Source organism: Labrus mixtus, chromosome 11 (assembly GCF_963584025.1).
Source record: "Labrus mixtus chromosome 11, fLabMix1.1, whole genome shotgun sequence".
NCBI lineage: Eukaryota > Metazoa > Chordata > Actinopteri > Labriformes > Labridae > Labrus > Labrus mixtus.
In genome coordinates, this window is record NC_083622.1 from 27,528,193 (window position 1) to 27,816,550 (window position 288,358).

General features: G+C 40.8%; 4 protein-coding genes and 1 long non-coding RNA gene across 15 annotated transcripts in view; 2 read left to right on the forward strand and 3 right to left on the reverse strand.

Moving 5' to 3' along the window:
• Positions 1-89,084: 89,084 nt before the first annotated feature.
• On the forward strand, positions 89,085-147,491 carry LOC132984349 (nuclear factor of activated T-cells, cytoplasmic 1-like). Of its 3 annotated transcripts, none has more exons than XM_061051157.1 (10): positions 89,087-89,557; positions 92,795-93,887; positions 95,706-95,865; positions 104,363-104,565; positions 107,761-107,933; positions 108,920-109,060; positions 117,614-117,669; positions 119,569-119,701; positions 126,797-127,435; positions 145,658-147,491. In XM_061051157.1, the coding sequence occupies exons 1-10, from the start codon at positions 89,437-89,439 to the stop codon at positions 145,711-145,713; spliced, it is 2,775 nt and encodes a 924-aa protein (XP_060907140.1). In that variant the 5' UTR covers positions 89,087-89,436; the 3' UTR covers positions 145,714-147,491. The 3 variants fall into 3 exon arrangements, with proteins under 3 accessions (XP_060907142.1, XP_060907140.1, XP_060907141.1); XM_061051158.1 differs by lacking the exon at positions 89,087-89,557 and adding an exon at positions 91,267-91,651; XM_061051159.1 differs by lacking the exon at positions 126,797-127,435 and having other exon boundaries at positions 89,085-89,557.
• Positions 147,492-157,949: 10,458 nt separating this feature from the next.
• Positions 157,950-167,258, reverse strand: LOC132984353 (riboflavin transporter 2-like). Of its 2 annotated transcripts, none has more exons than XM_061051172.1 (4): positions 167,126-167,258; positions 160,904-161,994; positions 160,645-160,768; positions 157,950-159,698 (listed from the first exon to the last, which is right to left on the reverse strand). In XM_061051172.1, exons 2-4 carry the CDS (start codon positions 161,938-161,940, stop codon positions 159,486-159,488), a joined length of 1,374 nt encoding a protein of 457 aa, XP_060907155.1. In that variant the 5' UTR covers positions 161,941-161,994; positions 167,126-167,258; the 3' UTR covers positions 157,950-159,485. The 2 variants fall into 2 exon arrangements, with proteins under 2 accessions (XP_060907155.1, XP_060907154.1); XM_061051171.1 differs by lacking the exon at positions 167,126-167,258 and adding an exon at positions 163,762-163,929.
• On the forward strand, positions 164,015-167,995 carry LOC132984354 (uncharacterized). Its single transcript, XR_009674913.1, has 2 exons — positions 164,015-164,214; positions 167,524-167,995. It is a non-coding gene; the product is annotated as an uncharacterized LOC132984354 (long non-coding RNA).
• Positions 167,996-170,922: 2,927 nt separating this feature from the next.
• Positions 170,923-193,906, reverse strand: macf1b (microtubule actin crosslinking factor 1b). 2 transcript variants are annotated; one of them, XM_061051169.1, is made up of 40 exons: positions 193,080-193,906; positions 189,329-190,065; positions 189,101-189,157; positions 188,797-188,967; positions 187,905-188,071; positions 187,646-187,805; positions 187,456-187,540; positions 186,773-187,017; positions 185,446-185,565; positions 185,200-185,307; positions 184,891-185,109; positions 184,334-184,537; positions 183,999-184,230; positions 183,641-183,867; positions 183,433-183,555; positions 183,251-183,352; positions 182,214-182,315; positions 181,949-182,113; positions 181,601-181,756; positions 181,012-181,209; positions 180,523-180,651; positions 180,256-180,426; positions 180,026-180,181; positions 179,715-179,921; positions 179,489-179,608; positions 179,232-179,401; positions 178,990-179,149; positions 178,455-178,649; positions 177,990-178,115; positions 176,351-176,494; positions 175,984-176,172; positions 175,232-175,346; positions 174,954-175,120; positions 174,676-174,838; positions 174,325-174,479; positions 174,137-174,211; positions 173,798-173,915; positions 172,746-172,900; positions 172,338-172,458; positions 170,923-172,219 (listed from the first exon to the last, which is right to left on the reverse strand). In XM_061051169.1, exons 2-40 carry the CDS (start codon positions 189,983-189,985, stop codon positions 172,197-172,199), a joined length of 6,357 nt encoding a protein of 2,118 aa, XP_060907152.1. In that variant the 5' UTR covers positions 189,986-190,065; positions 193,080-193,906; the 3' UTR covers positions 170,923-172,196. The 2 variants fall into 2 exon arrangements, with proteins under 2 accessions (XP_060907152.1, XP_060907151.1); XM_061051168.1 differs by having other exon boundaries at positions 170,923-172,222; positions 193,080-193,905.
• Positions 193,907-204,600: 10,694 nt separating this feature from the next.
• plecb (plectin b) overlaps positions 204,601-288,358 on the reverse strand; it is a 139,809-nt gene continuing 56,051 nt past the window's right edge. The window contains exons 1-36 of one of the 7 annotated variants that reach the window (XM_061051160.1): positions 268,958-273,399; positions 245,719-245,780; positions 240,835-240,924; positions 240,203-240,238; positions 239,393-239,470; positions 239,174-239,266; positions 237,726-237,892; positions 234,230-234,345; positions 233,994-234,091; positions 232,471-232,590; positions 231,419-231,514; positions 231,196-231,323; positions 229,604-229,697; positions 229,187-229,341; positions 228,749-229,070; positions 228,576-228,653; positions 228,265-228,426; positions 228,001-228,105; positions 227,540-227,635; positions 227,285-227,410; positions 226,991-227,143; positions 226,716-226,870; positions 226,206-226,332; positions 224,866-225,049; positions 224,723-224,746; positions 223,781-223,938; positions 222,382-222,560; positions 222,137-222,275; positions 221,144-221,500; positions 220,956-221,039; positions 220,761-220,865; positions 220,513-220,611; positions 215,049-218,402; positions 205,798-212,858; positions 205,492-205,602; positions 204,601-205,359 (exon numbers count right to left, since the gene is read on the reverse strand). In XM_061051160.1, coding sequence (XP_060907143.1) covers positions 206,673-212,858; positions 215,049-218,402; positions 220,513-220,611; positions 220,761-220,865; positions 220,956-221,039; positions 221,144-221,500; positions 222,137-222,275; positions 222,382-222,560; positions 223,781-223,938; positions 224,723-224,746; positions 224,866-225,049; positions 226,206-226,332; positions 226,716-226,870; positions 226,991-227,143; positions 227,285-227,410; positions 227,540-227,635; positions 228,001-228,105; positions 228,265-228,426; positions 228,576-228,653; positions 228,749-229,070; positions 229,187-229,341; positions 229,604-229,697; positions 231,196-231,323; positions 231,419-231,514; positions 232,471-232,590; positions 233,994-234,091; positions 234,230-234,345; positions 237,726-237,892; positions 239,174-239,266; positions 239,393-239,470; positions 240,203-240,238; positions 240,835-240,924; positions 245,719-245,780; positions 268,958-272,870 — 17,439 coding nt within the window. In that variant the 5' untranslated portion in view covers positions 272,871-273,399 and the 3' untranslated portion in view covers positions 204,601-205,359; positions 205,492-205,602; positions 205,798-206,672. Of the gene's footprint in view, positions 205,360-205,491; positions 205,603-205,797; positions 212,859-215,048; positions 218,403-220,512; positions 220,612-220,760; positions 220,866-220,955; positions 221,040-221,143; positions 221,501-222,136; positions 222,276-222,381; positions 222,561-223,780; positions 223,939-224,722; positions 224,747-224,865; positions 225,050-226,205; positions 226,333-226,715; positions 226,871-226,990; positions 227,144-227,284; positions 227,411-227,539; positions 227,636-228,000; positions 228,106-228,264; positions 228,427-228,575; positions 228,654-228,748; positions 229,071-229,186; positions 229,342-229,603; positions 229,698-231,195; positions 231,324-231,418; positions 231,515-232,470; positions 232,591-233,993; positions 234,092-234,229; positions 234,346-237,725; positions 237,893-239,161; positions 239,267-239,392; positions 239,471-240,202; positions 240,239-240,834; positions 240,925-245,718; positions 245,781-248,773; positions 249,183-268,957; positions 273,400-288,358 lie in introns of those variants that run through there. The other 6 variants (XM_061051161.1, XM_061051166.1, XM_061051163.1 and 3 more) reach the window with 6 other exon arrangements.

Below are 288,358 nucleotides of genomic sequence, written 5' to 3' on the forward strand. Positions count from 1 at the left end.
GCAATACATTACAATGGAATGTCCAACGTGCGAGGTGCAATTTCATTTTACTGTTACAATTTTTACGAGCAACCACAGAGAAGCAGACAAGGAATTATTTGAGGTGTGTCCATTTAAGAGGAATTTAACAAGTATAATCTTAGAGTGGGTTACAAGGCTAATTGTGTAAAAGTTAACACAACATGCCTTTCTGTTGCTCTTGGATGTTTTTTTTTCTTGATATGTGGCAGCTTTTCCTCTTTGTTCAGCACACAGAGCAAATTGCTTGGCCTTTTTCCTGTTTTATCTGCGCTTCACTCGTGTTTGTGTGCTACCTGTTTGAAGTGAATATGTGTGACATTTGGGCATGGCACAGTGTGAACAGACAGGCCATCATTGGGACGGGGCTGTCGGCTGTTTGTTTAATGCCCTGCCTACTGTGAAAGTCTCCCTGAAACAGGCGCAGTAAATATCCCCATTGATCCAGAGGCAGGAGGCCCTACGATGATGTAGTGGCAAAGAGCCACAGGAGTAAATCTAACCGACAGTAATCCAATCCCATTCTCAAGGCTCTGGGATCTGAGAGAGGTGCTTTAAATCCAAAAGTGTGCCTTTTTGCACAATTTCTCCGTCTTTGTTTGTGCAGCTTCTTAGGCTTTTTTACGTCCATGTCTCAGCACTTGAGTCAATACATAGCTTGCTGGGATGCTCCGCTAGCTGTCCTTTATATTTGTTTAAAAATCAAAGTCCCATAATGATGCTGAACACTCAGCCTTAAGCTGTCAAACTCACTCCAATACCAACTTAGAGTCTGTCCTAAGCATGTGCATCCACCTGAAGTACAAATGCCAAAGTTAAGAGAGTGTGAAAGGTTTGTGCGTGCATGTGTGTGTGTGTGTGTGATAACACTCCTTAGGTAATCAGTGTTGTATGTGGATGGTAGACTGATACACTGGAAACTCTGAAACCCCATTAAGGCTGGAATTCCCCTTTGATGGCCAAAAGCTGGCCCACCTAGCGCTTGAATGGTTGCTTGGCTGCTCTAGCAAGTGTAGGTTTTCATGCAGGCTCTCAAGATGACAAAGTTATGCACTCCAGATCCCCCTGGAATAGGATTGTGTGGTTTAAAAAAATCAAATGCTTTCCTGTATGGATTGTTGAGAGTTGCTGAGGCATAGTGCACTCAAGCCTTGGGTGCATTTTGAAACATTAACAGTTTGGTATCCCTCACCAAGCAAGATGCCTCCAATTGACATTTAGACATATCTTTATTACACTTCACTGCATGCACCCAACGGTAGTCAGCGGTTCTATTACCGTAATTTAGAAAAAGTTCTTACTCCCAACTTATCAAATTGGGTAGCTTGTTCTGTGGCCCAATTCTTCAAATAAAAAATATGACAATCCATGTACCACTGTAGCGTCAAGCTAGCTATTAGACATGTGTTTAGACTTTCAATATAGTTGTGAAGTAGGGGATGATAATAATAAGCAACACCCAGAATTAAGCTTTTTGACAATTTACTATTTAACATGAAAAATAAAAAAAATCGCAAAATGGTAACATTTCTGCTACAGGACTTTTTAAAGAGAAAGAAAATGGTTCGGGTTTCAATTAGTAGCCCAATCATGTTCATATGATAGCAACTATCCTGCTGTACATGCCTAGCCAGGTAAGTAACTAACGTACTTTGGGATTAGTTACTTCTGATGGATGATAATACATAGCGATCAGTCCAGTCCAACCTCCCTTTTGAAGATCCTGTTTTTTTTTTCCCTTCCATCTTTCCCCACCAGAACCAAAACTGGGTTCTTCATACTATGTTACCTGAATTCAGAGGAACAAACGAACAATGGTGTAGAGAACAGTATCAAGAAATGATACTGAAAAGGTAACTACAGTGTCATTTTTTTAAAGATTTAATTTGGGGCCGTTTATGGTCAAGTTGTGGATCAAGTTGCTTTATGAAAAGTGACATCCGGCGTCAATTGTGAACACCACAGAGTGCTGCAAGAGGGAGATTTAGAAAGTTAGAAAACAAAAAATTACCACTGAAGTAACAAAACACAAGATGTATTTTTCACAAGTGCTGTGCCAGTTTTGACACAAGATTTCGTCGCCCTTTGTGTGTGCATGTTGAACAACTTTCCACTCCATCTCTTCGAGGAATGTGAGCAGGTAAAACCCCCTTGACTTTTGCTCACTTCTCCCAAATCTTTGAAGTTGGTATACCTAGACAGCCTCGATGCTAACAGAAGCACTGTATATTCATTTCTGAAAGTCTAACAATGGTTGGTCAAAAGCTAGTTGAAGGACTCTCGCCATGTTGTCGAGGTCTAGCCAAGGTGGTGGTGGGTTTATCTTTTCTAGATAGGTGCTTAAAAAAGTGGGAACGAGTAGTTGGGGGGGGGGGGAGGTGGGGGTGTTTAGGAAAATGGATGAAGGTGTGGGACATAGTGGTGGTCCAACTGAAAGGCATCACGTCATCAATTAAACAAACTTGGTGAACAGGGCCAATTCATCAGAGAGCGGCGTGGATCAGCTATTGGGTTCAGCTTTGACGTGACAAATGCCGGACCTCCTCTGTGTGCCCAAGGTTGCCGATCGATAGAGATGATCATTGTGATGTGGCCTTTTATCTCACACGACCTGCTCCCTCAAGCTTTATATTATTCTATTCCCAACACAGAGATCTCAAAGGAAGAGGGGGAAGAGGGGGCGGGGGGTGAGAAGGGCACGGTTCTGATTGTATCTCTCATTCTCAGAATCTATTGGCAACATTTGTTCAAACTACTTCTGTGACTTCTAATGATCACCTCAGTCCTAAAAGAGGGAATCTTTCATACCTGCTGCTGCAGTTTGTTTCATCCTGGGATTATTCCCCAGCAGATGAATATCGCTTTGGTTAACATGTCGTTGCCCGCTGAGGGATTGACTCTCCCCTGCTCCCCCTCAGCGGCACTTATTCAAATGTGTCAAATCCGACTGAGAGGAAAGCCTCCTGGGTTGCTATTGATCCGCGCCATTATGGAATTCCATGCCAATAAACTGTCATGACTTACTGTAACAGTCCAATGATTAGGCTCTACTTCGGCCATGTGACCATGCAGAGCTTCCTCATTATCAGAGGCCATTATGAGAAAATGGAGTTTTGCAATTGAGTTATGCAATGATAAATATTGACTTATTTAGGCTTTAATCGTCTGCTTTAACTGTGTTATTGGGCCTGTAGAGTTGCCAGTAATTCCAGTGTTGTTTGCCTCATGACCCTCGTCTTGACTCTTTTTTCAACCCTCCTTTTTTAAAAATAATGCCAGAAAACATATCAACTTTTATTTTGCCTGCTGTTACAATTACCTGTGGTGTTAAATACAAAATCTCCAATAACCTTTTTCCATAGATGCTAAACGAATACTAACTAAGGTGAATGAATGTAATGCTGTTTTTGGCAGAATGGTTCAAATTTCAGGAAAGCTGCGACTGACGTGCTTTTTTTCTGGACATAACTTTGGCCATACCAGCCACACTCAAAATGCAGACAAGAAGCAACCTAAAACAAAAAAGGGCCCATTTAAATTGGGTATGAATCTCTCTTATGCCTTGCCATGCATATTCTCTGCACAGGACTAAACATAATTAGGGTTAATGGTCTGCAATAAAGAACGTGTTAGTAAATAGTTTTGCTGGCTGCTAAATCCGGCTAGTTTGGGCCATTAACTACTTGCAGATTCAGTGCAAACATGCTAATTTTACATTTATTTACACTGTCTATCTTTGTCAAATCTGTTCAGCTCCTTGCGAGTGCTGAAACGTTACACCTGCTCTGTAGTGTAAAATATGCATGCACTATCAGTTACATGCTTCTAGCCTGCTCCAGCTGGGAGAAATTGAGGATATTACAACTCACTCTGTGTTTCACCAGCCAGCCCCAGTTTCCCACCACTGATTTGAAGCAGTCTCTGCTATCTGCTCTTCATTAGATGGGATTTCAGCCTCACTAGTAGCTGCAGGAAGGAATAAAGACAAAACTTGAAAAACCTACCCCTGCAGTAGCACTTGGCCAGTATGGCAGAGGTTGCTTTTATCTCTTCCCACTGAAATAAAATGCCAACATGTGCAACACAGCATACAACTGTTGTTATTTTAACAACTTAATGTAATGGTGGTTTAAGGTTTTAGTATTTTAGGGATTAATTTATCACCTCTTGATTTGTGTTACAAGGGTAAAGTCAGATCCATCCCCCAAATGAATACACACTTCTTTTTACTATCTTACAAACGTTTTCTTTGAAAAACAATAACTATCTCTTTTGACTAAAGTGGCAGGAAACTACACAGAGGAATGACAGATGCAGAGCACTGTAACTGCATTTGGCCTTAAATCTCATTAAAGATTACGGTGTGCATAAAATAGAAGAAGCCCGGCCTCAGCAGGTCCCATGCTCTTAACTGATGCTGTTTTGGATGCAGCCAGATTGGGAACAGCACTTGCTGATGTATGGAATTTGAAGAGTTCAAAGTTGTCACTGTCAGTGATTGACATGATGGAAGGATCAATTTAAAAGCCTTCCTGCCAAGCAATAATCCATCCAAACTGATCACGCTTAAAATTGCCTCAGGGTATTGATTACATGTGCAGGCCCAGAAAACACCGTAAGCACTGTGCAATAACAATCAAGTTGGCTAAGGAGGCAGATTGTTTTCCAATTTCCTCTTTGGCATTGCTCATTCTCTTCATTTCATACACACTGTGTATTATAAGTCTTTCACTTAAACAACAGGGGCCAGTTGGTTACTTTGTCCAATTTGCGAAAGATTGGCTTAAAAACTCACACTTTAGTATGAAAGTTATGTGTAGCACTTGTGAATTTCAGTATTCATAAAGTGGTGTAAAAATGCAAATGTTTTTGCAGACCTCACTTTTGTATTTTTTACGTATTTGATGAGTTTTGTCTTAAGTGGTAGTGGAAAATTAAATAAGTAATACATGCATGCGGCCAAACTAGGAGTCAAGCACCATATGAGCAATTTTAATTTAGGAATTTCATTAGCTGTAAAAAGTAATTTTAAGGCACCTATTTGCACATGGTGTGAATGAGTTGTTGGAAGTTATTGTTCCCTAGAATGTCTGGGCTAAGCTTATGAAGAATATATGCCAATAATGTTGTTTGTTGTCTTATTACATGCAAAAGAGTTAGCCCAAACAACTGTCTTCCAGAGGTGAGAAAGACTTTCTCGCTTTTTATGTTGAGGTTCTGCAACCATACCCTACCCTAGCTCAGCTGTCAATCCGCCTTTGGTCTTTGACATTGGGCCTTAGATTGTCGCAACATTGGCGTCCCAGTGTATTTTACATTGTGCTACAGTGTTGCAGAAGCCTGAGCGGAATGACACACATCCACAGAAACACACACAGTGCTGGATTTCAGTGACACCGTTTCACCTCTGTCATGCCTACTAAACCGGCTCGGAGGGCGGGACAACATTGCCCCACCATTACCTACCCCTCTGTGGCATTTATATCGATGGCGAGGCACACAGGTTCGGGGAAGAGTGTACGTCGCTTTGGATAAAAGTGCCTGCTAAGTGAATTGTAGAATTGTAGTAGAAAGTCCCATCTTGAAAGGCGGTGTAAAAGGGGCTTTTAATACCAACACTCTGATCAGTTACTGAACAAGAGGATCATATAGGGCCTAATGAAAGTAGTCGATGTATTTCAGATTAGGAAATCTAGATTAGACATAAAATCTACTGGGATAACACTCATCTCCTACTCACATTTGACAGGTAGAGAATCTAGAACCATATAACCAGGTAATGATTATTCTTACTGCAGTCCAAACCAGTACATTCCAGGTGATAAAGATATGGTGCACCTGGATGCCACCTTAGCAGCCTGCAAAACAGTATGTAGGACATTGTCGTCCATGATCACAGTAGACCATTGCATTACACCTTATCATTTCCTCTGCAGCTGAAACTCAAACTGAGACTCATCAATAATGCACCTGATCTCCCATTCAGAACATCTCGATGGCAGATCAAGCTACTGTCGTATCTCCTGTTCTCTTTTTGCCTCAACTTCTCCAACATTCTTTTATTATTATTTTTTTTTTAAGAAAAATGTCCATACATGTAAATGCACTTTACTGACCACAATCTCCACACTAATGACTGCAAAATGTCCTGGACCCTCATTTGGGGGTTTAGATGTCTGCATAGATTTTCCCATTAGTCCAGTGCCTGAGATTCATTCTGTCTTTTTTTTATTAAACCCCACACAAATGGCTGTCTCCATAATGAGTTTTTTCCCCCCCTTATGCTGGCCACAGCGATATAATGCAGCTGTTGTCTCAGGACAAAATGATATCCCTGACTATATTGGGTGAGAGATGCTCCTCTATTAAGCTCTCTTACTCTCTAACTGAATTATTAAATACACAGAATCTGGTTAAGCAGTGTACATTTTCTTAAAGGTCAGAAAGTTCATTAACTATGGACTGTCATTGATTGCATCCTTATGCAGTCCTCTGCTTGTTTTCAAACCTGGTTACTGAGTGTATACAATGGTTAAAATGAGACTCCCATTCTAATGCCATTGCTTTGAAAGTTGCCACATGCACTAGTCCTATGACATAGTGAAAATGTCAACAAATAGGCTGTATGTGACGGAAACATCTGGCTTTAGCTCTTACACTTTGTGTTTTATACTCTTCTGAATATGTATTAAAGGTAACACTTTAAAAGGCTGTTCTTTTCTTGTCAGTGAAGGCTTTTGAATCCGCTGCCCATTTAGGCTGAAGAACATTTCAAAGTAAAGTCCTTTTGCCCCCCCCCCCCCCCCCCCCGGCTGTATCTGTGGACAGAAAAATCCATAATGACTATGACAGCAGCAGTATCTGTTTCACAACAGTCCGCTCATGTCAATCAGCATGATGCCGATAAAGATCTGTATTTTGATTGAACGTGTGCAAAACTACTCATACTTTACACAAGCCACTTTGATGCTCGACCATTTGAAATCATATCAGATGCTGCAGGACGAAAGAACACCCAATCAACAGAGATGATTTCATAAAGGGGGCTCTAAGGTTTCAGCGTCATAAATAACTCATGGTAATCCCATATTTCTCTGACTTCTCTCATTTGAGCTTGGGATGGAAAAAGGGCAGTTGTGACAAACATTGTTAGCGGGGCTGCCAAGTCGTTCTGACCCGGCTTTATGTGTCTTGGCCGCTCTGGTTACTTTGCGTAAGGACCTATGAGGTGATGTCCCAAGTTATCCATATCCTCACCTTTTTTAACCCATGACATGCTCTGCTTAGAGGGAAAAAAATACAAGATTAAGCTGTAAGGATGATTTTAAATGAAATCCAGAGATGTTGTTTTGCCTCATATAAGTAAGTAAGGCGTATTTACAATCTATCCAGAAAAGAAAGGATTTGATATAATATCCATGCTCTTTCAGTAATGCTTCTCCTTTTGTTCGCCTGCTTCACACACATAATAATGACAATCATTTGTAAGGGTGTGTGCATGTGAGCGCACACGTGCCAGTCTGTCAAGATTTTTCTTATGGCTGGATTCATAAGTCATGAGTCCCCCCCTGCTGAGCCCTCTTCCTACACGTGCAATTTTCCAAAGCCAGCCACTCACCAAGCAATAATTATGCTGAAGTTTTCAATTACACTCCTTCCATTTCATTAACAAAAAATGTTTGGCTATTGTATAATTAGATATATGAGCTTACCACCTACATTTAACATAGCCACTACACAGCAGCTTGATGGGAAACAGAGAAGGGTTTTAGCATGTGTGCATTTACGGTGGTTTAGTAGTCTTCTATAAAGAAAAATCAGCTAGACGTTGTGCAGCAGGCCTCCCCCCTCCTTTTTTTTTTCCATCATCTGCTCAGGTCCTCTGATCTACGAGACGTATACAGACCTATAATTGAGCATTATGAGATGTTGGATGAAGTATGGGAGGTTTTGTTAACATGCAAAGTACACATGTACACCCTCTACATGTTGCTGCCTATAAATTTATACGAGATCCGACATTTGAACCATGTGTGCCCATGATTATTAGTTACATTAGCCTCTGGCATGACATCAAGTAAGGCAAAAAAAACATCTTATATCATCAAAAGGGAATATATGTCTTACGTTAAAAAACCCATTTGAAAGAATGCTGAACACTTCAACTCTGTCTCCCCTCTCCCCCTAATGCAAAGTATAACCTGTTGATGATATTATATAAAAAATTAAACCATCCATCATCATGGCTATCTTGCCATCTTAAGTGGCTGTACCCTGTTACCACACAGGCTTGAGTTTCAGGGCAATGCAATCCAATACAAGCCACAGAAAGTCTCCTCTGTGCTGTCATTTTGTCTATTCCCCTTTCACATTCTTTGCAACAGGTTTCCACGGGAGGCCAAGATTGTTCTCAGTAAAAAAGGTATGTGTTGCTGCTTTACCTACAAAAGCAAGAAACCACAGAGCTTAATTGTGACTGAAAGTAACTTTTATTAACTGTCCAGATAGGCTCAACAGTGAGTGATTCAAACTGAATATAGAGGTTCCAAACACCCCTTCAATATTGTTCACAGGAGTTGTTGCTTGACACCAATGTATCTCTGATGGACATTGATGCAACACCTCTAGATGTGTCTGTGATGTCAAAAAGCTGACGGAGACCATGTTGGAGACAAAAAAAAGAGAAAGAAATGGAGGAGGGAAGAGCGATCTGATGACGCAGAGATAAAGCTAGCAGGGGACAGTGTTTTAATGAGCTCGGCCTCTCATTGGAGAGACGGCGAGATGTTCAGTTCAGCTGGGTTGTAAAGTGATCCCAGCCATGATATTCCCCGGACGTGTGACAGAATTATTAAAAGCTCATCCTCTTAATGCAGCATCCACAGTGTCACCTTTCGCAGGTCCTCGGAGACACTCGCCCCAAGAGGATTGCTTAGTGCTTTCTTTTTTTTCCACAGTTAAATTGGCAAAGAACAGACAAGCACCCAATCCAACATTAGTCAAGGCAAGGCGAGGCAACTTTGTTTCTATTACACATTTCATGCACAAAGGCAACACAATGTGCTTCACACAGGGTAGACTTTGTTAAACAAATACTAAAATATTGAAATACAGATAAAGTAGGAGTACATAAAATCATTACTGAGTACGACCGATGACGGTAAATTTAACCCTCTCACCACGACTTGGAACATGACTTGCTTTCAGCCACACTTAATGCTCTCTTCTGTCAGTCAATGTTCGAATTATTATGTATATGAGCCCTAATTCCCTGTCATTAGAGTTACTGATTGCATTATGGTGGTCATCAGTTGCAAAAATGATCTCAAAGTGGTGTCCATTTTTGAGGCAATTTTGATACTAAATGGATTTGCCTCTCTGTGTATAGGGGTAAGTCCCCTCAAGCCTGTACTAATTACATCTATAATCAAATGCATTCTGTGCCTCCTTGTTAATGACATTGATCTTTTGGAATATCCGAGCCTATATTCTGTGAGATTATTGGATAAAGTGCAGGGCGAAGTCTGCGTGACCCCGGGAGGAAGACGTCGCTGCAGACATAAGTGGGTATTAAATGGATATAATTAACAGTGACCCTTCCTGGCACTCTACGCCGTCCGAGGCCTCTTGCTCTATGGATCATACAGCAGAGGGAAGGAATTAGCATGGGTTAGGAATGGGAAAATTAAAATTAAGAAAAGGGAGATGGGCTGAGAGATAGATCAATGCTGAGCCTTTGGGCTTATCAGCTGATGGGGGCCACAGAAGTTAGCAGTCAGGCTTCACTGATGAGGCACAATCCATCATTTAGAAACTTCTGCTCTTCATTTCACACCAAACTTCACCAGATACTTGGATGGGTTGGAATGAATGTTCATTTTCTTCATTTATATTTTTGCATCAGCAACCCATGCATACTGGGTGGGCATTGACTCGGTTTGCTTATTGATCATTTTAAGGTCATGACCTTATAGCCCTAATCCATTGTGATGATGAAGACAAATGATTTGGAGAGCGATGAATCCAATCTTGTAACATATCATCTAAGTTTTCCCTTTAACAATAAAAAGGCTAATAAAGGCCGAACCTCTTTTGTAAATGCATGTGGTTTTACAGCTGAGTATTTCGGTTTATATTTGACACGTCGACCTCTCTTTTACAAGCCTATCAAGCGACCCCTCCAGCCCTGCACAGGTGGGTCCCATTGTGGCCTGTGTTTGCTGTTTGCTTTCCTGATGTACTGTTGGCATGATGAGGGTAATCAGAGTGTCGGTGTAGTGAATCAGTGCCAGCCTGGGTGGGCAGATTGCATATGATGATCATGTTCTGACCAGATGGCTAGCTGGCACAAGGGCTTAGATTGGCGGAGTGTGTGAGTGTGTGTGTGTGTGTGTGTGTGTGTACTATCATGTGTGTCTGTGTGTAAAGAGGATAGGGTTAAGTGGGTATGAACAGCAAATGCTCATTTAGAAATATTTGTATATTTCCAATGCTGCACAGATACACACAGAGACTTTGAGCCTTGTGCAATTACAACATATAGATATATTTTTATGATTTATTTATCCCTGAGGGAAGTGCCCTGGCACCTCTCCAGCTACCAGAACAACTTCCATATTTTGTTCCGCACTGGGACTTCCCTACAGACTGAGCTACTGCCGCCTATAACCACCAATATTTGTTATACAGTCAATGGTTTGAAATACTTTAATGCATTAATCAGTTTGCTTTTACTAATTTCCCTTTTTCTGTAAGTACAATTTCATTATAAAATAACCATATGTTCTTTTTTTTCTAGGCTGCGTAAACATATTTAAATGAAAATGACAGATATGACAAATTAAATTTAAAAGAACAACACCCCACCCCCTTGCTCCCTATCCCTCTTCCTGCATTTTATCCCATCTCTCCCCCTATCCTCTTCCAAGCCCAGCGCAGTCTAGGCCTGTGAAGACTGTTTCGTCAGTCAGTTTTTTCTTACCACTGTAACTTTTGCTGCTTTGCTAAAGTGCTCATGATGGATAGGCCGGATCTTTGTAACATAGCAATAAGTAAGGTCTTTTACCTGCTTTTTGTAACATAACAATAAGTAAGGTCTTTTACCTGCTTTTTGTAACATAACAATAAGTAAGGTCTTTTACCTGCTTTTTGTAACATAACAATAAGTAAGGTCTTTTACCTGCTTTTTGTAACATAACAATGAGTAAGGTCTTTTTACCTGCTCTTTTGTAATGTTAACAGACAAAGAGTAAGGTATTTTACCTGCTTCTTGTAAAGTGTCTCGAGATAACACTTGTTATGAGTTGACGCTATACAACTAAAAATTGATTGATTGATTGATTATACAAGTGAGTCTTCAACCCGAAGACAAAGAGAACACAAAAAAGAAGAAAATCAAAGTTTGATCCCTAAAGCGTAATGTTATTTATATACAGTCAGATACACAATACAAGGTGTTTGGAACATAATGCATATAGTCAGGGGGAAAAAACATTCTTTCATAAAAGTTTCTTTACCAAAATAAGTTTGGAAGTTTAGAGGAGTTTGGAGTAAGCTTTAATCAACCAAAATATAATGTACAAACAGATTATTAAAAAAACAGAGTGCCTGCTTATTTAAAAGATGGAAGAACCAACATCTGTAAATTAAAAGTGGTGTTGGAATTGAATACAAAAATGAGCTATATCGGTAAATGTGTATGCGTCTATCGTCCTGAACAAGCCTGATCTTTACTGATCACAAAAGGAATACAAATTGCTGTGAACATTTTATGCGCTTTATGTCTAGGTCTCTGAAGGGAACATGGGCTGATGCATAGACAATGGCTGTAGAGCCCAGATGTGCAATGCACTTTGAGGAAATGCATATAAAAAAAAAAATACAACACATCCAGTAGCAAATATTTATAAGTTTGATTCTTTTATTATTTCTTTGTCCTTTCCTCCTCCTTGTACAAGTTTGGTATAATTCAGACTTCTCCCTCTGCATCAAAGCTGAGGACCACTCACCAACCACACTGTGGTGGCCAGTCTCATGTTCTTGTCTCAAACACAAGCCACTTAGAAATGTATTACTTTCGAAGATGACAAATGGCTCCAGCAAAGTTTTGCACATGAGGCCGGATAAAGTTTATCTTTAGGGCATGTGCAGCTGCCAACAGAGCTTCCAGAAAACTTTAATCTTTCCTTTCAGAGGCTCACTTCCTATTTCTGTGCAGGGGACTTGATGGGAGGCAGACTGGGGGTGTTTTGACACCCGTCTGAGGAAACGAACGTAGTGAGTGGGCCTGCTGCTGCTGTAGTCATGAAGCATGTCTCCTGTGGTTCCTGCTGGCTGTTTTTGTGTTACTTAGCGCTCTGGCTACTTAATTAGAGCTTTAAGTTGAGAGGAAAAGAACCCGGTCGGAGCAGAAAAACCTCTCCGAGTAAGCCAGCCAACAAGAGGAAGGTGCTTTTATTTGGAAAGATCCATCAGTGGGATCTGATGAGGTGTTGATAAATGATTAACCTGCAGGCTACATGATAAGCAGCTTATAAATGTAACAGATATGTGATCCACGTGAAGCTAGATATGGTGTGGAGTTGAGCTGCTCGCCCTCACACATCAGCGGGGGCAAACATCATTACAGTGATGCTGTACGGCTGCACACAGAACAAATAAATTAAAAAAGCATGGAGCAAAGCAAACTGGCAACAGTAAACACTATTGATGTGGCCGGCAGATTTCATTACAACACTCTGCTGTTTCAACTAATGACTAACTTCTTCAGCAAAATCTCACATTGTGAAGGCTGCATCTAGAGGGAGAGGGAGGGAGGGGAGAGAGGGAGGGGGCATTAGTGGGGTATGGCTGTCAGTGGGGGGCTCAGGCCAAGTGGGAAAATGTCAGCACTGTCAATGGGAAGGAGGGCTTGATGTTGCAATGATAGGCCTCTGTAATGGGCACTTTGAAAGAACAATCAGTGCCTTCTGTGAATCATATAGCCTGGGATGTAATTCATGTTTGTGTCTGTGAATATGTGCCAAAGCATGAGAACAAAAACTATTTGTAGTGTGCTGAGCTAAAGGTTATGCATGCCCTTATATGAATCCCAGCATCATGGCTCATGACTCATTGTACAGCCTGACGTCTTTTGTTGCTGTTTTTATGTTTTGCTAGTTTCTATTATTATTCCAAGAATTTCCTGTTACATGACTTAGTGTTTTTTTTATTTTTTTTTTTATGGTTGGGACATTTTGTAACAGGCTCTCCCCGGAAACTATCAGTTTCCAAAGCTGATTATGGGTATTTACAGTATTATAATGTTATATCGGGAACATTTTGAGCAGGTTTGGGTGGGTGACAAAATAAACCACAGAGTGAATGTCACTGCCAATACATCAACAGCTTTCTGGGAAAGGTCTCTCACTGATGACATCATAGGCACGTGCCAGCATAAAGTTGTGATCACCAGGATGTGAGCCAAAGTAGATTTAACATCTTCCAAAGTATGCTATAATCACTTTTTTTTCCTTTTGTGAAAGGTGACACGTTTGCATTACATATTTCAGTCATGTGTTCATTCAGGATAATCCGCATTGTTTTTATATGATCACAGAGTTCATTCATACATCTTTTGTTTTATGTTTGAAATAAGCCACTAAGTGATAGAGCTGTGATTCCTAACCTGGAGTACTTGTGTCCCCATAACTTCTTCAGGATTTCTTAGTGTTTATACAGATAGATAGTAAAGTACCCTAAAAAAAAGTCTAAAAAAAACAACAACAAACATGTACAGACCTCTTTGTGTAACGACAGAATGTATAAATGTTAGCAAGGCCAGAGGTGCCCAAACAGTTGGTTTAATCGGTACATGCTTCCAACTAATTAATCCAGTTAATATATGTGCTCACAGTGATTGATAACGTCAGCTACATTTCTAAAATAGTTAGCTTAGTATGAGACAGTGTCTGTAGTTGAATAAAAGTAATGGATAACATTCTTAGATAAATGGTTGAAATGTGACTTAAGCGTGTTAAACAGCAGCAGAAGATACAAGTAATAGACAAATGGTCAAAATATCTTTATATGCTGTATGCTATCACTTACATCGTTAACCTAAGCATAGTAAACATTTGCAGTACTTACAAGGCCATGGCAGGTTCTGTCACTACAAGAGGCCAAATCAAACACTTTTGCTTTAGTGTCAGTATTAAACAAAATCAAAAGAATTCACTGTATATTGCTGCTGTGTATTTAGAACATGATGGTGCCACAAAGGGGTATCATTTGTCCCAGCTATGGGGTAGCTACAATACTTGATTTGTTTGCATGGCACAGGTCATGTGAATTAAAAGCAATTAAAGTCAGACTGCAACAAAACAAGAGATGCAGGATAGTAATTAATAATAGATGTCTTCCTCCCACTGTGTGTTAAATTCACCTTAGAGAAAGAAAAAGATAAATCTCTATCACTTAAACCCCCTGCTCCTCCTACCAGATTAAAAATTCATAAGATATATTGAATTGGTGTGGAAATCCCAAAATATATGCAATTTGATCAAGTGGGGATTAAAAGTGTCATTGCGCCTGTCAATAAGGGGTTGGTGGCGACGTGGCAGTATCGCATTGACTCTTGCGTATTAATACTCAGTGTCCTATTGGGCCATCAGCTGATTGTTTGGAATGTAAATGATGCTGCTGATGGCTCCGGTGACTGATGGCTTAAATTCCAATTAATCAATTGCTTCATCAGTTTCCCTAATTCAGATCAAATATCTCCTGAGTGCACACTCTTCTTTCAGTGGTATTAGAAGAAATAAATGCTCCCAAAGTAATTTTCATCAATCTCGTGTACATGCCAATATCCCTCACAAGCCCCGGTCCAGGTTGAGGACTTAATGTCTTAAGTGTGTGTATGTGTGAGTGTGTATATTTGTGTGTGTGTGTGAGAAAGAGAGGGAGGGATTTGCATATTAGAGAGGGATGTGAGGGAGAAAAATGAGGTTCGTATTTGTGTGCATTTGTTTATTATAAAGTTATTTTCTGCCAGCAATAACTGTAAATGAGGAATACAAGATTTAAATGATTTTTTTTTAAAATAATTAATAAAGGAAAATAAGATGCATGGCACTTTTCAAGCTGTCACTACAAAGTTCCTCCCATGGACGGCATAAAAACCAACACATACACATTTTGAAAATTTAAAAATAGGAAAATTTAGGCAAACAATTTGAAAAGAAGGAACCTTAGAAATAAAAAATATATATGATTCAAATGAGAAAAAAGGCTGATAAAGAGATTTAAAATAGTGAACAGGTTCTGCCTTTTTAATATTAAAGTTCTGCTTGACACGTGCAGTGTCTTTATGTTCTAATTTTGAAACAGAGGGATCATGATAAAAAGGTCTGTCTATGCATTCATTCTCTGTCAGAGAAGCAGGTAAGCATGCTCCACCCCCATGCCGCCTGATATTCCACCGCTCCATAAAGCGGTTATGACAGGTCATAAGATCCCCCCTGTATAAGGACACCAAGCAGCGGCGTTGAATGAACCTGACGTGAGCCGGCCTTTTGTATCGCAGGACCTATACGTATCGCAGCATCTCAAAACCACAAGCTGCCACGGAAAGCCTCAGCACTGTGCGATAAGCCTTGTCAATTATACAAAATAAAATCAACTATTCATAAGTAGGCCGTAATAGGATATTGGCTGACAGATTTAATAATTCAGTTTTGCTCAGGCTTAACCGGTATTAGTTTGTAGCTAATGGTTGCCTTTGTAAAAAATTCATTGAAGACAATGCTGGAGTGAGAAGAACACATAATTATGCCTACTTCATTTACTTTAGCCCCCCTGCAATTTAAAAGCGACTTCTAAAGAGTCCTCGGCTGTTTAAGCATGCAGAAGCAAAGGTACTGTAATTTGATTTATGAATTTGATCCCACCAGCCCCTAATTTAATTCATCAATGTTTCAGGAGGAGCAATTATGCATTGTGCTGCTCTTCATAGCTCCATTATCCAGCCTGAATATCTTTGTCAAAGGGTGTGTAATGGTATTGCTACATATTCCATAATGGCCAGACGGGGCCTTGTCCCTCACACCCATTATTAGTATGTCCTTCTACTTAAATTGGACTTCTTTTTTTTTTCCTTTTTGAATAATAGCTTTTGACAACAGCAGATAACAAGGACATGACTGAAGTTTAAAAGCTGCGCTCTGCTTCAGTATGAACTCAAGGACTTTTGTTTCATGTTTAGAATAAATATGCCATTTGCCAAACTAAAAGCTTTGTTTGTGGTGTCCTTTGTCTGCTGGTGTATGAGCTGTAGTGAGTATGTATTTCACATCATGTTTTAATTTCTTTCAATCTGGAATAATGGCAACCAAAGGGTTTTAATCCAATTCAAAATGAATTCCTGCACCAATGGGATCAGAGCGCATTTGTGCAAGACTTTTACCATTCATTTGTACATTCATTTCTGTTCATTTGAGAGGCTTTCTGTGTTTGTTTGACCTCTCTGCATTGCTTCTCATTGTCAAATGCAACAAAAAAAAGAGCCTCACGGTGAGGAAAACAACTGTTATCAAATTATCTGGGCATGAGCAGGTGGCCAACCAAAAGTAGCCATGAGAACAAGCAGTGACGCATATACCCGACCCCACATCCGACCCCCACCACCTCCACCGCCCCTCGACAAATGCTCAGCGGTCGTGAACTACATCGATCTGGGGTATAATTCTCTATGAAATTGATGGATGAGGGCAGCCATTGACAGAAAGGGTAAAGACCACTTTGAGATGTCCCCTGTGAATAAGTATGATGGAAAATAGATTGTTGAAGAAGATTTATGTTTGTTCTCCGCTGCCACAGGAGAGGGCCATACCCTCCGCGTCCAACCGCTCAGCCCAGCACAGACCAATCAAAAATGTCATTGAGGTCAGATTAAACTCACGGGCTCCATTCAGCTGCCAGCTTTGTGATGATTAGCTCATTCTCCCAATCCGAAAAGAGAACAAATTTTTATGTGGACAATGTCTCCTGGAAGTAAGATTCACATGCAACTCATTTGCAACTTTAAAATTAGGGCTGAGCGAATAATAGCAATTTTATTTCATCATAATATGAGAAAAACACATCTAACATCAACACAGTAAAAATACAAAATATTCTATGAAAAGGAGCAATGCTTTTTCACTCAGCATACGTATTATTGCCTGGGTATGTCCATGCTTTCAAACCATTTTGATGAAGTCAGATGAAGATAACAATACCTATCATTCCTTCAGATTCATTGGTGCCAGTTTAATGATGACATTTTTTTTCTTTAATTGTTACAGTATTTGAGTTCAGAAGGGACATGTTTGAATTAAACGGGTATTGTGTAAAACATTGAGAACAGCAGCTATACATTAAACATGTAAGTCACAGCTATATATATATATATATATATATATATTGTATATCTTTGGGTTATTCCAATAAATACATATTTCTGGTGGCATTCCTTCAAATTTCCCGTACAGTCTTTTCTTCTTCTGTCTTAGTTTATGGCATACCCCCATATTTGCAGCCTCGTAATTCCACTACTGGTTTTCTTGAGTTTATTGGCATCTATTTGCACACAATGAAGACTTCAGTTTGTGTGTAACACTGCATTTCACTGAGAAGAAAAGCATCCAGCAGCTGAGCTTAGTAGTGAATGTGTGTACACTATGTGTAGCTCCTGTCCTGGCTCCTCTGTGCTGTAGTATTGTTTGGCTGCCAGCAATGTAATCAGATAATACCACTGAGAGGTCAAAAGCACTGCAAGTATCAGCTTCAGATTTCTGTCACCTTTTACAAAAATGACCAAAAGAACCATTTAAAAAAGTATCTGTGACCAGCTAGGTACAAATCAGTGAGCTTTTAAAAGCTATTATGTAATTTGTTTCATTTATGGACCCCCGAACACTGTATGATTTATCATGTTTACCAAAAATTTGCATCATTGTACTCTCTTCTGTTGATCAGTTTATCACTGTGCTCTGCAGTGGAATATCTCCACAACTTTTGAATATTACCATGACTTTTGTTTTGACATTCATGGTCCTAGGAGGAAGGAACACTGACTCTTAATTTCACATCTAATACCGCCATGACACTGATATATCTTGAGGCTGTGACCCAATATAGTGTTTATTGTGATGATTGGTCATGCGACCATTTGTATTTAACGCACCTGTGTATGCTGTGATTGTGCTGGGCAAACCTGATGAAGCTACAGGTGAAACGTGTTATTCACTCACAAAAAATACAGTAAAGTTATTTTCAGTTTGTCACAGACTTTTGATTTATTTTTCATGGTATGTTTCTACAACCCTGTGCACCTGATAATGTGTTTAGGCTTTGCACGGGGTAGTCTGTTGGCCATTTAGATATATCTTGATAACTGTTTATCATGTATAGGCTACATAAATCCAAAATGTCAAAACCAGATGAATGAAAACATTGTCAATTATTTCTTCACTTCACCACTGAAATCATCAGGGCAACTTATTATACTTACTTTGTTGGCGTTTGTGTTTAGCCCTAAGCTAACAGCTATAGCTAGCTGAGCTAAGATGGTGACTTTGGTAGATATTTTTTTTTGCTATAAATATAAGAATGTTAACGATCGCTGTGTCCGAAACCGCATACTTTCATATTATCCGAAATCATAGTAGCCTATGCAATTTTATGTATGCAAGAAATACCCGGATGTAGATGGTCCAGAATTTTAAAGTATGACACGGGAGTACTAGTCATACTAAACTGCCCCACAATGCACTGCGTCTCTCACATGTCCAACTGCAGAGCTCGCCAGCCAGCCAACAAGAGGCTTAAAATAAAAGTTCCGTGCTGAAATACATTTTAACATGTTGCCAAATAATATTAAAATCATTTGGTGGTTATATTAGTAATTACAACGTTTGCATATTGTTGTTGGATTCTATTTACAGAACGAAGGTCGGGCTAGCTTGATGCTAGTTTATTGAAAATGGTGCTCGGACCGGAAGTATGTAGCGTGACCCATATTTTATTACGAAGCTGAAGGCATACCAATGGTCGGGTTAGTATGAAGTATGCAGTACATATTTTGAGTGTGTAGTCAGTTAGTAGTATGTGGTTTCTGACAGATCCAGTGTCTTTTTGAGCATGTTAGCATTTAAAAATTAGCATTTAGCTTATAGCACTTGTTTGGAAAGTACATCATCACAGTGTCACTATGACTGTAGACTAGTCATTTAATGCTTTTTGTGATACTTTTCATTAACTTTTTTAAGAAATCACAATACATTACTATCCACTCCTGATGAAAACATTCATGTCAGTTTTTTTTTTTACACTGTATGTGACATTTCTGTTGCCCATATAGTCCAGAGACAAAAGTCCTTTGCAACAGGAATAAAATGTGTGTTTGTGGACCTTTAACAGAAGCATCCCCCTGTTCAATGTGAGTGCAGTGCTTTATATTAATATTGTGGTTAGTGGTAATTCAGTCATTGCATTATTTATGATGTCCTTCAAACAATATTAGGTCCAGATTTGTTGGTTAAGCTCATCTCATCTCCTTAAGAAACCAAGACTCTGTTATTATTTTTAAGGATTCAGCAATTTTCAAATAATTATTTCTCTATTATGATTGTATTCAGAGAGAAATCCAGCGCAAGCATGATGTCCATGTTTAACCTTTTGATGTCATGATCAGCATCTTGTGTGGGCTTTTGCCTGTAGCCCCTTCCCATGATGCTCTGCCGGTAGGGGTCCTCTCTTTGTGTAGCTTTTATTTACATAATCCTCTTATGAAAACATCACCTTTGGCTTCCCAGTGGGTTGAAACAGGATAAAACTAGTATCAATTAGACAGAGAAAAAAAATCTCTTCATACAAACTATAAACTTCTGACCTCAGTGGGTCTCTCTTTCATCGAGCTGCCAGAGGGTAAAGAGGTCTCTCCTTTGTTTATGTTTGATTTGGCAGCGGCTGCCTAGTATCATTTGTAGTCGGCAGAATATGGGGACAATGAGGAGTGTAGCCTCCTTTTTATTATACTATCTTGACTTCCATTCTATGTGGTGTATAACCAGAACGTCAGAAAGACCTTGTAAGACACTACATCAAAAATATTGACGGAAAATTGACTCTGTCAAACACACAAAACCAATTTCCATAATGCATGACCTGTAATTACTGATGAGGTCAGATGAATGTTCAAAGGGCTGTGTTTCTGCATGACCTGGACTAGTAAACCTATGTATTGCAAATTAGTGTGTGAATAAAAAGAGGCATTTGATTTCTTGTATGAAATATGCAATTTATTTTACCCAGCTCTTTAAGAAGGACGCAATGTTACGACGGGGACAAAAACATGAGGAAACACTTTTGATTAAAAGTTTTAATTCATTTAACGGCTTAAAGGTGAAAAAGGTGAATTGCTAAAATGTTAAAAGTTGCAAATGTGGATGATAATTCTCTGTAAGTTTATTAGTAAGTGATATTTTACAACAATACAAAATCAACCAATCAGTGTAGAGGGCTGGCTTTAAAATATTCACCTATTATCACCTGAGGTGATGAGAAAGGTGAAGTGAAAATCATTTAATTTGTGTAAATGTTAGTTGTCCTGTAAACAGTGCATACATTGTTTTATTCTAAAAGTGAAAAGAAAAGTATATCTAGCAGGTCTGAGGTTGGTTAGCTCATTCATGTCATTAATGTTTGTGACATCCTGTCACCTGCTCTTTTTATTTTATTTTATTTTTTTATCCAGGTTGATCCCATTGAGATTAATAACCTCTTTTCAAAGGGAGACCTGGCCAAGACAGTCAGCAGCAAAAACACAAAGTGACAGACAGAGACACAAAGAGAGACACATACAATTTACAAAACATTAAACTTCAAAAGAGAACTATCCATGAGTCAAAACTGGGAGTCAGTAGTTCAAGCAGTCAAGCTAAAAGCATCAACATCCTAAAGAATCTGCTTCCAGGTCCTCGAGTTTTAAGTCATTCTACAACAGATTCCAGGTGCAGAACACCCAAAGAGCCCTTTTCCCAATTTCTGTCCGAGCATTTGGACAGAGAGCATTAAGAGGTCCGGAGAACACAAAGAATACTGTCTGTTACTTTTCTGCATGATATAAAAACAAAGATAGTGTGGAAGCAGACCAAGAATGACCTTAAATATAAAGGTGTTATTCCTGTTTAATACAAACAGATATGACATCTTCAACGCGCTGAAGGAGACAGAGCTTTGCTCAGAATTAGGATAAAGGTCGAGCTGTGTTAAGCATCAATATAATCATTGTATTTAGAAGGAGGACAGTATTAAGAATTTGTATCAGGGCTATCAGGTTAGCAAAACAAATCAAATGATATTCTTCAAAGTCAAAAGAAACCTGTGTTCGTCCCTGTGGTAACCTGTCACCTGTTTGATTTCATGCTGCTAAGAGACATGCAGCACTGTGAGGATGTCCGGGAGGTGAAACGAGCTGTCACACACTCCTGTCATCTTATGCAAAGGTGGAACTTAAACCCTCATAAGATGCCAGCGTTGAAAAAAAAGGACGACTATCCCTATACCAGAGGACCTTTCCATCCCTCTTCACTTAGAGATGACACCACCAAGATCTCTGCTGCAGAGTTTGTTGTCTTCCAAAAGCACTTAATGTGATCAGAGAATTAAAATTTCAGCGAGTCATTTAATGATAGCTCAGGCCAAAGGGGACCGCAGTGCGAAGCTAGAGTTTCCTCTTCTGCAGTCATATCTCTAGCATCCTGAGGCTGCTCGTTTTGTTCCTGCTGAGTACATTACAGACCCCCTGAATGCCTCGCTCGCTCCCTGGCCCCGTTTAATGTGATCACATAGATTTATTATGGGCCATGAGGTCATTGGGATCTTCTGTAATTGGAGCCGGGCTCAATTGTATTAACAGGTCCCCAACACTGTAAAGCAGAAGCATTTACATTTAATTACCTTTATTGAGCCCCGGCTCTTTTTATTTGTGCCGGAGCACGTGCTGTGATTGAGAGCAGATTCAAATGATATTTAAATAAGAAGAATTGTTACCCTTGAGCTGACAGGTTGAGTTCATCATGGCTCTTTTTATGTCTTTTTATTAATAGAGAGGCCGCGATCGCTCGCGGGATCTTGTAAATATGTATTCAGACATTCAAAGGATATTTTTTCGAGGATATTTCAACCGCATGAAAGCCGAGGATTAGCTACCCTCTTAACTGCACACTTTCAATTTTTTTTCCCTTTTGAAAATGTATCTGCAAAGAGCAATTCAGTTGAGCTTGAATGAATCGAGCATTTCAAAGTAGTGACACTTGGAAAGGATCTGAATTGAGAGACTTGTAATAATTAAAAAAAACTCAAGAATTTGATAATTTAGCAGTTTCATGCTCATTTCTTTGCATGCGTCACTTAACCCTGCACACTGTCTTTGTATGTTTTGGACGTTGGCCAGATAATTTGTACAGCTATGCAATATCAATGTCAGCAGCACTTTGGGAATGCATGTCTGCACGTGTGTGTGTCTGAATGTCTGTTTGTGTGTGTGTGTGTGTGTGTGTGTGCGTAATGTCAGTGTGCCTGTATCTGTGTGTCTGGGCTGTAGATGCTTTGTCTCGTTAATGAGCGGCGTTCAGGGCCTCCACGGGGGCCAGTGGAAGATAATCTTCTCCTGTTTTGCTATGAAAGCTCTTCTCGACGTAACCGAAGAAACTCACTCAAATGGCGGAGGGCTCGGTTGAATAATTCAGCATTTACAATCAATTTTGGTCCCCACTTCATCTCGACACCTCCTCGGACCACAGGGCCTGCAGGCTCATCATGGGAATGTTGACAATTCCCTGTACAATGCACTATGGCAACATGAGAAGCTGTGGGAGCGTGTTTTTTTTTTTTCTGGGAGTTTGCAACTTAGTATGTTGAATTATTGAATCCTTTCACAAGCTGCTTTGTTATACGGTAAGAGAAATGCTCAATGCAGGTTAAGAAGATGTGTAAAGCACTTATCTGTTGTTTTTCTGCCAGATTAAATGTAGCCACTGTTAGGTGAGGATATATCTGCTGTAAATGTTCAATGATGAAAACGTGAGACGGACTGGGGATTGTTTTAGGAGTTACACAGCCGAGGTCAGACAACAGCAGCAGAACACAAAGGGCTGACAAACTTTTCATGTTAACAGTCTTGCTTATAGCTTTTAGCAGGTAGAGCCTACACATTCCTTTCCATTTGGGTTCACGTCTAATAGGCTAGAAAGAAGACATTACCTTCACTTGAAACTGTCAGACATATACCTTTCTTCAGCCTCAGCCAATCATATTTCATTTTCAGCTCACGACATACGCTTGGCTCCTATCCAAATACAGCTCTGCTGCTGTGAGGTGCCTTACACATGTTTTACAGACCGTCACAGGCCTAAAAGAAGAATTACCCTAAGATGGAAGAAAGATTGAAACTTATATATCCACAAAATTACCAAGATGAATTAATTCATGGTTATAGTGGAAAAATGTTTAATTATATACATACATGTTTAAGTATTTTGATAGGAAAAACGTTTTTACTGGCATACTAAGTAAAAATAAATTAAAATTGCAGACAGACCCCTGTAGGTTCTGTGACAAATATGGCTGAGCCTGAATGCACCTATCGCAGCAGCCTGGTTTAAAGCCTGGTTAAAGCTCCTGCGAGGAGGAGGTTATTAAACAGACAAAATTGATGCCTTTTGATGAGCTACAAAAGCAAACAAGACCACCAGCATAAAGATTTACAATTTTTATATTCTGTTTGAATGATGATTTTCAAGGCTTAAATAAAGGTTGATGATGATGAATGCCTGAAACGGCTTCAAAGTGATACATGTCAAACCAAATAGTTGACAAAACACTTCAAAAACAGCATTCTTACATTCTCCAATGCAGATTCTCAATGATTCATACTAATGGTATCTGTCTTTTAAAAGAAAGCAGGATGAGTTATTTATATGTACAAGACCAAATCAAGCAGAGAGGAAAGAGGTACTGCTTTGTCTCCAGGTGGCGACAAAACTGACACAATCCTAAAGTTACTCAAAGGAGCTTTAAGGACTTTTTTATTTGACTTTATACTTTTACTCTCTGGAGAAATATTTAACTGTTTAATCCTCCTCTGTATAATTATGTAATAGCTATGTTTTATTGAACATCAATATTTGAAATACTTAACAAAACACATATTCTATTATGCTTATTTTTCAAAGTAAAGCAGCATATAGTGAATGAATAACAGCTTTATGACTATATGTGTGAGTACATGTTGCAGCCTATCCTTCATGGATTTTACTGAAATTAAAAATGTTAACCACTCGCTGAATTCTACCTCTACTGCTGTCAGATTTTTCCTAAATATTTAAAAATGTTTTGCGTGTGCTGCAATCTCATTTCAGCTGATGTGCCAGTGTAACAAAAATGAGAATACGTATGCAACATAATACATTTGTTTCAGCCAAACTGAAGTGTATGAGCAAATGTGTTCTGAAGGTTTGTTGGTCTGCAAGGTCTAAGGTTTCCAGGGGCTTGATTTTGCTGTGATGGTGGAGGTGGGGCGTGCTGTGGAGGAGGAGGAGGAGGAGGAGGTGCTGGTGCAGCAGGCAGCTATATTCTCTGTACAATAAGCTGCAGTATAATAGTGCTGTGGATTACCTCAATTGCAGGTGATAACAGACAGGCAGTGGAGCGCACAGGCTGATACAGGACACCCACTCCTGTGTGGGAAGCCGTATGAATTATTTCTTGTCTGCCCACAGACCCGTCCATGGGGGCCGGGGGGCCAGTGGTGTGTGTGTGTGTGTGTGTGTGTGTGTGTGTGTGTGTGTGTGTGTGTGTGTGTGTGTGTGTGTGTGTGTGTGTGTGTGTGTGTGTGTGTGGGTCAGGGGGTGTCTGTGTGTCTATGATTCAGTTTGACTTTGCAGGATGAGTCCATCCTGTATTACTGTGTTACTTTTGTGAGTCATACTGGTTACTTTTTAATTGTCCACCATAAAAAGTTGTGCTGAAATCAGACTCATCAATAAAACATCAAATGTGTTGAATAAAATGTATTTTATTAGCTGATTTGGGTGGCTGTAGGGCTTCAACACATTCTCCACATCACTGTCTGTCAAGTGCTCACTGGGGAAGTGTTGTGTTGTGTGTATGTGTGTGCGTGTCAGTGAGCATGTCAGTCACAGATACTTTATAAAGCAGGAGGCCGGGTAGCTCCGCTCAGTGCAACGCAGTCCGCGGGATTCTTTGTCAATGGTGGATCCATGCAGGAAGGTGATACCTGGTTTAAGCATGATTAAATTGACACCCCATAGAGTGTCTCAGATACGTTTTTTTTTTTTTTTTTTTGTGCTCTTGATACTGTGCCGGCAGCTTATTCAACGCTGTCTCGCGTTCAGTCTCACCTGTCATGCTGACATCATTGCATCGCAATTACAGTGAGTGAGAGGGAGAATGCATTAGGCCAGCGCAATGGGAAGAGGATCAAGGCAATGTTATCTCTTTGTCTCTCAGCCTATCTGTCTTTCTGCTGCATTTGATTTCCCCCAAACACCAATGTCAACTAAGGACTCCTTTAGATGTTTTTTGTATCACACACAAATAGAATTCTCTCCCAAAAAGATCGTTTTAATGCAAGTTTTTTTTGGAGGAAATTTAACTTATGATGTGTCCTTTCATCAATGTATTCCTGCTTTTCTCTTGAGATACATATTCATATCAAACATTTAATTTTTTTTGTAACTGTCTTTTGAATGAATCTGCTGATTTCATGTTTGTCGTTTGTGTTTTTATGCAAACTCTGACATAGAACTTTCCCAACTCGCCCTTTAAAATAATACTAATTAATTAGCATCTCTTTTCATACAGAAAAAACTGTAAACATGGCAGCCTTCCAAAAATGATAAATCTTCACAGTCATCTCAGGACCTCCGAGAGACTCGAAGAGTATAACTTCCTGAACATCTGCTCTCAAGATCAGAGCTCTCGGAGACTATTTTGGTGTTTGCAGTTGCTCAGAGGTTTGGAGTTCATGATCTGTGGTGTATTTATTGTTTGCATAATTTCAGATGCAGTCAGTATTTATTTTTCCATTGTTCCCTCAAAGGTCCCACATTTCCGCCCAGGCACACTGACCCTAAGATCAGTGTAACTGATTTGCAAGTACTCAGGGATTTTTGAAGAAATATGTGATTTTAATCGGATTCATTAAACATTTTAAGACCTTTAAGAGAAGAGTGTGACGTCTTAGAATCAGACCAACAGTTGGTTACTAGGTATGAAAGAGAGAGAGAGAGAGAGAGAGAGAGAGAGAGAGAGAGAGAGAGCACTAGAGAGTGAAGAGGAGTCACAAAGAGCAGCTTTGTTTATGGCCGTCTCTCTTGGCCACACGCAGGGCTTAGCAAGAGAGCATTTCCTGTACTGATTCATTCTCCACTCCATCATTTGTGTAACTCACATCTCTGCTAACAAAAGGAATCAAATACGTCTGCGGCTCCATGCATGCATTATTTTTCCACTGACATTCTCAGGTTGCAAGATTAGAGAGGTATCCTTTTTTTTTAATCTTGCTGGTTGCTGTGTGAATAGCACCATACATCTAACTTTAAAGGAGAAGGAACCATACAGTAAGTAAAAAGCAATAATCGTGACCCAGGGTGGTCAGCAAAACCGGCTCAATTACAAACTAGGAAAACATTGGTTTCCAGAAGTCTTAAATGACACAAGACATTGACATTTTTGTCTGGAATGGATTACCAAGTAACACCCAGAAAGCTAAGTGAATGCCGGAAATGTTATAATAATACAATACTCAGAATTAACACTCTCCAATCAGATTCAGTTGCAACTGTGAGAATATATGTATGACGTATTCTGAGGCTCTCTCATGTCCTAGTCAAGTCAAGTCAACTTTATCTATATAGCAGTTTGAAGACAACCAACCATGATTGAGGACAGTGCTTTACAGAGTAATAAGGAACAACTTGATATTAGAATACATCATACATACAAGGGTAATGTGGTTATGACTCTTTTTCTTGCCTGTAGGAGGTGAGCAGCCACATTTTGCCATACCTGGTCCAAACCCACACACAAAGAATTACAATAATCAAGTCGAGACGTTACAAATGAGTTGATCACCGTCTCTTAATCTTTAGGACGGAGATGGGCTTTTACTTTAGCTATACAGTAAGACTCAGCTCATAGAAACTAGATTTCACAATGGATGAAACATCGTCAAAATAAGCGCCAAGACCCTTACAGACAATGTGGGCGGCTGTGGCTCAGTGGTGAAGTCGGTTTGTCTTTCAGCTGGAAGGTCGGGGTCCTGCAGCCGCATATTAAAATGTTCTTCAACCCCAAATTGCTGCCACTGCTTAGCCAGCAGCATGTGCATGCGTGCGAATGTAGCAGCACTGATGGGTTGTGGGCACTTTATGGCAGGTTCTGCTATCAGTGTGTGGATGTGTTGTGAATGGGTGAACGTGACATGGAGTGTAAAAGGAGCTTTGAGTCATCAGAAGACTAAGAAAAGCGACGCACAAGTCTAAGTCCTGAAGAGTTAACAGAAAATTGTAAATTAGAGGCCAGAGTGCCGAGAGTTCCATCTTACTGTTCAGGGACGACAATCACCTCAGTCTTGTTTTCATTTAGGTGAAAGACGTTAAAGCTCACCCACACTGTAATGTATGACAATTGAGATTATTTTACAGCATACAGTGCAACAACTCCATAGGTTTAAGTTACTGATTTTGTATTTAGATTTCATGAGTTGATTTAGCAAGGAAAAAGTGGATCCTGAGACCCTATCATTTTGGATATAAAGTAAATGACATCTAAACAAACCGACTATATCTGACCAACCTTTTTTTTCTTTGTGCATGTTTGAAATCTTTATTTAGACTCATTTTGGGCTCCTCGGCTAGAGATCTTCTATTTTCATTGAGATAGACAGCTGTTTATGCTTTTGACAGATTATATTACTAGCTACAAATCCCCTACTTGGCGCTATCCCTGACTATGGTATAATCAGGGGATGCCAAAGACTTTGATGGACACTGTGGGCAGGATATCACAGCCCTGAAGCATATTTTGAAGACATGTAAATATGCTCATTTGCCGAGGTTGGGAAGAGTAATAAAATAAAACATGCGGGGCCGTTTCTCCACCAGAGCACAGCTACACGGCTTGGCTCCCTCTCTGTGTTTGGGGCCTCGCAGGCAGTGTGTCGCAGCAGCCTCTCTGTGTGTGGCCTCCTTGTTTTGTCATCATTTCTCATGTGTTTAGGAATCATCTGCAACAATCTGACCGCAGCAGGTTGTCTATGGAGAGAGCGTACACGTGGCCTGAATGCCCCCCCCCTGCCTAGCTGAGCTGTAAATATATATACAAAAACAAAGATACACATGTAAAGACACATACATAAATGCACTCTAAGTTGCAGCTTCCTTGGCAGATTTATGAAGGCCATAAAGATATAATTGCTTTGGTTACATATGGAAGATCAGAAGTGCCACATCCAGAGAGTTGTAGCTGTCCGTGTGTCAGCTGCTGTGATGCATCGTCCTCAAGCAGCTGAGGGGAACACCTGAGCTGTTTCCCATATGATGCCAGCAGCGGCGAGTCGAAGGAGAGGAATGCAGCAGGACATGAGCGGCTGTCTTGCTAATGGGACACTTAGACTTCTGGGCTTATGTCATTCAGTCCCAGCGCGTCGCATCCAATCGCCCCCTCGATTGTAGGGATCCAGCTCCGCCACGATCGATCTGCGGCTAGCCTCCTCCACCCCAGTGGTCGTGGCTCAGGCAACCGGAGCCATCAGGGTCCTGAGGCGTCCCCCTCTCTCACCGTCTACCTCTCCCAGCCCTCAATGCATACACACACACACACACACATACACACAATACCGCCCCGCTGCCCCTGCAACTCCTGGCCTGACCTTGATCTGCCTCTGGAGAACCAACTGGAGCACTTTGTTGATGCATTCTGAGCACACAGACAGACGCAGAACTCTGATGAGAAAAGAAAGAAAAGGAGGCCACATTAATTCCAAAGTCATACAGAAGTTCAACCCTTTCCTTACAGCTGCTAATGTGTGTGCAGTAAGGTGCATGCTTAGGGTAATGTACTGATGAAAAATGATACTTCGCTCTGACCTTCAGTTAATGGATATGGTATGGTAAGAAAACACAAGAACTAACATTAGGCGTAGAGAAAGATCAACTAAAAAAAGAACAGAAAGCATTTACCAAAGATTAGATATCACACTTAAACGTCTTCAGCTGACAAGAGAAAAAAAGTTATTTGCCACATATTACAAGTATTAGTTAAGTTTCACTTAAATGCATCTTTGCAATGCACAAGTCTACTGTACATTCTGAAAGAAGATTGGTGATAAGCAGGCTGTAGGACTTTTATTGCTGTGGTACTGGTACCTTCCACCAAGAGAATCTGCATATTGGGATTTCAATGACCATAACATTTGGTGTATCAGGAGGCGGAAAAATTGAGTGACTTGGTGACAGGTGATTTTCTGTCTTTACAAACTTAAAGAGGCACAATATGGTTGACACAAATTAGATGGATAGCTATAAAGTCTGCAGCAGAATTTTGACTCATGATGAATGATAGTTACTTTGACGAACCCTAACTTTTTAATACAACACAATAATCAGATCAAAATTTCCCAAGAGCAAAACTAAAAATCACATTCCGGTCAATGTCAGCTGCCCCCTGTGTCATGCTAAATTAATATGGAGATGATTCATTCATGTGGTCAGTATGTAAAGTTAATTGCCAAATGTCAACATGTTAGCATTGTTTTTCTGAGCATGTTTACGTGTTCAGGATTAAACTCAGATCAATGCAGACAAACTAAAGCCTCACAGAGATACTTAGTAAAGCTAAAGAACCTGTGTTTGGTAAAACTGTAGGTAATGTACTCCAATTTTCTTTCATCAAGCAGAGAGGATAGAAATGCATCGCTCTTAATGTAATCCAAACAAAAGTGTAGTGTATAGAAAGAACAACTAAATGACTGTTGATAGTAAGCACAAAGGAAGTTCTCTGGGCTTGGAAGCAAGTATGACATACATCTGACAAACCATGTAATAAAAACTTCCTGCTACGTCATGTGATTCACACTGTCCTAAAAGACTTCACCCCACAACATTTATTATGAAAGAGTTGTCTGTTTATTAGAGGATTATAGGTTTAAGGTTGAAACAAAAATCTTCCAGTCACAAACACTTATAAAGTCCTCATTAAGTCCCGAAGATGTTGAAAAAACGTAGCACTGGTGCTGCAGTGGTTCAGAGGTTGGTTTACAGAACAGGTTGTGTGCTTGCTCTACTCCTGTGACGAAACTATTTGGAACATCCTGGAAACTACCTGGAAGACCCCTGTAATTTAAAAGAACTCTTTATGCTTCATGTGCCGATGAAGATTAGCATCCTGTGTGCACACTTAGACTATTAATCAACAGCTAAAACTATGACATACATGACTTACATTCAATAAAAGAAGTCAGTTCCTTCCACCCACTCATTATACATCTGTGTAGCTACATTAATACAATGTTTCATCACTAATTCTCACTTGGAAATACATCATCACAAGCACACCAGCTTAGTGTGGCTACATATTGCCAGATGGTCTACTGAATGAGACGTATGAAACATGGATGTAGTCTTAGTGATATCACCCGTTGGTTTCTGAGGAGAGGTTTTGAAGCCAAAGGTTTACAGTCTCCATGTTGGTTATGCTATCTCCACTTAACTTTCAGTCAATGTAGTAACAAGCTGAAGGGCAGAGCTGACACGGGCCTACGGCTGGCTACTGACTAGATCATTTTCAAATCTTAACTGATTTTAAAAACATGGGAGACCACAGACATAAGGACAGTTTCAGCCAACTTTAACATTAGAATTCTCCAAACGCACACACTAGAAGATTCAGCCAGGACTGTAAACATACAATCACTCCAATTTGGATAGTAAAACATTAACTGACATTGACAGCGAATAGCTGCTGTCTGTTAGGAAGATTATTTGGTTTTAAAGGGGACATATTATGAAAAATCCACTTTTTAGTGTTTTTTGAACATATATTTGGGTAACCTGAGTGTCTACTGACCCACAAAATGTGAAATAAACCCATCCAGTCCTTTGTTTGTGGTCTCCAGAAGTCTTACAACACAGAGAACAAGGCTCTGTTTCTAATTTGCTCAACTTGTGATGTCACAGTTGGATTCTGGTAAAAATAAATCCCTTCCCCTCCTCTGGTATCTCCACCCATGGACTCCACCCCCAGCCTAGAAGAAAACTTTTGTGCAGGTCCGCCATTTTTGTTCTTACTACAGAGGAGTGATGTCTACGGGGAAACTCAGGGGGGGCTCATTTCATTTAAAGAGACACACACACCAAAACAGAGCGTTCTGAGAGAGCTGGTGCTTGATTCATGTTATATTTTGATCAGAGCACAGCACAGATGTTTCATTTATATCACAGGTGACTGTTTTAAAAGGTGTAAAATAATAATATGTCCTCTTTAAATGTTTTGTGTGGCAGTGAATCATTAAAATACCTTCGATAATGTGTCCTTGTCATGTCGTCAGGAGACAACAGGTTGAATCATTACTGTGTAAATGGAGGAACATTACACACATGCATTTCAATTTCAAAATGCAGCAGAGTATCCATCTATGGTTCCTGTAGAGCCATGACCGTACAGCTCACCTGTCATGACTCACAGCGTCTCGAGTTGCGTGCGTCGCTTGGCTCTGTGGTGAACAATGTGCCGTGAGGTGAGTGGGGGCCTATAGGCTTATGAGTGGCCCTCCACCTTTTCCCATCATTGTCATCTAATATTGATGGTGTGTCTTCTTGGCTAAGCTCCGGTAATGAGGGGGCTGATTTGAGATCAGCACGCTGGTGGAGATGATAATCTGCATATGCTCTCTCATGAAAATGGAGAAGGGTCCTTTTGAAATAACCCCGTTTGTCTGGCAGCATAAAGTATGAAAAGACAAGAGGCACGACATGTTGAGTATGACTGGAAAAGTCAGGTGGTTTTGGACTGAAAGTCTGACTCGGAGCCAGAATTATGAAGAGGAAATGAGAGCAGAAATTGAATTTTCATCTATTTAAAATGAAAAACAAGTGAATCACCAATAGTATGTTTTTTTGGTTTTTAAGTAGGACTCTGCAAATAAATGAAAATAAAACCTTTCATACTTTGCTGCACTTTCTTTCTTTATTTTTTTCTCTCTCACACAAAAGTATAAACAGCTTTCACACAACACACTTTGAAACACAGGATATGAATATCCCGACGTCCTACAAACCAACGTTTGTTTTTGTCTACATGCAGTACCTAAAAGCCCATTTCCAAAGGAGGTGTTTGCAATCACGCTGCTGCGATGACGGCTTTGTATACAAGAATTGAAACATGCACAGACAGCAGGCCGAGTGGCTGGACGGGGCTTGTTTGCAGTTTGCTTGTATTCTAATATCTACTTTATGCAAAGCTTTACTGACAACACTGTGTGTGGTCCCCTCGGGTCCAGTCTGCTGGGCGGATAGCCGCAGTGGCTGCGTTGTTATCTTTTTGACTTCATTTTTCAACATGGGCCGGTGTTGCTTACAATAAAAGTAGATTATGAAAACATTTTGGAGTCCCAACATGCACGTACAAATTCAAATATCAACAAGGAGATATGACATAAAGGGCACCCAGAGCACTCAGCCAATACTTTTGTATACCACGTAAGTGAAACAGTGGTAGGTTATTGTGACTTTATTTGTCTATATTTCATCATTCTATTTTCAGGTTTGTTTGTTAAACAGCTGGAATATCAGGAACGGAACAAATGTGTTTTTTTGTTTTTTTTTGGCGTCGTTGTTTTGCAGGATACATTATCAGCTCTGGATTTTTTTTTGTTTGATCCCCTGATTGAATCAATCAGTAAGATATGATTTCTGCTTTTGGTCAATAAATGTGTTAGATAAGTTGAGTAAAGCCTTGTGCCTATGTTTTTTTTAAAACATAGGCACCTGTTGGGGGCTGCATCACAGCTACTCCCGGCACACGGCCCCTACTTCCTCCGTCCAATGCCTGAGCATCTCTTTGATGGTGTTCTCTTGGTCTCCCTCCTGCCCAGGACCGGCTCTCTGGAGAAACATCACACTGTTGTGGGTGCTAATCATGTTGAGCGGTTTAGTCTTTCATAAACAAAGCGTAAAAATTAGGCCACACTAACAATCTGGTAATTCAGTAGCGGTTGGCGGATGTTGCTGCTATTCCATTTCAGGCTGGATTATGAATCTGTGTGCAAAGCCGTTGCCCTCTTAATGATGGCCCTGTGATATTACAGCTGCTCACAATTAGACAGGACTCCCCCCCGTCCGCCAGAGCTCCCCTACGTAAATAAACGGTGGGACGGGGGAGGCTGGGCACAGTAAGCACTGAAACAACACGGCTGATTTGGACATCTGGTGCGGTAATCGAAACGTCTCTTACACATTTTGACGTAATGAATAGTGATCAGAGTTCTCCTTAAGAAGCGTCTTGTATGGATTTTGGAGGCTCGGCGTGCTTCATACATCACTTTTTATTTCTTATGCTGGGTGTGCGGAAGATGGGGCTACACCAGGTCAGTTAGAGAGAGAGAAAGAGAGAGAGAGGTGAGAGCTGTGATCATTCCTGTGCAAGTTATTCCTCCAGAGGTCTCGACAAAATAACCAATACCAAGAAGTTTTCTAAAAACTGGATTTTGTAAAAAGACTTTTGCCACAAAAAAACATAACAAAACCAAATAGGCGCAGAATGTAAGTCTAATTTTCAGGAGAATACTTTAGTGATATGAAAACTTTTCACTGAACATTAAAGGTGCGCTGTGGAGTTTTGGTAGATAAATATGAAAGTTGGAAAATGTACAGATTCTGTGGTATATGTTCATAACTCCATACATAAACTGTCCTCAGAGGAATATTTGGTTTGAAGATAAAATGAGATGCGAGAAGTTGTGGTGGTTCATACTGCTCTACCACAAAGTTGTGAACATTTTAAAATATAATTTCAGTTTAAATGGGCACAGTCAGTGCAACAAAAGCAATGTCCTGACTTTTAGGTATGAGCAAAAACTTCCAACCACTAGATCCTACATTTCCCATAATGTTTTACATCTTATGATTAACTTTGAGTCGCCTCATTAGACTGTGATCAAAGGAACCGATGTTTAACAACTGTTCTTTTGGTTAGAACAAGTCTTTAAAACTCTACATCCCAACTTAAAGAAACAGGGTGATGGTTTTAATATTTGAACTGTCAAAATAAATTATCTTGTACACAATCTATGGAGTGCTGCAACAAGAAGAGGAACATTTTATTATATGTGCATTGACCAGGGAAACTACAAAATGTTGAAGGTTGTTACACAATCTGTTGAAGACAGAAAACTCTAAACTTTCCTTTCTGTACTGTTCATCTTGGAAGTGCATGGGTAATGTAATAATCTACTGGTGTTCATTAGCTCTTATGAGTGCTTTTCTGCATTATAATGGCCATATAATGGCAGAGGAGTGCATGTCCATTCTACAAGAGCAAGAGCACCCTGGGGTGCAACCAGTGTTCTCCCATGATGAACCAATCTTCCTTGATGATAATGTGCTTATATACTGTAGAGCCTACACGGTATAAAAAGGATTCACATATGGTGGTTTTATGGTGGTGATATACAGACAGGTGTGAAGCACTGATTTTTATTACACTGGTGTCTTTATCGACGTCATGTTCTTCAAAAACAAAGAGGAGGACCCAAGTGCAGAGAAGCAAAATAATTAATTTTAAAAAAAAAGCAAAAACAAATCATTATTCTTTATTGTTTAAATAATGTCCAAACTGAAAAAAAAATCCTAATAGGTCAAATACAAGACACCTTGAGGACACAGCACAGAACATGGGTATGCACAGTTAGACGTCATGAACTGACACAGAAGTGAAGGAACACTGAGGCTAAATAGACACATCAGACACAGGTGAGACCAATGACACAGGTGAAGACAATGAGGGCAATCTAAGTGGAGGGAAACCAGACAAAGAGAGGAAGTAAGACAAGAAACCGTGGGGACAAGAACTACAAAATAAAACAGGAAACACTAAAGACACACAGAGAACTCCAGAATGTAACAGTAACAATACACACAGGACATAGAGAAACACAAGAGTAAGAAATGACTAAATGAAACAGGAAACACTAAACTTTGAAATAAAGTAATACAAAATACACACAAGGGAGACAAGCAACACAAAGGAATAAAGAGACAACCTAAAACAGGAAACACAATTTAAACACTGAAATCAACAAAATACAAAAGTAACAAGAACACTACATGACAATAGAATATATATATTTTTTAAAGAAATATGCATTATTTTGTTTCACAGTCTAATGAAAAAACTTGGTTTAAGGGTTATAAATTATGTCTTCTAATTATTAGAGATTACATAATTTTTAAATATTTTTTGCTAACAATAATTGGCTGAAATGATGGTAACATGTTGAAAAAAAAAACAGAGAATAGGGGAAAATTGTCCACCCTTTCACACAGATTGTAAAGACCATGCAGTGTTCACTTTTTCTGAATCATCTCACATTCCTCGTCATTTGTCTTGTTCCGCTGACTCTCACCTGGGTAACAGGAGTGTGAGTGTAGCTAGCCAGAGCCTCTCTCCTTCAGTCCAGTGATCAGTAATCAATCTGCTTTGATACATAGTTTTGTAACCTTGACTTTCAAGATAAAGTTGCCCCTATCAATGGTAAAGGTCAGGGGCAGATGTTAATTAACCACGAGGGAAATGAACTAATGGGACTTTTCGAGTGGCATTTAACCAGACACCTAATCCCATGGAAAGAACAGCCACAGTATCACATTTTTTATTCGGTGTACAGTTCCATGCATGCCGATGGCAGACATGCAGTTTTGGTGTTGGACAATCGCAGTCACTTTTTTTTATGCAGTTTTATTGTGTAAACAGTTTTGTGGTATATTAACCAGTTATTTTGTTCACTTCCAGTAATAAAGCACAGAACAAATCTCTGCAGCTTTGCTTTTTGTCACCTCTGACATGACCGTATTATGTCTTGATCATTAGTGCCTCTTGCTGTGAAGGCTGACCAGTTAGACTGTGAGACAGAAAGACATGGAGAAATCATAACCTTTTTAGTGGCTTGTGAGGTATAAAAATTGTAAAGCACAATTTTATCGTCCAAACACTGGAATACAGTTTTATCTACAAAAATGGATGAAATCTTTTATTTTCACTACTGCTGAAAATCTCACATCTTGGAAGTGACCTGAGTCCATCCCAGCATGCAATAAGTGGAAACTCAATAGGACTCCCAGTCTGTCACAGGGCCAACAAACATAGCCCAAACACTCAAGTTCATATTTATAGAAATTTGAAGTCAACCTGACTGCAGAGGAAGCCTTGAAGAGCTCCGGGCAAACACACAAACTGAAAGCAAAGCAAAGCCACATCCTGTTATCTGTGACTTCAGTATAGTATCAGCAACTGTTAATGTTCCTTTCACTGACTTCAAACAGTGATTGCCACCTTATGTGGTTTTGATCACTTGTCTGCCTGAGTGGCCATGACTGTCGCTGCTGGGCTCTGCACATACGATTGTATATATGCAAGCATTTAAATCCGTAGTTTACACACTGTGTGCTCGGGCTTTGGGAGCTAACGTAGCATGCAGGACACATGTCCTTAACGGGATGCGCAGGACGCACAGGATGCTGGCAGTTTGACAAACTCTATCGGAGCAACTGATGTCCTATACAGCATCACCTGTTGTCTCTTTGTCTGCTGACTTATTGTAGTTTCAAATGTGGCTTTCAGTTTCTGCTATTTACACTGCAACACTAAAAGAAAAGCAAGCTTTGTCTTTACTTTCTTCTCCCTCGCTTTTATCTTGGTCTTTTCTTTCTCTCCTCCTTGTCCTCAACCTCCCCCCCCCCGCAGCTGTACATGCATGACGCCTTATATCACCATCTGGTCCACATTGGAGACTGCCACTGTCATCTGTTGATAATTACTGTCACCTGCACATTGCACGGGGCCATAAACACTTGGCGTTACCAGTGGCGAGCTGTGGCACCACAACGCCTGTTTAGGTAGACTTAAGGCTGGTGGGAGAGAGAGTTTCAACGCAAAAAACAATGGATTAATTGCAGTGAAATGTTCTATTTTATAAAAATCCAAAAACATCAGGTAAAAGAGTGCACCTGTAAAAGGGTTCAAATACACCAAAACTAACAGTTTGAATTGGCTCACTAAATTTGCCACATCCCTTGTTTGTCATTACGGTCATGCAATTCAGGTCAAGGCTCAGAGGCTTTCCCACTCACATGTTTATACATCTAAATCACTGACCTTTTCTTGCACAGGAACTCCATCTGTGCTGATATACAGTATCTCAATGATAAATACTTCCCCTCAAATATTTATAATAGGATCAGGAAACCACAAGAACATAATAGTTTAAATTAGCCCCATCAAACGCAAGTGGCTTGTAAGACAACATCCAATTTCTGAAGTTCAGGATACTCTTTTCACACGCTGTGGTGGGTAGCAAAAAAAAAAAAGGAAAGGGGGGAAAAAAAAGAAAAGGGAAAAACCTCAAGAGTCAAGGGTTGCAATCATAATGATTTAATGATGGGCTTATTCTCGCTGCAGTACAGTGTAAATCCTACCAGCCCGAGAATCTAGCATTGTCCCCTCTAGTGGTTTATCCTCAGATGCTTAGCTCTCTAAATCTGCCGGTGACACGGACAATTATTTGACCCTTGTGAGGAAGTTGAGTACTCAGGCAGTAGAAGCACAAAGGATGAGGCAAAGCAATAAGGTTTTTATGTTTTAAATACATGTGCAGACTTTCCTTATGTCCGATTAAAGATTATTAGAGTTAAGATATTCATATTTAGAGGAATGAAATCATCTGTCATGCTTTACAAAACACTGGTACAGTATACCACAAGGTTTTAAAGTATAATTTGGCAGCTGTCTTTTGTTTTCTTCATCAAACTATATCTTTTTTTTTCTTCTTTAAAATCATTTTCACTCTATGTGATGTATATCTATCAATGTTGCTGAAATGTTCATTTTAATAACCTTAAATTGATGATAATCCAAGTCTGTCTATCTAGCATATTGAAGTTGACAATAGTGCTGGGGTCCATGTCAATAAATGTTTTATTTCTGTCATAATGTGTGTTTCTATTATGTTTATTTGGCAACCATTTATTTACACCAACATTTATTCTTTCTCTTAACTCAAACTGCTGGTAAGTTCTCGGAACAATAGGCCACTGATGCTGCTGCAAGTATTATCTAAATTTCACATAAGAGGATAAAACAGCTTTAGGACATATTTCTGGAAATAGTGTCTAAGCTTAAATTCACCAGTGGACAAATCTGATTGGTACTTATTAATAACGATTCCTGGTTTAGTAGGGAGAGCTGCTGTCAACTGATGTTTGTGCTACAGTACAGTACAGATCATACATCATGAAAGAGGCTTATATTAATACTGATGCCTCTCTATGAAGTCCAGCAGCAAACAGCTGTGGGGGTGGAGTGGGCTGTTAGACAAAGGGATTACCTGGGCGCTGCAGAAACAGACTTCTTTTTTTATTTTACTTTTTTGACGGCACAGATTTAAAGTTAGTGTTACTTTGAAATGTAACACATGTTTTCTTACAGATGCACAGTACAAATAAGCAAAGAGCTGAGATGTACTGCTTTGGCCACAGGGGGCGCCAAAGTCAACATAAAACAAAAGTTACTCAGATTTCCTTTCATGTTGTCCTTATTTTTATTTCATTTATTTTCCCATAGGGCTAGTTCGCTGTCACTCTAATCAATCATTGTGTTTCCACAGCGAGAGCATGGACCACCAGCACCACTGCGCTCTGCTCCCGTTCAAATACGCTGGACGGACCACAGCATACATGCAGCCTACACAAAAACACCTACATTTCTGAAAATAATCACCCTGAAAGCAGTTTTCCAAAAGGTGCATTTTCAGTGACCTTAACCGAAGTTTGCGTGTGTGTGAAAGGTCAAAACTTGCTCGAAAAATTTTCAGAAACTCAGATCACTGCTGACTCTGACCCCAGATACAGATCCCTGGCTATCATTTGATGACAGTTAGCCTCTTGGAGCAACATGCAAGTTTTGGAGGCTCTCGCCAATAAACAACTTCCCACCGATGGTATTTTTTCTGTGCACTGCATCATGTATCGTTTGACTGGAAACTTGATGAAAGCAAATGGAGTTGTAGTGGAGAGGTCAGGTCTAAGAGTGGATTTTTAGCCTCACTTTCATGCAGTTGTCTGTTTTATTTGTTCATCATCAGATGATAGCTGATGGCTTCCTGTATTGCATTACTGCTGATGCTTTTTTTCCACATTTCCTCTACACAAAGACTGTTTTCCTGTTTAGAGCAAGAGCAGCTGAATCGCTAGCAGACAATTAAAACCTGGACCACTTACAGAAACCAGAATTCCAGTATTTCTCCCCGTCACAGATAGAGCAGCTCCTTCATTTTCAGAACCAACATGTCAGTCAGAACCAAATTAGCGTATTGATTAAGCGTATAGGCTACTTTGCTTCAGTTATGTTTTAATTCACAGGAAGAAACCGGAGATAAATATTTAGATCTATTGTGCAGCATAAGCTGTTTTTACTACCTCTACCTGCATTTTTAGTTTCAGCTGTGGGATTTTAGTCTTGAGAACGTGTTTAACTTCTTCATATTTAAAAACAAATAATATCACAGTTTGCACTCAGTTGTTAAATGTGTCGATCTGCTGATGGCAGCCTGGTTCATAAGTATAATCATTTGTGTGCTGCTAACAACACCAATCTTATATAAACGGGCTCATTGAAACTCTGGGATTACTTATCAGGTTGAAAACCAGCTTCCTGTGACCGCTTAGAGGGATCTCGCAGAGTTTGAGGAACAAGAACTGAGATACCTTGGGTATGTTTAACCTGAATCATAGTACAGGCCTCTGTTTTTTTCTGTAGGAACACTGAACACTCTCACTTGAGTACATAAATATCTTTTCCTTGACAATTGAAGACATGGGAGAAAATGTCCCTGATTGGAGTTCCTAAACTGTCCCCAGTGGTCTGAGAGCAGCTGATAATTGTGAGCGGGATAGATGTGTATATCAAATAGTTTACAAAATGAAGCCAGCTGTGTTTCCCCTGCATACTGTGGCTTCCTGACACGCACCATTAAACCTTATTAGCTACTTCCTTTAACTGAGATCCTCCTCACCCCATCTTCCACCCCTCATATTAACGTTCTTTTTTTTTTCCGTTCCTCCAACTGGAAATTATTTGCTTTATTGTAGAGTGTCAACCTTGTGCTGTAGTTGTCTGATGCGACATAATTGGCACTTTGGAATATAATCATGGATGAGAGCTGTGTGATTGTGGTCTTTTATGCACACATTTCAGCAGATTGTTGATCACTCTGCGCTCTGCGTTTGCCCCCCCGTCGGTCTTTGCTGTGTTTGCGTCTCATCTCTGATTCCTCCGTCAGTCTGTGCACCTTCTCCCAAAGGTCCTCTCTCGTACGCGCCACTCACAAGCCATTAGCTTTGAAATGACTCATAAAGAATCAATTGAAAATGATCACAATAGGAAGTGCATATCAGAGGGGGACGCTGCGTGGCTCATGAACAGATGTCGGCATACACGCTGCATGTCAGACACATTATCGCTTTATGCAGACATTACCAGCACAGCCAAATGGCAGAGATAATTGCAGCAATGTTCAGATATGACAATAAATTCTTGGAATGTGCAAGAACAAAAAACAAAGAGAGACAAAAAAATCCCTCCTAATACATGGAAAAAGTTTGTTATTGGGATATGCAACCAAGTCAGCCAATCATAAATCAGAACGAGCACAAAAGAGGTTGACACATGATTTGCACGAGGTTACCATATGAAGCTATGAAACTTTTATAAACCAAGCTATGAAGGTGATATATTGCTTGGGGTTGAGAGTGTTGATGTAACCCAAAGTTGTTGAAGTAATTACTTGTTGTACCTGGGTGGTCCAAATGAGAATAGAGCGCCCTGATAAGTATGTGTGTATGTGTGTGTGTGTGCATGTATTGGTGGGTTAAGCTGAGGTTAGTGCTGGCCTTTTCTAATGAATAGATTCCTAAGTGGACAGATACTGTAAAATAACAGTTATCTGATGGTATAAATAAGAGTTAACCCCTGCAGTGCTGGGCTGGATTGATGGAAGCTTCTTACAATGAAGCCTTTGTGCTGCAGTACAGGAGGATATGCAAAGAAGTGACATTATTCAAACTGATTTGTTACTTTGACATGATTGTTTTTTATTGTTCTAATACTTTTAGTTAAGCATGATGACGTGTTTGAACTTTCATGTTAATATGATAATGACGGGGCGGGGGCACAACATGAGTTTTTTTTGTCTTCTCTTCAGCCACATTTTCAATCTTTGCATGTTCTGGTTGGTTGAATGTATAATTTAAGAAAAACACTATGGGGTCAAATGTTGTCGTTGTAAATTGTAAATGGACTTGAGCTTGTAGAGCGCTTTTCTAGTTGTCTGACAACTCCAAGGGCTTTTTACACCACAGGTCACACAGCCCAATCAGTATTGACTAATCCCATTCATGCACATTTATACGCCACCGCCGACGTAGCAGCAGGAGCAACTTGGGGTTAAGGGTCTTGCCCAACGACACATTGGACATGTGACTACAGGAGATTTGGACCTTCTGGTTTAGAAACAACCGACTCTACCACTGAATAACAGCCGCCGCCCGTTTGTGACACCACTGGAAATCCCCCAAGTGAGCGCTGACTCAAAGTAAGAACATCTCATGGTGTTGGTTCCTTTGACTATCTTTACACCATATTCAGAATCTATCACTTGTAATGCTAAGTGTTCTGTAATCCTAAAGTTTTGTTTTCTTGGGAGCAATAAGCACTAACGAATCAGAAGAAAGATACACAACTAAAAGTATAGAAGTCAAAAAACATATTCAGTTTTGAATCTTTGTGTGGATAACTTGCAAGAGATTAGGGCCTCTGTTTAGTGATAGTGGATTATTTCACTATGAAGTAAAAACAAATCCTGCAAATGAATTAGAATAATATAGTAATGTAAGCTTACATCTTCTCTGATTCTACATTGATATGTCATTAACAAACTTCTGATTTTATCCACACGCTCTGTAATGTAATGCATCTATCACATAGGACAGTCAGATTAATGTGGAGCTTAAGAACACTGAGGGCCAGAAACAAGATATTTCTTCCCCTTTCCTCTTAGAGGAGCCCCACATGTCCTTGAAGCTCTGCAAAGTGTGATTTGTAAATGAGATAGGCGAGTATTACAGACCCTTGGTATTTCTCTTGGCGCCCTGTGATCAATTAAAGCGGCGACAATAATAAATGTATACATTTAGAGGGATTTCACTGCGGTGACAAATGATTTTACCCTTGAGCTATTGACATTGTCTGGGAATAAGCTGTGTCCGTCCCTGTTGTGTATTCTGTCTGAGGGTCCCTTCCTCTGCTCGGGGAGTCTGAGGACATGGCAGACGCATATTCATCATTAACATGTGAGCATGGATGCACACACAAAAACACACTCTCACACCACATTTTTTTCCAATACATAAACACACAGTCTTTGTAAAGTTTTGGCATTCTAGGCTCACAGGTCAAAAGCAAAGTTAGATTTAATCATTGTTCTTACTTATAATGAGCTTTAGAAAGAAATATTTGTGTGCTTGTGTTGCCGGCTGATAGCATCTTTAGATGGAGGTAATTGGATCCCCTGCAGTCAGCTGAATGATGATTGTGAGCTCTCTTATTAAGTGGGACGAGAAAATTGAAGACTCAGTGTGGTTACATGTTCTTTTGTTGTCCGCCTGACATTTTCTTTGCTCATTAATTTCACAACTCTCTTTTCAAATGTTTGCTCCATTCCTCTTTCTCCATGGCGAAGCAGATTGACTCTCACATACTCCATCTTGCCCCCTTTTTTTATACTTATTTTGTATCTGACATGAAAATTGGAAAATATATCTTCTAATCCCCCTTTTGATTGTATTCATGGCTTTGATATGTTACCTAGTTCATATGATTGATTGGTTTAGGGGGGTGATGGAATCGTAGTAATAGAAGTCATTAAGCTGCTAGGGATCTAATATTACCAATCTGCTGGCCCCTGAAAGATCCATCAATAGGTGAGATATTTTCTCGCACAGAGAGGGGGGCGACACATTTAACATATTTCAATAACGTAATTTTCATGTGGGGCAGGTCAGGCTGCGAGTACAAAGGGCAATAGTGTTGGAGTGTGTGAGTTGAATCGGGGCGTATGCTAAGCAAATCAATAAAACATTAAAGGCAGCATGCAGAGAGCAGCCCATTTGGTACCTGTCTGCCAAGGGCAATGGTCTAGCTACTCAGAAAAGAGAGAAGGATTGGAGTTGCTGGGCTTGAGGAATGCTCTGGCACTAACATAATTGGAAGGTAGTTGCCTTATGACTGCAAATTGGGTTTTTGCGCTTCATCAATAGGCATTTTGACAAGCAGCGTCCATCACTGCGCATCTCACTCTTGCCACACGAGGCCGAGAAAGAAGTGTCTCAATAATTACATTAAATCTCTCGCTCTCATCCACCCCCAGCAACCTTCCTTATTGTCGGACAAGAAAAGCAATATGGTATAATTAGGTTTGATTGGGATAGTGGTGCCGGGGAAAAAAAGAGTGGGGGGGAGGGGGTTAGATACGTTTCCGGTGTGATTCGCAGATGAGTGACGTTGCCATAGCGACGTACGTCCATATCCACCAGTGCATAAAGCATAAAGCAAGACATGTGGGCAGGTAGGAAAACACATAACATCTGTTAACTGAGAGCATGCCAGGCGTATTGACGCTGACCTGCTGAGCTAATGGTGCCTCACTGTAGATGTGAACCAGTTCTAGAAAAATGAGGTACAGTGTTTCACCTGTGAGTTGTTGGGTAAAAATATGGAAGTACTGAGGTGGGGGGTTTGTAGAGCTCAACACTTCCCCTGGAGAATTACTGAGATCAAGATTTGGATAGCCTATGCATTGGTTCCACTTATAGCAAATATGTTCAAATGAAAAAACAAGGCATTATGTAAGTTTATGTTGTTATATGTTAGTCATGATCCTGTACTTTAAGTGATGGTGGTAACAACAACAATATCACAATCATCATGTACAAGCATCTCTACTGAAAAAACTCCTTTGATTTTAGTTTAATTCAAGCATCTTTGTAGCAAAACTTAAACTGCAAACATGTTTTTTCCTGACATGCAAAGGTGTACTTTTTATTTTTGCTTAATGGTTTACGCTAATGTGAATGTTTTCTAAGTATGTATTCTAGCCACAGTAAATTACTGTACTGTAATGTTTTACTTATCTTATTAACTTTTCTTTTTCTCCTATAAAGTGCAGATTTAATACGTTTTTCATCTTCCCGCACCTTTTCTTTCTTTGACGAGGCCAAAGTGAGAAGAATGGATGCCTCTGCATTGTCCTGTTTAAACAGAACGAAATAAAACAAATGAAATAAAATGAATGTCTTCTTCCACGTGCAGTCAAAACAGCCTGCCACCAAGAATATCGCACAGCAAGTATGTTGTCTGAAAGGGAATATCTCTGTGCTGTTCATAAAAGTGTATTGCTTTAAAGAAAAATGTGTATCATCTTTTCTCATCCATTAACTAAATTTTGGAAGTTGCAAAGTAAGCTGTTAAGAGGGATTATATTCAAAAAAGCAGAATCTAAGTGGGCCGATGATAAAACATTAAATCCATGAGCAGCTGTATTCTAAATGATATTTCAATGTTTGTCCTTTAAAAATATATGGACCAGAAAATCAAACTTAAAGATGCCTTAATTTAACCTCTATTTCTACTATATTATTCAGTAGGTTACATTAAGATGTAACCTACTGAATTTCGGAACACTGAAATTGTAAAATAAAAGGCCTTTCCTTGAACACACACACACGATTCATTTACAGCATACACACGACCATCTTAAAACACCTGCATGAAAATTCAGTGTGTATGAGGTATGCAATTTGAAGTCGATTTTTCTCCTTAAATACATGAGTAGTGTTTAGATATCACTGCTGAGCTCCAAAGGAGTAAAATCAACAACAGCATCAAGTTGATTTGGAAGGTCGGACACATCACAGGTTCCTGCTAAATGCATTAGCCTCAGAAGACCAGAATGCAATGCACTTTGCTCTCTGCACAAGTGACAGGACACGGTTGTTGACAGGAAAAAACACTGTCCCTCCACTATCATCAACATGATTGCTGCATGCACCCACTCATGACATCCACAGCTGAACGCGACACGTTAACACAGCAGGATGAGGGCAAGTGGCTTCATCAAAGTAAATTATGATACAGTGGCATGTAACCTCTGCACTGAACCCTGAAACTGACATGACAGAGGATCAGCTGAGCATAATACATGTAATCCTGGAACAACACCTGAGTGGTCGGTATCAAATGCATTATAAGGCAACTGTTGATTGCATATCAGTGAAAAGCTACAGTCTGAAAGAGGTTACTTCTTACCCAGGCAGCATTTCTGTTGTAAAGATGCTTAGAACACTACTATGGCCAGCACTGAAAAGACATTCAAAAGTTTTTCTCAATTTTCACTCCTTGAAGATTGTAGCTGTTGATGTGCAGTCTTATTCTTCTTCTGTAGGAAAAGGTTAAAATTGTTCTCTTGACAAGTCCTCTGAACCTTCTTGACGACATCATTCAGCCCATTGTGCACCATCTGTATCATAACTGTAGGTCAAATAAAATGTGTTAAAATGCAAAACTACATCATTTCATAGACGGGATTTCAACCACAACTGCAAAATAATTTCTGAGAGAAGCAAACACATGGTCATTTCCGTCATCCTCTCAACAATAAAATTTAAGACACATTAATGTTGTTGTTTTTCCCCGTCATTGATAAGTGGTTGAATAGATGTCTTTAAATGGACCGACAAGATTTCAGCATGTGTTCAATCAAATTTCAATGTTCACAGTTATAGGGCTGTGGGATAGTCACACAGAAGTATAAAGAGGGGAACTCTAATAAGTGGAGGACAGGTGGCTAAGCAAGTGGTTGTTTTTTAACTGAACTGCCTACAGGGAGAGGTTAAGTTTACTTTATACGTTTATCTGAATCAGAAGAGAAAAGATGCTTTGTACCAGATTCAGCTATCTAGCTAATTTCCATCATTTTGTCCCTGAGCAGAAGGAGACCACTTTTTTATAACAAGATAAGATAACACTTTATTGTCCGTTTGCACAGAAATTATAAAAAGGATTGTTAGACTCTGAAGTAAGTTTCTTACTTATTGTCACACACACAGTCTTAAAAGCGAACAGAGAAAATGGTCAAGCCCTACTTTGGGTCCTTGGTTATGCACTCATTGTCCGTGAGTGCTTCCAACCCTCTCGTCTTTGTGTCTGCTTTCTTATAAACACAGTTCTGGAAAAATAAAACAACAGGAAGTGTATGACAGAACCGCTCTGTTTGGTGTACGGTTTGATGTGTCATCACATTCGGTTTATAGATGTCTCTGTCCTTATTTTTGTTTTGAGATTGTGTAAACTATTTTGCAAGAGATGTACACAGATAAATGGATGTTTGGATTGCTGCTTGTTTAGTCATCTGAGTGTCTGTTATTGCAGTTATAATGGCAGGCAATAATTGTTAAATATCATTTTCAAGCCGGGGCTACACACACATACACACACATGATTTTGGATGCTATTGTGTATTTTCGATGGAAGAACTAAGTGCAATATTTGACTGTTGTATCCTTAAATGGCTTCTAAAATTAGACCTCATTTGTTACCTTAAACAACATGAAAAACCCCTTCTACCCTCTTCCCACCATGCATTGCCGCTGCTCAGGTTTCATAAAATCTAGCCTGGTTGCCACGTGTGATTTTCCATTGCAGGAATCGCCTGAAAGTAAAAACAATTATCCTGCTATTTTGGAGGCATATTTCTTTAAAATTGGACAGTCTGGGGATCTGTAATAAACCTAAGTGCAGGAATGAAGAAAAAGCTCCTTTTAAAGGCGTCCACCTTGGGGAGCATGCCACTGGAAATCCTCTGGCTCTTTTTAATACATCAAAGCAGCGAATTAATCCTGAATACAACACATGTACAGGCAGGTAAATGAAGACAAAGCCACAGTGGACCGAGGCTACACGCCTCTTATTACAGGCAGCTGATAAACTCCACCTCGAGCCTTACAAATGGCTTATTGGGAGGTGTGGGAGAAACTTATTCTTAATAAGGCTGTCACTTTACAAGGGAAGTGTAAGCAGGAGAAAAATGGAGTTAAGAGCACAAAGACAGTCTCTGCACATATTGGCCTTACCCTTAAATTGTTTTTTTCTCATGCTTAGTCATATACAGAATCTTCATTTTTACATTTTCATGAACATTGCAACAGATGAAGTCATTTCAAAGTGCTATAGATAAGGAGAGCCTAAAACATGTAATGTGCTGTAATCATTTTAACCCTCTAAATAATACCAACATAAATCCCCATTATTTGACTCTGCTGCCTCTGTGACTAAGCTCTTACTCATTGTCATGACAAAGAAAAAGGCCAAGCATGAAGTGTTGTGGAAGATTATGGTTCAGAGCAATGACTCAGGAGAGGCTGACATGACGCTCCAGGACGTCAGAATTGTCTAATTGCAGTTATTATTCAGTTTTAATTGTTGCATGATGTAGATCAGCTGTTCACTCTTTAATAAGAGATGTACAACCAGTATTTAATGCTACAACAAGCTGAGCAGAGATTTATGATCTGTCACTTAGTAAACAACTTAGTATATTAGTTTTATTTTACACTGTTAAAGTCCCCATCGAGCGGAACATCGAGAGTACCTAAGTGCTGTGTTGTGGCATATTTCCAACTCAAACGGGATAGAACAAATCACAAGATAGTCTGAATTTAAGGTTGAATTAATTTAAATGGATCGTTAGCTTTGACAACGCTTTCTAATTGGTCAAAAAAAATAGTAACACCCTGTGCAGTTTCGGCAGATAGCTGTTCAACACGAGTCTGGTTTTGCTCAAGGTTTCTGCCTCTTAAAGGTCACATATTATTCTCCTTTTCAACCAGTTGAAATAATTCTCTAAGGTCCCCAAAACATATCCGTGAAGTTTCTTTTTTTAAATCTTGTATTTGATCATGCCTATAAACTTCTATTTCAGCCCTGCTCAGAACAGGCTGTTTCTGTGTCTGTAGCTTTAAATGCAAATGAGCTGTGTCTGACCACGCCTCTCTATGGAAGGGCTTGGGTTCCTTGTGCTTTCATGCACCATGCCCTATATTGTTTAGGGTGAGAAGGGCAGACTAAGAGGAGAGCAAACACTTAGCTGTGGGAGTGTCACCCACCCGGGTAGGGGTAACTGCTCTTTGTGATGTAAAACGGCTTTGAGCACAGGCTAGGGACATATAAGTGTTAGAAAAACATGGTGAAGTGTATTTTGCATAATATGTGACCTTTAAAGGAAGTTTTACCTTGCTACTGTAAGAATGGATTAATGTTGGATCTTTGTAGATAATGTAAAGTTATGTTTTGTTACATGTTTGAGTGCAGGAACAGTCATCAGACATCTGAAAAGTTTTACAGTTATTTTGATATAAAAAATATTTAGATAATGCTGTATAAAAAACAAACAGATAATGGTGGCTAAATAAACATTTTACGCAGGAACGTTAATTTCATAGGGTAGAAGGATAAAAGAACCTTTCAGAACAAATTTTCAGCAACAAGTAATTCTCATTTGTACAATCTACGTTTTAGTTACAAAGGCATGTTGGCATGTATTTGATGTCATGATAAATACATTACATCCTTACCTTTAAACACTTTTTTAAAGTTACCAAGACCCTTTCGAGGATTGTATTAACTCCTGGCTTAAAACAGCAAATGAACACATAACCCAACCCAGTCTCACAGCTTTCATTAGACTGGGTTGAATGTCCGCACGGTACTGTTCTGCATGGGCCTAAAACCAAGCCCCAAACTCACTGAACCTGCCTTTTGCTACCAAATGTCAGACTTGGACCCATCCCAGGATTTATAACTTCTTTCCCAAAGACTCAGTTCAATGCTCTCCTTAACATGGCTCTTTCATTTATAATAACTAAGACACCTGACAGCGGCAATACAACAACTCAGTATGACTTGGGAAACCAACGGCACAATAAGTGATGTGATTTGATGAGAGAGCGTGCACTAGAGCCAGCGCAGCATATTCATCAGTATAACTGACCATCAATAGAATGATGTGAGAATGATGTTATTTTTGGTTGGATCCAGTTGGGCAGAGCGCACACACCGTCCAACAAAGCAAAAACGAGGTGCACACAGAGTATGTGGAAATTGGGGTTGGGGTAGAAAACTATGGCATGAACCATAGAGAAGGATTGGATCAGCCAACTTCACCATTCTTTAAAAGTAAATATGTCATTTAAATGTTATATCATTGAATTTTGATTGAAGTCCAACAAGGTCAAAACAGTCTGAGTCAAACCGAGCACTTTTATCAAACATGTCGGGACAGTGACTAATTTCTTCCCCACACAAGATTATCAGACAGAATACCCCCACCCCCTCCTCAGGGATGAATTCCTTGTGATAGCGCTCTCTGAAAGCTTCCTGTCACTTAGTGCAGTTTGACAGCATCATCACAGCGACCATTGATCCGATGGCTTGACTCTGCATTATTAAGATGACAGCGGTGTGCGTGGGCCGTGCGCTGTGTGTGTCCCGACTGTAATGCATGTCTCAGATCCATTATAACCCGATTAGATTCCCCTCTTCTGGAAGTGCCGCTCTGTGACAGAGAGCATAATCTTTAATGGAATTTGTGTGAAATTAAATTATACGAGCATCAATAAACATAACATAATTCAGAAGAGTAAATGGGCTTAATTTATTGGCTGGGCAGGCGTAATGGCACCGGTGTGTATAGAATGAAGATGTCAGGGCAGACAGGTTTGAACCAGCGGGGTAAGAGGGGTTGACAAATACATCATCAGTGTGTAAATGTGTGTGTGTGTGTGTGTGTGTGTGTGTGTGTGTGTGTGTGTGTGTGTGTGTGTGTGTGTGTGTGTGTGTGTGTGTGTGTGTGTGTGTGTGTGTACTTGTGTGTTAGCATGTGACGCTTTAAGATTCATTTTAACCATGAGGCAGAGCGGGGTCTTCACTGTCCTTACTGTTCTGCATGTAAGTGCACATGCATGTGTGTGTGGAGTGTGTTTGTGTGTGTGTGTGTGTGTGTGTGTTCAATATTCTTAAGCAGGAATTTGGAACAGCAGGAAACTGGCAGATTCTTCATCCACATGAGTGGGTAAAGAAAGTTCAACCTTTTATTAGAGGGGACTGTAATTTAATGGGCAGGGCACGCACAGGGATCGAGAGAGGAGAGATGAAGACAGAAGGGAGAGACAGAGGGGGGGAGAGAAAGGAAAGGGAGATAGAGATTAGAAGAAAATGATTAGATCGAAGGAGAAAGGGAAAGAGAAGGAATAGAGATGGAAAGGGAGTCAGGCTGAAAAAGGAGAAAAAAAAAGGTGTGAAGTGTTGGGGTGAAAGTATATTGAGGGGCAGGGTGAGAAGACATGGTTTCAAGTGTGTGTTTGTGTTTCAGTGTGTGTGTGCTTTGAAAAAAAGAAGATTTGATGGAGTGGTTCTGCAGCTGTAACAGTCAAGTGTTTGATTGCCCGGGTGTGAGGTTGTCATTTTGCGCCTTAACCTTTTTTCTGGGGGGGTGTGAGCGTTCCTTCTTCTTTTTTTTTTTTTTTTGGGTGGGAGGTTAATAATCAAAAATGATCTGCTTCACTAGAGCAGATAAATAGTGTCAAACACAGCTGGGATGGAGCGGGGCTGACTGGCCACCACAGAGCTAAATTGATGGTTGTAGCTGCAGAGGAGACGGGGAAGAAAGCCCCCCCACACACACACACACACACACACACACACACACTCCCTCTCCCCCTTGCTCCTACTGTATGACATGAATAGACTTCTAGGTGTGTTTTTTTTCTGCTCTGTCGTTTTTGTGATGAGCCGCAGTCAGAGGCTGGGGAGGCGCAGATGTAAAGTGTGTGTCGCCTCAGCCTTTACAACGGCCTTTCAATTTACAATCTGAGAGGTTGACGCTTTGACTCATTATTTTTTTTCCCCTTTTCAGTCGAGTTGTGTGTATTTAAGAAACGCTGGCCACAGTGTTGACTCTGCGTGAGGGATTATGTCATAGTCAGGCACCCACACACACAATAAGACCAGAAAAAAAAAGGTGCAGGCTGTTAAAGACATATGTCATTGTCACATTTTCTCTCCACCTCCTCCTCCATCTAGAAGGCTTGACTGTTTTTGAAAGATATACAGTCCACAAAAGCCTCTTCTTCTTTATCCCATAAATCTGTTTGTGTGGCGGATGAAAGGAGATGGACTGAGAGGAAAAAAGGAAAGCAACTCAGTTTACTTCATCATCTTTCACTCTCTCGCCCGTACTCCCTGCCCCTGCCCATGCTCCACAGCACCAGATTTGTGGCCATAATCATGGATAACTTACAGTATAATCTTGTTTGTTCCTTTCTTAAATGGAGCGATACGATCTCTCCGGATCATGAGCTGAACAGCAGCGGGGGGGGGGGGGGGGGGGGGGTAGGAGGGAGGAAAGGAGGAGGAGAAAGGAGGGGAGGTGGGGGGAAGGATAGAGAGGCTGTTGCACCTCTTTTCTTTATGTGGAAATCCTATAGTGCTGGCGTTTATGACCAGCTGCCTGACTGCTTCCACTCCAGGATTTACAAACCCCCTTCAAACACAAACACACACACACATGCACACACACACAACCAGCGATGCAGTCACAGTGTTATCTTGAGAAAGGACAGTAATAAATATCAGCAATATAAGAGGTCAGCAAAGGTCGATCGCAGAGGAAGATCCGCTGTCATAATTTGTTTAAGGACCTGCATCACATTGACGTTTTGGGGATTGTGGATGCGAGTGTATGTGTGTGTTTGTGTATGTGTGTGTGTGTGTGTGTGTGGGGGGGGGGGGTTAAATGCAAACAGCTCATTATTCGGTGAAGTGAAATGGGCTTTTGTTTAGATCAGTCACAGCCGTAAGAGCTCCCAGTGACACGGCCATATAAACTGGGTTAAAAAAATCCTAACTGTAGCGTTGCATTTGTGATGATTGGTGATAGTTATCTTAATAAATACGCTGAAAATCAATCAAGGAGTACTAATGCCATAAATGTTCAAGGCGTGTTGGTGTAAGAGCACTCAGAGGTTAAACTGGTTTGGTTGACTATTTACATAATGACAATCACTGACGTAAAGGTCAGGGATTATTCTCTTAATCTGATGTTGATTTTAAAGTAAAAAAATCTGAACAAATAAAAGTGTGCCTAAGGGCTCAAGGTGTCACATTCAGGGGAAAAACAAGGAACTGGACCTATGTGCAGAATTAACTAAATATATTTAATAAACAAAAAGACCAAAGGCAAAACAAAAACTTACTTCAAAAGCCAAAAAACACAGGAAAAATACTTGAACACAGGTAAGCAAAGGTCTGGCATAGGACATGGGAAACAACATACAACACCGACAAACGACATACAATGAACTGACACATAGGGCAAGAAACACTGAGGACAACTATGACAAATACATGAAACACTGAAGACACTGTTAAACATCAACACACTAGAACAGAGAGGGACACAAGGATATGAAATTACAAAATAACACAGGAAACACTGAAGACTAAACTATGAAACATTAGGACAAAAACACACAAGGGAAACAAGCAACACGAGGATAAACAGGAGAAATTAAAACATGGAAACCTAAACGCTGAAATACAAAACTAAATATGACCAAATCATGACACAATGTGCCAGAAAACGATGAATCCTTGTCAAAAGTGACCATAAAAACCTAAACTGAGAATGTTTTTTGAGCCTCAAGTTGTCGATATTCATGACAAAGCTAAAAGTGCACAATGTGAAGTGAAGTTTGTTTTATTTAAATTCTGTATCCATTAACATGTAATCTAAAAGGTATTAACTATATAGCCTGACAAAGTTATGTTGTGTTCATATTGTCTCTATCCAGTGATAAACCAGATATATTTAGTGTCTTTGTACTTTTAGATTATTTTGGGGATTTCATGATCGCATGCTGGTCATGTGAAGGACAAAGTTAAGTCAGTGCCATTAAAAACTCATTTCTTTTACTTTGGCAGAAGTAAAAGAAGGATCTCTTTTCTTCTCCCTTAGTGCATCAAAAGCTGACCTTTAGATCACATGATAAAACATCAGTTAAAACAGACCCAACAGAAATCCTTAACAAACCCATCAGACAGTATCCACTGGGAGTCAGAGCAGAGCCAGTGAAGCCTATAACTGTTTTATAATATCAGTACATACCAGTTTCACTGTATCAAAGGGAGGGGAAATAACGGTGTTACCATGATACTGTTTATGTGGTGTAAAATGTAACATTTTCTTTTTTGGGCTTTTTTTTGCCTTAGTTTAGAGAAAGGAGAGAGAGAGAGAGAGAGAGAGAGAGAGAGGGAGAGAGAGAGAGCGTGGGGAATGACATGTGGGAAAGGAGCCACAGGTTAGATTTGAACCTGGGCCTCTCACTTGGAGGACAATAGCCTCCGTACATGGGGTGTACACACGGACCACTTGGCCCCCATGAAGCAACGTTTTTATCAGTTGTAAAAACCACTGCATACACATTCAGTTTAATAATGTGTTGCTTTCTGACAAGATGTTAAAACACATTTACGATAAGACAATTTATGTCTTCAGCAGAACTGGTTAGCAAATACTTAAACCTAAAATACACTTGTAGGAGGGGCGCTGGTGGCGCAGTGGTTAGTGCGCGCGCCCCATGTACAGAAGCTGTGGTCCTCAAAGCGGGCGGCCCAGGTTTGAATCCAGCCTGTGGATCCTTTCCCTCATGTCATTCCCCACTCTCTCTCTCCCTGATTTCCAGCTCTATCCACTGTCCTGTCTCTCCATTAAAGGCACAAAAAGCCCCCCCAAAAAATATCTTTAAAAAATACATTTGTAGGTGTAAAATATTCATTAAGCTACATTATACTGTGTCTTATTGAAATGCATACAAAGCCTACAAATGCAAAACAGGTGGATTGTGTGTTGTTATTTTTTGAATGATACTGTTCAACTAAACATGTATTTAACTTAGACAGTGTACAGGAGTTCCAGTACAGGTGTAGTGTGAGGCCTAGTTGACACTACCGTTTTATTAAACTCAAAGTTTTATGCTTTTTGTTCCTCTCCTCTCAGGATAAACAACAGCTCTGAGAAGCCCATCCCTCAACAGGAGAGCTATACAAATGTACGTCCCTTGTTAATTATTTAAAAGGCTGCGCAGGCTCAGAAGCTTTTCCGATAAAGCTGAACAGAGATGAGGGCTTGTGTGCTCACTGTCGGAGGGGGGGGATGCTACGGGGGGGCTCGTCTCTGAATGCCTTTAGACCTCCTCCTCCAAACCTCTCCTGTGTTCAGAGTGTGTCTGATGGATGGACCTGCATTTCCCAAGCTTGGAATCACCCTCCATAAACACACACCCATCCCCCTTTCCTCTCCACCCCCTCTCCTCACCCCAGCTTGGACAGGTGATACAAGTGTATATTTATTTATTTCCTTTAATACTCTTCTTTATCTCCTTCATTGTTAGTAGGCCTGTGAGATTGATCAATATTTAATTTTCTGGGTAGAAGGAGTGGGAGGAATCACGGCTGCAGTGACACTCAGGAAATCCCCCCCCCCCCCCCCCCGCACACTCCGGCTTCACTCTCACATCCTCTCTCTTCCTCACCCTTCCTTCATCTCTTGTCTTATCCCATCCCTCTATCTGCCCGACATTGTCTCTTTCACACCTCCTTCCTGTTTCTCTGTTAGCTCAGGTTGTCCTCCTGGTAGAGAAAAAAAAGGGCTGAGATTAACCTCTAATGTAATGAAGGATCATAAAGGGAACTTGACCTCTTACAGGAAGGCTTTGCTATGAACAGGGACCTTTGGTGACCTTTGATCCCATATGGTCATTGGCCAGTGCTTGGATGTGCCCTTTAATGAGAGAGCAGGCTAATCAATGGATCATTTTTCACTTTGCCGACTGGGCGGTCTAGCTATATGCTATTAACGGAAGAGGGGGAGTATTGTCTTCTCTATTTCTGTATCTGTAGCTGGTTGCAAACTTAGAAGATGCTGACACTTTGATGTGCTGAGTGCCTCTTCGCAAAACCATGAAGTGGAAGCTGTATCTGTCAAAAATAAAGGATGAGCAGTGACAGAGCAAAACTGCTGCAGTGCTGTGGTTTGAAAATGAGAAATCAGAGGCCCGGCCCTGCCAATAAAGCCTTGAGACAACTGCTTAGTCAGGTTCAACTAATCATGTCTTTTTGTCAATGTATTTGAAACGAGCAGATTGTCTTCAGTGACACAAGCCATCATTGTCTTGACCCCTGAGCCCTGTTTAATTAACCCATACATTTGATTTAAAACTGACAACAACAAAGAAAAAAGGAAGACTTTCCGGAGCTTTCTCTCATTTCACAGATGTTTAGCATTGGAAACTATCAAAAAGCATCATTTTTGTTTAATGGCTTTAAGTCCTTTGATAAAAATCAGAGTCTAAGCTTAATTTAGACATCAAAGGAGCAAACACATGTTGCAGAAAAGGGGGTTCTTTTTTCCTTTCAGATGCCATTTCACAGAGGAATGTTAAATGTCTCTCTGTGGATTGAGCAGATTCTTACAGTAACTTAAAAAAAGACAAAGCATTCAGTTTTTTTCAGTCTACTTGCGTTATCAGTGCTGCTGTACAGTAGATGATCATGAAAGGGAGCTGATAGTTTTGACTGCAGGCCATCCAGGCTCTCTCTCTCCAGATACAGAGGGCAGTGCCATAGCCGCTCTTATTATGCCCCCCCCCCCCCCCCCCCCCTTCCCTTTGCCCTTGTTGGTAATCGTCACCAGAAGGGTGCAGGAATTTCCCAGCACATGCTGGTGATTTTTTTTGTTGTTGCTCTGTTTGGTCTTCTGCTTCTCAGTGAGTAGTGAGGAATTTAAATTTGAATTCACAGCAAGGACAAAGTCAAGTTGTTACTGTCTTAGTATGTCTGGCTCGCTCTGAATCACCCAGTCCTAAAGACTTTGAGTTGGAGTGATAAAATGCCATCAGTAGAGCAACAATAGTGGGGGGGGGGGGGGGGGGGGGGGGATCTGGTCTTTAATGGGCCTTTCAGTCTGTGTGAAGTGGCAGCAGCCAGTTTTAACCCGGTCTATCTGTGATCCACATAGCTGACTAATAGTGCCGTGCAGCATGTGGTCTCTGGGGCTTCAGGCCAGGTGTTGGTGTTAAAGCTGGAGCCCTCACCAACACCTGTTAGGGCCAGAATCAACATCCACACCAGCGTCTGCTCTGGTTGCTTTGTTTAAGCAACCTGACTTACTCTCAGTCACCAGTACAAAGGATTAAAAACATCTTTCATTATGTCTGATGGGAAGGACATACTGCACTGCATATTACAGCACGGTAACAAGATGGTGAAAGAGGGGTAATAGTGTAATAATAAAGAGGTAATGTAATCAAATGTTATGCCAAAGTAATAACTAGGTAACAGCTTGATAATACCAAAGTGATTATCTTGGTAATATTTCACTGAAAGGTATGTAAGAGGGCAAAATCAGCCCAAAATCTGAGGATAATACAAAAGAAACCAATTTGAAAATGTAAAAATATTTGGTGAGGTAATACTTTGGTACAATGCAAACAATAAAATGGTTATATCAGTGCAATATTTGGATTCAAAAAATGGTAAAATGTTGATATTAATATTGTAATAACATGATAATAATGAGGTTATAATGATGATGATCTCACAGGCTCCTATCTCAGGCTACTATCAGCTTTATACCTTCTAAATGAGATGAAACCTCTCGGAAGTTAAAATCAGTAATTACCATATTACAATTCTGAAATTCACCCAACCCTTTTAGTCCAAACATTCCCGTTTGTTTCAATGTAATATAATGACATGCTAAACCTTGTGACTTCTTTCCTGGAAACACTTCTGGTAGTGTCTGTGTAGTAACCATGAATCAGTCAAAATGCAAACCCGCCTGTTTCTATTGAATTTCATGGTAATATTAGATTAAAAGATCCATCCAGAGGCACTGGGACTTTATCATCAAAGTATAGAAAATGATTCAACCCCCTGCACAGTGTGTACAAATGATGACCTGACATAAACTGTTTATTGAACCAGGCTGCAAACATGTTTATTTCTGATGTGTCATTATGGGTAATCATGGGATTTTTGGCGATAACCTGGACACTAACAGGAACTGCAGTTTTTTGCTCTTCCTCATTGGCTTCATTACCGGAGGTTGCAGCTTGCATGTAACTCGTAATGGTTTCATTTCTTTATGAGACCACAGGGCCTTATTTGTCCTGGTGATAATATTATGTTATTTAAAGTATTTAGACATAAACCAATGATGTTGTTTTTCAGAGAATGTCCAAGCACGTGATCTGCAGCACAAGTGCAATTTGGTCTGTATGTTTTCTGTTAAAGGTACAGTACGTAGAATTGTATTAGAATTTTCACTAAAATACTGAAATTATTTACAAATTGACTAAACCTCTGTTGTATGTCTTTTTTGTTGAGTACTTACATTACCTCAAATATTTCAGAATCAGAATCAGAAATACTTTATTAATCCCAGGGGGAAATTTGTTAATGTTGTTCTAACAGCTATCAAAGCCAGAGAAATCCTTCATTTCATAGTTGAAACGGGACGTGTCTTGTCGCGGCAGTCGCAATGACACACGGTATGTGTATCATGGCCGTGTAAACAGCGGATGCTACGTCAAAGAGCTGTTGCTGGATGTGCTGCTGTGATAAAAACGTCATGTAAATTATTAGAGAAACATTAGCTCTGTTAACATATTCTCTTCCTCATGTCTGTTTCGTTCGTTCGTCTTGACTACGGTCAACTTGGAGTTCGTTTTCATGCTGGGGGTTGAGTAGCAGAGAGAACTCCCATGATTCCCCGCCAGCCTCAACATCATCTGTTCTTATTGTTTTGCTGGAGAGCCCCCTGGCAGCGGAATTTATATACTGTGCGTTAAACATTTCTTTTAAAGGGATGCAGCATGTGCTGTTCAGTTGTACAAGTGTGTCCTGTAACACTTCCTTTTGTTTAGAAGCTGCCCTCAATTGTAAAGAGAACAAAAAACAGAGATAGAGCCAATAACAGAAGGTGACTGAGTGAAAGCTCTACCCGAGGAAACATGAGGGGGGTCAAGCATGAGGGCGCATAAAACAACTCTTACACATGTTCAACACAAGCCTCAGAAAACAAACCCAAAGCAAAAGGAGAATTCCCCTTAGGAGAGCATAAATTAAATCATATTCCATGCCTGAGAACTTGCCCTTTGTCTCTTTTCTCATGTATCACTCTGTGACCCTCAGCAGCCACCACACACAGCTTTACAAGATGTTACGACCCCTTAAACAGAGGCACTCTAAAGTATTCCTCTCCTGCTCAGTGGTCCACAGAGGCCAGCTTCTTGCCAGGGATTATCAAAGTTAACAGGATTTTAATGGGTCCGGGGAGACCGGTAAAGACCCTACCAGGGCCAGGTAGTGCCGCTCTCCTGCTTCCCCCTCTCGTTCCCTAATGCAGTCAGGCTGCACAACCAGGCACCCGCTAAATAATAAACAGATGGCCACTACCAAATATAGCCAGCTCCAGTTCAAACTACAAAGGGAGCCCAAAATGAAATGATAGGGTATTAAAGGGGAGATACAATTTGCAGGTCAAAAAAGTAATGGTAACCCTCCACTGTGCAAATTGAAAATTAACCTTTTTGTGGCGCTGGATCGTTCACAGCTGATGTCGCACATGCACTGTGGCAGAAAAAAAAAACAACTGTAGGAATTCAGGGGAAATCTCAGGTGAAGGAGTTGGATTATATTTATGACTGTTTTTGTTTTTCTCATTTGTCTCCCCTCTTTAGGACCCCTTTCAGCCTTGACGCCATGATGCAAGCCTTGACATTCTGTTTGTATAGTTTATCCTCTGCATATCATTCTTAAAGAAGCCTGTTTTGTGCCCCGCAGATTATCCGTCTGGCTGTGAGGCATGAGAGCTTAATTCCCAGATGATCATATTTGCAAAACAAAATACCACTCATTTTTCATAGAATTATGAAAATGACAAAACAAATGAGTCAAGGTCCAGTGTATTTTTCTCTCCTGGATTAATGCATTTATACTAATAGGGCTGGCCTCTTTTCACTGTTCCTTGGACATTAATCCATCCTCTAAACCCCCTCTGCAAGAAAAGGCTTATGATGCGAACCTTGTCATATTCAGCAGCTGTCAGCGAAATGACCACTGTACCGGGCCAAGCTGGTAAAGTGGCCTATTCATTATCCTAATCTCATTAGTTAAGATCTGTTAAGTAGAGACCGGTTTTAATGCATGCTTTTCCCTTTTAATTATTGACCATAAATACATTGGAGTGCATTAGGGTCCTGGGGCGAAGAGCAGAGCCGCTCCTAATAGATTAGAGGACAACCACATTATCTAAATGTACATATCTAACTAATCATGCATCCCACTGAGCCATGTTAGCGTTGTGACATCAATTGCAGTTTGACATTTGACCGCCACTGTAGCCCCTCAGATGTCCGGTCACGTAAAGGTCTGACTCGGCCAGAAGGAGAGAAGCGAAAATCTGACGTCATGATTGCAGCAACGCCCAAGAATGCAGCCCCCCCTCGTTTCCCCCCCCTCACAATGATTAAGACGTTGGTGTTATTTCTGAAAGGTAACAGATTATTTCTAAATTGCTCCACGGTTAATCATGTTACAGATTAAATCATTGGGGGATTATCTTTGAATACATGAATAAGCACAGCACTGTGCTGGGGCTGTTGTGTCTGCCTGCACACAGGTGATCTCATGTTGAGGAGATTCAGGGGGGGCGGAGAAAAGAGGGGGAGGTGAGATCTGTGTCTCTTCACTCTCCTCTCTCTCCTGCCTCTTCTCTTTTTGTCACTTTTGCTTTCCATCTGTCTCCATACATGCTTTTTCTCCCTCGCCCTCTCTCTATCGCTCTCTCTGTCCTTCTGCAGCGCACTACACACACACACACACACACACACACACACACACACACACACACACACACACACACACACACACACACACACACTCAGACACACAGACGTGCAGTCATTCTCTCAGTGATGAGGGAGAGAATTGCACCGTCCTCCACACAGAGGGGCTCTTTTACAGTTGTGAGAGGCTATTGTGTAAAACAAGAGCGAGGGCATGCTCCTTAGAAGTATCATCCCAGCTGAGGATCATCCTGGTCTTGTCAGTGTGTGTGTGTGTGTGTGTGTGTATGTGTGTGTGTGTGATCTTTACATTTTAATCTCATACAGTTTCATTCAGTATCTGATACACGTTAAAATGTCTTGTTGTGTGTGTGACATTTTGATCATTTTATTGTCAAAAAGCTTAACCTTATTGTGCATCATTATGATGTGCCTAATCCCTTATTTTATTAAAGTAGGTAGTGATTAATTTACCTCAAGATAAGGACTATAAATCAGTTGATTTTTAGCCTACCATGCCATCTTTGAAAGTGAGGAATTTCATGATTTCCAGGTGCGACGCTTTGCTGAATCTTTAGTGCGGGAGGAAATCATGATCAAGTCCAGCTGTGATTGTGAAGGAAATGAGAGACAAAAAGTCAGATTATCGAACTAAAATGTAACCTTTACATTATCTTTTAACAATTATTTTAGGGACATAGTAATTAGGACTATTCACATGGCTGTAATCCTCAAGGCGTGACCAAAAAAGTAAGCAAGAGCAGGCCTTTACTGAGTTTTTTTGTCTTTTCAGAAGCAGCTTCATTTGAGCTTAAAATAAATCACGACATTGTATTTATTGCATCTTGAACCAACAGTGTTTAAAACCATCTTTATAAAGGTCATAATTTATTGAATACATGTATTTAGCAAAAAGAAGCTCCTGTAAATTCACCATGGCCTTTTTTTATCCATTGATTTATTATTGATCTCTATATCATAAATATGATTAAAATATGTGCTGTGATCAGGAAGGCAAGCTATCCAGCCACTGTAAAAAAAAAGTCGACATAACTTGTATGAAAACTTGCAGTAGTTGTCCCTCCCTGCAGCACGGGGCTACAGAGGATCTGTTGAGCAATCAGCACAATCGTCCCCTCACTCCATATCCAGTGAGAGAGACACAGAATAACGCCTATTGTCTTGTCCAGCAGATATCCGTAACAGCATACAGTGTGTTTGTGTGTGAAATAAGAGCCTCGCTGTTACTCAGCCTTGATGACTGCCTTTAGCAAAGTCACCATTTCCACATGTATAATGTAATGTCACTAATGTGAATTATTTGCATCTCTGCTCCTATAGTCTTACTGTCTGCATGACTCCATGAACACAACTGATTCTATAGGCAGTCAGAAGAGGTGAAATTAAAAGTTGTTTTAAAGCAGTTTGAAAGATCGTGCAGGATTGAACTCGTGCTTTAAGAAATTTCAACATTTTATTTTTTTATATATGTATTTTTTTCACGTGTTGGAAACAGCCGTGCCTCTGGAGTCTTTCCTTAATAACACATGTAAGCATGTATGCCTTTAATAAGCTGCTCAGCATATTTTGAATGTTTAACATAATTATAAGTTAAGATCATTATTTATTTATATATTTGTACTGTACATTCAAAAGAAAACACATGCAGTAATTATTGTCTTTTCATGATGCTTTAACAGGTGTCAAATCACAGTCTTTCACTCAAATCCCTTTAATTACTGTCTTACAACTTATGTGTCCTTTTCATGTGTGTGTGTGTGTGTGTGTGTGTGTGTGTATGTGTATAACTTATCTCCATTTTTAGCTTCATCATTATCAGACTGCTCTATACATTCTGGTCTAATTCAACCGAGACGATCATTGGCCAGCTAACATGTATGGATGGATGTCTGGGAGCAGCAGGTCATAACAGTCATATTGTATCGGCCATATTAGCGAGTCAATAAGAGCCCAGGGCGGCCTGATTTAATTACAGCAGCAGCCTGATTACAGCGCACTCCCTGGAGTAAGTACACACTATATATCATAATCATAACAATGGTGCAAATTATGAACAGGTCAAAGTAATATCCCCGTGTGCTTTGTCATTGCTAATCATTCTGCTGAATTATAGCGTGCTGACGTGTGCTCAAGCTCGGCCTGAGGTGGTGATTTTATTGGATTTTGATAAATGGGAAAAGAGAATAAGAAACAATATGCAGTTTATTCATGAATACTGAAGAAGGGAAAAAAACATTTTATTTTATTATTTTTATAAAAATGAATAGGAGACATGTGTGTTCATTACTTATAACAGTGAAAACAGAAGAGCTTAAATGACACCCTGGAGCTCTTATAAGCATTTCTGCTGAAAGCAAAAAAAACATACAATTATTTTCTTTGTAATGTTCGGAGAATTAATGAACTATCCCAATCAAAGCAACTTGACATTTAGTCACCTTCTTAAATGACATTAATTAATTAATTAATTAATCACAAAGGTTTGTTTTCTTTTTCTATTGTCTTTCTTTCAAATGAAAGATTCTAAACCCAAACATGGCACATATCATGATGCAAAACAAATTAGTCTGGAAATGTTATTTGGACATAATTTACATATAAATGTGTTTTTGCATTAAAACAGAGAAAAATACAAATGAAACATAATGAGAGATGACACCCTGAAGACTCACATTTACTATTCAATAACAACATCTTCTTGACCTTTCAAACATTTAGAAGCTTTGAGCCTCAATCTGAGTTTCATGGTCTGCATTGTGAATTATTTTACATACTGAGCAATACTCTGTGGTGGTACACATTATGCAAAATATATGACATTGCAACTGATAAAAGAATTAAATCAAAGTTGGAAAGTAAGCCCTTCAATAAGTACAAATAAAAGGTATTAGTACTTTAGATTCATTTTGAACTTTTTCTATTTGAATAGATTTAGATGGAAGTATTTCTACTTTTTAGACCACATAGTTTATCCTGAAGCTGTAATCACCTGTTACATGTTTTCTTTTCTTTTTTTTGCAAATGAAAGGCCTTGCACTCCCTCACAGGTGTTAGCAGTCACTTTGGCCTGTTAGTCCTGCTCAGACTGGAGCTGTGAACAGATCTGCTAGGATTAAAATGAGGTCATCAAGCACTCATTAGAATTTGAAAACTGAGCCCCTGTGGCTTGGATTTTTTTGTTGTTGCTGCAAACAGTAGTATTTCTTCTTTTCTAATGTAAAGTTTTATTTTTTCCCATAGTGACTATCTAGTACGATTATTTTTGTTTCCACAACTGTCTCACTTTTCATTAAGTATAAATTTGATTGCAGAATTTAACTTGAAAAAGGAACATTTTCTATCATGGATATGAAAGCTTACATGTTAAATAAAAACAAAATCTCTTTCACCACATTAGTGCACAACTGTAGATCAAACTTTCATTCATGGGGTTACGTGTGAATGGACAATACCGTGCCATTGCATGTTTTATGTTTTATCCACAAGGTGGCAGCAAAGTACCAGACACAAGTGTTTGGATGTGTATACACATGTGTACACCATCACGTTTGACAGCGCTGATCTGACCCGATGCTAATGAATGCTGCCAACGTGTCTGACACAGAGTGACATCAGGACAAGAAAAAGACCCTCTTCTCTCCAACGCCTCCATCTCTGGGCCTTTAAATAGCGGCACGTAGCCGGCTGCATGTTTATTAGTCATGTATCAGACAGGCGGCTGATGGACATGGATGCTCATTACCAGTTAGTGTTGCTTCAGAAGAGACCAATCTGTGCCCTGTGAGGGTCATCACTCAAAGGCAAACATGTGTGACACAGGCACAAGTTGAACTTGAATAGAAGATGTGGCAGATTATATTCAGCTGAATGAAAAGGCAGCTTTCAGTGATCGATCACACCTGTGTACATGCACTTCAGAGTCTTGTTATTCTATCAAAATGTCCGCTGGCTCTACCAGCTATTTTCTTAGTAGGTTAGACTACCCATCATCTGTATAGATACCACTTCTTTTTTGTTCTATTTTGATCTGTTGAAAACTGTGCAAAGTGACATAGAAAGAGCCTGAGAGACAGACCTACTCCCTCTGTCACCCTCCATGCATGACATAACCATGTCTGCTTTTAATTAAAAAGATACAGACTGGAAATATGAGCAAAATATTTGAATTGCAGTCACTATTACATTTCCCTTATTTCACACATGCTGCCTCAGAGGAATGTGGCACACTGCTGCATATCCAATGATGGGATCAGTCAGTGAGCATTAGGCCTGGGAGCAGAGCAAGAGGGGAAGAGGGCTGTATACAGTTCACACAGGGGCTAAAAGAAATGCAGTTCAGTCTGTCTGGAGAGGCAGGTGGTTTCATGTAAGAGGGTTCAGGGTGCAGTGATTGTGACGTTTCTGCTTAATGCCCAATGGAGCCAACACAATGTACTCCAGTACAGGTGCAATATGACAGAAAACAAGGTTCACCAAGGAACAGTAAGTTTTGTTGTGAAGTGTGTATTCTTAATGGTAATGTATAACTGACTTTGATTTCCACCAGATGGCGCAAGAAAACAATAACTGATCATTACTGTGCCATTCTTGTACCTTTGGGGAGTAAGTCAAAAACCTTTCGTCCATTATTTTTGTTTTTTTATTTGTTGCTTCTGTCAATGGTGGTCACCTAAATTCCTTTAATTACACTTTCATTCTATAATTATTATATTGTTTTACACAGCTATTATGTGTTATTATACTATAATTATACTATATTATATAATTATAAGAGGATGTTAGAAGTTATTTTAACTTGATGACAAAATGTTATTTTTAGATCTTCTCTTGTGATATGTTTCTCTGTTTTTCTGCAAATACTTCATTAAGTTTAGTATTTTTAATGTATTCCACTTCTTATTGGTTGCATATTAGGAAGCATTTGTTATTTCATAAACATCAATTTAATTCCAACACTATATGGAAGGTTTTTTTGTGTGGCATTTGTCTTAATATTATGTGTTAAAAAGCTTGAAAAGTTTAGAATATAAAGTTATGTAATACATCAGTGAGCCAGTAGATGGCAGCAAGAACATAAAGAACAAACGTGGTTATCAACAACCTGTCACTAGTGCAACCTGCAAACACCAGCATGCATTACAGTAACTCACACAGCTCTTCACCTCACCTGAAGACTGATAGCTTCTATTAGTCAGGTTTGATTTCAGACACACTATCTGAGAAAAGGCTACTTAAACGTTTTACTAAACCACATCACTTGACAGTGGTTAGTTTGTTACAGCAGGTGAGCTGTTTGTTATGAAAGCAAAGTAAACACTTCATCAGACTAAACACTCGATAATCATGAAAAAGAATAATCCTGTTGATAGTGAAGTAAATGGTTTTACTTGTAGCTTTTCTTTTCTAGTCTTCTGACAACTCAAATCACTTTTACACAGCAGGTCACACCTACACATTCAAACCCATTCAAACCCTGATGGCAGAGACTGCTTTGTAAAATGTGCATCAGTAATAACTAATCCATTCATACACATTCACACGCCAACCTTGGGTTAAGTGTCTTAGGACACCTAATAGCAGGAGCTGGGGGAAAAGTGAAGTGATTGTGTCCCCTGAAATAGTTAGAGAAGAGAAGAACATTTGTCTGGTTCCCCTGATATACTGTGTTGTGTAATTGTCTGTGTGTGTGTGTGTGTGTGTGTGTGTGTGTGTGTGTGTGTGTGTGTGTGTCTGTGTGCGTGTGTTACTTTTAACTTTCTTTAATTATAAATATTTATGCATTTGATTGCACAATTGCAAAGAACACCTTTTGATTCTTGAATCTAAACTTTCCAAACACATCATTTCATAGAAAAGTACTTTGGAAATCTGTATTTCAGAATTTGTCCTTTGTACATTTTTTTCATATAATGAAGTTATTTTCTTTATTAGATAGTTCCTCTGTGTTAGTGTGTTGTGACATCATTTTCTCCCCTCTCACATGGGACTATACGTCAGCATTTGAGATCTGAAATATTCATAGACACGTCTTAAAAAGGCAAACATTGGTGATCACTTAAAAATGAATTTATAAGTTTTTATGTGTAAATTTAACATATTGCGTATTACAATTTAAACATGTGAAAACAAAGAAAACAAACTTTAATGTATTACAATAGCCTCATATGAATTTCCTATTCGGACGATCTGGCTATGTATTTCTTATGTTATGAACATCATTTGTTCTTAAAAGAGATGAAAGTATGAGAGGAATCCCATGAGCAATGTCTGGAATGGCAACTTGTGGCAGTGGGCTATTTTCTCTAAAAAGAAACAAACAATTAATATTCTTAATGGCTTCATTAGCTGGATGTACTGAGGTCACACAGATGTCATTTTAGAGACATTTAACACATGCTACAATCATGATTTTAGGGACAGCAAAAAAAGAGCTCCCATTACTTTCAAGGCTTCTCCGATTAGTGTTTTTCCCACACAGTCTTTGAAAGCATAACTCAGGTGTTTGAATGCTGGTCTAAATCCAACAGTGGGATGCTCTTTAGCAGGACATGAAGGAGAGAATTAAAGAAGTGGAAGGGGGCCTTCATGTAAGAGGTCACATTTAAATGTCATAGGAGTCTAAATAGTACAGCTGCATACCGCTGTGATCAGGTTACACATTTTTGTAGAAAAAAATCACTAGACCGGTGCACACATAAGGTTTGGAAACGATCTTAACAAATCAGTGGGTCAAATGTTGTCCCCTACTCCTAAAACAAACCAGAGTACAAACTGCCCTAAAACGGACCAAATGCTGTTTGTAAGTAGAAAAAATGCATTCCAAGGACAAATCTTGGCAGGTTTTAGGCACATAAAGGCTCAAGGACTCTAAATCAGTGGTTCTCAACTCATCTAGCCTCAGGACCCACCACCAACTCCTCCTTGAAAAATTGTAACCCAAATTTTGGATACTTTTTGACCAATCAGATTTATTTACTGAAAAATTGTGCAGTTAGGACCTCGGTCAGTACAAAACATGTGACAGAAGAAACTGAACAAAACAAAATGTTTAAAAAGCGCTTCACAGACATTTTTACACAACTTTTTTTCCAGGAACACATTCGCGACCCACTGAAAATGGCTCCGTGACCTACCTGTGGGTACCGACCCACCAGTTGAGAACCACTGCTTTAAATCATGCAAGCTGAGAGATCTGGGGAAAAAAGATTTTACCACTTGGAAAGACTCATTCATCTCGAGCCAGTGAAACAACCAAAATATATTTTTCAGAAATATTTATTACTCAGTTCACTTTAATATTCCCTCTCGTCTTGTGTTATTCACCGAAATGGAAACAAAATCACAGACAATGCATTTTTTTCTTAAAGTTGGCACATTGAGTTGGTTTAAGTTTGGTCATCTACAACTTGAACATTATTTCTCTGGATGACAAAAAAAATCACTGGCAACACTTTTAAAAATGTCAGCATGAAAGGCAATACACCTGGTTGCAAAAAAGCAAGTCTTGAATCAGATGTAAAAAGTTTACCCAAAGTTATACTTTTCACCCAAAGTGCACACATGACAATCGCTATCATTAAAGTCAGTTAGTGTTGCTTTGATTTAGCATTCATATTTAAAAATACTTGATTTCCATTGGTACCAGTATGTGGATAACACCTTTCTTTGCCTGGTTTCTGATGAGACAACAGGTAACACAAGCTCACTCACACAACCCAAATATACAGTACGAGTGTCACTCTGCTGTTTCTTTCTATGGTGTCTGCCCCCAGAGGGCGGCCATGATGGTTTGTATGCTGCAGAGACACGACCCCTTCAAGCCCTCTGAGATCTGCTGCTTTTTAAATCAAGCATTGTCAGTGTTGTAGAGTGGAAACAGAGTGCAGAAACTATTTTTCACAACCAGTAGCAGCCTCTTTTAAACAATCATGTGAAAGTAATGTGTGACGACCAAACATTTACCCTGAACAGTTTTCCTGGATATATATGTTGAAGTGGTGAAAATAGTTGATTTAGAGGATTCTTTACAATCCGGTGTGCTGCTGTTTAAGTAAGACAATATTCATGTACGAGAGGTATTTGATTTTCTTCAAATTACATTCAGTTTAAAAGCTTCTGTGGGTGGTTGACTTAGCATCATTAACAGGTTAACAGAAGGCACTACACTGTAGACCATGGGCTTCACAAAGTTCCCATTTAAATCAAAACAACTCCCTCCAGACTTCAGATAAACACGTGGTAATAAATGCAGTCAGGTTTAGTTATAGCGGTTTTCAGTCTTGGATTTTCTACATTTTAATTTCAGTCCAATCATTGTGTCCATTCATTTAAAAGAACATGAAAGACTACACGAGTGATTTGCTTTACCGTGGTGGTACAGAGAAGGCACTTTGCTTCTGATCCGTCAGTAGTCCATGGGTCTACTTTTTTCTTTGTTGACAATCTTCCAGATGAAGCTTGAGCACCCCCTGACTGTTCAACCCAGCGTTTGTGTAACCTGATGCTAAAGATGAAACTACCTTTCTCCCATGAACACTTACACTCTCATATAATTTGTATGACATTAATAACATATATTTGATCATTTACGAGCAGCAGAAAGGGCTGATTCTTACCGTGAGGTTCCAGTTAAATTTTTATTCATTTATTTATTTATTTATAAATTATTATTTATTAAGGTGTTTTAAGTATTTTAATGGGTCAATGTGTGGACTGTTGTTAGGCCCATAGGGCCGCTTTATGGTGGGGCGTAACAGTCACAACACAGTAAAAAAAAAAAAAAAAGGCTTGATGTATCCTCACTTCTGCCAAATTTCAACATTTACCTGAGCAAGCAGACAGGAGACTGAAATATGTTAGAACTGTCACACCAACATCCAGTTACACACAAAAGTGTTAGATAAAAAGTTGTTGCTTTGATTGATATCAATGACATCACCATGCCAAAGACCAACATAACCTCATCGACCTGTACCAAAAACCAAGTCTTGACTTTGAAGTTTAATGGTTTACTTTGTGTCAACCAGCTATTCCTGTTGTCAACAGTGCAGGTTTGATTGTTAACGTTATTGTAGGGTGTGTATTTGAAATAATTTTGTGTATGAGCGTCAGTCTTTATGTTAGGGTTTTTTCTTTTTCAGTACTCATCCAACAGGTCAAGTGAGTGTGTGTATTAGATATATGTTCTGCGATTGCTTTTCTGCTTAGTCATGGGTCTGATTCTAAAAGATGATTTAGGAATGTGATTTGGATGTGATGCTCTTCTTTAATTATTAATAATTGTGTGCTACTGCTAACAGGGGAAAGTAAATAATTTTTCTAATCTAAGAAAAGTAGTACATTCAGGGGTAAGGAGTTAGCATGGCTCTGTTCAACAGTACTAAAATAATCTATAGCAAACTGTAATTTGCAAATTTTCATGCATTTGTTTGTTTTTATAAAATAAATGACTTGATGAATTTGCTTTCTTGCACACTCTTTCTCTGCACTGATCCTGCATGGGTCTCAACCAACAAGCTAGTTGCACATCAAAATAGATTGTTAGCTTTGCCATGTTAGCATTTAGCTTCAGTGAATGCTGGAATAAGCAGTCTGATATTGTCGCCACTGACATACTCCGCTACCTCTTGCTTCATTGATTTTATCTGTTCTTTTTGGTTCCTACTCCACTTTTGAGTGTCTAGCTCTGGAAATAAGATCTGTCCATCCCAGTCTAGTGGTCACTATCTACTGCCATTCAAGGCTTAAAAAGGGATTTATATTTGAATTTGGTGAGCTATTATCATTCATATAGATAACACCACAAACCATTTTGCTAATCATTTTACCGATTTGTTACACAGACACATTGACGGGCCTATTCATAATCAGGGTCACACTCTTGACTATATATTATTTCTAAGGGCCTTGAAATTACTTGAAAAGTGCACTCTTGATGTTGAGATCTCAGATCACCTTTGACACACCTGACAGGTTTACCGCTAGATACACTGATTCCGACAGGCGCACCTGGTCATATTCTGATCTAATCTGACTTCCTCATCTTTGTGTGACTATCCTTTCAATCATTTTAACTCTTCAGTGACACAAATTATGGACGACATTGCGCCTATAAAAACCAAATGCATTTCTGGTCAAACAAAATCACCTTGGATGAATGTGGAAAAGAGTGCGGGCACTCAAGAGAACCTGCCGCAAGTCAGAATGAAAGTGGCGCAAAACCAAATTGCATGTCAATTATAATACCTATAAGGACCCACTCAGTAAATATAATGATGAAATGATAAAATATAGACAGCATTACTTTTCTCAAACTTTCCCAAATTTCTGTTTAATACAATCGACAAACTGATTAACCCTGCTAGACAAATCCCTGCTGAGCTCCACTCTTTAGAGAAATGTAATGAATTTGCCTCATACTTTCAATTCAGAATTTCATTCATGAGAAATAATATTGTGGCTCCCTCTGCTGGTGAGTGTGACCCCTCTACCTTAACTCAGTCACATGCTGCCAACACTCTTTCCAACTACACTCCTATTCAACTTAGTGAATTACAAGATGTGCTAAAACTGTTAAGCTCTGCAACATGTGCGCTTGACCCAATGCCTTTAAACTGTTTAAAGATATTTCAAACTGCCTGTTAGATGATGTCCTTCATATTGTTAATGTCTCACTATCTTCTGGAATCTTCCCCAAAGGCTTAAAACAACCCATTATTACACCACTGCTGAAAAAGAATACTTTCCATCCATTTGCTCTTGAAAACTATAGACCCATCTCAAACCTTCCATTTCTGGGGAAAATTCTTTAAAAGGTTGTATACCATCAACTAAATACTTATCTTTCTCAGAGTGTCTTTGTTGCAGCCCGACCTGCGTACACTTTTCATTCTTTTTCCCCTCGGCACTCTGATTGTCCTCCCTTTCCCCGGCGCCACATCCTGCATTTATAACCTCGGCCATATTCGTCATCATGCTGGTTAAAACCCACAGATACGCATTGCTTAATAAAATCTTTCTGTCAATCTTATCAACTTCAAAAATAATCTTTATTTAAACAAACTGCTTTATCCAACAATGACTATGGTAGGCTACTACACTCTACTGGATGATAACATTAACCTCTTAGCTAGCTGTGACCAAAACAATGTCTTTACTTAAAGGGATACTTCACCCTTTGAAACATGAATCTGTATTGACATTGGGTCATATATGTAGTAGAAATGTGAAATAAATTTTGAAGTTGGTGCCTTCTCGGCCGAGAAGATGCAGAAAGTGTCTTTTTGGCTCATGTGGATGAAAGACACCAAATCCCAGAATGCACAGCACCGCAGGCCACTCCCAGTAAGGTCAGGTTTACAGACATATTTACTTCAACACATAAGGCCGTTTCCTCAACTGATTCAGAGATTTCTTCCAGAATTGATCTTGGAAATTCCTGTCGGAAAACAGACTCTATGTCTGTGTCCATAGGCAAACAGTGAGAGCACCGACACTACCAGTCCGCCCCAGCTCCAGCCGGCCCCGGCTCCTCGTCCTCATCGCCGCCGACAGGCAGGCCTTATGTCTTGGCTGCTGAGCTGGCAGCGGCCAGCGGCGTCCAGCAATATAGCGGCGGCCCTGACGAGACACAAGACACAAGACCGGCCTGTTGGCAGCAGCCGTCTCGCCGCTATATTTATATTTTTTCGCCATTATCAGCTTTCTCCATAGAATAAAAAAGTACTGCTGTTTGAAAGGGTTATGGCTTTCCATTTGGGAGATCCGGAGAAATTAATCAACATTAACATACAAGGAAGAATGTGCAACATTTTATACATATATATAGGAGTATATCCTATGTAAATATATCTCTATGTCATGACTGTCTACAATGAGTGAGAAGCATGAGTCCTGCCAGCTTTGTTGTTGTTGGAGCCGAGTTTACATCAGGTTTGTATGGACGGGATGGCCGGCTTGATTTTCAAAGAAAAGTATCAGATCAGACTATTCATGCTGTTTGGGTTAGAGAAAAGAGAGAGAGAAAAAAGATCCATCTCCTTTTATGTTTTTTGTTTGCCCTCATTTTGTTTTCTGGGAACTGAAAGAAATCTTTGCTAAACTGCCTTTCAGCTCTACCTTCAGCCTGTGTGGAGCTCTACAACCCAACAGCTAGATCCACAATCTGTGTGAATCACAGCACACACCTCGACTGCAATCGGAAAACCAGCAGTGGCAAAAGTGCACACATTCCTCACTCAAGTAGGGGTGCAGTAACTTTAATATGCTGGTCAAAGAAGAAGTATTGATCGACTTCTTTACAAAGTAAAAATAAAAAAAAATGCTTCATGTTCTGATTTTTACTCACAGTATAAAGAAAAAGAAGAATTTCTGAAATACATTTCTTACTGGCTATTTCTGTTTGTTGGACTGTACTGTACATCATATTGGGAGACTATTTAACTATTGATCTTGATGTTGTCTACAATGCTTACTGGTTTATTTCATCCATGACAATACAAATTCTCCCTGATGATTACAGATATTGATCTGACAGCTCATCTCAGCTGTTGAGATTTCCTCTCTGCTTTGTTTCATCTTTTTGTTGCTTTTCTGTCCCTTATGAATGATATGCATTAATACACTCAGGAACTGTCATCTCTATGTGTTGTTGTCTTGATCATTTAGGTTGAAATTGCATAATCATTCTAAAATTACTGTATATCGTCCCCAAGCTCAGCATAGATACCAGAACACTCTAAATAAGAAATGTAACTATGTATTTCTACTTTGCTATTTCCCACCTCTCAGGAAACATTCGGTCTTGTGAGTGCACAAATACAATGAAACCTGAAGCAAGTCAATCATCATTTTGTGCCTCTGTTGTGATGGCTGTTGGTTTGTGCATCAAATGTCACTAAATTCAAAGATGACACTGAAGTGTTGATCAGCTATTGCCTTTAATTGTAGTTGATAATGTTATGTCCCTGGTTTAGGGGAACCTAGACACAACATGATGGGTGGCCCCCACTCTTCTCACTTCCAGTCAGATTCAGATAGAAAGCAGCAGATTAATTGTCTTCGAGTGAGTAAATGGCAGAAATAATAAACAGAAATGTTTCCATTCAAATCCCTGCTCATCCCTCACAGAAAACAAAATAAAAGAATGACAAGTTTTCTTCCCTGAGCTCATAAACTCATGAGCAGGAGAAAACAAAGGAACACACAAAAAGGCATACACTGCTGCTGAAGTTTTCAGTATTAACAGGTTTTCAATTAATCCGATGTCGAAAGTATTTACAAGCTAACTAAATCTTTCAGAATATCACGCAGTCTGCAAAATCAGAGTTTCACAATTCTCGCACACACAGATCAAACAGAGATTCACACACTAACACTGGTTTGGTTGCGGACACCGCAGCAGCTGAGATTTAGAAGCTGTGATGTCAGGATTGAGCCAATCAGGAAGCAACAATTTAGGTCGCATTGATTACATAGGAGGCAGCACCTGTATCAGCACCTGATTGACAGACACACTCACACAAACACAGTGAAGATTCACATTGTCTGTATAGGTTCTCAGTCATCCTCATAGTAAATCGAAAAGCTTGGAATCCGGACTTTCACAAACCAAAACATTCCTAATAGGAGCTTCAAGGTTGGTCATGTGATTTATTTTAAAAGTTTTTGAATAAAAGGAAGAATGTGGAACATTTTACACATAAATACAGCAGAAACCATGTATGTCCTCTGTAAATGTGTCTCTGAGTCATGACTGTCTACAATGATTGAGAATTGAGTCCCACCAGCCGTTTACATCATGTTTACATGGACGAGGCGGCTTTGAGTATAATGCTGTTTAAATCAAGGATTAGAAAAAAGAAGAACAACATACTCGTCATTCTGTGTTAATTTATGTGCAATATGAAGCTACAGTATGAGTTAGCCAAAGTACGCTAAAATTAGCCTGCAAACAAAAAATGTAGGCCACGGGCAATTGCAGATCGCTCAAAGAAAATGTTGTCAGCCGCTTGCGCTTAATGGTGCTTAATTATGGTGCGTTCTAATTGATAACTCGTTCGTGCGAACTCGAGTGGAAAGGGGTCGGAGAGCGGAGGCTTCAGAATAGCGAAGGTGTCTGTCACAAATGCTTCCTCTAAGGTATTGAAGAAGGCGACGGCTACAAAGAGTTGAAGTCTTATCAGCTGACAGCTAAGTTACCAGTAACTAGGAACAACTCTTCAAGTAGTCAGTATGTTCTTTTCTTTCAGTGGTGGGCCCAGTAAGAACCTTCTGTTCGACATAAGACCTCGGCAGCAGAATCCCTCTGAAACCACATCATGGAACCAGAACCGAGACATAATAACCTATTTGCTCTGTGAGTTTCGTAACTGTCTGGTTCCTCATAAAAAAAAAGCCTCCATGGCAGCCAGTCTGCCCTCTTTACCTAATGTGAAGCTAGGACACAGATCTGGTTCATGTGAGTATACATAAATACTTTCAAGTTTTCCACCTTAAGGAACTTGGAGTGCTGTGAAGACCACAAAAGGACACACACACACACACACACACACACACACACACACACACACACTCACACACACTCATTCACTCACTCACTGACACAGTTGTAATGTGTTCCAAATGGAGAGCTATCAAGAGCCCCAATGATGCAAAAATGGGGAAATCTCATTCGTCTGGAGGTCTCATGGCCTGGCATGGCTTTTTTGGAAATGCGGGAAGCCGAAGTATTGAGTCATTCTAGTCTAGCGGGTCAGCGTGGTTTCAGACTGCTGGAAAAGAATTATGGTGGAGGGGGGCCAGTGTATTCTCAGCTGGGGGAGCAGGGATTCCCTCTGACAAGACCTGAGCCTTATTTTCATTCGAGGGAAAGGGGGGGTTGTGTGAAGGTGACGATGTGTGAGATTATACTGTCCAGATGTATTTACACATATAGCAACAATTGAGAGAATGAAATGAGCCATTATATTTGGCAACAAACCTTTCTTGACATGTGTGCACACATGTGTGTAACCATAGCTTTCAATGTTTGTTTGTGCACATGTGTGCATTTCTCGGAATGATTGTGTATTTTACTTTGGCAGCGTCGCGGCTCCTGATCTCCTTTTTACTGGACGATGATTACGGGCACAGACGGTTTCCCAGAAGCCACAGCAGCTACGTAGATAGCGTTGAGGCTGTGACACAAGGGAGCAGATGAGTAACACTGCCTCCTGTTGCCAGAGCTGACAAGCTAACAAACCGTGAAGGCATGCAGGCTAACATAATCCTCTATCTTTCCCTGTGGGGGAATGCGTCATAATCCCCAAACCTATCATGCGTATGGGTTCACTATACATTTAATGATTATTTTACTCGATGATCTGGTGATTATCAAACACATTGACAGTCAAATGTGGAGGATCTTTCTCTAACCTCTCTTTATGCATGACATCTTGCTCTGGTAAGATGACAGCTGGATAAAAGAAAAAGAACTGACAGCGCAATAACATTTTTAAATAAAGACATTGGGGTAATTTTTGGTCAGTGGTGAAATACATCAATCCTGCACTTGATCTATTTTAGGAGCATGTTGTGTTCTTTAGTTAATCACATATTGTGATGTATCATTATAAAAAATGATTGTCTTGCAATACATCAATTAGTGCACAATCACTTTATCATGGCATAGTATCATTGTAGAGGGCTACATATCAAGTATCGACCTTGCTCACAGGTTAGCCACTGACATGTCAAATGATGAAAACATGGACAATATTACAACTCTGTACATTTTGGTTAATACTCTACGCTTAACTTTGGTACAAATGGGATGCACTCTATCCTCCTAGCTTGGTGGTATCCCAAGGCTGATGACAACAAAGCTTCTGCTAAACATTTATGCTGTTTGACTTCCAGGTCAATGCCTGGCGTGGAAACTGGGGAGCATGTGCATAACGCTGAGGCCATTTTTGTCTGGTTGAGGTGTAAAAATGTAAAAATAAATCGATACCCATCACCAGTGTTGGGCAAGTTACTTCCAAAATGTAATACATTATATAGTAGTAGTTACTGTCATTTAAAAGTAATTAGTTACATTACAATATTACTGTCTCTGAATTGTAATGCGTTACACTACTTTTGAGTTACTTTTGAGTTACTTTCACCAAAATAACCACAGAAGTATGACTAACATTCTAAAATGCTAAAATATAGTTTATTGCAGCTGATTATATATCCAGTGGAGGGTGATGTGGTATAGCATAATGACTGTGTAGGCCCCTAAGGCTACTAACAACTTAATATAATAGGCACAGTGAAGGCTCATGGCGCAATACAATAAGTAACAATGACCGTCAGAATCACAAAAGCAGACAAAGTCAAAGTCTGGTAAGTTATGATAAAGATACCGTAAATATTTAAAGTCTAGACCTATTCATATGAAACACAATAGAGCTAGAAACCACTATAATGTAATGTACGCCTACATCTCTCTCTGTTTGGATGTAGAAAGTTCCCTCTGTGTCGCACACAGATTGCACTTGACAATAATGTTCTTGTCCTTTTCTCGGAGGAACTGAAAATAATGCGAGTATGTCCATCTCGCAAATGTTGAATCTGTCTCTGTCATCTTAGCGAATTCCTTCTTCTTCTTGTTATTTCACGGCGGTATTAGCGACAGGAACAGGAAGTACTCTTATTCGCTGTATTTTTCTCTGTCGGCGGAATATCTTGCAGAGTCGCGGTGTTGGTGAATTCTTAAAAAAAAACACATCTCAGGTTAAAATGCGTTGTAACGCGCTTTACTGAGATTTGTAACCAAAATTTTATTAGTAATGCGTTATATTACTGCGTTACAGCAAAAAGTAATACATTACTGTAATTGCGTTACTTTTGTAATGCGTTACTCCCAACACTGCCCATCACCATTATCTAGGTGTGTTAGTCAGACTTATTAAGACCTAACAATCAATCAATCAATCTTCATTGGTATTGCATAGTTAATAACAAATTTTATTTCATGACACTTACCTCTACTCTTTGATTTTATTATATTTTATACAATGTATTTTAAAATCCAGTTTTAGGGACACTGGTGGCTTAGTGGATAGTTTGCTCACCCCATGTACAGATGCTGCAGTTCTCGAAGCCGTTAGCCCCGGTCCGAATCCGACCCGTGACTACTTTCCCGAATGTCATTCCACGCCCTCTCTCACACCGATTACCAACTCTATCCACTGTCCTGTCCCTCCAAATACCAATCTTTTTTTTAAAAAGTCCAATTTTAGTCGGACTAACACAATAAATTGACTTTTTCTAACTGCATTCATACGTACTGATAGTTATGGAGAGTTAATTGTATCTTGTGCTAGTGATCATCTCACCATTTTCCTGTACGATTTAAATAATCAAATAACTCATTCAGACTAAAGTTCTCAGACAAATAACGCTTGGACACTAACCATAAAAAGTACTTTACTGAAAAAAGTATTTGGTGTGTAATTTTGTTTGTAGTGCGACCCGTGTCCGCACCCGTTAACATGGAGGCTTTTTGACTTATTCTGCAGCCAGTCAGTAGGGGGAGCTCCAAATGTTTTGGCTTCACTTCTTGGGAGCTTTCACGTCATCCATGTCTTTATTCAGTCCATAATCAAACCATATGCAGGAGTGATTAACAGACTTAAACATAGTACCGTAAATGTGATTTCTCAAAACAAACTGTGGATCCTTAGGTAATGCCTTGCATCAATTGAACAAGCATCATGCTGTATAATCAGTGTACACACATGACTTCAACTGCAGCCATGCCCTTTAAGAAAACAACACAGTATAGGCATTGGGGCAAACTCTCAGAACACAAAAGTCTCGCTGTCGTGTCAATATAAAACGCCCATCGCCAGAGAGGTGGAAACCCCATCCTGCCCATTGAAAGTCAATGCAGCCGAGGTTAATCCTGGATATGCTCGCTTGCTTGCACAGGACAGGAGGAGAGTATCCTGTTTTTTTGTCTCTTCCCTGAATGTTTTATCAATTACACAACATTCACGAATGCAGTACAATCCACGTCAGACTCTTGATTTTCAGACACTGGTTTGGAAAGATCTGGAGTTCCTGATTCATCACATTTTGAGTCACACTGCGAGAAAATATGACAGTGTTTTAACTGAAAATGCTGATTTTTCTACTGCGGTTAGCGAATATGACTGTCAAATTGGCAGCCACAACCAAAGAAACAACTTTAAAAAATGAATCCCAGAACTCAACAGTCACTGAAAACAAAGTGGTTATTTGTAAAGTGAGACCATTACTTACTGAAATTGTGTTTTTATTATAAACCATGCAAGTTATCAGCACGAGCATCATCCAGTTTTCCTACTTCACTATGTTTCCTGGAGAGGGATCCCTCATTACACGATTATACTATTTGGTTTCAGCGTAGATGGTAAAAAAAAAAAAAAAAAACTGCAGCATCAGGGTATTCCTCCTGATTGGGATCACTTTCTGAGGTCGGGAACACCGCTGGAGGATTCAAGTGAAAACATACCAGTAGATCAGGTTTCCAGAGACTGGGGAGACGCTTAAGGCTGCATGCATGAAGGGTATGACTTCAGATGGATCCACAGCGGGACGGCAAGCTCTCTCCCAGAGGAGCAGCATTTTATTACATCTACTTTCATCTCCACTGGGATTTAATGGCCAAAAATGGACTGAAATAAGTGGGGAAACTGCTTCTCCTCCTGTGTTGATGTGTATGACTATGCCATATGAATTTAACCACTTGTGAGTCATTCTGAACGGACGCCTTGTTCATCCAGACACACACACGTTCTTTTATGAACTATGTTTCTCTGTATACACTTGCAACCACACATGTTTTTACATACATGTGTGGTTGCAGTTTAACCTTTTAATGGTCTTTCAAAGCAGAACACAGCCTGATGATGTAAACCTGACAGTGCGCAGGTGATGCAAGGGAGGTGAAGGTCAAGCAGCGGCCTCCAACACTTGAGCGTAGCACTATGCAGCTTATTCAACATGTGATACATTCTTGGCCCCGGTCGTATCACAGCCAGATGGGGGTGAATCAAAGAAGAGGGCTGACTAATAGCACAGAGTGAATCACAACATTTCTATTAATGCTGTTGTTGTGTGCCAGGTGTTGAACAGTGTTTCTTTTTACAAAACATAAAAGGAACATTTCATCGATAGAAGTTAATCGAATAACATTTAATAGTTCTGTTTATTATTGTTAGTTAAGTGGATATCATATATTTTATAGTCATATTAAATTATCCTAGTCTTGTATGAAAGTCTTTAGAAAATAATTAAAATTGAAATTAAACTCCAACAATCTGTTTTTTTTAGTACTTCTGTTTACAGCTGCCCTTAATAAGACATACAACAACAGAAAAGTCCAAAAAGTAGAGACAGCAGAGATTACATCCCAAACCATCTGAAGAAGTAAATAAAAGAAAGCATCGACAGATATCATGTATGATGACTCAAGTACCCATACTTTTGTGCTTGTAACTTGGATGTGAGCTGTACTATTTTTTTGGATTATGGACAAATCTGTTGTTGTTTAAAATGATAAAAACATATGTTTTTACTTCTAATGGCAGATAATCACAGAGGGTGTTGATGTCTGTTACACCATGTAATGTTATTTTTTATTTTTTTAAGTTTTATTTTTTGGCTTTTTGTGCCTTTACTGGAGAGATAAGACAGTGGATAGAGTTGAAAATCAGGGAGAGAGATCCGTGATTGACATGCGGGAAAGGAGCCACAGGCGGGATTTGAACCTGGGTCGCCATAAATGGGGCGGCCAAGGACCATAGCCTCCATACATGGGGCGCGCGCACATACCACTGCACCACCAGCGCCCTGTAATGTTGTTTCTATTGGTTATACAAAATGTGTACTGGTGCAGCATTAAGTGTGTTGACTGTGAGTTAGAGGCCAAACAAGCTGGGTAACGAAGGAACAGTTCACAATAAAAGGTTTATAAGTAGTGACTTACATTTTCAAATGATTTACTACAGTGTAGAACTCGAATACATTTTAAAAAATTGTTATAACAACCGTATAGAAGAGGAAAACACAACTTAGGGGGAAACGGCATTACCTTTGCCCATATATCAAAATGCCAACCAAACAACTGTCAAGCATCCCACCCATATGCTGACCTTGTAACATTTAACCCCCCCAGTCACACCAATAAAAAACAAAAAACCCCTTGCTGGACAGCTGCCATGGTTCCTAAGCAGCCCATACAAACAGTAGGAAACAGAAGAGGGGATCCCATCAGAGGGGCCGTGAAAAAGGAAGGCTTTGACCAAAGACAGGAAAAGGAAAGAAAAAAAGAAGGAAGAAGATGTGGTTGGTCCTTCAGATGACCCCCCCCCCCCCCACACACACACACACACAGACATTAATATTTCTGCCCCTCAGTCCAAGAGCGTGTCAGATGAACTTGGACTACAGTGTGACTTCTGCAGCACTGTAAGCTATTATTAATCTTTTTATGAGATGTCAATACCAACACCAAGGACAGGTCACAGAATCAAAGTAACAGCAGAGTGAGTGACCTGCTTTAGGCTCTCTATGTTTACCAAAAGCCCTGAAGGACTGAAGTAACACCCACTGGAGCAGCAGCATTACATGGTGCTAACTGACATCTTCTGTTCATTCATAGCCCTACTTTCAATGTCCATGAATTATACACTTATAATTGTTGTGTTGTAGAATGCAGTACATTAAACTGATGGAGATGGTCTTGTTTAAACTTGCTCCTTTAACTCACTATGAGAGCCCCACTTGTCTGTTGGGACAATTAAAGAGGGGCGAATAAAAGCTGTTACTCTATAATGTGAAACAACGTGTGGACAGTTTCAAACTACTAATTAGACAGAAACAACAAGTGTGATGGCACTTCCACTCTAAACAGAACTTCATGGTCATTGCAGTGGACAGGCACAGCACAACAAAATAGGATAGCTGTCCTTTTTATGCAGATGGAATAAAAAGAGAAACATTTAAACTAATAAAAACAAAACTAAAACCACGATATTGCACCCTTCTACACTATTTGCATATTACACATACCTTTTCAATCAATCTTTATTTGTATAGAGCCAACCAAATGATAGAGCAGGTTAAAGACCTTACTCATTACTATATTATAAAGACCCACAGTTAATACTCTATCAATATTGCACATAAATCATGTATTACAATTAGAGCTGTCAGCATTCACTAGTTAATCACAATTAAGTAAGTTCTGAAATAAATGCATTCATTCATTTTCTTTATTGTGATTAATGGCATGCTATTTTGTCCCTTCAGGGGCACCATGGATAAGCCCCCGTCAGTGTCTCCCTGTTGTCACAGTGATTGAAAAGAACGACACTGCATCATCTTTGAATGTCTCATTTCACTTAAAAATGACCTCGAAAAAGGCTCAAATGTAATATCCACCTTAAGATATCAAACATTACACTCTAAATTTCACTAAGGAAACAGGGTAGAAGTGAAAAGTTTCCTCTGTAGATGATAAGGCCAAATGCTGTATGTCATTTTGAGGGTCAGTAACTATTTCAAAATCAAGTTTTTCTTGCAAATTTAATAAAAAATAGTTGTTTCACTTAACAAAAATAAAGGGACAAAACTGGTTCAAGCACAGAACATAGCTTATACGTTTCTGAGTGACTACTTTAAAGCAATCAAAGTTCAGCATGTTGGGGGCACAAAAAAAGGTCACCACAATCAGTAAGTTTCCACTTTTGGGGGGCATGAAAGCATACAGAAAATAATGTGTGTAATATGACCAAAGACTCAAGAGATATAGAGTGATTTCAAAACTGAGAGGTTGGCTGGTTACATTATAGAAAAGTCATTGACTCATACAAATTGCCTTGTTTTTCCCCCTGCTTGGGACGTTGGGAGTTTTACAACAGGTTTCAAACAATGTCTCACAGAAATATGTAAAATGGTTATTCATTACATGTTTCATTATTGACATCATCTGTTGGAGAAGAAGAAATCCTTTTACCAAATGTGGTTTATGTAGTGAAACTGCTTCAGTTTGGAAAGGCTGAGACAGCAAACTTTCTGTTGTTTGGTTCAGAGAAAAAATCTGGGTTTGGGTTGAAATGACTACTTACACCAGCAAAGTTTTGCATGCAATAATGTTACAACAATTTGTATACCGTATACAGTCAATTTCAACTTTTGGTTGAATGGGACCTTCTCCCATGCAGGGGGACTCAAACACCAGTCTCCAGTGAGGAAGTCCAGTGTTTTTGTGATTCAGCATCAACCCTGACCACAGAATAAAGATGAGATAATTTTTACTTTATTGATCCCGCAAAGGGAAATTCGTTTTTTGATGACCATAATAACGATTACTCTATGTTTATACAAAGCTACCTAACATTCTGAAGGATCCTAATTGACTTAACATTGCCATTGTTTTTTGAGAAACAGGTGGAAAAAGGTTAAATTATTCATACAAAAAGGAGGAAAGGTGTTTAAAAAAGTTTTGTCAGTGGTTCTGTTCTGTCCTGTTTCTTGATGCCCATTGAAGACTGAAGGAAGTCACTTCTCCCCTTCACTTTTTTGCACACATAGAATAATAAAGGCATAATATGTTAAATAGAGAGTTGTGATTCAATACTTTTTCACATTTGCACACATCAAAAAATCTGAGTTCTTTCTGTTTTCTTTAAAATCCAATAAAGTTCACCAAGCCTTCTGTCATCTTCTAGTTAAATAAAACAGAAATGGAAACAGTGACCGCCTGCGATAAATCACCTCTCACTAGTTATTCGATGAAATGATTCAAGACGCAGGGAGATTGAGCTCAGATTTGTGAGTGACCCTTTCGCATAACCAGGACCGTGGCTGCGCTGGGCTGTATATAAATGTGTTTGAATGTAGAGCAGCCGAGCTGGAGAGCCCAGGCAGTAAAAATGGCCTTGGCATATTATGCTTAGGTTTAAATCACTGTAATGAACCTGGATGTGACAGTCATAGGCCAGAAAAATGAAACCATCCGCCCTCATAATCCCATAACCATTACTGGGATTGAAACAAAACTGACTGGATACACATTTGGATGGGGGGGGGGACAAAGCTTATATCAGACTGTTTAAAACTGACATTACGGCCCCTCTCAGATGTCTTGCCTGAGTAATTATCTGCGTTAGACTTGATGTGGGAAAATTGTCTCATAGGTCATATGTCTTTGACCTACAGAAACCATTATTGGCCACAGGTTTTGAATTAGCTACACATGTGGGTAAGATACAGTACCCATGGCGGAGCTCTTATCACATCTCACACTGTCAGCAAAACCAGTGGTAGGGGAAAAACAACACTGACAGGGAGCAGTAATAGGTCATTAGTTACAAAAACAAAGTGCAGATTTTTCTACCCTGTGGAGCTGTTTTTAAACTAGACAAAAACACACTGAAGACAGCCTGATTATACTCGTATGGTTTACTTTTCTCTAGGAGCTACTTCTGCCGTGTTTTTAGGGTTTTGTATTATGGCTGCGTCTACGTTTTTCCCCATTTTTAAACAGATTTTTTTACTATTTTATTGTAATCTTTCTCATTGCCTCTAAGAGGGGAGCAATATCTTTAAGTATTGTAGGAATCTCACTTATCAAACAACCTCAACCTCAAGACCTGAACCCTGCTAAACAAATCAGAAAAACTTAAAGTACACAAAGTACCATCCTCACACTGTTCCTTCTCTATTTTTTCTACCAGCACAGAATCTTAGTCAATGGTCGTGTGACAATGACGGTGCGGCTCCTTCGGTTTACAATCCAGACATGTACGTTAGTTCCTGTTCGTTAGAGGAATCTCTGAAAAAACCCCGTAGCTAAACTTACAGCGGGGTCCAGACATGCCTTAAATAGCTCCAAGCAGTTCTCCATTGTGAGCAGCGAAGTATACACTTCCATGCGTCTGAACACTAACAAAGAAAAGGGGAAGTGTGTACCACTGTTTGTGTGTGTGTGTGTGTGTGTGTGTGTGTGTGTGTGTGTGTGTGTGTGTGTGTGTGTGTGCCATACTCATGCCAATGGATAGAACTGACCACACATTTACGTTCATTAACCGCAGACTTCTTCATTCACTCATTTCAGGGTTCTGCACAAAAAGATGACTAGCAGACACGTGTTTGGCTGCATGGAGCTGCCATTGGAAGTGCAGGGTTAAACCAGGCTGAGTAATGAACTTGTATCAACAGAGTGCGTACAAATGAGTGTTTACAGCTATTTTAAAGCTGCCTTATGGCTCACAGAATAACATAGAAAATAGATAATAATAGTGTAGAGATCTCAAGATGCCAGTGTGCACATTTCCCCGGATATGTCAAACATGAATTATATGTTGTAAAAAGAGGGGATTAACCATGCAGCTTTGAGGGTTTGGAGCCTTAAATGTGATGTATCGCAGAGATTCTCCTCGCAGTTAGCTACACTTCTTTTTCGGTTTACACATCTTGTTAGTGTCCAAATAAATATCTGCCTCCAGCTCTTTTTTTTTTCCTACTGGTAGCATTCCCGATGTCTAGACAAACAAATATGACAGGACTAAGCCCACAGCTCAGAGAGCTTTAGATGTAATTACTAATACCTGTCAAAGTTTGATCGATATTTTACGTTTAAACCGTCTATGGAGAGTTCTACGCAAACGTTTCTGACCATGCAAAGATGAAGCCTAAATCCTCGGCCAAACCACTGGTAGTAAACATCATAGAAACTGGCAGCTTGAGTACTGAAAAAACATTCTAGCCATTCATTATATCATCACCATAGTCAGGGAAGATTTCCAGTCCCTAGAAAGTAATGTATCACACTCTAGAGATTTCCACAAATGAGGAGGAGAACCTGAAGTAAACAAGTGAGTTTGAGCTCTAAATTGAACTGCCTTGTGATGTTTTTGTTTTTTTTATCATGGTGCATGTGTGTATTAGAAATAGCCTTGCTATTTGGAATGAAAACACACAAAAAAGAAGAAAAACAAGATGATCATCAAAATGTGTGTAATTGCCAAAGCAGCATGCCTCTGTTTACAAGACACACACTGCAACTCAATGATCTTTCTTCTGCACAACACACGAGCGAGCGAGGAGCAGGCCTCTCATAAATCTGAGCACAAGACAGAGTCTCTAATGCTCTCTGCAGACATGTTGTGGCTGCTCAGTACGTGCTGTGTCACAGGGCCAAATGTAGTAGCACTGTAAATCATAATCGAACATTTCCAGAGAGGATGTAAAGTGAATGCAGTTTTTTTTCCCGGCTGCTACATGCAAACCCATTTGGATGTTAATCTTTAATGACAATTTGAAGCAAGTCACTGTTTTGAACAAATTCAGATTTGAGTCAAACGTCATCTTTGGTGCTATCAAAGAAACACCAGGACACGGGATATTGGACACAAATAAAGAGGGACTTGGAAGCTTTGTGACTTGGTGATTGGGCAATAACTTAGAAGACATTTAAAAATCACAGAATAAAATTCACAAATCTTTTGGAAATGACACGCAGCATGTTTTTGTTAGATAGCTCATCTGTGGGGATTTTCTAAGAGGGGAAAATATATAAAAATAAACATAAAGAGCAAACACAGTGTAAGTCAAGCTTTCTCCTGCACTGCTGTTTAGGACACTCTGTAGCTTTGGACATCTTAAAGTTATGACTCTTTCTGCACTGCAAATGAGTCCAACGCTATAGAGTCTGCTACAACTGTGTCTTCTTTTAAAAGCAGACTTAAAACATATCTGTTTGCACAAGCTTTTGGCTAAATCATATTAATTGGATTATATATTGCACTTTAATTAAGAAATTGTATTTCTATTTAAATAGGTATTTATTCCTACTCCTTTTTATTGTGTTGCCGTTTCATTTTATGCATTTATTATTTTATTATTTTTACAATTTTTGTTGTTATGCACAAGGTTATTGTTATGCATGGTGTATGTTATCATGTATATATTGTCTACTGTAAGTTGTTTCTTTTAAGCACATTGAGTCCATGCTTGTCATTTGAAATGTGTTATATAAATAAACTTGACTTGACTTTACGTTGGCAGGTCAGCACAGTCTCATAATGGATGTTTTTTTCTTATTTAAAAATCATGACTTCATGTATAGTTTAGACTTTGAATGAAAAAAGGCACAGGTAGAGGAGGTAACATTAGTTTAGATACCTCATTAGATGCATTTCAGGATCAGGTTTCACATGCTCAATGACCTGATGGCTGAAATGTCTGTCACTGTAGAGATGCTCTGACTATTGTTGACTGACACTGTAGCTAATGATACTTCCCTCTGTAGCACAGAATCCATCAAAGATAAGCCCTCAGACTGCCAATGACACACACCACACCGTGCGTTTTGAGAGTTGTACTACATCTAGTGAGAGCCCGTCCCACTGACAGCGCCAATCAGATGTTCAAGTACTTTTTTTCCTACCGCTGGTTGGTATCATAATTCATCTCCTTAAGTATGTGATGCTGCTTTTTCATCTCTGGGCTCACTCGCGCACATCAGCCAAGCCGCAGCTGACGCCACAGAGCTACCGTAGGCAAAGAAAACAGAGCGTACTGTTACTTTCCCCCCTGTGCTGTCTGCTTACGCCTGCCCCACAGCCGCTCTGCCCCCCCAAAGGCAGTCTGCTTCTGATTATGTGTGATCATCCTCCAGCCTGCCAGCCACATTTCAGACTCATGGGAGTCCTCCTTTTTCTCTCCAATCTGGCGCCTGTTCAAGAAGAATTACACTGCTGCCTGTCTAGATGTAGTTAATTGCACTCATGGCAGCTACCGGCACTGAGATTGTTGCCCTACTTATTTATTTGTAGATTTATTATTATAAATGTATGTGTCTTAATCATATTTGTCATATTTGTAACCCACATTGGTGTGTTGCAAGTGCAAAAATATATTGAAGGGTTCTCCTCATAAAACTCTTCTATAGCCTCATTAGGTATCTTAATGACATGAATTATTAAACATTAATACTTTCAATTGAAGCACAGTGTGCTTTGCTCTACAATTTAAATGGTCCTGTAATCACTTTGGATGGCAGCATACCAGCATTTAAAGGCCTTGTAAATGGTAAATGGACTTGAGCTTGTAGCGCTTTTCTAGTCTTCTGACTACTCAAAGCGCTTTTACACTGCATGTCACACCTACACATCCACATCCATTCACACACTGATGGCAGAGGTTGCTATGTAAAGTGACCATCAGAATTCATACACATGCACTTGGGCTTGGGGACATGTTGCTGCAGGAGCTGGGGATCGAACCCCCGACCTTCCAGTTGAGAGACGACCGACTCTACCAACTGAGCCCAAACGCCCATATTCTATATTCTATAAGGTTCCAGCCATATCTGCCTATCTCATATCAACAGCATGTCAGGTTATGATAACAAATATCCAAATCTCAAATAATAGGAACCATTACTTTAATAAACGATAATAAGGAAACATCCTAAAAAGTGAACTCCCATATTTTCCTTAAACATCAGCAGAGTATGAAGAATTTGCACCCGCAGATTCACTGGGGACAGAATGGATACAAAGAAGTGGAAAGCAGAGATGAAGAATATGTTGTGTTTGTGCTGTCAGAGGTTCAGGATAGTTACTGTGGGGCAATCTGCAAAACCATATTTCCCTCAAAGACGAGGAAAACACATTTGGAAATGATATATGATCGCGTTGGAGTTTTGATTTCAATCATTGGGATATTCTGAATATTTGAATAATTGGTACTGATCATATACTGTAATAGCACAATTGCCAACATTAACAAGGAAAGGCGTTGTAGGCGTATCAGTCAATGTACTGCAACATGATACTTTGCTGTTTGTGTAGGAGACCCCAAACTTCAACCCTTTTTGCAACGGGGAAGCCAAAGGTCAGGGTGGCTATACAGAAAAATAAAAGTTATAATAAGCAAACTGATAACAATCATAATAAAACTTAATTTATTACAGAAAATAATGTTTTACAATTTCATTATGTTCAACAAATTGAGAAAAAACAACAAAGTTTCCCATGCAAGACAGGTCATGGCCATAACTATTTACTGAGGAGGAGGCGTAAGTTAGATAGAATACTCTTGGAAAGCAAATATGGACAATGTTATAAGATAATTTTGTCAGAAATGTTTTTGTTTATATTTCTTTATTTATAATTCTATGTCCCAAGAATTAAGAAATTGACAGGAATATAATATTTACAATAGCACAGGGTAGACACCTAAAAAATGCATTCTTGAATTCATAATATTTGCCCATCTATTGTTTTTTTATTTGTATTAATTGAATCACCTGCATATTCAAACTGATTATAGCAACACTGGGTTCAGTCCATACAGTTGTGATGAGCAGTAACAGTGGCAATATTTTGTTTATGATCTTAGGGTTATGTGACTTAATTGGTAACGTAAAAATAAATTTAAATCCTTTGGATCTCCCCATGCCCCATTCTTTTCCCTGTCGCTGTCTTACAAACACTCACACAGACATAAACACACACACACACCTTCGCGCATACTCCTCAATCACACCTCCCTCCTCCATCGCTGGGATCCCAGGGAGGAATACATCGCATCGGAGGTTGCAAGAGCCGGTCGCGTCATCCCTGGATGGGCGGCGCACCAACGAGAGTACGGAGGGTGTTTTCCAGATTTAAAAGCACGAGAGCCGGCCCCTCTGACAAACCGCGCTGCGTCATCGACCTGGGGACACTCTAGAAAACCTTCAGTCGGCTGAGGAGAGCCAAACTCACCTCACCCACGGTCCACTTCGCAGCACTCCCTGCACCGGTCTCTAAATCATTGAGACACGACTTATCCCCTGCTCACTTGGTTTCAGACTTGTACACGCGCTTTCCTACGAAGTATGCTTTTATTTGATGCTGTATGAAGTGATCTGTCTCTTGCAACACTATCATAGGCGCTTCTTTACTACAGTCTCAGAGAAAAGTTGCGCATCGCTTGTTGAATGCAGGATACCTACTGCCTCAGCGTCAATTCCAAGTTCAGCTTTGGAGCAACAGCCGGTAAGGAGCGGGGACTCCAGTGCGTCACCTCTCTCAGCGCCGATATGAAGTCTGCAGAGGAAGGTAAAAGTATACCTTTTTTTTATTTGGTATGATGTAATATGGCAAGCAACGCTCCCGTGTGCACATCCTGTCTTATTCTTTGACATTAAGATATGTTTACACAACTAGAAAGTGCAGGGACATTGTGCCCTTCTCAATTTTAGATCAAGCATTTACTGAGGTTATAGAAAGTAGAAATAAGACAATGTTGTGTATTTATTTGTTTAAGCTTAAACAAAGAATGAATGTGTCTACCTGCATATACTTTTCAAATAGATGACATGCTGACATTTAAAACATTTTGGTCACTTTGATTAGACTTCTAACTTTGTTAAAAGTTAAAACTCTGAGTTCAGAGGAAAAAGCTCTTAATGTATACAATTGTTACTGTTGCCATATGTCAGACTCATTTTGCTTGATATTGCCTTTCATAAAGATGACATTAGCAGCATTCACACTGAGTACTATGCAAACACTACATCCACACCATTAGGTGTCTCCAGTTGTCTTTGCAAGTGCTTTGCATCATGGTTGCTGTCACCTGCACAAAGTTCACACAAACCTTAATATATACATATGGATTTATACATTTTAAAAGTTGGGACATTATCCATCCCTATAATGTAAAATGCACGGTCTGATCAGCGGTTAGTGGTCAACAAAATAAAAGCAGGTGTTGCACGAGATTCTGTGACACATTTAGAGATGAATGCATGGATACATTGATTTGCAAGGATGGCTGATTCTACCAGGTCTTACTGAAAAGACATTTGCTTTCTTTCAAAAGTCTTTGATTCAGCATTTTCTGGTTATAATTTGGTCCGTCAGAAATCATAGTTTGTCTATGTCTTCTCTTAAATCACTAGTGCTGATGTCACTGGCTTTTTTGTGGATTCGGGGTATTTCATTTTGTCTTTGAGGTTTCAGAAAGACGGGTGCAGACTGTATTATTATTCATTTCAGTCCCTCAGCTATAAGCCTCATAATTGGTAACAGATATGTGTGTGTGTTTAGGTGTGTGTGTGTGTGTGTGTGTGTGTGTGAGAGGGATAAAGTTGTGTGCTCAGGGATGCTGGGTAGCTTGTCAAGGAGATGTGCTTAACCACACACAGCTTCAGCAGTATGCCAAGGGCTGCTTTATTGTCACACATATATATAAACTCAGTAGCATCACACACTGATGAAAGCACACACACACACACACACACACACACACACACACACACACACACACTCTCTACTGGTGTTTTGCCACAGCCCACAGTCAGCCGTGTGTGATAAGTGGTCCTGGGGTTCTTAGTTCCAGAGGCTGCAGATAACTTCTGTGGGCGACCACCTATCTCTCCCTGAGGTCCCGTCAGTCTGGGCCTAGCCTAGACCACAACCCTGTTCATAAATCCATCTGTTCTTTAGTCACACTGGTTTGCTTGTGGAGAAAGCATGTTTTGATGGCGATAGCATTAAAGAGGAAAATTGGGGACAGCAGAAAGAACAAGCTATAAACTGGGTGATAGTCAGTGTTTTTAAATTATCTTTGCTTACACCGCATTTTGAAAGCTCTGCAAACAATTGTAGAGGCTTGGCTTTGAGTGCAAGAGTGAGTCATTTGATTTTTTTTTCTTCTTTCATTTGTTTCACCCCACAAATTGTCTACGATCTGGTATAATTTTGTGAGTTCAGCAGATGATGTGATGCATGCGACTCGAAAAAAGTTTCAAGCTCAGGCAGCACACACGAGTGAAAGCCCCTGAGAGTTTGAGTGGGTGGCAGAAGAAGTCAAGTTTGTTGTGGCATAGTGCGCTAATCTTGCACACAGTCAAAAGCAAGAGGGGAAAAAAAAAAAAACAGCTGCAACTCTAAGAAAAGTCAGCCAGGCCTGAAGTAAGGAGGTGTGTCACCGGGTGGAGTGGGCAGGAGATTATCATCTGTTCAGCACTTTAAGAGGATAAACCAGAGGAGAAAAGCATCAGAGGAGACCGAGCTGAAGGCGTACTCGTTCTTTTTTTTTTTCTGGTGAAAAATAGATAGACATGAGTTTCCAGCACGAAGAGCAAGAGTTTGATTTCAGCTATATGTTTGAGTTCAGCCAAGGTTTGCAGAATGAACCAGAGAGAGGTGGGTACCGTCTATTCTCGTTTGTATGATCTGTATGTTGCACAGTTTGAAAGAAGTGATTGTCCTGGGAGCTAAAAGAAGAAGATTTTTTCCTCCTTGAAACAGCTGTTAATGGATCTGACTGAAGCTATCTGCTAACTTTTTAGATACAATTTTTTACAATAATTTATTTATAACATTCGGAAGTTCATGTATGATTTTTTTTTCCAATTGGCTCCAGATATTTTTTCTTTTTTCATTTTCTTGGATATTATGTTGATAAAAATGATTGGACTGCCAATATGGGAGTGTCCAAGGCTTCAGTAGGTTGATGCATGTGGCATAATTTCACAATAGACTCTGAGAACTAATTTAAGACTTCCTACCCACAGATTATGCATTGTGCGACGGATTAATCATTTCATGTGATGTATATCAATGTGGTTAACAGAAAATAGCAGAGCACATCCAGGGGAAGGCCTTCACTAGGTTTCAGTCTGAATGGTATTCATCCTGTGAACCCTTTTACCCTCATAGACATTTTCACAACTCTGACAGAAACAGCAGCGAGCCACTTCTACAAGGCTACATGTGCCTCAGTGTTCTTGAGTTCAAATAGCATTGCACTTGTCTGCTCGTGATTTCCTCCTTTGCTTGCCTGTGCTTGCCCTTTGTTTGTGTACCGCGGTGCATCTGTGTGTACCGCTGCAACAAACTCTCTCTGACTTAATCACAAGCTCAGAGCAATGCGAGAGTGCTGTCAGTTTTCCACAGGGGAGGGCCTAATTCACTCAGTGAGTGATGCAATCAATCAAATAAAGCATCCATCAGCGCTGCTGGAGGAATTCCTGTAGAGTACATATGACAGCAGGGAGTGCCAAATAGAGCCTTAGATGAACTGATCACACAAACAGAGTGGCTGTGCAACTTGCAACTACACAGCTACAACATACATTACTACTTTGAGATTATTGGGAAGATACTCCAGGCGTTTATTGATTTGTAACTAAATCAGGTCATTTTCTGCAAGACATATTGGGAATGTTTGTGTCGGGGATATCGACAATGCAATGCAACTAATTTCCTTCATGTAGTGGTTCTAACCAGTTACACTGTATTTTATCATATACTACCATTTACTGAAAATGTACTTCTTCTTTTCAGATGCATACAGCTACACACCAAACGTCAGCTTGTCCCTGCCCCTGGGCATGGGCAACCCCTGTCTGGCCACCCAGTACCACACTTTACAGTCCAGCCCGGTCATCTCAGTTTCCTCTTGCCACCAGACTGGCTACAGCCTCCAAAATGATAATCATGCAGCATCAGGTTATTACCTTCCTCATGGCCTGAGACCCAATGGGGCCCCAGCCTTGGAAAGCCCCCGCATAGAGATCACAGCCTACAGCCAATATCCCGAGGATGAGGTAGAAGAGAGTAGCAGTGAGGACCACATCATCAAACGCGGCGTTAACTCCATCGTGACGCTAACACTGCCTAATGCCGATGGTTACCGTGATCCCAGCTGCCTCAGCCCTGCCAGTAGCATCTCGTCCCGTAGCTGTAACTCAGAGGCGTCCTCTTACGAGTCAGGCTTCTACAACTATGACAACTCCCCCCAGAACTCTCCTTGGCAATCTCCTTGTGTTTCTCCCAAAGGCTCGTCCTCACTCCTGTCCTGCCATCATGCTAGTGGGCCAGCAGCTTCCCCTCGCCATTCACCATCCACCTCCCCGCAGATAGGAGCTTTAGCTGAGGAAGGATGGCCAGCACAACCTCGTGGCTCCAGGCCGAACTCCCCATTCTGCAGCGGAGGCAACGGCATTGGCTCCATGGGAAAGAGAAAGTACAGCTTCAATGGCACCCCATACCGTCAGACATCCTGCTCACCCAACCAGTCGCCCACCCCATCCCCACATGGCTCCCCGAGGGTCAGCGTCACAGACGAGAACTGGCTCGCCAATACCAACCAGTACACCAACTCCGCCATTGTGGCTGCCATCAACGCGCTAACCACCGATGGAGTGGTGGAAATAGGGGAGGGAATCCCAATCAAGACAAGGAAGACCATGTTGGACCACTCAACATCCATGAGCCTGAAGATGGAGCCTGCCGGTGAGATGCTGAGCCCTGACGGGGAGCTCTGTCATGAGGACTACCCCTCCCGCATGGCCCTGAAGAAAGAGAACTACTGTGGAGGGTTCCTCGATGTGCCCCAGCACCCGTACTCCTGGTCTAAACCCAAGCCTTACCTCAGGTGGGTAAATCTGCACTTACACATTATCCATGTTAAATACTTAACACTTCCAAGATGATTGGTCCATCCAGTGTTAAACCAACCCTTTACAGTTGCAAATTATGAAGACAATAATACATGATGCAATGAGATTGACTTAGTATTTATGGTTGATTTATGGTTTCAATTAGGTCTAGGTCTGCTTTTGAGTGGTGTATTTTCAGGCACTGAACAGAAAATCATCATTAATCCATCCATTAATGCCACTAATTTATTCTTAATTGACATAGTTCATAGAGTTGTTTATTTATTGCAACAAGGTTGTTTTCACTTTTTTTATTCTCAAAAGGCCATATCAAGAGAATGAAATCCAAGTAACATGCTCTGTACTTCCAAAATAGTTCTCTTTGAAGATCAAAACTATTTCATAAATCATATTTCACAGGAAGGAATTGCCCAGCCTCTGTGTGACTGTTTCTATAGTAACCAGCACACAAACATAGGTGCGGATACAATCACACACTTACTCAAATACAGCAATTCACTCAGCTATAAAATTGATTTCTGACTTTTGAGCGAGGTAAGCTTTTTTTTTCAATTTCAATTGTGTCCCTCATGGCATTATTTTCCAAGCCAATAACACACTTTCCTGTCGGAAATCAAGTGTTTGATTAAGATAGTGAGTTACAGGAAGTAACGGTGACAGGCCTGGCTGAAGGGGAAGCAGTCTGTGGGTTAATCAGCCGGCTCGCTGCTCTGGCCTGTCGCGCCATCAGCCCATCTCTTTCTGTGTAGCTTAGCCTGATGTCATGCACTGACTGGGCAGATAAAGCCCTGTGGGGGGAAATCAGTTCGTTTTGGGTCAACAAACAGCCCGCAAGCTCCACAAAGATGCCAGAGATTGGTTTCAGTTGAGCCACCCTTCAGGTCAGGGGTTTGCAATGACCAGGCATCCGGCGTCGAGAAATATTGTCTTGCACATGTTTGTTTTGGTTTAGATATCTCCACGGTGTTCACATGGGAAGCTCTGACTCTCCATCTCAAGAACAATGATGTTAGGGCAGGCAGCTGTAGGTCTCCCTCGAGAGAAACAGATCTCATGCTCTAAGACGGGGTGTGCTGCTGACCCTATTCTGTTGTATAACTCTATTGTGTTTTATACCAGAGTGTCTGTCCTTTAGAATTGTACAGTTGTCAATTTGAAGTGGATAATTATTGTATCAAAGGACAGACTGATTGCGACCTTGTGTGATTTGGGTTTTTCTTTTGCCCTAGAAATGTCTGTTCTCCCGCTGTCCCTTCCTTAACTCCCTGTGTCCTTTTCCACCTGTCACACCATAATACCAAACACACCGTTTCCAGACGAAGCCACATTCGTCTTTCATTTATTTATCGTAGGAAGGCCCGCTAATTATTGCACAGGATGAAGGAATTACACGTCAGTGGATGACTTCAATTGATTAGATTAAAGACGATGATGACATGGAGAAGGATCAGCCCAGTTGGATTACACTAAAGAGTCCCAGTTTGAAGTTGAACTATGTTAAGAACTTTTGGATTCAGATGTCACTGGCGGTGATGGAAACTGGAAACATTTGAACTTATTAGCCATCACTTTAGAAAATTACACGTGACAAAAGTTTAAGAATTAAAAGAGGACACAGAGGAAAGAATTTAGGAAAGAATAACCTGCCACTATATATATCACAGAAAGAATGACCTATTCATGGATATATATTAAAACTCATTCATAACCATGTTATAACAGAAAATGATGAACAAACGTTTTTTTGCTTTTCACTTTGACCAAACATAAATTGTTGTTAATTGACATTGCAGCCCCTCTCTGCCATCTCTGGACTGGCAGCTTCCATCCTGCTCCGGCCCTTACAACCTACAGATCGAGATGCAGCCAAAGTCCCACCACAGGGCCCACTATGAGACCGAAGGCAGCCGAGGGGCGGTGAAGGCCCCGTCAGGAGGCCACCCTGTAGTACAGGTATGATGGCAACATTTTGTTAGCTAGCGAAGGGTTTCTGAGTTGGGTCTTATAGACTCACTGTACACATCACTATTAACTACACACAGGGAAGGCTTTGTTGGTTAAAACTGGAGATTTTTTAGCTGTCATGACAGCATAAGTGGTAATAAGCAGACAAGCACCTGCTGATTCATTTCACAGTACTTTTTTTTGTATTTTCTGTCCAACAACAAGCCAGTGCCCTGGACATGTGGCTGTTGATTTTATGACAGCATATACTCACAGAGCAGAGTAGCATTACTTTTTTTCTTTAATATATCTTGACAGTCCTTTTCTTTTTCTTTTTTTCATCAAAGCAATCTTCATGTCAATTCATTTCAAACCAACTTTCATCTGCAAAATCTTCTTGCACAAGACGATATATAAATATATATATTCAAAATGATCCAATTTAATTAGTAATGAAGGCCGAATTTAAAACTTTACATCAGAAAAAAACAACCTTTTAAAGCAAATTACAAGTTAGATATTTAAGAATATTCTCTCAAGTTGATATCACATGTCGTCAGGTTTTATAGTAACTTTTTTATGGCAGTGGTGTAATGTATACACATCACAGGTAACATGTCTCTGCACTTGTATGCTGTGTTGTTAATGCTCCTTAACGCCATGAGTCAATCTACTGTTTCAAAAAGTTGCCATGACCAGCAGCAGTGCATGCCGACTCAATTAGTATAGACCAGGATCATAGCCTCTCACTGTTGTGCTTGGCAAACACTTAAGGAGAACACGTCAGCCTCACCAGGAGTACAGCAGACATCCTTTCTCTGCCACACTGTCATCACACTGCTCTGACAGTCTAGTTTACTCAAGGTGGTTATGTAGCATGTGTGCATGCCGTGTTTAAGCGTCAATTCCAAATTTCAATGTAGTCAATTCCAAATAAAACTTCACTTAACCTAATGAACTAAAGGGAATTCTTAATTCTTTGTTTTAGACTGTATGTGAAGATAACAGTTGTAGGTGTTGGATTCATGATACAACAAAGCAAACATTGTAGAAAACTTTTTTTTAGACCAGTTTATTTGACAGATGGTGGTCCCTCCTTGTTAAACCCCTAACAGTAGACAATGTTTGCACCATAGCTGTTTTGTAAATAGATGTTGTCAGCAAATTATGCTCTGCTCCTTGTCAAACACAGTCGACAGCTGTTGGCCTTCATGGTGATATAAACAGGCTCGTACAGCTTTAAGTTTTCTCTGTAAATACAGGTAATTATTCCCCTTCATTACAACCCTTTGTATATCAACATGCGGGTGAATCAACACCTCACACCTCCACGTGAGGCTGACCAGACTCAGCCTGCCATGAACAGCTGCGGCAGGTGAGACTGCTTTTGATTAAGCCTACCCCACTTTCTGACTCACTCCGGCAGTGAAAAAGTCATGAGTAAGCATCCTGTGTCTTTGCACTGTGTTGTCCAGATTTAGATTGATGACATGGTCTATTTGTATGATTTTACCCAGACGTCAATTGAAAGCCAACTTTGCAAGGATGTTTTCAAGTCTGTGTCTGTTTAGCCAATATCAGTAAGTACTAGTCATAGAGGAAATATGATGACAGCTGCTTTACCGTCACACCTCCCACCTTCTTGCATAGCTCACACTTTACTCTTACTTTTTTTTTAGTGAGGAGTGATTTATGCCTCTCACATTGCATGTGCAGACAATTGGGATATCTTCAGGGTTTTTTTTATAACACTGGAAACCACTGGAAGCGTTGTAGTTGGCAGAAAGATAAATCTATAAGGGTCGGCAATCATGTCTACATGCTAGAGGGGGAAATACAAAAGAAGAGCATGTGCTGTATCTCCCAGGTACAAACTTATCATAAACCTCACTGTCTCACTTTTTTTCTCTCTTTCCGTCTTTGTTGAAGAGAGAAATGTTGTTGTTGTAATCTTGGAGGATAGTGCATGTTGTAGTCCCCAGTGCCCTGGGGGAATGAGTGGCAAGCCCTGGATGGGTGAGGTGCAATCAAGGAGAATGAGTCAATAATGACACCGGTGTAGGAAGAAGCCTAGGAAGTGTCTTGTGTGCCTGTGTAGTCTGTTTGCCTGTGCTAGAGACTGAAGGGAGAAGGAGAGAAGGGGCAGAGGGAGTCACCAGGCAGCTGGGGCCTCGCTGCCCCAGGAGATGCTCTGTATCCTGCTGATTAGGGCCCGGGTGTCCTGGAGGTTGGCTGAGCTTGATGGTGGTGGGGTTGTTTTGGTAGTGGCGGATAGGAGTCAGAATCCCGACACCCATCAGAGGCCAACTCCCCCGTCTCCTCACTCTCTCTCCCCTGGAGGATATGAGGATGTCACTCCTCATGAACCATTCATCCTTCAACCATCTCCTAAACCCTCACCAGCAGGCCTCCCTCATTTAAAGCTAAGTCATCCACTACTGTTTTTTTTTTTAGCTCATGGATGATCAGACACAAGTTCTATGAGTGATGGTGACACGTGTTTAGGAAAGCAACTCTGCATGAATAAACAACCAGATGAAAAACATGAAGAGATACACTGTTTATAGAGCTTACAATGTTCCCAGGAGACATAGAAAGTCAAACCAGGATGCTCAACTACTCGTGAACGGTTCCTGACTTGTTATTCAATAACAAGCAGATGTGTTTTCCTGACAAATAGATCTGCAAAGTTGAGGACCTATAAGGTCTGACATCAGCCGTAGCTGCAGCAGATCAACCACACCTCATTCAGTCCTCCTCACCACACTGGATGGAGAGACTGTGGCAAAGTTTGGTGGAGAAGTGCAGTGTCTTAACCCCAGCCACACACTGATGAAACCCCAAGATTATGGGTTACCTCGACTCATTACCCCTCTGTTGCTTGAACCAGCTCTACGGGCTTCAAGTTCAAAATCTCAGTCATTTATTCTGGACTCGCACTCTGTCCTTTCCCTCCCCTCCTCCGCATCAGCAGCCTGTTGACCTCCTCAGAATGGTCGTCATTGTGACCACCACAACTGCTTTCCACTTTATTTACTGCTTAAGACCACGGCATCATTAAAGAAATCTGGGGGTACCTTATCGGCTCCTCTCACACTGTTCCAGACTTTCCCCCTCTCTCACCACAGGTATGCCAAATCCTACAGGATGGTTTTTGAAGCCCAGAAAAAAATAAAAACTAGGTCCACCTTCACTCGTAACACCACCACAACATTTATTGATGTTTTTTTCCAGGGAGCACTGGGGGGAAAGGGGTATATGTTAGGAATTCTTTTTTATGGAGAAAAAAAGTTATGGAGGACATGACCTGGATCTGAAAAGTCTGGGATTTGTTGAAGATGGTGAAAAGGCTTTTAGGTTCAACCTCAGTCAGGAAACACAAAGACATCCACTCGGCCCTCAGTAACAGCAGACACCAACACCTGTGTAGTATTAAACCTATCGCACAGCACACAGTGCAGTCCTGCATATGGCTAGTTTGTAAAGGATAATGACTGGCCTATAGGGCCTTCCCCCTCATGCATGCACACACTCCTTCAGTCTCTCATTAAGTCTAAAGCAGCAACAGACATGGTGTAATTTCAGCAGGATGTGGCCATCATCGCTATTAACGTGTGCGTGACTTAATACCCATCTCCTTTCCTCTGCACTTGCATGTAATGCACATCAAATTTGCCGTATGTTTCCGCCACATCGACATGAAAGACCTTGGCCAACATGTGCTCGATTCTTTGCATGTGCTGTTTCACCTCGGGATCTCAGTGCTGGCTGGCTGTGTAATTTCTCAAAAGAAACCCACTGATCGATGGCACCCTAAACTGTAGCTGCTTATTGGTCATTAAGCCCACTGCCACCTCTTGTTTGATATCCAAATGGCTTGGCGTACCCTGTAGTGCTGTTAGAGTTTAGTCAGGGGTGCTGATATTTGCCCGAAGGGGTATTTATTCAACTGTTAAACAGCGGTTTTACCCCATCTATGGGGTTTCCCTTCCATTGGTATTGGGCTACCACTAATTACCATTGAATAGCAAGTGGAAAAAATGGCGTAAGATTTGTATCATTTTGGCTGGTTTGAGGCAATGACCAGACGTCCTACATATTTATGAAAAAGAAACTAATGGATAGTGGTGATAGAGGGGGGTTTTCAGCAGTCATTCGTGCCCCATCTAACTCAAATTCTCCATATTTTTTGATGATATTTCTTATGGCAGACTGTGCTGGTAAGCAAGTCATTCCTTTTAGTATGGAATTTGGACCGTCATCGGTCTAGACTACGGCTTGTGCTTGAAACGATGCCCTCAATGACATAACAGTTGAGTAGACAGTTCCCAAAAAAAACTTGAGCTGTTTGGTTGCTTATAAATGGGAAGATTTTGTAGCTATGGAAATGCAGCACATTAAAGGTTGTTGCCGTATGTATTCAATATACGTCACTTCAGACATCAGTGGGGCAGGAGGGTGATTGAGTTAAGTCTGGATGGAGAGACAGCTTGGACGAGTGTACATTTAATTGGGTACAGCAGAGGCTGGCTGTGTGACTGTCAGCACTTGACAAAGAGAGGGGAGCGTGATAATGGGAAAAAGCCTGAATCTGCTGTTCAATCTCTCCTCCCCTTCTTCGTAACCCCATCTTCTCCACTGCTTCCAGTCGTCTTCTCCCTCTCCTATTTCCTAATTCTCTGCGCCACGTGGCCCTCAAAGAGTCATGACATTTCTCCAGGCAGTGATGAAATCACTGCAGAGCGATAGCAGGCAGCACACTGCAGGCGTGTGGAGTGTATTCACACTCAATTTATAGTTAGGCCAAACGTATCTAATTTACCAGCAAATCACTTTTAAACATTGCCTCTTCAAATAATTTATTTTGAATAATCAAGACAGTTACAGGCAGCAATGAAATGTCACTATTACAGAAACAAAATAAGAGGAAAAAATGTGTAATGGGAAAAAAACCCCATTAATTTTAAATACAGTGTAACAAGTGATTTTTGTTGTGTGAAGAAAAGACAATTTAGCAATGGCTGAAAGTTTCACTTAAAATTCTATTTCTGCCATGGTCTACAGGCACTGGGAAATGAATGGTCGAAAGTGGGTGGGATAGACCCTCTTTTCTCCCTTTTGCCAATACCCCACCACATCATCAGAACTGACCTAGACAATACAGCTGCATACAATTACACAATTAATGCATCAGCTGCCATATCCACAATGTTTTACTTGCGCCTAAACCATCAAAAATGGCCTCTGCAACAGTGGCTTGCGGTAGGAGGTGTAAATGGATCCGGCTGACACAGTGGCAGAAGTTGGCACCCTTAAACAGCTGCAAATCAAGCCCGGATCAAACTTGGTTTAGATTAGCTCAAAATAAATATACAGTACGTGTGCCAGATACAGCTGCAGTTCCAGCTAGGAAAACTCATCTGGTCAAAATTAGCTGCTGCCTGGTTCAACGACACAGTATTAGACAAACACATAGCTGAGGTCACAGGTGTGTGTGAAGTCTTCGTCGCCACCCACACTTAAAGTTTACAACAATATCTAGACTTTTTGCCTCATCTTTTGAGAATAAAATGATGGAGTGAGCTTAGCACTCTTCTTGTGGTGAGTATTTGAGTTAGCATCATAAGAGTTAAGCAGAAGCTAAGGGAGAGGGTCAGGGAGCACATATGGTAAAGAAATTGGGGGGAGGTCGCCCAGGGGGGACTAGACCGCCATTCTTAGCTTCTTGGAAGACCAGCGTCACCAAGAGGACTACCTGACCTCATTAATCACTTCCTGTCCTCCATGAGGTCACTACGGCTTTGAGTGGGGATGCCACCGTCAGTGTATGCAACCACAAGACGAGTGACGGGATAAAGACTACTTCTCCCTCCTGCCTCTCTAGTGGGCCTCCTTACAGCCACGTGGCTGCTGAGGTAATGCTTGGAGATCGCAAGAAATCCATAGAAGTCGTCTGAGGCAAAAGTGACAGACGACACATCTTTGTAGCATGGCTGCCTGCCTTTTATTAAATCATGAGGGGACGTCATGCAATTTAACGCTCCGGTGTTTCAGATTTGTACCTCATGCTCCGCCATAGTGCTCTCACGAGTCAATAACATAAGTAACTGGTAGCATGTGTGGCTATGGATAATTACCTCTGGTGACACCATAAGTAAAATATAACAAGCAGAGCAGGGTCTGTTGGTGAGATCACCGGATAGATGAAGTGGTCCCTTGGGATGCCAAGACTTCAAGAAGCTTCTGACCTCGGCCTAACTCACTGATGACTAGCATGTGTGACTAGCTCACAGGTCAAGACAGCTGCTAGAGACACTATGTGGAGCTGAAAAGAAAAATAGGACGATTGGAACTGGAGATGAATGACAGTCAAAGCTTTACCACTCCTTTGGTATCTGTTTGATATCTGAATCAAAGACCAGACATTATTGAGACATATGGCTATATACCCTACTCCAGACAGAGTCTATTTTTATTCCACGTAATTAAGACTGTAAATTGTTTAAACAGGGACGAGAAATAATACATCCTCTGCCCTGTCCCAAATCCAAAAGACCTGTCATCAAGTCCAGACTGAAAGCATTTCATCTTTATGGTTATGATTAGGCCAGGCAACTATGAATACGGTCACCAGACAAATGTGTTCACAAACCAAAGACTTTAGGTGTCCATGACACTGTAGCACTAATTTCCAGGGATTATTAATGATGTATCTCTTTGGTCTTCCACTATCCTTTGTCTTCCTCACACCCACATCTCTGACTGCGCTCACTAAGGTAATTATAAACCCATTAATCAGATTATGTCATAGGTTACATGTGGTCTGCATTTTGTTATATGACTCAGCCTGTTGGATAAACAACAGGATTTTATTCCATTTGACAAGATCACTGTTTTTATGGAGCTCAAAGAAATTGGTTTTAAGCGATGCATGGGTATGTGTTTGGGTAATTGACCAATTTGTGGGATTTTTCAGATGGCCATGGCTTGTTGAGGCCTGGTCTTGAGTAAGTGATCACTCAGTAATGACATATGTGGTCAAGTAGCTACCTAGGTAGAAGGACAGAGGTCCACATGATGAAAAGTATTCCTCTCTCGGTTGGAACCAGATAGATTCTACAGTTTTCTGACAGTCTTTGAACTGGAAGGATTTCTAAGCCTTCACCAACATCTCCCCCCATTGACCATATGGCCAGTGCAAAGAGCAGACACATTCTGGGAGGTCTACAGTTGAAGACTCACTTTCACCAGAAATCCACATTTGGTTGGCAAATTATTCTGGTCAGAAATCACACACAAAGTATTTGTTGTTCTTCACCACAATTTGGAAATTACAAACCAGCCTGAGTTCACATTTTTGAACCATTACACACTTAGTTATATTACAAAATAATATTACTTTAGACACTTTCAGTAATTGATACAGGGCTGCCAAGTGTAAATTGGCAGTTTCAATTTATAATTGAAGAGCCTTTGACCAAAATGTCAACAGTACTTTTCAAACTATGCACGGCTATGGAGTTTTTCCTCTGTTTTGAAAATATTTGATCTTTTTATTACTTGAACAGTAGCTGCTAATGGAGGTCTTCTAGAGGAAGTGGTAGTTGTTTGAAGTGGTGGTTCTGATACAGGAGTCTCTTTCATCACAGTGGGACACAGTCTCTGAGCTTTAATGGAAATCATAATGCATGTTCATAACTACCCAAAGGCAAAGGGGTGGAATTCCATCTGCATGCCAAGTTCCATGAAGTTTTTTTAAGTTATTGCATTCAGGTGTAAAGTTTGCTGATTTTGACAACTACTGTATTGCACAGAATTTGGACATTGTGTCTAGGTAGGTTATTGTGTATGCCATGATGTCTCTTCACTATGTACTGATAATTTACTTCACTGATCCCAAAAGTTTGTTTGAATCTCCTAGTTGCATCATATACCAATACCATTTTCAGGGAAAATTGCGTTAGCAAAATCATTGGTTCCATGACTTTTGGGGTTTTTCATCAAAGCATTGATTTTTTAGCCAGAGCTGAAATGATTGTCCTGATTTTTTAATTTGACTTTGTAAGGCTCACTTCTACTGAGTCACCGTCGCTTGCTTGAGTCTCTTTAGGCTCTTTTTTAGTAGCAGCAGGCAGATTTAATGAACAATGAATTGAATGGGAGCTGCCTCCACATCATGTATGTCTCTGTGCAGAAATGATCCCTACCCCTAACAGTAGCATAAAACATCAAAAATCTCTACAGTAACAAGTTCAAATAAGAATGACAAGGACCACAGAGATAGGGGCTACAATCCAACCCAAAAAATAAACAAAGAATAGGGGCTTATTTCCACAGCCCTTCTATCATGTCAAAGCTATCATTAAAGGCCCCTTTAACTATCAGTAGCTGATGTGCATTCAATCTCTGTTTCCTAAATGAGGGGTTGCCTGAAAATGGGGGGGGGGGGGGGTGGTCTTAAAACCTGATGTTGCCTCTCACCTGGGTCCCTTTGTTCTCTCGCCAGCTTTATGGCTACATGGAAAGCGAGCCGCTCACCCTGCAGCTGTTCATAGGGACCGCAGACGACCGCCTCCTGCGACCACATGCCTTCTACCAGGTCCACCGCATCACCGGTAAAACCGTCTCCACTGCCAGCCATGAAGTCATGCAATCCAACACCAAAGTTCTGGAGATCCCTCTGCTGCCTGAAAACAACATGAGAGCCATGTGAGTGCTCTTAGAACTTCACAAGTCACCTATCCATCTTTTTTCTTTCCACAATTTTTCAATTGACCTCTACTTCAAAACCACTCACAAAAAAAAACACATTTCTGTCAGTCTGCACCTTGTTCTCTGCCTTAGCTCTATACTAACGGAATGCTTGACGAGAGGTACTGTACAGCACACACTTCTAAATAGGACTTCAAAAATAATATATATGCTTGCATCCCTTGAGATGAATGATTTCTGAGGAGTTGAAATGAATACTGAGAGTTGAGTTCATGGTTGACTTGATTCTGACCAATTTGTGCATGGAATGTAAGGATTGAGACTTAGCTTATGATTGTAGTTCAACCTGCAGTCCTCATGGGAGTAAAAAAAAATATGTTTGCACAAATATAATTCACATGTACAATCAAACCCATTACATCAGGCTTAGCAAATATTTGCCAGTTGAATGTATTAGATAACTACTGCTAAGCCAACAGGTCTGATGAAAGAAAACTGCACTCCAGTATCAGGATCAGAATTTCAGGATGCTCAATAACTCACAAGTCATGTAGTAGTTTTTATATGCAATGAAAAACAATGTACTAGAGAAAATACAAATGTCTATTATTACAAAAATTCACAAAATAGTCTGTAGGCTAAGTGTGCTTGGTGTCTACAATGTAATCATATGCTTAAATCAAATATAAATCTTTTCACAGCAGACGTTTTAGCTTGTTAAAGGAGGAAAAACACAGGTGTTACTAATAATAATAACGAGGTTGACTTTCAGTGCAATTATCCCAGTAAGCCTTGATAATGTCAGCCAGCATGCCAAATAACAGCATCCTGAAACAGAAGCAGCAAAAAACAATTCATCTATAATTATAATTAATATTAAGAGCGTTTTTTTTGTTGTTGAACTATGACCCCTTGAAACATTTACTTCAAGGACTTCTTCTTAATCAAGAACTGGTAAACAACAGCATCAGTCTGCTAACAAAAAAAACATGGAAAAGACAACTGCTTTGAGTTTAAGTATGAGAAGCTTAGCACATGTTTTCTAGTGTTGTCTCTTGCTAAGACAAGCTAACTCTGTAGCTAACTCCAGCTTTATTTGCTCCTTTTCTACACGTAGTGTTTACCACAAAATGAGCTAGCTAACTCGCTAAAACGCTGCTAGTTGGTGGCTAAATACTTTAATTTTAATTTACCTTTGAAAAACATCTAGCTTACCTAGCCTAGCATCTTTTGCTAGGCTAAGGAAATTCAGTCTTTGCCTCTCATACTCCCACCAGACCTGCACTAATCCAAGGGACTGTGCTCAGCAGCAGGTTGAGGGGCTCCATTCAGACTAGGCAGCAGTGAATAGTTTGGCACGGGGCCGAGAACTCTGTGTTATGGATTAAACCTTTGTATTAGAATATAGGTTACAAAAGGATTTACCTTTTATTGCACCTAAACGTATCTATTCCTGTTCATTAATGTGCTGAAGTTCATAGGATGTTGGGGATTCCTGACTTGTGGTAGTGGCTTTCTTTGGTCAGAAAATGTTTTTTTAAACATTCATACAGCCTTGCGATATCATTTTCTAAAAAATACCACAATATCCCGTGTATTGTATCATATTTAAGGCAGCCCCTCCATTAACTGGATTTAATGGGTCCCTTATCGTGAATCTGATATTAAAGAGAAATATCGAGGAGGAAGTGTTTGCTGCCCTTTTTCTTCAGCCCACGTGCTCAAGAGAGAGTGGAGAAAATTGTCTCTTTTCTCTGCCGACTATCTAAAAGGTCAAATGCAAAGAAAAGCCTTTAACTACAATTTTCCACTAAGACGTTTAACAGTTGTCTTGATAATCTGCATCTCTGCTATCAATCATGGACTCACTGTGTGTGATGAAAACACTCCATTTCAATTTCCGGACAGTTTTAATCTGTCTTTTTTAAATATTATTATCATCGAGGAAGTTCTCATACAAACATACACACAAAACAGATCATAGTGAAGTAGTGGATTATATTAGCAAAGGTAATATATTCTTATAAATACTGTCTACCTTATCACTAAATAAATACTTTAAAGGCTCTACTGCTTAATACTTCAGTTATGACTACAAAGGGGTTTTTTGGTTAACATTTAGAGTATGTATTAGATATTAGAAATAATAATTATATCTATTCTAAATATTCTTTCTGGAGATTTAACTGCCATCTCAGGTTATATAGGCCATGCAAACTGACTACAACTCCTCCATGATGTCTATCATCTTGTGTTTGTTTTAAAACCTTACACGCACAGAAACAGTACAACATCATGCCAGGCTGATAAGAAGTGAATAGTCAGCCTTACATATTAGTTTCCTTATTTATTTAAGTTGGAAAAATGGCTCGCTGTAAAACCTGACATTTACCATGTTCCAGGAAAGGTTCCCAAAAAGCTACCATGTAAAATAATTGAAATGCCAAACCATATCACATTTCCATTCCTTCACTTTCTTAGCAGCCACACTTTTGTTTTTGTTTTTTTAATCAAAGGCCACGTCTGAAAAATTAATGCCATATTTCCACTAAGACAAAGGAAAGAAAATTCAAGTCTTTACCTCCCAAATTGTGAATGAAATACAAACAGACAGCTCAGTTAAGGTTCTACTGTGACATGTGGCAATGATTAACAGAGGTTTAAAACCTTAAATGCATGAAGTGTGAGGCTTCAATGGTGTGACTGGACAGGGTTTGGTGCTCTCAGATAGCAATAAATTCACTTTGTGTATACAGACTGCCGCTGATGTGCTCGGTCCAGAGGAATCCACCAGAGAACTGTTCTGTTCTGGCCTCAGACCACCATGACCTTTTAACACTGTCATTTGAAGTCATTGCTTTTCAACTCTATCTTTGATGACACACTGCATTAATATGACAAATTCATGCCCCAGTGAACTTCCAGTGCATGATCTGTAACAGAAGTATGGACTTTGCTGCTGGTCTTTATGTGCGGCAACTCTTCTTAGTGTCTCAGTTTTTTACACTGATTCAAGGAAGATAACCAGCTCCCATTTCAGCCTCTTTTTAGAGTCTACACCTTCTGACCTTTTGAAAAACAAAATCAGGTTTAAGGCACTTCTGCAACACAGCATCACATCTCAACTCTCTTAAATATAAAACATCATATTTGTTATACATCTTAAAGTTTTTCATTTCCTGTGTTTTCCAGAATTGATTGTGCTGGGATCCTGAAGCTGCGTAACTCGGACATCGAGCTCCGTAAAGGGGAAACCGACATTGGACGTAAAAACACCCGTGTGAGATTGGTGTTCCGGGTACACATCAACCAGCCCAATGGCAGGACAGTGTCTCTGCAGGCTTCTTCTAACCCCATTGAATGCTGTAAGTCGCACACAACATCCCTCAGGCATGAATTCACAAACTTGCACGTCTTTTCTCTCTTAAAGCAAAAGGTGGCATCTACTATTGCAATCCAATAAACTGAGCTACTATTTAACAACACGCTGGACCGAATTCAGTACCTCTGCACCCTGTAAGCTTTATATGATCAAAGTAACTGGCCAAAGCAATAGATGCATTGTACATGGTGCCAGAGACATATGTTATATATCCCAACTGGTATTTTTGTGACTGAATGTACACGTTACTGTGGTAAGACTTTCCCATTAGCACAGGTTCCACAAAGGTCAGTTGCGAGACCCAGTTTTTGGCACAGTTGAATGAACACATTGAATGAAACTTCTGTTTCTTTGTTATTCATTTGTGTATAAGTGGGATGTTATTTGCACCCCGGGAAGCCAATTAAAGTCAGATGGTGGGACCGAGTTGGCATTGTAGTTTATGATCCGAAGTGGATGTTAATCCAGTTTGATCCATCATTACTTAAAAGGCTTATTTAGTTAACTAAGTATTCTCTTAGTGCTTATTGTAAGCTGAATGAGAAAGTAAAGAAGTGCGTCTATAGATGTGATAATAAATGCCTTTAATTGTGTGCCTGGCTGTAAATCTCCTCATCAATCTTATTAGCTGAACAATTCTAGCTAGCCATATTTATACAAAGCAGAGACGTGTAGTTCACTTAAGGCTGAATAGTTTTGAGCTTAAAAATAGGATTTGATTCACTTATCAGCCTTTTGTTTAACGTCATTCACACAGCTGTTGGCTCAAAAGCTCAAAGCAAAGGGGTCATGAAATCATCATTATAAAGTTGATGAGTCTGTTTTCCTAACCAAGACCTGCTGTTTTACTGGCTCTGTGTTGGCCTTGTGCTTCTTAGAGTGGACGGAGATCGGCCAGTGAGCTCACTCATTGTTAATAAATATGTGTGTGTGTGTGTGTGTGTGTGTGTGTGTGTTTCCCTCAAACAGCCCAGCGTTCAGCTCAGGAGCTTCCCTTGGTGGAGAAGCAAAGTGTGGATAGCTACCCTGCTACTGGAGGCAAAATGATGCTCCTCAGTGGCCTCAACTTCCAACCTGACTCCAAGGTGGTGTTTGTGGAGAAGGCGCAGGGTAAGCAGCCGTCACCACGTTTAACTTCTTTTAGTTTCCCCTCTTAATGTCTGCTTCAAATGTCTCCCTCTCCTTCTCTGCCTCAGTCTTTTCCCCAGCCTCTCCTCCCGTCAAAATAGAGCGAGCCCTGCCAGAGAGCCACATGTGGTGTGCATTAAGCCACTATATTTTTAACCAAAGCGTATTTACATTTGCTAAAGTTTCCATTGCCTGTTCACTGGTGCTCGCCACAAGTTAAGGAATGAATCATAACGTGCAATGTCTCTTTCCCCCTCTCTCCCTTGCTGTCTCTTTCCTGTGGATCCTTTTCTTTTGACATTTAACCCACCCTGGTACTTCCACTACGGTTGCCTCCTCTCCCACCCATTCTAGCAGATAGTCACCATGGCTGAATGTCACTGACTCATGGTGAAGAAACCATTTCTTATTTTTTTTTAGGAAGATTTTTCTGTCATGCATTTCCTCTCTGTGTGGGAGTGAGAAATGATCAATAAGCTTCTAATCAAATTTGCATGGGGGATGGTTATTTCCTTTATTGAACCCACTAAATCAAAGAAAAGGTCAAGTACAGTGATACCTCCAGAGTCTGTTGAAAGGCAATGTTGCTGCATACTGTAATTATGAGAAACAAGTAAGGAAGGTTGAATGTGTGAGAAGGTAGGATAGTTCAATATTAAAGTATTCTATCATCACTGGTGAAAGGTTTGGTAAATTAACCACAAGTTCAACATTAAAGTCATAGATTATCCCTTGAAAAGTTTTTTTTGCATGAATAAACAGATCAATAAATTAGGGTATGTTGAAGTATGCCGAACACAATTGGGTACAACCTGCTCTGGATCACACACTTATGAATTTAAACTGGACCCAGAAATCATGAAAAATGTCAAAGAAAACAACTTTCAAAGTGAGATCTTCAGACCTTAGTCTCTTATAGGTCAACAAATGATTTAGGTGAGAATGCTGGGTTGGGAAACTAGTGACATAACAGACTCAAATAAAATCTTCAAAGATGAGACAAGCTAATAAGCAACATACCTTAAAGCTTTTTTACCTGCACATCATCCTGATATAAGTGTACTCTGAAGCAACGTAGAGGTTACTTGAAAGGCAAAGAGGAGGTTAGGGGAGGCGGATGAACTTGATAATATGGGGTCTCCCTCCCCATGGCTTTACTTAGTCATGGAGAGGGATCCCCTGGAGAGGAAAGCCCATTCATACACACCTCACCACCCTCTGTTATTTGAGCCTCATGACCCCCTCTGACTACTATTTCCCTTTTTAACCCCCTCTCTCTCTTCCTCTCTGTCTACCATGGCTTCTCTGTTTTCACCCCCTCATCCTCCTCTCTCTCTTTTTTTTTACCTTTCTCCTCGATACCCGTTAAAGACATTAGCCGATGTGCAGCCCTGGGCTAGCGGGATCCCCACAGTCATGCGTGCCATCGACATTTCAGTGGCTTGTTTTCCGTCTATGTGGTGTCCAGAAGGAAAGAGAGAGATCGAAAGAGAGGTTGTCTGTCTACTACTTAGTCTGCTTTTATGTAAACTTTAATGACCCACCACTTCCAGGGTCTCCTAAGTCAAAAAGCCCATTACCGACAGAGCTACACACTCTACACACATGCACACACAGGAACACATATATCACTCACTAATGGCAACTGTGTATGCGCTAGTATGAGCGTGGAAAAGTACTTATGTTCAAATATACTGCAAAATATTGTCTTTTGGCATTTTCATCAGAGAATCCCGCTGTTTCATGAAGGTTCTCGGTCATTTCTCTGATTATTGATTTAGAAAGACAGAACTGGGATGAGGAAAAAAAGAAACCAATAAAATTATAATTATATTACAGATTTATCCTTCAACCTTGGTTTTATTTTCCCCTGGAAAAGTTCTTGACTAAAATCACCCATGAAATGCAGATCCTTGCTGCGCAATAATTACAACTCAGAGACAAGTGCTTACACACAGTCGGACACACACATGGACACGTACAGCTGCACAACACCAATCACTGCTTTAGCCACAGTGGTGACAGCCATTACTGCTGCTGGCATCAAAGGTCAGAATGGTGGCACACTTTTCAATATCGACTTCAATAAACACCTCCCAGAAAATTCCACAAATCCTAAAGAGCAACAGACCTTTTTTGAGTCTTCCTGTCCAACTTTGTGAATTAATTTACAAAGATAAAGCTCATGTTTTACTGGTGTGAACATACATTAGTATATGCAGTAATACTTGTTATAATCTGCACAAAAAAACATGTCTTTGAAGGGCTGAGAGTAAACTTTAGGGTTGGATTGGAAAGATGGGAAAGTTTTTTAAAACCTACATGAAAGTTGCCGCTTGAATCTCTCTCCCCCTGTCTGACTTGTTTTGATTATCTTTCAGTCCCCCCCCCCCGAGATGCCCTCAGTATCAAATGAGCAGAGCTCGTTGCGGTTGCCACTGTGGGAGATCTTAATGCACCTTGAAAAATAATTACTTCTTTTCAAATGCCATGTCCATCCCCAATGCTTCTATTCATCACCCACAGGATAACTGATGTAAACTGGGTGCGTCTTCTGCGTGTGCATGTGTGTTTGTTGTTGTGCATGTGTGTGTGCACACTCGCTGCTAGCCTGCAGGCCTGTTTGCGTTGTTCAGTAGGAAGTGTTTTCTGTGAGTGATACACAAGGGATTCCCTGTAGAGGGGTGAAACGGAATAGACAAGACCGTTAGAGGGAAGGAAGAGAGAAGAGGATGAAGGGAGGAAATAAAGACTAAACTTCCTTAGAAATTCTGCCTTTGACCTGGATTATTGACATCCAGGCATAGAAGTGATCGTATCCTGCTTGCCCTGATTGCAATTGGATGAGTGGAGAAATGTCAAGTGTAGGGTCAAATTCTACGGGTCCTGGCAAAATGTCTTACGTGTTCATGTGACTTATTTATGGCTTACATTTATTATTTAATGAATGAGTCAACATAACCATTTTACGTTTTTTAGTTTTATCCCAGAACTTGCAAAACAGAGACCAAATAAACCAGACTGTATTCAGATAATGATAGTTGGAACTTCCAATCCAAATTTGTGTTCCTGCTACAATTTAAAAATTAATCATTTTTGGCATATATATATTTTAATTGAGTACTTGGTAGTGGGGACTACCCTTCACATTGCCACAGTGATTGCATATATGAAATTTTCCATCATCATTTGCACTGTAGTTCTTGGTCCAATTTGACTGTTATTCCATGATGTGCTGAGGTTGTGTCAATGATTTGGTTTGCCCAAACCGCTCTTCTGGCACAGGAATAGGAGGACATACCTGGCGCACCTATTGCAGTGTGTGTTCTGGCTTGCCCTGCTTTCCATGGACGGAATGAGGGCTACAGGCGAGGAAAATAGAGAGAGATACAAACAGACAAACAGAGGGACAGAGAGAGAGAGAGAGAGAGAGAGAGAGAGAGAGAGGGGGGGGGGGCTGGGGAAAGCCTTCACTCTGACTCAAAGGGAGGGGGGGGAGGTAAGGGAATTCCCTGGTGAGCTGGATAGTTTTTACATCTGGTAGGATTGGAGCGTTGCCTGGAGCTCGGCAGCACCACACAGCCTGGGCTGCAGCAGGAAAAAGTCTGGTCTTTTTCTTTTCTTTAGGCGAGTTGAGTTTACAGCCAAGACTAAGAGAAATTCTGAGCTAGAGTATAATCTGTAACACTAAGAAACAAAACCCTGAGGCTATTACTCTAGTCATGCAAAAATATCCTCAGCAACAGGCTGAAATATTTGGATTCGAGAAAACCAGCACCACAGACTATGATCGGAGTTCATTCACAGACTGTTTATATTTGGTTGAACACCTCTACCTTGGGCAAGTCTAAACAACAGATGAATTGGTTGATGTATTGTACCTCTAGCGGTATGTCTAGACTACCTTTGTCTTCCTGCATAATCTTGGCTCAAAATGTTAGAACTATGGCTGTATCAGTTCAACCTTCATCCCAACATCAGGGAAGAGATTTGTCAAGTTTGACTTACATCTTGTCTACTAAGGATGGTATAACAAGCTTAATAAATTATAATGTATGATAGCTGTATTTTTAGGAAGTTCTCTTTAGCTTTTGGGTGTAACCTGCCCGTTGGACATACCCAATTCTTTGGGTGTTCCTTTGGGAAATAGATGAGTCAATACCCGAAGAGACAAACACGCCATTCTGTATTGGAGAGGGAGACATCAATACACTCTTAAAGAGATTAATTTGACAAACTTAGCCTGGATTGTAAAAGCTTTCAGCAATTTTGACTGTGACAATGCAAGAAAGATGAAGCCTATTTGCAATAGAGCCAAAAGTTGATTCCAGTGTGATGCAACAGGCGATGGTGCCATTTTGGAATGCCTTTGCTTTGGGCACATTTATGCATCAAAGAACTCAGCTGAATCATATCAGTATTCATAACAGAAAGATGTCTAGAACTTGTCTGAACACGGTATTAGCAGTTTCTTCGGATCAGACTTTATTCTTTTCCATTGCCCTTTCAGTGGCAGGTCTTAAGGAATGCCCACCCAAGAAAAGTGATTGCTCTTTATTGAAAGTTGGGTCCTTCATGTCCACTAACTGTTAAAACAACCTTCTTCAAATAGCAACACTGCTTATATCACCTCTTCATACATTACATTTAAAGGTTTGTAAAGTATTAGTCTTACTTTGATCCTCTGTGATATACCAAGCAGCACACCATGCAGGGTGTCTATCCTTGATGTCTTCCTTGCGAACATAAATATTGGACAATTGTAAAAGTCTGGATGATGTTCCAGTCATCCCTCTCAGTCTTTAGATGATTTTCAGACTCAATGCCACACAGCTGGAGTCTTGATAAAAGGATAAAACCAGACTCTACTGGTCGGCATTCTCTTCAGACTGGACCCAAAGGTCAACTCAGCTCATGCTTTCCCTGTAATACACCAATAATAACTCACTTCCTGACTATAAAACCATCGTAAATTTACTGTCAGGTCATAATTTATACAGGAACCTTTCAGTTTGAAGCAGATCCACCTTTCTCCAATTTCAGCAGTCCTTAGATTGGCGGAGGTGAGGTGCTTAAGAACGGAATGCATCTGCACCTCTTAGATCAGTCATGGGGGAACCCCTTTGGCCTTTAGGCTTTGTTCCTCATACAAAAACAATTCTTATATCCGTGAAGATGTGTTAAAATGACTGAAGTAATGTCAATCAAGGTAGAAGTGGTACAGAGGCACTGAAACAGAACAAAAACTTGAAATATGTAAACAGGAAGGAGACAATAATACTACTTAAAATCATTTCTGGAAAACAGAAATATCTGCAAAACACATCTGGGTTGTTTCACAAGACAACCTTCGCAATTAGACATGTGAATCATATTTTCCATTCTCAGAAATACTACAGTGAACTCTCTTTGGTCAGTGGACGTTGTTGTGCACGACACAACACTTAATGAAAGGAAAAATCCTCGCTGGCTGTCAGGAAGGAAAGTCAAACCTGCAAGGTCAACATGAGGACAGAGATGTCATTACTCAGCAACTCTTGGGAATCTCAAAAAAGAAGTAATGGATTTAAAAACTAAGAAGTGTTATTTGCTGAAAAATAGGATTCATATCTGTATGGTCCTAGTGATTACACCAATTAAAGGACAAAAAAACAGACGTCTCAAGGACTTTATTATTGTCCAAACCTAAGTCAAAGAATATTTTGACAAATGGAAGGATTGTTTTTGTGAGATTTACAATAACAAGAAAACTGTTGCAGTGTTTTTACTGTATACAAGGTGAAATGTGGTCAAGTACAAAAGATGACTCTTCGAAGCCTCACCCTATATTTGCTCTAATTGCCTGATGAATGTTGGTATTAGTCTTTGTGGATCTCATTTGCACAAGTGAGTCATGCAGACCAGCAGACAGATGGCAGGTTTACCTTCAAGGGCAAGCCTAAGAATAAGTGTTTCTACTTGTGTGTCTCCTTGAATGTTTCTCTGTGGCTTGATCTTCGCTGATCAATCTCCAGACACAGCTCCTGCGCCGCCTTTTGTTTTGTGTCTTCCTCATTCATCATTCAAGTTGAAGGCCACCACAAAGGTAGAGGATGCTGTGGCAAGCGTGTTTGCAATGTGTGCGCATTGCACGTGGGTGGAGGCTGTGTGAAGGAGGAGGTGTTGTCGGGAACAGAAGCTTTTTGCAGATGTTGCAGGGAAGAAAGAGTGAGTGGAAAGTTCTGTGGTTATCAGTCGTACAAGCGCTCTCTGACTCGCAAAAAGGTACTGCCAAATGTGGCCCCATCCCAACTCTGTCTCAGTTTTTTAAATTTGCAAAGTCTGATGGAGTAAGGCTTCAACAGTTTTGGAGGAATAAAGCATCGTAAGGTAATAAGGGTATAGGAGAAAAAGATCAAGAGGAAGGAAGGCAGAGAAAAGTCAAAGAAAAGTTTGAAAACATGTTTACTAGTGGAGGCTGGGGTTGACGTCTTAGTCTAAGGTTTCCCTCTTGGAGTGTCTCCCAGTGCGGAGGCGGGTGAGATTCCCTCTTGGTTCCCCAGACGTAACATGAGGAATGCTCATCTTTGTTTGTCTCTGTGTCTCTCCCTCTCTTTCTCTGACCTTCCCCCTGCATGTGCACACTCTAATTGACCTTCTATACTCTTTGCCACTGCATTTGTCACAGCATTACGTGTGCCTAAGTCCTTTGGACATCTCAACTGCCTATGACATGCTTAGTATCATTGCTGTGCCCCATGGGAGTCCTACAAATGAAAAAAACCCTGCTTCTATTCCCTGGTCATCTAAATATCAACCATCTCCACAAGAGTAATGCACATTTCTCCATATGTAACCGCTATTTCCCTCAGTTCAAATAGAAACCCCTTATCTGATCTGTTCCCCATCTGGTTTTCTCCTTTTCTGGGTTTTAATATTGCCGTTTTGGAAAGAGATATCTACTGGTGTTCACTCCCTGAATAATAAAGTTGACCACCCGCCCCCGCTCCCACAGGTCACCAATAATAAGCCAACCATTACTGGGATCCTCTATATTCTTTAACTGTCGACATGATGTGAAAAACATAATGCTTTGGGGGGGAAACCTGGTTTTACATCTTCTAGATCTCCAGAGACTTCTGTTATCAGATATTTGGAAACTGACTCTGATTATCTTATCTGATGGCTCTCTGTCCCAGAAGGAAAACACAGCAGTTCAGCAGTGCCTGTACTGATGTGAAGGCACAGCTGCTGCCTACCACTGTTAGCATACAGTAGCTGTGCCACATCGCCCATGCTATTGCCTCACATGGTGTGCCACTGACACAAAGGCTGCTCTGTGTCACTTCTACTTCTGTCAGCCTTAATGAGTCATCTGTTCTGAAAGGGGCAGTGGTCTATATGCTGATTGCTGTAGCAGAGCCCAGAGCGTCTGTTAGCTAAGGTGTGGCATGAAATCACAGAGAAACCCTAAAGAATGTGAGTTGAGCTTCTGCAGACTACCGACAGCTGCAGCAGCTCACTGGTGTTTTATTGCAAAGCAGTCAGAGAAACCTCCTCACCACAACAAGATGGAGTTGAGAAGAAAGAGAGAACAAACGAAAGCTACTGCTTTTTGTTATTCAAAAGAGAGAGTTCAGAACAGAATAAAGAGAGAACAATCGCATAATCAAGAATTCCAAGAAGAATTCAAAGAAGAATTCAAAGAAGACACAAAACAGTAAACAACTCATGGTGGTTGACACTGAATAAGGGACTGGGCAATTTAAGATAATAAACCTAAGGCAACCTAAGGCTCATGCTGCAAATTACAGTCATATCAAACTCATGGATTGGTTCTCTTGACAGATTTATAAAGCAGCTCAGAAGTGGAAATGGTGCAAGGCGTGTGGAGGTCTAGCTTACTGCCAGTTTCCCAGATGAAGGGACTGTTGGGTCAGGAACATCTGCCGTGAGCTCATTGGAGGGAACACTGACTCCACATTTGCTCTTTAAAGAACGTCCCAAAAACAACCAGTACTGATTGTGGATGGTGTCCTTCAAATGTGCCCTTTTTTATGCCATATGTTTTGCATCCATTGTTACTTATACACCAGTATCTCGCCCAACAATGACAAAAACATGTTTTTGTAGTTATTTGAAATGGCAATTTAGAGTTTTAAATTCCTTTGAAAAAAAAAGTTGATGTTGACCTATCATTTTGTGTCTGATGAAATACTGTCTTGAGATTTATGTCTCTTTATGTCTCTCATGCAAAATAAATACATCCAGTTACTGATCAGGGTGCAGGACCTATAAGCTCACTAGCCTGTTAGCATCCAGTTATGTGGATTTCAACAGCAATCTGTCAGCTATGTCATGGGAACTTTAACTTGAAAGCAGTAATGGCTATTGAATGGCTAATAACCATCCCAAAAATACTGACTCATTTTAATTAGGACATTTTTACACCTCATAAACTGAATGTCATAGATCCTCTGTAATATTCTGAACACCATTAAAGATGTGTCTTGTTCATAATGAGACCTGTTAAATCTTGTATTTCTCTGTCACTAGATGGGCATCACCTGTGGGAAACAGAAGCCAAAGTTGACAAGGACTCCGTCAAATCAGTAAGTGCACCACACTGACATGGCTCATCTGAGTCCCAACCTCCCGGGAGACCCTCTCCTTTCCTCTCTCTGTCTCCTCCTCATCTGTCCCATGACATGATGTAACCTTTGCTAAATAATTGCTTAATGATGATTAGCCCATGCAATCCTGAATGGAATTTTCACAAAATCTCACCCAAGTAAACAACGTCTGTCTTATTGTTTGTGCATCTGAGATGCTCGAAAACACACACACACACACACACACACACACACACACACACACACACACAAATCACAAAATCTCCTCATAAACACCACATATACACACACATGCTCTTACCTCAACACAGCACTCCCAGCACAGCCAGACATTTAGTTTACAGAAAAGTGTTGTGGTGTGGTTAAACACCTCGTCTGCGCAGGGCTCATGCAGCCAAGAGTGGATTACAGCCCTGCGTTTACCTGCTGCTTTCATGGGAGCCGGAATGAGAAAATAAATCAGTGTGCTCATTTCACTGAGGTCCAGTCACACATTAAGATTGTGATAATATAAAGCCAAGTGAAAGGGAATCGTCAGGAGAGGGAATGAAGCGAATGTTGTTCTACGTGTCACAGAAAGCTGGTTGTGCTCTGTTCATTAAGATTTCACTGAGATTCATTAATTCTTCTTTTAGCGGGGAGAGTAAAGGATCTGCAAGAAAAAAACCTCTTTGCTTGTGTGTGATCACTGTGTGCTTTGAATCACTGATGCCTTTCATCAACAGTTATTTACCCTCCGTCTACATCTTTTTTCAGGATTTACACTTGCACAGGGGCTCAAATAAACCACTTGCATCTAAATACAGCAAAGGGTGTTTTTCTCCTTGCTGTCACTGTTGTTTCACATAAGTCAATGACTTGGTTGCATCAGGAGGGTAAACATGGACTCCAATGTATAATTGGCCTGTAGGGCTGGCTGATGTGCAATGGCTTATGTCCCAGATGCTGGAAAAACACTGGGCATGCAAGGCTTCGCCAGGGGTGGCGGAGTGTGCAGTCGGGTCGATGACAGACTAATACAGCAGTGTTTTTATTGGTAGATTCAACAAACAAGAAGAAGGGAAGAGAGCACTGGCCTTCCTCTTCAAGATTACCCTAAATTGCTCCACCCGGCTGCCTGACTGTTTTTATTGCAGTCCAGAGCAGGCTTACTTTCACTAGTCACGATGGAAAGGGAAGGCCATGTGCACACACACTAAAACCCACACTTTACACACTCAATCAGCCACCTGCATGTTTTCTTTGTTGTCATCTGGTGAGCAGACCCGAGCTGAGGACGCAGGCCCCTCACCTACCAACCCCCCTCCCCCCCCTCACTGCATAGAGTGATGAGCAACAAAAAAAATGCTTCCTGTCAATGCTCCCAATTGTGGCCTATTTAGGTCCTCACTAGAGTGACAGATATCCCATGAGTTAGACACAAACACTCAGACAAATACTCTACAACTTCTTTTTGTCAGAAGGAAAGCAGTCAAAAGTTCACATCCGTCCAGACTTGCCAAAGTCTAGCCTGGGGGGGACAGGCAAGCTTCTCCACAGGGATGCGTGGCTTTGCAAACAAATAAGACGGCTACCTCTCGTGCTGTACAGGGACAAAGATAATGCCCTGGGGTTTTCCTCAGAGACAAACACGGGCGCTGGACCAACCTCATGGGCTCTACTGCTGCGTATACACAGTCCAGACGAGCTCATTTAAACCAGGTCTCAGACCAGCCTCTGGCAACACAGTACCCAAAATACAGACCGGCTGCAAAATAAACACAAGTGTTGATTAATTTGCTGAAAAAAAAACTCTGATTCACTAACAACTTTTTGATGACTTAAGAAGTCTTACGTCATTTGTGTGAAATATCTTTCTCTGTATTATTTATCTTTTAGAGTTCTCTTGTTGTGGAGATCCCACCGTATAGGAACCAGAGAATATCTAGCCCTGTGCAGGTCAACTTCTACGTCTGCAACGGCAAGAGGAAGAGGAGCCAATGCCAGCGCTTCACCTACCTGCCTCCTAATGGTAATCATCATTCACTTTTCCCTCTACTGTACATTGATTAACAATGACATTGAAAAATACCTTCTACAAGCTGCACACTTTTCATCATCACATGGAGTATTTCTCCAGGTCTTGACATCCATCTATTATTGTTTACTACAGCTGTCAACATGCCATGTGAAATTTGAAGTAGTTTTAGGTTGGTGTTTTTTGACACTTTTTACACCTAGCGCCACTTGGCTGCAGCACTGAAAGCAAGAGCAGAAGATGTGAGGTGTGTTTATTCTGTAGTGAGACTGCGTTCCCGAACGATGAGGTACAGCTGCTGAGTGACAGTGCCTCCGAGCGCTGTCGATGAAGAAAAGTCAAATCCCTTGGCAACTCTGACTTTCCCACCCCACCTGACACAATGCAACCCCTGGTTCACTAACACACCTATGGACGCACAAACACACATCCATGCACATGCACTTACACTTCCACCAGGCAAAGCTTTACCCTGTCATTCATGTAGCAACCTGAAAACCAAGGAATACCTCTCTCTCTGTGTTCATCATGTGTCCTTGGCCTCAGTGTTTATAGATGGCTTTCACTTTGGAATCTGGAGAATGTACAGCTGAGAGTTTAGAGACGTGTTCAGCCTCAAAATTAGATTGTGAGCTATTGACTTTTCACAATGGGTGCAGGCGAAATATCAGCTTTGGTATCACTTTCAGCCACAAGTCTTTTATTTTTATCTTTACGCATACAGAGAAAGTGGATGAAAGATGTTTTCTCTACACAAGAAGACCTTTTCTGACCACCTGAACAGTTCTTGCTGTAGACACATTTAGAGATGCTCAAACTCCTACTTATTCCCTGCAGACATTGTCCAAGATGTGTTAGGGAATCCAACCTGCAACCTTCCATTAAACAAGTCCCAACTCTGTCTCATGACGACGAGTGAGATCCATTAAATAAACAATGGTATCTTGTTTTCATTGATCAGTGTCTAATGGGTCTAATGCTGCTGTGATAGCAGACTTTGTGCTTTGAGTCCATAGCTGTTAATACGATGTGACATTTAGACTATCAGCAGATGTATTTATGGTGACAGGAGATAAGTGATTGGGATTTTGGAAGAGACTCTGAGAGAAAGTGCAGGGCAGGGGCCCTATTTGGAGATGCATGATTATACGAGGCACAAGTGCATTATGGGTACCTGAACCACTGTGGCCATATATAGCATACCCCCTCTTATTCCGTACATATAAAAAAAGACAGAGAGAGAAGGGGGAAGATAGAGAGATGTGCTATGCATCTCCAAGTCATTTCCCTGAGCATAAACACGGCTAATTAAAAGATGACTCGTTGTGTTCTCTCTTTCACTGCCAAGTAAACCACAATCACAGTGAAGACCACACAAGCAGGGCCGATATCTTCTAAGAGGAGCATAATTAACTCACAAGTGTTATAGCCAAAGAGACCATGAATCACGAGACTTAGGGTTCTATTTTGAGATGTACCATGCTTTTAAGGACACACATTAAAACATACAAGGCAGCATATTTCTTAGTACAAATGATCAGTATTTAAAGCAGACGCAGAACTGCTTTTTTTTGGCAAAAGTTTGTAGTTTCATTGGAGAAGAAACATAATGCAACATAATTTATTTCTGGTCACAGCCAGTTAAGTTGCAAACAGTGTCACACGTGAGGTCTGTATTACAGTCTTATGCTTATTAACAGACTTAAATCTCAATGTTTTAAAATTTAAAGTCAATGGAAATACAACTGAAATGGCAAACACCTACTTTTCCTTTTTGAGATGCAAGCTGGCATAAAGACCAATCAGCTTGTGCTGATTCACAAAGGAAACCATACAAAGATTATAATCAGTGTAAACAGAGTCTCTGCAGTGATGATGATTGTAATACATTCATGGTTACAATGCAGCAACAAAGAATGAGGAAATCCTAGAGAAGCTGTTTGCTTTTGAGGGTTTCAGCGTGTATGTGTCAACACTGAGAGAAACAACTTACACTGTGGCCAGGTACTCAGGGTGGGCTGAGTACCCCCCCCCCCCCCCCCCCCCCCCCCCCCACCACCACCACCACCACCATACACACACACACACACACACACACATATGCACACTGTTGTCAACACTTTTGTGCTTGCTTGTATGAAAAGACTCTTCCGGCCCGCCGGCCCACTTCAAGCACAGTTGTGGTCACTGACGTTGTTTAGAGAGAACATTTCTTTCACACTCTGGTGTCTGTTCATCTATAAACGGCAAACCCAGGCCCGAAAATAGCCTGATTGTTTGAAACAGCGGAAGGATGAAGCAAACACCCTCTGGGACACAGATGCTCGAGAAAACCACCTTTATTTTCCATTCAGATCATGTGACCATTTTGCTATCTTTGACACTGATGAAAATACAGTTGGTGAAGGCTGATGACTACATTTAAAAAAAAAAAAAAGTGGCACTATTATGTTTGTTCCCTGAGCTCAAGAAGACATATCACGGAACACTGCACACTTTCAGACTTATTCTGTTTCCACCATGAATTTCACACTTACACATAGTGAAACCTGTTCTCACACCTTTCAGATGCCAAATAAAGATAAGCCATAGTGATATTGTTACAGTGAAGCTGTTACCTGTTACATAGTTCAAATGTGTAGTTTATGCAGGGTTTGAGTCACTCAGAAACATCCTCTTACTATGAGCACAACAGAACATGTCAAAAAGCACAAAGACTAATAAGTATCTTTATGAACAGTGTTTTGCAGTCCAATTCAGTGATCAGCTTTCTGTGAACATTAACATGTATCCAAGAGTTTTCATTTTAAAGAATAACCAAGTTAAACAGTACACATATAAGTCAAAATGTCCATTTCTTGCTGCGTTTTAGTCACTGAATGTTTGGTAAAGCCTTCTTCAGCCATTGGATCAAGCTGACATCTGCTGTTGAGATATACCATCAGCAGCATTTGTGGTTTGTTGTCAAGCCTAACTGCTTGTCTGGGATGTTGAGATGTACATACAGAACAAATGTCGATGTCTGGCTCCTGGAATGAGTCTTGCTTTTCCAAATTCCCATTCAATCGTTCTTGCGTGAGATGGGATGTGACGTGGTGCTCTGCAAATAAGAAACAGTTTTTTACCAACCACATGAAACAACAAATGGCAAAAAAAGTGCTGGCAGTGACCTAAGCAAGAACGAAGAACTTCTCGGAACCCCTTTATTTTTACAGGCCGTTTGGAGATTCTTCTGTAATATCAAGTTCTATTCTTAACGCACACGGTTCCCGCTCCCCCTGCTACATTGGTTTGTGGTCGAATTTGAAGAGAGGAGAGTCAGAAACATGTTCTCTGACACATATAGGAAAAGTTGATGATCCGCACTTTGTTTTTTTTTTCTAAATACTTGAACAGTCACGTTTTTCCATTAACTGGACAAAGACGTCTTCAGCTCTGGGTTTAGTCAGCTCAACAGTGTACTGGGTGACCAGATTGCCCACACAGTGGGACATGGTGCACCAGGTACCTTTGAGTTAATTAACAACCACCTGCTCCTTGTTAAATGTCACTGCATATTCATGCTGCGACAAGATGACTTCAGCATTTCTGCTGCAAGACAATCCCTGATTCTTTCCCATGGCAACCAACAAGCATTAGAAATGACAGCTATATAACATTCAGATTACAAGCCTTAATGCTCAACAATTTTTTTCCACAACTCTGTAATGTTAGTCTTTTTGGCTGTTGACTTAACTTTTTAAATGTGGCCTGTATGAGACTCCTGTGTGAACTGGTCATGGTCCTAAATTCACCCATATGTGCATATAGCCCTGGCTGATGGGCCTTCTCTTCATGGCTCTACCGTCTGGATGTAAACAAGCAGAGTGAACGGATAGCATCTCGTAAGAGCAGCGCATCTAGTGTTTTGGTCTAGAAAATTGACAAAAAAATGTAAACACATCTTGTCAGGTTAAACTGGCATATCAACCTAAGTAACGCATAATCACATTCAGCACAGACATGTGGATGTTACCCTGCTAGGAGGGCCAAGGCTGGATGTGCTGTGTGGGACATTAGTCACACACACACAGACAGTTTAAGATACATTGTGATAAATTTTGATTTTCTTCTGAGTGTTTTCTTACCATTAGGGTAGTTGGTAGTACACATTTAAAATTTCCATTTAACCAACTAGGACATTAAGACTTTAGGATCATCCCTTCTTTAAAGCACCCAAGCCTTCGACTTCTTGTAAGTATTAGATCAAATCCCATGGATTCTGACCTGGCTGTTCATACTGAGGTTGCATTGCAAAAGATCTGACCTGTAACTGAAGTAGGAACACACATGAAAGTGGCCTAAATCTGATTTAGAAAGCACAGATTCCATGTGACTTGTGTTGTTCAAACTGTCTTAAGAAATAATATTTTCTGAGTCACATATGAGCGAAAAAGGCAGATTTGGGTCAAATTTGCCTGCAATGTCATTGTAGCCTTAGAAACGTTTTGATCCAAAAATTGCCATTAACTGATGGTTACTACAAGTGTAGATGGACACCATCAGGCAATACTTTACACTTCAGCATACATCCTATTAGCTTGGTCTTTCTAAAGAAATACATTGATATGGTCATAGACACACATATATGTCCTAATTCCCATTCAACTCAGAGGAAACGAGTGCTCAGTGAAATACCCAGATCAGGCTCGATCACTCTAATATAAGCAGACGGAGGGGAAACTGCCAGGGTTGGAGAGAAAGTCATGTGCAGAACATCAACTGTCTGTGGGCCATAACCCACAGGTTGGGAGGAAATTAAAGCCAGATGAAGTTGGGACTTGCCTGGTGAATCTGTTTTCTCACTGCAAATGCAAAGTGGAAAGGAGACACACAGTTGGATCAGGCCGGAGGGAGACCACTGTTTATATATTTAGCAGAGACGGGAGAGCCTGCTAACATTGGTAAAAGAAGAATGGCGATTTATCCAACATTGTTTAGTTTTATTTTGCTCTTACTCAAAGTAAGAAGGCATGCATGAAATATAAGGTTGACAAACATACACCTTTCCCTTCCAACTGGATGAATAGTGTGCCTACAAAGGATTACAGTATACCCCATCCCCTCTGAGCTTATTCATCCAATTTTTTTCTAGATTGAATATTTCTGTTTTTAAATTAGAGATAGGAGAATCTAGTGACGAGTTACATTTAGTGTGTTGGAAATGGAAAGCAACAATAAGATACAACTAGCCTCGTTCATCCTCTTGGTTTTCTTGTGTTTAAATCATCAATGACCAGAAGGACTGGTAAAAAAAAGAAGAAAAAAAAATGGGGATTTTTCTTAATAAGCTGCTTCAATAAAGTCTTACATATTAGTTTTCAAGATCAATCAGTGTGATTCATTATTTAAGGTTGTGACTTTATTTAATAAGATTTCACACAGCAAAATATCTAATGTGTTTCAACTCATAAAATAACAAGCCAGTTCTTGATTTGAAGCTGAATAGGAAAATTGATCAAATTGGTTTATGTCATTTCCACATGACATCTCTGACTACATGACGCCGTGCCACCCATTCAAGTAACCATCAAGGGAAAGCAATGAGGAGGAATAGAATCACTGAGGGAAGCACTGTGGATGTTGTGTGCACCATGTGGCTTGCTCATTATTCCCCAGGCTGTGGAGAAAGGCCTGTGAACCATGGGACTTGTCTTACGATACTACCCCAGACACCAGGCGTGCTCCCTGGGCCCCGAAAGCAGACAGGGTTGACGTAAATGTGCTCCCAGCTCTGCGTTATCACTACAACACAGCTCAGCACTCAAGAGGCTACAGACGGCATTCAAGTCATTTCAAATCCACTCCCATAAAATAAAACATATTGAAAACAGCCTGTGTTTCATATGACAAAGTAATGCTGCAAAATCGTGTTTGCCTTAACTTTTGCTCAGAGTTTCTGTGAAAATACAAACACAGTTCAGACAGACTGAGCATTCATATCGTATGTGTATGCCTTTGAGTAAATGTCACTTGGAGCCAGTTTATTCAAAAACTCTTAATGGTTGGCATCAATTGCTTACCACACCCATTAACACATTTTAACACATTTTAACAATGTGTAGAAGTAGAAACACTGTGCCCATTGTCCCTCCGAATCCTTTGCTATGCATCTGGGTGTCTTAACACTGCGCTATTAGTTTCATGCTGGCACAGTACGAGCATATCATAGCATTCCATAATAACTCACAAATACGTTTTTTCCCTTTCCTTTTATGTGGCTCCATCTCTTAATCCGCAGGCCATGTAGTTCCCATTCCAAAGATTCAATTATAAAAAGGTTGTCTTCCTTAACTTCTCTTGACAGTTAACAGTACGATATTCTACCTGTCAGTCAGGGCTAATCAGGAAACAGTGCAGACGGTCTGCCCTGGATTAGACACTAGAAGAGAGGAGGCAAGATGATCAAGTGGGGTCACAGCACTCTCCTGCATTAGCTGATGCCTCAAGCTCCTGAAACCACAGGCACAGCTCTACAGCCTCTTAAGGAGCCCAGGCAGCCTAATCAAAATCAAATCATCTCCTTTTTTCACTCTCTGCCTCTATCTTTTGGTCCTGAGAGAAACAATTACTTCTACAGTGTGAAGGAAACCTCGGGGTCCTTGAGCAGCAGCAGCAGCAGCAGCAAACAGCAGCGGCAGCAGCGGCCCAGTACTTAAAATAAGTATTTTATTGCATATCAAAATTGTAGGATAGTCCAAAAAAAATAGGTCTTATTCATCATTAGAGCCAGCTGTGGCTTTCCACACTGATGACTCATCCATTTCACCCCCCCCCCCCCCCCCCCCCCTATTCTTTTGCTTTTTTCATGGTGTGGTAAAGAGGGGTGGCGGGTGGGAGGCCTGAGGGTTTTTCTGTTAGAGGGCTCAGCCAAGTTGACAGAGCGCCCAAATCCACTGGTGGTTGTTTGTTTAGATTATGGAGGGTATTGCTGCCGCAGTTATGCCTGCTCACTGCTTTACCCAGCTTGACTCGTGCACTCATTGCGCCACGTGGATTCCCTGCACGTTTATTTAATCTCCACCTTTCTTTCTACTTTTTTCCCCCCAGTGCCGATAATAAAGACAGAACCCAGTGATGAATATGATTCACTGGGAACTGCAAGATTGCCAATGCATTCAAAGCCCTATTACAGCCAACCCAGGCTCACTCCCATCATGCCTGTCGCTGATCCTGATGCCTGCTTGGTTGGTGGCTACCCTCCCTGCCCGGTTCGCCATGCTGCCATGCAATCATCATCTCCCAGCTCCAGCCCAACTCTGCATGACCTGTCCCCAGTGGCGTACACCAAGTGCCTCCCCAACAGTCCAACCCATGCAGCACCACCAGGCTCTGTTGCACCCCCAATCCAAGAGACCCCCAGCTGTCCAAGCCTTGACCAGTCAGCTTCGCCAGACCACAATACTTTTATGCTCCATTCCCAGGGCAGCCCCGACCACCTCAACAGTCCAGGGCCACATGGTTATCATCCAATCTATGCCAACAGCAGTCCCTCATCATCCCCGGTATCCCACCCATCCACTCCTGGTGCGACGGCAGAGAGCCCCTTCGTTCAGGCGTACAGCCCAAGTCAGGCCCAGGCAGCAGCCAGCTCGGCCAGCCTGTTACCAGAGGACGCCAGCCCCCCTTCCATGGCCATCACTGTCAAACAGGAGCCTCAGGAACTGGACCAGATGTACCTAGATGATGGTGAGTCATGAGAAACAAGGTGCATCTCCACTTTCCGCAAGTTTCTATTTGATTATCATTCTAACAACAGCAGGCTTTGGTATTTCTAGACGAAAGCTTCGCTCTTTGTCCAAGCCAAAAGTAGCTGTTTACGTAGCACATACCATTTTTTTGAACACCTTTTTGCTTATCTGCAAACCACCACACATAGCCGCACCCTGCTGAACATCTCAGTATTTCCTGGTGAAATTGTTGCAGCAGAACTACGTCAGATTTGTATAATTTTAGACGCTGGCACATTGATTTGCTTTTCAGTGTGCTGTCCGTGCGGCTGACTGCTTTACTTAAAAACAATAAATTAACTTGATGGGATTTTGAAACAATCTGTCAAAACATCAGAGCGCTGAGGTCAGCTGGGGTGCAGCAGAACAAAAACAGTGGCACACGCATGGCCAACCAAACTGTTGACACAAGGACTAATGAAGGAAACAAAACAATGGGTAGGGGTTTCCTGAACAGAAACATTTTTCCCCCCATCTTTCTGGGAGGGATGCTGGAAGGACGGAGGTAAAGGGCTTTGATTTCCCGTCTTTTCCCAACGGAGTCGACACCGTGTGGCTGTCGTCATCAGGGGAGGCTGTGGGGTCACCTGTCTCTCTCTGGCAATGATACCAGTCACACCCGAGGGACCATATGGTTGAGTTTATTGCCTCCTGTGTCCATCACACATTATGTCTCTCAGGTCACCAACCTGTTATCTATGTTAGCAGAGGCTTCACTTGTTGTGATGATATATATTCATAGAACACATTAATGGCATAGTGCCAGGTTGAAATGTTAAAATCCCCCTGCACTCCCACAGAGATTGGGGAAAGACATCTCCACATCGAATATCTCCCTTCCTGTGCACCTTTTGTTCAGTTAACTGCAGTGTGTTTGTGTTCATATATGAGTGTGCGTAAACTTCACTCAACACCTTTGGGAGTAGAAGGGTGATAGGCATGAGGGGACCTGGGGAGTTCTGCTGAGGAACTGTAATTGAGTTGAAATGTGGTTGTCAGCATATCTGTCAGTCCCAATGAGTCCCATTAGTCCTTAGCTCATAAACAGACTACACATAGATATGGGGTATGTCTGTCTGTTATCAGCTCTACAAACTTGCTTTCAGCTTTGCAGTGTCCTTTTTTTTTTTTTAACTCTACGCTATGCCGGATGTCCTGGAAATCCAATTTGAAACAAGACTTCTCATTTAAAATTCCTTCTGACAGTTTAAATAGTTTTAGCATCAAGAAGCTTTAATTTCAGCATTGATTGAATAAAGTGAAACAGTAGCTTTATTTAGCATTTCTTGATAGGGTTGGCAAGGGATCCTTTTACACCAACAGTATGAAGTTATATCAAATGTACAAAGCAGTGCTGAAGGGAAATGGTGTAACCTTGTTTTTGTTACCCTCTACTCCATCCACTGTCACTTTAGCTGGCTCCGTCTTCCTCAACCAGGTGGCCAAATGTATTCAGCCAGTGATTACAGCTGCATTAGCGACGCACAGGAATGTGTATTGATTGACCAAGGACAGTGAGGCAGCCCCTTGAAAAACCTCAATGTGCTGCCGTTTTGCATCACCTAACGTCTGTGCAAGCATCTGTGGTGAGCTACTGGAGTCCCTGTAAGTGTGTGGTGGTAACAGCATACTCCAAAGGCATCTCGTGCTCCCAGGCCCGGCCCTATCCCAAAGCCTTCAAATGAGCCCTAAGCTAAAATAAATAAGATCGGAAGGCGGCTTACAGGGCGTCCTGCTCCCCGTCTGCACACATTACCACTGTATGTTAGCAAGCTGAGCGCTCCATTAGAGAGGGAAGACAAGCGGATGACCTCATCGCGGCAGCAGTGATTTAACGCAAGCCATGCAGAGTAGCGTTCCTCCCCAGCAATCTGGGGCCGGTGATTTGGAGTCTGTGGGAGCGCACTTGATCTTCCCCAAGAGTGGAGCGCCTCCCACGCTCGAACGCTGAGGCCTCCAGCTCCCATCAAGCCGAGGAAATGTGCCTCCATGGCCAGGCCTCGGTTTTACACAGCCCCTGAGAAATCACTCAACTTATCAACGGTGAGCTACTGTACCGCAAGGAGCTTGGTTAGCATGGAGGGAGTCTGAGATGTAAACCCCCCCGACTCCCATTCACACGCTCTGCTTTGTAATCTGCTAAACTCTTCCCTCTGCTGTGATAGAAGCTTACTAACTACAATATGAGACATGAGGTGATTCTTCTTGTATCTGCAATTAGATGAAGAATCCAGTCTGCAGCCAAATCTCTGTTAATGCAGCAATGTTCTCTATGTTGCTCGTTGGTTCTCACCTGCTTCAGTCTCACTTCTCGTACTTGAGTGTTACCATCAGATCAGCAAAATTTGGAAGTTGCTAGAAGACATGTTGCACTGTTGAGTCATTGTCATAAACAATGCGTGGTGAGATTCACATAAAACAACATTTTCAGACATTTAAGTATTACTCACAGATCTTTGCACTTTACAAGGCATGAGTGTGAGAAACCCAGCAGTCAAATGACTTCAGTGTATAAGAATAGAATTTATATAAATGATGCCCTGTTAGCCATGCTAGTAAGGCTAAAAAAAGAAATGCGTAAATGATGGCATGCTTTGTCACACGTCTGAAGCCGTTACTCTGGTGAGATCACGCCCCCTCTTGTCTCAAACAACCAATGACAAATGTGTTTATGAACACTCCAACACAAACTATATTCCCCAGATAACGTATTGAACGACCTTGTCTTGGACCTCTACTCTGGGTGTTTCAGGTGTTTGTGCTGTGGTTGTGTGCGTGTGTGTGTATAAAAACAAATTCTTTGCTGGCTGTGGCCCTGTGAGGCTGCTGCTGTGTGTCCTGTATCATTAGCTGCTGCTGTGATGGGTGATATCATGAAATGCAGCACACAGCAAAGGAGCTAGTGCTAATCAGAGGGCCAGATTTCTACCAGCTGCCTCTCTGGGAACAGAGGGCCCTTATTCTCCAAAAATAAGAAAAACACAGAGTGCAATGCAGCCTCTACTGATTTCTGACATTTGACATATGTGCTCTAATTGCCTCATGTTGCAGGGTAGTTTTCCTTCTGATTGTTTCCTCCTCGATTCAAGGTTTGTGCATTTTAAACTCACAGGCTTGTTTTCTCAAACTGAAAACAGAATTGTTGTCAGACGTCCTTTCCTTTCCTCCCATTGCCAACAAAAAAAAAGCATTAACTTTCCTGAGGATCTCCGTCCGCCACCAAAGCTTCTGAAGGCAACTCGAGGCTTTCCTCATGGAAACTTTTACACATCCTGGCAAGCTGCCTAGACCCCAGGACTCCGCAAAACCTCTAATGATGATTGAGAGCGCGTCCGCACCGTGCTGAAAACATGCTGAGTCGCTAACGCTGGAGTGTGCCGCGAGGCTGGCTCTGAGATCGGAGGGGGGCAGGAGAGAGAGAGAGAGGATTTAGGGGGGGTTAAGGGTGTTGGTTAAAGTGTCTAATGGGACTCACTAAAGCAGTTTTGCTCCTGTGTGTTTAGACAGAATGTATTTGTGTGTATACGTGTGTGTGTGTCTCTTTGAGTTAGTGGAGTCAGGTAGATGTGGAAGCATTGTAAGAGCCAGTGACAGCACGGGCTTTCACAATACTCCACCTCTGACCTGCTGGCCTGTTGGGAGCAGGTCAATATCCAGCTAATAGTGCAAAGAACCAGAGGCTGTCTTGTGGTTAAGTGCAATGTCAAGACCATAGTCTCCTCCTAGACATAGTGATATTGACAGGTGCAAGAAGTAGGGTGATGGCCTCTCTATTATTTATGATTACAAAGAGGATGCGAATTTGGATTCATTTTCTTGTAGTTGATGTGTTCTTAATCAGGAACCTTGTTTTCCTTGCAGTTTTTGACTTTTAAAAGTGTAAGAAAAAAGTTTGGGCATCCTGGAAAATGTGTAGAAATAAAAGGAAAAATGAATAAGTGGCTACGCTCTACGTTGGAAATGTCAGTCATTGACCTCTACGATGGGGATCCGCAATGGAGATCTGCATTTTGATTCAACAACAATATGATCAAAGACCGTACACTTCACATACAAATTGAGCTGCTTTGGCTCTTATTACTCATTATCTGATATCACAGACGTCATCAAGCTAATCACAAACGAAGCTGCACTGAATGTCGAGCTAACCAATCTTCTTAACGGTGTCAGTCAGAAGTGCTATTAAAGATACCATATCTTAAAGAAAAATGAAGATACATTTATATAATTAAAACTTCCACCAGTTCTCGTGTGGTTGGTTACCTCCTGAGCCTTCATACATTGTTGCATTACTACTCTTAATAATGACACCACTAAATTACCCCCAGGCATTTTCTTTCTGCATTATATGTTATGAAGTAACAATAGTGTATGTCAAAAACCACAAGGGCCAATAATGCTGTGCCTGTGATAGGCTGATGTATCGATTGGTCAGGCTGTAGTTATAAAACAGATCACAATTTGCTTAAACTCAATGATAGTTTGTAATAAAAAGTGTGTAAGCTAAAAGACAATATTGTAATAAAAGAAAACCCTGGAGTTTTCACAATTTAAGAGGAAAACCCTTTCAGTTGGATGGAGGCCGTCTGGAGGAGTATCACACCATCTGTTTCCTGTCACATTGCGTTTGCCTTTATCCCATTGACGAAACTTAAGAGACTATAGATTTCTGTTTGTGATTTTTTTTTTTTGGTCACTATACAGTATCAAACCAAGTCACTTACAGACACTATAGTCCCAATTGCTTCCAGTTTAGCAAACACATGGCTGTAAGTGGTTACATATGATTGTGGGTCACACTATTAATCTATTGTGCTTTGAGTTTCAACTTTCTGCGTAAAACCATTGGAAGTATAATTCGTTTTGATAAGTGCAGGAAGATGAATCTGTAAAAAATCCAATCCATTCATTACAGAAGAGCCCTGGCTTTTATGTCTGCGTGTGCAAGCCAAAGGATCTGGTCTGGTTTCAGTCGCTCCTTCATAATACCCACAGTCACTGAGAAAGAATGTGTCTGCTGAAAAACTGCTGCAAAATTATCTAAACAAATTGGCTTTCCTTTGTGTCTGGAATCTGATACACGCATATATGTAGATCCAAGACTATGATTCTGATTTGTAATGGGTTTTGTGTTTGTTTTCAAAGACAAACAAACAAAGCATACAGTTAAAATCTTATTTTTTTCAGGCTTTGTAAAATTAGCCACTATGTGGGTTTTGTATTTAAGTAAATTACTCTGCGTTAACAAAAAAAAATAGACTTCAGTGCAGCATACCATTAAATATCATGCAGTGAAGCCACAAGGACATGCTTCCTTTTCCAGACGAGTCTATTCATTAAAGTTATATCCCCTCAGTTAACTGTACGTCATGTATTTCTTGTAGTTTCTCCTGATGCAGCAGTTTGCAGGCTCGGTTTATGTGGCTCACATTCTGAGGTTTAGAAAACACGCGTTGAAAAAGCCACCGAGCCACACAGATCACAGTGGGTCAGGACGGAGACAGGGCCTGTGGCTTGGCTGGAATCTTCCTGTGTACATCTGTGATTATAGAGCTACCACCTCACGCAGACACTCTCATACTGAATCATTATGCCATATGTCAGAGGTGTTGACTGCTCTGACAGGGGGATCTTGAGCTCTATAACCTGATCACTAAGAGAGCTATGAAGTAGGTGTCTTTATTAAAGTTAGTCAAAGGTCTTTGCAGAGTGTGCAGGATTAAGGTTTATTGGTTTCTGTCAGAGGTGATTGGATGGCTTTTATGTTTGGATTTTAGTGTCAAAAGAACATTCTGTAATCACTGCAAACACTACAGCACTGCCATAAAATATTGTTCCTCCATGGAGATAACTGATGTTTCTGAAAACACCACAAACACTGCAGAGTTACAGAAACCATAAATCTGAATTGAGTCGAGGATATTTCCTGCTGGCATTGAAAATATCAGCACATGGAAAACTAATAGAGTCCAGCCACATTCAAAACACCAAAACAAGCAGCACACAGTATGTGCAGGAAGAGTAGTTTTCTCTTTTTGGACCCTCTATAGGGACATTAGGGGTCAAGGAAATCCTTTTCTGGAGCTCCGGGTGCCTTGCTGAAGAACACCTAAGCAGTCACAGACAGTTAAGTGTGGTTCAAATAACATAACCACACTGAGACACTATCCCTCTAGCTGTTGCAGTGTTTTTGGTTAAAAAAATTGGTATGTAAATAACAGCGTCATCAGTAAACAGGAGCAGGTCTCTGTCCCAGAGCACTTAATAACAGCTCCCCATCTGAAATCTGTTAGCACAGTGAAATAGTATCCTCTAGCGACGGATGTCAACAGAGAAGTCTGATCCAGCCGGGTGGGATGGGGAAAGCCTTTGGGTTTTGCAACTCCTGGCCGAGTCTGCCGTCTCCTCCATGTACAGATATATCTGAAAGAAGGGGGTGGGAGTGTTGGCCATTAAGAGAGAGAGAGATTGGGAAGGAGGGAGGGAGGGCGAGTGAAGACGGAAAGTATAAGAGAGTGAAATGCAGATACTGATATAAACTTTGAAGGAGTGAGAGCCCCAGTAGAATCTGTCACAAGACTATAAAGCTCATGCAGATGTCATCGTCCACTGGCAACATAAAATGCCACTGTCAAACTAGTGAATCCGTCTATAACGTTTAAAATCAAGTCATTCTCAAGCTATCCCTTTTCAAAAGCTTTCATGAAAAGAGCATCTGTCTTCATTTTAATTTCCGTATCTGTGGTCAAAGCGTATTGGCCTAAATAGGAGGGACCGCCACAAGTCATAAGACTTCTTTTTTAGTGTTTTGAGATTTTGGGGTCAGGAGATTCTCATCATGTCCTCACATCCAGGAATGTTCAGCAAGCATGAGAAAAAGCAGGTCAGCCATAGAAATGAAAGAGACACAGACAGACACATAGGCTTAGAGAAAAAGAGGAAAATCTGAGGTGGAAGAAAGTAAGCATGCAATCTTGGTGATTTTCCCTGGCAGCTTCTCCCACTGCCCCTGTTCTCTTCACATACACACTCATGGAAACACACACACACACTAACAGGGACACTCTGTGCTCCTTTTGCAGCTTTAACTGTTCAAAATCGAAACATTAAAAGTCAAAGGAAGAAAACACTGGCAAAGTTAAAGATCACGTTTTCTTCCTCTCCCACCAGCGGCCACTCGCAGTGCAGAGACTAACCAAGCAGTGGGTGAATGGGTTTACTTCAGGGGAGAGGGAATGATCAAAACAACCGAACTGTAAGAGTCCTACTGTTGACATACGACCCATGGCAGTTATAAACCTCAACGGGTCCCCCGACTCTCTCGATTGTACTCGACTGAGCTCAAACCCTCTCAAAACAACAAGCTCTCTCTAACGCTCTCTAAGCCTTTTTTTTTAGTGAGAAGCATTTGAGAGCTGAAATGCTGAAAGGAAGCACAAACCTCACATTAACATCTGTAGCTCAACACAGGCCACGGAGCTTTTCACTAACTACTGCTGGGTTCCACACCTTTTAAGAAAGTTTGTAAAATGATAGCAGCTGAGAAACACAGTCATTATTTAGCATTCCTAAGCAGTTTATTATCACATTACTGTCGTCATTGCACATACTACATAAAGGCATTTAAGTCCTACTTAATATTTGTCCACAATAAGAGATCATCCACTCAATGAACCACTGAAGACTAAAGAGTGATAAAAGATAAAGATGAATGAAAGTGTATTATATTTCTCTGGTGACACAGGAAGGACATATTGAATCCATATTATAGTAGTTTTTATACTTATGACACTTTCTAAAATTGTATCCAGTGATGAAATCCAGGAGATGTAACATAAAGTAGAAATCTATATTAGAAAATAGACCTTGAATTCAAAGTGTTTTAACAACCAATCAATTATTTTTAAACAGTAAATGGATCAATGGTTACATATTTTAAATCTTGATTTTGTATTATAATAAAAAGACTTGTATTAAAAAATATTTAATCAATTCTATAAAGTGTTATTAACTATCTCAATAATAAATATGTTAGTTATAAACAATTATAAAATATTTAAAAGTTGTAATGCATGGAAGTCTCTATAAATAATTAAAACACTAAGTAGACAGAAAATGGGTTATTAACTACATCAGCATCTATTCTTGTGTAAATGCCAGTTTTGTGACATTTTTGTCTTTGTTAGATAGGACAGCTGAAGAGAAAAGTCAGGAAATGGTGGGAAGACATGCAACAAAGGGCCGAGGTCAGATTTGAACCCACGGCCGCTGCGACACCACTGTAGCCTCTGTACATGGGGCGCACAGCATGACCACTAAGCCACCAGCGCCCCTTGTGTAATTGCCTTTAAACAAAAACAAAGCCTTCTTGAACTATTCATTGAATATTCAAATAAAAAACACTTAGCTATAGTTTTATACTCACTGTATTTGAAAGTGGTTGTATTGCATGTTAAATAACAGACCGCACCTCTGTTAGTTTCCTTACATTCACAGTCCTCTGTTACAAGACAATTCTTCTGCTCGTGCTGTAAATCAGCCATGTTCAGGGGACTGGAGTTGGAAACGACGTCTCCTAAGCGCTGCATGAATGAGAATGTCACGTACATTTTAATTAAATCACTTAGATTTACTGCATCATGGAGTAAAATAGCAGGCTCTCGTTTCTGTTAAGGTAGTTAAGTGGCAGGTTCGCAGCGTCTGTAAAATATGTGTGATTTGAAACATTAAAACAGAAGCAGGTGAAAATGTGGTTTAGTGATTTACAGGTGACAGCACATATACATGTTTCACAGAGCCCGGGTTGTCTGAAAACAATCCTCTCTCCAGATGGATGAAAGTTTTGTCTGTCTCTGAAAATCAAAGCAAGAAAGGTTGAGGGTGTTGGAAAGGAGATAAGTGGAACATTTTGCCAAGAGCACCTATGAACTTCCTCTCACCGGCCTACCTGAATAAGTCCACGATGTGACCTGAGGCGACCTCCTTCTCCCTGTCTTTGAATCCTCACAGGTGCTGAAGATTTAAAGTAGTAGGGCAGCTCTCGGGGTCAACAGACAGAGCTTTAATCTGACTGTACTTTGCTTCAGTGCAGAGTCAGATTGCTGCAGCTCAGCGGGGCATTTTAAAGAGTGAGGCTTTAGCTACCTTTAGAATGTTTTAGTGCCTTTTCTGTGAGGCCTCTCTCTATCTCACTTACAGACTGAATAAATTGAAATGTTACTCTCATCAGAGCATGCTTTCCAAACATGTAAAACAAAAAAAGAGAAGAAACAAGAAGTCTGAAAGTGTCTTAAAAGAGTTAAAAAACTGAGCCAACTGGTTTCTTATATTTTTAGCTAACAGATAAAAAAAACTACAGACAGGTTAACTTCAGGCCAGGGTCTGCAGATACACACTGACAAGCAGTCATGCACATTTAAAAACAGGAAGGAACCTCACTGAGCCTTCTCCCCGTGATGGATGGTGAACAATAAACTTGCACTGAGGTAAGGCTTTTTGGACACGGAGAACCCGACGTCTCCGTGTATGAATAAAGAAAACAATTCTGAATCCCACAGAACAACTGACAGGCAACAGGTGATTTAAAGAAGCACAATACAAATGCAGCCATAAATCCTATTATACGCAGGTGCACAGCCAAATTCTCACTCAGACGACTGTGACCCACCAAGCTATGATTGTTTCAATATGCTCCATTTTTTTGTGCGTTTTTTTTCACTTTGTGCCATTTTTAAAAAACCCATTGACATCTCCAGCCGTCTGCCTCCGCCGGAGCATAAGTTTCTAATTCTGAATCAATCACACAGAGTTTATCAGATGGCTGAGTTATTTTACTATAAAGCTCCACTGGTAATGAGCCATACAACGAGTTTGAACCTGTCTCCCTTCATATCTCCATCTCAAAGATGTGTGCGTTTGCTGTGTTTTCAGCCTTTAGTATTTCCTTTATGATGTCACGCTGCACTGGTTGCGTGAAACTGTGGCTTTTTTCTTTCTCACAGACTTGAGTCAACAACACACACTTTTATGTCAAAAGCTTTTCAGCATCTTGCTTTTATGTTTGCTTTTGATAAAGTCTTTGTTGTGGCATTTTACCACTTCACCACATTTAGCAGCAAAATTTATACTTTAGAACTCAACTGTGCAAATCGAAATAACTGAAAGCATCTTTTTTTCGCTGCTTAGCTTTTTGAGCCTCTACTCTGCACTCGCTGCTATTGCCTGTCAAACCAACAGTGTGGGCGGGACTGTGGCATCCTTTCCTTTTCCTGTTGACAATTTCACATTTTATGCTAATGTGCGAGAGGCTACGTGGCACTTAGGTAACTGGAACAAAGGTTGAAAGCCCAGGGGTCTGAGGGGCAACATGACTATTTGTACAATATTGGATACTTTCACCTCTTTCCTCCCACAATCATCATTACAACAAAACAGAAAAAATGGTCAAAGAGTCCGCAATAATATTCACACAAAGTCATTTTTTTCTGTAGAAACCATTGTGAACAATGTGCAAAGATTTCTAATTAAAAATTGCACAGAATTTCTACCAGCTGATAGCTCCAATAAATGCACAAATCATATCCAAGAGAGCAAGTCTAGACCATACTGCTTGTCATATTATTTAGAGAGACCAAACTACATCTCAAGAAACCTGAAGAGGTTTAAAAAAAAATGTCTATTCTGTTATTGTTTGTGATGCAGTCTGAAAGGACGACGTAACGTTTCAGAGAAGTCAGTGATGAGGGCACAGGAGAGCTCCAACCATGTAAACACCTCCCCCCCTCATCCTCCCAGGAGAGCGACCTCGAGCGAGCACACCCGCGGCCTCCTGGGCACGGGAGGAAATGAGAGGAGGAGGAGGCAGGCAGGCAGGGAGGGAAGTGGTGCGCTCACAAAGAGAGACATAGTGAGGTGAGATAGAGAGAGGCCAAGCACACCATGCGAGATCAAAGCCTGAGGTTATGCCCCCGCTGCAGCCAAAATAAGCACATCAGTGGTGGGGCTTTCAGTAAAAGTTGTTGTCTTTAGATTTCTAATTTGGGACGCTGCTGCTTTATTGTTCTCCAGCCCACATCACAGAACTTTCGAGTTTTATTTGTCTGTTTTCACGTGATTTTAATCTGAGCCAGGCAGACACCTCGATTCTCCCGGGTTAGGTCATTTGTGTTGGCAACATGACAGATTCAGCCGACGACGGATTCAGCCATAAAGCATGTGCTCTGAAAAATGAGGCAGATCAGAGGCTCACAGGTGGAGATTAGAGCCCAGCTCCACTCTGTCTCTCCACATGAGGCACAGGGAGTGTGTTGTGGTTTATTCCTCAAGGCTGCTCCAGCTCTCTTATCCAGCCGAGCCAGGAGGCCTCGTTTAAAAACAGCAGCAGACGTATTGATTGGAAACCTTTTATAGTGACACCGCACAACTCAGTGTTTACACTTTGACTCTTTCCTCTTTGGTTCTCGAATCAACAATTTCTCCCATCTTTACTCGTGACCCTTCACAATTTCTTCATATTTTTGGTGAAGGTTTGTAATTTTAAAGTTATTATACTATATCAATAGTATTAGGACTTTAAAATTGTGGTTTCTTTATTTCTTTGCTGATGTCCAGATTAAATGAGCTTAATTTTAGCCTTCATACTGTCCCATCAAAACTTGAGCATTAAGATAGGGCAGTATGGTGTGATGCCTGAGAGGCAAATCCCAGGGCAAAGAAATACTACACCGTCCCACCAGCGGCTGCTTGTAAATCTTGAGCTATGAGAGCAAAGTCATAATTAAAAGAGTCTCACGAGTGGGCGTTCTATACGTCGAAATCACATTTTTTTTATGATGTCATTGTTTACTGAAGTGTGACGAGGTGGTTTGCTGTGGCTTTAGACGCACTGTATTTTCAAGATATGGACTAGATGTTGCAGGAAAGTTGTCAGCCTCAGCTCTCAGGGTAAACTCAGATCCTTTCATTTTAAACAAACCGTCTCTCTCTGCTGTCCTATGTCTTTATACTTCTGCGTGGAGACTGAGTGGTTCCACATGGGACAGCCTGAAGCTTCACTCACCAAACTCAACTGCAGGGATGAAATATGCTCTCTGTACATATCATCACATCATTAGGCCCAGAGGGATCCCTGCGATGGATTAGAAGCTGTCTACCTGCACGGCTCAGATGAATTTATGAAGCACTTTATCATGATGAAGCATTAGTGGAACACTGTGGCTCTTTCCATGTGTGTTTATCTGTGGGAATAATGAGTGTGTCACTCTCTTTTCTGCTCATTCTTTATCCAGTCAGTGTGTCATTAATGTGTGTGTTCTGATCTTTGACCCCACCTCTATTTTTGACGCTGCTGGTTATCAGGGCGGCAAGATAAGTGACGTTGTCCGAGCCTCCCCATCCAGCCGTGCGTGGGCGGCAGCAAATTGACCATTAAGTGTTTCTGCTGAGGCTGAGAGAAGATTTGATATAGTGGGGAAACAAAAGTAATATGTAGCAGGAAATTCAATTGTCTCTCTCCAGCAAGTTTGAGCAGTAGTTTGGCTTCCAAATCAAATCCATTTCACATGAAGCAGTTCATATGAGGTTTAACTCTGCTGCTCTTAGAGCACTGATTTGATGCCACTGTTTATCTGTGTTATTCTGAAAAAGCTGCTATGACTCAAACCTACATCCTTAAATGCTGCTGAGAGTCTGTGTGCCACAATAGAAGGAAGCAACCTTCTATTTCACAGACCTGATGTGCTACTACAGGCAAGCATCGGAAACATCCCTCCTTCACGACAGTGTGAGGGTCCTTGACCCAAACACAGCTGCTGTTTATTCAACTAGTGAAAGTGAGATTTGTTCAGGAAGGTGCCCTCTGCTCATTTTGCATCAAGAGGCTGAGAAGTGAGAACAGAAGTCCCTGGCAGGAAGCCTCCGATACAACCTTGAGTTCAGAGGTGGTGTTGTTGATAGTCAGCTGAGGGAAGCCGGGGGAAAGTGAAGTCATTCTCTGCCAGGTCATTGCCAGTCAGGGCCTGATTCGGCTGCAGGAGATTGTGTTACGACAGCAGGAACCTCAGAGCCTGGAGGCTCCGTGTCTCACCAGACCATAGGGCATCCTCTGTTCTCTGAGGAAGCCCGCTTGTTATTGAACCCCAATGCACAGTGCTCGCCTCTAACAATGCTAACTAAATCCCCAGTGCAGGTCAGGTTCACTCTAAACTCATACACTCAGAGTGGCCAAACGAAGTTATAGGGCGAACACCCAAGCTTCAATTACTGAACTAAAAGAGGGACAAATCACAGCACCATGACGTAGACACAGCAACTTCCACTTTACAGTAATACAGCAACACTTCCATCGTTTGTGTGACGGCAGGTGCCGTGCACTTCATCATGTTTATGTGGAATTTTTTCAAACTTTTGGTCACATCTTGCTGTGCCAGGGCAAGGTGATAAAAATGCTAACGAATAAGATAAAACACTGTTAGGCAACTTGAGTTTCTCAAAACATTGAGTTAGCCGCTCCATGCTGCAGCCACCAGAATTTCTGTGTGAACTTTAAAATATTGGATTGAATGTTAGCAGCTAGCTTGTCAACATAGTGAAGCCCAAAGCCACAGAAAATAAATCATCCGCTCAGGAGATGGTGGAGACCAAAAACAGAGCTCATAGAAGAGCTAAATATTTTGACAGAAATTTGGCAGAAAATGGTGAAAATGGTGGAAATTTGGCTGAAAATTAACAAATGTAGATGATGTTTCCCATTTGGTGGATTTTGTAAATATGCATCTACAGTATTTGCCAATTACATCATGCCATCTATTCAAGGGAGTGATGATACAGCCACACGATCAAGATAAGTGCTTCTGCATATTTGGGACTATGGATGCAAACATAGAGTTCCCTATTCTGTCTCCAAAAGTTCCTTTCGACTTCATTTAGATAGTCTAGACATGTGCACACTGGCATTTTCACTGTCCATTTCCAAGACCACTTTAGTTCACCTACTGTTCTACATTTGGATTGTTTAGACTGAGTATAAAAGACTGACAGACTTTCCACTTTAAGAATCTGGCCCATACACTTCTGTTTTTCAGTGTATTGATGTCTGTGATGCCTGATAAAGATGTTACATGCTCTCATAGCTTCCATTATGTTCTCTCAGTGGTACCTGTAGCAACATGCCCACACCTAGCAGCCTCTTGTGATTTTTTTTTGATTTTTTTAAAGCTGTACTATTTTTGGCGTCACAGCCCGCTGGGCCTTCTGCTATGGTCGGTCTCAGGCAACCTGTCACACATGAGCTAACTGTTACCCACCTGTGTGTGGTTAATTTAATAACTCAAATGTTGCAGGTTATGAGAGGTGACCTGTAGTGTATACACAGGCTAAAGTTATTCCACCACCTGTTGTAGCAGGTAAAACAAAAAAAACTATTTTCCATCACAGGTGATTCAGACAGATTTCTATTTGCAACGTCAGCAACCAGTTTCATGTCATAGCTGATGCAAACTGAGGTTTCAAGAATCAGCCAGGTAACACTGCCAGGCCTTCACAAAGAAGCTGAATTGTTCCCTAAACTGCTCAGCACACTCTGCGTCTCAGTCAAACACACTAATATTTTGGTGTCACTCTCACACCTGCCTGAAATAGATCTTCCAGCCACACAGCCCTGAGTATAAGTCCTGACAGGTCCTGGCTGCGGTTTACCGATTGCACTGGCACTTCAGCTAATAAAGGATGTCACTCTGTTTAACTTCGACCAGAGAGCATGTGTTTTTTTGGGGTTTTTTTCAGCAGGGGAATATTGGGAGTGCAGTTTTCCGCTGTTTTTTGTTTATTCATGAGAGGGTATCCTCCCTGTTAGTGCTTTCCATTATTAACCTGGACAACTGAGAAAAGAAAAAACAAAATCAGTTTCCACAGAGAGTTCATTTATGTACATATCCAACAATAAACATATTGTTTGGCATCATTATTGAATAAAATAACAAAGCCTACTTGTTTTACTATAGCATTAAAGTGAAAACTATAATTCTGTCATGTTCTTATAAAACACCACAACTTGGTTTATAGTTTTATAAGGCCTAGTTTACAGAGGAGGTCTTGTGCTATACCCCTGCCTGTACATGTGATGCAATAAGTTACATTTGTGGAGCCAAATTCCACTCTGAACAAAATGTTCCCCAGCATGTCTGACTGTCTTTCCTTATTCTGCATATTTGTGGTTATCTAGTCACTTCATGGAAGGTAGTCTCAAAAATGGAGACGGACAGAAAAAAACAATCATTGGCAGAAATATGACACCTGATCTTCATTCTATTCTTTAAATGAAGTCAAACTTTACTGAAACTGAAAAAACAATCATTGGCAGAAATATGACACCTGATCTTCATTCTATTCTTTAAATGAAATCAAATTTTATTGAAACTGACTTTACAGTTTTTGTATGAAAGGAAACAATATGCAATGACGTGTTGCCAAACACATGGTTTAAAAGAAAATGTGCGCTTCTACTCCTCCACCAGCCTTACCTGTGTGTGTTGCTGTGTATTATACCTGTTTCGTCACCTTTCATTGAAAATGTCTCCCTTTTCCCAGAAGTTGTTTCACTTAAATAGTTGCACGAGCTACCCCATTAAAACGTCTATAAATAGCAGCTTGGTGTTGCCTTGTGGTGTAACAGTTGGCCACATCCTGTTTCTGAGATTCTCACGTAGCTGGCAGAGTACACAGATGAAAAAAAACACAGGGGCCAGTGTTACACCTTTTCTTCTCTCTTTATCACCGCTGTCTTCAGGATGGAACATTTTGAGCATGCCAATGGAAATTATTAAAACTGCAAAACAACACTGCAGTTAATATGTGGGCGGCTGAGATGTCGTTATGTTTTTTTTTAATGTGACTGAAAAGGAGAAAGGAAGCCAGTGCTTTCCTCTGAGAAAAACAAAGAGTACATTTGTGGCTTTTTGCCGCCGAGCTGTTGGGTTTTCCCTTCCCTTCTTCTTCAGAATTACCTGGAGCCCTTTTTTTTTTTTTTTTGTATTCTCACCTCAGCTTGACTGAGAAGAGCAGCAACATTTAATTTTGATCATTTAATTGTTGCATGTGCTTGCACTTCCTTTTCGCTCAGCGATGGCAGAGCTAAAAATAACCACAGCATGCAAATACCTGTTTAGCCTGGGGCGGGATAGAGTTGAAAACAGCCAAGTGTGTTGGCACAGGTTGGATTTTTCCTATAGGAGTTCCTTCTGTTTAGGGAGGTGAGCCCCAACCGATATGTGTGTTCGTGTGTGTGTGTGTGTGTGTGTGTGTGTGTGTGTGTGTGTGTGTGTGTGTGTGTGTGTGTGTGTCTGCATGTGTGAATAGATGGCTGTATAAGGAAAGCAGGGCATTCTATTAAAGGTGTGTGGCCTACCTTTTTATAAAGTGCAATCTGTGACCCATTACTCATTCATTTGTTTTTGACTTTATTTTTTGTTCTTGATAACAATCCAACAAACTGCTGTGATGTTTTATCATCATTTTCCATGGATAAGTTCAGCTGAACATGAACCAGAACGTGGTTTTCTCATATTTGATTTGCACCAAAGATAAACCATTATGATATTCTAAATAAAGCCAGCAGACGTCATACTGTTTTGTATTTAAAAAGGCCGTTGTCTTGTTTTTGTCTGGATCAGTGCAAAGCCTCACCGAACAGTATCTAGTGATAACAACCTGTAGGCCTCACAGTGGGTGGACTTCCTGTCTCGGCTCCTTAACGCTGATGGTGGTTTCACCAGAGTCTCTCTCTCTCACACTCTGTCTACATCAGCCCTGTTTATCACAGCCTGCTCAATAACTGAGGAGCTTCTTGTTTGCGTCGAGCCACATGGACTCAGGGTCCGCGCCATCTTCCCAGTCACTTCCCTCTGTTTTGCCAAAGAACACAGAGTAGATAAAGGCCGGGGACTGATCTGTGTCTGCCCGACTGTGGGAAAGGCGCGGGCACAGGAACTGGTGCAGGAAAGACGAGATGGTGACTCAAAAACAGAGATGTGTGTACGGGCTGATATGAGGCTACTAATGACGATGAAATGTTTGGATTGCAGCTACTGATAAGTAGTACTTTTCATCTCGACCACATGTATGCCAAGAATTCAATGTAGTATTGCATCATGTGACATTAACTGTTGCAGTCTTCATGAAGTAGAGTTTGGATCCTACAGTCAAGGTGTTGGTCTTTCTTTTTTAAGTCAAGTAAAAGCAACACAGGGCAGCTGTCAGTGGTAGACTTACAAACAAAATAGGACAGCACAATTAACAAGACGTTATAAATCAGGGCTCGTGTCTTTGGAATCTTGAGGTGAATATTTTTGAAATAACATCAATTTAAGGTGTACTCCATTGATTTGGGACTGTCATTCTACAAAGAGACATACAGTACATTTGAATTTGTGTCAAAAACTGAAGCAGCAGTGGCCAATATATGCTACCCCTAAGGTCTGGCCTTAAACGATTTTAAAAAACGATCGTCTTCCGAGCAGATCGGGGAGGTCAACATCACTCTTAGCACACAGAGATCATCTCTGGAACCATCTGATAATCGGGCCTTTGCTGGGTTTTGGTCAGAAGGGGGGAATCGGGCTCAAATGATCTTGTAGTGTACCCTGCTTAACTAAAAAAAAAAATTGTAATCCCTGGATTTTACATTTAGCATAATCCTGAAAACATCTGTCATTAAACCCTACGTCTCTAGCAAACACTTCTGTCAAATCTCAAAGGTTTAAGAAAAAGTTTAAGGCTGAAATAAAACACTTTAAGTAGCATTATCCTAAATTAAAACTTTTCCATCTAAATTTAACGCAAATGTTGACCAAATTTCAGGGAATCTCACAACACAAAGTGATTGCATCATTTAAAAAAAAAAACCACATCGGTTTGAGGTGCCCCATTGAAATTGTGCTATTCACTTACATGCTGTAGTAAACAACTGTTAAAAGTAAATCGATCTTCATGTGTTAAATGTGTGCTGGAGCTCTGGGTCCACTTCCAGTACCCTGGTTCAAGCTTTAGCCTTAGTAAGGAGTTTAACCGACTTCCTTCCAGCAGGCTCTCCTCTCTCCATCATACCTAATAGTGTTATAATGAAGTGAAATGTTATTCAACGCGACTAGCTAATAATAATCTGCGACCTCTCTTTTCTTTTCCACAGTTAACGAGATCATCAGGAACGACCTGTCCAGCATTTCCGTGCATACACACGCATAGACGTCCAGAAGTCTTCTGCCACAGCACACACTCAGACGGCAGCAGCATCAACAAAAAGAGGACAAATACACAATCAAATCAGATCCAGGTGATGAAGAAGTATGTTTGGACCAGGATCTCCCCATCTCGACCGCCTCTGCCACCAGATCCTCTGAGAATCACAAGGACAATCACTGGCAGAGCTCCATTTGAATAAACACATGAATGTTCTATTTACACAAAGGGAAGTGATTTCAGGGGAAGAGTACACGACGACACTCGCCTTAAAGTCACAGCAGATGTTCTTAAGCGGACCAAACAGCTCAATGAGACTGAATTCCTCCTATTGTAGACAAATGACAATCTTCTTATCGAGTGTGATCTGTATGTTAATGCATGGACAAGCTAGCAGGACGAGAGGTGTCGCGTTTCATCACTTTGCTCTATTTGTTTGTGCAGTCAGTCCGCGACAACCGAATAGGTGCCTTACAGCAGTGATGTTGACGGCAAACAACAGCAGCAGTGGCACAAATGCAAAAGGTTCACTGTAACGTGGACGTTTTTCTATGACCGTTTTGTATCATTTCAACAATTTGTTTACAGGGAAACAGGATTAAAGGCTGGAATACATGTAGGGATTATGTGAATAGATTAGAATTGTATTTTTTTTCTTCCTGCGCCTTCATTATTATCTCATTGTTCATTTATACTGAATGTTATTGTATATTCTTTTGTATAAACATGTATTTGGAAATGTACGCCTTATGCTTTATGACGCTGTTTACTTTTTTTTTTCCATTAGCTCTTCTTATTTTAAATTGTCTTCCCCTGATATGATTTGTACCATTTCTATTTCTCTTCGATATACTTTTCACCTTAGTGCCTATTTTTTTTTTTTGTATCACCCTGTGCTCGTCTTCCACCTTAACCGTGACATATTAATGCAAAGACAATCAGAGAAATATAAAGAACATATCTTATGAACAGTTCCTAGTTTTGGGAGCTTAAAAAGGCAGGTATCAACATTTTCTTCTTTCCCAGCTATAGAATAGTTCAACAATGGTATGCTTACCTGCTGAATAGAAATGAGAATACTAATGGAAAAGATGTGTTTGTCTGTCACTTCTTGCACTGTAGGTCTGTGTGTAAATAGGCACAGGGATAATGTAAGAACGCCACACAGGCTCAGTTGGACTCATCTGGGATTCTGCTGAGGAGTTGGCAGGACTGTTACGTACTGGGGCAATAATTGATCTGAGTAAACCAAAGGATTTTATCTTTGGTGAAATTATTGTCCAAGTTTTCTTTTGTTTTTCTGTTGTAGACTTAAGTGTAGAACAGCTTATAAATAAAAAAACATAATGCACTTTACAGAGCAGCTTTTCTTGCCTCCAAACCAAATATTGCCGACTGATTCATGAACTCACCTACTTCCACTCCTCTCTCACACGGCATCAGTCTCTTCTGTCTTTATGGAGCATGCACATCGTACTAATGTTTGGGATCATTTAGCTGACAGTAGCTCTCACTTATAGCTTCCTATTTTGTTTTCCAACAAGTAGTATAATAGCATGACTAAACTGTATGAATAAAGTTTCTATTTTGTGCCTTAATCTCTTTCTTGGCCACAAAATCATTGCAACTCTAAACATGCTTTTCTGTGTAGGAAAAAAAAGGTGAACCTTATTTCTCTTTAATATGAAATATTTATGAAAAATGAAATGTGTTTTAAAGTGCATTTAATGTGTTCTCTACAATGAATAAATAAATGGCATAATGGTGACCATATATAAACTACATATCATTTGTGTGTGTCTGGTATTCAAAAGCACACTTTGCTGATTTGTGAGTGTTTACGTTTAAAGGACTTGGAATTAGACATCAACACCTTTTATTAAAGGTCACATATTATGCAAAGATGACTATCATGTTTTTGTTACACTATTATGCGTCTCTAGTCCATCTACAAACCCCCCAATTATGAGAAAAGTTCATCCGCTTTGTCATTTGCCTGCTCCACAGAAAATCTGTGCTCAAACAGGCTGTTTGGAGATTTTCCCTTTGTGACATCACAAAGGGCAGTAACCCCTCCCCCAGGTGGGTGACACTCCAACAGCTAGGTGTTTGTTCTGCCCTCTAAGTCTGCCTTCTCAACGTAAACAATTGAGCATGGTGAAAGAAAGCCCCAGCCCCCGAAGCCCTTCTGGAGGGGGCGTGGTCAGACACAGCTCATTTGCATTTAAAGCTACAGACACAGAAACAGCCTGTTCTGAGCAGGGGGGTTTATAGGCATTATCAAATACAGGATCAGAGTGGTTTTTTGGCAAGAAACTTCAAAGACATGTGTTGGGGAGCTCTGAGACTTATTTAAACTGGTTGAAGAGGAGGAGAATATGTGACCTTTAAGTTCTTTTTCTGGGCTTTTTGCCTTCAGTGAATAGGACAGCTGAAGAGAGATAAGAAATGTTGGAAGAGAGGGGGGGGATGACGTGCAGCAAAGGGTCAAGATGGGATTGGAACCCACGGCCACTGCGACGAGGACTATGGCCTCCATTCATGGGGCACACAACATAACCGATAGGCTAACAGCGCCCCATCAACACTTTTTAAGTACATAGTTCTATGCTTTGTTTTTATCCAATAGGATTCCTTATTTTAATTCAAACAAATGTACATTTCCTAGAAATGTCTAATTGGTGCATCACTTTCTTATTTTATTTTTTTAGCATTCATATAAGGGAGTTTTTGATTTCAAATAATTGAAACTGTTTTGAAACTCAGTTAGACTTATCTATCTGTAGTTATACAAAAATATACTAAATCAGTACGGGGAGGGGGGGGGGTAGTTTTCTCCTCCTTTTTATACTAAAGCGTTGCATGCGTGGCCCATGTGGCTATGCTTTAGTTTAAAGGCATTTTATTTGACTTGGCTGTGTGATTTCCTGATGTTATAAAGCTTGACCTCAGTACACCTCAGACTGTTCCAACCTGTACCTATATCCCTTATAAAACCTGAAATGGAGACAGTTTGACATTGACTAGTGTATCGGAAAATTGTGTTTTTCCTGCTTTTTTTGGCACCCCAAACATCCAGTAGTTTGACTTCAATATAATTGCTATCTAATCGTTGGTTGCATTAAGTAGGGGTTAAATATCATTCTTAAAATGTTTCCTTTGCTACTGCCAGGAAAGATGACACTTCAATCAATCAACAGATGGTATTTGGTCTTGTGTTCCACTTTAGTTTAAAACCAATTTACAAACCAACCTACACTGTACTTAAGCAACAATCTGCTGATGTGACAGGTAGCCTTTACAAGTAGAGGCCTGTGTGTTTTCCGGTGAGTATTGTTAATGGCGGTTAGTTATAAGTGAAACGGCTCCTCGCCATGGGAGCTGTGCCATGCTCCTGTGTACCACCTGCCAGTCCTCCAGACTTTTTCCATGCACCAAAGTTATGAAGCGCCTATCCCCATAGTGACAGAAGGCAGGCCTAGGCGGTGCTCCCCTGTACGACCATGGTGAGCCCAAAATAGCTCCACTATTTACAGATGCAGTCACGCCCCTTTTTCCTGGCACCGTGTCCTCCTTACCTTAGTCTTCCTCTGACAGCGCCATACCCTTTGACACAGTGGAGAGATGACTCAGGGCCACATTTTCAACAAAACAAGAAAAGGCAAACTAAAGCTGCGTATCCATGATAATAAAACAAACACAATAAATACTGATATGTAGTATCACACACGGCCTACGGCAATGTTGCATTTTACGAGAGTTAAACATTTAGAACATTTAGATTGGAACACTTTAAAAACCAATGCTCAAGTTTTGATGTATTTAATTCAGCGTTTGTGCATGTGTGCTTCTTGTATACTTTCTGCTTTTTTCACCAAAATAAAATAACTGATACAACCCTTATAAGTCAAATACACTCACAAGAGGTTAACTTATAGCTAAAAACATTGGAAATTGAGGAAACAGGTGGATTTATTGGGCTGCAAAGGAGCAAAATCTACCTGTAAGTAAAGTTTTGCATTGGTTCTAACTCTTCAAAAGAACTTACACCATGCTGTTTAACCACTATGTGTAGCCTACAGTGTTTGTTTACTTTGTCTATTTTCTCCCCGACACAGACAACACACACCCACTGCTACATCAGGGATTATTTCTGACACTTCCCCCAAAAGACCTTGCTTTCTTCCTTTTTTAAAAGATTTTTTTATACCTTTATTTTAGAGATAGGACAGTAGACAGAGTCAGGAGAGAGAGCGGGGAATGACAAGCAGGAAAGGAGCCACAGGTTGGATTCGAACCCCAGGCTTTTTTTTTTATATAGAAAATGTAATATTTAAAATAAAGTCTAATAAAACACTTACAAAAACACAATATATGATATTAAAAGGTATGACTAAATGTGTGATTTTGGTCTTTCATCACAGCAGATGTTCTTGGAGTGAAAATGAAGTTATCTTTCATCGCAACAAAACACAAGTGAGCTGTTGAGGTACTGACTGTTCTTACCTTTAGATGGTTCAAGGCAAGCTGTTTCTCTTTTTTCAATCAATTTCAAATCTTTTTTTATCCATCACACAGATATTGATATTTTTATACTAATTATTTTTGGTAAGAAAATGATCAGGCTAATTATGCAGGATAACAATCTGTTCTATTTAAGATGGAGTACCAACAAGTACATGTTATGGAGAGTAGATGGCTGCCATGCAAATGCCAAGCTGACCACCAGCCGTGGGTAAGACAATAACTGATCCATGATCAGTACCTTTGACGACCCCATTTTCAAATTTGAATGGTGCATATAACTTTTCATATTCACAATTTAAAGGATTTTTTTAGTAAAATATTTCTTTTCACTGAACTTTTTAACAGAAATCATATATATTAAATTAGAATAATAAATCCCTGATTATTATTTGATATAGTATCTAACTCATGATAAGAGTATACGTGGCTGTATTCAGAAAGAATGCACTGATTAGTTTACAAGATGTCCAAAGACCTGACTGGTCAAATTTTACTGACAGAGTGATTGCTGACAGACAGACTCAACAAATGATTGGCAGTCTGACTGACGGACACAAATTTGGACCACAACATCCTTTAAGTAGACCATGAAGACATGCAAAAATCATAACCTCTGATCATAACGAGAGCAGCGCGTGCCATTTTCTCCCAAGGGTCCACCTGCACACAGCACCTGGCAGAGGGCACGACTTAGAAGTTTTCATTGAAGGCTTTTTTTATGGCTTCTTTACAGCTCTGCTTCCTCCTCCATCGTATTCCCACTGAGCCCTTGATTTGGGCTTTTATAAAGTGAGCGTATAGGCACAGCACTGGAACCTGCTGCCCTCTTCTCTCTTCAGCCATCTGCAAGCAGTAAATCCTCAATATACCTCCGTTATGAAGGGCATGTTGAGAGAACCATGGGGGTGGCTTTAAGAGATAATTGCTTGACCATTCTCTGGGACCTTTGATAGTTTTGTCCCTTACGATCGTACCACATTTGATCTTTTATTTTGTTCCTAGAGTCCCTGATTAGTCGTTCTTCTTCATAGACATACGTCAGCTGACTATAAACAGACCGTTTCATCAATTACCTTTAGGAAGATAAAGAAGATGAAGACCATATGTCTGTGTGTGGTTATGAGCATGTGTTTACATGTGTTTTCTTTATCTGTTAAAGTTGGGATTTTTGGTGCTCCACAGGTGTACACAGAACTCCTTTCATGGGCCTGTTTCCATATGACAGGACCAGCAGATGACCCGCTGACATGGTCACATGATTGTGGACCAACAGACAAATCACCTTTTTAAAAGACACTTTAAGAGTCACTCAGAAAGGCAACCAGATGGGGCCTGGAAAAATCGTATGCCTTTTTTTTTTTAATTCTCCATCTGCAATCATTCAGCAGCTTGATCCTCTCTCTGTCTCTCTTTTGTGATGCGTGAAATGTTGTGCAAGGATTTGTCAAATTTAGCAGCGGGACAGATGTTTGCCCTTTGGAAATGTGAAAAGTGAGAATTTTCTTTTAAAGGGGGTCTGTTCATACAGGATGAGTTCTCTTTTTCTCCACATCAAAGTGGATCCATTCAAATGGCCTTTCTCGTCCACTCTGAGAGCTCTATTCTTCTTCATTGACAAAAAGGAAATAAAACTCCAAGACATCCCGAGCGAGCCCTCCTCTATTGTTTGCTGTAAATGTTTCGGGACATATACAGAATGTTTATGTTGAAGTACATTGTAGCGCACATTAGGGATGCTCTTAATGGGCTACAGTAAAAGCCCTTGCTAGTCAAGAGTTCAGGCAGGTGCAGACTCTTACAGTAGATAAAGGAGCCTGGCACTGGAGATGAGTTCACGACAATCACTGTGAGGCTTTTAGACGCCTTCTCCGAGCTCAATCTTCATTTCCCCTGACACTGATTTTGCAATAAGGATCCGGAGAAAAGGGGAATGTCCATCTATTCATTTTAATGATCCCTCATTATTGACTGCTGGCAGGGAGGGGGCGGGCAAAGGTAATGATTCTTTGTCTTTGCTGGCCAATCACTCCTCTTAAAGGAATCAGACTCTAAATAAGGCCACTAATGGATGCCCAGTATGACCTTCATCTGACCCCATGTAAAGCCGTGCAAACTGACTTCCCGACATGAGCGAGTGAGAGATTGCTGCTTTAGTCATTCCTCTTTTTCAAAGAGCTCATTAAGATATATCCAAGTAGAATGAGGAATTCTAATCAAAAAGGTCAAACCACGAATTCCATTTGGTTGAAAATGGAAAAGAATCATTACTAGCAGCTATGGTCAAGTGCAGATTTTATAACTGATATAACTCAAGAAATAGTTTAACAATCTCACAAAGGGGCTTATTTGCTTTCTCGCAAACAGTTGAATAAATATTTCTTATTTCTGTTTTTTCTTATTTCAGTTAAATCTCCTGCGAGGGACATTCAGGCTGTGTCGACCTTTTCTTGCAAAGTGGATGATGCATCTTCTCATTATGCTGATTTTGTCCTGTACATGTCTAAGTCATGTTTTTTAACCAGCAAAAAATAAATTCTGCTTTCTTTTAACAGTCAAATATAACACTCACAGGGAATCATTGCTGTGGGAAATGTAAACAAAGGCAACATGCAGTCGGTCAGTTTGTCTGACACCTCCCTGGTGGCAGCAGTAATTGGCATTAAAAATATAAAGAAAAAGTGAACACCTTTTTGATGGTCTCGTTTGTTAGATCATAAAGCTGCATTAGTATTATTTTCAGTCTGTTTCAAAACAAGCTAAGAACTCCTCACCAGACCTTGAAAACATGAGGCTAGAGTTAGCATTCCGTAAACTTAGCTTCTCCAAAAAAAAACAAAAAAAAAACAGAGGATAACTGGACTGGCTCCGTCCAAGTTACTAAAATCCACCTGAAAGCACTGATTGTGTTACCGTTGGATAGAGCATAAGCAAGTATTGCTTTTCTTAGTAGGATTCTGCTGTTAGCTTAGCTTAGATAAAAACCTGGCTCAAAGCTGGCTCCAAGTCCACCTATCAGGTGAGCTTTCAAACCTCCAAAAATGGACACTTTCATTTGACCACAAACCCACATGTATCAATTAACAGATTGGTGACCTGCACTGATTACACAAGATGGTAGGCATAGGTGCCCTCCTGAGGATCCCATTGAAGTTGGTTGTCACCAGCGTTTGCCTCACTGAAGTAGATGATAACAGTCCTACTTCCAGCCTGAACCAACCATGTGTGTTTGCTAGTTTTTAAACGGCTTGGTATGTTGGCATGCCACTGTGGGCAACTCAAAATTGACACTTGCATTGTGTGCAAAATGCAGCATATTCATTGTCTGGCATTTTTCAAAGGAAGCTGTAACTCTTCTGGAGCTCTTCAGAAAACTCAGATTCCTTTTCAGTATGATGTTACCAGGTCCAGTTAGTACGCAGGGGCTTAACATTCACCTAACTCTGAAATAAACAAAATACAAAACTGAACAAATCATGACAGTTACCACTTTCTTTAGCCTCTGTTAGAGTTCTTTTCAAACACAACTTTATCATCATGCAGCAAAGCTTGTAGTACTAAAGTCACTTTCACAAAACTACTATTATAGAACTTAGCTTGCAACAAGCAATTAATGTGTCCATAAAAAGATTAAAATCTTACTTAAGGTTGGGTTTGAAAAGAAAAGGATTTATCACTGAGGCCTTCCATCTAAGCTACGATAAAGCTGACTCACAAGCACATTATACTTCCTTCTTTGCCTTAAAATAGTCCTTCTGTTATTTTCTCCCTCACTTTATGTGTTAAGATAAGCTAACTGGATGCTGGCATCACATTTACCACCATGGGTCTTAACGGGTATTTTCCTTATCATCTTATCCTCGGCCAGAGGGTACATTCGCTTGTTCTCTTTAAACCTTTTCCCACCAAACTTTCTCAAGTTTAGAATTTCTCTGCAGCCACATCATTTCACACATATTGATGAGGAAGCCTTCAGCAAATGACTTTCAAGTGAAGAAAAAAAAGAAGATGCTGTGATTAAGCTCCAGTAGCTCCTGATGTATTTGCTAGTCTGACTGTATCAACAAGGTTTTTAAAGAAAACATCCCACTGCTCACGTACAGAACATGGCACACTCATAGCAAATGATGTACCTTTGACTTTATATGTATGTGTGAGTGTGTGCACATCTCAGCCCGTCTGAGCTGTCATCAGTCTGTCAAGGTAATGAACCCTACTTTACTGCAGCCTCCAACAGCTCTTTAAGGCCTACTTCACACCGCTGAAGAAATACACTCAGGTATAAGTTGTTTTGCCTGGATGGTCCGCTGGATGATGGGTGGGCGGGGATGTTATTAGGAGCGTTCATCTACAAGGCTCCCCAAGCCATACTATACTGAAACTGACCACAAGACAACCCTATCATCCTCAAAGATTACCTGTCTCCTGCACTGTATATGAATGTTTTATCATAAAAGCTTTTCTTTTTTGCTAAGTGCCTCCTTGAGTGTTTGCTTTTAACTTTTGATTACTTTATGTCTTGTTGTGAAGACGAAAAAACAAAAGGGCCCGGCCATTTGAATATAATGGACATAACGGGAAAGGTAGTCTCTGTTGCTTCATTCCAGACGATATATCACGGCGGTGTAATCCAACACAGCGGGTGCGAAATAGTTTTTCAGAAAGTGGTTGTTTCAGAGAATTGGAGTAAGCAGATTGTAAGAAGTTTTGATCTTGACATTTTGTCAAAGTGGGCCGAGCAGGTGGAGGCACTCGAGGGAAAAAAGAGACATGACACAATCCTATAAATAAAATAGTACGGCAGGCTTTGCATAAAGAGCCATATGTTTCCGTCTGTGAGGAAATATAGGATGTCATGCATTACAGTGTAAAAAGACTCATTTACAACCATTAAAAGCGGACCAACTCACCATATCTGCATTTGATGTGGCAGATCACTGCTCATTTGGCTGACTTTTTATATGATAGCTCTCTTTTTTATATAGTCGTGAGTCATTAAAAGAAAAAATATTTTTCTCTCATTCGGTCTAGACGTCTAGCTCCCCCCCCACCACCACCACCCTCCTGCTCCTCAAGGTTTTACCAGACGTCGCATTGCGAGAGGGGAATGGTCGATTGCATAACGGAAGGCGAGACTTCATCGTTCCTGGCCTTCTCACAAAATTCAATCATTCTCTGCATACTCCAATCCCATGACGGCCCATTAAAGAGCAGCCCAGGCTAGGATTTCCCCTCATGTGTTTTAAATTGAAATTACGGTCACAATGTCTGCCATATGCATGAATCGAGGAAGACAAGGAGCCTGGGGAGAAGGAGATATCAAAATAGTTCAACAGATGGAGAAAAAGAGAGAGAGGCAGGCAGAAAGATAAGAAAACTCCTGACCCTTCCTTTCTCTTTTTTTGCTACTTGTGTAACCCTGACACCCACATTCATGTTAGGCAGTCCGTCCGCCTGTGTTATCTTAATGAATCTGTAGGAGTTCTTTTCATCAAAAGGACCAGATCAAATGTTTATTCAGTAGAAATGTCCATGAAGAAATGTTGATTGTGGACCCAACCTTGGATGTTCTCCCATATTCAGATATTAAAGCCACGGTGCTTCCAAGCAGGTCGGCAGCTTTTAAACTCAGCACACCATAAGTCATAGAAACTACGGGAAGCGATAAGAAGAATAGGTGAAGTATGAGACATCAGGAGATGATCACCCCAGATGTGCTTTGAGGAACCACTGGGATCTGAATCAGACTCTGACTGGCCATAAGTTCCTCATTCTTATTTGTCCCTGTTGACTTAGGGAAGGACACACATGCTCACTCACACACTCACACACACACACACACACACACACACACACACACACACACAAAAACACACTTAAGTACACTTACATGAATAAGACAACGTCTCTGATCTAGTGCAGAGGATGTGATGCAGACAACATTCTGATGACCTGGGCTGACACCCCAGAGACATTCATTACTCTTCCACCTTGGCAGTTGCTCCAGAGATTAAAAAAAAAATCTATTTGAGGGCAGCATCACACTGACCAAGATGTTTCTGTATTTTCAAAAGGTTCACATGAATTGGGTATACATTTGGAACACATATTAATGATGAAGGTTTTTAAGACACGAGTCAAACAGTGGATGGAACTGAAGCAAGTATGTGGGCATTGACTCTTCCCTCTTAAAATCCTCATTTTACTGTTTGATGTTATTTAGTCTCTTATTTGTATTGAGTTTATGATGTCTGTATTTGTATAGTATCACTGTTTCTGTATTTCTTTTAGGCTTTTAATTCTGTTTTAATCCTAAAAGCTCCGCCAGGGTCAGGGGTTGTAAATTAGCCACAGATAGATATGTCTTGTAAGCATGGCATCTACTTCGTATTTTCATATGAAGCAATGTTCATTGCATATGAAGAATAAATAAAAGACAAAAGAATAAATGAAGAATCAAATAAATAAATCATAATCCATTTTCAGCCTGGTTTTATTTTATTTGTTATTTACTCCTTTAACAAATTCCCTTCTTGTCATTGCACTACTTAAAGTGTATTTATTACAGCTTAGTGTTACAGTCTGACTCAGTTCATCATGCAGATCTTTTTATCAAACAGTGACACCTAGTGTTGAATTGAAAGATGTGCAAGGAACCAAAAATAAATAAAGGTTCATTTCATATTACACATGCATGTGTCTGTATTGGGTGTAGATTAATTAACATAGGGACAGTCTTTCCATGGGATGAAACCAGTGAACTATTTATTTCACTTTGTTTAATTCAATCTAATGTTTAAATAAAATCAATAACAGAGGTCTGCATGGTGGAACTGTAGTTAGCACTGTTGCCTCCCAGCAAGTATATTACTGGATCAAATCTCTGGTTGGACAGGGGCCTTTTTGTCTTTGTCCCACAGTTCCAAGACATGCTCATTATCTTAATCTGTGACTCTACATTGCCAGTGGGTGTGAGCATGACTGTGCATGTTTGTTTGTCTCATCATCAGCCCTGTGATTGTCATGCGACTTGTCTAGGATTTACCCTTCCACTCGCCCAATGACATCTGGAATAGTCTCCTGCCCCCGTGTAACCCCAAACAGAATAAAATGGTCTCAGTATGCTTTTGATACGATTTAGAACCACAGAGAGGCAGGAAGAGAGGGTAAGACCACATGTTACATTTTACTTTTTAAATATCACATGATTCTTTATCTGGTAAAATTAATAGGACATGCCTTGTTTTTATCTGAGAGAACTTCACATTTAGATAATTGTCTTTGGTTTGCAAAGCCCAAAGGAGGTGGGACATTCTGTTTTTGTTTGAATTGTATTTCTTTCGCACATTCAATAAAACTTTCTTCTTATCCTGCACTTGTCTGTTCTGTTGAAATACATCTGGGCACTGCACATACATTGGTCATATGAAGCTCTTTGTCTGTTATTCAAAAGTTCCCTTTTCAACTTTTTAACATTTATATCACTTCAAACAAAACATAAAACACAACACATGTGAAATGGGCTGACAGTCTTTGGGTCATCCCTTCTGTCTTATCAGCAATTCAACCCCTCTGTCTGTACGCTTTGGTATTATACCTTCTTCCCCAGCTTGTTAAGAATAAAGTCAGTGTGTAAAGACGTGCAGTATAAGTCAATCATTTACAAGTGTTTTATTTTGGATTGTTTGAGATTTTGTTTACTCAAATTGCAAATAAAAAGCAATAACACAAAAACAAGAATGTACTCATACAAAAGCTGTTTCAGTGTCTCAATTAAGGCACATTTTAAAGCCAAAGGTGCCTCTGTTCTTATAAAAGAAGCATCAATCAATAACACTTTCACATTGTGTTAACAGTTCAAGTAAACTGGCTTTGACCTCTGAATTGAGAAGGAAGTGTAATCTACTCAGCAACAAAAAAAAGTCTAGTGCAGTCTGACACATTTGTAATTAACGTGTCATTTCAGACCCTGCGCCAAAAATAAATAAATAAACTATACCTAACACAACTCTGCCATCTGAATCTGATAAAAGAAAACTGTTTAACAAAGAACACGGCTTGCAAATTAACAGAAGTGGGCACAGTTCATTCAAATGTAACTAATTTTAATGTTAATCCGTTAACAAAGACGTTAACTTTGATATCAGTTAATCAGATCATTCTGTTAATAATTAATGGAAGAAAAAATTAATGTTGACCTTAGCCGGTATTGTCAAAAAGCAACAATGACATCATTTTTTTTTGATTGGCGTTCTTAAGACTGAGAAAAGTCTCAATAACAAACATGTTTAAAACATTTAATCTTCCTATTTAAGACTAGTAATGCTTAGTTAAATCCTGGTTGTATATATTCACATTCTTAGTTTTGATATTTTTAGTACTTATTTACTTTGTATTTAATATTATATTGTGTTTAGATTTGCTAACATTGTGTTTTCTACTCATATTGTGTGTTGGATAACCTGCTGCTGTAACACCACAATTTCCCAGTTTGGGATCAATAAAGTAATTCTATTCTATTCTATTCTATGTCTCTGTTGAAAGTCTAAAAGTAATAGAAACTTATTTAATTTCTCACCTGCCCGCCAGCGGACTAGGTATGTTTACTCATTGTCAACGTCTTTTAGACTGCTGTTCTGGGTATATTACCCTTACCATGCTTCCAACCGAATAAACCATTTCAAAATCTGACCAACACAGCAGCCACAATCTACGCATCTCTCAGACCACCGTCAAAACACGTCTTTCTGTTCCATTTTTCCTACCACCTTAAGGTCTACTACTCTACACTTTTCCGGTCTTGCAATGGCAAGGGTCCCCAAGATCCAAATCCAGTAAAAGATTTAAATCAAAGACATTAAATCCTTAAAGATCTATGAATTGATTCAAAACTTCCGCTGTTTACTCTGCAAAAGTTCTTGCACACTGACCTTTTGGCTGACACCTCATTTGACCAATCAGGAACTTCCATTTTCTGTTCCTAGGCTACTAAAGCCAATGAGAGCTTGAGGAAAAACAGTCAGCTGACTTGAAATGTCTAAGGTGGATTCAAGTAATGAAAATGATGTTATTGCAAACTTGGAAAATTTTTCAAAGAAACTTCCAATTAATTGTTAACGGATTAACGGATGTGTGCCCAGCTCTGCAACAAAAAAACGACTGCAATGAGTTCAGTGCTACTTAAGAAACAGCGCAAGTTATGTTTCAGAAATTGTACAACAGTGTTTACACTATAACTTAAACATACATATTCTCTACATTGGACACTTGGTATTGCAAGCATCACCTGACTTAAAAAGTCCATAGACACTGACCAATGGGAACATCGATAAAGCCCCAATCATGGAGCCCAGCTGCACTACTGCTCCACACCACACGAGGGCGCTGTGACCCTCATCCCTCAGAATCACCCCAATGATGACCTTCACATACGACAGGGACAGGACAAACAGGATCCAGGCCAGCACCTGCAACATAGAAGAGGTAAATATGATGCATAACAATCATCTCAAACTCAGTCCCTGTTATTCAGATACCACTTTACTGGATTGAGTGTCTTCTGTCGGATCCCCCTGCCTCTCTTTAAAAGTCTCAATCCTTGGATGTTTATATGTGAATGTGTATGTAGGCCTACTTGTATGTGTATTGGTATGCCTATCATGTTATGTGATATTACCTTGTTTATTTTATATTATATCCCAACCAATTATATCACATGTTATAACCTGTTTTAAGTAGACTGATAATTAATACTCAACATTTTACATACATATCTACAATGTGTAATATTACCCATACTACATGCCCACATCAATTCTGCTCACCATTAACAGATGGGGACAGGAAGTTTTACTCCATTAAAAAAAAAAAACTGAATTGGTTCACCAGTTAGTTCCTCCTCTAAGGTGGAAGCGCTGCTGTACCAGCTTGTGAAATAAGCCATGGCAATAGCTAGCTGCCGTTTCTGGATCATGATTACTGATCAACATCTCATTAGTATTGTGCTAATAATATTATCTAACTTATTTTGCTTCAACAGTTTTGTCTCGTAATTTAATTTTCTGCTGATCCCATCGATTAAGTTTTGTCATTCTGCATTCTTTTTCATTCAGTAAAAACAATTTGACTACAGAAATACAAAAAGTAAATACAAGACTTATGGGAATATTCATCATTTTATACTGTATATATAAATCAAAAGGTCTATGATGTTGAATATGTTACTATGGGAAAATAAACGAGTACTAATAAATATGCCTTGAAACATGGTTTGACAGTATTGTCTTATTGATAAAAATTGATTTTCAAACTTGCCAAGCACAAGTCCTGTTTGCAAGCTAGAACTTTCTTTTAAATGTAACTGCTTCTAATTGATCATACAACTTTATCCTGATACATAAGAAACAGTCTTACTATGACTACAGTTCCAGAGGGACTGTGGACCAGTAGGGGGCAGGGACTGAGAGAAGCCATAGCCATGATGTAGGCTCCAAATCCAGTCCCAAACATGGTCAAGAAACCCATGAAGAAGAGAGACCTAAAAACAAAAATCATTACAAATTGTACAGCTTAACATTTCTTGGTACATGGCACAACTTTTGCAACAAAATGCTTCCTTACATTAATTCATTATTGTTAATGGGAAGAGATGGTTTCAGGTTATCCGTCTTACCTAATTGGAACAAACATGGCGATGAGGCAGGCCACAGGGTTAGCAACAGCTGCCATGGTGGCAGCAAGATGGTAGGCCTTGTTCCCATACGGCAGACAGGAGTAGGACTGGATTGAGGGTAGCACTGCATTGGTCAGAGCATTGACCCAGGCAAGTACAATGAATATGAACAACACCTCCAGGCTACTATATGTCCCCATCCAAAAAGAGCTCCTGGGCTCCCTCCTGACTGCTTCCAGGGGGCTGATCATGGGCTTCTGCTCTGGTGTCTGGGCGTGCAGAGACAGACCTTGTTCCCTTTTCTCAGGAACCAGATCACCACTGAAGTACAGGTCATTCTTCCTCTCCCGAGCCACAGCAGGGTGATAGTTTAGCAGGATGAAGGCTACCATGCAAACAACCATCATTACGCTGAGGAACACAAAGAAGACCTGGGCGGAGAATTTAGCCGGCTGGTAGATGGCTTCTAGCTTTCCACTGCCAAGCATAGTGGCATTCACAACTGTTTCGTTAGCAACATTAACCAAAGTGGCATTCTGACAGTGGACTACACCAACACCTTGAATCAGAGCCACCACTGCAGGCACCAGACCGCTGAGGCCTTCGCCTGCAAAGTACGTAGTGAGGTACTGTGGACGCAGCCTCATCATGAAAGGCAGGAAGGTAACAGAGGAGGTGCAGTCAACAACAGAGAGCAGGAAGCTTAGCACCAGCAGGGGAACACTGTGAAAAGAGCCCCCAATTGTGACTGTGTGCTTCCAGAAGAAGGCCAGCAGGAATGTCGCAATCACCCCCAACCCTACAATGCAGTATATGACCGGCCGCTCGTCTAGTGTACCAGGGTGGAAGTGGTGCATGAGAGTGATGAAGAGAGGACCTATGTTGGCCATCTGGATGAGGACTGTGAGGTAGGATGGCAGAAACCAGCCCTCTGGGATCTCTGGTACAACCAAGGGCAGCTCCACCCACATCCCGTTGATCGCCACCCAGGAGCCCATCCCGAACAGGCAGGCCAGCACGTGAGTCAACAGCGACATGATGGAGTGATAGTAATGGAATGAGGTAACTCAGGAAATCTAGATCTACACAATCTGAAATACAGAGAAAAACATGGTGTAGTTTTATTAGTAGAATGAAAAACTTCATAATATAAAAATGAAATAATTTATCAAATTCCCAAAATGAGCTTTAATATGAGATAGGTGTATTAAGACTAAAATATTACTTCAGTGTTTGTGCAAATTCTGTCTCAGATATTTTAAAACTGGAAAGAGGGGGAAAAAGGAATTATTTATTTTACAGTCTTAGCCTAAACATACCTGACATGCATTTGCACTATACAGCACATCAACAGCAGATCTTTGAGCTAAACGCTGACCTGACAATACTTAAATGTTCCTATCAGCATACAAAAAAAGTGATTGATGAAAATGTCTTAATAGTTGTGTACTTAAATAGTTTTTACCTTAATATTACATTTTCACAAGCTGGGGGTTCTGTGTAAAATGCTAGCAGCTCGTTCAGGCTTTACAGTATGTAAATTTCCTTTATCAATAATCTAGCATCCACGCTAAAACAATGTCAATGTTCTTTCTGTAAAAGTTATAATTAAGCCTACATCGTTCACTATCTTAGATTGTAGAATGGTTGCAGGCTAAAATTTGAATATGATATCTTACACAGGGGCCGTTGGAAATGTCATTGGTTACAATTTTGCAGATGTAAAGTGCTATTCAAATTGAATTCTCATGTAATGATACGCCATATTTTTATTCAAACCAATTCTAAAATTCAGATCTTGATCAGTTACAGTAATGCTTAGGCACTTTCATAGTCGTTTGCCATGTAGCCATGCTAGCATGTGCTAATGAACACAAAGCTGAGGCTATGGAGATACCTTTGTACTTTCTCTGTTATAGCCATAGACCAGGGTATTGTAAAAATGTAGATTGGACACAACAATGGGCCTAGTAGAAGGCCTACCGAAGTTGTACAGTTCACCCTGTGGGAAACGTGAATTTCTGTTTTACTAATAATCCATCTACAGTATTGGTTGTTGGGACAAATCTTCTGGACCGATAACAACGTTACCATTTCTTAATCCTCACCACTAGCATGGCTAAACAAAACAAAATCAAGTGCCTTTCAGCTGATGTTTGCTTACCTCATTATTGAGGAAACTTGGGGTAAAAAAATGTAATATGCATAGCAGGGGATGAATGCTGCACATTTGTTACTGTGTAGCAAAGCAAATTACCCATGTGACTGGAGTTGACCTTCAAAGTCTCCCCTTACTCTACCTCTTGTTCTTTCACTCTCTCATATTTGGCACAGGATACCCGACCTCTAAGTGTGTTCACTTACTGACACACTGCTCCTATAAAAATCTCCATGTGGTCGTGACATAAACAACTGTCATGTACCAACATACTGTAAAGCATACTGCTAATGTGTTACTGACGCAAAGGTTCTCTGAGGACTCGGAGTGGGACAGGGTCGAGAAGATTATCTAAAAAGAGACATTATAAACAATGTAGTGCTTTTAATAGATCCCCTTAATGGATTCTTAGGGTTAGGGTTAGGATTAGGGTTAGTAAGAGTATCTTGTTTTTATTTTCTTCACAAGCAGGCATGTGTAACAGTAGTATTAGGAAACTCTAAAGTTGCTATGGAGGCAAACGGTTAAAACTTCCTGTTCCTGCTTTTATGTCTTCAAATCAGTCCTTTGTATCTCTCCAATATAGGAATCAAACACACAAGCATAGACTTGATCCTTGTGTTTCTAGGATCACCAGGAAACCTAATACTCTGTAGGCCTACATACCTTGTATCCACAGTCCTAGAATATTTCATCCTACCTTATTCAGAACATCGCAAGGAAGAGCCTGATCCCCCCTTCCTTCTGTCCATTCAAAAACCCTCACACCACCGTGATCCGTTTTTTCTTACATCAGCCACAAGTATGTGTTTATATGCCTTCCCTCCCCCTTTTCTCCTCCATTCACACTTTACTTAAGCTCACACTCTGCTTCCGTGTCCCTGTGCTGCTCTTGTCATGGGAGGGACTGCACACGCGCACATGCTCCGCACCACCATGACACTGTGAATGTGTTCCTATTGGAGGCCTGTTTCAAACTCACACAGCCATGTGCTCACTGTCTGCCAGGGGCTCGAGCAATAGGAGGAAAGAGAGTAAGGGAGGAAGCCTCAGAGAGATTAGCTCCTCCTTTTGCTCGTCCCTCCCCCAACCAGCATTCGACCTTCATGTGGTCTGCACTCCTAGACAAACATGCTGCACTGTCAGTAATAAGGTTAGTTACACACTCAATGAACTTATGCACTATACATTGGAAACAACATACAAACCTTATTTGTCTTTGTACCTCGGTGTATTTATTTTACACCAGCAGTTCTTTTACATTCAGGTTGTTGGTTTGCATTTCACAATTGTCTTAGGTGTGAATAGAATTACTCAACTAAGAATACCAGTTTATCAAGTTCAACTTAGACAACACCCACATGACATTGCAGTTTGGATTTTGCAATCAGCTAAATGGTAAAGGCTCATATTTTACATTTTATTGTTAGTTTCCTGTTACAAAACATACCTCTCTTCTTAAAATGGTATGAGCCTATGTCATCTGACATCTATGTTGATATTATCAAATGACATCTGAGGAGGGCCCAATTAATGGACCTATCAGGGGCCCAGTCATTTCATTTGGACAGGCCTGATTATCATCAATGATATTTTACATTTATTAAAGATACTGAACGAGGCTGACAGAACAGCGGCAGGACACATCAGGACTCTTTCTACTAAACCAACATACAGAGAAGTAGTGATTGGTATGTTTCTAAATGTTCTGCAAGACTTTAGGTTGTGTTCTCTTAGCACCTCCATGAGGTCAGAAACCACATGATAGTGCTCCTACAGCTACCTTTTCTACGTCTGAGTAATTTTCTCCTACATCACAGCAGCAGTATCTATCATCCTTTCATTTAACCTTTATTTAAATCTTGAACATCACTGAAAATGAGGGCATGCCCCTCATTTCCATTGATGTTGAGATTACATCTAAACAGAATACATGTGCTCAAAGAGAATAAATACAAAGAATGGCAACAACCCAATTAAAAACATTTACACTCAAAGGCACAGCAGTTTCAGATCATAGTTTTAAATTGGCCCATCGGAGCGAGTGTGTGACGTTTGAATGTCTGTTGCAAAGTGTTCCATGTGAATGCAGCACAGAAGCTAAAAGCAGTTTTACCAAATGTTGTTAATGAAGTGTTTGCCCGTGCAGAACTGTGACTGGTTTAACAAAGAAGTGATATTTTGTCAATTAAGGCCGTGTTCACACTTGACTTATTTTTTCAGAAAAAAGCGCTGCTTTCAGCGCCTTTTGAGCGCTTATGCGCAAGTGTTCTGTAACCTTAACAACGGGATCTAGTCTGCGGTGCAACCGCGCCGGAGCACAACGCATCAATTTAGCACAGAAAAGAACAAGCGGGACGGGAAGTCAGACACCGATACAACATTAAAACATCCAGTTTATTTTCAGAATAAAACCCTCCGTTTTGACGGTTCAGAAAAATGACCGTTTGTTTATGTGTTTATAAGGTTTGTATTGAGTTTTATACCACGAACATCGTATTGTCCCGTGCTGTCGCGAGTGAATCTGTTAAATTACCGCGGAAACTCCTTTGTCTCCGTACTCCAGCTGTCCGGCTGTGCTCTCCGTGTTGCGGACTGAGAACGCAGCCGGTGGGTGTTGACGGATGAGGATGCACGGACCCGTAACAGACCGGAGCGGACACACAATGCACACATATCTGGTGGAAGTTTGCCGTTGTTGGGCACCGGTAACTAGGGACGTAGGTTACTACTCGTCCTGATTGGTCAGCTGTCAGAAAGGCGCTTGATGTCACCCAGCGCTTTTCTGAAAAGTTGAAATAATTCAACTGAAAAAGGGTAGGGGTTAGGGTTAGGGTTAGCGCTTTTTGAAAAGGCGTCCGCTTTTTAAAAAGGCGTCATCCTTTTTCCCTTTTCCATAGGCTGGTATGTAAAAAAGTTGAAAAAAGAAGTCAAGTGTGAACACGGCCTAAGGCTTTATTAATACATAAAAAAACAGTGCCTGTCATGTATCACTGTTGTGTGGAGTAACTGTCACCTGTAATGAACCTGAGGGTATATTGTTAAATGGAGTTTAGGGGGGTCAGCGTTGAGGCAGAGGTGTTCTGATAAACAATGTTACGATAATCCAAAAAAGCATCAATGATCCGTTTTCTGCTGACCTTTAGGAAGTTAACGTTGTTTCGGAGGAATCACATTTTTTAACGTAAGGGTATGAATGTAGAATTTAAATGTACGTTTTTTGATTAAGCAGGCACCGAGATATTTGTATCCTTTGTCTCTTAGGTTAAAAAAGTTCAATTTTATGTAGAACGTTTTATTGTACCTTTGTTTATCTATTTAGAGCTATACATAAGGTCAACAGTAACATTTCTTTCTTATATTTCCTATTTTTATTTATTAGCGAGTCAGCGTACATTTTTTTTTAAAAGTCTTAAAGATGTACAAGAATGCATCTTCTGCATTCTCTCATGAATTTGAGATAAAACCGTGGACAGACAGTCAAAGCAGAACCTTTCTCAAGGTTGTCAACAACAAAAGAAATCTGCCAGCACAAGGCTGAGAAAGTAGGAGGAACAATCATCTATAGTAGACCACTGTAGTGCAGAGTGTACATTATAGGCATAGATTTGTCTTTCTTAATCATGCAAATTAATTACTAGTGACTATTCTGCAAAAATGTTTTATTAGTTTGTCATTATGTAATTTACAATGTTTGAAATATTTATAAAAATCACACATTTTTAAATACTCCTATAATATTTTAGTGATATAAATTGGTTATAAAGGTCATATTTGCCTTTTCTTCTATTATGAAATGATTCATTTACAATAAATGGAATATTTGCTTATTCCTGCTGATATCTCATTGATCATCATGTGGTTATATAGATGGTAAGGAAAAGCTCAAAATTAGCTTTATTGTACTTTATTAGTTGATTATAAGTGTTTCTAAAACTCCACAACAGTATTATTATATGACACATTTCCTCTTCTAGACTAAACAACTTGAATTCAACTGAATTCCTTGCTACATTTTTAATGGCCTCAATTCATCATTTTTTATGAGACAAGAAACCACCTACCTGCCTGTGGGAATGGTGAAGTGAAGCCCAGTCTGGTGAGAAGTTGCACAACTGCAGCGATGCTTCTGTGCTGAGAGTTATTGTTGGGATGCGTAACAGCACAGTGGCCTTCTGATGTTTCTGTTTTATGCACGCACACTGAGAGCAGCGCTTGTACTTTACTACTCTGGGTCTTACAATCTGTGTCATGTGACTGCAGAGGGCTGAGCCAGGGGTCCGGTTTGGGAAACTGAAAACCTCAGCAGCAGGGGTGGGTGCTAGAAGGTGAATGATGAAAGAGGTGTAGGAATGAAAGACAATGGATCAAAGACAGGTGTAGTATTGAACATGTTGGTGAGAAAGTTTTAGACTAAACCTGATGAGTTTACAACATTAACATGATGCTTCTCTTTTTTTAGAGAGCGCTGACACAGTGGGCAGCTTAGCCAACCAGAAGATGACTTTGGACAGCTATGGTGCTTTCTGAGTGGGTGATTGGTCGGGGTCAGTCCGGCTTTTGTTTAGCACAAATTCCAGCCCAAACGAATGACCCCCGTGGAGCAACTAGTATTACATCAGAGTGCCCTTGCACCCACGTCTGCCTTGTACCCTGACTGGAACTAAATGTTCGCTTCTTGAACAATAAGAACATTTCAGACTGATGACATTCAAGCTAATTATTCTGGACTCAGTAAATTAAAATGTTTTTGCACATTTTTCTGAAAGTGTAATTAAGGTTATGGTTGTGTAACAAAGACATTTTAACCATGGACTGTCCCCAAAATATTTCTGTTCAACTTGACTGATTGGTACAGGAAAGTTATTATTGCTCTTATCTGTATTATTGTTTTTAAATGAGCCTTTGTCATGTTTTAAAGAAGGTGAATGTCATTGTGGTAACACATTGTTGTCATCAATTTAAAAAGGATGAGACAATGGTTTTAAATTGGTACTCTTAACACAAACAGCGTCACAGCAAGTTATTTAACCAACATGAGCTACACTATTGGTTAGCTAGCTGTTGCTAACATACTAGCAAACTAGCTCCAGACAACAATACTCACAACATTCATGCTTGCTAGGCCTATGTCACAATGACAACATATCTTGGCATACTTGAAGGTTAATTGAATATCTCTGGGCAGATTTCATATGACTTTGTCCAAGCCATTTAATGTGCTGCACATTTATATTTGGACATGTTAGCTAAAATCAACTCTCCTTTAAGTTATTAACCAAGTTTAGCAAAATGATCTGTTTCAGTGACTTTAAAACTGCGTCCCCATTAGCTCAGCTACTTGAGTGGTCTACATAGAGAGTTGCAACTGATGGTTTATCTGTTAAAGGAAGAATGTGTGACTTTTGGATCCAGTAGATTGCTATTGAGCAGCAGCATTAAACCACTGCTGTTAGGCAACATCTCTGCTGTTCTAAAGCCTCTGCTCTCCTCCAGCGGGACATCTCCAACCCCTCTCCACTCGCGTCTGTACGAAGGAAGACCGCATTATAATTAAAAACCATTAAGCGCAAGCGCCGGACAAAATTGTCCTTTGCTGGACCTGCAATTTGCCGTGGCTTGCATGTTTGTGTTAGCAGGCTAATGTTTGTGTCTAATGTGTCTTTTCTCTAGTCCTTGACCTCAGTCCTCAGCTTTATAGTAAGGATTTAAATATGGCTCCGACAACAGTACAGCCAGTGGGACTCGCACTTCTCACTCATTGATATAAAACAGCATAGAAATGTCTGACTTCAGTTCAGCTAATCTTTGCTGATTTCATGACCTCTTTTCTGAAAAACAACATCAACTGTAAGCAAAAACTCCCAGATCTCTAGTCAAAGGATAATGTTTTTATAAAAACTCAATCATGCGCAAGCTGATCCAGTGACCTGGAGTCAGGGTGAATATTTGTGCAGAAGTACAATACTCTGCTTTCTGTCTCTAAACTGCTGGGCTCTGTGTTTAAACAAATATGTCAATGTTGTTGGTACTGAGTGTACAGCCCAAGTGAGACTGAAGATTCACTTGTCTAAGTCAGCAGGAGGAGAACTCGATCTAGGTATTCACAGAGGCTACCTCTGCCATTCAGAATTTATCATTAAATATGATACAAAATACAAGACTACATACACCTGACCTTTATCCTTAATCTTTTTTTTTTAGGTAACCTGTGATGCACATTGCTTTGGTCCAAATTCTTCAAAATTGGGTAAAAAGCAGTTTCAATAAAAATGAATGAAAATCTTTGCATTCTCGCAATGGAAGAAACTTTTAATGTAAATTCAAAAATCATTTTTCAGTCTTCCAACCACTCAAAGCACTTTTTCACGACATGTCACATTTTCCCTTTAACACACACATGAACACACTAATGTCATAGACTGCACTAAAGTGTTGATTTGTGCATGATGTCTTATCTAATCATTCACATAACTTCACACATCAGTGGCTCTACCTTTGCGGGTAATTTGGTGTCTTGCCCACTTCGACAGTTTGACCACTGGCTGGGGAATGAACCAACAACCTTTCAAATTTAAGAGATGACCTGATGTTCTAATGAGCCACAGCCAATGTCTTTTTGATCTTAGTTACACAAACTGCTCAGATCAATATGCCAATGTATAAGTCTTTCACACGGTTGAAGTCACACAGAAAAATCACCAGACTCTTCACAGACTCTTCAGAGTTTCACAGCTTCCTTTTGGGGCTTTGTTTTGGTGTTCTTACTGTTTGTTTAAGTCTCACTGCTCTAAAAGTATCTTATAGCCAAAACAGGCTCCTACCAGGTGACCAGAAACATGGCTTCGACGTTGTTGAATCTGCTGACAAGAGTTTGTCACCAACCGTACCATAACAAACTTTATTTCTTTTTTTAAGACTTACCTTGGGCGTTTTATCCCTTTATTGGGAGACAGGACAGTGGATTGAGTCTGAAATCAGGGAGAGAGAGAGAGAGTGGGCAATGAAATGTGGCCAAGGAGCCACAGGTCAGATTCAAACCTGCTTTGAGGACGGTAGTACATCTGTACAGGTGACGTGCGCACCAACCACTAGTCCACAAGCGCCCTACCATTACAACATTAATATATATAAAAATGTACAGTATATTGCTCATAACTACGCAACATAAAAATGTGAAAGTGGCTGCCTGCAGTAAAGCTGATAAGTTAATTTTAAGTTAACAACTTTGTTTCCTCTATGTCCAAAATAATTGCACCAAAAAAACAACAACAATGAACTGAGCGTGTTTTATGTTTTCATTGTTATGTGCAAATCTGCAGTGTAGTGTATAAACCACCATTCATCAATATGCCAAATATTTTTTTAATTTATTACAAAACGATTTATTTTTTCGTACAAGTGGACGTAAAATTATTAGTGACATTCATCTACAGATTTCCCTAGTTAGACATCAGAAAGAGTGCTGGGTATAGAAACATTTACAGTACAGAAAGATCAGGGTGCATAGCAATAGAGGAGAAATCTGGCCTTTATATTTTTACATTTCAGCAAAAAAATAAAAATAATAAAATAAATCAACCTTCCGTTAGAGCAACACAGAGAGAAGGGGAAAAGGTAAATCGTCATTTAAAAAATGTATTTGACTTTTACAAAATCTTTTTTCGACAACTGCATAGACCATTATGCAACCTGTAACATAGAAGCTACTGTCTCCACTGTCAGGAGGATCTAGTACAAACGTTTACATACAAAAACAGTAACTTTATATGAAGCTTATAAATGAGAAGTTTACAGTAATACCACAGCATCACTGAAGCCTGTACAGCAGACTGAAAGTGGAGCTGCAGCTTCTTCTCTCTTCTTTTTTTTGCTGAAGGGATGCATAATCGGTATCTTCAAGATCATGAGAAAACCTCTTAAAAAACACATTTAAATGTTTATACAAAATGTATTGTGAGAATTTCCGAATGGATTGGAGGTCAAAAACAAAAAAACTCAAGACTGAAATACAGGAAATTCAAAATATACTGCTTTTGGTTAAAGTGGCTGGTAGGGAGAAACAATGAAACTATAAGGTCGATTTAACTGAAAAACGACAAAACTTCAGTCATCTCCAGTGCATTCTTTTGTTCTTTTTCTTATTCATGACAACTGTGCTCTTAGCAAAATGATTCATCTACAGTAGTTGGACACATAAAAGTGCATTTTTAAACAAAACTTTCCCAGGAAGTACAGTGTTATGACGTAAACGAAAAAAACCCTACATTTTCACAGTAATGTTCCATAAACATACGTACATCCAGAAGCACAAAAAAGAAAAACAAATCCTGAGAAAATAATCTCTACAAATCAACAATGACTTTGTTGAACTTCAGTGCATCGCCCATTACACAATCTCCAGAGTTTATAACAAACGTACAGAAAAGAAGCATACAAATACACAATAAAGTGAAAATATGGAGGCAAAGAAAAAACTGTGGCACTGCCAACAATGTCAACTTCATGAACAGAAATGAAAACAGGAATTATCACAATGTTGAAGGACATCAAGCTCTAACCTTCACATCCTTGTGGTTTTGGTATATGTTTGTTTTTTTTGGACGATATCAGACAGCACAATGTACAAATGCCTTCTACCTGTAAGTCACTGTTCAATCAGTTTCCCCACATCACTGCCCATGAGCTTTTTGTTCTCAGGGTTCTCGTACCTTCTGACTTTTTCTTTACAACCGAATAAAAACAAAAAGCAGGAAAATCAATATTTGATAGAGCAAGGCTCTGGCCCTCATGCAATAAGCATCCATGCAGAACTTGTAATCCCTACTCTCTAGGCAATCCGATATTTCTGTATGAAATGCAACAAGGAATAAAAAGAAAATCTTGATTTGCATCTGGACAGACCTCGTCTTTCTCCACTCAGAGGGGGGATTCATCTGTACACAGGGACCCTTTAACCTCTGGTGAACTTTGTGATACTTTTCTGTCATTGTTCTCTTCAGATGTGACTGAAGTGTTGTCATTTGGCCCCCTGTATCACATTGCTTCCTCTTATCACTGTGTTTCAGGGGCCCCAAGGCGGTGTTTTGGGTTCAGCACTGCAGCATACACGTGTTGCTCAGGGGGCAAAGGTCATCATGTGGGTAACCTCTCAGCTTCTTCTGGGGGATGAGATGAAATGAAAAAAGGGACAGGGTTATCTGACCAGCTAAGTTCTTTACATTTGTACATTTTCAATGAGACAGTAGGATGCATGATAAAAGCATGATTGTTAACCTGATGGTGAGGGAGAATTGTCCTCCCCTGTTGTGACAAACTGTAGATCAGAGCCTAAAGCCGCGATGGAGCTCCGGGGGCGGATGCAGCGGTCACCTGAGAAACTTCTGCGAAGTAATGCCTGGAGCAAACATGAACCATCAGATTAATCAATAGTTAAATATGTGAAATTTTACATTTAGTTATGTCAGGAAAGGGGGGGGGGGGAAGACGCAGGTGCGGCAATATGCAAGTAAAGGCTGCAACTCTTCTCAGTGATGATTTGGTGAGTTAATGACAATCTATTGTTGACAGAACACATTAATATCAAAACTCTACATGTAGCACCAACTGTCAGTCAATAAATTCAAAAACACAAAAACAGAAGAGAATGTTGCTGTAGCCTGTTTGAGCAGCACACAGTCGTACTTGTCTTGCCTTGCGTGTCATGGGGCTGGTGGGGGCGGAGGCACTGCTGTAGAGGCTGAGGCTGGAGTTTGACCTGCTGACAGTCAGACCCTTTGAAGTGCTTCCAGCAGGGGACAAGTACTTCTCCTTGATCTTCAGGTTGGTCCTGCCCTTTACTGTTGAAGGGACAAAAAAGGGACATTTAACAGGGTGCTGTGTGTAGATAATAAATGCTTTGACTAGCTCTTATAGATGCAAGAATGCTTACTCATTTTAGAATCAAGGCAATGAATACCTAACCTTAAAAATACACCAATGTTATACATATATTTTTTTTATTATACTGACATGGCACAAACGAAAATACAGAACCTTGATATAAATTGAAATGTTTTTTGTACATAGAATGATGAACTTAGGAGAAAGTACAAACTATTTGGATTAGTATGTTTAATGGAGCAATATGTAACTCTGACATGTTGCATTTAAAACTGATACTGCAGTCCAAATTCTAAACAGCTGTCTCTCCTGCCCCCTCCTCCCTAGAGTCAATGCACATGCAGGTTGCCATGTCGCAGACACGGAAGCTTCATTGTTTAGCCAGCTGTGCAGTCTGCAAACCTTTCTGCTTTCTGCCAAGGTAGGTAGAGTAGAATCCATTATCTGAACCAGTTTGCTTGCCCTCTTCTATCGCTCCAAGACCTGTTGGTTTTCCGTTCGCCTGGCAAACCAAGGGGTGTCCAAAACGGCCATGTGGGGGTGCCTTAGCCTTTAGCTTCTCTGGTCAAAACAAGTACTGACCGTTCAGAACTGAAATCAAAACTTGCTGTATTGTTGTCAGAGATGCCAGCACTTCAACATAGCATCTTTCCTTAATGTCTGATCATATAGTAAGGTGATTGAATTATTTAATTCAGTAGACATCTTATATATTGCTCCTTTAAAGTATGTGTCTAAACAGCATGCATCACTTTTGGTAACTGCAAGTCATACTAGACTTTCTGAACACAAAGTGTGCTGTTTTACAAGAAAATGTAGTTTGTAGGATGTATTTTGGGGTATATGTTACTGACCTCTGCAGGGGTCATTCTTTACCAGGAACTCATCTAGAGCAGTCCAGCCTCCTCCCACTCTGACCATCAACGTGCTGCGCAGGATACGAACCATGCGCAACTGCTGGGAATCTCCGAACTGCAGCAAACACACAGAATACATCATTTAAGCCACAGTTTGTTTTTAGATATCCTTACTGTTGCATCTTTACAATTCACTTCCAAGATTTCACAAATGTTTCCTTAGGCATTGTCATTTACACACACAGGAATTATACCTAATATCTCTTAAAAAAAATAGAATATGTAAACCACATCAGTGAGAAAAACACATGTTTAAAGTCTATTAAAATGGCTCACCCTGTATCTATTGGCACTTATTTGCTCCACTTGAAACCTCTTGGGACAGTTACACTGTGACACCTGTCGACTCACCTACAGAAAAGACAAAATAACAAGACGTCTGAGTAAATTTCACAATACATTAACCACTATAATTCATCATATGACATTTATAGGTGCTGTCCCATCATAAAACCTGTTCATACCTCTTCATTGATTTGATCTGCATCCAGTGTTTTCCTGTATGGATCTCTGCTGGGGTGTAGCGCACTTACAAACTCATAGTAGTCGATGAAGCCATCGCTGTTAATGTCGAAGATGTTAGCAACCGCGTTCATTTCCAGGGAGTTGGTTGGGAATTCTACAGAACATATGGAGATGGTTTTACTATGACTATGGAAAAGGTCTTGTTACAGAATACTTGATACACCTCCTTTAGACTCATTTGAGCATTTAAATGTATGATTTTTGATTGTGTCTTTTGGGTTCTAAAGTCATTCAGAGTGTGTGATACATGCATGGAAACACTGGACCAGGATATGAGTCGTTGTTCTTACTGGAGGCAAGGACATAATCAACAAGCTCCTTCTGGCTGATGCGTCCGTCCTGGTCCCGATCGATGCTGCGGAACACATCCAGGATCCGCGACTTCAAGTGACTGATCCACTGCATGTAGCGCTTTCGCCAAATATTGAAGTCAAAGTTTGCAAATTCCTCCATCTGTCCAGAAATGCAAAACAGCACAACATATTTACTGGTTGTCACAATGAACAGTGGAACTTTTTTTAACATATCTGTTGTTTTTAAAATGGGTTAATTCTGCAAGAACAATAACCTCTTTGAGCATTTGCTGGTGTTGCTCCAGACGTGTTTGTCTCGCCACAGCCAGGAGCCAGACTTTCTGCCACTGACGTACCAGCTGACTGAGCTCTGGGGTCTGGGGGTCAAGGTGCTCCAGGGGAACAGGCACTATAGGCGGGAGTTTCAGAGTGCTCCTTCTCTCTAGATAGAGAAACAGTAACATTACACATTCTGCTTAACAAACTGTGAGCCGCATCATATGCAGGGATTAAAACAATGACTTTTGGCGTTTATAACAGAAATGTGGCTCACTTGTGAGTGGACGTTTGCTGGGTGAGATTTGATGCTTAGGGATGCTTTTGTGTTTGCAGGACTTTGTGGCATGTTCAACCTCCGGAAACTTCTTATTCAATTCCTCCATGAAAACCTGCAGAGACAAATGATCATTGATGACACGGACCAGCAATGATGTGATTTAATTCTCTGTATGTGCTCGATAGTCTGGTAATATTGTAATATAGGGGAATTATACTAAGAATTATTAAAGGAAGATTTAGAAAATATATTTGTATAAAGAGAAGTTCCAATAAGTCAAATGAAGGAAAATAACATGTTGATTATGGCAATGGCTCTCAACTGCTGACCCAAAAGTGGCTGTTTTCAGTGGGTCGCGAATGTGTATGAGAAAAATGCTGTCAAAAAGTCTATTAAACGATTTTTGGTTGCTGGAAGTTGGAATCGTTCCATTATTTTTGTTCTGTCACGATTTGCACCATCTGAAATCCGAACTGCACAATTTTTCTGTAAATAAATCTGATTGATCAAAAAAAAAAAGAAATTTGGTCATGATTTTTCATGAAGGAGTGGTTGGTGGGTCCTGAGGCTTGACCAGTTGAGAACCACTGAGAATAATATGAGTTGACTTATTTGTCCAGCTAACAAAAAAGTATCTGCACATATTACCACTCCTCAGTTTGTAGCAGAATTGAAGAGTGGTCTGTATTTGACAGAGAAGATGAAATATGGTATAGAAGGGGGAAAAAATAGGTTTTAAAAAATCATACTGTATGCTGTTCTATCAATTCTTGGTTCTGCTCCGTGGTCTCGGGTAGTGGCTCCTGGTCTCTGAGGGTGAGGGATTCCTCTGCTGATGAGATCCAGTCCAGCAGCCTCTGGACCTCCTCTCTCTCTGCCTCCAGTGCTGCCAAGCTGGTCTGGATCTTCTGGCCCTGCTGCTGAGCCCAGGTCTGAACCTGACTCAGGAAATAAACAAGGTGAGTGAACTGCATGGGGTTCATTCAGATTTCCTAAAAGGCTGACTCAACAGTTTCACCAATTGCGTAAGCATTTGAGATCCCTAACTGATGGCAACTTAAGGTACCCAATATGATTAATTATATAATCCAGTGCCTATATCCGATGAACACTCACCTCCTCATAGCGAGTCTTGGTGACACTGATCCAGGATTTTAAGGTGATTATAGAGTCTGGGTGACAGGAGGCCAGGATCTCTTCACCCAGACACTGAATGTTCTGTAAGTCCACAGCCTGAGCCTGCAGGGCACTCATGGATTCCTTAATAGGATCAGAAAAAGGGTTTAATCAACATTTAAATCAGTAAAACATTCTCACGCTGGATGAACCATTAGCTTAGCAATAATGTAAAATTTCACTAATTTCAGACATTTTTCCTTTGATGTAGCTTAAGATGAGAAGCTCAAATGCTGTTTTAATGTTTTAATGTTACTACTTTGTTTATTTTATTGCTTTCATTTAAGACATTTTTTCTAAAACTGGAAGGGACATAGTCCAGATTTGTTAACCAGTTAGCTACCCTTCAACAGCAGCTAAACTTAATATTCAACTAGCTAACATTACATTAGCTAGAAATTTAACTCAGATGAAGCATTATGTTAGCTTTATCCTATTGCATTGTGAAACACTACAAAAAGGTATTATAAGCCAATTCTTAGCTTACTGATTTTTTTATGTATGAAGCTAAATGTATCTGCTGTGTGACAGTAGCTAACAGCTAATCAAATGTGTCGTTTCCTGTGAAATATGGCTGAATGTTCCTCTTGGATTGTATTATCATGATTCATTGTCTTTTTAGCTGCCATTTAAAATAACCACTGTGTGAACATGGTCAGCTACAAACCCTGTTGTACCAGTTCATTGCTTTGTGCTGAACATAGTGTCAAATTGTCAAGGATCTGCCTCAGGGAATGACCTACATCAAATCAAAATAATAAAAAAAAATACAAAAATCTGGTGAATGTGATTCAAACATTAAAAATCTGTATTTGTGTTCAAGGTGAAAATAAGTTTAAACTAAAGACAAAACTACTACTAAAGATTTCAGTTTACAAACTATTAAACATGTGTTAAAATAGATTAGACTTTTATTTGTACGTTTGCATGTAAAGTTTTTTTTCTGCAGCACCTATGCTCCAAAAATATTTAGAATCTCCCTCAGTGGTTTTCATTACCTTTGCCTTAAGCTTGGTCATCCTATCCTCTGATTGGTTAGTTTAGAGACATGCTTTCTGCTCAGAAAATTATCTGTCTACATCCAACTGTTTTTCTTAAGTCCAGTGATCCAACCACCACACATTGAACCCTAACATTACACATAATTCAGATCACAACTTGCAATATTTCTTGGAGAAGGCATAGATATCCCTGAAACTATCTAATTAATTAACAAACAACCTCAGCTAATATGAAAAATAAAGAAGACACAGCTACAAGATCTTGTGAATAATACCCAAGTTGCCCAATATTATGCTACTTCTTGTAATTACATTTTTAGCATGCAATCAGTCAATTAATTAAGTTTCTGTCATATGACCCCACTATTTGTCCTTCAAACAGGTTGAATGGGTTCAAGCATGAGTTTGTGCAACACTCGCCCTTTTGTAACTACCACTGAGCCAAACACTGAACCTTATCAACACTAACCTGTTGTTCTGTTTCAGACCGTGACCCCTTGACCTCCCCAGAAGCAAAATAAAGATAGGGCGTATGCATTTCCCCCATAGGTTGTGATAAGATATCATCTTATACTGACCTTGTGCTGTTTGCAGAAGGCGAGCAAGCCTTCCTCCTCCTCTGGTATGACCCCATACTTCAGTATCCTCTCTGCCTCAGTGAGACGTTCCATGAAAGAGTGGACGAGGCCGTTGAACTTTTCAGCCTGACGAGAACAAAGACATGTTTTAAGATAAGTGTAGGGAAGTGGTTTGCCCAACTAATTACCTTTTTTTTGTTAATTGTTATAAAAACAGCCAATAAGCTGCCATTGGCTGCCTGATATAGGATACAGCTTACATTTATTTTTGCTAATGTTCATTTGAATTTTACTAACAAGGATATTTTCCTATAAGGAGACTTGTGGTTTGTCCTGATTTGTAATTTTTCAGAGGAAATGATTAAATGTAAAGCCACTGTCAGCATTATTTAGTGCAGCTTCCATAAGGACAACAACAATGAAATAATATAAAAGCTCATTTCATCTTCTACTTTATTGTGATACCTGCTGAAGTGCAGCCTCCAGCCTGTCCTGCTTGCTGACTGACAGCTTGCACACAGCTTCCCAGCGGCCTTCCAGCTCATCCATCTGCTCCTGCAGCCAGTGAGCATCAGCTGTGCTGCTCCTGGTCAGATCTCTGACGGAGCGCTTCAGGGTTCTTATGCATCCAGCTCTCTTCCCCAGCTCCTTCTGGAAGGCCTGGGTTAAAAAAAAACAACAACAACTTAAATCAACTACATTTCAAGAAATTATAAACAGCTTAAAAGTTAAATCAGAGTGAATTCATCACTGAATATCCCATTATGACATCCATTCCTGTATGAGTTACTGAATCCTTTATCAGTTATCCTGTAGAAGCAGCGATTGCAAGGCATTCACATAAAAATATTACTGTACATTTTAAATTTACAAAAGGCTTACAAAAAACAGAAAACTTGATAAAATATCCTGTGGATCCTATTTTCCCTTTTTTAAATTATTGTATTGAAATTCTGAAATATTGAGTTCTACAAAACTGAAGGCATGATAGGTGTTGTACCTTATGTTTGTCTATCAGGTTGTGCACCATATCCTTGTCTCCGCCTACAGGAACATCCTCAGCTAGTTGGGGCTCTGCTCTGTACAGCCAGTCATTCAGAGCCTGCAGAGCGTCAGTGAATCGACCTGAGAACAGCAGGGCCTCCTCCAGCTTGTGTTGTCTGAGAGAAGCAAACAAAAACACGTTCAAATATGCTTGTACACAGTCAAGTTTATCCTCATCAGCTGTAACACAGTGCACACCTCTCCATGGATTTCCCACTGATCGTGTCCCATGTGTCTTTGAGTTCAGCCAGCAGGTTTTCCAGATGCTGTCTGTCATGGCCGGTTTGAGCTCGCTCGTGAAGGCTGCGCCCATTCTTAGATGCAGCGTCGTACATCGGCCTCTTTGACCTCAGCAGTTTCTGGAACTCCTAATTTTGTTAAAAAGAGTGATCAGTGACGACCTTCATGAATAAATTGTACACAAGTTCATTATGATGCCTTTGGCTATACTGCACCTTTTGCTCAGTCAGTTGTTGTTTAATCTCCTCGTGGGACACAGCGATCTCTTTATGTGTGTCTAACGTCTGCTCTACCTCCGTCATCCAGTCCACTAGCAGGCGCCATGATTCATTAAACTAAGATACAAGAAATAAAGGTATAAGTCACACTAAAGGTCCTCTGAGTAACACAGTAAATAAATGTAAAGTTTTAGAAACATGGAGAGTTGATATGATGGTTTACCTGTTTGACATTCTTTTTGACCTCCTCCAGCATCCTGCCTCTTTCCGCAGCCCGCTGCTGTAGCTTCTTGTAGCGATCCTGGACAGTCATGATCAGGTTATGGATGACATCACAGTCTTCCTTCCTGCTCAGCTCGGTTAGTCTACATGCTGTGTTCTCCACTGTGCTCTTCTTCTCACCATAGCCCTTCACCTCATTCACCAGCGTCTGTGTAAAAAAGAAATGGTTCATATCAGAAAAAACTAATACATAGAAATGTTTAAGTAACTCTGAATCTGACGGGGTTAAACAGTAGATATAAAAAGACCTACTCTTTGGTCCTGCAGCTGAGTACAAACTGTGTCCAGGACAAAGCTGGGAGCAGGAAGAAACCCAATAGACTCTTCACACTTGGTCATCTTAGTGAGAAGTTCCTGCACACTACTGTGAAACTCCTTGGACAGACTCAGCCCTTCTGTAAGCTTTGCCTATGGGAACAAATGACAGGCATTTAAAAAATTGCAATGATAACACAACACAACATGAGAAAGAGTTAAACCACCTTTCTCTCCTGGACTTTGCTGTAAACAGAGGCCCATTTCTGTTCGAGAATGGATAAGCTGTGTTCGGTGCTCGATCCCCGCACAACATCTCTGCTCTCCAACATCCTGTGGATGGCATTCTTCACATCCGTGTAGGCGTGGAGCTTTGACTCCATCTCATTGCACAACTCCTTTCATAGGCGAGAAGAAGGAAGCCAGTCAGTTTTTTTCATTTTCTTTGAAGAAATACTTTTTGTTTTGATAGTTAGAATTCTGGTGAGTTTTACCAAGTGTGCACTGAGCCTTTCAGCAGCAGAGTCCGGCATACTCCATATGGTTTTAGAGGAGGACAGTCTCAGGTCTGTGTTCTCCAGCCACTGCAGAAGATCCTGAATCTCCATTGTAACATCTTGTACCTGCAGAAAAAAAATTAAATAACAGATTAATGCAAAAATATTTGTTTGTGATGTATATATCAGCTACAACAACCTCAGTTGTTTTATATGCTCTATAGAAACCTTCACATTATATGGTTTATATTTAAACTGCTTTTCTTTTTGATAATTTATCCCACTGGTTGCAATTTGGACTTATCTCTTCATGCCTTTATGTTTACCGTTACAATCACCACAAGAGGGTGCCAAGATATAGCAATATAGTTTCAAAATACACTATAAATATTAAGCAAATATTGTCAATAATTCATTTTATGAGGACAGTTTTTGTCTGTAAATTCATTGCACTTGTTTCCGATGAATCTGACTTTCTCTCTTCACCTGACTCAGTCTGTTCTCTAACTCCAGCTGCCTGCGTTCAGTCTCGCAGCGGACAAACTCCCAGCTCTCATTCAGCTGCTCCAGGCGAGACTGCAGACCATGCGGGCTGTCCCCAGACCCGACCTCCAGCAGCCCCCTGCCTGCCTGGTTCAGGGTCTCCACAGTGCGAACGTGGGACATGACATCATTACGCAACACCTTGGAGAAGTAGGAAGCAATTGAGGTCAGACATGCAAACAAGACACATTTTTACAAAAGTACAATTTGGAGATGTTAGGAGCTTTAAATTATATTTATTGTGCCTGGCAGGTTATACAGATCCATTTTTTTTGTTGGAGAAGAATCGAGAAGCATGTATGACTTGTGAAGAATATATTAACATAAATATTACAAAATGCACAAGCACTGTAGACACAATGTTGAAAGCTATCAGGAGGAAGAAGTTATTCAAGGCCAAGTGTTATCTGGCAGATACGAGATATGAGAAGTTTGAGTGCTATAACACTATGTAACAAAGCAAATTTGTGATGAGTACATATTTTGAAGCCTGAACATACAGTATATCAAGATGTTTAGGGCAGCCACCTACCTTGTGTTTTGCCAGCTCTATTTCACAGGCCTGCAGGTCGATGCTGATTGGCTGGCTGCCCTGCAGTTGTTCTGCAGTCCTGGAGAGCCATGTGTGCAGCTCATCCAGTGTGTTTTGGAACTGACCCAGACCCAGCAGAGCACACTCCAGCTGATGCTGATGGCAGCACAGGAAAGGAGAAACATGTATTTTTCGGTTTTACATTTGGCCTGTTTGACATGTAGCTTTCATGCAGTTTATATAGGGCCCTCATAAGTTCACATCATATTTAAAGAAATAACACTGACATTATGCATATGATGTGTTATGTCGGCATTACATAATGATATCTGCCAAAAATATATTTACCTGTCTGTTGACGGTCTCTGACTCCAAGCTGTCCCAGCGGTGTCTGAAGTCACACAGCGGTGAGACTGAACCCGGGCGCTCTGAGCCTGGAGACAGTCGGCACACAAAGCGATGGTTCTGACTCTCTATCTCGATTTTCTTCTGGTAGAGCTCACGCTTAAATTCCTAAAGGGAGACAAAACATGATAAGAGTTTGAATAATATATACCAGCTATTGTAATGACTGTTTTTGTCATTGGTAATCTGTATTGTTGAGTGAATTTACCTTGAGATCACAGAGCTGTTCTTTGACTGACTCCAGGTCAGGGCCAACCATAAACTCTTCAGTTGACCTCAGCTCAGCCGACTTCAACCACTCGAAAAGACCCTATTAAGAAAACAATAACAATGACACATCGGACATTTGGCTGCAGAAGCTGGGGATTGAACCCCCGACCTGAGAGACAGCCGACTCTACCACTGATCCACAGCTGCTGCCCTGTGAGTGTCACATTAAACAAAATGTTTGTACTGAATGGTCCGATGACTATTGCTGTTGGTGTATGGAGCTGGATTCATTTAACATAGTTTGCTCCTTTAATAATGTCACACAGTTTGCTCCATTAAACGTATTTGCCTTTGGAAGGGGACCACACTGTCTGTCAGTCACAGCAAAAAGCTGCAGGGAGTAAGTCTTAAACACTGCTACTCAAACAGGAAAAAAAGAAGCTTGTTAAAGTCTTTGGCAGGATGCCACAGCACTGCATAAATCAGGCAGTGGGCAGCTAATTTGAAATAGCTATGATAATGACCTAGAAATACTATTGAGTAAATTAGTATGTATGCATGATCCAAATGTTTCTGAAGTTTAAAAGATTGAAACTAGGGCGCTGATGGCGCAGTGGTTAGTGCGCACGCCCCATGTATGGAGGTTGTAGTCTTCCAAGTGGGCGGCCCAGGTTTGAATCCGGCCTGTGGCTCCTTTCCCACATGTCATTCCCCACTCTCTCTCTCCCTGATTTCAGACTCCACTGTCCTATCTCTCCATTAAAGGAACAAAAAGCCCAAAAAAGAATTATTTAAAAGATTGAAACTTAACAGAGACACACAGTTTGGGCAGCAACAAGCTCTGAACCAGTTGTTGTCTGACCTTAAGATTCAGCCAAATCCTAAGGTTCTGTTCTGGTATTCTCACAAACAAACATACACACACACATTCAAATCTTATTATTGAACCATCTGCCTGTTCAGATAATGTTCCTTATTAAGTAAACATCCTGTTGGCCGTCAGACGGCTGCTGCATCGTGTATGAAGGCACAAACCTGCATAGTGTCCTGGTAGTGAAGTGCCGTCTGCAAGGACTCCTCCAGCTTGTTGTGACATTCGTTCCACAGTTTGCTCAAGTTGTTCCATGTGCAATAGAGCTGTTAAACAACAAAATCGGTTAAGTTAGAAAAAGCAATGTCATGAGTTGAAGAGGATTTCAATTCAATGTATTTCTTACTTCATCTAGGCTCTTTGTGACATCTGGTTTATCTGTATCCCCACAGGCTGACATCAGGTCCATTCCCAGAACACCAAGGGTGTCCAGATCTCCCTGTAAACTGTCAATGTCCTCCCTGAGAGTCTAAAGGCATGAAAGGGTGAAAAGTGTTTTATAGGCTTTTTTTTGTATAACAATGTGAAATTGTTATGTACGTCTCCAAACCAACCTGCATGGTCTCAAGGCTCTGGCGGATGGTTTCGGAGTCTGTCCGACTAGCATTGAGATCCAGAACGGCCTGCTGACCATCATTGAGAGCAGCTGTGACATCACTGACATCACTCCAGAACTTCAAGGCCAGATCCAAAAGTTTGAGCAGCCAGCTTTCCCTCTCCTGGGCCTGAGTGTGTGTCTCATCCCACAGCTGGGACAGGCTGGATACTCGCTCCTGGATGGCTAAAATTCACAAATAAAACAGGAATTTGGCTTAGAATGGTCCTTCTCCAGTTGTTTGCATTTCTCTTATGCTATATTATTACATATTATTCATCTTATCTTATTTCTCGTATGCAAACAAATAAGAGTACCTGTGCCAACCGATCCGTCACCGGCTGCCTGTGTGTTAGCCAGCAACTCATCTGCCTGCGTCTTGATGCTGCCAAGGCCTGTCTCCAGCTTGGAAAGCTCAGCCAGGGTGTGTTTGTTGTCCTGCAGCTGCTCCTGGATCCTTGGGGTGAGGCCTTGAAGAGAGCTGTGAGTCTGTATGCGACTGCGCAGGCGGTCAAGGCTCTCTCTGATAAGTGTCATCCTCTCATTCAGCTATTGATTCAAGAAATAGATATGAGGGTGTGTGCTTTGGCATATTTGTCGTGTGTAAAGGGCTATTTAGAACAATTTTTTGATTTGTCCGAATGTTTTTTACCTGTGTGAATCGAGGCAAGGACTCCTCCAGCAGATTAGCCGTCTCTCTGACTCGGTCTCTGATGGCTCCATGTTGCTCCTCGGCCTCTGAAGCCTTTCGACAGAAATCCTTCCCCTGAGTGGGGTTAAGTTCTGATAAGCGTTTTGCTAGAGAGCATAAGCGTGCAATCAAGGGTCTATGTTCTGCTATAGACTCCCTCAGACCCTGAGCAGAGGAGAGAAGAAAAGAAAGCTTGTTAAATATTTGGAGAACACACTGTCTTTTAGAAAGAACCTGAGTTCATTTCAATTACTCAAAAGAATATAGGTTGCTGTTCCTTTAATGGCATACCTAACAATGCCGACACACCATTATAATACGACTGAAAAAGTATCCCTGTCAGGTCGTGGATAACATTAGGGAACTGCACTTAGACAAAACACCTTATTTACCCAGAGGAATAGTGGCTTACTGTGAGGTATAAAAGGACCTCTTTGTTGAAATGGACAAAAAAAAACGCCGAGTGATAACAAAGAGAAAAGCTTGCAGTGTAATGTGGAGAAGCAGGTTCCTTCTACCTGTAAGAGGTCCTGTTGTTCCCGAAAGGCTTCGTAGCTAATTGTGCTCAGGGAGAGCTGGCCAATTAGGGATTGAGTTTCTTGAAGCCAAGGCGAAACCTCAGCAAAGCCCTCTGAAAACTGGAGAAGAAGCGACTGAGCGTGCTCAAGTTGCAGGACCACATGGGAATTGGTGGCTGAGGTTGTGTTGCATTGTTCCTGTAAGGCATCCATTGGTGTCTGCAGAAAAAAAGAAAGAACAATTTTGAGAACTGTTTTAAACTTTAATATCATTATATTAATTGCTTAAAATGAACTATAGAGAGTTACCCGCAAATCGCCGGTTTCTCCTTCATCACTGTATGTCAGCAAGATTTCACTGATCTTCACCATCTTCTCAATGTTGAACCTGTGTTGAAGAATCTCCACAGCCAAAATCTATTCAAGAGACAAAACATCTTGTTTCATTTAATTACAGTACAGACTTGAAATTGTTTTTTTTTTTTACAACTTTTTTTCATACAAAGATGGTAAATGTGTAGTTGGTTCATAAGTTAGTGAATTATATTTTCTGACCTTCTGTTCATAGAGTTGTTCTGCTATGAGCTCTGGATGCAGATTGATGGATTTCAGCTTCTCAAGACTCAGTGCTGTGTCTCTGAACCAAGCCATCTCCTTTACCACTGCTTGCTCCAGCTGATGAGAATGTGCTAAATGTTAGCATAGTATCATAACAGCACAACAACAAAACATGACCATGTCAAAATCACACAATTACATCACTTGGAAGCACATACTACCACTCTGAGGAACAGTCAGGATGTAAAATGTTATTTGTGTATGAAAAGAAGACATTTTATAATGTAATGTCCGAACACCTTTTGTGCAAAAAAGACAATAGACAAATTGAACTGTCAGGGGCCCTCCTTAGTATTTAAAATATATTGTTTGAAATTGTTGTAATTTTATTAAAATTTGTCAATCAACATTTAAAAAAAATGTTTCGAAGTAGCGAAGAAGTCACCCTATCATAATTTTCCGTCTCTGCTGTTGCTAGGCAGAAAAGCTTTACTTCCATCTCTGTTATTGGAGGTCCTGCTATCAAATAACAGAGGGCCTATAGTAAACTTAAATCAGTTAGGGAATAATTTCAATTGACAGTAAAATTGACCAATCACATCTTCCATGTCAGTGGGTGGGGTTTGTTAGCATTGAGTTTATGACAAGTAACTCTGCTTATAGTTGTCCAAATTAGCTAGCTAACCTACCTCCAAATTAGAAACCGTAAAGCGAATCAATTATCAATGCCATGTTCAGGATGAACTTTTAAAGAAAAAGTTGGAGGTTATCAGCAAAGGAACACCTACAACCGTAAATGAAAGCTTTTGAGAAGCAATTAGACTTCAGCACTAACAAGTAATACCTGTCGTGGACTTTGTTTTCAAGTGATTAGATCATTGTTTTGGTTATGTAGGCCTACATTATTCATTAAAATCTTTGTTTTACCATTGCTTGTTATGCTATTTAATGCAACGCTAGACTACATAGGATAATCAAAGCTTGCATTAGACATAATTGATGCTTTTAGTAAGAGGTAGCACATATTTATTAGTTATTTTAAACTTTTGTTGCTGATATCTACACCCTCTTTTGACTATTTTGCATTTAGCCTCCACAAATGTATCAAGTGTCACAGTGTTGGCTAAATACATTTAGATTTAGACGCATATTTATGAAATGATAGCACCTTTTGTCAGAGTCAGTTAAATTAGGCTGGAAATTATATTTGGTTTTATAAACATGGTGTTTAGCATCATAAGGCATTTTCAACTGTACAATAAAAAAAGTAAAAAAAACTCTAAAGTGTATGACAGGCTTATTGTATTGTGTTTTGCAGATTTACCCTCTGTCTCTCAGCTGCACATAGTACTGAATCTCCAGCATGTGTCTGTGCTCCACCTGCCCCGAGGAGCTCCCTCTCAATGCGGCCCAGCCACAGGTGGAGGTCCTCCTGGCTGGAGGTACAGCGACTGGAGGCCTCCAGGGCCTGCTCAAGTCTCTGCAGCACATCCAGACTGCTTATACTTAGCACAGAGCAACGGATACGCAGGGAATCCATCTTCTCCTGTACCTGCTGGGATTCCTCCTCTGAAGCACAGGACAAAACGCAAACATTGGGAATATCAGAAGTAATAGGGTAACCAGTTTGCAGATATTGACAGTATTAAAATGTCAGACAGAGTTATAGGATATGTTTTAACGTTCTTACATATTGACATTTAGTATTAAATCAATTCTATTAATCAACATGTTTGTTGGGAGACTTTTTATTTGAATTGTTTTTAACTGTTTTCGACATTTCATACAGCTTGCATGACTATAGAAAACATCTTCATTTGATAACATTAATAGATTAGATAGAGTAGAACATGTTAGAGTAGAGCATGTTAGAGTGCAAAGGTCTGCTTCTACTAACGGCAGTTTTGGAGCGAGACATTTATACAACATAGGTTAAAGCCTTGTTTTTGTAACCCTCAATAACCTTAAATTGACGTAAGGTCATAAAGTCTATAAAGTAAACCTTACCTGAAATTGCTCCCATGAGATCATGGGCTGACCTTTGTATTTTTCCTAGCTCCACAGTTTTTACTTGAATCTCTTCAACAACAGCCTTGACAAAGGTAAAAAAAAAAAAAAGTCACAATTATAATTCTCAGGCCAAAAAGCATTTGCTCTAATGTGCATGCAGTTGACCTATAAATGATACTTTTCCAACCTTGGCCCTATCTGTTGCTTCTGAGAGATGCAGCATCACTCTCTCTGCATTCCGTAGTTCAGCTAGAGTTTGCTCCACCGATATGAGCCATTGCTGTAAACTGTCTACTCCCTCCTGGAAGAGCTGGGCCCTGGGCAGAATGAGTTCCAGACACGCTCTCCTACCAATTACAAGACATCCACAAATTGTTAAGTAAGATTCTAACATGGATTAACCTTTGCCAAATGAGAGTGTGGCATTGGCACTAAATGTATCTGACCTTTGTTCTGCCTCCAGCTGTAAAGCCTCCCATTTCTGTTGGAGAGCAGAGAGCTTGACCTTGGTCTGCTCCCCTTCCTCTCCTGGGTGGGCCTCCACCAGTCGAGGGCCCTCCAACATCATACAGTCCATGCTACGCCTTCGGTCTGTTAGGAGGCGCTGCAAGAGCTGTAAAAGAACAGATTTGTTCATGAAGTTCAAAAGGTTCATTACAGATGGTGGAGTCATAAATCATATTTAACCTTTAAACTTTGAGAAAAGGCAGACATGCTCATTATTTCAAGCCCCGTGTAGAGAACCTTTTGTTTAAAATCCAAAACATGTACAATGAGATGCCAGTTAAGTTCATTTTGTAGAGCAGGAGCCCAAGGTTCAAAAAGGCCAAAAGAAATTTTTAAAATAGAAAAAGAAACGTTTTTTATCAATACTACAGAAATAAATTGCCTTTCACAAGAGGTTCAATTTCAAATGGCATTTCTTGGTGCTAAGAGCTAACATTTATCAAAGCCCTATGCTTGTTTTTTATGCACTTCCGTCATTGTGGATAAGCCCTGTCTCATGTGACAAGCTTACATTGTCGAGAGTCAGTCAGGTTTCACCTGATTCAGAAGAACTCACAATGGCTGTGATTACAGCTGAGTGAGGTAGTTCCCTTTTTTTCAGACCCTAAGGAAATGTTCACAATGACTTACTGATAGTGGTTGTGAACGCCACCCATCCACAAAAAGAAATAACTGAGTTTAAAAGAAAGCGGTTGAGCATTTTCCATGACCCGCAGCACACTTTTCAAAAGCTGAACCAATCAGGCGTATCCCCCAAGAATAGTGCTCAAAAGACTTTTTCTTTGCAGACTAGAAATGAAGTGAGGTGATGTGATGTCGGTGATAACAGACCTTTTGTTCTTGGAGCTGTGCTTTCACCACTTTGACCTCTGAAGATGGTGGTTTCTGATTTGCTGTGAGCTCTTCAATCTCACTGACCCATGTGAGCAAAGCTTCCAGGTTTTGGAGAAACGTGTCAGAATCTGTGGACGCATCCTTCAGTGCCAAGGTAGATCTCGTTCCCTTGAGATGGACCATTGAAAAGTATTAGCTGAGAGGTATTGATGAATGGAAAGACATTGTTCCAGGTGAAACATGATCAGGTTAACTTTACAAGCACAAGGGGGGAAACAATGGGTTCAGGGTTAAAGCATACCTGCCATCTATCCAGACTGGATTCTTGGTCTGAGCTTGAGTGTCCATCACTTTGGAGCTGCAAAATATAGACAGACTAGTTTCAATTTATTGAAACATTCTTTTAAAAAGATTTACTGTCAATGCCATGGGTAGGAAACATGAGGAAAGGTAAGAATGTTAGGGTCAGATGTTGATGTATTGAACACATGAGATTAGACGTGTTTGAAAATTGGTGATTTTGGTTAACCTCTGCCAGTTCCTTAGCGGCACCATTTAGGACTCTAACAGTTCTTGTAACAACGGGGTCCCCTCCTTTATCTCCAGATGGATATTCGGTAACTTCCACAATCTCTGTTACGATCGTCTCTGTCACTTCCGTCACTTCTGTAACCTCTCGTGATGCCAACGTCTTCCAGGACCAAGGGCTTCCTTCTCTGGAGTCTCTTCTCTGGAAGCTGGCCCTCCTCTCCGCTGCACTCTTGTCGAGATGAGCCAGGGGGGATCTGGCAAACTCCGGGGGCACTGTTCTCCTTGTGAGGGTCCCATTTCGGGATGTTTTTATTGGAGAAGGGCTGCTGTGCCATGCATTTTCCAAAGTACTGCTGCTCCTGATCGTAGAGGCTGGAGAACTCCTGAGGGGTTTATCGGAACTGGGAGTTTGAGTCCCCTCCTCCCTTTTAAGATCAATTTCCTCTAACTCCTTGTCGCACTCTGACTCCGTTTCCTTGATTGCATCCTCCTTTGCATTGTCTTCAACAGCCACTTCGGGTTTGGCCTCTACATGCTGTTCCTGGGGCTGCCACTCTCTTCTTCGTTGGTAACACTCCTTTAGGAAGGCCTCGTCTGACCTCACGTGTTTGGACTTCTGGCCCAGGCAGCTGGGCCGGCTGATGAGGTTACCCATAATCCTTCAGCCCAGAGGCTAGTGAGGTAACAGGTGAGGTAAGGCCCCTTGGCCATGCATGCAGAAGATCCTTCAGCTACCTAAAATAAGACAAGGGGGCTCTGGGTCATCATGCAGTGAAAACGTGCTCATTGTGTACATTAACCAAACATATCATTGCTCACTTTTCTGCTTTTCAGTAACTGTGCAGTATTAATTGCAACTGGTTCTATCTTCAGATAACTCATGATACAAAATGTTACCAGTTTCTCACATTTTTTACTTGCCAAATCCATGTGCCAACATTGCCCTTTTCCTGCCACTGATAGATTACAGCGAACTACAGCAGAGATACTTGGCCCGGACAGTCGCTGTCCCTTTGTTTTTCTTTTGACCACATACACACATGCTTCCCATCTATCTCACATCACCCACTTAAATATTCTGGGCTTAGAAATCAATGTGACAGGCTTGTCGAGGATCCCACTGTTGAGCCTGGCACAGAGGAGCGGTGGCAAAAGGCCAGCATTTTCTCTAACTTAGCCTGGACCAGTCCTGGGAAACCCGCTAAGAATCTGATCAAATATGACAGCCATAAAAACGCCTCATTTCTTTTTGGGTGACAATAAAAGGAGGGGGTTTGAACACAGGGTGGCATGGCGGAAGTTGGGGGGAGGGTAATGAAAACATACACCAATCAACAAAGGCACCTTAGTGTGCAGACTAAAATAGTGGTTTTCCATTATGAGATCGAATTGGAGCTTGTAGGACTCTCATCAACACCTTGTTGGAGCAAAGTCAGTACATTACTGAAGAGACTCTGATTGGCAGTGACAATTTCAAACTGTGTCAGCCTGCCTGCTCCCCTCTCAGCACAGTGCCTTCATTGCTTTGACAGAAGGGTTAAAGGTGAATGTAATTATCTTGGTCTTGAGGAGCTGAGGTGAGCCCATCAGGAGATCACAGGGAGGGTCCCTGTCCTCTCTCTGAGGCGAGGTTGGACCACTCCATTCATAATTATACAGGTCACCTCAGGTCATGCTTGGTGACTAAAGATCTGTTGGGGGGCAATATGGGTGGACACAGGGGCAATTGGGATGTTGGCTCTACAAAATACTGAGAGAATTCTCTTTGGAGCTTGCTCAAAAATTCAGAAGAGGTGGATCTTTGGGTTCAATCACATGCTGCAGTCAGGCTGTTGGCAGAGATAATTATGCTGAATAAGCAGCTCTTTTAATCCTGCCAGAGGTTAGACACAAAGACAGTCTGTAGCCAAGGAGAACTCAAACTGTGCTACTTTCAACATGCATGTCATTTTTGAAATAAATCAAATCTCATTAGTGTGTCTCCCAAGTATGAAACTAATCATAATTAACATACAGCGAGGCTCTTAACTAAATGAGACTATAAAATGACCTAGTTTGATATGATGCCTGCATGTGCATTAGGCTAGTAATTACCAACATCATGCAGGTCTCTGCTGAGCAGATGATGCAGTCAAGAGAGATCCACAGGGGAGCTCACAGTCTGATCAGAGAGTGGTGCCCAGACAAAGCCTCAGACTCCAGATCAATGATTACCCAGTTAGCTCAGATCACTGGCCAGCAGTCTCCTGAGGAGAGCAGAGAGAGTGCCTGTGGCCGTGTTCACATGGTTTAACAATTCAACAAGAGGGTGTGCCGTGTCTGGTTACTTCTTCATATGTGTGGTTGTTAGCTGAATTACACGTTTGCCTCTACAGTGATTTCACTGCAATGTACAGTAAGCAAGAATATGCTGAGTAGGCTGATTATGGAGCACATGGTGCACTGCGAGGGGAATATAATCAGACATGAACATGCAAATGTACGATTATTATATCTACTAGACATGGGCGCGCAGACACTGATATACACCCTACTTTTTTTAAATTAAACATTAATCACATGAAAGAATATTATAAATCCCATGACCTACATTCTTCTACTATCAAAGCGCACAAGGAAAGCCCCCTCAAAATGCCTCAAGCCTGTGTTTGATGTGCACCTCTCTCTTTCTAGTGTAATGGTTCAAGAGGGGGAACCAGAGAACCACTCCACCATTTACCTCATACTGCCAATGACCTAACCATCCCATCACTTAACCTATTTCCAAATGGCCCTTAATTCAGCCAAGCCCTTTCCCTGCACTCAACAGTGATTTATGATACATGACTGCAGTCCATTTCCTGATGAATTTGATTACAACCAAGGTATGGGGGCTTCTTTTGTGGTATGGCAAAATATAAAATAAAAAATCCTAATGTTAATGTCTGGAAGGAAGCAAATACTTAATTTCCAATCTTCATATGATTCTTATCTGAATCTTAATTTGGAGACTTGTATGCTATCCCCTTACATTTTAAAATATCCATACAGTATATACTCGAGATCAAATCTTAATCGTATGTATTGCACAATTGAACCATTCATATTTTCTAAATTTTCAAATATGTCTGTATTTGTATGAAATACGATTGTAATTAGTAGAAGAACAATAATCATTAATCACAACAGTAGAGCCCCATGACGTTGTGTCACTGCTGTTTGTCTGCCTCTGTTAAGGGAGGTCCTGAAGTAACAATCATGGTAGTGGTCCCTAATCAGAGATGGCAGCTGTGCACTCACTCACCCATGAGACTCATAACATTTTAGGCTGGATATTGTACAAGGTCACACATTCATCCCAAAGACAGCCTTCTAAAAGTGAAAGAAAAGGCTATTTCATACAACCAGGTGTCAGCATGGTTGTAGCAAAGCTATTAAAAAAATGTGCTTTTGTTTAAGATATGCTCGTGTGGTTTTAATCTTTTAAAAAAACCCACTAAGAATTTGTTTACAAAGAACAAACTATAGAATATACAAATATATACTTACATGTAAACTTATCCATTCAAACTCATGATGTCTTTAAGTGTGTCATTGCCTGCTGCACTTGCATTTTTCACTTCCAATGAATTTAAGAAAAAAACTCATTTACTGTCACATGGCTCCCTGAAATCACTGACCAGCAAAGTCCCAAACCAAACTCTCCCCTGAGCCAATCCTGGCTAAAAGGCAGTTTTGGCGGTTTGAAACTCACGAGAAACCACACTTACCCCTGAAGCACAGTTGAGCCAAACAGCACGAGTAAAGGAATCCAGCCAGTCCTCAATCACCATTCAAAAAAAGGGGAGAAGGGGGGGGAAATCCAGCTTTGTTTGAGCATCCTTTGAACGGCCTCCCAGCTCCAACATCCCAAACTGAAGGCTCCTCACAAACACATATTCAAGCATACTTTCTCCAATACACACTCAATCACACATGTCCACATACAAACACACTTTCCAAACACTCTCACACATGCCCTGATAACTCATGCTTTTCCGTTGCCCACAGTCACAGGCAAACAATGTCCTCCTCTCCCCTTCACGGTGCACCCCTCCCCTCCGCTCACTTCACTTCTCCTCCCACCAGCTCTGCTCCTCTCCCTTTCTTCTTTGTTGTGGGAGCTGTGATAGAGGAATTCCCTCCTTGTTAACGCCGCCGATGGGATAGTGCGCCCAGATGGAGACAATGTATTCCAACGGCTCAGTTGAACTCCCACAGTTCCCAGCCAAGAGCAGTTTTCACATGGAGGTCAGATTGTCAGCCTGCTCCATATAAAGACAAGGCGGTGGCATTCTCATCAGTTCTGCAGCTCAGGTTGCTCCTGTCCCCGGCAAGCTAGGCGGCAAAGTGCCCCCTTTTACCTTCCCCAGGCTTTTTCTCTCAATCTCTCCCTTCTCATCCAACAAAGCCCCTCCTCTGGGTCTGACTGTGGCTCAGAAAACTCCATGCTGCTTCTGCTTGAAAAATGGGATGGGTGGGGGGGCAAAAAAAAGGAGAGTTTTCTAAAGACCCCCGGGCCGCCCCTTGGAACATTCACATGTTAAGTGACAGCTGCCTTAGCCCTTTCCCTCTCTCGATGGCGAGGAGGAGAAGTGCAGGCTACAAAAGAAGAAGGTACCCACACCCACCCTTCTTACCCACCCACTCACACATTCACCCCAACCCCCTTGCTGCCCCCCCTTCCCCATTCAGAGCAAGTGCAGTAGTCTCCACAGCAGCAACAAAGACGACTAATTACTGTAAAACATCTCAGATTACTTTTCAACTCACTTCCAGCCATTGCAAACTCCGTCCCATAAACAAAGAGGCAGGAAGAAAACACACACACACACAAGTAGAGAGAAATGTGAAGATAAAACAGAGTCTTTTCTCTGCGTTTGGCATGGGAAGGCAAAGGAAGGACCCCTATGGGGAAATTCTATCATTCACTATTTCAGTATGTCACAATATTTGCCTTAGAAATGCAGACCACCAAGCATACTGCATGCAATCTCCATTACACTAACATTACACATTTTCTGGGGTTTCAACTTAACATTTGTATTTTTTCAGGTGAATATGATTTGATTTAACATATGAGCAAAGGGACGAACACAAGTTGTATACAGGTGCAACCAACTGAAGCATGCTAGCAGGTGACTCTCACAGTGTTTATGCCCTGAATCCTACCCTCTTTATTCTGTTCTTTCTTGTCTTTGTCCAGCCAGCCAAATGATCAAGCAATCGACTGATCCGCCGAATGCGTGCATGCATGTACAGCACACACCCACACACTCTCTCTCACATTGTCTGGCATATAAACACACACATGCTTGCACATACCGGCGTCCTTCCAAAATCTGCAAGGTCACATAGCATTCTGAGTTTTTAGGATTTGTTGTTTTGGAAAAGGAGCCTTACTATTGATGTACTTGTTGCTTTACTTTTTATAAATAAGATGCATTTTTGCCTGCGTTTCATCTCTTTGCCATTGCTTCCAGGGATGCTAATATCTACTGTGAGTGGGAGGAATGTGTTTCGCTGCTTACATTCCATTGCGTATACGTACATATATCCCCTCATAAAATATCATAAAATCAATAGCACTCGCTCATGTAGAATGCCTTCTGTGTTACATGTGAGTGGGATGTCTTTGAATCTGTCAATGCAAACTGAGTTAACTGTGCATGAGATGTGTGCAGAGACCTGATATATATATGTGGGCCCTGGGATCATGATGTTACTACATTAACAGAGGCTAGAGTCCAGGATATCCTGCAAAAGGTTCTAATGTTCTAATGTTAGTGTTAAATTTGCTAAAAGGGTGCATTTAATTTCTAGAGCCATGTCAAATGCCTGAAGAGCTTCTAGAGCTTCATGTGAGGCTGTTCTTAGACACAGTGATGATATAAGCTAAATCCTTACATGTAGATTCAGACATGAAGAACAGCTGATGGGAATGTCATGAGTACTGAGATCAAAAAACATCAACTTTTCATACCAATTATTTAAATTGGTTGTTCAGGTTTTTCATTCTACAGCAGCTGTTCCTACATTTTTCCATGTCAAGGATGAAAAACATCTAAAAAAGCATATGTAAAATGATTTATTTAAAATGATTGTCACAAATGTTATTTGTTGATTTATTTTTGTCTTGTTTTCTCCTTCTCTTACCTCCAACTTTTTGTGAACTACCTAGCGCCCTCTAGCGACCCCCTCGGGGGGCTGGTAGCCCCACTTGCAAAAACACCTACTCTAGACTAGTGATGTGAAAAGCAGTTCTTTTCAGTGTACTGAATCAGTAGAATCAGTTCAGTAAAGTGATTCGTTCAAAAGAGTCGTTCACTGAATCGTTCAGTACTTCTCTGCAGCTCTGTCTGTGAATCAGAATTTAATAAGCTGAAACACGGCCGAACGCTTAGTTCTGCTCGCGATCGTACTGAGAACAGCCGGTGGTGAATAATAAACCAATGAGCTGAGAATTTAGTTGGATAAAGCTACAGTTTGCAAACTGAAAGCTGCTGAAACAATCACATTTATTTTCCCCGACCGTTCTGTTCAGTTCGTTCACTGAACGAGAGATCCGCTCTTCCTCTCAGTTCGTTCACTGAACGAACTGAGAGGAAGAGGAAGCTCACACATGAGAACGAGAGCACACACACACACACACACACACACACACACACACACACACACACACACACACTGTACTGACTGAGGAGAGGAGGGAGGGCGGGCTTCGAGTGACTCTTATGGTCTAGAGAGAGAGACACGAGACGGGAGAGAGGAGAGCGCAACTGAAGTTGAGAAATGAACGACTCTTTTCAGTAAGTTCACCCAGATGATTCGTTCATTTTGAACGAATCGTTCACGAACTACACATCACTACTCTAGACCACATGGTGGAACAACACTACAGTAGCGATCATTGTTAAAAATCACATAGGGTGGTAAAAGGGAATTTGACTTTTTCCTTGGTGTGTGAAGGTGGATATATGAGAAGCTGTGAAAGTTATGTTTTTTATAAACATATCTTTGTGCCTGGAACACACCCTTACAATCTGTGGGATATGAGTTCACGAGGGTTTAACATGTTTTGTTGGAGCATCACTTTGTAGCTTTTTGATCTTAGGTACAAAAAGTAACCAAGTCTTGTAAAACAGTCCCTCACGTGATTGTCCACTCAGCTACTCATTCAGTAACATTGTAACCTCAATGACTTAGCACTAAAGCTGCTGATGGGTGGTTACAAATGGGCAGTTCATTCTTCCTTTTCCACTACGTTGCTGCCACATTCAAACTCCCAACCCTCCACTAGCTGTAATTTATGGAAATGGTGATAAAAAAAACAAAGGCGTAGGAGAAAAAAAAAAGTGAAAATGCCTGTCACTGTGGCCTATAAGGAAGCAAGAGAGAGAGAGAGAGAATTGAATAGGACGACCCCTGCAGGGTCAAGTTATTTAACCCCTGAGTTCTCCAGTGCTGATGCAAGAGTTCTCTGTCTCAGAAGATATCTCGCATCTCAATATTTTAGACATGCACAGGGGTAAATAAAAAGGGAATCACACATTCTGGACTTTAAGACACCGCTCAGACAGTTTAGCTGTAAAAGATTCACATAAACACAGAAAGTTTGTTTCTTTGGGTCACTTAGAGAGCTCATGTCTTTAGCTGTTTAATGAGCAAGTTAGGCTCACATTCCCCTTCCCCCCTTTCTTTATGTGAATGGAGTTGGCAGTGATGAGGCACCACTTTGCCAGGAAGACATTGTTGTAAAAAACCATGACACCTGATCCCAGCTTTCAGCATCCTCCAGCCCCCTCTGTACTAATGAAACGATTTTGCCAAAACATCTCTCCTCTCCATTTCACAGTACAGCAGCACACAGAGCCTGCACACAGTTCTTTAAAACACGGGAGCTGATGTGTCTGAAGAGCTGCTGGCACGCTGTGCCGTGCCGTGATGCAATAAGCTGCAACTGGCGTCAAGAAAGAAAGCTAATTTTTCACCCAGTAGCCTTCAAAATTCAAGGGATAATAGAGTGGCGAGGTCGGGAGATAGAATAAAATGAGTCTCTAAATTAATGTGATTCAGAATTAGAGTCCAATAGGAGCCGGAATTTGATCACAGATCCCATGTGCCAGAGGACCAGAGGAAAAAAGATTAATTTTACGGGCTTGTTTCCCCCTCCTCTTCGATCTCAACCTCTCTACTGCCTTCAAATTAAATAAGACCTCAATGGCTCCTCTACAGAGCATGGTAATTAGTCCTCTTCATGAGACATGAAAAAAAGAGGGGGTCCCTTTAAAGGGTCAAACCAGAAGCACCATTCAGCATGCACACTGTCATTTATCACCAAAAGGGGTTGCTCCCATGAAAAGTGGATGAAAGGCTGATGGGAGTCCCTACTGGGTTGCTCAGGCCCCGCTGAGCGGCCCGGACGCTGGAAAATGTAAACGGCAAAAAGGAGAAGAGGATTTAGGCACTCCGGGATGGAGGAGTTCAACTCATCTCGGCTACGCGTTTGATTCAACTTCTCCCAGGAAGTTAGGATTTACAGCCATATAGGTCCACATTTTCCACAAGTACAGAAAGGCAATAAAGAGGCCCCACATTACCATTAACCCTGATAAAGTGTGTGAATCAAGATATTCTTCTATGGGATGTATTTTTAAAAGAGCTATAAGTTTGAAATCAATTAGACACGCCAAGTGGGTCAAACAAACTGGATGTGACATCAAATCCCAACTTGAGTTGATAAAACAAAAGTTTTACCATTGAGGCATTTCTCACTATTCATTTATCTTGTAGGTGAATCACAGCAAGAAAATTAGAAGCTGTCCTCCTTCCTCTCCTTTGCTAAAGGTTGTGACAGCGTCAGAGAGCAGGGATGCTGTTTGCTGGCTGTCAGAAACAGAGAGCAGAGGATAATAGGCTGTGATCTCTCACCCCGCTTCCTGGCTCTGTTTGTAAGTTGTGTGTACACGGCTTATTTGGGATGCAGCATCTGCCACAGGCCCAGGGAAACTAGAGACCTTTAAGACACAGACAGCCTTTATCCAGAAGAGCCTCATTGGCGTGGGGGGGGGGGGGGGGGGGCAGACAGAACTTTTGACCCTAACCTGACTGTCAAAGTGAAGAGATGTCATTTTGACTTGTCAGTGGCATGATGCACAGACTATGTGCACAAAGAAACAACAACACTATCAGAGTAAAAACTCAAGCTTTCCCAGAGACATCATGTGTGAGCTATAAATTCTACAAGGTTCATTTGTAGCTATTTGGAAGTTTGGAAGTTTTTCATTGCATCAAACATTCTTCCTTAAGCTAATGTTTCCAGAAAGACATTCTTAACGTGATCCAAAGTTGAACATTTGAATGTCTTAGATTTCATGGTATCTGGAAAACTCCATTTGCTGAAGAATATCACAAGATACCATCAAAACCCAGAGAAGCTACTTCGGGGAGCTTGTGGAATTGTTGCTTTATCAATACCCTCTTCATAATCAGGCTTTCCTGGTTGAAAAATTTACCCATTGAAGGGTATTTGCATTGGAAGTTGTTATTGTTAATGCTTGACAGCCTCCAATTTCAGGCTCCTGTGTATCCCAGTGTTCATGGGAAAGTGTGTTCATGGGAAAAACAGCTTAAGATGTGTCAATGCATGCCTGGTGTTAAGGAGCAGGTGTATGTCTCTCTCCTGTGTATTGTAGGAGGGTCTGTAGGTCTGTGTGTGTGTGTGGGGTGGGGGGCTGCTGAGGGATGTCCTCATTCAGACTCCTAACTAACGAGTCCCTCAGGCCCAGACTGCAACCAGCAGTGCAGCAGGCTAACAGCATTACCATGACAAAGGTCTGCGGTCGGATGCAGTATGAAAAAGGCATGGCAGGGATAAAAGACACCCCCTTATTTCACACATTCTCATTCGGGGTCCGAAAAAAAAAACTCAACAAAGTTTTCAAGCTTTTGTGACACGAGACATGCCTGTGCATCACACTCGTCAGTCCTCAGGGAGACGCAAACAAAACGTAACATGTGAAAAAGAATAGTCAATTTAATGACTTAATGTTTTCTTAAACCCTCTTCCAGAGGAGGCAATGAGTAAGTTTCTCCAAAGGTCACACAGGTTCAAACACAGATCGTATTTTGTCCCTTGGCTCTTTCAAGCCACACAATCAATTAATGGCTCAAACATCCAGTCAGGACAATGGGACACATTCACTTGAATGGACCATATAACTAAATCAACCGAAACCAATTTTTACTATAACAATAAAAAACTTCAAACACTCTTGATCCTTTTGTGTAGTTGATTCACAGCTCACTGAGGAAGGTGCAGTCAGTCGTCACCAAGGATAATCCAATAAATGATTACTTCAACATGTTGCTGCACCTCTGTTAGAGATAGAGTAGCTTCCAGTTAGTGTTATAAATGAGCTAATAAGCTCAATGCAAATGTATTTTATATCCAAAGGCTGAATTCATTATTTCAGAGTCAATGCACAGTTAAACCACACAATATGATATGATACCAATTATTCAGTGAGCTATTTGAGAAAATGTGCTTATTTAATTGCCATAATCCAAATGTTATAATAAGGCAAACCTGCTGTTGAGCAAGAGGTTATGGCATTGGCTGGTTTAGACCTGATGGGAGTAGCATAATTGCAAAAAATGCTAGAGCTAAAGTTAGCTTATTAGCAAACCTGCTGAACAGTCATGACCAAACATCCATACAATGTGATGCTATTCCTGTCTTCTTTTTGCCATTCAGAGATTTTGCCAGCAACTCAATTTGTGGCCCCAGCTTCAACTGACAGATCTTTGAATAGATGTTTGCACAATTGGTTGTATAACAAAATCTACAGTTGGTGTTCAATAAATGCCTCAATAGTCTGATCAGAGAGCTCTTACCATAAAGATCCAGCGCTTCTTTTTTCTGCCCCCTTGCCTCTTCCTCCCATCTGAGTCTAATGTCTTTTCAGAGTGTGCACTCATGTGTGCAGGGGGCCTCCAGTGCCAAGCACTTCTGTGGCCTGGCTGTCCAGGCCAGGCACAATGGAGCCTGATCCCCCATCCCCTCTGTCCCCCTGTGGCCTAAAGAAGTCTCTCTGCAGGAGTGGAGGAGGACCACCTCAGTATCCTTCTAAGTATGTCTGACTTTAAAAAACATCCAGTCTCTATCCTCTTTTTCTTTTTTGGTAATGCTCAATTAACTGAAGTGTTAGCATGCTGACTAGCATCACGTATTGGATCATTTATTGTCTCTTGTTTTCTTTATCATAACATAACCCTAACCCTAACACAAACCATCCCATAAACGTAATAGGATGGTGCAATTACAGGATGCTTCATGGGGCATTTAAATGGGAGAAACAAATGAATTACTATGGATAATAAAGCCAAAAAAGGAAAACAGTAAACTCAATGTAGAGTCTGCATCCTTTTTTGGGTTTAATGAAGTTCAAACTAGAGTTCAACCAACATTTGGCAGTGAACGTCCTCCCGATTGCCCCAAATTTTAACCATTTTCAATTTAAATCCTTGTATGTTCTTGTTTCTTCAATTGGAAGTTGTTGTTTTTAAAATCCCTTTGTTTTTTGTTTTTTTTTAGCTTTGCCGGTGATGTAGCTCTGGAGATAGCAATGTTAAATAGATTTGTTGGTTGGTCCACTATTTTGAATCAGACAGGATATCAACAACTTTTGTATGGCTTACCATGAAATATGGGGCAAATGAATAATCCTTAGAGGATGAAGTCTGCTGATTATTGAGATTTTTTTTTTTAAGCGGCACCCTGTGATGATTTAAAGCGCATTTAATCCAGTGTTTAGGTCAAAAGGTTGCCATACGTTTTCTGGAGATGTTTATGCTCTGCACAGGATGGACTTTTCTTTGAACTACATTTTCAAAAATTACATTTACCAATAAAGGAAGGGCATTCCCATCAGCCTCAGCTGGTGAACTGGGAGTGTAAAGCCAACACTATATCAGCATGTTAAACTTAGTTTAGTAAAAATGTTTGAATGCTAACATTTAGCTTCCAGCTCAGCTATGTCTGAGAGCAGAGTCACTATCTCTGCTGTAGAGTTCTGTTACTTGATGATATTGCTCCCAGTGTGATGAAAACATAAAGGCCACACAGGGTTCACAAGGTTCTTTCTAACCTTCAGAATAACCAGACTTGACACATTTACACAATGAGAGATAGTGAGCGAGAGCAAATTCAAGAGAGATAGCGATAGAGAGCGAGGGTGTATAAGGCATGGCAGTTGGATTTAATTTCATGTGAAGCTTGAAAATATGTCTAAAAGAAAGTCTAAAAGGTAAATGGACTTGACCTTGTAGAGCACTTTTCTAGTCTTTTGAATACTCAAAGTGCTTTTACACTGCAGGTCACACCTACACATTCACATACCGGTGGCAGAGGCTGCTTTGTTAAGTGTCAATCATTATTAGCTAATCCATTCATACACATTCACATGCTGCCAACGAAGCAGCAGGAGCTACTTGGGATTAAGTGTCCAAAGAGGATGGACATGAAGCTGCAGGAGCTGGGGATTGAACCCCCAACCTTCCAGTTGAGAGACTCAACCACTGACCCACAGCCGCACCGTCCTTCGTATAACCGTTATTAAGATAGAAAATAAAGTAAAAGAAATACTGAAAGCCAAACAGGACACTTTTTCAACTGAATCCGATGGTTTAGATATAAATTTGTCAAAATTATATTTTTTGACTTGACATTTATTTGTGGGACAAAAACTCCCCCAGGAGGAGGATTCTGCCAAATACATTTAATGTAACTTTTTCAATGTCAACATGTCATGTGGTGGATGATAGAGGGATGATGATGATGATGATGATGAAAAATCAGACAGAGAATAAACTAAACAAACCGCGGGGTCCAGAGGAGGCAACCTCATCTCCATACTCTTCAGCCACTGTCTCAGTGCCCTGATTTGACCTCTGAATTCACACTGCCATTGACTTAAGTCTTCCTCATCCCTCCTAAAACAGAGAGAAGTATTTTAGATTGCATTTTGGAATATCTTCAGTATATATTTATTGATAATGGCATTTTGATTTGTCCTGCTATACTTAAGTTCTATACAATTTTGTAGTCTTCTTTGCTTCATATGTTAATATAAAACACTGTATGGCTGGATCTTTGGTTACAGGAAGGAGAAAATAGAGAGGACAGACACAATAGCAAAACCATGACCTTAACCACAGCAGGAAGAAGTTACAACAGAGCTGTCAGGGAACATTACTCTTATCAAATATAAAGTAACCAGGGCTTTGGAAAACATCTCATTAGTCAGGCACTTGCTCTTTCTCTCTCTCTCTCTCTCTGCTGAGCTGGAACATCAGTCTTCTTTTTTCAGTATGTTTCAATCAGATGTGCTCTCTTCACTAATCAAAGTGTCTTTGTACTGTGAGTAAATGCAGACGAACCGGTCTACAGAACTGACACAGTTGACTAACTGTTGTCACACAGGATGACTGTTGGTGGTCACTTTCAGTTAAGCAAGTCTTACTTCCATTGCCAAATTTGTGTTAATTAAAATAATGTTAAATTCCAACATATCTTCATTTTTAATGACCAATTACATGTACTGTTAACTTTGGACAAACAGGTGTTTGAAAACTCATAATTTTGTATTTCCTGGAGGTTTGACTCTCAGAAAGATAGATTTTCTAAATTAAATAAGATAGCTCTTAAGGTGGTGTTTTGTTGTTTGTTTCTATGGAAACATACCCATATCTCTGATCCACTGATGATCCAAATACAGCATTTCCTTTATCCTGCATAAGAACATTGGAAAAAAACAAAAAACAAACAGAATACTTGCACCAATTCTCATATATTGCTTACTTACAGTAAAGCCTTTGCAGCTGCTTGAGCTGGTACTGTGCATTCAAAAGTTCATTATATGTCTACAGGCTTTGATGAACCTCTCTTCTCTGTGTTCTTACCTCCCTCCCTCCAGCTTCTGGTGCAGGAAGAGCTGGCAGAGAGAGGCTCAGGTCAGAGTAGTCAAGGGAGCTGAGTGAAGAATTCTGGGAGGTGAATGCCCCGTTCCTTCTGTTGGCAGGCTCCTCCATCAAAACCAGTGGCTAGTGTTGGCATAGAGATCAAGAAAGTGTTTACATCTGGTTTGACTGACCTAGAAGGTAAATCCACATGCATTACCAAAAATGTGCAATGGGGAGGTGATTTTTAATGATGTTCTTTAGGCAGTATTGGGGTTTTTGGAAACCATGATTGGAACAGCTTTCTTTGACAAAGCCAAATTTTAAAGGGGAGATAATAAAGGTCCCCGTCTCAGAACAATTATACACTTAATAATCTGACTTTTAGATAATCATTATAGGAAACATATAACTCAGTGGGTTCGCATGATCAAGTGTCAGGCAGGTGTGTTGACCGCGTAGCTGTTTCACATGATTCTGTTGCTTCCTTTTGGGGAGAGTATAGGTTATGCTAACACTGCCCTCCTGTGGTCAACTTGTGCCCTTACTAGCAGGAGGTTTCAAACCACTTGTTGGATTTAACTTGATCATATTACATAAAAATACGACAATGTATCACTCTTTTGGATAAATGAATTTTTCTGTGCAGCTGTAAAGAAACAGTATTTGAAAATGCTATCACTGGTGTATTGTTTGGCTTATAAAAAAAAAAATATATATATATATATACACTAGGAGCAAGACACAAAGCTATTACTATGAGTTTTGGTCCATAAAGCCCAGCCCTAGCTCCAACATTGATTTGCTTTAATAAGAAGCTATGGGAAAATGGGCATTATTTAAAGTGCAACAAGCTCTGTCTAATTTGCTCTATTTTGATGTCCACACCCTCGGGTGGGACTCCATGATTTTGATATATTACACCCAAACCTGCTTTTTGTACAGCATCTGATGATGGTGTGTTCCAAAATGTTGTGTTATTTTATGTAAATAGCAAATAAATAAGTATATCTTTGGGAGCCATAGTGTTGCGGCTTGCGAGTCTTTGTGCATCATAACTAGTGATTTTTTTCACAACTCAGCACCTAAATAAGTGCATGTGTAAGCTGACTTTTTCGGACCCATTAAGTGAAGTGCCTTAGTTTAAAATGTTCTCTTAATTCCAATGTAATTTGGAGTTGACGCTATAAAAATAAAAATTGATTGATTGATTGATTGATTGAATTTCAGAAAGCAGGTATTTTTACATTTAATTTAGGTTGCATTTATATTGTTATATGAACGACAAGGAAGTCTCTTCAGAGCATATTTATTTACAACATAGTGTTATTTTCAGAAAGTCATCAGAATCCACTCACCACATCATTCAAAGCAATATCGGTCTCATAAGCAAAGCGGACCAGTTAGTTTGTGAACTTCTATATGTCAAATTCAAAATCAGCACAGTGATATCTGCAGTTTCTTGTGTTATTTTACACTAACATATTTCCCCAGTATCCTTTCTAAATGTAAAACATGCATAGCAAATAAAAAAACAAATTAAAGACATTTACAGAAGTAAAACATTTGAGAGATACATAACAGAAACACTGTGGGAAATATAGCTGTAGGCTAAAAAGGCTTCAATGCAAAAGAAATATGTGACAAAATTTCAACTGAAATGAGCAAATGAACAAAAAGAAAACATACATTCACGCAATGTTGTGCTGTATCAAATAATTGAAATACCAAATGTATCTTATTAGCACTTTGGTTGCTTTACATTTACAGAGAGAAAATACAAAAATATACTCAGTGGACTCAGGTTCAGTTTTATGAAGACATGCCGTTCTATTACAACATACTACTGTAATCCCAATTAAAATGACTGATGCTGTGTGTATGCTTTCTGAGTCAGCATAAATAGCACGATTAGCATGCAAAAAAAATAAATATGAAAATAACTTCATGAATGAGAGGTGTTCCTAAAAAGTATCCCAAGATGGCGTCAGGTTGACTCAGCCTCAGTTTTCTTCAAATATGATGTGCAATGGAAGAAAGGACAAGGCAGATCTAGGAACAAAAGAAAATAACTATGATTTGAAATTAAATGAAAAATGAACCAAGCCATGCAAAAAAAAAAAAAAAAAAAAAATTATTCACATTTTTAATGTTAATGTTTATCTTTTTGACTTTATACTCTACCTGTCTAACTGGATGAGGGTGACATGGACTCCCTAAACCATCCAAATTGAAGGGATTGTTTTCTCCAACCAGCTGAGGATCTGTGTGTATCATATTGAGGGACTGAGGCAGCTGTAAAACAAAGAAACAGAATAAAGAGCTTTCAATATGCAGTAATGAATATTTTCAATAAAAAGGTTCTCCGGTAGTGGGTGAGATGGAGAAAATGGCATGAAATAATGCAATAATTAATGTTCTGAGATGTGCTACGAATCAACTGAATACAAAAAGCAAATAAACAAATAAACCAAAAAGAATTCAACTTACAAGAACCAAAATAACAGGCAGCAGGTCTGTATGGTAGATCAGGATCAATTCTGACATCATCTTGGGATTTAAAGGGGACACTTAAAAGATGGTGAATATAAAGATTCCAAAAATTGGAGTGTGTAAAACAATGGATTAATGAAGTCAAAGGATGTGAAAGTCCACTAGATAAGATATGCAAAGTACAAAAAATTAAATTGTTTTCAGAAAAGTCTGCATATTTTCATTTCCGACACTTGATATTTGTGTTCTCCTGTAGTGTCTCCTTTAGTAGTGTCAAAATTGTGTATTCTTAGTGGGTATGATATATAGTGAGGCCACAGTTAACTTAAAAAAATGAACAAATATGTTCATAATCTTTACATAAAAAAAGATATTTGAAGAATCTAATTCTTTTTTTTAACCTCTTAAAAACACGGAGTTAACACAAACAGTATCTCATTAAGTAGGACTGGGATAAATGGTAAAACTGACAAATGTTTTTGAATTTCAAAGGAAATAGTTATGAAAAAATATTTCCATTTGACATACATACAGTATATATTAGTTTTAGAAGGCACAAGTGTACAACTTTTTTCACAAGTGTGAAATGGAAACTATAAGGTCACTTTAAGAAATAGCAGAAATGTCATGCTTTGCTTTGTAAAATATTAACTTGGTGATCAGTATTAAAGAAACAAATATCTTATATATCTAAATGCTTGTTATGTCTCCATAAATGTTTAGACATCATTTATATATGAAAAAAATTCTGTATGATAGGTAAATCTGTGTGACCATTTCTAGGGCAGAATAAATAAATTATATATTCTTTGTTAATGTTACTATTTATTTTTGGGTCTTAGTGAAAAGTTGTTAGGAACAGTACTAGCTAACTAGAATCTGCGGCCGTAGCCAGATGAAGAGGAAGTGAAGGAGGACGATGAGAAATTCATGCTGAAGCCAGAGCCAGCATCGATACTGCCTCTCCTAGAGCCTGTTCGGGAGCCAGTCCTTGAGCCAGTCCGTGATCCATAGGCAGATCCAGGACCACTTGCATTGTAGGGACTGTAGAGGCCTTTGCTAGACTGTGAGGAGGCCTCCAGAAGCCTTAGACTGGTTCCTTCCTCAACCATGCTTTTGTCCATGGCATCTTTGTAGGAGATTTTTAGTTTGGTCTTCGGGCACGTTAGGTATTTAGAATATGAATTCACATCTCTTAATTTCTGGGCAGTTCGGGCATCAATTGAGCCCTTCTTTATGGATTCATCTAGTGGCACTCTGTTTTCAACATCAGGCTCAATAAGTCCACCAGTCAGATATTGGATCTCAAGGAAACGTTGCCCAGCCTCATAGTACAACCAGCCTTTCTTTAAAGCTTGGGATGCAGACATCTTTACTTTTGTTTTGGGGTCTTCGAATCCATTAAATGCTTTTTGGGCCAGGTTGAGGCGATCAACCATGATTTTATCCACTAGGCCTTTTTCTGTGGCATCAGCAACTGCAAATCTTTCCCCAGTTGTGGGGTCAATTATTCCGCCTGTGCAGGCTTGGGCCTCCAACAGTCTTTGGCCTGAGATGTTGTCTACCAAGTTTCTGTGAATGGCCTCAGTGATAGACACCTTCTCCAGGGTGTCTATGTCTAAGATTCCAGCTATGGGACCAGTTTCCTCTACTGGATCATTCCATATGACTGCAGGTGGTTTAATGGAGGGTATGGGGCTCATTGAAGAAGAGTAAGTGGAAGCAGTTGTGGAACCAGCAGTGGAACCAAAGGAGGATGAGCGTGAGCGGAAGCCTCCGGTGTTTCCAGAAAGCATGTCAGCAAATTCTGTAATGGCCAGGTTTCCAGATCGGTATGTATCAAGAGCATTCTGGTCAATAAGGCCACGTGCAAGAGCATCATCAACATCATATTGTCTCCCGGACCGCCTGTCAATAATGATGGATTTGACAGTACCATCAGAGGAGGTCATTGTGATCTCTTCCCATTCACACTCTTGCTCAGCAAGCTCCAGGTAGGTTTGATGGTCAATGAGCCCCTTCCTGTAGGCCTCATACACAGTCATTTCTTTCCCTGTCTCTGGGTCTACAATGACAACTCTGCGTTTACGAACTGAGGACTTGGAGGAGGTCTTCCTTTCCCGCTTCTTTTCTTTCAGTAGCAGGAGCACCAGGCCTGTGTCAGGATCAGTGATGCACCTCTCCATGAGCTGGAGGTAGGTTAGATTTTCCTCAGTGTTGGGATCAAAGAAGCCTTTGGTGTCATCAGATGGATCTGTCAGGATCTCATTCATTTCCTCATCAAAGAAGCCACGTTTGTAGGCTACCTCAACTGGCAGACGATGACTTTCCTCTGGGTCAATGATACCACCAGTGGCAATCTGGGCCTCCAAAAGTCGGATACCATGGTCTTTCAGGATGAGCCCCTTCTGCATGGCCTGGAACAAGGAGATGGTTTTGCCTGAATAAGGATCTCTGTATCCTGTCACTGCACGCTCAGCAGAGAGGAGCTTGTCTTTAAACTCAGGTCCTACAATTCCCATTCTCACCGCTTCACTGACAGTCAGTTTGAGGTTTTTGATTGGATCAATGACATACCCTGTGGATGCTTGGGATTCGAGAAGTTCAAATGCTGTGCCTGGCCTAATCATGTTCTTTTTCATGGCCTGGTAAATTGATAGACGTTCCTTTGTGGACTCTAAGAATACACCAGCAATACAGCTTGTGCCCACAAGGTATCTTGATAGTCTATCGCTAACCTCCTCCACTGTAACTAGACCTTCATTCAGTTCAGTGACAGTTTGCTGGTCGATAATTTGTGAGCGGAGCATCTCCTCCAATGTGATCGGTTTCCTCAGACCCTTGAACATCAGCCTCTTGTCTCCCAGGGACAATAGGCGCAATCCTCCTTCAACCTTGCATATTTTGAGCAGTTCTGCGTAAGACAGTTTTTCATCAGTGACAGGATCAACAAATCCCTTGACATCATCGGTCAGCCTCTCGTTGGTTTCCTTGTTGATATAACCTCTTTGCATGGCAATGTCTGCAGGCAGGTGGAACTGGAATTCGGGATCAATAATACCACCAGTGGATGTTTGTGCCTCTAACATTTTCAGAGCATAATCCTCTGGAACAAGATCCTTTTTCATGGCCTGGAATAGAGATATGATTTTCCCACTGTATGGGTCTTTGTATCCTGTGACTGCCCTCTCAGCTGAAAGAAGCTTATCGTGGATCTCAGGGCCAACAACACCCTTACGAACAGCTTCATCAACTGTGAGTGTTTCATTTTTTACTGGATCAACGAGGAAACCTGTGGCAGCTTGAGTTTCTAGGAGGCTGAGAGCAACTTCTGGTTTAAGGAAACCTCTCTTCATTGCTTGGTATATGCTTATCTTGGTGCTTGAGTCAGTTGTGACCCCAGCAACACAGCCTGTGCCGTAGAGATACTGTTTCACACTGGTCAACTCCATTATGTCACGGATGTCCCTCTTGCCCTGCTTGAGGAGGTTGTATGTTTCCAAGTCAATAATGCGAGCATTGTAGAGCTCATCAACAGTTACTCTTCTCCTTATAGTTTTACATGACATTGGGTCATTTTTGATGACCTCTCTCTGCTCCATGATCTCGATAATAATGATTATCATCCGCTCTTTAGTGATGTTTCCAGAGCGATATTCATCCATGAGTTTCTGCCTCTCCTGCTCTGGAAGCAAATTTGAGTTCATGATGTCCCAGAGGTTCATTGATTGGTTAGCAAGACCCTCAATTGGAATGTCAATTTGGGTGTTGGTCAGATCACTCTGTGTTTGTTCCTCTGTGTAGAGGTATGTCTTCTCCACAACAGTTGGAGACTGAGGCTTTGAGAGTGGAAGGATGTACAGGCCGGTCTCTGGATCTTTTTGGCACTTGTCTTTAAGCTGTCTGTAGGTCACACTCTCATCAGACGCTGGATCTGAGAAAGCCTTGTGATCATCAGATGGTTCAGATAGGGTTTTGGCCATTTTCTTGGTCAAAATGTTCTTCTGATATGCCACATCAGTAGGGACACGGTGGCTATTTGCAGGGTCAATGATTCCTCCACTAACCATCTGTGCTTCCAAGAGTGGCATGGCATGCTCTTTTAAGATGAGATCTTTTTGCATTGCTTCATAGAGGGAGATTTTGTTGCCTGTGAATGGGTCTTTATAGCCAGTGACAGCCTTTTCTGCAGAGAGGAGTTTTTCATGTAGCTCCGGGCCAACAAGGCTTGACTTCACTGCCTCATCTACTGACACGCACTGATTCTTCACTGGATCTACAATGAAGCCAGTGGCAGCCTGGGCCTCTAACAGTGAAAGACCTGTGTTGTGTCTCAGGAGCTTTTTCTTCATAGCCTGATAAATGCTTATTGTCTCTTTCGTGGGCTCTAGGTAGATGCCAGCAATGCTTTCAGAGCCTTGCAGGTATTTATTGACATTGGGATTCTCGCTGACCTTTTTAGGTGTTGTTTTGCCTTGCTGCAGGAGTTCAAAGGTTGGCTTGTCAATGATTTTGGAATCATACAGAACGCTAGCTGGGACAGGAGATCTAAGTCCCTTGAAGCTGGACTGTTCCTGTTTCTTGGCTTCTTTCTCATTTACAACTGTGATAACAATTTTGATTATTCTTTCAATTGTAAGCTTTCCTGACCTAAATTGTCTTAGCAAGTCAAGCCTTTGTTCCTCAGTGAGATAATCAGAGTTGAGGATTTCCCAAATGGTCATCTTCCTGCCCTTAAATGGTCCAGAGTCAAGTTCGACAGTTGCCTGATTCATTGCCTCTTTAGTCTGAGCCTCAGTGTAGGTTGGCTCCTCCTTTGCACTGATTGCTTCATCAGAAAGAGGCAGCAGCAGGAGACCAGTTTTCTTGTCAGTGACACATCTCTTGAAGAGCTCTGCGTAAGTGACATTTTCTTTTTTGTTGGGGTCAATAAAGCATTTAGTTTCATCTGTTGGACTGCTGAGAAGCTGTTTCATTTCATCATCAAAGTAATTTCTCTTGCATGCCACATCATGAGGAATGCGAAGGCTTTTTACAGGATCAATAATGCCTCCTGTGGTTGTTTGGGCATCGAGCAGTCGGATTCCTTGATCTTTAGGTATAAGATCTTTTTTCATTGCCTGGAACAGAGATACAGTTTTTCCTGTGTAAGGATCTTTGTAGCCTGTAACAGCTCTTTCTGCTGACAGGAGTTTCTCATGCAGCTCAGGACCAACAACACCTGCTTTGACAGCTTCATCAACAGTGTACTTCTGATTGTTAACAGGGTCAACCATGTAGCCTGTACCTGCTTGGGCTTCAAGCATATTTAAGGCAGGTCCTGCCCTCATCATGTCTTTTTTCATAGCTTGGTAAAATGACATGGTCTCCTTGGATGAGTCAATGACTATACCTGCAATGCCTTTTGTACCCTTTAGTGCTTTGTGGACGGGTTCCATTTCAGACACCTCTTTGACTGTCTTATTTCCCTTGTGCAATTTATTGTACAGGTCTTTATCAATGATTTTGGACTCCAGGAGCTCAGTGGCAGGCACAGGTGCTCTCAGACCGTCAAAGGTGATTTCATTCTTCTTCTCTTTGTCTTCTGCCACAGTAATCACAATCTTTATGATTTTTTCTATTGTGATTTTGCCTGTCTTGTACTGACGAAGAAGGTCCTTCTTTTGGTCTTCAGTGAAGTACTCAGAATTGATGATTTCCCAAATGGTGACAGTCTTTCCCTTAAACTTTCCAAATGGCACAGACACAGTGGTTTTGCTGAATACATCCTTTGTCTCCTCCTCTGTGTACATACTTGAGCACTGGGCAGCTTTGTCTGTTATAGGCAGGAGTAGCAGACTGGTATCAGGGTCAGCTACGCATCTAGTCATGAGCTCAGAATATGTCAAAGGTTCCTGAGTGCTGGGATCAAAGTATCCCTTTGTATCATCTGTAGGCTTCTCCATAATCTTGTTCATTTCAGCATCATAGTGTCCCTGTTTATAGGCTATTTCATTGGGTACACGGTGACTATTGATAGGATCAATGACGCCACCAGTAGCAAGCTGAGCCTCAAGGATTCTGATGGCATGATCATGCTCTATCAGACCCTTCTTCATAGCTTCACAGACAGAGATCTTCCCACCAGTGTATGGATCTTTGTAGCCAATAACTGCCCTCTCAGCTAGAAGCATTTTATTGTGCAGTTCAGGGCCAATCACACCTTCCTTGACAGCCTCATTAACAGTAAGTTTCTGATCCTTAATTGGGTCTATGATGTAACCTGTTGCTGCCTGAGCTTCCAGTAGTATCATGGCTGTGCCTGGAGTAATCTTCTTTTCTTTTGACGCTTGGTAGATTGACATCTTTTGTTTGGATGGCGTCAAAACACCAGCAATGCAATTTTTACCTTTAAGGGTTCTTTTTAGATTTTCAGTCTCACCAAGCTTTTGCACAGTGGTTTTGCCATTTTTCAGCTTGTCAAACTCCTTCTTGGGTAAAAGGCCGAGCTCATGAAGTCTACTGGCAGGTACCTTTTCACGGATACCATCAAATGATAGGGGATCTGGTTTCTTCTCTGCACCGTCTGCCAAATCACCAGCATTTTGGCCGTTGTAAACAGTCTTGGTTGTCGTAACCGATGTTACTTGGATGAGCTCTTGGCCTGGAATGTTGGTGTTTTGGTCTTTCTTTGCATCCTCAAGCTGTTGGAGCTGATCACGCAATTTCTGGTTCTCTTCTGCAAGAACCCTTTCCTGCTCTAGTCTCTTCTTCTCCAGTTCTTGCATTTCTTTTTGCTTGTTAAGCATCTCTTTTTCAGCCTCTTTTTGTTTGTTGAGGGCTGCATCCATGGTAGCCTTGAGTTTCTTCTTCTCCTCCTCCATCTGCTGTCTCTGGCGTTCTTGTTCATCTTTGAGAGCTTTGGCCTTTTTGAGTTCCTCTTCAAACTGGCTCTCCAGCTTCTTTTTCTCATCTTCAATTAATTTCTCCTTCTTTAACAGCATCTCCTTTTCTGTCAGGAAGGTCTGTTGCAGGACTGTCTTCTCATGTTCAATTTGTTTCTGCTGTGCATCAGCCACCTGGTAGGAAAAATAGTAGAAAACACAAGTTAACACAAGTATATAGGAGCAGCTAATGTATTCTGTACATATTTTGTGGCAAAAAACTATGGCAGGTTTTTGTTTATATAGTTTAAATTTTTAGTTCATTTTGAATAGTAGCAATTTGTACAATGCACTCTGCTTATGCATATTGAGATCAAATAATCTATGCTTTAGATAATTTACTGTGACAACCGGGATCAGACAGTGAACCTCATGTAATGCATCTGCTAAACGAAGTTTAAGTACTATTTTTATCCGTACGAACTTACGTGGCTCTACAATTAAGGATAGGGTGCCTTGAGGTGTTGTATTTCAGTTGGGAAAAAAAATCCCTGACACTCTGAATTCTAACAAATTGTTCTGTCAATGCTCAGTATGTTCATTTGAATTTTTCATAGTAGCTTTGCTGGCTCTTGAATGTTTATTATAATTCAGGTTTATTTGTCACTTTTTTGTATCTTTTTGATGAAAGGTTAAGAAATGTAATTGTATACAAATTTGGAGATAACCCAAATAGCCGACAAAGGAAAAGATCTGCAACAACCCAAAAAATATCAATATGAGAAACGGGCTGCAAATAAAGTCACAGTGCTAACTATAAAGACAAAAACAAATACACCTTGGGAGTCTGAATCCTGCCAAAATCACCCCCATACCACCCAAAGGGTACAAACAGATGCCCAAACTCCATCTCACTTGTCTCCCATCCCCATTTTGTTTTCATTAGCCTTTGTGGAAGCTGCTGTATCAAAGCTACAATAAGGCTAATGCCTCTTGTTGTTGTAACACTTCACCATTAGCCCCCCCGTACCACATGCCTGGCAACTCCAACATCCCGGCTGTACATGGCTCCTGCCCCTCCTGTCAGTTAGGGACAGTGAGGTATAAACACTAACACTTACTCAAAGCTTCCATAGCTAGCAGAATAATTTATAAGAGGCACTATCTGTAAAGCTATCTAAGCTTGGTATTGGAAAAGAAAACAACTTAGCAATGCTACCTATACCTCAAAAAACAACTTCTACATAAGATCCAGTTGAACAAAAATACATTATTTCTTTAGATTGATTTTTTTGTGGAACTTCTCATAGTGTTGTACTCACTGAGGGCCCCATAGACACTCTATGAATCCATTTCTATGAATGTAAATTTACTGGGTCATTGCAGGGCCTTTGTCCTTACCGGCTAACCTGGTTAACTGATATCATTTAATATAGAAATTGATATACTCTGGTAGTAGCAATAATAAACATACCAAAAATGATCCAAATTCAGTATATGGTTCTAAAGCAAACTCAGTGGTGGGGGGAGGATGTGGTTCAAGTCAACAAGCACGTGTCAAGAAAGAGAGAATGGCGGTTGCATGCCTTTTGTGTCAAATGATGGACACAAGTGCATTACAGTCATGCCGGTTGGAGGGTTGACAGGATGACAATAGGTATTAAGACTAATATTTATGTCTATTATAGCTGACACATGTTTTAGCTAGCATGTTAAGGTTTGGTTCAGTGGTATGCTTGTCTGCCTGGGGTGAAGGTACATTTGGTGGAGATGTCTGGATTTCTTAAAGCACTCTCTACACTAAAAACACTAGTCATTGAAACTAATGATAACAACTCCCTTGTGTTTGAATATTCCTTACACTCTAAAAAAAATGGTGAAAATCCAAGATTAAGCTACCATCAAATAAACGCAATGGTACGCTTCTTTTTACCACTTAAGATATTGATTCAGTGTCAAATCTGTGAATGTACTGAAATGCTAGACCTCTTTTGACCAACTTTAGTTATACTCGCTGACTAAATTGCTAACAAAATGTATTAATCTGAATTATTTTGATCTGAATTTGAATCATGACATTTCAATTTACGTTGGATCTGAGTTTCAAAAAGGTTTTTTAACGGCAAGAAATATGAAGCGTGTCTTAAAATAGAAGAAACATTCCAGGGTATGAGGGGGCATTCAGGATGTGATCTGCATGAGCACAGTGCACTGTAAAAAATAAATGTAAATCATACTTTGAACATGTAAAATGAGAGAAATGGTTTCATGATTAGTATAATCAGATAAAGAGATAGAGGAAATTTTAAGAAAGAAGTGGGTTAGATTTCAGAGAATTTGAACAATGACATAAGCTGCTCTGTTATGCCATTTTTGACACAATACCTCTTTTGACTTATTTTGCAGTTCTTCAGCCTCCTTTTTCAGTCTAGCCTTCTCCTTTTCTAGGTCTGCAATAGCTTTGCGTAAACCGTCGGCCTCTTTGCTGGTATTTTGTCTGTCGACCTCCAGTTTTTCCACCACAGTCATTCTTTCCTGGGTGGCTTTCTCAGTCTCATACAGAACAGAAGCGATGTTATCGGCTTGTTTCTTGAACTTTTTAGCTTCTTGTTCCGCTTTGGCCTGTGCTTCACTGAGCTGAGAAACTTGAAGTTTGAGTCTTTCAGCCTCTGCTATGATCTCTAACTGTCTTTTCCTCTCTGCCTCAAGTGACTTCTGGTATTCCTCTGTTTCCTCCTCCAGACGCTGTTGCATTAATTGTTTGTCCTCCATCAGCTTTTGTGCCTGCTCTTGAGCCAAGTCCTTCTGCCTTTGGAGCATCTCTGCCTCAGCTCTAAGTTTGGATGCCTCTTGTATGGCCTGCATTTTCTCCTTCAGCATTTTATCTGCGAGAGCTCGTTGCTGATACAGGTCGTCTTCTGCAACCTGTCTGAGGCGCGCAGCCTCCTGGGCCTCTACACTTAGTCGAGCTGCATCTTCAGCAAGCTTTTTCATGCTGTCTGCCTCTTTTGCAAGGAACATTTGAGTGTTGTCTTTGTCTTTCTTGATCAGGCGTTGATTTTCCTCCTCCATTTTGATTTTCAGTTTGAGAAGCTCCTCCATCTGAACCTTAACTTTAAACAGCTCCTCTTCGACCTGGGCCCTTTGTTTGACGGCGTCATCGACCTCATCCTTCAAGCGCTGCAGCTCATCATCCAGGACGGATTTCTGTTTATCGGTCTCATCAAGCTTCAGTTTAACCTTTGTGAGCTCTTGTTCCACTTGGAACTTCTGTTTCAATGTTTGCTCTGCCAATTTTTTGTGTTTCGCCATATCAGCATCGGCTTGTTGCTTCTGCTTGAGTGCCGCAGCTTCTGCTTGTGCTCGTTTAGCAGCTTCAAATTCAGCCTCCTTCCTCAGCCTCTCAGCGTCCTCCTGAGCTTTGGCTTGGACTGATGCTTCTTGCTCAGCAGCTGACCTTTGACGCTCTGCTTCCTCTGCTTGTTGGCGAAAGAGAGCAGCCTCCCTCTCTGCCTTCTCCCGAGCAGCCTCAGCCTCTTTGGCTAGTTTCTTGGCTTTCTCATACTCTGCCTTAAGCCTCTCCTGCATCATTGTGTCTTCCTTCTGTTGAGCAAGGACACTTTGGACTTGCTGCTCAGCAGTGCTGCATTTCAGCGCTGCTTGTTGGGCTGCAACAATCTGTTTTTCCGCTTCCGTGTCGGCCTCCTCCTTTTGCTTCCTGGCTTCTTCTGATTTCTTTTTCAGCCGATCCAGTTCTTCTTGGGCGGCCTTGCGCTGTCTGGCTGCCTCTTCCTCTGCAGCGGTGATCTTCTTGACCTTTTCCTCTGCCTCCCTCCTCCTCTTCTCCTCCTCCAGGGCGAGCTTCCTCAGCTTCTCCGCCTCCTCTTCTGCTCTGAGTTTGCTCTGTTGAGTTTCCTCTGCGATGTTCTTCAGCTTGTTCAGTTCGAGCTCCAGGTCAAGTTTTCCAGACGAAGCCTTTTCAAAGTTGAGCTTGAGAATTCGAATCTCTTCTTCTACGACTCGCCTCTGCTTGAGCGTGTCGTCCACGATCGCTTTCTGTCTGTCCATTTCAGCCTCGGATGACTTTTTAAGTTGGACTATCTTCAACTCAATATCCTGCTTGTGCTGGTTAGCCTGGTCTTCGAGAGCCTTCCTTTGGTAGGCCTCATCCTCGGCATGACGGCGGAGTCTTTCGTTTTCCGCCTCCTTTTCCTTCAGGGCGATTTCAGCCTCTGTTTTTAAGCGAGTGGCTTCGCTGATCGCAGAGAGCTTCTCTTTCAGGATCCTCTCGGCCTCCGCTCTCTGACGGGCCGCCTCTTCCTCAGCGATCTGTCTCTGATGCTTCGCCTCCTCTGCGATGGCTCTGAGCTTGCCCGCTTCGTCGGCGAGATCCCTCATCTTGGTGGCTTCGGCCTCAAGAAGCTGCTTGCTCCTCTCTGTGTTGGACATGGTCTCCTTTTCTGCCTTGGACTTAAGCTGAACAAGGACATCCATTTCACTCCTCACTTTGGCCAGTTCATCCTCCAGCTGTTTCCTGTCTTGTTGAGCTGCAATGACCTCATTCTTAAGGCGGTAAAGTTCATCCTCGAGGAGGGATCGCTGCTGCTCGGCGTTGTCGAAGTCTGCCCGGAGACGAATCAGCTCTTGCTCTGCGGTGAGCTTCTGCTGAGCCGTGCTCTCGGCTACCTTCCTCTGCCTCTCGAGCTCTTTCTCCGCCATGTCTTTCTGCTTCAGGGCAGAGTCTTCAGCTTTGGCTCTCTTTTTAGCCTCGCGCTCAGCCTCCTCCTTCTGCTTCTCGGCGTCTTCTTGAGCGAGGCTCTTCTTGTCAGCTTCCTCCTCAGCCTGGAGTCTCAAGCGGAGGGCCTCATTGGCCTTCTGTCTCCATTTCTCAAGTTCCTTCTCCGCTTCTTCTCTGGCGTTTTCGGCATCCTCCTGTTGCTTCTTGAGATGCTCCGCTTCCTGTTGCAGCTGGAGCACAGTGCCGTGCTCTTGTTTGAGCGATTGCTCCAGCTTTGAGGTCTTTTCCACGAAGGACAGGTGTTTGTTCTGGAGATCAACTGCAGCGCTCTTCTGTGCCGTGTCACAGGCAAGCTTGATTTGTCTCTCCTTCTCGACTTCTGCCTGCTTAACCCGCCTCTCCGCCTCCTCCGCCTGCATCTTCAGGTTTTCAAGGTCTTCCAGAGCTTTTTGCTTTTGCCGAGAGGCCTCCTTCTCGGCCTCTGATTTGCGCTTGAGCTCCTCCTCTGCCATGCGCTTTTTCTGCGTCTCTTCATTGACTTGTTTGCGCAGCTTCTCAGCTTCTTCCTGGGCGGCCTTTCTGAGTTTCTCAGCTTCAGCTGCTCTGTCACGAAGCTGCTGGAGCTCAGATTCAGTAGTAGACTTTTGTTTGACTGTGGTATCAAGTTGGAGCCTGATGAGGCGGATTTCCTCCTCAATCTTGACCCTGCTCTGCAGAGCGTCATCCACCTGTTGACTCTTGTCCTTGATCTGCTGCTCTGACAGGTTTTTGAGCTCATGGAGTTCAAGCTGGATGTTTTGCTTTTGCTTCTCCGCGTCGACAGCGGCAACTTCTCGCTTGTTTACTTCTTCCTTCATTCTGAGTTTCAGCTCTTGAGCTTCTTTCTCAGCCTTGGCTATGGCCTTCGCGTGAACTTCGGCTAACTGCTTTTGTTTGTCTAACTCAGCCTGCATCTTGGCCATTTTTTTCTGCTCTTCCGCTTTGAGTTTCTCTGCAGCTTTCTGCATTAGTGGAGGGAAATGGTAGAGAAAGGATTATAATCAAGCATGACATGTTAAAGGTAACTCTTTACATCAACCAGCTCAACATAGTGGGAAATGCAATTACGAGTGTAACCACAGCCCATCCCACTGAGATATGAGCAGCTTAATGTACAGTATTACCCAGGCAATGTTAATGTTAATGTTAAAGTTAGCTCAAAGATCAGGTCAAAGGTCAATCACTAGATGCAAAATAGATGCACATTCATTAAGGTGATGTTAAATACACAATGCAATTAAAACGGTTCATGACAAGACAATTCAGAGGGGGAAATGATGATGTGGAATGTATGAATGAATGTATGGAAACAAAAATATCACTTCACAACACAGCAAGAAAACCATATGGCATGGCGACTGCAGCTGTAGCAACTCTCAAAAACTGCATTAACACAAGGATCCCATTATTATTATTATATCATAATCTACTAGAATAAAAGTCATGTAGCTCTTGGTCTTATCAAATTAAAATGTTTGTTTTAATATAATTGAGATGATCCCACACTGCTTAATAATCCCTTTTTAAATACTCTATATGTTGAATCTTATTCTGCTCAGTAGGCATTTGTTTTAGGTAGTAGTGTTCAACATTAAATTGTTTTACGTTGTTTTTCCTCGGCTTTATTTGGCAGGGATAGATGCAAGTATACATGGAGAACTGAACAACAATTTTCCAATACCACAGCATTTATAGTGCTAATGCTATTTCCAATGCCTGGCCTTGCAAATGCGTTCAATATAAAATAGTTATGGTTATTAAGAACTTCTATAGACAAGTGTGAGAACATTTCTAAGTATTGTATTTTATTCAGATGAAGATTATATGCTTCATGTTAAAGTGTTATCCACAGCACAGCACTTCACTTAAACTGAACTCTATCTCTTCCCATGCACCGGGGTTCTTTAAATCACTATTTGCCACGACATGAAATGGAATGGAAGAGTAAGGCAAGATGATGCCACTGAAGGTTGGAAACCAGTTTACGACTCCAGCAAGTTTTAGAAGCATTTGAAGTAGGTTAAGAAGAATACTAAGTACTTAGCGTAGTAAGAATGATGTGGACTCAGAGACAGTGCAGGAAGTGAAAGTGAGCGAGGCGGTACTAAAGGAAGAATTCAAATGGAATGTAAAGAAGAAATGCAGTTTGAGAGGCAGTTACAGTGACTCTACAAGAGGCCGCAGTAAAGCAAGAATTAAAATGGCATGTAAAGAAGAAATGCAGTCTGAGAGAGACAGATGGGAGGACAACAAGGGGGGGGGGGATAGGGGGTTATACAGTGTGAGTAAATTTACCTTTTTAATGCTCAAACATGTTAAGCATTCATCATGGCAAAGCACTGGCAAGCAGTTAAGAGAAGCAAAGAAACAAAAACAAAAAACATCAGGGTTAGAAAAGAATGTAAAAACTTGAAACCAGTGTTAATTTAGGGAGAAAAAAAAGAAGAGCTGAAGACCATAAGTGAACCTTAGAGATTTAACTTTGATTTATAACCTTTAGAAAAAAAAAGAGCCCAGAGGGGATAAGAGAGGAAAGGATAATAGCAATGAAAGAAAGAACCCACTCTAAATCTACGACGTCAAATCAGACACGGTGAATGGAGATGAAATCTATTTTAGGGAACATTTAGAGTAATGTTCTCAAACCAGGGTTCAAAACATCTATTTAAAAATGGTGTTCCCTTGAATGTACACACACACTCAAACCTCATGCATCGTATGTTTGTGACAATCTTTTTATGCGTTCACTTTTTTGCTTTGCTGAGAGCTACTAAAATATAATTTAAATATTCTCCAGCTAATCAGCTACAGCATGCCAATGTTTCAAGTGTAACCTGTGCAGAGAGACTTTTGTCACCCGTACATTAATGTCATTAGTGTTTGTGTGTGTGTATGTGTATGTGTGTGTGTGCGTGTGACACACAGAGAGAAGTGGGTGCATGCGTGTGTTGTGATGATCGGCAGGGTTTTTTTTGTTTGTTTGGTTTTGTTGTTTGGTTGATTATTAAGTCGGTTGGTTAGCTTCATGTTAGAGTTTAGTTTGTTTGGGATCCACAGCCAGTTGTCACGCACCTCCTCGTCGTCCAGCCGCCGCTGTGTGTCAGTGATGAACTTGATGTACTGACTAGTCAGAGTCATCAGCTCACTGTACCTGGTCCTCAGTGTTACATACTGATACAGGGGAGAAACAAACAACACTTAAACATGTGAGTTTTCAGCTGCATGTGGATGGAAAGTAAAACAACTCTTGTAATATAAATCAAACAAAATTCACGATTCATACTGAGGATCTGTATCCTATAATGTTCTAAGAAAAACACCTCCTGAATGATGTTGTCAGAAGCAGAATCCATTTTGGTTTTCTTCAATGGAGAAGCAAGAGGCTCCACCTGGGCTTTGTAGGCCACCAGCTGGAGCTCGTAGTCCTATTTGAAAACACAGAATCATCTCTAAATATTGTTTTGGCCTTGTTGATTTGAAAAACATGTACAGTTTTTTCAAAGGTAGATGCTCACCTTGATTGCATCAATGTATGCTTTGGCATATTTTTGACACTCGTCAACGTTGTCCTTGTTGCCCTCGATCTCCTCAAGAAGTTTCTGTTTTGAAAAAAGGGAGGTTATAATAAGAGTTGAGCTCACTATAGTTCCATGTAAAAAACCATCATGACAATGTTCAAAATCTCCCGCAGAGTTCAACAAACCTTCTCCTGGGTCAGCTGTTCTTTCAGAGTCTTGCTGTCCGTGATGGGCACGGCCTGAATCTTCTCCTGCCTCTGCTTGGCGTCGCCGATCCAGCGGATCAGCCAGTCGTAGCTCTCGCGGTAGTAGCCGAGCTGACGGCCAAGCTGCTCCAGCTCTCTCTGGCGGAGGTCCATCTGTGTGAACATGGCCTTCCAGCGGTCCTGGAGGCTGGACTGCAGCTGACGGTAGTGGTCGAGCTCGGCGTCGCGCTCGCTGTGCACACGGGACATCTTATCACTCACTGTGGAGGCCTTCTTCAGCTCCTCGTCCAGAGAGTCGAACACCGGCTGCTCGCCCTCGGCCTCAGCTCGCATTTTCTACAGTTAAAAAAAACAGCCAAATAAGTTAATATCATCATTAGGGACAAGGCTTAACTGATTTAGATCCCTGTGGCTAGAAAATAAAATATATACATACAGAAATAATGCAGCTCAATCAACACTTATGGGCTAAATGTGTGCGGTTGTGACTGTGACAGCAGAGACTTTGTCCTCTGCCTGCATTTTCATGTTTTGGTTTGTTTTGATTTACTTAAGACGTTTCTGGTCGGGGAGCTGGCGTGTTTCCCCCAGCCAATGACAATGAGCAGGTGAGTTTAGGAGTGGATACACTTCAGTGATTGGACGAGGTTGAAGCTTGTGTTAGCCTTTACATGTGGACGCGGAGTTGGCCTGCTTTCTGTTGGACAGGCAGGTGCCAAACACCGGCGGTTAGCTTTTGCTAGTGCAGGTAGCTTGCAGGTGAAGGTACAAGCAGTAAACGTACACACTACGTCCTGCAGTGAGCGTGCACTTCTGGGGGTGATGAGCCCAGAAGGAGGAGGGGGTCCAGATTCAATGTTGTGTTCACATAGCTGCAAAGACAATTTGCTACTGACTCCACCTTTAAAGTTGTCCTCTAACAGCTGGTGTTTCTCTGAACCCTGACACTAAAAGAATGAAAAGCTGGTTTACCTTGAGCTTTGATCTGTAAGTCTCCACTTCCTTGACATCACTGGGCACAGTGTGAACCTCACGCAGGCAGTCCTCATACTGCTTGAGAACTCCCTCAGCACCCTGAGTGTTACGAATCACCATTTCCACGGTCTTCAGCCTGGGGCAAAAGAAAAAAAGAAGTAGTACAAAAAGTGGCAAACCAAAGTTTCATCAGAGAACAGTGCATTATCTTTTCATTTCAGAGCTACTGTGTGAAGACTCACTTGTCCAGATAAAAAGAGGAAAGCATGTGGGCATGATCCATCTTCTGCACGGTGACGTCAAGCTCTGAGCGCAGGACGGGATAAGAGGCAGACTTCTGTGGGGAGGCCAAGACCTCTTGTGTCTTTACAGAGACCTTATTAAGGTCCTTCTTGAGGCCATCAAGCTCCACCTGGACTTTCTGTAAGACAGGAGAGGACAACAACAGTTAAGAAAATGTGAAGAAGGTCTTTACTGAGGATAAACATGATAAACAGGTTTTTAGAAATGTGTTACAAGGCATCTTTTCATTTTAATGAACCAGTGCAGTGTTTGTCTGTGTGTAATGATTGGCCAGAGGCAGCGCACAAAATATTAACAGTCTGGGGTAAGCTGGGGTCTGAGCAGATGTAGTAAAAGGGTAGCCAGCAGGCTTTCAACTATCTCTCATGTGTGAACAAACTCAAGACATTGTAGCAAATGTAATTCTCTGCTGTATTTTCACACTTCAGAGTAACCCAGAAAAAAGCACACTGCAATCTGATTTCTACTTAAAACCCTGAGGTACATAGGAAGCATGACATTTAATTATTCATTGTTCTTTTCCAATCAGTTCAACTTTATCTTTCCTGTTAGTGTCCTTACTTCAACTATTCTGCATGGTTTTTTGCATGATACATTATGGAAAAAACCTGTGGTGACTGCAGCAATAATGATTCTCTTTGTCTCAGTGTGTCGGTGTTTTCTAACCATCCTGAGTGCCTGGACCTGGATTATTTACACCAATGTATTTTGCTCTTACATGAGTACCATTGGTTTGAGGGATACCAGAAGTGCTCCTGTTGTCTTTCTTATTTATGAAAAATGTATGATTTAATTACAAAAAATCATCCGGTTATCAAGTCATGAATGCAACTATTTGGTTTTAAGCCCAGCAACTCTTTTCATGTTTCAGTCCGTGTCATGTGACTTAATTTCTCCTTATAGGTTTAATAAGCTGCCTAAATCATATTATGGATGGTTTGCATTTATAAAACAGCGGGTCATTATCCTTTAAAAAGCTGTGAATACATTCAAATAGTACACAAACATAATGACCACATCACGTTATGGCCATTAGAAGAGCATTTTCTATCCTTCTACATTAAAAGACTTTTCTTCCTGCAAAGGTTATGAACAGGTACTTTTTATCTCTTCCTCCAATTTAAACTAAGGGATATGCGGTCACAGTTGATATTAATTAGCCCTTTGGATAATCTTCTAACTGGCCTAGTGACACCGGTTGTTGAATAATTGTAGATGGCAGCAGGAGTCTGTCAATGGACTCTTTTAGATTTAAAAACATTTTGAATATGTCCAGGATTTCTTGATGCCATGTCCTTGCATTAAAACATTAACACAATCGTTGTTTAATTAGCGTACCTTCTGCTCTGTTGTCTTCTGAATACACTCCTTCAGAGGCTCCTTCTCTGTGGGTCTGCGGATGCGAGCCACAGTCCCGGTCTCACAGTTCTCAATACGCAGACGCAGGTCCTTGAGCTCAGAGATGTAGTTCTTACACAGAGTCTCGTCCTGCTGACCTATGGAGCAAAAAAAGTGTCTCTGTTAAGTACAGCACAATGTACTATTTTCTTCACCAAAATATGGGGAGTGGGGGGGAAATGTCCCCCACATCTGTCCCACACAAGTGTTTGGTGGTGACAGATGTTTGGTGCACTGTAAAATATGAGTAGATCAAAACTACTATCACATACTGTAGCTTCGAGTATAGTTTCTATAATCAGTTTGATAAGCAATATTTATGATCTGGGATTTTTGAGGTGCATTTATATTAATATGTATTTATTTATAATTAAAAAATAATTGAAGCCAGTATGTTGAGGAAATATGATGAAATGTTTTAATAAGCTTTTTGTTATGTTTTGTGTTTTTGCGACACGTACATTATTTCGCGGAGGGGGGGCATGTTAAGTGTGAAATCAATGCAGCTCGAGTTGACTGCCTGAACTAACTCGCAGGCGTCGCCTCAGATGTGTAGCACGATCATACATGCATCTCTTCTCGAGAGTTGTGACATAAACACACGCAGCACAATCAGCACTACAGTTTCAGCATACACTGTAAAAAATGCTACCTAGTAACAGTAATGCCTTTATTAGGTGATACAACTAAATGACAAGAAAACACAACATACTGTCATTAAACCAGGTTTTTTTTTCCATTGAGCAAAGCTGCAGATAAGACAAAGCAACATGGTAACCAAAACAACATGCCGTCACTCAGATCTCTACTCTAGTGGTTCTCATCAAGGCTCATCCAAAGCTTAAAGCGTGGTGAGCTGTAGCTTTGACTAGCATCACTTACCTTTGTGCCTAACAAGCATTAGTCCTGAAAGGTGAATAACAATTACATTCTGTAAAGTTGCTGCACACTTGTAGTATATTCTCTTTTTCCCATGATTAATCAAAAGCTAATCCGTTGTTTCAGAGAAAGAACGTAAATGTTACCTTTCTCCATGGAGCGAACCAGGCTGTCAAAATGTTGGGTGGACTTGGTGTAGTCCTCCTCGATCTGCATGCGGTCGTCAGGGCCAAAGAGCTGCGAGTCCTGGCTGTCACGCATGTAGTCCTGGTAGTGCAGCTCCAGGTTTCTCATGATCAGCCTGTATTCCTCGGGTTTCATGCTCTTTAACTATGAAGGAGGGAGACATATGGGAGGGCATTTAGTGGTAATACTTTAGTGCACCTTTTCCGCCATATACTCAGAAATATGATACGTTGGCTGATGTACTTTTTATGTTTGAAGTAAGGTTTATTGCATTTTCTCATTTATATATTTTCATTTGACCTTTATTTATTCTCGAGAAATCATTGAGGGCAAGCCCTCATTTACAATGACATTGAGAGTACAATTAAAACGAATAAGAGACAAAAAAACAACTAAGAAAAAATACATAGATTATAAGACCAGAAGAATACGCAGTAAGCAGGTAACTACAGTTAATAACATTTACACTCATGAACACAGTGAGTTGTGATCAGGTTTTTAAATTGACCCCTGGTAACCATTGTATTGAGTTTTAATGTGTTTTGTATTGTGTTCCAGGTATGTGCAGCACAATAGGTGAATGATGTTTTCCCAAAGTTTGTTTTTACTCGTGGAACCGTTAACATTAGCCAGTCAGTCTGATACTGATTATCAGCCCAGATTAATAAAGAAGTGATGTATGCTGGTAGATTTATCGGTAGACTTTATCGTACAGGATGCAATGATGAGTGGAATATTTGTCACCAGTGATAAATCTGAGGGCGGAGTGATAAACTGTGTCTAATGATTTTAGGGTGGAGGCAGAAGCATGTCTATAAATTACATCCCCGTAGTCCAGAACAGACAGGAAGATGGCTTCAGTTATTCACTTTCTACTCACTAAAGGGAAGAATATATAGAATCATCAAAACAAAAAAGAATCCAAAACAGTCTCCTTGTTCACTGAGAATGGCTTGTGCACTTTTACCAGCACCTAGAAATAACCTGCATTAATATAATAAAAGACTAAAAACATGTAAACTTGTTCAAAACCGATTTTTGGACCCTGTCTATCCTTTGCAAAACCTGTTATGGGCAACTGTTACGTTATTTAAGTGATAAACTGCAACAAAAAAAAAGTTGTTGGTTTCGTCCTTTAATCTCATACAAACAGTCTGTTGAGGTAAAGCTCATCTATAATTACTGTTAAGTTAAATGTCCATTATATCATGTCAACACGTTCATGTTATAATGAATGTTTACACCCCTTGTAACACCTCTAAATAAGCATTTCACTTTGTTTAACAACTGTTGTACTCACTGTGGTGATGTTCCAGGAGCGGATCTGTGTGTAGTCTCTCATCAGGTACTGCCATGACAGCAAGCTCTTCATGTTAATGTGGAGCGTCTGCCACATGGTCACCATCTGCTGATGACCTGCATCCAGGCTGGAACAGGAGAGGAACCGAGTTAGTGCAACAATTAAGGAAACAAGCAGGACTTCATCAAGAAAACATTTCCCCGTAAAACTCGACCGATTGTCTGGTTTTTGATGCTTAAAATTATCAGAAGTGTTACATATATTTCAAAATTGACATCCTCATAATCAATGCTGCTTTAGGATTCAAAAAAGTGTGGTTACATCTACAGCTGTAAATAATATCTGTAGTATAGTGACATATGGATCAAAGATTTGACATAATGAAGATTAGCATTTCTTGCTACTGAATTAAAATAAGTAATTCTCATATCGCTGCTGAGTGGCTCACTCAGTTTATAAACACAGCTGTCACAAGACGGATTCATTCTGTTTGTTGTGCTTTGTTCTCACCTGTTCACACCGTCCACAGCCTCCTTGTTGACCGGAGGCACCATGAAGCAGACGGAGGGGACCACTGCCTCAGTTCCAGAGCGGTTCAGCACCTTCCACTTGAAGGGCTGAGAGTTGTTGAGGAGTGCGCATTCATCTCCTTTGTGCACAGTGATCTGAAACACAACCCATGGTTGGCAAATACACACATTAAATGGATGGAAAACTGATATCAGGAAAAAGTATGACTGCTCTCATGTTAATTATTGTGAATGCCTGTCAGTAGATGTTCTAACCTCCTGTTGCTTGAAGTCGCAGACAGCCTGGACGGGCAGTTTGCCTTTGATAGAGGTGGTGGGGTTGCGTGGTTTCAGCTGGATGATGGATTTGGCTCTCTTGTTCAGGCCGGTCACAAGGGTCTTGTATTCATTCAGCTGTTCTTTCTCCTCCTGCATACAAACAAGATCACGATGAAATAATCCCATCTTTTCTTTGAAATCATCGCTATCTTGATCAATTTCTCGTGCATTTAGTTTATAAAGCTCTACAGATTTTAGATATACTACAGAGGTGTAGTTATGATAACTTACCACAGCATCCTGCAGCAGATCCTCAAGGCGGGTGGCTGTGGTGGAGCGATCACAGCTGTATTTCTTTTTCATGTTGTCTTGCATCTTCTTCATCCTGTCCTGAGCCTCTTTCATATCAGCAAAGAACTGCGAGCAAAGGATACCATGGAGGTCAAGAAATACAAATTCTGCTCTTTGAATACAACTTGATTTTTTTGGGGGTAGAACTAGGGGAATCCCAATACTATAAATTGATTAAGATCAATGTGTCAGTACCTGGTAGTAGGCTGTGTTTTCTTTGAGATGAGCCTCAGTGCAGCAGCACAGCTGGAGGAGCCAGCTCCACTGAGTCTGCAGGGCAGCTGTGAAGGCCTGAAGAGACAAAGACAAAAAAGAAAGTCATGATGAAAAAGAATAAGAAGCTAGCTTGTCAATGTACTCCATTTGGTTATTTTTATTTAATACGGACAGTAATAATTTTGCAACATTTTGTTATTAAAGTTTTTTTTTAATTTATTATTATATTTTACTTCCCCCCCCCCTTATTTTATAAATGTGTATATATGTGATTGTGTATATCTTTTTTTCCCCTTAGAATTTATTGAATTGTAATTGTGTGTCTTGGAAAAATGTTTAAAACTCAATAAACATATTGTTAAAAAAAAAAAAAAAAGAAGCCAGTTTGTACTCTGTATATTAGATTTGCACTGCTCAGGAGGGTTTACTAGAGTTCTTACCTCAACTGTCTTCTTGCCAGGATGTCCATCTTTGACAAATCTGTCTCCCATGGCCTGGATGTCATTGACCTTCTTCTCCCTCAGCTCCAGCTCTCGCATGAGACCCTGAACAGTCCAATTCAAACAGTTAATGAAAATCTTAAGGGAAACGGTTATGTGTGTTAATTTGATTACTTTATCTCACAAAATCTGAAGGACTGGAATTATAAAAGACATTATAAAGCATGTGACAGCAGATAGTCAAGTGCTACTTCAGAGACATACCGAGTAGTTGTCTTTCTTAGCCGTCATGTTGGTGTTCCTATCACTCCAGTCGAAGTTCACCTCTTCCTCTTCTTTGTCATTTAACCACATCAGCTCCTTTGTGGCAGCGCTGACGAATCCGTGGAGTGAATCCAGGTTCCTCAGGCGGGACTTTGAAGAGTTCTGAAAGATAAAAAGTAAATCAAATCATCAGTAGCGGATTACAAAAAAAACTGCACTCAAATGCACTATAAATAAATACAAATCTTTTAGATTCAGATTACGTTTCTAAATTGGAAGTTTGTGACAAACAATACTAGAAAAAGTTTTACCAGTAGTTTGCCGTACTGAAGGTCCAGTTTGCCCAGGTATTCCCTGTAAGCACCCTTGCTGACAGGCGACAGCTGGCTCTGAAGAACACAAAGATGCAACAGTTGTTACTTTGAAATCAACGGCACTCTGCCCGACAGTATCAAATCCTATGCAGCAGTTCTGATAATATCACCTCATCAGCCCTGGACCGTTCGATCTTGGATTTGAAGTCCTCTACAGTCTGGTGCAGGCCTCTGTGGCTGCCAAGCTGGGACTCCACAGTGGGCAGATCAGAGCCCCACTCAGCTGCATCAATGCGATGCTGGTTCTCCTCCACCCAAGCCAGAAGGTCTTTGACATAGCGAATGGTGACGTCATCCAACTCGGGCCGCACCTTTATGATCTGCTGCTGGGAGGCTGACGTCAGGTTCACTTTGGAAGTAGTCACCACAGTCTTCAGACGGAGGTTGTAATCGGTGCGCAGGTTCACAAGGCGCTCATGGAGGCGGTAAACCCTGTGGGAATAAAAAAATAAACTCAGTCAGCTGTAAGTCTTTGTGTATCTTGGTGTTTTCTAACAGTTTTGTAACAGGGTGTGTCTGTGAAATGTTCACTTGAAGGCATCACCCACCTGCGGTACATCTCATCAGCCTGAGGGTGGCGCCCATCCTTGAGCACTTGCACATCATTAAAGAGAAGGCGAATCATGTTGTCTGCCTTGTCCAGCTCTCTCTCTAATTCTGCAGTGTGCTGAGCTGGTTTCCCTGCGTTCAGCAGACGGATGTCCTGAAGGGGATTAAATAAAAATAAAAAATGATTTGTCATCTTTATTTACTTCTCTGTCACTACATATTTAGAAGATAACATAAAAGAGTTTAAGTGCATTTTTTTTAAATGCATAATTTAGAAAGGATGAATGATTTAAGTTTGCTCACATTCAAATCCAAAAAATAATAATGCATAATCATTTTCTGGATGCTCAGGTTTCTGTTCTCCTTTGTAGACAAATATCAAAATACAGTCATTATAATGTAATGGTAGGACTCACTGTCTGCAGCAGGTTCTCCAGGTGGCTGAGCTGGTCATCACTCGTCCTTGACTCCATATGGACTTTATTGACGATCCTCTGGAGCCTCTCAAGTCTGGATGAGAGGAAAAAATAAATGTAAAGAATAAATATAATAGAACTAAAAAACATTGTGTTTATCCTTGTTTTAAAAGTCCCATAGAATCAGAGAACTCTCAGACATTTGGACCACCAGAAGCCAAAGCTCACGACTTACTGCAATCTGTACTCCAGCAAAAACTCCAATTTATGTGGATCACCCACAAATGCCATGCCGCATCTCTTTTATAACTATTAAAGTTCCAGCTACATAAAAAAGCGTAGCTCTTCTCAAAGTCCCATTATGCCTTAGGAAATCTACCACGTAGCAAGGCAGAGTGCGACACAAATCTCTCTGTTTTTCTGACAAAGACATCCAGTCTGCGAAATGAGTCATTCCTCATCTCACAACCGTGAACGAGGCTATCAAACTGTGAGATGCCCCGACTTTCTCGTGACACTAAACTATTCCATTTCCAAGAAATTACGTAGTTCTCAATACTGGGGAAGATGTCTCATTTGATTTCATCAAAACTAATTAAATAATTGTTTGTGACCAATTAAGAGGAACATGCCTCTCATGGTGAAACAAACCAACACACAAAACAACAAGGAAAAAAACGCCCTTCACCAGAGATTTTGCTTCAATTCTACCAAAGCAGGAAATGCAATCGGCAAAATCTGCAACTATAATGAGTAATCACAAATAACCTTTCAAATGTTTTTTTATTTAAAAACAACCTTTGTCAAGGTTAAATCAAAAGTGGCAATACATTATTTTGCATACTTTTTTCATCTTTATCTGCATTTGGGGACGTTTAAAGGCTAACTAGCATGCCATCTAATACTATAACCATGAGGCTAAAGCTAGGCTAATAAATTGTTAGCATGAAGCCGTTTTTGGTTAAATTGAGTATGTTTTCTCTTTATACCTTAGATAGATGTTTTTAACAACTTGAAAACGATCCATGTTAGTATTGTCATTTCTTAACCACTAGTCATCATCTGTAGGTGTAAACTATTATCAGGACACATAACTGTTACCTGAAACTGAAGCACATTACAATGTCTTTTTCTATGTTTTTGTACTGTGTGTATGATATCTTATCTGTATTCTTTTGTTTTTAGAATTAGTAATATAAAAATTCATAATATTTCTGAGGATCATTCTCCATATATCCGATAAAAAACATAAAAATGTGTTTAATTAGTGTATACTTTAACTATAATAACTTGGATTGGAGCCATTCATCTTCTTTATTCATTGTTGTCCCATTTTTCTTTCTGCAAGCCCAACACAGTCACAGCAGATGGCTGTGAGTCGTGAGTCTGCTTGTGCATTAAAGGACATTTTTACCTTGCAGCTGTGTCTTGCTAAACGTTGCCAAGTTTGTTATTTGCTCATGTTGGATTAATTTTGAGTCTCTGTAAATAATAGAACTAAGAGTAAAGTCGTAACTGGCTCTTTTTGTCTTAAGATAAGATTTAAAAAAATATTTGAGTGATTGCTTGATATATCCACTGACTGTCCTCACCTCTCAAACTCTATCCTCAGCAGCCGTTCTCTTTCCAAGATGGCCACATGAAGTCGACCCCATTCTTTCTCCACATCAATAGGATCGTATCCTGGAGGGACCTTCACCTGACCAGCATGCACGGCGCTCTGTGGGGCAAACGGGTGTACAATGCATAAGTCGCGAGTCAATAGAACAGAACACAATAAAATGACAAAAGATTAGAAAAACAGGGTCAGCTTGCCTCAAAGGACTGGTAGATGTGTTTGGACCGGTTCTTGTCGGTCTCTTTCACTGGCAGCTCTGTCTCTTTGAATTTCAAGAACTGGCGCCAAAGAAGCTACAAAAAAAAGAAGAAAAAGACAACATTTAATTTGTTTAATTTAAAGGTGTCAGCTTTTTTTTTAAAGGTTCATTTTTGGGCTTTTAATTCCTTTAATTTACAGATAGGACAGTGGATAGAGTCTGAACTAAGGGAGAGAGGATTAGAGGACTATAACCTCCGTACATAGGGTACACACATTAACCACTAGGCTACCGGCTTTTACAGTAGGAAAAGTAAAACTTCTACTTCCCTGGTGTAAAAGACATCATTATGCTGCTTTTCTTTCAGTGAATGTTGTGTAATTTGCTCAGTTAAAATAATTGGAAACCCTAATTCCCTGAATTAAATCAGACCACTAAAGTAACACATCATGCCACAGTTAAAAGTTTATATATAGGTGGCTAACCTCTGGTGGGAAATCAAGTTAAACTTTGTGAAATAACTTGACTGCCTTGTTGTTGAAGACAGCTGGAACTGTAACCTCTGTAACCAGACTTATAGAAGCACACCTCACTGTGATTCTGCTGATGCACTTCTTCTGTTAGTTTGACTTCAAAGAAATTTGAGAAAAGTACTGCAGACACGCTATACTTTTGTTCAGCAGCACTGGCAGGGAGTGGCACAGTGGTGTCTCGTCTGAGGATTAGGTTTAGCATTATTTGCCTTGTGGCTGCATTTTTATTTTTTCCAGCACAAGCACTGCCCCACCTAGTGCACAACAATACCCTCTTCTCTTTCTGCCTACATTATGCAAGCGTGTTCTTTCAGCAACAAAATTTAATGACCAACAAAACCTGAAGACTGAGAATATCTCTATGTTATTAAAAGTTTTCTTTAAATACCTAAAAATGATACTGTAAACTTTTAATTTGTATTCTTCAGTGCTGCTGAACAGCGGTCTGCAGACATATCCATAACAAAGCTGATCTCCAACCTGTGGGCATAATAAAAGCACATTGATAGCATCTCACCTCGACCTCCTCATAGCTGCCGGGGAACTTCCTCTCCTCGAAGATCATGACATGGTGGCGGATCCACTGCTGCAGGACGGTCACCAGCTCGTAGTACTCCTGCCAGCGCAGCTCCAGCTCCTAAAGCCAAGGCAGCAGAAAAAAAGATAGATGGGAGCTAAACAACAACAGACAGGAGGGCTCTTCTTCTCCTGCAGCTCTGTGTCCTATCATTCACACACCACACTTAACTCAATTAGGTAGCAACAATCCAAGTCTTGTGTGAATACACAGGGAAGGCAGAGGGCAGGGAGGGAGGTTAGCGGACGGGGCAGTGGGTCGGGGAGACAGTGTTAAGAAGGAAAACAATGGTGGGAGGCAGACGGACAGAAGCACAAGTGTGTCGTTCTCCTGGATTCTTTGTGAGAAGTTGTGTATGCAAAGATTCATTTCAGGATATTTCAGGCCTCATCATAGGACAATGACAAAGTCTGAGGATGCATAAACAACTATACAGTCTGTTTTACATGAACAGATGTGTAACAATACATTTGAGACTTATGCCTCCACACTGTAAACACCACAGGTTTCTAATTTCCCTCAATACTTGGTTTCACAAGACTTATTTTTATCTTTTACTTCTTGAAGCAGTGGACCGCTCTGACAATAAAAGCTGATTTTTAAGTGGAGTCACAAGCCTGTTCATTTTTGATGAAATCTGATCAAGCCTACAATCAGATCTTACTGGGCAACATGTTTCTTAATCAGTTTGAAGGAACTTTCAATGTGATTGGATTTCAGCAACCCCTGTCAACAAGGCACAGTGACTTATCTCTTTGTTGTGTCAGTACCGTAAAAGACAGTGTAGTGAAATATAAAGAAACATCTAGTCCTGCGTCTAATGTTGTAGTACTCCAAATCGCTCTTGGTCTCAAGAACGGTCTCGAGACAACTTTTTGAAGGTCTCGTCTCAGAATCAAAAGCTTTTTTTACTCGGTCTCAGACTGGGTGTACACCACTGACAGACTATTTTCCACATTATTACTGTGATTAGAAGAAGGAATAACTTTTATTCATTCATAATTAGATTTTTGTTCCCAGGTTACGGATGCAACCTTCCCCTATGTTACAGCCTAAGAGAGTGACACGCCTCATGCACACAAGTTGATGATTTTTCAGTGATATTTATGGTCTTAGTTTTGTTTTGGTCTCTCTCTTCTTTGTCTTGGTTGTGTCTCTGTCTCAGAGCTCTCTGGTCTCAGGTATGTCTTGGTGTCGGTTAGTGATATCTTATCTACAACACCTTCTGCGTCCTTTTCGATGCTAAAAGGTACAGATTACTGTGATACTTTTCCAGTTAGAAAATAGCTTTTGTTGGTTTACACTCTGTAAATCCCAACGTTGGAATCGAAGCAGACGTAAAACAATATCTTTATAGATATAACAAATCTTGTAGTTGATGGTCTGGTGTTTTGTAGGTCATACTGTGGCGTCAGTATCATGATAAGCTTAAACATTCATTATATGAAAGAAGGTGCTCTCACGCTTCCTCTGCCATCATGTGCGTCCCTCGGCATTGCATCATACAAGGACGACACGTAAGTGATGATGGATTTCTCATCAGGGTGTGGAACATCCACATCTGGAAGCAGACGACAAAAATTTAGAAAATGCAGCAAAACAAGGCATACATTTATTTAACATTTATTTAGTTTAACTGATCCAATCACATCACATGTCTGATGTTTCAGATCAAATTGACTTTTGGTGCTAGGCTTACCCTCCGGGTCAAGGAGGCGTGTCACTCCCAGGTCTCTCTCTGCCACACCAAAGGCATGTTCCAGGTTCTGTATGTTGTTCTGTCGGTACACTTTGCCCATGTCAATGAGTCGGGGACTAGAAAGAACAAACAAACAAAAAGGACAATTAAGCACCAATAAGTTATCACCAATGACAGTGAAAGGGAGAAGGGTTTGGTTGCATTATCTCAAGAGGTCCAATGAAAAGAGTCATTTGAGTTTGATTGGATGGCTGACCATGAACTGCTGTGTGAGTCCATATTAAGTGCACTGAGTATTCCTGAAGCTGTAATTAAAGTATAGTGACATCAAAGGATAGTTTCTGAATGATTTATGCTCTCTTCATTGACCTTTGAGTTTTAGAAATCAAAAAGTTTCACAAAAACATTTAACAAAACTGCTACTTGATGCTTGAAAACATGTTTCTATTAAAAATGGAGCTATTTTTTTTTTTTTATATATGATTGTCGGTAAAGTAGCCAATAGAGCTGAATGTGAGAAATCCAAAACTATCAAGCTAGCTGTTCCTTATGTAAATCAAATTTCAGACTTTTAATTGGAAAATACATGTACATGGTACATACTCAACATTTATTTTTTGACATGATTTCAAGGGACTTAAAAACTGTAATGTGTCATGCAGAGTTTGTTAAAGTTAATTTAAGTCATTTATAAGCATATGACGTTTAGGGGTTGATCACTGCAAGATACTACTGTTCTGGTTAGACGAGAAGTTGAAAGCTTGGCAAATGGGATTTCATGAAAGGCTTGATGTCATCTCTATAACATGTACACAGAAGGAATGCATTGTGTTCCTGTCTGCTCACTTATAGGGTGTTCAATTAAATATTCTCAAAGCTCTGTATGAGCTTTTTAAGACCTTCTGCCAATGGCTATATGCTTTGAAAAAAAAAGTCCACCTGTTCATCATCTGACAAGCACCTGCCTTTTTCTGTCCTCTGGGTGTTTTAGTCTCTTTGGCAGACGTCAGTGCTTCTATAGGGGGAATTTAATTTAAAGAGCATTTGCATAATGAAAGCCCACACATTTTTAAGTTGGCAGCCGATCATAACTACCAGAAGAGAGAAAAGTTCACGTCTGCAGAGTGCAGGGAAGCATGATTGAGAGCATCACAGAGTATCTTCTATCATGCATGCATCCTTTACTATCACAAAACTTTTACAATTGACATCATCAGCTACAGCAGTTTCAAATGCATTGACAAAAATCTACTAAGTACATAGACCTGAAAGATTGACTATATTTAAGCGGATGCAGCACGGGTAAGAGTAGGTGTAGTTTCATACAGCTCTCTGATGTGTAGAGTGGTACGGCTTGGATTGTGTACATAAACAGGAGAAGACTCCACATGGCGGACTTCTCGCACCGAGTACTGCTTCACCGGCCTGGAGGAGCTGCTCATGCTCTGTCCCTCCCTTCCATGAAAGTTATGAGACCTCAATCCATGGCCCAGTTCCTCACTGCTTGAGCGGGCCCCCGAGCTCTGAGAACCCCGCCCTGAGTCCCCGGAGGATGTCTCTGATGGGATATCCTCGCACAACATGACCACCCGGGTGTCCATTTCGCTGACAGATCCTGATGCATCTCTAATGAAGCCCAGCCTCCGCTTCCTAAGCTTCGACTTCTTCCTTAAATTGAGCATTTTTTTTAAATCTGCAGGAAGATCCTTGTGCAGTGGCTTTGCCGGTTGGTTTTACAGCTTCATCTACTCGTGATGAAAAAGTGTTTTTTTTTAATGTCTAAATGGTATCTAGTAAATCCATGCGATGTGTTTCTCAGGTGTCCGTCATCATGTGAAGATCCTCCTAATCCTTCTGCGGTGTTGTTGTGATGAAAAAGCCTCCTAGTGGCACAGACAAGTCACAGCGACTTTGTCAAGCTATTCTGCATAAAAACCGACGTCCATCTGTTGCCTTAAAATTCAATCTGTAAGCCCTGGACAATCTTAAACTCTGATGATGAGCACAAAATCTGCACTAATGCCTGGGCACAAAGTAACGCCAAAGTGTTCATGCAGCAGCCACAGAGTGCTACAGCCACGCCCACACACCACTCCCCTGCCCATTATGAAAGGCAGCTCTAATCCAGCCTCAGGTGTCTCCAAAAAAGAAGAAAGAGTTGCAGGTACATGTTCAAGTTGAAGGAAACCTGCCCCTGCAGGCATTTCTTTCTTGCCATTGATAATGACTGTAAAGAAGAACGTCTCTGAACATTTCACTTTCTCTTATTTCATTCTCTGCTATAACTGTTTGCTCTCTGGTTTCTAAAACCCCTCTTTGTTAAAATGTCTAAAAAGCAAACTTAACTTTATTGACAAATCTTCCTGAGAATAAAAAGTCTATTCGATTCTCAGGATGTTGCTACACAAAGCAACCCTTCACTGCTAATTCCACTTTAAAGACACAAAACAACTTCAGGGGAGTGTGCATGTTTATGTTGTCATTTACTTTTTTTTATCACTATAGGTTCCCAAAAGTTTAGAGAGCTAACCAAACGTGATTGAGAAAATGATCACCCAAAGGTCCAACTGTCTTACTCATGGCAGACGCCTGTCTGTGGTATTTCTAACCTAGAGGGCATTAATACAGTTAATATCAAATCTGCCTAAGACCAGTTCTGTCAGGTGCTGACTTGAAAATAGGTCAAAAGGTTTTATTTTTTTTATGGGCAGAGTATAGCAAAGTTAACTTTTAAAATCCAGTTTAATAGACAAGAGTGCTCAATTATTCTGAGCCCTGTTCATGCAACTGTAAGGAGTCTTTGTGTTGAATCATTTAATACTAAGTGCTAATTACGTCCCATTAAAGGTAACCAGATAGCACATTATGAAAAAGCCATGTCATTGTTTTTATAACCGAAGTTGATTCAGGTATCAATCATACACTGTAATTATTAATGGACAAAGCCTGAGTGATGTCAGCCATCTGTTACAGCAGCGGACTCTGGAGGATCATCGGCAGCAGCCTCCATGTTGGAAATCCTGTCTCAGCCTAACTTTCAGTCGACCTAACGACAGGCTGAGAGCTGGAGCTGAGGCGGGTTTTAAACCTCTTGACGAACCGTTACATCGCACCCACCTGTCAATCATGTCAGCTATGTGCCTAAGTATGGATAACACGTGTGTAATAAAAAAATCACTCCCCGTACAGTGTGCGCCCATGAGGACAATTACTAATCAGGCCTATTTACATTTTTGTGCCCGCCTGTAAACATGTTAATTTCTATAGTAAAAACAGGATTTATTGAATGGGGTGTGTATGTGACTTCAAGCCTCAAGTGGACCCTTGCTGAACTGCAGGATTTTGCACTTCCGCTTTGACTTCATTTTTAAACACCAGAGGTTGCCGCTTGGTATCACTACATCCTGACGCTATCAAGAGTGAGTTCAGAGTAGGTACTGTATATTGTGCAGCACATTTCTTTTTTAACAATCACAAATTGGAATTGGCCACTCACTAGTGTTTGTGAATGACGGCGTTGAAGAGCTTGCCGTCCCTCCAGCTGGTGGTGAAGTTGTCACAGCGGATGCCCTGGTAGCCGTCCGTCATCCTCTGGGACCAGAGCAGCAGCTTCTCCTTTGCCGTCATGTCTTCTGACTGACCATTGATCTGGATGTCTGAGATCTGAGATGGTATATGAATAACAGGTTAGAAGAGTGGAATAATGTGCAGAAGATGTGAATAATCCTTGTTGAAGCAAATTTGAGGAGTTTAGTCATTAGTGGAAACCAAAAGGAGCAGAATGATTGGACACCCCTGATTAACCTTTGTCTTTCCTTTGACCCAGTAACCATCTAAGGAGTTAGCAGGATTTATTCTCCTGGCCTGGAAATCACCACTCGTTTGAGACATAGGGAGGTGTGGACGATGAATCACTGGCATCAGGTTTTCCTTTATTGTGTTTTTCCTCTTTTAAAAACTCTTCCCCCCAAATTTAAGGATATTCTGATACTGGACATATTTTTTTATTTTTTTTCACATGGGTCTAGTTTTTAACATGATATCCCTTTTCTTGCAGACTTTTTACCAACAATAAAAAAGGCACACCCATGTGACCCATGTTTTAATAATGTTGGTACACTTCTTTTTTAACTTTTATAGAGTTGACATAATGTGTTTTAATCCGTAAATAAAACTAAATTGTTATAATCATGATGTGGGGTTTACCACTAGATTATATTAGAAGGAGGCTTTCACTATCCCCTTTGATCGCCGTGACTCATCAGAAAACCACAGCCACTCATTATCCTCCCTATTCTATGAAAGTATAAAGACTCTGGGAACATCTTATCTACAGGACTCAGTGGCACCATCACCAGATTACCTCACCAAAACCCCCTCTCAACACCAGCATCTCCTTTGTTTTCTCATGCTTACCTTCAGCCCTTTGCAACTCGAGCCTGAACCATGTGATGTTAAAGGGCGAGGCCCTGCCCATCGGGCTGATATACCCAGGGATTTCTATCTATCAGCTCTTGGCATACACAAGAAAAAGCAGGAAAAGGCCTGGGTACATGGGATGTGGTTGGGAGTGTAGCATGACAACAAGCTGTACACTCGAGCAGACACACCCTCCTCCTGGGAGTCAGGCAGAGAGTGACTCATTCTTACACACCCTGACAGTGTTTCAGTTCTTTAAACTGCTCATAGATCACCTACTTCAGACCGGACATGTGAATGGAGTATCAGTGTATTATAAAAGTTGCATTTTCTTCTAGAAGATCAGGAAATGATATGATGAGATGATTAGAAAATGTCCTTTCCCCCAAGAGGAATTATGAGGAGCAGAACCCGTTGGGATTGGTTCCAGGCAGATGTGAAACAGCAGCTGACAGGTGTAGATCCCAGTGACAGATGTAGAGAGCGATAATACAATAAAAAAACAACACTGACAGATGAGGAGACCTGGAAGTGAAGGATGATGGTCCATATTAACCCCAAAGTGAGCTTGGGGTTTCCATCTGCGATGTCATCGTTTCTGATGTTGACCAGCTTGACCTGAGAAGACAAAGCATGGTAACAGTAGTAAACAGAAGTTCATGACCCATCAATGAAATGTTTTTTTTTTTCGTTCAAATTTCCAAAAGTTTTTTAAGGTTTAAGGTATCTTGTGTATGTACACACCTGCCGATGTTTGAGGAAGTCCAGTGCTATCTGTACATTCTGCAGTTTGTGGAATCGCATGCGGCCTTTCTCTCTGGGCTGGAGAGGAGAGAAAAGACATAAGGAGACGTTTAGTCACATGACCTCCAGCTGTCAGAGGAGACCCGTTTGAACACTTCCTGTCAAGCGGAACAGTAAGTATTCAATGGAATGAGAAATTCATGGAATGAAAAATAAAAATAAAACATTTAAAGATTAAGGATAATTGGTGAATCCTTAACATTGCATAACTGTGAATTGATTTCATGGGCTAAATTTAAGATTTACAGTAAAGCCACAGCCATACTTGAATGAACATATGAAGCCTGTGTTGTTTTCCTTGGCTTCGTCCTTTTGTTTACCATTATTCCTGGCATATGGGGTAAAATGAAACTTGATGGAAATAATTAGCAATAACACAGCAGGAAATTTGCATTGGCTGTGCCAGTCACAGGGTCTGTATCATTAATGTCATCTGACAGCAAAGTGAGGTAAGATTATGTTGCATCATGCTTCGTTTTTATAATAGTGGAAATTAACAATGCACGGGCTTAGGAGAGATTCTGCAACAAAAAAAGAAGAAGCTTGTGGACAAATGGAAACGTATCCTGCAGGTTGAAACCCAAAGCAAGCCTGTCAATAAGGTGAAGGAAAACAAGGCAACAAAAGACTTGACTTGCCATGGAGGTCTGGATATCATGCACAGCCAAATCACATGTGGCAAAGCATGGATGAATACAAACAATAAGACAAGATGAAGACATCTACAGTAATAGTTATCGACCCACTCACCAACCGGACGCTCCTGACCATGTCTCTCTCCCTTGGCTAGCTCGAGCGAGAGCCGTGCAAAGAGAGGGAGGAGAAGGCCAGACAGAACACACAGAGCAGGGTTAAAGGAGGAAGGAAAGAGAAGAAGAATGAAAGCAATAGATCAGATCGGAGTATAGTTCAACACAGCAGGTTAAGGTTAAGAGTTAGTGCATTCAGGTGATGAAGATGCTGAGCTGGAGCTTGTGGAGATGCAATGAACCACAGCAGCAGAAAAGCTTCCCTGATGCAGTCGCTTGCTGCTGGCTTTGAAATGATTCTGATCAGTCGGCCATGAGAAGAAAGAAAATCAAAGTTGAACAAAAGCTGACGAAAAATTTAAATGGTGAGCCAAAAAGTACAGATCGAAAGTAAACTCAAGAGCAGTAAGGGCCAATGAATAAGTCTCAAAGTCGAGCTCATGTTAAGTCTTTGACTGACACATCGGTGTGTGTGGGGATGATGTACCTTCAGACTTAGGATAAATGCGCCTCATGTAATTAGTCTGGATTAGGTTTTGGTCAAAGAGAATGGAGGATGATTGGGGTAAGAATACAGAGCTTTGGGTGTTTCTCACAGTCAAGGCCCTAATAAAAAAAAAAAAAGACACTCACCAGTTTTTCCCCAGAGAGAACCTCCAACAGCGAGATCAGGTTATGTCCATCGCGAAGGTCTTCATACAGGTCTGTGACGTGACGCTGTGACTGCAAGGACAAAGTGGAAATGGAAGTGAGAAATGTTCCTGACAAACTGTTGGTACATTTGTTTTAGCGCTGACTGAAGAATAACACAGTGTTTGCTCAGTGTTTCATTATTTCTTTTAGATTTCCTTCCATCCAATCAAGACACTGTTTCTTTCAAGAATTCTTCAGAGATTTTCTCAAAGCAACACCACAGAATGTTGTTCAAACTTTGAGAAAAAACAGAAAAGCCTGAGGAATTTGTAATTTTTTATTTTTAGAGTTCAAATTTAGAGCGTCAACCGAATAATCTAAAACAGAAACGCTGAATACAAGTTGAAATTTTGAGCTGTGCTGTATACGTTTCTTCACGAGTGCAATTCTACACAGGTGTGGAATTCATCGCTATGAGCAGCCAAGCCTGACTCCTGCTCTAAATACCAAGCAGCAGCTGCCATCTCTAATAAATGATAGAAGGGAATCAAATACAGATCAGTGGGGTAAAAAAAAAAGAAAAGTGCACTGGTACTGTAACCTCAAAATCAAAGAAACACAACCACACTTAATACACTTCACAAAACGTTTGGAAATCAAGTCACTGAATGTCAACAATGCATTCAATGTGTATAAAAACCAGAGGTGTGGTGCTGCTGCAACCAGAGAGGGAAAAACATGTGAGAGTGTGACGGGAGGTGCGGTGAATGGTGCAAGAAAACAGAAAGACAGACAGGAGGGTAGGGTAAAAAAAACATGTAAGGGTAAGGGACAGGCCTCATGCAAAGTTCTTCATGACCAGATGTCATTTTCAAACAGTCCCTGGCACTTACCTCGGCACTATAATGCTGGGTGAAAAAAGAGATCAAAGACGGAGGAATTACAACGCATGGATGAGTAATGGAAAGAAAGGAAAACAAAAAATTAGAGATAAAAAAAAAATGAAAATGACGTGGAGAAATTAGTAGGATGACATGGAAATGTAGATTAATTCATTTAGAAGGAAAGCGCTTAACAGAAAGATGATGGTTTTTTTACATTTTAAAAATGTGCATGTGTTTCATCATGTAGGTGAGTGAGGCCTCAGCCCTCAAATGGAATGAGAATTAATTTCTCCCTGCAAGTTACAACAGTGTCTGATTTATATTGGCAAGAATTTCAACTCAGTTATCCGACCTCAGACGTCCTCCTTCCTGCCTGCAGAGACAAGCAGGAGGATCCGAGTGCAGTGAAGGCAAACAACAGTGCCACCACTAGAGGTCACTGTCTACTCATATAAGGAACAAGGTAAAAATGTTCCGTAATGAACCATTACATTCATGGCTTTAAGTGTTTTCAGTATTACTGAGCTGCAAACACACATGTGAAGCTTTTTAAACCTCCTAAGTATGTGTGTGAAGGTTCATTTCCTTTGTTCGAACAATGATTTTTTTGTGCTTACCTAATAGTCTATCTCCTCAGTGTGTACTCAAAAGCCATCTATCACCACTCTTCTATTACTTTGTACTGAAAGGCGGTGGTCTCAGAGGCCCCTGCTCACACACACTGTCACTGCTGAAAGGCGGGTGTTATGCTACAAATTGCCCTCTCGGAGCTGCTCTGTAAACTTCTCAAGGTGAAAACGATTAGCACACACGGCTCACAGGCCTTCAGACCTTCCTACAAACACTTAGCATGCTTCAGGTTTTACGTAAGGGTTACATCCTCTGGTGCATTTCCTCTGAAGCTCTGCAGGGGTTTCCTTCATTTACAGGCAGGTAGAATCTTAAATCACTGGCTCTGCAATGAGAGTGGCTTTTAATCTAATCACATGTAGCTTCAAGGAATGTGCCAATTATTCTGACATCTGGGGATTTACTCTGCAGAGGAAACCACTCGATGGCCCTATGCAGCTTTTCATGGCTGTAGCCAACCTACAGTCTGCCCCCTGTCAGGTCAGTCATTAAATCAGTCATTAAATCAGTTTAGCCTCAGGGGAGCATTTTCGCACATTTAGGAAGAGTTAACACTTTTCTTCCCTGAATATGTTATTTTTTCTAATTTCCTCGTCTTTTCCACGGATGACTGAAGGCTGAGAGATCTTCCTTCTATTTGATATGATGCTCGTCTTAATTAATGGAACTTTTTTTTGTAAGATCATAAATTAAGGCTGCAACGATTGCTTCTTCCCTCTTCAACGTAAGGACTCGAGGCCTTTCTTTGTCAACCAAGACGGTAAATGAAGAGCCGGAGAGTTTCATATTATTAGTTAGATCCGAGATTTAACAGAATATTATTCTAATCTTTAACATATTTAATAGACTAAAAAACAAACATAGAATAAACAATAAGTGGAGTCCACCATTGAAGTCCATTTTTAAAAATGCATTTCATCTGTAAGTCTAGTCAACTGGCTGAAAACCCCCTCTCTTCAACGACTCTTACTGTTAGATAAAATTTTGACACCCTGAAGAAGGATGTCTGAACTGCTATACATGTGGGTTGATTCTTGGCTTCTTTTTAGTTTTTAACATGGCCTTAATATCAGGTTTTTCGTTATGAAATAGCCAATTCAATAAAGGCTTTTTACCTTTTTGAATGTGCACTCCAGAACACTCCAGACTCTACTTTTTGTGCTGCAAACATTTTAAACCTTGGACAAAGACATTCATATGCTTTTTTTTTTTTTTTTTTTTTTTTACGTTATTCATAAAAAGTCAGAATTTCAACAATATAAAGCTTTTCATGCATCAATGCAAGGCTCCAGTTGAGGCCGGTTGTGCATGCAGGTAGCCACCCTCTCCCATGAGTCTGTGCAGCATATGTGCTACCGTAGGCACTCACCACTGTGGGCTCTGGGCCCAGATTTTGCCTTTTCAGAGGGGGCTAAGTGAGTCCAGATGTTTGTGACTCACCCTCTAAAATTGACTGAGAACACTTAAGAGAAACAAGAGGGAGTAACTACTCTGTATGTTCTCACAGTGTGGTAGCTGAATGGAAATGAAAAACTCTCTTTGTGCCTCCCCCCTCCTCTTGTTCCATTCTTTAAAAAAAATGAATGGCCTTGTGTCTTTGGAGTGATAATTCAAATATGGAAGTCATACTGTTGTACAAGTGTTGCTGCCAATGGGTATTTTACTCCTGTGTGTGGGAGGGTTAGTTATTGTGTTATGGTGGTTAATTTTTCACCCCTAATGAGAAACTCCAGAGTGAGGAGTGTGGCCCCATCCTGACCTGTTTACCTCCCTGACTATGTGATGCATTGGAGGGGGCTTTCAGGTCAGTGGAGTGAGGTAGGTGAGACTGGATGGGTGCTGATGGATAGTTTACACAGTCCCTCAGTTGGTGATAGACCGGACTTCTGGTTAGCCTCCTCTTTACAATGCATTGCAATCACAAATTTCCCCCACGGGGGATCAATAAAGTTTATCTTTATCTTGTTAACAGGGGGGTGCGAGGTAGCAACTGACTTGCTAATGTGTGTTTATGTAAGAAGGGATTGAGGTGTTGTCATTTCCTACGACTCACTTAAAATACAAAAGGATTGTATTTTAGATCATTCTGACCCGTCATTCAAAATCATCCACAACATGAAGCATGCTTGGAATCTGACATACAACTCTGTAATCGTAAATCAATGATCCTGCAACTTGCTTGGATAAAATCTGTGTCACTCTGTTCGATGACGTGTGTTTGTTTAAACCAGCATGAGCTCATTAACTTATATAACCCTTATATAGACTTCATCCCCTATGACATTTGTTCCGAGTGTCAAACATCAATTAAAGTTCCTGCCAACACTAAATTAAACCAGGCCAACCTACTTAATTTACACCTGATCATGGCTGCTAAAGGCAAATCTGAGTAGTATTAATTGACTGTAAAAAAAAAAACATGGACAATCCCAAAGTGATGTTACACACGATTTTGTTGACTTGCTCAAGTTCAAGTGTTAAACTCAATTAAACTGAATATATGTAGTTAGTTTAACAGACTAGTCCTTTTGGTGTGAGAGTGATGACATGTAATCATTAAGTCAGCTAATCGTGCACATTTGTATTCTATCCCTGAACTAATGAATTAGCTGGCTCACTGAAAAAAATCAAGCAGAGATCACGAAGCACAGCACGCCCTATAATTTGAATTTTATTTGTGTAAATAAAAAAAGACACAAACAACAGCATGAGCTGTTGTGATACCTTGTGGACAGCTGTGTAGGAGCACCTACCTATGACCACACCCAAATTATGCAAAACTTTAATCCTTATCTATAATTTAATATAATTACACAATTCAAAAAGATGAGCAATTCTTTCTCATGTAGCTGTACAAGGCTGTAAACATGTTTAATTCTACTGTAAAGTTTGGCATCTAACTTTGGGGCTCTATGGGGATTGACTCACTTTTGGAGCTAGCTTCAGGTGGCCTCTTGAGGAATTAGTTTTTCTGCACTTTACCTTGTCTTCATTTTTCAAATGCAAAGGTTGTTGTTTTGTTGCAACATTGATCAAAGACTCAACAAATCACCTGAAGGCAGATAAGTGTGATGACTCACTGAGAGAACATCTGCTGTTTAACTGTATTATTCAGACCCAGGCCACAAACGAGGAGTTTTACCTTTTGATACCCGACTTGGTTGTTATAAACCTTCTTGCATAAGGTTTGTGGAAAGTTCAAATCTATTCACACCTTATAAATACTTTTAATACTTTTTTGTTGTATACCTGATTAAATGTAAATGAATGTGCAGCGTGACATTGTCAGGATATTGGAGCCGGGATCTGAACGTTAATACACCTTTAGGAGTATCAAAAAAAAGAGTCAAAGTCAAGCACAGGTCCTTACCTTCATTAAGTGCTTGTTCACCCATTTTGTGAAGGTCTTCTTCTGTACTCGATCTCGTTCATCTGCAAAACAGAGAAACCAGAGTTTAACATCAGGCATAGAAGAAGAGGCAACAAGTTGTAACCAATCAAGAACAGAGCCCGACCGATTTATCAACCAGCCGATAATATCGCCCGATATTAGCAAATCCAGTGACTATCGTATCGGCTAATTTTATTGCAGATATGAGCCATATTACTTGATTTATTCACCAGTAAAATATACATTCATTTGCGTTTCAATGTATTACCCCATCAGTTCTCTTTCACCAGCAGAGTGTGCTATATGGATTACAACAAACATTATCCCTCTCCAGAGTGTCTAGTGATGATGCACGTACATGCGCAGTTACTTTCCAGTTGAGTGGCCATCTTGTCTTCAACATTTATCTTTTCCACAAGTGTTTGATAACTGCATTTTGGAGATCAACGCAATACATTTATCTATCTCTATCTATCTATCTCTGCAGATCAAACATAGATCTAAGAAGATATCGGCTGATATTTCGGTATCTTTTTTTTTTTCCCCTCCCAAATATCAATGACGGTATCAGCCCCAAAAATCCCGTATTGGTCGGGCCCTATCAAAGATTAAATATATGTTTGTGTTAACATTATCATTTTTAAACTATGCACTGAAGGTTAGGTGCGAAAAGTGCTGGAAATAAACAGCATGCTATTGATGTATTTTTTTTATTATGGAAGTGGAATTTAATATAAGTAAAATCAGTAAAGAAAAGGAAAATCCCTGAGATACATGACAATGCAAACAGACTCATCTGGGTGGATATATAAAAAAGCCTCTTGACTGTGCACGCCTGCATCTGAGTCAGACTGCATCAGAACTCATTCATTGTGGGCAGATGCTCCCTTATTGTCTCCGAAAACATTGTATTTGTCAGATCATGACACCATCGCCAGCTGTACTTTTAAGAGACAAAAGGATTCCTTCAGCAAATGTTCTGGATGCGTGAAGACATGCTGTACGATTACCACAAGACCTGGCTGGCATAACTATTAGAGTGCGATTTTCCAACAAGAAACAACAAGATCTTGGCAAAGGACCACACCTACTGAGAAAAAACTAACCTGCATACACCCAGCCAGTGATGTGTTATTGGATTCAAGTAAAAAAAAAACACAAGGTGTGTCACTGCGACATTTATTATGGACACATTGGTCTGTTTTCAGCTCTCTGATGTCGACCCGCAGGATCTAAAAGTTGTGGTTCACTGAGTCGTTTGAATTTCACAGGATTAAACGTGTCACTGTGACAAAGAAAAAGACCATTTTTAACAGGTTCAGGAATGTTCTCCTTTAATGACTCCCACAGCAGTCATTCCCACTCTAGTGAAAAAGAACTCAAAGTCCTCTGTCTTATCACTTTAAAGGGAGCAATCAAACCGTCTTCAGTTTAGCCACACACCCAGCAATGAACAGCAAAGGGCAGTGATTCAATGCTAAGGCTAAACCGGCTCCCACAGGCTACGTTTGTTTTCTCAGGAGGGTGTCAACAAGGACTTCTGCAAATGTGTTATGGAACTACATTGCCATGGTAACCCCACACAGACATCCCAGACCTTTAACCTCCTCATTTATCATTTAAACCAAAGCTTGACTTTGTATTCCCTGTGGTTCTATTCTTTGTCAGCAGGTTTAAAAATGTCACCCAGAGTGGAAGTGTGATGTACAGTTACAGTAGAATCTCTGGGATGTTGTTAAACGCCGATGTAAACAACGCAGTTCTCCGGAGGAGTTGCACCTTGACCCCTTTAGGTTCCCTGACCTCTGTTCACAACACGTTACCTGATCAGGTTTCAACCACTGAAACTCTTTATGGAGTGGTTTGCTCTTTATAAGTGGAGGGTATGCGTGTGTATAGGGGCCCAGTGAACTTCAGTATCAAATATCAGCAGACACAAACAGGTTTCAATGAAGTGTGATGTCTCCAGCACAGAACTGCATGGAAGTCAACGGTAGGGTTAAAAGTACTGCTACTATAAATGACTTTATACTTTTAATGTCAACATTTTAGAGTCATACTAAGTAACTACCCTGCAGATGAAGGCTGTACATGCAAAATCTTAAATAAGCAAAAAGAAATATAAAAATAAAAATGATCCAACACTCCAGTTAATTGAACTCCACCACAACCAGGTACTTATGCATTAGAGCATTAATACTCGTGGCTCATATTCAAGCCCATTCTTTGATTTATACTTTACTTATCAAGTGTGAGTTTGAAAGCAGGGCTATCATTTTGTCCACCACTGGTCAATCGTTTTCCAGCCTACTGTTAAAATCAGGAGAAACAAGAAGAAAGCAAACAGATAATAACAATGGCAGGATCCAGCTCTCCTTAATGAGGGTAACAGCCTTCAGATGGCTTTAAAGTTAAAACCATGTAAGAGTAGTCAATTTGTGGAATATGCTATTTATTTAAAGGATTCCTTTCTACAAGTGCAGCAACTTTGAAGAATTCTGAAAAAAAAGGAACAAAGTGACTAAAATAAGGAGGGAAATGAAACACATTATTCACCACAGCTACAGTACAACTGAAGGGGAAGTAGTCTGTAGCTATAGAGTGACTAACCCAAACACACACGCTGCACAACAGAAATTGTGAATGGGCTTCGCTGACCAATACAAAGTGAGGAAGCTGCTGATGCATTAGAAAAGGGGAGTATCCTCTTTTTAAGTATTAGAGTGGAGAAACACCGGACAATACAGTACAACCAGAAGGTCTGCTAAATTTGAGTTCGAATTTAATCCAGCAGTAAATTATAGTGTGGCATTCAACAGTTGTAAAAGTTCATGCCTACAACATGCTGAGCAAAACAAAAAAAGTCCTCACTGCAGAAACCTCCAACACTAATATAACATGAATTACTCCTCTCACCTCTTCCCCTTGGAAAAAAACCACACTTAATTCTTCCCCAGCTACGTCTCACCCAAACAGGAACAAATAGATCAAGACCAATTAAGCTATTTTCCAGAAATTGCCACCACACTGATACCTTTTCTGCCGTCCGTAGCCTTCAGCATCCCCTGGTAGTAACCATCGTCTGAGGGCACCCTCTCTCTGCCCCTGCTGTCAGACGAGAAATTCCTGAACCTCTGCTGCTGAGAGTTCATTGTTGCCGTTTGTCAGCAAACACAATATAAATCCTAATGATAAAATATCCTTGATGTGCAAACTTCTGCTTTCCTCGCTCCTTATCTGTCCCACTGGCCCTCGATTGGTCCCAAAGTATGCAGTCCTGTGGCCAGCACTTCACAAACCTATGATTTCCCTCAACCTCCTCACTCCCTCATCAGAGTTCAGCTCTGCCCTTATTTTTCCTCCTCCTTTTTTTTTTCTCTCCTCCTTTTTCTTTCGCTCACTTTATTCCTTTCATTGCAAACGGTGCCTGTGGGCTATGAAGTCTGGGCCTGTCCCTGTGAGTGATGTGGGAGTGTGTATTTAGTGGCGTTAGTGTGTATAAGGACATCGTGGGTAGGGCTCTGAACACACCTCTTCCTCTTACAGCTTGCTGTGTTTTCGCTGAGGCATGGAGGAAGGATGAGGTGCGGCAACCTGCATGAGCTATAACCTAATCTCTCCGTTTGCGCAAGACACACAAGCTGAGTCATTAAGGATGCAAAACCATCTTAAAAGCCTTTGCTGATAACTTTTATCATTTATTAAAGTTTATAATTATTGAAGTGCAATATGAACCATACTCCAGAGATAACGTCAATTTACTACAAGAGACTAATGAGCTAAAACAGTTTCTGCCTCCTCATTCACAGCCTCACATGCACATAAACTCACATCTCATGGTTAATCATTTCTTATTCACAGCATTCCTTAGACCTATCACGTTAACAGTTACTCACTGTGACCAAAAAAAGAGAAGAGTGGGGGGAGGAGAGAGTTTTGAGAAGAGCTGCTATAGATTCCAGACAGTGATGAATGACCACACCCTGAACATCCCTGATTTACTGAGAGATTAGAACTCAATACCACTCAGTATGGGTATGAATAGGACGATTTAGAGTTAAAAATATGAATATTCATTTTGTGTTCGAGTGGTCATCCTTGCAATGCCTTTCTCATTTCCTCGACATGTGTCAATGGCTGTATGAGGGTTTTCCCTTTCTAACATGTTGGGAGTCAACAGAGTTGGTTTCTGCAGCCAGACACCATTGTTTCTAAGTCTTTGTTTCTAAGGTCTAAGTCTGCACATTTCCCGCTCCGTAGCATTTAATCCAAACAAATCTGATAACATCAAATGCATCACTTCCTGTAAACCGCAGTGTTTTTCCACTGTGGTGCATTCAGATTGTTCAAATCATTAGAACTGTTTAGAATCATCTACGTGTGTAACTATGTTAGGTAATGTTACACTTTTATCATGTTTAAATATTCTGCAGGAAAAAAAATAATCGCACTTTGGATGGATCAGTCAATTATTGTGTCAAAATGAAGGGTAGGAATTAGCCAAGTTTTTGCCAGAGCAACCCCAAGAAACAAGTAAATGTGGGTAAATGATGAATGATAAGATGTAAAGCAACAGTGGCAAAAGGAGAAACAGTCAGTTAGGTGACTCAGAAATGTCATGTACCTTAATTTGGTTATTTAAGCTAAAATTAGCCCCAAACCAGACTAAGGGAGGCCATAGCAGAATATGTATAATAGAGCTATGGTGCTTTAAAGGCTTTATATGCGATTTTTTGATCCAGCAGATGTCGCCCTTGAGCACCAGCATGAAACCAAAACAACTCGCGGTGCATTGTTGAGTTAGCATGCTAATGCTAGTGATCTTTATTATGCTCGTATCTTCACACTGCATGTAAATTTACCTGAAATGAGCGTGATCTAGAAACACAGTTAAACAGTGAGTACAGTATGTTATTCTTCTTTTCTCTAGTCCCTCAGTTAAACAACTTTTATACACGAGGGGAGGAGTCAGCCGGCCGGCCCAACGATGTAAACAAACTGAAGATAGGACTCTGAAATCTCAGAAAGCATCACAGACAGTGGGACTCGGGTGTTACACCCATTGTAGACAGTCATGACTCACAGAGTTATTTTCAGAGGATATACTTGATTTCTATTACAAGTGTGAAAAATCACATATAAAGCCTTTAATCAATTAAGAAATACACATTTTATCTTTTGCAAAATGCATTATTCTGTTGTTTTGAAAGTTGCACATCATTTCTTCGACAAGCACACATTTCCAGAAACCTTAACACCTGATTCGTGTTCATGATGAGCTCCATCATTGTCCCCTATATGCTTGGTATATATGCAGTGTACTGCGGAGCTGGAGGACAGGGTGTGTCCTACCTCTCCTAAATCTTGCCGCTCCAGCCCTAAGGTGGGTGTACACCCCTGACTGACATCACTTCATAGAGCATCTCAAAACCACTCTCTTCTTTGAGAGCACTGAGTATTGAACACGACCTGTACGAACATGAAGGTACTTAATGTGTCAGTGTGAGTGTGTTTTTTTATGTGGGTGTGTAAGAGTTTGTGAGTGTGTGTCCATGTGTGTTGACTCATTTTGCAGCCACGTTAGCAAATTTGGAGACACACCTTTGTGGTTCCTTACAATGTCTAGGCAAGCTGAGGAATTAGGGAGTGGTATGTGGGCAGGTAATTAAACGAAAGGAATCATATCAGATACAGAATTGGCATTGGGAAATACTCACAGCCTGGAACAGTCCACGTGTGCTTATTCATTATTTATTTATCATTAACTGCCAAAATGTCTTTAAATGTTGATAGAAGTTTTACATTAAAGGTATTCACTGCAGAATACAATGGAATGCCATTGAACCAAGCAGCGTATGAATGGTAATCTGAGATACAGAGGCAACAGTAGATGGTAACTGATATCTCTGTGATGTTCTGGCAGTGCAGCATGTACCAACACCTAGCCGGGCTGCATCTCTAAACCTCCTGGGAAACACGAGCTGGGGGACACAACTGGGAACAGGCAAGGATGCAGAAAAGTGTGGAACATCTTAGTCATGAGATCTTTCCACCGAAAAGGAGACATATCATTAAGGTCTCAACATGCTTATTACTCCGTTCCCCTCATCTGGCCTCATCAAAACCAGATGGAACACTTTGGGCTTTTTATACAAGTGGAGAGAAGGAGGGCTGGGTGAAAATGGGAGGAGAAAGTATTTCTCTCCAAATGACAAGTTTGAGGTTTGATATTTCTTTGTGGGATTGAAGGGACAGGGAAGTCAGTCTTCCTCTGCTAACACTCGTCTTGTAGCGCTGAACACACATGTTGACTTGGCTGGTATATTTGGCGGGTATTAAAAAGCTCAAATATAAAATCCCATCAGCCTTAGCTACACTTTGAGTGAACTGGTTACTAGCTAATGTTAGCATGCTAACACAGTAAACTTAAGTAAAATCTAAATCTAGCAGATTAAATCTAATTAATTTAGCATGGTTTTACGTATCGAGCATGTTAGCATCTTAGCCGCTTGATTTAACCTGAACCACCGCTGTGCCAAAATGTAATCTCACAGAGTCAGTACTGTGGATGTAAACTTGCCAAAAAAAACACACCATATCGTTGTGAAAAGTGTTTGGTGTAATTACAGTAAACAAATATAACCACCGACTTAATGGCAGTGCTATTCCACACCAATGTTCTTCTGAAAATTACCCACTAGCAATTTTGCTAACCATGTTTTCCTTTTGTGACTCGTAGAATAAGATCATACAAATGTAAAAAAAATAAATAACCTCTCTCGATGACAAAGCTACAGTAACATGGAGCTGAGCAGGACACCAAGTTACACATACATCTGTAATGCCCATAATACCCACAAACACATGGTTGAGCTTTCAGGCACTTTGGGCTAAAATAACCTGTGTTTAAGATCTGGGGAGTCTTTGCCAAGCAAAGCAGACAAATCAGACGACAAAGGAATTCTAAGAATGGGTCATTATGGTTTTTGAAAGTGCTGAACTGCAGGGCACACAAGAGTTTAGGATGGCTGGACAACACTTTTCATTGTAAGGAAACGATAAAGTAAGTGAGGATTTGCTCTCAGGTAAGCTCTCTTCTCTATCTCCTCTCTCCCATTGTCTGTCCTCATCCCTTCCATTAACCTCTAGCCTCCCTTGGTAAATTAAGGTGAAAGTGTAGGCTTTTATTGCAATATCTGGCAACCACACCCCTGAGGGAAAGGAATGTTGATAAAAGGAGGAGTTTTAACACACCCTGGAGCATCACCAGAGTTGTTGCTGTGAAGTAGAGGATAAGGAGGAGTTAAGACTAGAAGAAGTGGGCTGCTGCCAGCGGACACGGACTCATATTTCTGCCCTGCTTGTATACAAAAGAAAAGAAAAAACCTCACACCAGGCAGAGAGATCCTCATCTGCAACACTGCTGTCTGTTTAAAGATACAAATTCATGAAGTTTCAAAGTGGTAAATGGTAAACGGTGAATGGACTTGAACTTGAACAGTATAGCACTTTTCTAATCTTCTGACTACTCCAAGCACTTTTACACTGCATGTCACACCTCCCCATTCACACCCATTCATGCACGAATGGTAGAGGTTGCTTTATAAAGTGTCCATCAGTATTAAATCCATTCATCCACATTAACACAAGGCCGACGAAGCAGTGGGACAACTTGGGGTTAAGTGTCTTGCCCAAGGACACATTGACTTGTGGATGCACCAGCTGTGGATCAAGTCCCCGACCTTCCGGTTGAGAGATGACCGACGACTCTACCAACTGAGTCACAGCCGCCCCCTCACAATCAGTTATCAAAACTCTGATGCTCACAGGGCTGCATGACTCAAACACCTGGCATGTGTCACACTAAATTTAAAATGTGTTCAAGCTGATTAAGAATACTGAGACTGTATGATTAAATATAACTGTGTAAAATGAGTGGTGAATTGTGTTAAATGATGCATTTATTGTTTTTTATCCAGCTATTTGAAGGGTAAACTCATATAAACCAGGACTTCTTGTTGTAATCTAGTTGTCATTTTGTCAGTTTTATGGTCTTTAAATCTAAATATTTAGATGTATGCTCATCCAGCTGAAAACGGATTCTAATCTCTGTCGTGTTTGCCATGTCTGTGTCATGATGAATAGACCACTAATATCCACCATGACCTCCTACATGACAGCAGTACTTTAGATAATGTTGTCACAGTCAGATGTACTGATGAAGCTGCAAACTCAATTTAACTCAGACTCAACAAGCCCCTGGATTAGACACGGCAGCTGAGTTTATAAATAGCTCTGTGCTCAGTTCTGGAAGCCTCTGTTGAAAAGCCCCACACATCTGGGATTGTGTCAGTTGCTAAATGTTTTATCTAAGTAACATGGCAATGGGGGACGAGCTGAGTTAGCTGCAGTTTGAGTGGCACCGATTAAACATTTGAAACAGCATGTGTCTCCCTCTGCAGGTGAGAGCAGAGACATGCAAGTAAAACTGTTTTCTTTCACAGCAATTCACACAATGAAGTGCCCTAATTAATTACAGGTATATATAGTGATATTTTGATACCAAGTGATTTTAATTTAGTATTTTATAAAGAAAAAAGGTAGTGACTGGAACTTGAAATGGGTTTTCAGACCACCACATTTTACATACCTTGTTTTCTTCACTCCATTGTGAAATAAGCACCCTAAATAAAAGTCTATGAAAATAAGTATGCTGTCTTCATCCTTCATCATTTTCTATTGATCATTGCTGTGCTGCTGCATACTGCTGGATACTGCCATTAACATCCTTCTTTTTCAAGCAATTGGAAAATCAACTAATGTTCTGTAAATCTTTTGGCCTGGTTAAGACTCATGAGTCATTTTGTCCCAAATACAAGTAAATATCATAAATGATTTATGTGCCAGATCATTCCTTTATAAACCATTTCTTCAAAGATTACATACCCCGCCGTCACATATGGAAAAGCTGTATAATGTTTGTCTTTTTCTGAAAAAAGTTGTATTAATAGATTAACAATTTGGCATCTAATATTTCAGATTTAATCAAGAGATAAAAAAAAAATATATATGTATAGGAAAGTTAAACACGAGTAAATAATTAACTTCAACCTTGTTAAACTGACACGACATGAAGGATGACTTTATCAAACCATTTCATGTTGCAGAATGTCAGCACTCATGACTAAACCTAAAGAAAAATTCCCTTGTGATCTATTTACAACTGGAAAAAAAAAGGGGAACCTCAGTGATGTTACTATGACAACCCCGGTAAATAAACAGAACCATGTGCTGCGGTAACTGTGACTGACTCTTACTCATGACTGTATTTTTAGACATAGAGGTGGAGGGCTCTCCAATAACGTGTGAAGGAAAACACCGTCCTGCATCCAACTCATGCTCTCCATGACTGGCGGAAAGAAGTGACATATTTTCACCACTAGATGGAGCCAGAGCTCAACCACGCCCATGTACCAACACATCCCCACATGAAGATGTAGAATACTTTAACAATCAATCACAGGAAAATATTCTGTGAAACAAAAACATGAAATATTTCTTTGAACTGACACAATAAGTTGCTGCATAGTGACCACTTCACATCAAAGTTATTAATTTACACCAAGAAGAGTCTATAGGCTTCTACTGCAAGTCCTTTTATTTAAATTAAACTCACTTTTAATTATTTTCAGACATGTTATAACACCTGACATGGACAGACAGTTCCCATAAAAACGGAGCCTCCCTCATCATAGCTCAAGAATGTTGAAGCTGTAGTAAATGGTCATTATGTATGCATTGCGTGAGACACTTCTGACTTATCAAAAAATTGTTATAAGTAAGAAAATGGCATTAACCCATTTGTATAAAAAGAAGAATACTTAAATCAAATGTTTTTTTCAGTTCTCCATTGTTTCAGCCAGGTTGAGTGATACTCTGTTTAAAGGTATATAATGTACTAATGTAATCATTTTGCACATCTATCTGAATTCTTACATGACTAAACCCATGCTCTTCAAAGAGGAAGTTAAAGTAAAGCCTATTATGTACATTAATAATGCGCTACTATTAAAATAATTCACCAATTTCCTTAATATGAATGCCATGAATGTGATGGTTGAGATATGTTCACAGTGGTTCTGCTGTTTAAGATTCACTGTGGCATTAAGATGTTTTTATGAATACTTAAAATACCAGATTAAGTTTTGACATTCATACACTGTGTCTATTTCTTGTTTTAGATATTTGCCTATTCATCAGAAGTGCACTATATGACTGGCTGCATTGTTGACTTTTTGATCCTGGGTTTTAGATCTCAGGCAAAATGTAAGCTGCTTAAAAAAATGAAAGTGTCTAACAACAGACTACAAACTGTTCAAAGCAGGTTTCAGCCTGCGTTGAAGTGGTGCTGGTTTAGCTCAGTTCATACTGTAGAGCAGGGGCCCCATGAATAGAGGCTACAGTCCTTGTTGCACTGGTAGCTGGTTCAATTCCCAATCCTGACACTGTTTGGTTCCCGCACTCTTTCTCCTTAATATTTCTTGTCTATCTTCAGCTGTCCTGTCCAAATTAAGGCCAAAACCCAAAAAATAATCTCAAAAGGAATAAAAAACTTTGTTGTGTTAAAATTGTTAAAGTTAAGAGAAAAAAAAACAGTCCTATCCTCGTTAACAAAAAAAAGTACTTTTGTGTACACTGCAGTTGTACTCTTGAGGTCTGTGTTAAGAAAATTTTGTCACTTGAAACACTTTAATTTAAATATGTTAAAATACTTCAGTACCTCCACCGGTTATATCTATGTATGGAGACTGTCAGTGTCTTTTCATGGCCTTATTGGCTCGTTACCGCCACCAACAGTTGATCAGTGGAAAAGCATGAAACCACTGAATTTGATTCTAGTACTGTACTCAGAACCATGTGGTTGTACAATGCTGACACAAGTCCTTAAACTAACTCCTCCCTGCCCAGCTCACACACACTTCTCTCCACTCACCTGCACAACACATCTTACTGTACAGAAATATGCTCCTTTCTCCATATGAGCTCATCTCATGCAGGTACTTCCCTCGCTCAGGATTCCACAAAGCAGCCATTATGAGCCCAATGTAAAAAATCCCCCCGTAGCCTTCTGTGTTCCCGGCACACTGTGCCAGCTGGTGTGAGGAGATTTAAAAAAAGAAACAGGAACTACTTTGAAACAGGTGAAAGCCAGAGAGCTGGCCCTGCCCCCCTCATGTATACAAAATAAAACATAACAGGTAATGCAACATTACTTTCATGTGGACTTTCCTTTTAACAGTTGCCACGTTGCATACGAGGACACCAACACACAGAGGCGGTGTTATTCATTCATTATTAACTCATTTACATCCAGTCATCCAGCAGTGGATACTTGTTGAATAGTAACTATGATACAATCTTTAACCATACCTTTAGTGTCCCTAACCCGCCCTAACATCATTTACTTATCTGTGTCAGTGTTTATATTTCCGCCTTTTCACACACACTAGGTCTAAGAGGCAGCAGCTGTTTGAACGCAGAGTATTTTTTTTAAATTTGCTTACTGTGAAAATAAACAGCTCCCTAACTAGCTCATGATTGATGTGTTTAACTACAATAAAACCACAAATGATAAACCCCTGACTGCTTTAAGATCACAGATGAATTATTAAACGTCTGCTCAAAGCAACAGGCCTCTCCAACTGACCCACTGTCAACTTTAGGATGTGACAATTTACGACAGGGCACAGCTGAGCTCTTCCTAGATCCCTTTTAAAAGGGAAAGTGACCGAAATATGCTGCGTTCTCTTCTTACAGGACACTGACCTCTGACCCAGGACCTTTCAGGATGCTCTCTGATCTACTTACAAGTCGCACTGAACACCATCACTCACAGATACGCATTTTTCACTGATCTGTTTGGAGTCTTTTTACTGCAAACATTACGACTATTGATCCCAAGAAAGCATTAATATGCTTTACATAACAAAGAATCACTGCTAAGGATAACAATGTATTGGTTATCGGTGTATTGGCTGATATTGGCACTGTTGCCATTAATTAGCCCATCTAACTAGAGTGGTAACGATTTCAGTAGCCGATGTGTATCTGTTGTGTCACATCACTTTAATGCTCACAAACTAGCATACCTTTTTTTATTGGTCAGAAGTCACCTGTTTGACAACTCCGATTTGTTTTCATGGTCAAACGTGACAGAAAATGTCTGCAGTGTGATTGCCTTAGACCGTCTCTGGGAAAATCAGCCACATGCAGTTTGTAAGACATGTTCCTGTGACATCTCAAGAGGGGACTCGGTAGCAGACACAACTTAAAAAACATCAAATTTCTCATTTGGAACACAGCGGCAAGAATTATGAAGAGGGAAAGAAAAGTGGTATTGGAATCGCCCCTGATTTTAACAATTGGTGCATCTCCAGTTTATACAGTTTGTATGCATTAATTCTTCAAATGTATTCAAAATGAATGAGTATAACTATTGTTGGCTTTGTTGCAAAAATACATTTTAAAGATATGAACTGGCTGCAAAGTTAAACACTCTGCAAAGGTTTTCACCTAGTTGTCGATCAAATTCCAACCAAAAACTCTTAATACTAAACAAGCTCATATTGTCTTACATACAGTATATATGATTGTTTAAAATAAATCCAGTGAACCACACTTGGGACTGTTACCAGCAGCTGGTTAGCTTAGATTTTCATTGAGACAGGAAAGCAGTTAGCATGTTTACAACTTAACAAAGCACCTCCCACATCTCCTCTCCATTAACAAAAAGTGTTTTTTTGTTTTTTTCAAATGACCATCCTATTGCTTGAATACTTTGTGCTTAGTATTTGACCAAAACTCTATTGAACTAAACAGCACTGCCTTCCAAAAAAAACATTTCAGTCATGAAAAATGACTCAAGAAATATTATTCGACTTAAAGTTGTTTTTTCTTCCGCAGTACATTCATTACTTAAACTACAACATTACGGTTTAAAGTGACACTTGCATATGATATATTATCTTTACATAAACAGCTGATGTCACTGTTTATACAATCTGTCTATACAATGTGTACTGACCCTAATGATCTTCATGAAGGGTTAAATAAAGTCAAAGCTCAGGACTTGATGTGTTTCCATGGTGCCCAGCGCTGCTCATAAATTAAAATCAGCTCTAAATGAGCGTCGTGTGAGAGCTTCATGTATCTTTCTGTCTCATCAGCATTTGTTCATTACTCCCTCAGGAAATGAGAAACTGTATCCAACACTCCTTTGGGTTTCTTTGAGCCCCTGAGACAGAAGTTCCCTGTTTATGTTATGACTCATGCCCCACTGGTTCACCAGGAGTAGCCACAGTGGTGTGGGCCATCAAGGCTGTTTAATACACACTCATGAGTTCTGAACCAAAAAAAAGGCACACACACACACACACACACACACACACACACACACACACACACACACACACACACACACACACACACACACACACACACACACACACACACACACACACACACACACACACACACACACACACACACACACACACACACACACACACACACTGAGTCGTGTTTGTTTCCAGGAAGAACTCTGGCTTTTCCACTAACCAGGCCAATGCCAAAAAAACAGAACTCAACCGCCATGGCCCACTCAACTCTGTGTCTCACATTCATCTCTAACAGAGCCATTGGTTGCCAATGTATAAATTCAAACAGCAACCAGGGCCTTCCAGCATTCTTAATTATAAGCTCCTGCAAAAAAGCAAGAACAAGGTTTGAGCTTACTTTAGCTAAAAGACACACCTGTTCAACTAGTAATGCCTGAGAATACCAGCTTTAAAAACTCTTAACAGACCACTTATGCCGAGGAATTTACAACTGATTGCAGCCTGGGAAAATACCACCTTCTCTAAAAGACTCATCACTACTATGATTGCCAAATCAGATGTAAGCTATCACTTTATGACTTAAAAGGAAATCTGCTTTGTGTGATTTTTTTCTCCTTTGTCTTTGACATGTCATCTACCATATTTCGCACCCTATGAAAGAGAAAACAAACATATGAAAGGCAGAAGTTCAGCTAGGATTGTGAGAAATCATGCACCTTGTGTTTGACACAAAGTATTTACAGACCAACTGACTCATTCCAAATTGGCCAGGGGGAAATGTTAATATTCATAATAATAACAGTGTCCTGCATCCACGTGGTGGCTGAAGGAACCACAGGCTGTACTAGGTGATATCTCCCTGGCTGAGGAGCCAGTGAGTGGATAGAGGACAGAGCTGACATCATGCAGGATGGGTGCCAGTGGAAAAGGGGACAACTAAGACCGGAAAGCCCCCTAAAAGACCTGGACCAAAGATCACAGATTACTAAGAATGGCAGCAGCATTAAAGTCTTTAGTATCTCAGACGATAAAACATTAGAAGGAATGTTATAATGTCAGGGTCAGGTATAGACAGCAGTAAATAAGTATAATGTTGAATGCACGTCAACATAGATTAGAGTCATGTGTCTTTAGAATATGAAGGCACAACAACGCTGTAGTTTAAAACAATCTGTTGCATTCTGTGCAACATAAAAAAGGCACAATGCATCCTTAAATACATAAAAAAAACCTGTGATATTATTTTAGTGTTGACATATACTACATAGAAATGGTATTATCGTTGGTTGGTACTAATCATATTACTGCCTTAACTGTTAGCATTAACTGCTAATGTCTATTTACTATGTTTCCGCCAAATCCCAGAACAGATTTGAGCTTAGTTACATATGAACTATCTCTGCACCCAAGGGAGACTCAGGTGAAAGGAAGTAAAATTATACTTACTTCCTTTCACCTGAGTCTCCCTTCTTTCAATCACGGCCCTTAGATGTCGATGTATTAAGTCAAAGCTGTGCTTAAATTAATGCTAATGTTAGCATCCAAACTCGGCAAAGCTCACAATGGCAAAGCTAACCGGCTAATAATGGTAATAATGTTTAACGCATTAGGGAATTTTAGTTCATTGTGTTAGCATTAGCATGCTAACATCACCCTTAACTGATTGTTTAGGCTGATTCAGAAAACTAATACTGTGGTAGGATGAGTAACATTTAAATTCTGACTGCCCTTGATAATTATTGAGATATTTCAGTAAAGATAATGAAACAGAATGAAATCTATATATCAGTTGAACCACAGCGGAAATTATGGGAAAAAAAACTCAGCTGTCACATAGAAAGTCATAGCATCAAACAACTTATTGTCTAAGTTCAGTATAAAGGAATGTATCTGTTGGTTGTTCCCTGCATACAAATGTAATATTTCCCAGGAAAGGCCAAGATAAAGTCATCAAAGACTCATTGATCCATCTTTTGTAAGGCTCTTTTTGTTTATAAGCTGGCAGATGGTTTGGAGACTGGTAGTGCCTCCAATCTGACAGGTGTATTAAACCAGTACTTTAAGGAAGCAACTTGTGTTTCTGAAAAGACACTAGAACACACACACACACCCACACACACCCTCAGATCTCTTATCCAGAGCCAAACTTGACCAGACTGGTTTTGGGAGTGTCAGGCATTGTTAAAACAGAGCTCATCAGCTGCTCTGCAGGGGAAACTAAAGAAAGTCAGCTAAATTCAGCTCACTATGTTTTTTTGTCCATTGTTGTATATGTGACTTTAAGAGTCTGGGCCACCACAACATGAGCCAAACAGAAGGTCTCTCACGCTGTCTGAGTGTAAACGAGGGCTAATCCCTTTGCAGCTGCATGTAAAAACAGACACTTTGTGACAGTGGCACGGAAAGGCCTGGTGGCACCTTTGACCGCTTAAAGTGGCAGGCTGACAGGTTTGAAGGTCGCACATGAACGTGACTAATACACAGGGTAAACAAACAACACGTATAAGATTGTAAAATGTATATTATGAACTAAAGAAAAACACATGAAGAAAAAAAGCATTGAAATATAAAATATGCACTATTCTCAGAAAGTAGCAACAAAATCAGCATTTAGCGAGTGAAACTTCAGTTAGAGCAAGAGAAGAAGAGAGAAGGTAAACAGTCCAGTAGCAGTTACTTTTAGATTTGACTCTCATTGCATTTTCAACCTTTACAAATCCACTCTGTGCAGCTCTCTTACCTTTCCTCTTGTGTTTTCTCAGGTGCCAGAATAAAATCAGGGTCACTAGGTGCCCCAAAACTACCAGGGCGGGGAGAGTGGGCGCTGGGGGGCTTGCAGGCATTTGGAGGGACAGATAAGAGATAAGACAGAGGGGATGATGGGACAAGCCTGGGCCGTAGAGTGACAGGTGGGTCTTTACAGGGAGGGGGGGAAAGGGGAGTGGGACGGTGTGGGTGTGGCAGCGCCATTAAAAAAAGAAAAAAAAAAAAGGGCAGGAATTCCTGCTGTTTCTCCCACCCTGGAGCTAGGCTATTACTGAAACCTGTCTTCTTTTCAAGTCTGCCTACACTGATTTGTTCAGCTGTTTGCTGACACTGCGCTCTACACAACAAGTTTAAAAGGTTAATTTATTTTAATAATAAAGAAACATAAACATAATAAAGGAAATATCCCTGAATTCTGTTTGCCCAAATGTAGCTGTTATTGGTTGTTGGTATCTCTATCTGTTTCAAAATCTCCCTGTATCAGATGAAACATGATATGAGAGAAATATGTTTTTGTTATTTTTGCTAATCTGAAGAATATCCGTGACTCATTTAATCTTTTGCAACATCCACTTCATGCTTAAAGTAGGATGGGCTTCCTATCTGCATTCTTGGCTGATAACTTATTTCTTGAGAAAAAAAAGGTGGAGCCCATTTCATCAGCAATTGGAATGAATGTCCTTCAGCAAGTCCAGCTTTCTTTACTGTGATACAGATCATCACACACTAGCACTAAGTAGCAAAGAATGACTCTGTTAAGATTTAAAATAAAAACGAGTGACAAAGTGATGAAAAGTAAAACAAGAATAATAGTGATAAGCCCTATCTTATTTGTGACAACAACAACAACAACAACAACAACAAGCCTCTTCAGGAGATACAGTATATTGTACCGACAGGATGATTGCAGGTGGTTGTGCTTTCTGAAATACACTTCTACAGTATCTCTTATAAACACAAAAAGGTTTGGGAAAAAAACCCTCAAAAGTCGACCCTCCTTATTGACACCCATCAGAACTAAGAACAACAGGAAAGACACCTCCTAACAAGGGTGGGTGGGCTTTGCCCCCGCGACCTCTGCCCTCATCCTCTCAAATATACATAGCATCAAAAAGAAAAAAAGGAAAATATAGAAGGCAGCCGACCTCACTCGTAATTCAAGTGAGTCACAGTTAAATATGGAATACACTCGGTGCTGTACTAGGTGAAGGTTGTCCTGTGTTAAATGTGAATGTGTGCGTGTGTGTGTGTGTGTATCTCTGTTGTGTACGCACCAACCAGGAACACAACAAGACTTCACACTGCCTTTGCCAAAAACTCACTAACAGTCAGCAGACAGACAGACGTAGTTAAGACACAGACAGACACGCCACAGCAACCCCACTCTGTGGACCTACCAGGTATGATCTTCATCTAAGAGATGGTAAAAGAGAGGAAGAGGAGGACGAGGAGGTAAAGGAGAGCTGGGCACAGAGAGGGAATGAAGAGGACAGGAGAGAGAACTCCTGTTTGTTTGCTCGGAACTGTTCCGTTTCTCTCCCCCCTGTGTTAAACTGTGACAGGCTGCACCCGCTGTTTGGATCCGTCAGCCTGCTCTCCCGTGGCCAGGGGAGGAGGGACGACACGCAAAGCCCTGGGAAGGAGGCAGGGGGGCTGGAGGGGGGGTGGTGGGTGGTCTGGGGAAGAGGGTCTGAGCTGACTGGGGGGTTATAAATATCCACCAGAGCCAGATGATCACACAGTGTCACAGTTAGAAACTGATGGAAGAGCTCTGGCGAAACACTTGGCTACCCTCGCCCCCTAGAGACACCCCGCCCCCCACACACACACACACACACACACACACACACACACACACACACACACACACACACACACACACACACACACACACACACACACACACACACACACACACACACACACACACACACACACACACACCTTCATACATCTCTCTTTGAAGATGATGGTGGCAGGTTTATTTGGCCATATTAAATCACAACTCTGAGCCAGATAACAAATCTTATATGAGAGCCCTCTGGGAGGTACAAAGATAATCAACACCAATTGGACATAACCCTTAATGTCAAATCTTAACTGATGATCTTCCCATTTGTCATTTTCATGGTGATTCTAATTTCCCCTTCAGAATGAATGACTTCAAGCAAAACTGTTTGCTCAATACCTGGCACTTAAATTGTAATTGAGATGGGCTAGACTTAATATGTTTAGCAATATTGTGGGAAAAGGCCCTGGCAGTGCGTTAGCAGGCCGCAAATAGCAGCAAAGCCAGCAAATATGAAAAGTGAGATCTTAAGACTGATGGTATATTGACGAGATCAGATTCAGCCTCTCACAGAGTTTTGTGATGGGCAGTTGCAGTGCAGTTTGGTTCAGTTCGGTACGGTAAACCCTGAACTTGCTTGCGTTTCCACAGCCAACCGGACCCTTATTTGGTAAGCGGAGTGTGACATCATCAGCAGCCAACAGTGTAGCCAGCTATTAATTAAGTTAAACGTTCAAGAGGAACAGGGGCACAGTGAACAAAAGGGACCCTTTAGGATCGGATCAGTACCCTTGTCACCCCAACAGAAGGGTACCAAAAAAAGTAGGACGGTATGGATCCCTTATTTTGGTGCCATTCCCAACTTTTGACGGTGGAAGTGTCAATAAATGGGAACCGTACAGAACCGAACTGAACCAGACCGCTTGGTAGAAACAAGGCTATAGTAAGAGGGTTTCACATGGCCTGAGCGCTCACTGCAGATCCCCTATTGCTTTTGGGATCACAGCAATGCACAACAATCTCTAAATTTAGACGCTCCTAATATATGCATATGTCTTTGTCAATTGTAGCGATGACAACTGGTTGCATTTCATCCTAATGCTAAGAGCAATTCCACCAAGTGTCTGGAGGGTAGAGCCGGGATTGTCTCCTCTCGTGCATCCTCAACGCTATAGATGGATGTCCAAACGAGAAATGAGGGCAGCTTTACTAAGGGACCAAGTAGGGGCTTTAGAGAAGATTGCAGGGAATTCCTGACCATCCTCATGTGCCTTCACGACCTCCTGAACTAGAAAGAGCGCGCTGAGCCTGCATGCATGCATCATTCATGTTAGGACACATAGCTGAAAGGTATTCTAAGCTTTTGTCCAGAGGGGGAATGCATCTTGTCTCAATCTACACCGGGGTAGTGTTTAAGCTCTGTTTTGTAAATGACACCCTTCTATACCAGACCCTTTTTAAAGTAAGGTCAAATCCTTACAAAAGTTCAAATAAAGCTAAATAAACACTGAACACGTGAAGGGTCTGCAGAGAATTCACACAGACTATACTCTCCCAGCTCAATCAGGCTGATGTGGTGTTAGTCAGCTGGTCAACATGTACCCTGGGAAATGACTAACATCATAACCATCTTGGCCAAACCCTCAATATATTCCACATGTCATCGATTCTTCCATTTCCTGTGTTTTGCCTACAATGACTTGTATTGCTTTAACAGATCTCTGATTCTGTGCGGTGTCCAGCCCTGACTTAATGATGTTGGAACTCGCTGCTTTTAAAATTTGATATCAAACATGCCCTGCACGGCACGGCGGTACATCAAACTGGCAACTGTTGGAAGATCACACGCAACCGGCTCATGGGAAGGGTTATGTTTAGATAGCTCTTACTTTGTCAACTCATTTATGCAAACGTTAAATAAGCAAGGTCCTTCTTTCTAGTTTGAAATGTCAGTTTCAAAGGCATCATGAAGATGTCAGTTACTGATTCTTGATTTAAATTGTGTTTTCACAAATTTTACACATTAGCTTTTTTTTCTTCTGTTTTTGCCTTTATTGGAAGGGACAGCTGAAGAGAAACAGGAAATGTTGGGATGAGAGAGAGGGGGATGACATGCAGCAAAGGGCTGGGGTCGGATTCAAACCCACAGCTGCTGCAACGAGGACTATAGCCTCTGTACATGGGGTGTGCAACATAAACGCTAGGCTAGCGACACTCCTACACAGTAGCTTTTAAAGTCTCCATTGGCTTTCTCAAGTTTCATTCTGACTGTATTTTCAGTACTGGCACACTGTTTCAACATCTCCTCGCTGTCAAAATGTTTGCTTGGTGTGCTTGTGTGTCAGCTTATGAAAGACATGCTAATATGGTATTACACTTACAATCATTCCAATAAAATGTAAGATGGGATTTCAGGTGGAGTCAGCAGTAAGAGATAGTCCAGCACTAAACAGCTAAGGTCATTAACTTTGTTTTGAAGAAAACATTACTGGTGGCCAACAGCAGAAAAAAGCAGCAGCAGTATCTCTTTAAGCTGCCAAATCATAAAACATGCTACACATAGCATGGGATTGAACATTCACAATGTCCTCCTTTTACCATTTTTTTTCCTTCTCCAAAAGGTCAGGCTTCTAACTCAAGCCCGCAGATTTGAGAATGGCCTGGGTGAGTCATGACATCAAAATGATGTGCCGCCATAATGACAGGCACAGTGCTGCAGCACACTGTAGCTCTTCATTTAACCAATCACACAAGAATGCACCGGGCACATTTTCAGAGATGAAAACATGGAGGACCTCAGTGACATGTCTAGGCTGTGATTTAGTCTAATTGGCCTTGGTGCCATGGGTGGGCAGTGTTGGAATAGCCTTCTCGTGGATGTCCATCTTACACAAAAGGGCACAGCTTTTGTACAAGCATATACAGCACCATCCTTTCATAAAAAAAAAAAAGTGTGACACACAACGTCAAAATGTTTCATAGAAATCTAAACCAGAAAAAAGGACCACTTATTTTGAATGCAACATTTTTGTGGCATAAGTCAGATTTACAAATACTTTCCCCCCTTTCCTGGTTTCCACATCACAGATTCAATGAAAAAGAAGCCAAATTCATAAGCAGGACAAGAGTAGGAATAGCTAACTGCAGCTTTATCTCAGGGTGTGAGTGAGTCTGATGACAGCTGTGTAATTAGCAAACATACCAAGGATACCAAATGATAACAGTAAAATCTGGATCTCTGTTAACCCCTGCCCTGTTTAACACTACCTCTCATTTCTGAGGTCAAATCCAAATGAAACTGCTTTCATAAGAGTGACAAATGTGGCTGACGCATCGCCTCATGACCAAAAAGAAAGCAAGGTTTATATTCTCAGGATGTGAAATATTAGTTTTAGAACGTCAGCTTGTGTGGTGTTGTAGCCTTTGGTCTGTCTGACAGATGACAGTGGTTGTTAATGGACAGCAGATGTCAGTAGTGTGTTACAGCACACTGTGTTCATCTGATAGACTCACACTGTTGTGTCTGCATCTGATAACAGCACTCATCAGACAACACTGGGACTACAAGTAAAATTTCAAATCTCTATGATTCTTCACAATTCCAATGAGTATTGCTAAGATTAGTTCAAGTTTCCTTAAGACGTTGTAGTGCAGATCATTCTGTGTATGATGAGTTGCACATGCTGCTTACTATATGTATGAGTCATACAGTACATGTGGTTTTATCACACTGCAAAAGGGACTTTATTTTCCTGATGAGTACCACAGATTGAATGAAAGAACCCTGCTGTTAATTGAATCCAGACCTGCTGTCACGTGTGGAACTAAACAAAACACACCCAGAGAGCAGTGAGCAAAACCTTCCAACTTCCTGACTCTTTGTCCTTTGCTCACACCCACAACAGACAACGCCCTTGTGAAGTCCATGCTTTACACCCTCACAGGATTGCAAAAATGCACATGATCAGTCAAAACAGCACAACATTTTACCCGTCAACATTGTGAAATATTGGGCAGCACGCATGATCAAGAGTCACATGAATATGCTTCTGCATCCTGATATGAAATAAGCAATGCAAAGTTTCACTTCAGCAGAGCCAACCACAGAATCAACTGGCAACTTTTTTCTTGACTTTATAGAATAGTTGTTTTTTTTCCCTCCAGATCTGGCAAAGGAGGCCTGCATATACTGCTGTTATCACTTTGTCTACATAACTCCCATATCCTACGCATTCCATTACATAATGGTACGCAAGAGGCATGCTTATCTCCTTTACAAGACAGGGTGAAAGGAGGACCAATAATAAAATTAAATTAAAAAAACAGGGAACATAAAAAAAAAAATTGGCAAGAACACAGTCTTACTGGAGCAAAGAGGAGTTGTGCTCCCAAAAGCACCACACCTCCCTCTCATCGTCAGTCCGGCTTTAACTCACACACATCTATCTCTACAGGGAACAGGCGAGGCTGGATCACAGCAAACTGCCCCACCTTGTTGGAAAGCATGCAGGTCTGGATAATCTCATTTGGCAAACACTCAGAGATGACTCCAGAGATTACGGTTTTCACTGAAACATGTGGAGCCACATTATTAGCAAACACCCCACCCAAATAAATTGTTTTTTTTTGGTTAGAATCATTTGATTTTAAGTTTTTAAATGCACTAACCTGTATACAGTGTGGTAAATTATAGGTTTGAACTCATTTGCGCTTGAATGTGGAAGTAATTTAACTTTTTAAAATACATTTTTAATTATAACTTTCACCTTTCAAAATGTCATAATGCCCGTCTAAGAGTCTGACAGTGTCTTGAATACACTGTACTACAGGGCATGCTCTAACAGTGTTACTGATACTTCATCTATTTTAACACACACATAATTAAATCACAGCCACATCTCAATGCACTCTTCTCACCGGCTCACTGAAACTACTTCTAAAGACAGGCTGCCTCCAGTCCACATCACAAAGAAGAAGCTGGGCTATGTCATATGTAACTTTAAGCCATAAACTGTTATCAAATAACCCCAAATAATACTTTGGCAGATAAGCAAGAGACAGACAGCTACAGTATGGGAGTGTCCTTAGGAGTAGGGAATACTACACGGGTACCTGACAATGTGAAGGAGCAACAAAAGGGCTTTCATGTCCTACCCTACCTACAGCCTCCCACATTTCAAACAAGAGGCAAAAAAACCAATTACGTCACATTGCAGAGAGAGATAGTAAGAAAAGACCGGAAGTAGGGTAAATCATTCAAACAAACCTTCAATGAAGTTTGGCCACGTCTTTTCCTCCGGATCATCCAGTGAGTGGTCCCAATCTGGTTCAGGTGAGGCCCCATGCACTATGGCCCCTGCTGCCCCTGACAACAGTGCCCGCTCTATGGCAATTGCTTCCAGAACATCCAGGTCCAGTTCTTCACCTTCTTCCTCAGGTTGCACAGGTGGATGAGGAGGAGGTGACTGCTCCCCGGCGACAAGGTGCTTCACCTCAACTATCTCTTCCACCACTACAATTTTCCTCTTCATGGCGGCCTCGTCAATGTCAGAGTTTGCAGACTCACAGGTGTCCCCCAGGTGAGGCTGGTCAGGCCGGGCAGCGGCGGGTGTGGCAGTAGCAGAGGGTGTGTCCTCCTCCAAGTCCTTCTTCTTCGCTTCCTCCTGCTTTAAGGCCTGACAAACAGAGAGGCTTTTCTCTGTGCTGCGCTCTGCTGCCTGACTGGATGAATGTTGTGCAACTCTGGGAGGCTCCTCTGGCTTGGCGAGGGGGCTGGCCTGTGCCTGAGCTGCAGCTGCCTCTGCTGCTAGCGCTGGTGCTGCTGACGCTAACTCTCCGGCTGCGTGTGCTTCCCTCACAGTCGAGGATGTTTTTGGTTTCGGAACCTCCCGCTTGATTTTTTCAGCAAAGAGCAGAGCTGACTCCACCTCCCCTTTGTCTGCTGGGGCCTCAGAGAGCACAGCTGCTGCCTGCCTGGTTTCCTCACTGCACATTCTTTCAGGAGTCATCTTTGGGGAAGCATTCTGCTCCACCAGTTCAGAGGCCATGTCAGGGCTGTCCTTAACAGTGTTCTTTGGCAATGATGTAATGTCAGTGGACAGCAATGCTTCGGCCTCGGGCAAATGGACAGACTCTGCATTTTTGCCGTCTTTTGCTGGTGCCTGGGTCTGCTTTTTCCCTTTCCCTTTCTTCTTACCCTTTGAAGCTTCCTCTGCAGCTTTCCCTGCACTTATTGGGGATTTAGTCTCTGATGTGAGTTTTTGTGACTCTGAGACTGCGGCCGGAATTTTCTTGTCAGGTTTAGGACTGGCTTGTTCAAGCTCCACTTGAGTTATTTTCTGCACAATCACTGTTTCCACTTTAGTGATAGTCATTTCCTCAGATTTAGTCAGCCCCTCGCGGGCCAATTTAACGTTAGATTTGTCCATTGAGGATAATTTTCCCTGTGTTTCCTTTTTAACACTGCTTTCCTCTGCCTGTTTTTTCACTGTTGCATTATCTGACAGCTCTACTTGGGGTCCTACAGGCTTATGTTCTAGTGGAAGTGTTTCAACTTTAGAATCACTCTTGTCCTGAGTTTGCTTAGGGACTTCCATTTTTGGCGTCACTTCGATCTCTTTAGGGACTTTCTTTATATCTCCCACATCAAAATGGATTTCAGCCTGAGTCTTGTTTTTGTCAACAGCTGATGCTCCCTCAGTCTTAAAACTGGTGCTCACTTTTACTGGCTCGGAGTGAAGCAGTGGTGTGGGCTGGAGGGCAATCTCTGCTACCTCCTCCTCAGGGGACTTTGATGTCTCTCCAGGGGATTTCTTTTTCTTCCTTTTTGATTTAGAGCTTCCTTCAACCAATTGCTTAGTTTCCACTATCTCCTGGGCGACACTTTGACTAACTGGAGCTGGAGATGAGTCTTTACTTTCTAACATTTGGCCCTGCACTGAGACTTCAGTGGCTTCTTGCCCTATTTTTTCCTCCTTCTTAACTAGAGGGATCCTCTTTACATCAGCGTTCTCCTGTTTTGTGCAAATCTCTGTTACTGTAGATTTGACAGGTTTTGCGTTTTCAGCACTTGTCATTGGTGCTGAGAGAGTCTTTCTAATGCTCGTTTTAACTTCAAGAGTTGAGGATTCAACCACTTTAGTTGTTTTTGGGGGCACTTCATCACTTGTGGACTTTACTGAGAGATTCACAGAGGTCACTTGAGCATCAATGGGTGCCTGAGTCACTTTAACTTTAGAGGTCACGCCTACTGTATCAGTGGACAACACTGAGTCATTGGGGGTACTGTGGGGTTGGGGTTTGGTGGTATCCTGAGTGACAGATACTTGGGCAGTTTTCTTTGCCTCCTCATGTTTTATTTTAGACTCAACTGGGGTCTTTGCCTCTGTAGGTTTAATTGTTTCCTCGTCAACCTTTGCTACCTTAAGCCTCTCATCTTTGATTTCTACACTGACAGGTTTTGTGCTGACAGGGGTGGCCCTGGCGTTTGACATTTCCTTAACTGTACCTTTGGTAATTACTGCTTGGGCCTTGACTTTATCGGTTGGCTTTTCAAATATAGCCTGAACAGCTGCAGATTGGGCTGGATCCACATTCACCTTTTTTGTCACCTGCTCATCTTTGTTATCGGGTTTTGTGGTTTTGATGGCAGGGGTTGGGGTTGCAGTGTTGGTAAGGGGTTTTGAGGTTTCCTGAGAAGCAGCCATTGTCATCAATGCTTTTGGCTTTACTTTCTCAGCTGCTGGTTCAGCTCTCGCCTTGACCTCTGCAGAATTAATTGGATCCATTGCAATTACCTTTGTTGTCTCATTCTCTTTGACATCTTTATTGGCAGGTTCTGTGATGACAGGTGTGGTGGTAGAACTGTCTGCAAGGGCTTTTGAGGTGTTGTCAAAAGAAGCAATTGTAGGATCTTCCTGAGCCTTTAATTTACTAGCCTCCTTCTTAGACAGAGCCTTAACTGCTGCAGGCGTAGCCGGCTCAACAATCATTGTTTTTGTCTTCTCATCTTTGGCATCTTTTTTGACAGATTTTGCGCTAACAGGGGTGGCATTGGCAGGCTCAATTAGGACTTTGGAGGTTTCCTGAGAAGAGCTGCTTGTAAAAACTGCTTGGGGCTTTACTTTTTCAGTTGCCGCCTCAGCTGTAATCTTGACCTCTGCAGATTTAATTGGATCCACAACAATTGCCTTTTTTGTCTTCTCCTCTTTGACCTCTGTACCAGGAAGTGTTGTGATAGCAGGCTTCACGCAAGCTTTTTCATTAGGGGTATTAAGCTTCTCTTTATTTGTTTTGGGAGAGGAGTGATCTGGTGGAATCTTTGAGGCTGTAGCCCATGCAGCCCCTGTAGCCAAAGTAGCAGCCATTAATGGTAGGGCCGGTTTGGAGGACAGTGATGTCAGTGACACATCCTGTTTCAGATCTTCTCTCTGAACCTGAGCAGAAACCGAGGCCTTCTCCTTTTGGACTTCAGTCACTCTTCTCTCTGATGATTTTGATACCGGCTTCTCACTGCTCACATCAGGCAGCTGCCGAGAGACTCTTTTTACCCTGCTCTCCTCCATCATCACTGATTCACTTGGGATGACGTTCCCTTTCCTAAACAAGGACTGAGGCTGGTCCTCCACTTCCCATGATGCTTTTGGCCTAATTGGACCTGCAGCCTGTGGACGGCCCCTAAACCTCGGGGTTCTATCAGAGTAGCCCTCTCTTTCTCCGGGACCCATCATCTTGTGGCGGTAGCCCTGGCGTTCAGCATGAGCCTCTTGGCTCTCTGATTCGCCCCTGCGTCCTGGCTTTGGAACATAAGATGTTGGACCTTCCACAGTTTGGACCTGTGCAGCCCGGTGGGCAAAAGATAGGCTGGCAGCAGGCTTCCTGATCCTCTGAAGGGATGCAGGGACGATCTCAGGTGGCAAGCGGAGGAAGTCACGCAGGTAAACAATGCCCTCATTGGTCAGGTACCAGTAGAAATGTCTCCAAGCAAAGGTCTCCTTCACATAGCCCCTTGACTTAAGAGACCCCATCGCACGGATTACTTGAAGATTGCTCACACCTTCTACCTCAGGGTGCTTGGCCTGAGGTCTCTTGTCCTTCTTGGACACCATGACACCATCTCGAAACAGCACCTCGTAGATGGCCCTCAAGTCCCTCACGGGCATCAGCATTCCAGCAACCATTGTGCTTAAACTAAGAATACTCTCTCAAAGTAAAACTGAAACTAACAACATGAAGGAAAAGTCACTAAACGTCTTGTTGTGTAAAGGAATCCAGTGGCAAAACCAGCTGTCACGTGTTTCTTAATTCAATAAGAAAAAAAAATGATAGAAGAAATCCTTTTTATTTTTTTTCTTACTTTTTTTCCCTCTTGTTCTCGCTGCTCCTTTTGGGTATCGTGAAGAAAACAAATATTCCTTTGTGAATTCTGACTCAAACAAAGTCAAAAGTGTCCTGTCCCTGCTGAATTCAGCGTGGCTGGAAATGAACAGTCTCTGTTCCGCCGAGATGGCAATGACAGAATGGAAGAGGCAGCGTGTGTGAGAGAGTGTGTGAGAGAGAGAGAGAGAGAGAGAGTGAGGCACACATCTCAGTCCGGCTCCTCCTACCTTCTCTGTGTAATTCTTAGGGAAAAAATGGCATGGAAAAAAAGTCTCACCAAAGTAAACAGTTCAGCAGAGGAGCTGCAAGCAAAGAAAAAAAAAACATCTGAAATAAACGGATCGCAGCAAAGTAAGAGCGAAGTCACACGGATTGAGAAGCACACCTATGGAGTGTGTTTGAGCACATGCTCTGTAGCTCTGTGACTTTCACAGAGACACCCACTCTCTCTCGAAAGCACACGCCTCCTGTGTAATTTACACACACCTCTAAACACACATTAAGACAGGCTGATACACACCCTTTGGCGTGTCACACACACCACACAAATAAAAGGGCTGTTCTTAAGAGATTAGTTTAGAAGAAACAGATTCATACATACATCTATCCTGCCCTGGGACGACTTGCAGAGCATGCATGTAGGTTATCAAGTACAAGGTGTCTAGTTTTACACATTTCCTGATCAGGTGTCACTGAGGACCTTTTACTCTACACACAAGGTGTGGTTTTAAGATTTCAAGTTCCATAGTGAGTGTGTAAAGTCTGGTGACTCTTGTGGATGTATTTTGGTCGGTCTCAACAGACTGAGACATTTAACAAAGATTGTACGAACAGGATATAAAAAGACTAAACAGTCATGACCCAACCCTTACATACAGAACTGTTATAACATTTAATTCTATTAATATCTGTGTTTTTTTGGAGATGCATTATATCACTAAGTAAAGAAAACTACATAGATGAATTGGCATTTCCTATTACAGCTCACTGAGGTAAAAAAGAAAAAAGAAAAGAGATGGTAAAAGTGATGCAACAGGCTGTAAAGAAGTGTTGCTGCTTTAAGCAGTCAGCATTAGGGCTCCATTTAGCTGGGAAGCATGAATCTGCCTTGCAAAACTATATAAAGGTCTGCACATTATAGCTAACCTTTTCAGTACTCCCAGGAACATGATATCAGATTTCTTTCCCTAGATCACTTCTCTCTTCTGTACATCTGTCTACCGTCCGTCTCCCCGTGTCAGTGACAGGCTTCCTGCATAGCCAGTGTCCAGTGAAAGCCAGTTTGAAGGAAAGCTGAGCATTGTTAGACATAGAGGAGCAAAGTTTACAAGGTCCACTGAAAGAAAAGAGTAGAGCCAGCAGGCAGTACTTTTGCTTGGAACACAGTGCTCTAGTTGCGCAACTCGTGTGGCATTGGGTTGATGCTTCTTTCCCCCCGCTGTTTTAAACCACAATCACTATGCATCCAAACACTGGCGTACAACTGTTTTTATTTTATTTGCCATGGCAACAGTCAAACGTGTAGTGAACCAGCTCTGACTAACTTACATATCCGCTTACAGGGCTGTAGTGAAGCAGCAGCAGCAGGCCATAAATCTGTACTCCTGAACAGCTGTACAACACTGTCATTTCACAGTCCACTATGTGGAAGACACTGATGTGACCTCAACAAACTATTAGCAGATTGTTAAGCTTTCATCCATAATCAGGAAAAAAGTATCTGAAGCAAAATGTTAGACTATACAGTTGTAAAAAATTTGTTATTAGGGTTAATAAAAAAGACAATATAGGCTTAGATTAAATGGCAGCCTTGTAAATTTAAATAAGTACTTCCAGGACAGCAGAAATAGTTTTTGGCAGTACAGTACTCTCAAGAAAACAATTCCTGTTCCACGACAGTTCTTTGACACTCATCTTGTCATCATAAGAGGCGATGCCCCAGGCCGTGTTTGTGCTCCACCTATAGCAGATATGCTCTAAATCTCTCATGGTGGTATATAATCTTTTGTGGCACATGTCACGTTAATAACTCAAGGTGAAGGCTCGGGGGAGTTTTTAAAAGAAGAACAGAGGAGTTCTGAGGTTATTGTAAGAGGAAGGCATTCCTCTGTATTACGAAACAAATGTTTAATGGTTGACATGCTGCAGTTTGCCTGACACTGAGGCAGTGAGGTGGTGGGGGCGGCACCAGGTGAAGCTGGATGTGTATGTTCAAGTGTAATTAGCTTGAGGTCAAGTCAGTCTGTTTAAGTCAGATAAGGTTGGTGCTAAAGTAGGCATGGCTATTATCAAGGACATCAAAATTCAGTTCCATTTAGATTCTTTGGGTCACGATTTGATTCGTTATCGATTCGATATTGATCAATTAGCTTCAATATTGATTCAATAATAATACTTATAGATGACAGAAGTAACCAGGTACTCAACTGTACCGTCTGACATTTGCTAATAAATATGTTTGCATTATTTGTATAGAACAAACTGACTCCAAAATGTATTTTAGTCACGCATTATTCTTAAATAAACAAAGGATAAAAGATTGAAGTATAGTATTCTCTAAGTGCACTGAGCTGAATTTACAGAACACAACTAATCAACGTTTTGTTAAACCCTCTGAGTTCCAAGGCCTTTTCCATAGCTTTTCCCAAAGGATGTCAGAAGAAGTCTTAAATAGTTATTACACAATAAATACAAAAGACAAATTAAGGACAAAAGGAAATGTCAGGCACACGTTATTTAGAGCTGCATTTGTTCAAACAGCACAGATATAGTGATACTAGAATAAGCTAAATAGGATGAATCCATTCAAAACAGTACTATCTTCTGTATTTCTGTGCTGTGAGCAGGCTGTGGGGAATGCCCTGGCTTCTCAATGGCCCTTACATGTCAGCTGATCGCAGATATAGAATCTGATTGGTTGCGTCCGAGTTAGCCCAGTGAGTTAACAACAGAAATTACACTTTACACTTTTTTTCATGTTTACGGAAATCATCACAGATGACCGTCGTTTTTGAGGGGGCTGGATCTAGACCATCTCTGAAAATACACTGGTGTTCTCATTGATCGCAGAAACACATGGAGTTTATCACCTGAAAGCTGCCGTTCTCACACAGTGAGTGGAATTAACAGTAAGGCGCTACGTCGTACCATTCTATTTATGAAGCTGATATCGTAAACAATCAATTTTATTTTGTATATAACAGCGTTGACCTCTTTAATTAGGCGTAAATCGTGCCTTAGTTTTGGAAAATAAAATAATCAATCTCAGGACATTCTGAATCATTAATGAATTTAGAAAAAATATATTGCAGTGCATTGATGAATCGATGTTTTGACTCAGTCCTATTCTAAAGCATTTCATACAATTATGTATCAAAAGAAAATAATTTACTGTATGGCAAACAATCCAAATAAGCCCCAATGATACCCCAGTCAGCTATTACAAATTAAGCCTGGAGCTGTCTCATTATGGTAATCTTAATCACCATGCATGCCCTGTTCCCCTGCCTGCATATCAGTGTGATTTCATGCACTGTTTATGCACAAAGTGCTCATTGAACTCAAAACTTCCCACAGTGACCCTTATTCTGGCCTGAGGCCCAATCCCTTCAACCATCCTAATATGAAATATGCCAACTTCAAGAGAACTACTGAATCACCAGGCCTGATAAACGCTGGCTTCTAGTACTGAGTGCTGCTACTGCTTTTCATTGATACTTGGGGTTACAATAGCTGTGTGTAGGTTTGAAGTGAAATGAATATCTTAATAAATGATAGGACATAGACTCTCAGGGGGGTAAGGGGATACACACTCACTGTAGAATTAATAGCACCTCCTTGAAATCATTCTATAAAGAGATATCGCAGCAGCGGACAATTGAAAATAGCAGCGTGATGTGATTGATTGGAGCAGATAAAGGAGAAACAAGACTTTGGCGAGGAGTAACTGAATAGTTTCCTGCTTAGGAGTTTCAGAGCTCCACAAGTCCAAGAATAGACTTGTCATCGCCGACTGATGGTGGCTGGCGACTGGCCCACTGTAAAGGCCTGCTGCTCCAAGGCCTTCTGGTCCTGCACACGTGCCCATTCTGATATCAGATCCAAGCCTCTCCAGCCACTTCCAGAGAAAGCAAAGGTCAGTCGAGCCTTTCTTGCCCACTTGTGTGAGTGCTTACATTTCAAGAAGTTAATATAAAAGTCAAACAAGTGTTGTAACTAAAGGACACATGTCTGGACATGATGCATGCAGCTCTAATAGGCGGGAAATATCATTAGATTAGGGTCAATTTAAGCTCAAGAAGAAGCAATGAAGCTTTCTAGTTTAACAGTGGTAGGTGGACGTTATTCTCAAACACTACTTTGACAGGCTACTTGTGATTATTCTGTCCTTTAAATACGTTTTTAAAAGTTAAATAAGGGTAGCCTTTTTTTACCCCAAAACATGACATGCAGTTTTGTATACAGTACATGACTAATCCTTTTTGCAATGCACCCTTTTTTTAACCATGCTCTATTTTCATTAGTGGAGCTTGTCTCCTGGGTATAATTAGGAGAGCGACCCCTCAGTCAGGGACAGCTGGGCCCCCCTCACAGAGCTGACACATGTAAGACCACAAACACCTCTGACTGAAGGAATCTGCTTATGTTAGATATTGTTCCAAGCAGCTTCATATGCAGGCAAGGGTTGTCCCACGGTAATCACAGGCTTTCCCCAGAGCAGAGTGTTTCTTTTACAAATGACAAAGTAATGGTTTGCACTAGTACAATGACAAACGTGTAATTAGTGGAGAAGCTCCTTCACATGTTGAAAGTCACTGTGATGGTATGATGATCAAGCCTGAGTGAAGGCTTAAAAAAGTTATTTTTTTCTTTATTTTTTTTACTATCGCTTACACATATGATGTTGAATGTATGGTCAACCGATTGACCAAATGAAACAAAAATAACTTCCCCAGAAGATAAACGCCATTAGTGATCCTTTGGATATAACTTTAATGCCGCTATAAGCTTGGCATCTTTGGTACAAGTTAACCATTGGATGGACTGCCATAAATCCGACTCACACATGTCCCATCTCCCTTGTCAGTGTATTGGCATACTTTGTACATTTTATGGGGCTTTTTTGTATGTTTTTTCATTTATCTAAGGACATCATCAGACACAAAAGATAGACTTCTGATTTTAGACTTCATATTTCAATTTAAACACCACCTCAGCCTGAGTCTTGTTTCCAATTAAGCGCTACTTAACAAATGTTTGCATGCTGGCACGCTTAAAAGGGTTGATGAAAAAGCTAACCAGTTTAAAAATGTCAGCATTTTAGTAGTCACAATGTTATCATCCTGATGTTTGCTTAAAGCACAGAGCACACTGTGCTGAAGAACTGTCCAACAGATCTAGCACTGATGTTGTGCTTAAATGTGGGTAAAGCAAACTACTCCAGATATATTTAATTTATTTATTTATTTTGTTAAATGCATCATACTACGATATATGACCTAAAAAACTGTCATATCTTATACATAGTATAAGGTCATCAGGGGACAAGTGTGCAATTCTGTGCTATATTTAACCCTGACTTGTTGACTCAATAATTGTGATATGATGTCCAATAGCATCGGAGATCTCAATCCTAGCATCATACAGTCTATGTGACAACCATGACTGTTATTTGTATGTGACACCATGAACAACAGTGTCAATTAGGGCTCGCACAGACAGAGAAAGTTGTCTTTGAAATATAAGACGAGGGGAGCTTTGAGGATTAACCTCAGGCACTTACTGGTCCCCTGCCACTCAAGTGTTATTCGGATGATCCAGGGGGGGTTAAATCGACTTGAAGGGAACTGTGAATCCCATGTACAGCCAATGGGACTTGAGATAGTTTGAGGGTGGTGAGCAGGAAGAGAAACTTTATGTATGTTCCCAAGAAGAGAAACTTTATGTATGTTCCCAAGAAGAGAAACTTTATGTATGTTTCCCAGCAAACAGCAACCCACAGAAGTGTGTAAAACCACAGAACGGCTTTAAACAAAGAAGCACTGTGTGAGTTGGTGAGTATGGAAATAGACCGAGAGGTGTCTTTGGCATTCCTCAAACTGCCGTAAAAATAAATAAGAAAGTGTTCTTGGATAACTGGTGAACAAACAAGGGAGAAAATTAGGGTAGGAGAGATATTCTTTGCTTTCTTCAGAGCAGAGTGGTTAGAACAATGGACAAAGTACTGTTCTGAAATTAAATCAAGACACTACACTATGAACTTCTTGTCGCTTTGCCAAAAATATTTTGTCTTGCCCCATAAATATATTTGGTGTTACATAAGGCTTATTAAAAAACAATGGAGGAGTAATACATCTTCTGTTTCATAAAATAAAATCTGTGTAAAAGAGAGATTAATTCGTCATAGTTTGTTTTTGGGTGGAAAGTTAAGCAGTATCAAAACGTTCTGATGTCCCAAGAAGAATGGCCCTCTGAGGGGAAGAACAGCTCTTGGCTTTTGTCTTACCAATGTGTGCAGAAATGTGAATGGAAAATCTATAAACTGTTGTATGCTTGAGGTGAAAAAAAAAAAACCGTCAGACATTGCTTGTGTTCTCAACTCTACGCGTCACAGAACACACTGACTTCTCCTTTTCCAGAGTGGAAAGAAATGAAGTCACAGATTATGCCTCCCTTCGCCCTCCTTACCGACCAAAAATAAGCAGGAGCACCCAAATCGACTGCCAAGTCTCTTTTACACTTTCTTACTCTCTCTCTCCAACAAGCTGTCAAGGTTTAGAGGTGAGGTCTGTATAGGTCCAACCATACAACGCCCCCCTAGAGCCCCTCAGAACTGAAAGTAAACCCCAACAATCAGGAGTAAACCAGACAGACTGAAGGCAGGAACAGTTAAGTCACGCATTTGGAGCACAAAATTGTGCACAATTGTATCTACAATTGATCCAAAGGAGGCCAAGCATTCCTCCCCGCTAACATCTTAAATGAATTATCCCACAGTTGGGTCAAAATTCATACTCCATCTGCAGTTAACACAGCAGAATGGGTTTCATGGCATTCAAACTGGAGCAATGGATATCAGTTATGGTGGTAAATTCTGCAAACAGTCAGTGACTACAAAAACGGCTTTGTGTTGTAAACAAGTTCCAGCAGTGAGTTCTGGACAGAAAATTTGAACCAGCCCTTGACTCTCTTGTTCTTTCTCATGAGAGAGCCGTCTGCCAGCTCAGCTAAACAGCAGCCAGGGATCAGACTCAGCATGCAGAGGATGTATTGCAACATTGAAAAGCAAGGAAAAGGCTTTACTATTGTTGTTTAAGACACATCCATGATTGCTTTTGAGGAATTCAGATACCAAAGTATGGTCCCACCCCTTCATGACATTGACATTCAATCCAACCAATGATGACAACCATTTTATCCAGCACACTTTTGAGTATTGTATTGTGATCGCTCTAGGTCTGTCACTTACCTTTCTTTGGGCTAAGCCAGAACCGATCTCCAAGTGGATCTCCTGTTTCCATGTAGCTATATGACATGTCGCACAAAGGCCTCAGTGACTCCCAAAGAAACACAGCACTTTCTGTCTGATTTCAGCACCCAGTCAAAACCACACCGCTGCTCCTTTTCACCCTTGTGAGACCCACTTGCAGTCCGGCTGGAACAACATGGCATGCAAGATGGGTCTAAAAGAGAGAAGGAATGGGAGTGGAGGGGTACATTCAGAATAGGAGGGGGTTGTTTGTGACAAAAAAGAACAAGGGAATCTTTTCATCTGTGGTCCATAAACACAGAGGAACATCTACACCATAAATCTAAAGGCCTCGCCAGGCTGGACACATCCTCTCTGCTGCCCCGGATACCCTGCCCCATGTCCCATACATCTGAAGGCACCCACGCTTTTATTCCAGCAACAGCTCACTGGGAGATACACACTGGATGCCTTGTTCGAGAAGCCTCGCAAAATACAGCCCGAAAGATTAAGATGAAGGCCGGACAAAGGGGTAGAAAACAAGTGAGTACAAGGAAACTAAATAGAGAAAGTAATAAAACAAAGAACTGGGAGGCATTCTGCAAAAGGCACCACCAAGGCATCTAAAACAAAAACCACAACAGCTCTCGCGTTGTCTCTCTTGAATGCTTATTGCCTGGTTTATGGGAAGCAATTAACTTTTTGTAAGTCGATAAAAAGTCAAGTTAATGTCGAACTGGAACCAAGAATGCAAAAAAAAGAAACAGTTCCACCACGAAGCTCTGGAAGGCAAGTTTTGTTTTGAAGAGCATCTAAGGAGAAGCATATTTCAAGACTGATGAGGTGACTTGTAGCAGAAAATACAGTTGAATTCTTATCATTTCTGGCTTGTTTCCAGTTCACCCCCGAAGGGTCCGACAAAGTGATAAAAGTTAAGACTGAGCTGAACAGGCAGCACTTTGTTCAGACAAATCTGTGGGGCTCTCAAACTGTCAAAATAGAATCCTCCTTTCAATAACTTTTGATGGACTGTGTCAAAGAAACACACTGTGGCCCCTTCCTTGATCCTTTACTCAAAGCCCTGACAGAAAAGACAAGATAATCCAGCAAGGATTTTCATGGTAACAGTTTGTGTGTTGTTCATATTGCCCATGTAGTGACATTGTTAAGTGTTTTTTCCAAAGTCGAAGATAGGGGGAGAGAGTCTAAAGTCCTCTTTCTGTGCACAAATACAACCAGGCAATTCAGATGAAGCTGATAAGTTAATTCTCCTATCTACAAAATCAAAACCACAAACACCATTTTATCACTGTGTTGTCTCGTTGAGTTACCGTCTGCCCAATAAGACTCAGAAATAAAAACCCTGATCAGAAAACAGAAACAAAAATCAACTTTGAAGTTAAAGTTTAAAAGTTATGAGACAAAGTCACACTCAGCTTTGGAGTCTTCAAACCAATTGTTTATTAACCCATGTAGATACTTTTTTATGAGGACAAACTTAAGCAATTGAGAAGCTACTCTCTGTCAGTACAAGTGTACATCATGCTTAAGCTGACCCTCACAAAATGGAGCTCCGGTGTGGTTGGTGAGGAGGGTATAAAATGGCTGTACAGAGCACCAGGTCTGGCAGTGCCAACAGGGATCAGCCTGTTAGTGCCACACAGAGGCGGAGACTAATCCAGCCAGTGGCAAAAACATTTCTTCATTCTTTCAACTGTGGTGAATGAAAAAAAAAGCAGCAACCGATTAATTATTTTGTTGGACACAAAACGTGTCCCTTATGATGAAACAAAGTCCAGTTTTCAAAATAAAAGATTAAATACAATTTGAATATTTGCACAATGAGTCAGCGTCTGCAGAGCACTCATGGGCGTGGTCTGCCGGGCTTTTGTTGCTGTAGCAACGCAACCCACAGGTTAGTCAAATACCATGTGCCTTCCACGGTTGAGGAACGTGGGCCTACTGCTTGTGCTGCTGCCAGGGGCAACCGCCTATCACACAACAAAACCTGACACAGGATCCAGACTCTGACTTCCCTGAATGGCTGCCACCATGTGCCCATTTGCATTGTAACCTGAAGAGGCTTTATTTTTACTGAGGCATCCCGACAATCAGCCTCGAATAAACAGAGACCAAAGTAATATAGGTGCCTGCTCTCTCTCTCTCTCACACACACACACACACACACACACACACACACACACACACACACACACACACACACACACACACACACACACACACACACACACACACACACACACACACACACACACAGAAAGATGATTTATAATCCACACTCCCATAAAACCCCTCCATCTGGAGTGAATGAATCAGTTGCATTCTTTCTTTCCTCTGAGCGTAGAGGGGGGAAAAAAGTCTTAAAGAGCTCCTCTTTTCACAAAAGAAAGACTTGCAGAACTTTGTGTTTTTGGCTGGAGAAAAAAAAAGAAAAAGAAAACGGTCTTTTCTCCCACAGCTTTAGAGCTACAGTTACAGACAGCCATGACTCACCAGCATTATTACCTCAGTAACATTCATAAACTGCCTTTCACTGTGTTGAACCACCCACCAGAGGGCTCTTGTAACCTCATCATGAAAAATAAAAATAAAAAAACTCCTGCAAGAAGAGACAATGTGGCATTTTAAGTTTGTGCTGTCTCTTCCCAAGAAAAGGTACTTTATTTGCTAGAAAGTTTCCAGACTCATCCCTGAGGCATGTTTTTTTATCTGCTGATGTAAAAGCAAGATTTCACTGCACTTCCCGAAATCCTGTCATTTCAGTGCTGAGGGGCGAGGAAGAAGGACCGCCCACAGGAGGATAACACACAGGTTATGTATGAATCCAACCAGCATTGTGCTTACAGAAACAGCATTTCATCACATTCCCATGCACAAGTTGTTGCTCTTTCTTACAGTTGTGTACCCCATGAACATCAGGAATGCTCTGTTTGTCTGAATCACAGCCCCTCTGCAGTGGTGTATAATTACAGGAGGGTTAAAAAAACTGCAAAATGTGCCCATGTGTGTTGGTTCATGCAACAATGTGACAAAAAACAGCCTGGCAGCCATGTCGCAAAAAAATAACTCATATAGCATGATACTGAGTCTGTGCTTGTGACCTTAATGCAGCAAGATGTGAAGCAATTCTTCTGTTGCAGGTAGACAGCTTTAACTAATGGGTGGAGCAGGATTTGAATGATTTGCATTAGGCCCTTTATATTACCTTCTAATTATACCAATAGGGTTATTTGTTTTTTTAAACAAAGTTGTCTGTGTGACTGGAAAGAGTCCAAGACATGAAGCTGGGAAATAGTACACCACACCCACAGCTACACCGCTGCTGGATTAATAAAATAGCAGGTGTTAACTGTTAAAGTGCACGCTCAGTACAACACACTGGAAGCAACAATAAACACCAACATAAAGCCAGCACTGACTTTCCCTTTGATGCACTTTGTTATTAATTTATACTGTTGGGCTAATCTAAATTAATACAGGCTATTCATGTCAATGTCACGACCCCACCCGCAATTGGAGTGTCCTCACTGCTGCAGCAGATGGCATGTCTTTTTCCTTTTCCCTTTTCCCTTGTTCTTATCTGCATGGCTGGATTGGCTCTGCATCCTGTTTTCCACCTACAACTGTAGCTCCTGCATGAACGATAGATTAACAGGCCAAACAATGGGCAGCTTCCTTTCTCCAACTGTAGTAAAACGAGCCAGAGAGGAGCTGTTCCAGTACGGAACAATACAGTGGAGTTATTTTTCACTCCTGGCAAAGAAAGCAGCCTTAAAGCACTATGAAGACCCAGAGAGAGCTTAGAATTAGAGCGTGTTAAGAGTTTGTCCTTGAGGGCGTGTGGCCCCTGTGGGGACAAAAACAGCAGACTTACTGCAGTGCACAGACTCTCAGGTTACTCCCCTGGCAACCCTACAAAATGACTTGTTTAATTGCCACCTCTGCTCATGCTGCAGTCTGAGAAACAAAACCACGCTGTGCGATTTTGACGAGTTAACTGTGATGAATCCCCCAGTGGATGCAGAAAGAATAGTGCCAGTTGGTGTTGCCTTCATGACCATACAGTTGTAAAAGCAGAAAATTGGGCGAACAGTACACTCTTGTGGTAAAACTGAAGCTCATCTGTGAATGCTCGTCTCCAAAGCACATCTACTGTAGAATGGTTTTCTATGCAGTATCACATTGGGTCTATCGCGGTACCTCCCTTTGAAAGGAAATGCAAACCAGTTGGATCGTCTTCACAATGATCTGCCTCGCTTTTGTGCAATCTGCCAGAGCACCCATGCGAGGTGTGACCACAACCCTGCAAGAGTGATTACCCACCCTCGGGTGATGAAATGTGAACCAGTGTAAACTGGAGCTCACGCAAAAGATATCACATGTCTTACACCCCCAACACCTCCAGTCAGACAGTTCTACTATGCTGAAAGAGACCGAACACACACACACACAAACACACAAACACACACGTTCTTGGCATTTTTGTTTTATGAGTAATGTCTAGAGTTACTGAACAAGCACTGTTTGCCCCCCGCCCAACCCCTTTAAACACACACCCACACATTCATCTGAGCAACATATGATGGTGTTTCTCCTGTCATCAAGCGTTTTCACTCTCTGCAGGAATACAAGATAATGCCCCAATACTTTTTACCAAACCACTGGTTATCCTCCCCACAACACACCTTGATTTGTAACTACACTTAAAGCTCAGCAGTGAAGTGACCTGCTCCATTACAGTGGGGGCCACACAACACCCACATGTTACCTGCCCCTCGTCTGGCTCATCACACGGATTGTCAAACATTCCAGATGCACTTCAGAGGAGACTGACGGTCTGTAAGGTGCAGGTCTTGACCCAACCGTTCCAACTCATGACTCTTTCCAGACAGCATAAAACTTGCTCTGAAGTGTCTGTAAGATGGGCATTATTGAAATGTGCCCATCTATTCTCAACCCTTTAAGCTTTTATTCACGCAGCAGGCCGTGCTAAAGTCAGCCAAGGGACAAACATAACAAGCATCTTCTAAATCAGTCATTTTCATTAAAACTTTGAATCAGTACTTATTGGTTTAGGCGTCCCAGATCATCCTCTGACCACAATGAAAGAGCGGAAGAAGGGGGCACTCACCTGAAAAACACAAACAAAGAGAAAGACAAGAGAGCATTAGTAGAGTCACAGCTGTAGTATATAAACACATTGCCTAACGTATTCAATCCAAATGGGTCTTCCAAGTGTGTTGCATTCGGAGAGCACAGCAGGAATGTCCTCTGACCGACATTTAGCTGCCTAACAAAGAATCAAGCTCTTAGATCCATTATCACGCTCAAACCTCCAGGTCCAGTTGATCCCATTTAAGGGATTTCTTCTAAAGAGAAGAACGAGGAGATATAGATCTTGTTAAAGTTGTTGTGCAGAGGATTAAGCCGGAGAAATCACTGGATATGAAGTTGAAAAAAACACCTCCAGGAGGCCAGCTGAAGTAAACTGGTTAATGTCACCATCTACTGGGCAAAGAGAAATGAGGCAGGTTTGTGATGCTAAGCTTGAAAAGGAAATTGCTGAGAGTTGCTTTACAATCTTAAAGTTCCAATTCCCTAAAACCAAATCTTGTGTAATTGATGACATTCTTTAAGGTCAAACTGACACAATAACTTGTTGCAGTGTCATAGTTTAGTCAGAAAAGGCAGCTCTAGTCCTGAATAAAACAACATGATCTGTTATCTAAAGTCTGGAGGATGCTAATGTTTGCTTAGCTTTATTGTTGCATCAACATGATCCCCTTTTTAACTCAGCTACAAAAATAACAAGAAATGCAAGATGCACTGATGTTAAATCTCTGGAAGAACAGGCTGTAAACTTGAATATGTCCCAGACGTCCTCAAAAGTAAAAGTGAGTATTTCAGATGAGCGGTCACTTTTTTTACAGCTGTCTTTTAACCCCCCCCCCCCCCCCCCCCCCGCCCCCGGGTCATTTGAACTCTGCCTCCAACACTTACCACCCACATCGCCGGCTACTGTGTGGGTCATACCTCACACATATTCACCGGTACAGTTTCCTGTTTCAGTAACATATGAATACTAGCTACCAACAAGCCCTGATGGTGTTTCTCATGTGAAGCCGACACTGTGTTAACCCCCCCCCCATGTATGACACTCCAGGAAATATCCTGTTCTAAAAAAAGGACCTGTCTAACTTTTGGTGCAGTTTTCAACAGCTGTCAGTCTCTAGGTGTTTATGGTGAAAAATGATGTCATGTTTTATGTGCATGTCCACTAAGTTAAAGGAGAGGATAATAACATTTTAGTAGGCCACTTTAGAGGTTTCATCAGTTTACATTATTTTTCCCAAATGCTTTTGTCTCCTTCTCGTGACTCCAACCGCCTTACAGTTTAATTGCCTCATACTATAAGACTAATGATAAAAGAAACAAGTCCAATAAAAGATAAATAAAAACCATCATTGATCAGTACACTTTATTAATCCTGTGAGGGGAAATTTTACACTGACATGCTACACACACACACACACACACACACACACACACAGGCTGAAATACACACACATGCACAAACACAATCCTATTGACATGCATTGATGGATGGATGTTGGGGGGGGGGGGGGGGGGGGGTATGGTGCGTTGTTAGGGGCAACTTGGCAATGCTCAGGAGGTGAACTGTCGCCTCTCCAGCTACCAGACCCGTTTTCAGATTTGGTCCACACCAGGACTTGAACTGGCAACCCTCCAGTACCCAACCCAAGTCCCTACAGACTGAGCCGCAGCCCCATTGGTCCAATTTAGAGCTGAACCTCATTGTCATATACCTTATAGATGAATGAGCCAAAGATTGTTTTTTAAAGTAAAACAGCATGTCAGAAGGATCTTCAAGGACAGAATCATTATAGCACTAAGCAGACATTCATCCAGGCAATTTAAACTCTGTTTTCCACTGATATGATTTATTTTTGGTGGTTTTCTCAAGATCTCAATTTATTAATTTAGTTGTCTCTGGAGAACAGCGCTGGTTTTCCCAAAATCTGAAGAAAACAACTAAAAAGAAAAAACAATTGTTATTATTAAAAATCTGATATTATACAATCAGATTTTCTCATGTTGTTTTGTAATGAGATGAAACTTGTGATTAGAAACCTAAACCTTCATCCACGGACTAAATGCAGAAACTACTTGACAGCCACTTGATGTAGAAGTTAACAAGTTTGCTTATGTCGATACTCACTCAAATGAAAACTGACGTGGGGACAACAGCTGCTGCTACAATAACACCACGTCCATGTTTTCAGCCTGTGAAGTTGTCAAATTAATGTCTGAACAGGATGTGACAGAGAGGAGCAGTCAGACTCTCCTCTGGAACATCATGGTCACATTTCCTGGATGGACAGTCTGCTGCTGGAATGTGAAGGATTACAATGTGTGAATCAAGGACAACATGATGGGGCTGGGAAGCATGATTTATTGACGGTCATGTCTGTCATTGCATCGCAGCATTCTCTGGTTCTTAAAGGGGAAATGGCTGTATCATTTATTAAAATGATTCTTATATTTTACTTATGTCAACTAGAACTGAGAGAATTCCTGCACAAATTCAAAGTCTTATACTCTCACCAAATCAGCCCACAGGGTAGACTAGCAACATTCTATCCAATCTTGAATAATTGAAACATTTTGGTTGTTTCTTATTTTACAACACTGTAAAATGAATTTCAATTTATTGTATACAGTTCCAATATTCATAAAAAATGTTGTCTCCACTTCAAAATAAGAGCAGCTCTAGACCGT

Excerpts from the sequence above, each read along its gene's own strand:
- LOC132984349 (XM_061051157.1), top strand. The coding sequence starts at position 89,437 with ATGCAGGATACCTACTGCCTCAGCGTCAATTCCAAGTTCAGCTTTGGA. Across the intron at positions 95,866-104,362 it reads GAGGCCACCCTGTAGTACAG|CTTTATGGCTACATGGAAAG; the intron begins GTATGATGGCAA and ends TTCTCTCGCCAG. Across the intron at positions 107,934-108,919 it reads TTCTAACCCCATTGAATGCT|CCCAGCGTTCAGCTCAGGAG; the intron begins GTAAGTCGCACA and ends TCCCTCAAACAG.
- LOC132984353 (XM_061051172.1), bottom strand. The coding sequence starts at position 161,940 with ATGTCGCTGTTGACTCACGTGCTGGCCTGCCTGTTCGGGATGGGCTCC. Across the intron at positions 160,769-160,903 it reads GCCATGTTTGTTCCAATTAG|GTCTCTCTTCTTCATGGGTT; the intron begins GTAAGACGGATA and ends TTTTGTTTTTAG. Across the intron at positions 159,699-160,644 it reads CCTCTGGAACTGTAGTCATA|GTGCTGGCCTGGATCCTGTT; the intron begins GTAAGACTGTTT and ends TCTATGTTGCAG.
- macf1b (XM_061051168.1), bottom strand. The coding sequence starts at position 189,985 with ATGGGTAACCTCATCAGCCGGCCCAGCTGCCTGGGCCAGAAGTCCAAA. Across the intron at positions 180,182-180,255 it reads GCAAAGTCCAGGAGAGAAAG|GCAAAGCTTACAGAAGGGCT; the intron begins GTGGTTTAACTC and ends TTGTTCCCATAG. Across the intron at positions 173,916-174,136 it reads TAAGTGCCAATAGATACAGG|TTCGGAGATTCCCAGCAGTT; the intron begins GTGAGCCATTTT and ends TGTTTGCTGCAG.